At 36.1% G+C, this 233,704-nt stretch overlaps 19 protein-coding genes, 3 long non-coding RNA genes, 1 other non-coding gene and 1 pseudogene across 40 annotated transcripts; 11 read left to right on the forward strand and 13 right to left on the reverse strand.

Annotated features, from left to right (window-relative positions):
• Nucleotides 1-413: 413 nt before the first annotated feature.
• On the reverse strand, nt 414-23,248 carry LOC121257272. The gene is made up of 3 exons (XR_005939185.1): nt 23,239-23,248; nt 13,143-13,145; nt 414-879 (listed from the first exon to the last, which is right to left on the reverse strand). It is a non-coding gene; the product is annotated as an uncharacterized LOC121257272 (long non-coding RNA).
• On the forward strand, nt 5,933-8,364 carry LOC121257269 (cytochrome P450 CYP749A22-like). The gene is made up of 5 exons (XM_041158217.1): nt 5,933-6,432; nt 6,517-6,740; nt 6,916-7,148; nt 7,265-7,643; nt 7,759-8,364. Exons 1-5 carry the CDS (start codon nt 6,147-6,149, stop codon nt 8,188-8,190), a joined length of 1,554 nt encoding a protein of 517 aa, XP_041014151.1. The 5' UTR covers nt 5,933-6,146; the 3' UTR covers nt 8,191-8,364.
• Nucleotides 19,103-21,403, forward strand: LOC121257271 (cytochrome P450 CYP749A22-like). The gene is made up of 5 exons (XM_041158219.1): nt 19,103-19,484; nt 19,569-19,792; nt 19,968-20,200; nt 20,317-20,695; nt 20,811-21,403. The coding sequence occupies exons 1-5, from the start codon at nt 19,199-19,201 to the stop codon at nt 21,240-21,242; spliced, it is 1,554 nt and encodes a 517-aa protein (XP_041014153.1). The 5' UTR covers nt 19,103-19,198; the 3' UTR covers nt 21,243-21,403.
• Nucleotides 23,249-28,115: 4,867 nt separating the features above from the next.
• Nucleotides 28,116-36,107, reverse strand: LOC121257268. 4 transcript variants are annotated; one of them, XR_005939184.1, is made up of 7 exons: nt 35,907-36,106; nt 31,014-32,817; nt 29,838-29,948; nt 29,436-29,585; nt 28,576-28,737; nt 28,444-28,493; nt 28,228-28,354 (listed from the first exon to the last, which is right to left on the reverse strand). XR_005939184.1 is itself a non-coding variant. In XM_041158215.1 (6 exons), the coding sequence occupies exons 2-5, from the start codon at nt 32,805-32,807 to the stop codon at nt 28,591-28,593; spliced, it is 2,202 nt and encodes a 733-aa protein (XP_041014149.1). In that variant the 5' UTR covers nt 32,808-32,817; nt 35,907-36,106; the 3' UTR covers nt 28,228-28,354; nt 28,576-28,590. The 4 variants fall into 4 exon arrangements, 2 of the variants coding, with proteins under 2 accessions (XP_041014149.1, XP_041014150.1); XR_005939183.1 differs by having other exon boundaries at nt 28,116-28,354; nt 28,444-28,737; XM_041158215.1 differs by lacking the exon at nt 28,444-28,493.
• A 17,402-nt stretch (nt 36,108-53,509) lies between these two features.
• LOC121257273 (ACT domain-containing protein ACR4-like) lies at nt 53,510-57,638 on the reverse strand. Of its 2 annotated transcripts, none has more exons than XM_041158220.1 (8): nt 57,146-57,638; nt 56,192-56,276; nt 56,042-56,087; nt 55,845-55,959; nt 55,674-55,741; nt 55,006-55,596; nt 54,784-54,888; nt 53,510-54,194 (listed from the first exon to the last, which is right to left on the reverse strand). In XM_041158220.1, the coding sequence occupies exons 1-8, from the start codon at nt 57,147-57,149 to the stop codon at nt 53,853-53,855; spliced, it is 1,356 nt and encodes a 451-aa protein (XP_041014154.1). In that variant the 5' UTR covers nt 57,150-57,638; the 3' UTR covers nt 53,510-53,852. The 2 variants fall into 2 exon arrangements, with proteins under 2 accessions (XP_041014154.1, XP_041014155.1); XM_041158221.1 differs by lacking the exon at nt 57,146-57,638 and adding an exon at nt 56,520-56,616.
• A 9,694-nt stretch (nt 57,639-67,332) lies between these two features.
• Nucleotides 67,333-81,165, reverse strand: LOC121257275 (translin-associated protein X). Of its 4 annotated transcripts, none has more exons than XR_005939186.1 (9): nt 81,008-81,165; nt 80,760-80,869; nt 79,674-79,753; nt 75,481-75,622; nt 75,255-75,404; nt 74,639-74,840; nt 68,469-68,570; nt 68,277-68,343; nt 67,333-67,709 (listed from the first exon to the last, which is right to left on the reverse strand). XR_005939186.1 is itself a non-coding variant. In XM_041158222.1 (8 exons), exons 1-7 carry the CDS (start codon nt 81,072-81,074, stop codon nt 68,470-68,472), a joined length of 852 nt encoding a protein of 283 aa, XP_041014156.1. In that variant the 5' UTR covers nt 81,075-81,165; the 3' UTR covers nt 67,947-68,343; nt 68,469. The 4 variants fall into 4 exon arrangements, 2 of the variants coding, with proteins under 2 accessions (XP_041014156.1, XP_041014157.1); XR_005939187.1 differs by having other exon boundaries at nt 68,277-68,368; XM_041158222.1 differs by lacking the exon at nt 67,333-67,709 and having other exon boundaries at nt 67,947-68,343.
• Nucleotides 81,166-97,942: 16,777 nt separating this feature from the next.
• On the forward strand, nt 97,943-102,980 carry LOC121257276. 4 transcript variants are annotated; one of them, XM_041158224.1, is made up of 5 exons: nt 97,943-98,798; nt 100,009-100,243; nt 100,378-101,614; nt 102,072-102,682; nt 102,779-102,980. In XM_041158224.1, exons 3-5 carry the CDS (start codon nt 100,757-100,759, stop codon nt 102,885-102,887), a joined length of 1,578 nt encoding a protein of 525 aa, XP_041014158.1. In that variant the 5' UTR covers nt 97,943-98,798; nt 100,009-100,243; nt 100,378-100,756; the 3' UTR covers nt 102,888-102,980. The 4 variants fall into 4 exon arrangements, with proteins under 4 accessions (XP_041014158.1, XP_041014161.1, XP_041014162.1 ...); XM_041158228.1 differs by having other exon boundaries at nt 97,944-98,798; nt 100,009-100,117; nt 100,815-101,614; XM_041158227.1 differs by lacking the exon at nt 100,009-100,243 and having other exon boundaries at nt 100,815-101,614.
• Nucleotides 102,981-104,589: 1,609 nt separating this feature from the next.
• Nucleotides 104,590-106,362, forward strand: LOC121257277 (protein GOLVEN 6). Its single transcript, XM_041158229.1, has 4 exons — nt 104,590-104,856; nt 104,939-104,997; nt 105,114-105,177; nt 105,824-106,362. Exons 1-4 carry the CDS (start codon nt 104,757-104,759, stop codon nt 105,994-105,996), a joined length of 396 nt encoding a protein of 131 aa, XP_041014163.1. The 5' UTR covers nt 104,590-104,756; the 3' UTR covers nt 105,997-106,362.
• Nucleotides 106,363-108,426: 2,064 nt separating this feature from the next.
• LOC121258774 lies at nt 108,427-111,614 on the forward strand (the record flags this gene model as incomplete). Its single annotated transcript, XM_041160315.1, has 6 exons — nt 108,427-108,838; nt 108,927-109,030; nt 109,192-109,296; nt 110,206-110,404; nt 111,145-111,197; nt 111,390-111,614. Coding segments are annotated over 6 exons (924 nt in total), but the record flags the coding sequence as incomplete, so codon positions are not given.
• Nucleotides 111,615-113,962: 2,348 nt separating this feature from the next.
• On the reverse strand, nt 113,963-119,302 carry LOC121257278 (transcription factor BIM2-like). Of its 2 annotated transcripts, none has more exons than XM_041158233.1 (8): nt 119,139-119,302; nt 118,781-118,896; nt 118,198-118,282; nt 117,620-117,689; nt 117,433-117,528; nt 116,026-116,441; nt 115,126-115,255; nt 113,963-114,218 (listed from the first exon to the last, which is right to left on the reverse strand). In XM_041158233.1, the coding sequence occupies exons 2-8, from the start codon at nt 118,890-118,892 to the stop codon at nt 114,117-114,119; spliced, it is 1,011 nt and encodes a 336-aa protein (XP_041014167.1). In that variant the 5' UTR covers nt 118,893-118,896; nt 119,139-119,302; the 3' UTR covers nt 113,963-114,116. The 2 variants fall into 2 exon arrangements, with proteins under 2 accessions (XP_041014167.1, XP_041014166.1); XM_041158232.1 differs by having other exon boundaries at nt 118,781-118,956; nt 119,139-119,301.
• A 920-nt stretch (nt 119,303-120,222) lies between these two features.
• LOC121257282 lies at nt 120,223-142,998 on the reverse strand. Its single transcript, XR_005939188.1, has 3 exons — nt 142,850-142,998; nt 123,720-123,735; nt 120,223-120,237 (listed from the first exon to the last, which is right to left on the reverse strand). It is a non-coding gene; the product is annotated as an uncharacterized LOC121257282 (long non-coding RNA).
• Nucleotides 126,926-151,074, forward strand: LOC121257281 (phosphatidylinositol 4-kinase gamma 5-like). Of its 2 annotated transcripts, XM_041158238.1 has the most exons (5): nt 126,945-127,145; nt 127,681-129,422; nt 131,639-131,652; nt 150,411-150,683; nt 150,829-151,074. In XM_041158238.1, the coding sequence occupies exons 2-5, from the start codon at nt 127,961-127,963 to the stop codon at nt 150,964-150,966; spliced, it is 1,887 nt and encodes a 628-aa protein (XP_041014172.1). In that variant the 5' UTR covers nt 126,945-127,145; nt 127,681-127,960; the 3' UTR covers nt 150,967-151,074. The 2 variants fall into 2 exon arrangements, with proteins under 2 accessions (XP_041014171.1, XP_041014172.1); XM_041158237.1 differs by lacking the exons at nt 131,639-131,652; nt 150,411-150,683; nt 150,829-151,074 and having other exon boundaries at nt 126,926-127,145; nt 127,681-130,193.
• LOC121257279 (putative pentatricopeptide repeat-containing protein At1g13630) lies at nt 144,414-153,665 on the forward strand. Of its 3 annotated transcripts, none has more exons than XM_041158234.1 (5): nt 144,414-145,021; nt 145,310-147,442; nt 147,967-148,125; nt 153,175-153,255; nt 153,455-153,665. In XM_041158234.1, exons 1-2 carry the CDS (start codon nt 144,568-144,570, stop codon nt 147,361-147,363), a joined length of 2,508 nt encoding a protein of 835 aa, XP_041014168.1. In that variant the 5' UTR covers nt 144,414-144,567; the 3' UTR covers nt 147,364-147,442; nt 147,967-148,125; nt 153,175-153,255; nt 153,455-153,665. The 3 variants fall into 3 exon arrangements, with proteins under 3 accessions (XP_041014168.1, XP_041014170.1, XP_041014169.1); XM_041158236.1 differs by having other exon boundaries at nt 145,310-147,191; nt 147,272-148,125; XM_041158235.1 differs by lacking the exon at nt 147,967-148,125.
• Nucleotides 151,945-152,579, forward strand: LOC121258775 (E3 ubiquitin-protein ligase UPL4-like). The gene is made up of 3 exons (XM_041160316.1): nt 151,945-152,130; nt 152,210-152,331; nt 152,414-152,579. Exons 1-3 carry the CDS (start codon nt 151,945-151,947, stop codon nt 152,568-152,570), a joined length of 465 nt encoding a protein of 154 aa, XP_041016250.1. The 3' UTR covers nt 152,571-152,579.
• Nucleotides 153,666-165,951: 12,286 nt separating the features above from the next.
• Nucleotides 165,952-169,809, forward strand: LOC121257283 (alpha/beta hydrolase domain-containing protein 17C-like). Its single transcript, XM_041158240.1, has 6 exons — nt 165,952-166,584; nt 166,899-166,935; nt 167,421-167,657; nt 167,765-167,812; nt 168,666-169,108; nt 169,210-169,809. Exons 1-6 carry the CDS (start codon nt 166,280-166,282, stop codon nt 169,280-169,282), a joined length of 1,143 nt encoding a protein of 380 aa, XP_041014174.1. The 5' UTR covers nt 165,952-166,279; the 3' UTR covers nt 169,283-169,809.
• LOC121257285 lies at nt 169,150-170,621 on the reverse strand. The gene is made up of 3 exons (XR_005939190.1): nt 170,520-170,621; nt 169,363-169,416; nt 169,150-169,278 (listed from the first exon to the last, which is right to left on the reverse strand). It is a non-coding gene; the product is annotated as an uncharacterized LOC121257285 (long non-coding RNA).
• Nucleotides 170,622-172,248: 1,627 nt separating this feature from the next.
• LOC121257284 (inositol hexakisphosphate and diphosphoinositol-pentakisphosphate kinase VIP1-like) lies at nt 172,249-174,142 on the reverse strand. Of its 2 annotated transcripts, XR_005939189.1 has the most exons (3): nt 173,947-174,142; nt 173,200-173,664; nt 172,249-172,898 (listed from the first exon to the last, which is right to left on the reverse strand). XR_005939189.1 is itself a non-coding variant. In XM_041158241.1 (2 exons), exons 1-2 carry the CDS (start codon nt 173,436-173,438, stop codon nt 172,853-172,855), a joined length of 285 nt encoding a protein of 94 aa, XP_041014175.1. In that variant the 5' UTR covers nt 173,439-173,825; the 3' UTR covers nt 172,250-172,852. The 2 variants fall into 2 exon arrangements, 1 of the variants encoding a protein (XP_041014175.1); XM_041158241.1 differs by lacking the exon at nt 173,947-174,142 and having other exon boundaries at nt 172,250-172,898; nt 173,200-173,825.
• Nucleotides 174,143-183,370: 9,228 nt separating this feature from the next.
• Nucleotides 183,371-187,894, forward strand: LOC121257286 (amino acid transporter AVT6A-like). 2 transcript variants are annotated; one of them, XM_041158243.1, is made up of 6 exons: nt 183,371-183,987; nt 184,331-184,483; nt 185,031-185,234; nt 186,362-186,678; nt 186,766-186,827; nt 187,470-187,894. In XM_041158243.1, the coding sequence occupies exons 1-6, from the start codon at nt 183,582-183,584 to the stop codon at nt 187,606-187,608; spliced, it is 1,281 nt and encodes a 426-aa protein (XP_041014177.1). In that variant the 5' UTR covers nt 183,371-183,581; the 3' UTR covers nt 187,609-187,894. The 2 variants fall into 2 exon arrangements, with proteins under 2 accessions (XP_041014177.1, XP_041014176.1); XM_041158242.1 differs by having other exon boundaries at nt 183,372-183,987; nt 186,362-186,827.
• A 746-nt stretch (nt 187,895-188,640) lies between these two features.
• LOC121257287 lies at nt 188,641-191,527 on the forward strand. 2 transcript variants are annotated; one of them, XM_041158245.1, is made up of 6 exons: nt 188,641-188,826; nt 189,558-189,688; nt 189,884-190,509; nt 190,632-190,740; nt 190,838-191,158; nt 191,249-191,527. In XM_041158245.1, exons 2-6 carry the CDS (start codon nt 189,641-189,643, stop codon nt 191,294-191,296), a joined length of 1,152 nt encoding a protein of 383 aa, XP_041014179.1. In that variant the 5' UTR covers nt 188,641-188,826; nt 189,558-189,640; the 3' UTR covers nt 191,297-191,527. The 2 variants fall into 2 exon arrangements, with proteins under 2 accessions (XP_041014179.1, XP_041014178.1); XM_041158244.1 differs by lacking the exon at nt 188,641-188,826 and having other exon boundaries at nt 189,325-189,688.
• Nucleotides 191,528-197,047: 5,520 nt separating this feature from the next.
• On the reverse strand, nt 197,048-199,640 carry LOC121258776 (annotated as a pseudogene).
• Nucleotides 199,641-207,241: 7,601 nt separating this feature from the next.
• Nucleotides 207,242-209,598, reverse strand: LOC121257288 (peroxidase 11-like). Its single transcript, XM_041158246.1, has 4 exons — nt 209,243-209,598; nt 208,804-208,995; nt 208,503-208,668; nt 207,242-207,905 (listed from the first exon to the last, which is right to left on the reverse strand). Exons 1-4 carry the CDS (start codon nt 209,486-209,488, stop codon nt 207,478-207,480), a joined length of 1,032 nt encoding a protein of 343 aa, XP_041014180.1. The 5' UTR covers nt 209,489-209,598; the 3' UTR covers nt 207,242-207,477.
• Nucleotides 209,599-211,320: 1,722 nt separating this feature from the next.
• On the reverse strand, nt 211,321-213,261 carry LOC121257289. The gene is made up of 2 exons (XM_041158248.1): nt 213,105-213,261; nt 211,321-212,336 (listed from the first exon to the last, which is right to left on the reverse strand). Exon 2 carries the CDS (start codon nt 212,307-212,309, stop codon nt 211,494-211,496), a length of 816 nt encoding a protein of 271 aa, XP_041014182.1. The 5' UTR covers nt 212,310-212,336; nt 213,105-213,261; the 3' UTR covers nt 211,321-211,493.
• Nucleotides 213,262-214,689: 1,428 nt separating this feature from the next.
• LOC121257290 (ceramide synthase 1 LOH3-like) lies at nt 214,690-218,014 on the reverse strand. The gene is made up of 7 exons (XM_041158249.1): nt 217,723-218,014; nt 216,715-216,944; nt 216,442-216,597; nt 216,008-216,193; nt 215,437-215,621; nt 214,901-215,304; nt 214,690-214,721 (listed from the first exon to the last, which is right to left on the reverse strand). Exons 1-6 carry the CDS (start codon nt 217,858-217,860, stop codon nt 215,273-215,275), a joined length of 927 nt encoding a protein of 308 aa, XP_041014183.1. The 5' UTR covers nt 217,861-218,014; the 3' UTR covers nt 214,690-214,721; nt 214,901-215,272.
• Nucleotides 218,015-222,499: 4,485 nt separating this feature from the next.
• LOC121258914 lies at nt 222,500-222,607 on the reverse strand. The gene has a single exon (XR_005939465.1). It is a non-coding gene; the product is annotated as a small nucleolar RNA R71 (small nucleolar RNA).
• Nucleotides 222,608-233,704: the final 11,097 nt, after the last annotated feature.

The raw sequence follows: 233,704 nt of genomic DNA on the forward strand, positions 1-233,704 counted from the left end.
CCTCGCTTGAAATCAAGCCAGCACCTAACAGTATAGACTGCCCATGATGGTTGACCCCAACAAAGGGACCAAAAGGCATACCATATCTATTTGTTAGGTATGTCATATCGAATGTGATGACATCTCCGAAATACTTATACACTGCCCGACTTTGTGCGTCAGCCCATAACACATTTCTGATTCTCAAGTCTTCATCCACATCCACTACAGAAACAAAGCCATCATTAATCAACCTCATCCTTATCCTCTTAAAGTAGTCAGTAAGTGCATCACCACCTCCTGTACCCAACCTTAACTATCTGGCTTTGTCAAGAAATTCTGGCAGTTTTTTTCTTGGAAATCAAGATTTTCAAACCTCTTGCATCAACAACAAATGCTCCGAAATTCTTATTCATTCGAATATTTGCTCTGTCATTCAAATTCAGCATCCTTTGACTATATTCATCCAAACATTTGTGCGATCTAGAAAACCTAGACTTCTGTGGGCTGATAGTACTATGATTATGGGCAATCTCAACAGTGGTCACCACCCATACACCCTTCACCAAATGAGCATTTATCCTCGCCTTACAATCGGTTTTAGTTGTTGGTCTTGGCCTCGAGATATTGTTGTGGCGAGGATGATACCTGCCACCCCGCGCACACCCAATTGTCATATATTTGGCACTCCCATCTGCCTCTCTCTTCGTCATTTGTGTTACAACACCAAAATCTTGTTGCTTGACATATCGCTTATAATAGGTCATAGCTCTTTATCAGTGGCAAATTCCATACCAGGTTTTGGCTCCTCAACTCCTTCATCATTTGATACTTCATTAGTCCCCTCGGCCTCAGTCCCCTCAGCCTCAATCCCCTTGGCCTCTCCTTCTTTACATACATCTAATGAATTTTCTGAAAATGAAAATGCATTATTTGGATTACCATTTATCTTATATATATTAACTAAATGTTTATTCATCGGGTTAAAATGTAATACCGTTACTCATATTTTGAACTCGGTCCGACTCTTCCGAATTACTTGACGAAGGGTTGAGCATCGTCGGCCCAAAAGGTGCAATTGCTGGGGCTGTAATTTGATACGGTGTTAGAAAGAGCCAATGCATGAAAGAAAAAATTTGAAAGTTCGAAAGGAATTTACCAGGATAATATTTTGAACTCGGCCCGACTCATCTGCATTACTCGATGAAGGGTTGAGCATCGTTGGTCCAAAATGTGGCATTGATGGAGGATGTAATTAGGCACGAGGTTAGAACGAGCCAAATGCATGAAAGAAAAAAAAATATTTTGAAAGTTCAAAAGGAATTTACGAGGATAATATTTTGAACTCGTCCCGACTCCTCTGCATTACTCGACGAAGGATAGAGCATCGTTAGTCCAAAGTGTGGTATTGATGGGGGCTATAATTAGGCAAGGTTAGAACAAGCCAAATGCATGAAAGAAAAAATATATATTTTAAAAGTTCGAAAGGAATTTACCTGAATAATATTTTGAACTCGGCCCGACTCGTCCTCATTACTCGACGAAGGGTTGAGCATTGCTGGTCCAAAATGTGGCATTGATGAGGGCTGTAATTTAATACAATGTTAGAACGAGCTAAATGCATGAAAGAACAAAAATATATATTTTGAAAGTTCGAAAGGAATTCACGAGGATAATATTTTGAACTCGTCCCGACTCCTCTGCATTACTCGACGGAAGATAGAGCATCGTTGGTTCAAAATGTGGCATTGATGTGGGCTGTAATTATGCACGAGGTTAGAACGAGCCAAATGCATGAAAGAAAAAAAAATATTTTGAAAGTTCAGAAGGAATTTAAGAGGATAATATTTTGAACTTATCCTGACTCCTCCGTCGAATAATACTCGACGGAGGATAGAGCATCGTTGGTCCAAATGTGATATTGATGGGGGTTGTAATTAGTCACGAGGTTAGAATGACTCAAATGCACATCCTCAATTTTTTTAAAAAAACTTATAAGAAAATATACTTGACTACCCCATGCGTATGTATATATAAATGGCAGGCAGTATGAATTTTCTAGACCACAATATCCCTATAATACACAAATAAAAATTCATTAACTAATTGGAAATATCAAACACATGAACATTTCTAAATGACCAATGTGTATCATACATGTGCTGGTGGGATCGATGTAGAAGGTCTAGGTGGCCTTTCATCTTTCTCTTTATCCATCACGCCATTTCAACTGAGTCATAATGAAGTTTTAGAAACCTAGATAACAGGAAATATTAAAACTGATTATCTCACCACTAATAAATTTAAATCATGTACACTTAAAAAAGGTTGACAGTTAAACAATACTTGTATCTCATTTGATATGAAGTAGACATAGGAATCTCCATTAAGCCTCGAATATCATCACTAACGATGCAAATACCATGTACAAATCTGCTCTGTCATTCATTTTTTCCAAGTTTTGACATGAAAATTCATGATTTAAGAAAAAGATTATGGAAACGAGCCCACATGATCACTTCATTTAAACCAAAAACTCAGGTAGACTAGAACTGTCGTGTACCCAACAACTAATAAAACACTAAATATCGTTAGACTAGAACAAACCCATATACATTCTCAAGTATAATAACATAAGCTCAAATAAGAATTCTTCAAGTTAAACAAAAAAAAAATTAAAAACAAAAAATCAATTCAAAAACATGCAGGGGACATCAAAAAGGTTCAAACTTGAACCAAAACCATCTCAATAATCAGTTCAGAGCTACCAAAATCCCTACCCAATCCTTATATATATATATATATACCAAAAAAATTACATTGCTTTGTATAGGAAAACCCAAACAAAGAGAACAGACAAATACAATAAGATTTCAGTCATTACTTCTATGCAAACAAACACAAACACTTGGAAGAAAGATCTTGTAAAATAACTCCAAAAATAATCCAACGCAGTGAGATGCGAGTAAGATGGTGGCGCGGGGAGAGAAAGAAATGTCACATGCGAGCAAGATGGTGGCGGACAATCGGAGTTTGTTTGGCCGGTCGGCGTGGGCGGCAGCACAACACTGTGACAGGATAAACGAGACATAAAAGCAATGCGGGAGAGGGCAATGCGGGGAGAGCAAAAATTCGAATTGGCTTGCGTAGGAAGACAAGCACAGTAAAATATTCGTTTTACTTGATTAAAAAAAAAAAAATCCACGTCATCCCGTTTGTAGTGTTGGTGAAGTGAAGGCAGGTGTATAGCTTAACTCAAATTTAAACCATCAGCCCGCAACACTATGAGGGGTAGGCAGATTACCCAGCCGATTGCCCAGAGGGGACTGGTGCGGGTGACCCACCCCCACTAGGACTCAGCATATCATTTTAAAACCAAAAAACTCAATTTTTTGTGATCCGAAAACGACAATGAAACATGATAAGGTTGCCAAAAGCTTGACAAAGGGGTACGTATAGAGCCTTCAGAAGTCTTGGAAGTGGTGCTCGCTTTTTATGGCCCCTTTGAAAAGACTTTCGATAAATACATATATATATATATATATATATATTCACTAGTAAAAGATGTTACGTGCCTTAGGCACATGCCCAATTGAATGTTTTTAGCTAATCACTCGTTACTTGAGATTTATATTAAATTAATTACTACACCCTCTATATTAATAAAATATTATTATTTTTTATTATTAATATTTTTTAATTAAATTATATAGATAAACATTACTGATATTATAATTTATTATAGGATAAAATTATTACATTGTCATTTACTTTGGACGAAGCATGATGCATGCTTTGATCTGTCATGGATGGGTACAAACTAATTTGTAACATTATCTATTTTCATATCTAACTTATAAAAATAAAAATAAAATCTATTTTCATATCTAAAGTTCAAAAACCTAGAACATAACCCCAACCCGTCTTCCCTAATTTCAGACGAGAAGCCCAGCTCTCACTGCCCCATAAAAGCTCTCAACCTTTACATTAAAAAAATAATTATTAAACAAAAATTATATATCTTAATAAATCATTAAACAAAAATAAGACTCAAGTATGACATTTATTTATTTCAAGAAATACAATAAATAATTGTACAACAAATTTCAATTCAAGTGTAATGTTTCAGAAGTGGGGCCCATAATGAATTAACAATTTTATTTATTTATCGTTGGTAGATACAGAGGTCAAAGATCCAAAAACCCAGAAGAAGTACTCGTAACAAGTACTCTTAACCCAGAAGAAAATAATTTCTTAGATCGGCTGTATTTTGACCTGTGGAAGAAAATGTTAGTGATTTTGTGACGTGATGGAAAATTAGATTCTTTTAATGTGATTTTTTTGTGTATAATATATATATATATATATATATATATATATATATATATATATATGATCTAAGATCTACCATTTCATAGTGATTTTGTGAAGAATATGATGTATAGAGGAATATAAGTGGAAGAAAAAAAATGTCAAACAAAATTACTATTTATTACTGTTTATTAGGCGACAGACGCTTTTAAGTATAATGAGATATATATATATATATATATATATATATTTAAGGTTGTCACTAATCAAACTTTAGCGTACAAATTTCGTGCATACATTTGTAAAAAAAAATTAGATACCTTAGGTCTCGTTTGATTGTTAAATTCATATGAATTCAACTAAGTTCAATTTAATTTTAAGTTAAATCTAACATCCAAACACTTAGGGCAGGTTTGGGGGATGGGATGAGACACAAAATTCTCATCTCATCATTACACCTTTTTCAAATCTTCATACAAAATATAATAAACAATTCAACTTTTTAAATCTCAATTCACCTTTTTCAAATCCCAATACAATAATAATATTAAAACACAATATTTTAAACTCTCAAACAAAACACAAAATTCTCATCTCACCCCCCAAACCTGCCCTTAATTCTCAACTCTCAAATTACTAAATTCATCTCAACTCAAAACCTTTTTACAAGTGGGACTTATAACATTTTTCAATTCAACACTTCTTTACACATGAGACCCACAATATTATTTAACTTCCCATAAATACATCTAAATTCATCTTAACATCCAAATACATTTAGATTGTATTTGGATGTTGAGCTGAACTCAATTCTTTATAAATATTAGTGAGTTGAGTAGTGAAGAAAGTTATGTGAGGTTCATCTAAATTGAGTTTAAAGTGTATTTAGATGTTAAGATGAGTTTAGTACTTTTATGAGAAGTTGAAAAAGGTTGTGGATCTCACGTATAAGGAGATTTTGAGTTGAGATGAGTTTAGTAATTTGAGAGTTGGGTGTTTGGATATTAGAGTAAACTTAAAATTAGACTGAGCTCAATTGAGTCTTGCAACTAAATGTAGCCTATTAAACTCATTTTAAGTGGATTTCATAAAATTTATTATACTATCTCAACTCACTACTATTCATAAAGAGTTCAACTTAACTCAACATCTAAAAATAGCCTAAAGGAAAAAGAAATTAACATTTTTTTATGCCGTGGCCTAATTTTTACAAAAAAAAAATATTCTGTACAAAATTTGTACACTTAAAAACTTCAAAAAAGCATTACTTTATGTAACTATGTTATAACGAGAGGTAAGTAAATAAGACACAAAGTGTAGTTATTCAAAATTGAAATAATTAAAGAGTAATCTAATTATAGAAAACTGAATTTTTTTTTTTTTTTGGCGGTTGTGATCCTAAGGTCTCGTTTTCTTTTCACGTATGAGATGAATTGAAATTAAAATTAAAAATTAAATAAAATATTATTAAAATATATTTTGTTAATATTATTTTTATTTTGATATTTAAAAAAGTTGAATTGTTTATTTATTTTATCAGAAAATTTAAAAAAATTATAATAATTAGATGAAATGAGATGAATTAAATTGACAAGAATTATAATAACAAATAAGGTCTAAATGCATCTTGAGTCTTGACAAAAGTATTTGAGGCATTAAGCAGGAAGCCACAACGTCATGTATGAAGTGGCAGCCGTTCAATTTCAATTATAAAACAATATCCCTTCTCCTTGCAGGTTCTCCAATTCATTTCGTTGACTCTGTACAAACAATTCATCCCAAAGTTGAAGAGAAAGCAAGAAGAGTGAGGAATTGAATCAACCAGGAAAACCATTCTCAAGTTACTAGACGACAGTATGGGTGCAGTTGCAGCCATAGTAATCTTTCTTTCAAGCTCTCTGTGCCTGTACCTCCTCATAGCTCTCTTCAATGGTCTTCACAAACTGTGGTGGATTCCAAATCGCATACAGACCCAGATGGGTTTACAGGGAATCAGAGGTCCTTCCTACAGATTCATCCATGGAAGCACTAAGGAAGTTCTCAGAATGAAAAAGGAGGCTATGAACAGGCCCATGATCAATTTCTCCCATGATATAGTATCCAGAGTTCAGCCTCATATTCACTCATGGATCAACATTTACGGTAACAAGTGCAACCATGTTTTTCTGAATCTAAGATTGATCATTTTTTTATTTAATTTTATTGTTTATTTTTTCTCTGGTGCAGGGAAGAATTATCTTCAATGGTATGGCTGTAAAGCTCAATTGGTCATAACAGAACCGGAGCTTATCAAAGAGATACTGAACAATAGAGACGGAACCTATCAGAAGGTGAAGACTGAAGGCTATATAAAGAAGCTCTTAGGAGATGGGCTCGTCACTTCTGAAGGTGAAAAGTGGGCAAAGATGCGTAAATTGGCCAATTATGCCTTCCATGCCGAGAGGCTCAAAGTAAGCTCTTAATGTGAAAAGTAACCATTTTTCAGAAAAAAGTTCAATACCAAAAGCGTGGCTATATATTAGCTCATATCATTAATTAGTATGTACGGATTCCTGCTATAATAACAGAAGGGACAGAATCTTCTAATTTTGTGAACTTTAAGTAAGAAGGGTTTTATTTTTCCAGAGTATGATTCCAGCAATGATCAGCAGTGTCGAGGTGATGCTTGAAAGGTGGAAACGTCATGAAGGCAAAGAGATTGATGTTTTTGAAGAATTCACTCAAACGACATCAGAAGTGATTTCCAGGACAGCTTTTGGTAGCAGTTACTTAGATGGGAAGAAAGTCTTTCAGATTTTGGTCAGAATGACCTTGCTATCATCCAGGAATCTTTATAAACTCAGGTTTCCTGGCATCAGGTAAGTCCACAACTCTATAACAGGGGAGCACAGAGCTCCTCCCATTTTTAAAGATTCTTTGTGCATGATTTGCTTTTCTCGTACTCATTTCCATTAATCATTCGTCCATTTTGCAGTAAAGTTTATAAAACCGATGATGAAATCGAATCAGAAAAGCTTGAAAAGGATTTACGCAACTCTATATTAGAGATAGTCAAGGAAAGAGAAGAGAAGGTAATGACCAAGAAGATAGCCAGCTTTGGGGATGATTTTCTTGGATTGCTTGTAAAGGCTCATCACGATGCCGAGGCTAACAAAAGAATTTCAGTTGAAGATCTGGTGGATGAGTGCAAGACCTTTTACTTTGCTGGACAAGAAACCACAAACGGGTTGCTTTCGTGGACTGTCTTTCTTCTAGCAATCCACACAGAATGGCAAGAAGAAGTAAGAAAGGAGGTGCTCGAAATATTTGGCCACCAAAATCCAAACCCAGATGGCATCACGAAGCTCAAGACCGTAAGAAGTCATGATATAAACTCAAATAAGTTTCTAGAGTAAATTGCAGAACACATCCATTTCGGCTACATATCCCAAATTCTTATTTTCTTTTGTTGTATCTTGTCCAATGCAGATGAGCATGGTCATCCACGAGTCTCTACGATTATATCCTCCTATACTTTCAATGACAAGAAAAGTTGAAAGTAAAGTTAGACTGGGATTAAATCTCACACTTCCAGCTGATCTGATCTTGTTCATCCCAGCTATAGAAGTTCACCATAACCCTCAAATATGGGGAGAAGACGTGCATCTTTTCAAACCAGAGAGGTTCTCAGAAGGAGTTGCCAAAGCCACTAACAACAATACAGCCGCTTATATGCCCTTTGGCATGGGATCTCGAAATTGTGTTGGCTTTAACTTTGCCACCACAGAAGCAAAGATTGCTCTTTCAATGATTCTGCAACGCTATGCTTTCACCCTATCGCCGGCCTATGTCCACTCACCTGTTCAGCATCTTACCCTTCGCCCACAACATGGAGTTCAGGTAATGCTGCACTCCTTGTGAAGACCAGAAACTGGCAGGGAAAAAATAAATGGACAGAACAGACACCAACGCCTTGGAATGTGGTACCTGTTTTTCTCCTATGTGTTATTATAATATGATAGTTTGGAAGAGTATTTGGTGAACAATATCTCATATGTCCTATATCCCAATATACATACACTTTCAAATTGGTCACTTTCTCCAAGTAAAATTGTTAAATATAACTCAAAACTACATTTTACAATTTCTGTATATATCTCAAACCGAAACTAGAAGGCTCCAATAAGGCATCGGAAGCACGTGTGGAAAGAAAATGATAGAAGCTGCCATGTAAGTTAAAAGTGTTTCTCTAAGGTTGCAGCAAGGAGATCTGCACCCAAGACCCCGGAGAGAGAGAGAGAGAGAGAGAGGGGGAGTGCTTGTATTCGTAATCTCATCCTTAAAAGACGACGTTATTGGGAAGACTTGTGCTTCAATTAAGGATCATTACGCCAGAAGGGTATTTGGGTAATCAAGCAACATAGATAAAAGGACAAAATAGTCTTTGCACATGAAGCATTTTCCAGTCAAATTCGCGTTGGAAGGGGCAAGTAGAGTGAAAATTCCAAGATTTTTGCGAGCTTATCCCCTATAGATAAGGAGACACTCGAGGATTTTTTTGTCACTTGGATGGACGAAAACATCCTCTTAAGATTATGTTTCGTTTGGTTCATAAATCTATCTCAATTTATTATTATAATTTTTTTAAATTTCAATATAAAATATAATAAACAATTCAACTTTTTCAAATCTCAAAATAATAATAATAATATTAAAAAATAATATTCTAATAATATCATTTCAATATTCAAACACAGTCTAAGTCCGGCTACGACTCATTTGATTGCTTTTTTTTTGTATTTTTGGTAATTTTCTCATCACGTGGAAGGAAAACTGAAAAGCCCTTTCAAGATGTTTCTGTTGTGGCCTTTGGGGGTTACCCTTTTGATCATTGTACGCACTAAAACAATTTTGCCCCTATGATTGCAATAACTTGCACCTTGTCAGCCGCCTCTATTGGGTTTTTCCAACTTTTCACTATTGTCAGTCGTTTCCCATCCCGCATGTTACCAAGGAAGCGTTGCATCTCAAGATGAAAAGCTGAACATTGCGTTTGCTTCTCCAGCCGCATATTCCCCATGTGCTTCTCGTTTCTTCCATAGCGATGTCTTCTCTCTCTTCGTTAGTGTTGCTTCGCATGGCAGTCTTGCATTTCTTAGGCACGTTTCATCTTTTCCTTGGTTTCTCATTCTCACTATCCCACTCAGATTTTTTACTGTCAGTCTCAAAGAAGTTGAAACTAACACCATTTTAACAGTTCGCCTCCTGCTTTAACATCACGCCAACTAATATTCAATACCAAAAGTGGGAGGCCGTGAAGTGTAAAGTAACATCACGTCGTGTCAAAAGGAAGAAAGATGTTGAAGAAGATAAAGACGAAGAGGAATGGATGCTTGGACAATTGGAAGGTCATGGCAAATGATTAGACAACTGATTACGAAGACAAGCACCAGAAGCAAAACCCTTGTTCCGAATGTCATTTCCAATTAATTTCTCCACTGGATGGGATGAGCTTAGGATGTGAGAGCACTCTTTGCTTTCCCTTGGGTCCGAGCACTCTTTTCTATTTTACAAGTAAAAAGAGATTTTATTAATACAAATAATTAGGCATAACCTAAATATACAGAAAGTATGCAAATGGAAATACCTAAATATAAGTTATGAACTAGGAACTAGCAAAGTCTGAAAAAAGAAGCATTTAAAATATCCCATTTAGTACAAGAGTTTTTGCCCAAAAGAAAAGAGTTTGAAAGAAAAACTCTCCAAATTCTCCCAACAAATGTTCTCTATCATCAAAACAACGTCCATTCCTTTCTAGCCACAAACATCACATTAAGCATAAAAAGAATCATCTTCCAAATATCAACAATATGATTGGTTGTCCGTATATCCTTTCCAACAAACCAATAGATCCACTACTCTTTTGGGCATCACCCAAGCTACACCCGACTTGTTGAAAATCTCATCCCAAATAGTCTTTATTGCCTCACAATGCAAAAACAAATGATCAACCGACTCCCCATCTTTCTTGCACAAGTAATACTAGTCCAAGCAAATTATATCGCGCTTCCTCAAATTATCTGTTGTCAAGATCTTTCCAGTGACACCAACCAGTAGAAAAAAACAACTTTAGTCGAAACCTTGGATCTCCAAATACACTTCCAAGAGAATTTGTTGACACAATGGCATGTTAGCACTTTATAATAAGAACAAACAGAAAAAATTGAATTTCCAGCATATTACCACAACATTCTATCATTTCCTCTCTGCTCCATTTTTATGTCATACAATCTATCGAAAAAGACAGTAACAATCAGCATTTTCCAATCATGAACATCTTTAATAAATCTCACATTACATTGGAGGAAAATGATACAAAATCAGCTATAGTGGTGTCTTTATCCCTTGCCATTCTAAAAAGGGAAGAAAAAGCATTCTTAAGTGTCAAATCCACACACCAAAGATCATGCCAAAAGCAAATCCTATCTCCTCCTCCAACCTTAAACAAAACGTGGTTAGCAAATCCCCCCCTACCCATTTCGTATGTACTTCCACAAACCACATCATACACACTTCTACCTTAACACCAACTCCCCTAAGCCCTCCCATATTTAGCATCAATAATATTTTTCCATAATGTATCCCTCTCTAGTTGATATCTCCAAAGCTACGTACCAAGAAGGGCTTTATTAAAAAGCCTCAAATTACAGATCTCCAAACACCCACAAGTAATTGATGAGCAAACTTTATCCCAATTTACAAGAAGAAGCTTCCTATTATCTCCAAGACCACCCCACAAAAAATTACGAAAGATTCTTTCATTTCTACTAGCCACCCCAACGGGCAAAGGACAAAAGGAAAGAAAATATGTTGGAAGATTGGACAACATGCTTTTAATCAAAGTAATTCTTCTCCATTTGGATAAATAGATCATTTTTCACCCCACTAGCATTCTTTCTATTTTCTCAATCGCATCATCCCAAATCGATAAAGATTTATAAGAGGCACCCAAGGGAAGACCTAGATATTTCATGGGAAGAGATGAGATCTTACAACCTAAAATGTTTGCCAAGTCCCTAGTATTTGAGACAGGACCCACTAGAACAATTTATGACTTAGATAAGTTGACTCTAAGTCTAGAAACAGCTTCAAAGCATAATAAAAGAGCTCTCAATGATCGAAGATGGTCATGATTAGGATCGCTGAAAATAAGAGAATCATCAGTGAACAGAAGATGTGAGTCCTTGATACTACCATGAGATACTCCTTCCACCAAAAAACCCAACATGAGATTCCCTTCCATAGCTACATCAATCATTCTAATCAAAACATCCATAACAATAATCAAGAGAAAATGAGACAAGGGATTCAAACCTCGAGAACTAGTGAAAAATCCAATTGGAGAACCATTCACCAAGATCGAAAATCTAACTGAGATACAATGTCTAATTTAGGCACACCATTTCACTCCAAAGCCATGTCTCCCAAGTAAATATAAAAGAAATTCCCAATCGACATGATCCAAAAGTCTTTTCCATGTCCAGTTGAACAAGAATACCAGGAACTCCCTCTCTAAGTCTGCTTTCCAAACATTCATTAGCAACTAATACTGAATCAAGGGTTTGTCTCCCCTTAATGAATGTATTCTAATTTGTTGAAATTATCTTTTCCATCACCACACTCATACAATTGGCAAAAACCTTCGAAATGATCTTATAGACCCCATTGACCAGACGTATAAGACGGAAATCCTTAATCTCCACAGCCCCAACTTTTTTAGAAATAAGGGCAATAAATGTGACATTAAGGCCTTTATCAAATTTTATGTACATATGAAACTCGATAAAAACCTTCATAATATTCTCTCTCACAATATCCCAACAATCTTGGAAGAAAGCCATTCAAAAAAAAAAAATCCATTTGGACCCGAGATTTTATCACGTATTATCCCTCTAACCACATCAAGAATCTCCCCTTCCTCAAAAGGTATCACCAGTCCACAAAGTGCTGGTCAACATGTCCACAAACTAGCCCTTCAAGTTTGGGTCTCCAAGAGAAATCCTCCCGGAAAAGCATCTTATAAAAAGTAACAATGTGGTCCTTAATATCCAAAGGATCTAAAATAATAGTATCCTCAGTTCGAAATTGTTCAATGGCATTATTTCTACCATGACAGTTCTTCATAGGATAAAAAAATTTAGTGCAATTATCATCTTCCTTAAGCCAGAGAACCCAAGATTTTTACCTCCATGAGATCTCCTTTAGTTTAGCAACCATCTCACATTTTCTCACTCTATCCTCCTCTGAAATTCCACCCATCACCTCCCTATTCTCCAACTGTTCAAAAAGAATCTTCCTTTGTTTATCCAAAGAGCTCTGCTATATACAAACAATTTTGCGGACGAATCGGTGCACCCCAGCTAACGTGGGAATTTGTTTTATTAAAAAAAAAACTGCACACACGGAAGAAAAAATACGAAGACGAAGAAAAATGAAACCCGACTACTCTCCTTCCTCCCCACGCCAGATTTCTCTCTCGTTCCTACCCCAGCGTTCGACTACTCTCTCTCCATTAGCACAGCAGCAACAACCTCACGTCTATGAGGAATAACTCCAGAAAGTCATCCAAAACATAAAACTGAAAAACCAAAAAAAAAATCCAAAAAGTCATCCATGAAAACATCCTCAAATAATTCCAAAAAGTCATCCATGAAAACAACTTCACGTCTAAGAGGAATACTGCAAACTGAGACCTTGCTAGCACATTTGCTGCATTTTTTAAGTTCGATCAAGAATAGACCCCAAAGATGATGTTGTTTCTAAGCCAGCTGAATCCACCACTCTAAATCGCAAATCACCCAACTGGGCAACACCTTCTCTTATATCCCGAGTAGCATAATCATCCGGTGTATTATACACAAGAGCCTCCCTCCTCCGAATTAAACTAACATTTTACCACACACAAAAAAAAAAATGATTTACACCGCAGAAGATAGATCTGTCTGCAGGGACTTGTTACAGGGTTTGGCTACGGGGGATTGGGCTTTGGATACGTCGGATCTGGCTAGGGTTCAAGACTGGAGAATAAAAGAGAAGGGCTTTGTACAGGGGAAAAGAAGAGAAGGGGAGAGAAAAGAAAGGGATGTTGCGGGATGTGGTTCAGTAAATTGGAGAAGAAGAGAGGGGGGGGGGAGTGGAATGGGAGAGGAGGGTGGAACTCAGAGATCAGTCCACAGCAAAATGCAAAACGCTTCATTTTTGTTTTGCCAGATCACATTTTGTGTGCAAGGGGTCCACCAAAGCGCTTGCATTTAGACTTTTCCTTATCCAAATTTCCAAATACTTTGGCATTCCAAATCTTTAAATCATTTTTTAAGGCTTTAAGTTTTCTAGCTATAACAAAACTTGGGAAACCAAAAAACTAATATAACGGCCACCAAGCCCTCACCCTATCCACAAACCCCTATTCCTTCAACCACATATTTTCAAACTTGAAATATCTACACCCTCCATTAATTCCACTCTTTTCTCACTTGGGACAATTGGAAGGTCGTGGCAAATGCTTGCCAGGAAGAGCATTCTTTGCTCTCCTCAAAGTTCGAACACTCTTTTCTCACCCGCAATGCAAACACACTCGTACAAGCAAAGATTATGCAGCTTTGTCTCACCCCGAGGTCTAAGCACTCTTTCTTCGCTCTAGGTCCAAGAACTTGCCTCACTTGACGTCTCGAAAATGTCACTACTTGTTTAATTTTTCCTGAAATTTTAAATAGTCTTTATAAGAGGCGCCAGGCACATGCTCTTGCTCACGATTCTTAAGCAAGACCAATTTCCACAAAAAGCTACTTGGGATAATAGAGCAGAGAAAAAATTCTTCCTTGTGATCAATAAAAGAGGCCAACGATCTTGCTCGAGACTATGGAGTAAGGCCTCTTGATTTCAATGAGCTTCTTGAAAAAAGAAAGTGCTTGCCAACGTTAACGAGCATAAGCCTCACCACTTCAGCGAGCAATGGGAAAATAAAGTCCCTACCAATATGGCGAGCACTAGCGAGAACGAAGTTCGGCCTAGGGCAAGTACAACAAAATTGAAAGTGCTTCCCCCAATCACTAGGGAGAGAGAAAGTACTTATCTTATGGAGGGCAACGAGAACTAGGAAAAGCGAAGTGCTCTCCTACTAGGTGAACGCTGTGGAGCGCAAAACTACTCAACCCCTTATCGAGCAAAAGTGTCTGTCCATAGACAAGCACCACAAAAGCAAAAGTGTTCACCCATAAGCCAACAATGTGAACTAGCATGAAGCTCGCAACTTCCGCATAAGCTTATTTTTTTAGCCCCAATTCAAACTAGACTATTTATAATATATATATATATGTATATTTATATATAATTTATTCATATATAGACTATTATTTTGAAATATTATTTATATATAATTTATTCATATATCGACTATCCTGAAATGATACACGAAACAATACCGGTACCAAAATATTTCATTCCAGTACCTTGACCGGTACGACTTCCGGTACAATATTCAAAACATTGATTGAAACGCAAAGTGCTCATCTTGAGAGCAAAAAAATACTTCCCCCAAGTAGGGGACGAGCACCAAGGGACTGCTATCGTATTTTAAATGCTTGCAAAAGCATGCAGATCAACTTATTTCTGTTAACATCGTTGCTAGTAGATTTGACATATTTAGATCAAACTCTTCATTTTTCAATTTAATATTATTAATTTTTAGGTTCGGATTGAGTTTTCTTTTTTTAAAAAATTTGAAATGACTAATCTGCACGATAACGGGTGAATTGAAATATTGCTCCCTGGAGAAAAGATCATTTACCCTTAGTTTATTTTTCTTTTTTCTAGCTGGGAGGGAGGAGGGAGAATCCAATGCTGCAGTTTGTTATTTTTCTTTTTTTTGTAGCTGGGAGGGAGGAGGGAGGATCCAATGCTGCAGTTCGCAGATGCCAAAACTAGGCTGTTCATGTTGTCACCTCCAACCTCAAAGCTGCCACAAGAAGAAACAACAGTTAAAGCAATTATTTCTTTGAGTTATATCCTATAAAAATACACAATATCCCTAGACCACAATATCCCTATAATACACAAATAAAAATTCATTAACTAATTGGAAATATCAAACACATGAACATTTCTAAATGACCAATGTGCATCATACATGTGCTGGTGGGATCGATGTAGAAGGTCTAGGTGGCCTTTCATCTTTCTCTTTATCCATCACGCCATTTCAACTGAGTCATAATGAAGTTTTAGAAACCCAGATAACAGGAAATATTAAAACTGATTATCTCACCACTAATAAATTTAAATCATGTACACTTAAAAAAGGTTGACAGTTAAACAATACTTGTATCTCAGTTGATATGAAGTAGACATAGGAATCTCCATTAAGCCTCGAATATCATCACTAACGATGCAAATACCATGTACAAATCTGCTCTGTCATTCATTTTTTCCAAGTTTTGACATAAAAATTCATGATTTAAGAAAAAGATTATGGAAACGAGCCCACATGATCACTTCATTTAAACCAAAAACTCAGGTAGACTAGAACTGTCGTGTACCCAACAACTAATAAAACACTAAATATCGTTAGACTAGAACAAACCCATATACATTCTCAAGTATAATAACATAAGCTCAAATAAGAATTCTTCAAGTTAAACAAAAAAAAATTAAAAACAAAAAATCAATTCAAAAACATGCAGGGGACATCAAAAAGGTTCAAACTTGAACCAAAACCATCTCAATAATCAGTTCAGAGCTACCAAAATCCCCACCCAATCCTTATATATATATACCAAAAAAATTACATTGCTTTGTATAGGAAAATCCAAACAAAGAGGACAAACAAATACAATAAGATTTCAGTCATTACTTCTATGCAAACAAACACAAACATTTGGAAGAAAGATCTTGTAAAATAACTCCAAAAATAATCCAATGCAGCGAGATGCGAGCGAGATGGTGGCGCGGGGAGAGAAAGAAATGTCACATGCGAGCGAGATGGTGGCGGACGATCGGAGTTTGTTTGGCCGGTCGGCGTGGGCGGCAGCACAACACTGTGACAGGATAAACGAGACATAAAAGCAATGCGGGAGAGGGCAACGCGGGGAGAGCAAAAATTCGAATTGGCTTGAGTAGGAAGACAAGCACAGTAAAATATTCGTTTTACTTGATTAAAAAAAAAAAATCCACGTCATCCCGTTTGTAGTGTTGGTGAAGTGAAGGCAGGTGTATAGCTTAACTCAAATTTAAACCATCAGCCCGCAACACTATGAGGGGTAGGCAGATTACCCAGCCGATTGCCCAGAGGGGACTGGTGCGGGTGACCCACCCCCACTAGGACTCAGCATATTATTTTAAAACCAAAAAACTCAATTTTTTGTGATCCGAAAACGACAATGAAACATGATAAGGTTGCCAAAAGCTTGACAAAGGGGTACGTATAGAGCCTTCAGAAGTCTTGGAAGTGGTGCTCGCTTTTTATGGCCCCTTTGAAAAGACTTTCGATAAATACATATATATATATATATATATATATTCACTAGTAAAAGATGTTACGTGCCTTAGGCACATGCCCAATTGAATGTTTTTAGCTAATCACTCGTTACTTGAGATTTATATTAAATTAATTACTACACCCTCTATATTAATAAAATATTATTATTTTTTATTATTAATATTTTTTAATTAAATTATATAGATAAACATTACTGATATTATAATTTATTATAGGATAAAATTATTACATTGTCATTTACTTTGGACGAAGCATGATGCATGCTTTGATCTGTCATGGATGGGTACAAACTAATTTGTAACATTATCTATTTTCATATCTAACTTATAAAAATAAAAATAAAATCTATTTTCATATCTAAAGTTCAAAAACCTAGAACATAACCCCAACCCGTCTTCCCTAATTTCAGACGAGAAGCCCAGCTCTCACTGCCCCCATAAAAGCTCTCAACCTTTACATTAAAAAAATAATTATTAAACAAAAATTATATATCTTAATAAATCATTAAACAAAAATAAGACTCAAGTATGACATTTATTTATTTTAAGAAATACAATAAATAATTGTACAACAAATTTCAATTCAAGTGTAATGTTTCAGAAGTGGGGCCCATAATGAATTAACAATTTTATTTATTTATCGTTGGTAGATACAGAGGTCAAAGATCCAAAAACCCAGAAGAAGTACTCGTAACAAGTACTCTTAACCCAGAAGAAAATAATTTCTTAGATCGGCTGTATTTTGGCCTATGGAAGAAAATGTTGGTAATTTTTGTGACGTGATGAAAAATTAGATTCTTTTGATGTAATTTTTTTGTGTATAATATATATATGATCTAAGATCTACCATTTCATGGTGATTTTGCGTGGAATATGATGTATAGAGGGATATAAGTGAAAGAAAAAAAATGTCAAACAAAATTATTATTTATTACTGTTCATTCCTGTTTATTAAGCGACAGGCGCTTTTAAATATAATGAGATATATATATATATATATATATATATATATATATATTTAAGGTTGTCACTAATCAAACTTTAGCGTACAAATTTCGTGCATACATTTGTAAAAAAAAATTAGATACCTTAGGTCTCGTTTGATTGTTAAATTCATATGAATTCAACTAAGTTTAATTTAATTTTAAGTTAAATCTAACATCCAAACACTCAATTCTCAACTCTCAAATTACTAAATTCATTTCAACTCAAAACTTTTTTACAAGTAGGACTTATAACATTTTTCAATTCAACACTTCTTTACACATGGAACCCACAATATTTTTCAACTTCCCATAAATACATCTAAATTCATCTTAACATCCAAACACATTTAGATTGTATTTGGCTAAATGTGTTTGGATGTCGAGCTGAACTCAATTCTTTATAAATATTAGTGAGTTGAGTAATGAAGAAAGTTATGTGAGGTTCATTTAAACTGAGTTTAAAGTGTATTTAGATGTTAAGATGAGTTTAGTACTTTTATGAGAAGTTGAAAAAGGTTGTGGATCCCATGTATAAGGAGATTTTGAGTTGAGATGAGTTTAGTAATTTGAGAGTTGGGTCTTTGGATATTAAAGTTAACTTAAAATTAGACTGAGCTCAACTGAGTCTTGCAACCAAATGTAGCCTATTAAACTCATTTTAAGTGGACTCCACAAAACTCATTATACAATCTCAACTCACTACTATTCATAAAGAGCTCAACTCAACTCAACATCTAAAAATAACCTAAAGGAAAAAGAAATTAACATTTTTTTTTATGGCGTGGCCTAATTTTTACAAAAAATTAAAAAAAAAAAAAAATTCTGTACAAAATTTGTACACTTAAAAACTTCGAAAAAGCATTACTTTATGTAACTATGTTATAACGAGAGGTCAGTAAATAAGACACAAAGTGTAGTTATTCAAAATTGAAATAATTAAAGAGTAATCTAATTATAGAAAACTGAATTTTTTTTTTTTTTTTTTTGGCGGTTGTGATCCTAAGGTCTCGTTTTCTTTTCACGTATGAGATGAATTGAAATTAAAATTAAAAATTAAATAAAATATTATTAGAATATATTTTGTTAATATTATTTTTATTTTGATATTTGAAAAAGTTGAATTGTTTATTTATTTTATCTGAAAATTTAAAAAAATTATAATAATTAGATGAAATGAGATGAATTAAATTGACAAGAATTATAATAACAAATGAGGCCTAAATGCATCTTGAGTCTTGACAAAAGTATTTTAGGCATTAAGCAGGAAGCCACAACGTCATGTAGGAAGAAGAGTGACTCTGTACAAACAATTCATCCCAAAGTTGAAGAGAAAGCAAGAAGAGTGAGGAATTGAATCAACCAGGAAAACCATTCTCAAGTTACTAGACGACAGTATGGGTGCAGTTGCAGCCATAGTAATCTTTCTTTCAAGCTCTCTGTGCCTGTACCTCCTCATAGCTCTCTTCAATGGTCTTCACAAACTGTGGTGGATTCCAAATCGCATACAGACCCAGATGGGTTTACAGGGAATCAGAGGTCCTTCCTACAGATTCATCCATGGAAGCACTAAGGAAGTTCTCAGAATGAAAAACGAGGCCATGAACAGGCCCATGATCAATTTCTCCCATGATATAGTATCCAGAGTTCAGCCTCATATTCACTCATGGATCAACATTTACGGTAACAAGTGCAACCATGTTTTTCTGAATCTAAGATTGATCATTTTTTTATTTAATTTTATTGTTTATTTTTTCTCTGGTGCAGGGAAGAATTATCTTCAATGGTATGGCTGTAAAGCTCAATTGGTCATAACAGAACCGGAGCTTATCAAAGAGATACTGAACAATAGAGACGGAACCTATCAGAAGGTGAAGACTGAAGGCTATATAAAGAAGCTCTTAGGAGATGGGCTCGTCACTTCTGAAGGTGAAAAGTGGGCAAAGGTGCGTAAATTGGCCAATTATGCCTTCCATGCCGAGAGGCTCAAAGTAAGCTCTTAATGTGAAAAGTAACCATTTTTCAGAAAAAAGTTCAATACCAAAAGCGTGGCTATATATTAGCTCATATCATTAATTAGTATGTACGGATTCCTGCTATAATAACAGAAGGGACAGAATCTTCTAATTTTGTGAACTTTAAGTAAGAAGGGTTTTATTTTTCCAGAGTATGATTCCAGCAATGATCAGCAGTGTCGAGGTGATGCTTGAAAGGTGGAAACGTCATGAAGGCAAAGAGATTGATGTTTTTGAAGAATTCACTCAAACGACATCAGAAGTGATTTCCAGGACAGCTTTTGGTAGCAGTTACTTAGATGGGGAGAAAGTCTTTCAGATTTTGGTCAGAATGACCTTGCTATCATCCAGGAATCATTATAAACTCAGGTTTCCTGGCATCAGGTAAGTCCACAACTCTATAACAGGGGAGCACAGAGCTCCTCCCATTTTTAAAGATTCTTTGTGCATGATTTGCTTTTCTCGTACTCATTTCCATTAATCATTCGTCCATTTTGCAGTAAATTTTATAAAACCGATGATGAAATCGAATCAGAAAAGCTTGAAAAGGATTTACGCAACTCTATATTAGAGATAGTCAAGGAAAGAGAAGAGAAGGTAATGACCAAGAAGATGGCCAGCTTTGGGGATGATTTTCTTGGATTGCTTGTAAAGGCTCATCACGATGCCGAGGCTAACAAAAGAATTTCAGTTGAAGATCTGGTGGATGAGTGCAAGACCTTTTACTTTGCTGGACAAGAAACCACAAACGGGTTGCTTTCGTGGACTGTCTTTCTTCTAGCAATCCACACAGAATGGCAAGAAGAAGCAAGAAAGGAGGTGCTCGAAATATTTGGCCACCAAAATCCAAACCCAGATGGCATCACGAAGCTCAAGACCGTAAGAAGTCATGATATAAACTCAAATAAGTTTCTAGAGTAAATTGCAGAACACATCCATTTCGGCTACATATCCCAAATTCTTATTTTCTTTTGTTGTATCTTGTCCAATGCAGATGAGCATGGTCATCCACGAGTCTCTACGATTATATCCTCCTATACTTTCAATGACAAGAAAAGTTGAAAGTAAAGTTAGACTGGGATTAAATCTCACACTTCCAGCTGATCTGATCTTGTTCATCCCAGCTATAGAAGTTCACCATAACCCTCAAATATGGGGAGAAGACGTGCATCTTTTCAAACCAGAGAGGTTCTCAGAAGGAGTTGCCAAAGCCACTAACAACAATACAGCCGCTTATATGCCCTTTGGCATGGGATCTCGAAATTGTGTTGGCTTTAACTTTGCCACCACAGAAGCAAAGATTGCTCTTTCAATGATTCTGCAACGCTATGCTTTCACCCTATCGCCGGCCTATGTCCACTCACCTGTTCAGCATCTTACCCTTCGCCCACAACATGGAGTTCAGGTAATGCTGCACTCCTTGTGAAGACCAGAAACTGGCAGGGAAAAAATAAATGGACAGAACAGACACCAACGCCTTGGAATGTGGTACCTGTTTTTCCTATGTGTTATTATAATATGATAGTTTGGAAGAGTATTTGGTGAACAATATCTCATATGTCCTATATCCCAATATACATACACTTTCAAATTGGTCACTTTCTCCAAGTAAAATTGTTAAATATAACTCAAAACTACATTTTACAATTTCTGTATATATCTCAAACCGAAACTAGAAGGCTCCAATAAGGCATCGGAAGCACGTGTGGAAAGAAAATGATAGAAGCTGCCATGTAAGTTAAAAGTGTTTCTCTAAGGTTGCAGCAAGGAGATCTGCACCCAAGACCCGAGAGAGAGAGAGAGAGAGAGAGAGAGGGGGAGTGCTTGTATTCGTAATCTCATCCTTAAAAGACGACGTTATTGGGAAGACTTGTGCTTCAATTAAGGATCATTACGCCAGAAGGGTATTTGGGTAATCAAGCAACATAGATAAAAGGACAAAATAGTCTTTGCACATGAAGCATTTTCCAGTCAAATTCGCGTTGGAAGGGGCAAGTAGAGTGAAAATTCCAAGATTTTTGCGAGCTTATCCCCTGTAGATAAGGAGACTTGAGGATTTTTTTGTCACTTGGATGGACAAAAACATCCTCATAAGATTATGTTTCTTTGGTTCATAAATCTATCTCAATTTATTATTATAATTTTTTTTAAATTTTAATACAAAATATAATAAAAAATTCAACTTTTTCAAATCTCAAAATAATAATAATAATATTAAAAAATAATATTCTAATAATATCAGTTCAATATTCAAACACAGCCTAAGTCTGGCTACGGCTCATTTGATTGCTTTTTTTTTTTTGTATTTTTGGTAATTTTCTCATCACTTGGAAGGAAAACTGAAAAGCCCTTTCAAGATGTTTCTGTTGTGGCCTTTGGGGTTACCCTTTTGATCATTGTACGCACTAAAACAATTTTGCCCCTATGATTGCAATAACTTGCACCTTGTCAGCCGCCTCTATTGGGTTTTTCCAACTTTTCACTATTGTCGGTCGTTTCCCATCCCGCATGTTACCAAGGAAGCGTTGCATCTCAAGATGAAAAGCTGAACATTGCATTTGCTTTTCCAGCCGCACATTCCCCATGTGCTTCTCGTTTCTTCCATAGCGATGTCTTCTCTCTCTTCGTTAGTGTTGCTTCGCATGGCAGTCTTGCATTTCTTAGGCACGTTTCATCTTTTCCTTGGTTTCTCATTCTCACTATCCCACTCAGATTTTTTACTGTCAGTCTCAAAGAAGTTGAAACTAACACCATTTTAACAGTTCGCCTCCTGCTTTAACATCACGCCAACTAATATTCAATCCCAAAAGTGGAGGCCGTGAAGTGTAAAGTAACATCACGTCGTGTCAAAAGGAAGAAAGATGTTGAAGAAGATAAAGACGAAGAGGAATGATGCTTGGACAATTGGAAGGTCATGGCAAATGATTAGACAACTGATTACGAAGACAAGCACCAGAAGCAAAACCCTTGTTCCGAATGTCATTTTCAATTAATTTCTCCACTGGATGGGATGAGCTTAGGATGTGAGAGCACTCTTTGCTTTCCGTCCGAGCACTCTTTTCTATTTCACAAGTAAAAAGAGATTTTATTAATACAAATAATTAGGCATAACCTAAATATACAGAAAGTATACAAATGGAAATATCTAAATATAAGTTATGAACTAGGAATTAGCAAAGTCTGAAAAAAGAAGCATTTAAAATATCCCATTTAGTACAAGAGTTTTTGCCCAAAAAAAAAAAGAGTTTGAAAGAAAAACAAAAACTCTCCAAATTCACCCAACGAATGTTCTCTATCATCAAAACAACGTCCATTCCTTTCTAGCCACAAGCATCACATTAAGCATAAAAAGAATCATCTTCCAAATATCAACAATATGATTGGTTGCCCGTATATCCTTTCCAACAAACCAATAGACCCACTACTCTTTTGGGCATCACCCAAGCCACACCCGACTTGTCGAAAATCTCGTCCCAAATAGTCTTTGCTGCCTCACAATGCAGAAACAAATGATCAACCGACTCCCCATCTTTCTTGCACAAGTAATACTAGTCCAAGCAAATTATACCGTGCTTCCTCAAATTATCTGTTGTCAAGATCTTTCCAAGTGACACCAACCAGTAGAAAAAAACAACTTTAGTCGAAACCTTGGATCTCCAAATACACTTCCAAGAGAATTTGTTGACACAATGGCATGTTAGCACTTTATAATAAGAACAAACAGAAAAAATTGAATTTCCAGCATATTACAACAACATTCTATCATTTCCTCTCTGCTCCATTTTTATGTCATACAATCTACCGAAAAAGACAGTAACAATCAGCATTTTTCAATCATGAACATCTTTAATAAATCTCACATTCCATTGGAGGAAATGATACAAAATCAGCTATAGTGGTGTCTTTATCCCTTGCCATTCTAAAAAGGGAAGAAAAAGCATTCTTAAGTGTCAAATCCACACACCAAAGATCATGCCAAAAGCAAATCCTATCTCCTCCTCCAACCTTAAACAAAACGTGGTTAGCAAATCCCCCCTACCCATTTCGTATGTACTTCCACAAACCACATCATACACACTTCTACCTTAACACCAACTCCCCTAAGCCCTCCCATATTTAGCATCAATAATATTTTTCCATAATGTATCCCTCTCTAGTTGATATCTCCAAAGCTACTTACCAAGAAGGGCTTTATTAAAAAGCCTCAAATTACAGATCTCCAAACCCCCACAAGTAATTGATGAGCAAACTTTATCCCAATTTACAAGAAGAAGCTTCCTATTATCTCCAAGACCACCCCACAAAAAATTACGAAAGATTCTTTCATTTCTACTAGCCACCCCAACGGGCAAAGGACAAAAGGAAAGAAAACATGTTGGAAGATTGGACAACATGCTTTTAATCAAAGTAATTCTTCTCCCTTTGGATAAATAGATCATTTTTTTTCACCCCGCTAGCATTCTTTCTATTTTCCCAATCACATCATCCCAAATCGATAAAGATTTATAAGGGGCACCCAAGGGAAGACCTAGATATTTCATGGGAAGAGATGAGATCTTACAACCTAAAATGTTTGCCAAGTCCCTAGTATTTGAGACAGGACCCACTAGAACAATTTATGACTTAGATAAGTTGACTCTAAGTCTAGAAACAGCTTCAAAGCATAATAAAAGAGCTCTCAATGATCGAAGATGGTCATGATTAGGATCGCTGAAAATAAGAGAATCATCAGTGAACAGAAGATGTGAGTCCTTGATACTACCATGAGAGACTCCTTCCACCAAAAAACCCAACATGAGATTCCCTTCCATAGCTACATCAATCATTCTAATCAAAACGTCCATAACAATAATCAAGAGAAAATGAGACAAGGGATTCAAACCTCGAGAACTAGTGAAAAATCCAACTGGAGAACCATTCACCAAGATCGAAAATCTAACTGAGATACAATGTCTAATTTAGGCACACCATTTCACTCCAAAGCCATGTCTCCCAAGTAAATATAAAAGAAATTCCCAATCGACATGATCCAAAAGTCTTTTCCATGTCCAGTTGAACAAGAATACCAGGAACTCTCTCTCTAAGTCTGCTTTCCAAACATTCATTAGCAACTAATACTGAATCAAGGGTTTGTCTCCCCTTAATGAATGTATTCTAATTTTTTGAAATTATCTTTTCCATCACCACACTCATACAATTGGCAAAAACCTTCGAAATGATCTTATAGACCCCATTGACCAGACTTATAAGACGGAAATCCTTAATCTTCACAGCCCCCACTTTTTTAGAAATAAGGGCAATAAATGTGACATTAAGGCTTTTATCAAATTTTATGTACATATGAAACTCGATAAAAACTTTCATAATATTCTCTCTCACAATATCCCAACAATCTTGGAAGAAAGCCATTAAAAAAAAAAAAACCATTTGGACCCGAGATTTTATCACGTATCATCCCTCTAACCACATCAAGAATCTCCCCTTCCTCAAAAGGTATCACCAGTCCACAAAGTGCTGGTCAACATGTCCACAAACTAGCCCTTCAAGTTTGGGTCTCCAAGAGAAATCCTCCCGGAAAAGCATCTTATAAAAAGTAACAATGTGGTCCTTAATATCCAAAGGATCTAAAATAATAGTATCCTCAGTTCGAAATTGTTCAATGGCATTATTTCTACCATGAGAGTTCTTCATAGGATAAAAAAATTTAGTGCAATTATCATCTTCCTTAAGCCAGAGAACCCAAGATTTTTACCTCCATGAGATCTCCTTTAGTTTAGCAACCATCTCACATTTTCTCACTCTATCCTCCTCTGAAATTCCACCCATCACCTCCCTATCCTCCAACTGTTCAAAAAGAATCTTCCTCTGTTTATCCAAAGAGCTCTGCTATATACAAACAATTTTGCGGACGAATCGGTGCACCCCAGCTAACGTGGGAATTTGTTTTATTAAAAAAAAAAACTGCACACACGGAAGAAAAAATACGAAGACGAAGAAAAATGAAACCCGACTACTCTCGTTCCTCCCCACGCCAGATTTCTCTCTCGTTCCTACCCCAGCGTTCAACTACTCTCTCTCCATTAGCACAGCAGCAACAACCTCACGTCTATGAGGAATAACTCCAGAAAGTCATCCAAAACATAAAACTGAAAAACCAAAAAAAAAAAATCCAAAAAGTCATCCATGAAAACATCCTCAAATAATTCCAAAAAGTCATCCATGAAAACAACTTCACGTCTAAGAGGAATACTGCAAACTGAGACCTTGCTAGCACATTTGCTGCATTTTTTAAGTTCGGTCAAGAATAGACCCCAAAGATGATGTTGTTTCTAAGCCAGCTGAATCCACCACTCTAAATCGCAAATCACCCAACTGGGCAACACCTTCTCTTATATCCCGAGTAGCATAATCATCCGGTGTATTATACACAAGAGCCTCCCTCCTCCGAATTAAACTAACATTTTACCACACACAAAAAAAAAAAAATGATTTATATCGCAGAAGATAGATCTGTCTGCATGGACTTGTTACAAGGTTTGGCTACGGGGGATTGGGCTTTGGATACGTCGGATCTGGCTAGGGTTCAAGACTGGAGAATAAAAGAGAAGGGCTTTGTACAGGGGAGAAGAAGAGAAGGGGAGAGAAAAGAAAGGGATGTTGCGGGATGTGGTTCAGTCAATTGGAGAAGAAGAGAGAGGGGGGGAGGGGGGGGGGGGAGTGGAATGGGAGAGGAGGGTGGAACTCAGAGATCAGTCCACAGCAAAATACAAAACGCTTCATTTTTGTTTTGCCAGATCACATTTTGTGCACAAGGGGTCCACCAAAGCGCTTGCATTTAGACTTTTCCTTATCCAAATTCCCAAATACTTTCGCATTCCAAATCTTTAAATCATTTTTTAAGGCTTTAAATTTTCTAGCTAGAACAAAACTTGGGAAACCAAAAAACTAATATGACGGCCACCAAGCCCTCACCCTATCCACAAACCCCTATTCCTTCAACCACATATTTTCAAACTTGAAATATCTACACCCTCCATTAATTCCACTCTTTTCTCACTTGGGACAATTGGAAGGTCGTGGCAAATGCTTGCCAGGAAGAGCATTCTTTGCTCTCCTCAAAGTCCGAACACTCTTTTCTCACCCGCAATGCAAACACACTCGTACAAGCAAAGATTATGCAGCTTTGTCTCACCCCGAGGTCTAAGCACTCTTTCTTCGCTCTAAGTCCAAGAACTTGCCTCACTTGACGTCTCGAAAATGTCACTACATGTTTTATTTTTCCTGAAATTTTAAATAGTCTTTATAAGAGGCGCCAGGCACATGCTCTTGCTCACGATTCTTAAGCAAGACCAATTTCCACAAAAAGCTACTTGGGATAATAGAGCAGAGAAAAAATTCTTCCTTGTGATCAATAAAAGAGGCCAACGATCTTGCTCGAGACTATGGAGTAAGGCCTCTTGATTTCAATGAGCTTCTTGAAAAAAGAAAGTGCTTGCCAACGTTAACGAGCATATGCCTCACCACTTCAGCGAGCAATGGGAAAATAAAGTCCCTACCAATATGGCGAGCACTAGCGAGAACGAAGTTCGGCCTAGGGCAAGTACAACAAAATTGAAAGTGCTTCCCCCAATCACTAAGGAGAGAGAAAGTACTTATCTTATGGAGGGCAACGAGAACTAGGAAAAGCGAAGTGCTCTCCTACTAGGTGAACGCTGTGGAGCGCAAAACTACTCAACCCCTTATCGAGCAAAAGTGTCTGTCCATAGACGAGCACCACAAAAGCAAAAGTGTTCACCCATAAGCCAACAATGTGAACTAGCATGAAGCTCGCAACTTCCGCATAAGCTTATTTTTTTAGCCCCAATTCAAACTAGACTATTTATAATATATATATATATGTATATTTATATATAATTTATTCATATATAGACTATTATTTTGAAATATTATTTATATATAATTTATTCATATATCGACTACCCTGAAATGATACACGAAACAATACCGGTACCAAAATATTTCATTCCAGTACCTTGACCGGTACTACTTCCGGTACAGTATTCAAAACATTGATTGAAACGAAAAGTGCTCATCTTGAGAGCAAAAAAATACTTCCCCCAAGTAGGGGACGAGCACCAAGGGACTGCTATCGTATTTTAAATGCTTGCAAAAGCATGCAGATCAACTTATTTCTCTTAACATCGTTGCTAGTAGATTTGACATATTTAGATCAAACTCTTCATTTTTCAATTTAATATTATTAATTTTTAGGTTCGGATTGAGTTTTCTTTTTTAAAAAAATTTGAAATGACTAATCTGCACGATAACGGGTGAATTGAAATATAGCTCCCTGGAGAAAAGATCATTTACCCTCAGTTTATTTTTCTTTTTTCTAGCTGGGAGGGAGGAGGGAGAATCCAATGCTGCAGTTCGTTATTTTTCTTTTTTTTGTAGCTGGGAGGGAGGAGGGAGGATCCAATGCTGCAGTTCGCAGATGCCAAAACTAGGCTGTTCATGTTGTCACCTCCAACCTCAAAGCTGCCACAAGAAGAAACAACAGTTAAAGCAATTATTTCTTTGAGTTATATCCGAAAATTGGAATTGCTTTCCAAATATAATTTTCCAACCTGGTAGCAACCTGGCTCCGAGACATCAAATACTATATGAAATAAAATCACTAACCATGAGACAAAAGTCTATAATCAATGCCACCGAGAAAATTGGTGAATTTTATAAATAAAAATAAAAATAAATAATACCCCTTCTATTCGTATTCAGTAACACAAAGTCGCCAAAAATTTCTCCTTCATGCGAGAAATAAGCTTAAATTTTTCTTCAGCTTCAACCTGCTCGCGTATGTCAGTTTTTGATGCTCGATCTGGGTGAAATTTTAACACGGCTCGTTTATAAGCCGCATGCACCTGAATCACCATTACCTCTCATCAAAATATGATTTTAATAAAACAGAGCAGGGAAAGGTTTTCATATGAGGTGTATGTGTCGCCACTTTCACTGTGGCTTTATTCTTTAAAATTGTAACCAAACTCACAGTTCAAACACAGAACCGATTTAAAAAAAAATTCAAACACAACCGTATTTGGAGTACAGTCGTAAGTTTTTGCTTCTGCTATTGGCACACAAAACTGTCGTCAATTGGCATTTTACATAGCCTGCGGTGAAAACTGAAAAGGGTTGTAGTTTGGGGTGCTAAACCTAATTCTCTCGTAATTATAATAAGGGAAAATTACAGTTTACACGTCCAAACTACCATCTGTATTGCAATATGTACCCTAAACTATGAAAAATTCAAATGTACACCTGTTAAAAATGTGTATCATTCATTAAGATCTAACTGTTAAATTATGGCACACATTGCAACAATGGTGGCAGTTCGGAAGTGTAAAGTGTACCCATTATAATAAATGGCCAGTCTACCAACATTTCTTCATCTAGATCTAAAAGTAACATATTTCTCTTGTAAATCTAGATCTAAAAAAAACTGACTGAAAGTTTCAAAGAAAAAAATGTAAATCTCATCATCTGTACGCGCGCGCGCACGCGTGTGTGTGTGTGTGTGTGAGAGAGAGAGAGAGAGAGAGAGAGAGAGCATGTAACTAACCTCTTGTGACAAAGGATAAAAACCGCCTCCAACTTGGATTCCTAAGCCACGAAGCAATGAGGCCATATCAATGCACGACATTTCCAATCTATTAAGCTCCTTCCTTATTTCAACACGAATTTGCTCTTTCAGGTTCATATTTTCCTCATCCTGGTTTTGGCATCATTTAAGAGGTGGTGGGAAAAACATAATTAGAATAGGCATTGGAACCAATGAGTCATATCTTGCTGAACTTGAGAGTTAGTTGAGAACGAAATATATATTTTTTAAAGTAAAATATACAGTAAAATATAGAACATATATGAAAGTGGAGGCAGGGCAAGAAAAGGAAAATGAAAGATGACTGAGAAGGAGTTGCTTTGCAAAGTAAAGATAAATGAATCTATAATACTAAATCCAAACCTTCTTTTGAGTCTCTCTCATTTCTTGAACACGTTGCTGTTGCCTTCTCTGCATATCCACTAAACGCCTTTCAACTCTTCTTTTCTTGCGTAACCTCTGTGCCTCTTCTGCCTGTAAATGACAAACATACATAGTTTCAGATGATATGTTTGCTCATTAAAAAGAATGAAAATCAGTTCAAGACAGCCTACAAACCATCTTTATAACATCTTTACAACACACTTCGTGATCACTACAACTATCTTTAAGTTGCCTGCTACATTAAGGTGCAGTAAAAAGCACAAGAACATGGACATGGGTATGATGCAACAAAGACATAATGACACAAAAATGATAATAATAAATAGAAGGGAGAAGAAAAGGCGGAATTGATACTGTAAATGATGGATCTTAAGGATGGCTGAAGCTTGTTATGGTTCTCCTATTAACCAATTTTACAACTGTTTTTCTCTCTAAAATTTGAGCTCTTCAGCATTGAGTTAAAAGAACAACAAGTACCAATGTGCTTATTGTACATCCAAGGATTGTATGATAAGTGTCTAGGACTACCCATCCAAGTAGTGTCTAGGTCTAGACATGCTAAATCACAAGCTGACTAGTTTCAAACTACATTAACACATTATCATTAACTTCTTCCCAAATTCTTTCGCTGTAAAGGAATACTCCATCCTCTATTTACACCTTGTCTCAAACAAGAGAAAAACACAAACATAGAATATTCGTAGATAATTACAATCTCCTAGAATATAAAATTCTCACATATGACCTTGCTGATTATATACGCATTATACCATTATGGATGCTTGGTAATAAATCATAACAGACAACCCTTACCATACAGAGTGGTTTAAAACATTGTGAAGGCATAGAAGCAGACAAGTTAATGCATATGGCTGTGTATGAAATGTAAAAGAAAAACAAAGTAGCTGGCCATTTGTTCCATAAGCAAGTGCTTTCTTTCACAATTCCAGGCTAATAATTATGCGTTCACATACACATAATAGATCCTCCTAGATGGACAAGATACGAAAAGTTCGGGAGAATCAATAACGAGATGCTATTCAATTATTCAAAATATATGGTAGCATATCCAATAGCAAAAGGTAAATACAGCATGTAAGAGAATAGAACAGCATTGAGAACCAACTACTCCAGCTATAAATAAGCATGCCAAACCTGAATTTGCAACTGGCGCTGCCGGGAGGCCCATTCTTCTTCTATTGCTCGCTTGTATTCATCAGTCTCCTTGAGCTTTTCGCGTTCGTTGATAATATCTATCTGACCTTGGGGAGTAACATCGACATCTTGAGTAAGTAATTGACCCCTTACATCACAAGTCACCTTTGCTTCCACAAAATGGATTTCCTTGCATTGAGTGTTGCTAAATAATAATTTTTCAGAATCTGTTTTCCCCTTTTCCTCAACGAAAGGTTTTCCATTACTCACTCCTGACTTGCCTTCCAAAGGGGTGTCACGAAAGAAAGATTCTCCATGAGCAGTACTATCTGCATACTCAGGATGAGCACCACTACAATCAACCCGCATTTCACCAGATAATTGAGAATTCAGTACGCCTCTGTCTTTGTCATCAATATTATTATAACTGGATCCCTGGTGAAACTCCTCATCTTTTTTCCTCAATATACATTCATCAAGATTAGCATGTCTTTCAACATCGTCTTCATTGGAATTCTTATACTTGGTGTTTTTAGCACCTTGATCTTGATTGGACCCAAAAAAATAATCCTGGGGACTGTGTTCATTGTAAAAATCATTGACAACACCGTTAACTAGTTCTTCACTACCATCAGCTAAATTTGATTCAGCTCTATCAATATTTACATGCATTTCATCAAAATTGTTGCAACTAGAAGGTGCCTCAGGAAACACACCATCTTTGTTCCTCAATACAGCTCCATCAAGATCAACACATATTTCACCTTCTTGAGTGGACCTTGTACGTTTAGATTGCTTATCACTATGATTTTGATTGGTCCACAAAGGAGGCCTTTGAGGATTTCTTTCACCGCTAAGAAAGCCATTGCCACACCCATTAACATGATTGCAACTTTGCCAGTCATAGCTAAGAGGAGGATCGTCAGTAGATGTCTGGTGAACTCTCTGATTAAATTTTACAGAAGGGCCTTCCATAGCAGGATTGAAAGAAGTACCCTCATTGTATCCTCCACCACTCCCAAAAAAGGAAGACAAATTTTCTTTTTCATAAAGCTCACTACTCGAACTTGAAGAAACAGGGACCTCTGGGTGCTTGTCTGTCCTATTATCTACTTCAATATTGGTACGATTGCCAATATGGGAACCAGAAATACTAGTCTGATCATCTAAGCCTGATTGACCATTGTGAATATCATGCTTTCTCTTTAAGGAAGCTTTTTGCCATTGTTCATGAATTTTTCCAAAAGAACCTTCCATAAGCTCAGAATCAGAAGAATCGCTTTCAGATGAACCAATCTCAGACTCAAAATACAAACCATAGCGATTCCTACAGGCAGCTTTATCTGAGTATGTTTGCTTTTTGCACTGCGACAACCTGAATGAGGATCCTTTTTCATCAACAACCCAACATTCATCACCATCTAAATCTATAAAATTCTGCATATTCTTAGTGGCAGGACCAGATCTTTTGCTTGAGGTGGCATCACTATCCAATTCCCCACCACCTTTGTCACCAGATCCAGGATGATCCATCACGTCACTTTCATCATCATCAATGCTAATAACACCCTGATGCGGAAATTTTCTCTCTTTTCCCTGTACACTAGAGCCTCTTAACCCCCGTTGTATAGATGGCTCAGGAACATCAATAATAACAACATTACTAGATAGATCACTGTCAACGTCAATGAGAACAAAATCATCAATATTTCCTTTGGTGTTGCCACTTTTCATTCTCTTGTTCCCAGAAGTTCCAGGCTGAGAATGACCCATGGATACTCCTTTTCCTCTCATTTACTTCTGCCTGTCAACAACACAAGTAAGAATATGTGTATTTCAAGACAACATGAAACCATAGCTAATAAACAACATATCCATACACAGGAGACATATCCATCTTTTTTTTTTTTTATAAGTAAAAAATTATATATATCAAAAGGAGAAACCAAGTACACTGAATGTATACAAGAAAACACATTGTCCAAAATGACCCCCCCCTAATGACCCAAAAAGCCCGTGGAAAAACAACCCAAAATACACCAGACCCGACCCCAACCCCTTGTTTCCCATAGAACTAAAACTCTATCCGAACACCCAACCCCAACCCCTTGATTCCCGTCTTCACAATGCCCTCTCTTTAGACTTCCCTCTAGTTGAGTTACCACCCTTAGCGTCGTAGTTGATTGCCCAAGAAAGACGCTATAACTCCCTGCTTTTCTTGAAATTTGATTTGGTTTCAAGAGCGTGGCTTGCCTCAATCGCAATGATTAGTTCTTTAAATTGATCTTCACATCCTTCATGTGAGATTACAGGAGACATATCCATCTTACCTTGTGCAGCATATGAAAAGTAAATGGCAGTATCCATTTCAAGAATTAATAATTCATTACTAAAAGTAAACAATTATTTAACTTCAAGCAATACAATATTTAAAGCATTCCAAAAGATCTATTTTTCCATTCCATGAGTTTCCTCTAGGATCACGACTTTTAATAAGTTGTGATTAAGGCATGAAGCTGCGCCCCTCTGCTTTGATTCAAATCAACCACGCTTTGGGTCAACGTGCAGGGATAAAACTTTTTAGAATGAGTCAAAAATCTTTCAAAATGATTATGGAAGATGGTGGCTCAGTGTCCTTTCTAATGACCTTTTTTTTTTATAAGAAAGATAAGTTTTAGTATCCCATGTACACAAAAAGTAGAAATCAGACACACCTAGTCAGAGTGTTCATTTTATTGAAGTTGACCGACACAAAGGTTTCGTACATATATTTTTGAGTGAGGCAAAGGTTTTTTTACATTGGTACCAACCAAGAGCACCCTTGCCTAGGCCAAAAATAGCTTCAATGACCACTTCCAATTCTTCTTGACAATGGAGGTACAAGGAGGTGTAACAGTCCTTTAAGATTTGGAAATATGAAGCTTAGGTCATGTTTGGGAACCAAAAGTTTCTCAAAATTTTCTTATTCTTAATCCAAACTATTTAAGCCAAGAAAATCTCAATCATCAATGCAGTTTCCATAACAACATATTTTTTATCAACAGTCTCCATAACAATATAAAATTAAAAACTTCCCAAAACTCAAAAACATCTCAAGAAAATTTTCTTCCTTTCATATTTTTAATGAGCCCCACAGCAACTTCTAACTTCAATAAAAACATCTCCTAAAACTCTCAATCCAAACATATTCTTAAGGGTCCCACCACTTTTACAAACCCAATAAAACCTATCTTCATAATTTTTAATAGGTTCCACTAGACCATTGTCGGCTACGTTTGGGTAGTGATGTGATCTCAGATGATCTATGAATAGTAGTGAAAAGTAATGATAAAATATTGAATAGTTAGATCACTCCATTACCTAAACACAACCTTACTCTTTCTACCTTAGCATCCTTATCGGAATATTTGGATGTAAGGTTTTCTTGAAGATTGAAAGGATTGAAAGCTGGAGGAAACTCCACCTACCCAGAGGAAGACTGACTGTGTTTAAGAGTACATTATCTAGCTCATCAACTTATTTTCTCCCTCTTCCCTTTGCCTGTTGGAATGACTAATAATGTGGAAAATAAAAAGATTTTTATGGTTTAGGATATGAATTTCAAACATCACCTTGTTAATTGGAAGACAATGTAAGCTCCTATTCAGAATTGGGAGTGGGAGTTTCGGTGTCAAAATTCCATTGACATTCAATCATGCTTTGCAAGAAAAATGGCTATGGTGTTGTGGAATGACGGATCATTTTTGCAAGAGTGATGAATTAAAATTTTAAAAATAAAAAACAGATAGCAAGAGGAAGGTGGTGCTCGGATGAAGTTTGGATTCCTACAGAGTTAGTTTATGCACAAATATCGAAGGAGATTCCGGGTGAAATTTCCTAATTGATTGGGCTCGATGTAGTAGACAACACTCGAGGTTAGTTTGGGCATGAAAAAGTAGGATGTAGGAAAATTATAACCTATAAACTAATGGTTTCCATACTATAGAGGAACACGAGCAAACAAAATATCAAGAGCAAGCAATGATCGCAATTACCAAGAACATACAGTTCCTTTCATTAAGCAACTCATCACTTAAAATTTGATCAAGCATAAGCAGCATTATTTCTGAGCCATCTCAAGCCAAAAGGATAACTCTTGGTTTTATCACTCCATTCTCACTGATTCCCATCAAATAATTAATTTTTTTCATAAAAGGACAAGGGTAGAGACCTTTATTCGGGAATAAAGTAATAAAACACTACCATGCTTACGTACAGAAAACAGAAATAGTGAATTCAGGAAAGCATGATGGTGAAAGGGTACACTTGTTCAATTAACGCTCAGTTTTACACATGATTCAAGATGCTCAAGGCTTCTTTTTTTTCCCAGAAACTCGTTCATCGCCCTATAGTTTCTTTTCAAAATCCGGCCCCATAATACACCTTTTCTAATAAGAATAAATTTTTATTGAATCAAAAAAATAAGCGTAGCCTGAGAATGGATACAAGAAACTTATGAAAGGTAACCCTCATAAAACACTTGTAGGAAATCTATTCGGTTGGAACCAAAGAATTCAGATAGCTCTACAAAAGAACAGCTTCACCAACACGAACCAAATCTTTTGGCCTCGAAAATATATCTCAACTATAAAACAAAAAAACACCATTGGAATTCAAACACCCACACGGGAACTAAGGAGAAACTAGAAAGCCGAACCGCAAGCTCGGAGTCAAATACAAAGCGCGCACCTTCATAATCATCCAGATTTTTTTTATAAAGACTATCCCACTTTTCCGAAGGGAAAAAAAAAAAAACGAAAAAAGCAAGTACACAAGTAGAATTGAGAATTCGAACATCGGACATCGAATACAGCATGGATCAATCGCACAGTAACAACCAGAAACGAAGCTTACCTTTCTCAAGGAGAAACCTGAAACTCTTCGCATTCGAAAGAGACCAAAATCAGAGAAGGAGAGCGGGGCGAGTGCGTAAACATTGAGGGTTACAAAAATCGAAAATTTTGTAAGAAAAGAGAAACCCTAGTTCCCAAAAATACACAACTCTGACCCAAATAAACAACGAATCGAAGATACTCGTGTGGTGTGCAGTACGCTTTAGATTTGGGGAAGTCTCGCGTGACGCTGAGTGAGATAGCCAGCTTCACAGACGTGTGAGACGGGGATTTGTTTGTTGACTAACGACATTTGGGCGCCGAAGGTTTATTATGTAAATTTTCTGGGTTAAGAGGTTAAAATTGGGAGAAATGTTAAGATGTGTAGAGCACACTTTAAATATAGAAATGATAGAATTATGTAATAAAAGAATATTATTTTAAATTTTATTTTTACTTTTACTTTTAGGAGTGGTTAGGATTCAGAGATGAGTTGAGATAGTTTATGAATAGTAGAATAAAAGTTAAATTATATATTATATTTTGTGTGAGAATTTGATAAAATTGTTTTGAGATTTTAAAAAGTTGAATTGTTTATTATATTTTGTGTGAAAGTTTGAGAAAGTTGTAATGATAAGATGAGTTAAGTTGAGGTGAATTTTGAATACAAACGAAGTCTTAATTTAAAGGGGTTAAATACAATAAAAATTTTATTATATTTAAAGTTGCATATAAATTGTGGATAGGTTGTAAGCCTATCATTACTCAAATATTTATATGACATAATTTAATTTACAAGATAAATTTTAAAATTTAAATCTTATAAATAAAATCTTACTATATGTATAATATATTCTACCCACTAACTTGAAAATAGAATAAATAATTCATAAAACTGCCTTACAAATTTGATCGAATTCATACTGAAGTTTATTCTCTTTCTTTTATGCAATTTTCATAATTTTTTCACTTTTTCATTTTGTATAACGCAATTTTTATTCATATATATCTACATATAGATATATATAAATTGTATATGTATTAGGTCACTCTTGTCATCCCAAGTTGTAATAGGTGCTGGCTTCATATGGGAAAGCTTCTGGTCAGTTGGTAAATCAACCAAAAAACATTCCTATTTTTTAGTTCAAACACTGATGCAACAGATAAGGCTCAGATACTACAAATTGCTGGCTCAGTAGCATAAGGATGCTATGAAAAGTACTTAGGTTTGCTTGCTATTGTAGGTAAATCAAAGTACAAAACTTTTAGATGCATCAAAGAGAGAATATGACAGAAACTGAATAATTGGAAGAATATGTTCCTATCTCAAGCTAGGAATGTGGTTCTTATCAAGGCCGTTCTACAAGCAGTCCCTATCTATTCAATGAGTGTTTTCAATATGCCAAAAAAGATCTACAAGGAAATCACCCAAATAATGCAAAGATTTTGGTGGTACCATAAACAGAATGATAGAAAGATTCAGTGATCATGTTGGAGAAGAATGGGGAAATCAAAAGAGGAGGGTGGAATGAGATTTAGAGACATGGAAGTTTTTAACAACTCACTGTTAGCAAAACAGTGTTGGAGGCTAATGATGAACCAAAACTCCCAAGCTGCAAGAATCATGAAGCAAAAATACTATAGAGATGGGGATTTTTTGGGGTCGAAACTTGGCCAATCACCCTCACTGGTGTGGAAAAAGTATTCACGATTCTCTTAATTTGTTTAAAGCAGGACTGAAATGGAGGGTGGGAAATGGAAAGAAGATAAAAATGTGGGTGAAAAATGGCTGCCAAACCTATCATTTGTATGCTCCCAACCCCAAACAACAACTCTAGCTCCAGATTCATTAGTTGCAGATTTAATTGATGAGGTTGCAAAGGGTCGGAAAGAAGATCTAATAGTCGAGAATTTCTCAACTGAGGAAGCTGTTGAGATTTGTAGTATCCCTATCAGTAAATTTGGAGCTGCAGATAGTTTGATATGTGAGTTTTCAAAGAATGAAATATTTAATGTCAGAAGTGTCTATCATGCAGAAATGAATAGGATAAAAGCTGCAAAGGGGGAAACATCTTCTTGATAACATTAAAAAGAGAGAGAGAGTATGGACATCAATATGGGCCTTAAATGCTCCAGGTGTGGTAAAGATTTTTCTTTGGGAGGCATGTAATAATATACTTTCAACAAGAAAAAACCTATATCAGAAAAAAGGCCATTGAAGATCCAATGCGTCCTATTTGCAAATAGAATGAGGAATCCATATTACATGTGCTTTAGGACTACCCAACTGCTAGTGATGTATGGGGAGGGGAGATCAGTCCTATTCAGAAGTGGAAGTCATACGAGGCTGATTTAATGGATCTATAGGAAAGATGTGTGAGCTGCCTAAAGCAAGAGAAAGTGGAATGGATAGGAATGACAATGAGAAAGCTATGGCTAAGGAGAAATGTTTTGATCTTTGAAGAGAAATTCATAGGGACCAAAGAGTTAGGTAGAGCAGTAAAAGCAAAGTTAGAAGAGTTCTATGAAGCCCAACAGTTAGTCAAGAAAGTCCTAAACTAAAATATAATAGCTGAAGGAAGTGAAACTAGATGGAGAAAGCGAACTAGAAATTATGTTAAAGTGAATTAGGATGCAGCTATGGATAAGAATGCCAGGAGAACAGGTCTTGGGGTGGTGATAAGAGACTCTAAAGGTGATCTGTTACTATCTCTTAGTGCAAATAAGAGATTCTCTACAAATCCACTAATTGCAGAAAATATGGCTTTATGGAGGGCAATGGAAGTTTCCAAGACATGGGTTTCTCAGTAGCTATATTTGAAGGTGATGCACAGACAATAGTAATGGATGTTTATAATTACTCAGAAAATTGGACTAGCTATGGGCAATTTCAAAAGGAAGTAAGAGACATGCTACAACAATGGCATTTATGGAAAATATAGTTTATTCGCAGGGATGGAAACACAGTTGCTCATCAACTTAGCAAGATTGGACTTCAAGTGGATGATGAACAAATCTGGATAGAGGTGGGTCCTGTTTCCATATTGAATTATGTATTAAAGGAGAAATTCTGTAATGATGATTCTCAATGAATGACATTTATATTTGTTTTCAAAAAAACAAAACTGACCAAACAACAAATTCGGACAGGATAAGCATTCTATTCATTTTACATTTCTTGACAAATAAAATTAAAAGAGCAATGCTACGTACAGTCTCCATTTGAGGACTACAATGCAAGTTTACGCAATTTTATCTTTAAAATTTTTAAAATTACAAAAATATCCCTTCTAAAATGATGTTTTTTCTTATTTAATAAAGGGCATGCACATACAGTCCCCACTTGGGGACTGCAAATAGAATTTCTCAAACTAAAATACACCATATTTTATAAAATATTCAAATAGTAGTGCTAAGAAATTGATGATGCACCTACACAGTTTTTTTAAAACTAATTTTACAACCAAACCATAAAATTTTGTCATTGCATTATGACTTGGAATTTGCATAGCTACCATCTATTTGAAATATAATTCTAAAAGAATTTATCAATTTTCGTGATAAGAAAGAGTAATGTTAGATATAGTTTTAAGATATGCAAATCCTATTAAATTTCTTTGAAAATAAATTGACTACAAAAAATTGAGATTTCTCATGTCGATCCTAGGTGTGCTTTACCTTTTTCTAAAAAGAATTATGCAGAACTTGCATAATCTAGAACTGTACAAATCATTTTATTATAATATCATCTTTGTAGCATATGTATTTTTTTTTTAAATAAAGATTGTTTTATTAATCAAATCCTTATCAATAAGAGTTGAATACAAGGAGGGTCAGCTTCCATATCCACAATTACATCAAAAATATTCAAAGTGTTTCTTGCCAAAACATGGGTTATCTCATTAGCCTCTCTTCTTACATGATTGGCTAACCAGTGAGCAAAACTAAGAAGTTGATATTTGATATCACTCACTAACTTTCAAGTACCAGTCCAAGATTCTCCAGAATTTGTTATGGCTTTAAAAACTTGAAAAGAGTCTCCCTCAGGTATAATGTTTGTTAGCCCCAAATATGCTTCGAAAATGAATGCTGGAAAAGCACCAAAAGTTTCTTTAAGTGAAGGATCAGGGAACAAACTCTTGTTCATTCTCATAGTAGCTATGACTCTTTCTTTCCAATCTCAAGCTATCACCCAATTCCAACCTTACATAGAGCTTTGTCAATAGCAGCATCCCAGTTGATCTTTATAGCATTATTTGGAGGAGGTTTCCAGCACTGAATTAGATTGCTAGTTACTTTTGAGGAGCTTTTCCTTTGTGTCCAATTCATTTTCAACTCTTGCAAAGTTTGCTTAAAGTGCATCACCACAGAGTTAGGATGGGTTAAACCATCATTAAACGCAAGCCCATTTCATCTCCGCCAAATTCATTTTAGTAATACTGTAAACTACTCTAGTTGATCTTTCTAAAAAAATCACACATGGAATCTATCAACTCCATAAAACCCTTGTTAGGAAAGTAGCTTTTCCGTAATTTCATGGAACAATTACTTCAAACATCTCGAACTACAATATATCCTCACAAGGCATGTGCCACTGACTCTTCCTCCTTAAGGCATATCGGGCAATTGGGGCTCTCCACTACTTTCTTTTTTAATAGATTCAAATTTGTTGGTAAAGCCTTTAGACATGCTCTCCACAAAAAGACTTTTTCTGCAGTAGAAACATTCAGCTTCCACACTAATGGCCATATTTTCCTCTGTATATTTGCCACTTGAAGCCTCCCTACAAATCTGTCTTGTATTTCTTTTTCCAAGTGATAATCACTCCTCACAGAGAATTGGTCATTTGTAGTGCATCTCCATATTAATTTATCTTAATTGTTACAGAAGCTAAGAGGGATTTTCTTTATGGTTTCAGCTTCTATTTTTGAAAAAATTTGATCAATCGGAGTTTGTTTCCAGTGATGAGTGCCAGGTTCAATCAGATCTTTCACTTTAGAATTTTCATCTAATCTCCTGACAGCACTATGGACTTTGAATGACATTGGGTGGGGAATCAATCTTTCCTTCCAAATATGAACATGCTCACCATTGCCAATTCTCCACATAGTTCCTTTTTGTATCAGATGTCTTGCTGAAATGATGTTTCTCATTAGGAAAGAAAGTATGCTGCCAAGTTTGGCTTAGAGGAAGGAATGCTCAACATAATATTTGGACTTCATAACTTTAGAAGCTAAGGAATTAGGGTTTCGGATAAGCCTTCACCCTTGCTTTGCAAGCATTGCAATATTAAAACTTTCCAAATCTATAAGTCCTAGTCCTTCTATAGATTTTGTCTTTCCTATCCTGTTCCAACAGACCCAATATATCTTCTTTTCATTCTCTTGTTGTTCTCACCAATATTATTGCATAACTCGATTTATGCTGCTGATTAGGGATTTGGGAAGTTTAAAAACCCTATATAGGTGGGCAGTGCTTGAATCATTGACTTGAGAATAACTTATTTACCTACATGTGAAAGAAACTTCATTTTTTTAATTGTTGATTATTTGTCTAACCCTGTCCAGAATGCTTCTAAATGAATTGGATTGTGATCTTCCAATGAGTGCTGGCAGCCCCAGATACTTTTCATATAACAGAGTTGATATAATGTCTGTTATATTGAGAATTATATCTTGAGATTCTTTAGAAGTATTCCTACTGAAATAAATGGATGTCTTATCTTTGTTTAACATTTGGCCAAATGCCCTCTCATACATCTCCAGAATGTGTATTAACATGCTCCACTTTAAAGAGTTAGCTTTACAAAATATGAGGCTATCATCTACAAAGAATATGTGGTTGATGTGGATCCCTCCCTCGAGCTAGGGGAATGCCTGAGATAGCACTAGTGTATTCTGCACAACTTAGAAGGTTGCTCAAAGCTTCAGCACATAAAATGAATAGAAAATGTGATAGTGGGTCACCTAGTCTAATTCTTCTTGTTGGTTTGAAAGAGCCTTTAGGTGTACCATTGATGACAATTGAGTAGGAAACAGCTTCAATCTACCTCATCACTAGGTTAGTCCATCTTTGTGCAAATCCCAACTTCATCAATACTACTATCAGAAATACCCATAATATTTGATCGTATGCCTTGTTCATATCTTGCTTTAAAGCCATATGGCCTGATTTTCTTACTAGCCTGCTATTCATTGAGTGCATTACCTCATATGCCACAATAATATTATCTGAAATTAAACTTCCTAGTACAAAAGTAGACTGAGTGGGGGAGATAATATCATTCAGGATAAATTTCAACCTGTTAGCCACAACCTTTGGAACAATTATATAAATTACACTACAAAGGCTAATTGGTCTAAAATCGGAGACTTTATTAGGAGACTTTAATTTTTGAATGAGAATCTCATTTATTTCATCAACCAAACCATCCGAATTTAGCACATGAAGGACAGCATCACATACCTCTTTTCCAACTAGGGTCCAGTGATTTTGGTATAATGCTGCTAGGAAGCCATATGGACTTGGGGAGCTAAGAGTATTCATTTGAAAAATAACCTCCTCAACTTCCTGGACAATAAACTCTTAAAGGAGGGAAGAATTAATTTCTGCATTTACTTTTGAAGCCATGGACAGCAAGCAGTCTTCAATTCCTTGTAGATTAGAGGATGTGTAAAGCTCCTGAAAGAATTTTTGGAATTGGTGACTAATCTCCTCATGTGTTGTAACCATTCTTCCTTAGTCAAGTGAGATTCTGTGAATTGAATTGGTCTTCCTTCTCTGATTTGCACACATGTAATAGAACTTAGTATTTCTATCTCCTTCATTCAACCATCTATGTTTAGCTCTTTGCTTCCATTTGAAATTGTCTTATTCCAGAAGTAAGTCTACTTCCTTTTATAACTATTTGATGCTACTTTTTAAATCACCCCGGTTTGATTGTTGAAGCTTTTGTATCTGGTTGAACTTAAAAGAGATTATGCCCTTTTGATTTCCAAATGTCTTTTTACTCTAGCTAGTCAGCTTATCTTTGTACCTTTGCAACCCAACAGTAGTGACCCTCAGCTTATTAGTGGACATTGTTGGTTTATTTCACTCTTTCTTTATTAACAAATGACAATCCTCCTTCTGTGCCCAGCTTGTTTCATAGCAAAAAATATTTTTATTTGTATTGACTGCATTCCAACTATTATGAAAAGTGATCAGTAAAGGACAATGATCAAAACTTTGTGCATTCAAGGCCCCTCACCGATGTTTCTTTGAACATTTCATGCCAAGCAGTGTTTCCAAAATCTATGCCAAGTCTTTTTATAGTAAAAATTTGGCATTCTAAAGCTCCAAGTGTACTTATCACCAACGTAACCTAGGTCACTCAGACCACAATCATCAGTTGCTTCTCTAAATGCTTCCAGTTGTTCGTCAGGTCTAACAGCTACTCCATATTTTTTCAATGTGATGAAGAATCTCATTAAAATCACTTATACAAAGCCATGCCACACAATTGCTAGGTTCTAATGCCTGAATTAGATTCCAACTATTTATCTTTTCAGCAGTCAAAGGATTTCCATAAAAACCTGTTAAGAGAAATTGCTTCCAACTTCCTAGTTCTGTAACTCTTAGGGAGATATGGCTAAGTATAAGAGTCTAAAGTAACATTCATCTGACCTTTCCACAAGAAAGCAATTCCTCCACTTAGACCCTTACTATCAACTACAAAGTTGTGCTCAAAACCTAATCAATTCCTCACTTTCTCCACTTTCATTCTATTACATTTTGTTTCAATAAGAAAGACAAAATTTAGGAACTAATTCTTCACCATTTGATGAAGGTCTCTAACTATCCGGGGGTTTCCAAGCCTCCGATAGTTCCAACTTAAGCAAATCATGGCTATTGGTGGGGTTGTTTAACAGCATTCATGATTTCTTCCTAGTTTAAGCTCATTTCAGGAAAGAGCATTTGTTTACACTTTTTAATAGACATACTTCCCAATTCATCTTCAGCATTATTATCACCATCCCTTTTATTAGAACCATCATTTGCATACTGATCAGTAATATCTTGAGAAGCAGTTTGAGAATAAAAGAATCATCTCTTACTCTTCTTTTCTAGCTAACTTATTTTTTTGTTTTGGCTAGAATTTGAATTTGAACATAAATAAATTGATCCAGAGAACTTACTTGATTAGATAGTGATTCCTCTGATTGTGGGATTTGATCAATTTGCTCAACTTCTTTTATTCATGCAACCTCCATATCTTCCATTAATGTCTCCTGCATTGGATTCTTATCTATGAGTATGGGAGGAGATTCTTCTTCTGCCCCATTTCCATATTTAGAAGATCCTGCAGGAATTTTCAAAGGTGGAGACAAATCTTCTTTCCCACCACTCTTTTGATTTGAATGATTCTCCAGAATCATAGGGTCAGTTGATTGAGTAAACCGCTCCTGCTTTTCAGGAATCGCATCGATGGTCCCATCTCGATGTGCCTGAGATCTGGTCTTACCATTTTCAGTGTCCTGGTTGAACCTCTCACCAGAAATCCTTTGTTCATGATCAGGTTGCGCTTGTGCTGGCAGGTCACTATCAATTTTTTTGGATTCACTATTATCAGTTTTTGGTGTTGCCCTTAACCATGATCCATACTGCCATTGAACCTTAGCAGTAGCGTACTCTCTCTGATTGGCCTTAGGATAGTTCTTCTTCATATGTTTAATCACACCACATTGAAAGCAGGAAATTGGGAGTCGTTCATACTTGAATAGAATCCACATTTGTTTTCCATCAATTTTCAAAAATCTTCCTCTAACTAAAGGTTTTGTGATACCAATCTCCATTCTAACTCTTGAAGGCTTTTCCCACCCAAAGTCTTTTCCATCGGCTTTAACTCTCATCACTTTTTCCAGAACAAATCAAATTTGAGAGCCAATCTCCTCTGTCATACTTGCCAGAGGCATATTATGAAGCTGAACCTATAATGTTCTTTGGAAAAAGAGATTTCTTTTGGAGGGGTGTTACCTTCAAACTCTTGGAGGCAAACAAGCAGCCTATCAAAATACCATGGCCTCCCCCACATTACCTTCTCTTTATCACATTCATATTGGAACTCCAGTATAAATTTATTTTCTACTACTTCTCTTAATTGTATCCCTCCATCTGGTCTCCATACATTTATCATGGTTGTTCGGAATACTTCTTTGTTAATTCTTTTGTCAATCACAATCAATGCAAGAAGACAATATTTTCCTTTTGACAATGATTCGTTCAGTGCTGAGGTTGGTAGTATCAATTCCTATCTCTCTTGATCAGTGAGATTGAAACATTTCCATAGTTCTTCTAAGTTCTAACTCTTCCTCCATATTAAGACTCTTTAAAATTGTGTTTAAGAGATAGACCTTTGCTTAGGCAAAGCGAGAAACCTCACCCTTCAAGAAGGAGAGGATCATATGTAGCATATGTTGTTATTGCATGAAATTGAATAGAACCTTCTAGGCTTTGTTTTGCGATATCCTCCAAAATTTGAGAAAGATAAAAATGGTTTTTATTATTTTGTTTATTATCAACTACATTGTTAATCAATTAATATAATGATAGATAGGACTGTTCTTAGACCTGAACCGACCTGAAAACAACCATTTTCGAGCCGACGAGATAGTGAAGTGTTCCGTTCAGCCGATATCTGATTACTCGATTGGCCGTCCTGAAAATGGTTTCGGAAGAAACGAATATTCTGACCTAACCATTTTTTCTTTTTTCTTTATTCTTTTTTTCCTTATTCTTCTTCTTCTTTTGGAAATAATTTTTATATATATACTAGAAAAACTTTGGGACCAAATAGATAAGTAGATTTCATTTCCAATACCCATTATATCTGGAACTCTACAGTACCCAACAAATTGAAGAAGCCCAATTTAGGATTACATCGTATCATAGATTCATATGATTTTACAAGTATATACTAGTGTTATGTGATTGGTAGGAACTAGAGTGAACAAAAATTTCAAATCTGATTATTATGCATGCAAAAGATCCTTTATTTATTTATTTATTAAGAATTAAGAAAGAGACGTGCGAGTGAAATAGTATTATACAATTGGTATGTTGACTCTATTTCCATTTGAGAGCTCTGCTTATCGGAATCCCTCTCTTACTTGCCTGTTTCATCCCACCCTAAATAGTTTTGTATTTTTTCAAACAATTTTGCTACGTACAATCGGCGTTTGCAACTATGGTGCAACCGACTGACACAGTGGGGTCCCACTTTTTTTTTTCCCGTCTTTCTTCCTCCATTTTTCTTCCCCTTCATTTTTATGTTTAATGAAAAACTCATAAACTCTCCATTTATTTCTCTATCAATTTCACTGTACCCCGGGCCCCCTATTCTTGTTGTCATCCTAGCAACTTTTTTTGCAGCATCAGCCCAACCACGATCCTCACAACAAACCCGAAGAAGATTTATCGACTTACCAGGGTGAGTTGATATGTTTTTAGTGATTGATATTTTGGTCAAATATTTGGTGGGTGTCCAGCTTAGGGCAAGTTACATGAGGGAGAAAACTGTGGTGGTGAGTCTAACATGCAGTAAAAAAACAGATATAATAGTGAAACTTTGTGAGCTCTTCGAATGTTTGAAGCTCAAAACCATTACGGCAAACATCACCACTTTTTCTGGGAAGCTTGTGAAAACAATTTTCATTGAGCTCAATCCCTTTTCTTGCATTATACCGAACCATTGCAAAAGATTTCTCTTCTTTCACAATTAGTTAAACACAAATGGAATACTAAGTTGCTAAGCACCAACAAGGTTTAACTTTTTTATTTAGTTTGGATTTGTGGAGAAGACAAAGGGAGCTTTGTTACTGTTCATCACTTCGCGTTGAATTACAGGCTTCATTTCTTTTTTTAAAAGGAAGAATTCCCCTTTTTAGTATGTTAATTAGTGCAAATATCCTTTGGTTGACATTCAGATGGATAAGGTTTCGAAAATCAAAGACACCATTGAATATATCCAAGAGCTCCAAAAACAAGAAAGAAGAATTCAAGCCAAGATAACAGAGCTTGAGTCAGGGAAATTGAAGCAAAATCCAAAACCCAACTTCTCACCATCTCAGAAAGAGAAAAACAAACTCGCTGAAGTAAACACCTTTGATACGGAAGAAGAAGGAACCTTTATGATGGAAGACGAGCTGGAAGCCGAAGGAACCTCTGTTCTGGAAGACGAAGGGGGTACCTATGTGCTTGAGGAAGATGAAGAAACAAATGTGCTTGTTCGATTTTGAGATGAAGGAATGGTTGGGGAAGATGAAGATGTTGAGACGAAGTGTGGAAATGAGAATGAATGGTTTTGAGATACAAAGAAATGAAATTGTGCATTTTCCATTTAATGCCATATAGGACACAATTACACCGCAGTTTCCTCTCTCGGTTGCCTCCAGCATTTTTCTTTTTTAAAAACTAAAAAAAAAAAAGGCAAGCTATCCTAATTATGAAGTGCATGGTACAAAGATGGATGCCCAATACCGTCAATGTCAACCAATAAGAGTTGTCGACCCAAAGCAAAGCTCTGGCATTTGAGTTCCGCCCAACCAGCACCACCCAAATTTCCCTTTGCCAGTCGAGTTCCCCCTACAACTCCATCCACCGACGCCAAGTTACTAATCTCCTCCACCACCGTCAACCAGGAAGCTCTTATTCGAAGTAAATTGCATTTGAGTGCTCTCAAAACAAATATGTATCAACCCCAGAGCAAAGCTTTACTACTGCATCACCCATCACGACGCTGCCACCAACCAGGCAAGGAACCGTTGCTCTGCTCTCATGCCAGTAGAAAGTGTTCCCTTTCGATGCCGTTTCGGTTAAAAACAGGTATCGAGTATTACCCGGTTAAAAACAAACGGGTATCGGTTATAACCGGTTCCCTTTTTACTCCTAAAATGGGTCAGGTTTTTGGTCGGGTCAGTCGTGCTGCTCTTTTGAACAATCCTAATGTTAGATACAGTTTTTAAGTATGCAAGCCTCATGCATTCATTTTGAAAATAAAATTTCTATACACCACACTCGCATCTCATTTTCATCCCACTAATAGAGTTGTCATTACTCATCAATTTTTATATTTTTTCTTTTAAAAAAATAAATGATTATCCAAGGATAATAAAAGTTTCACATTATATATAGTGGGATGAGAGTGTGGTGTATAGACTTTTTTAAAAATTTCTATACACTACACTGGCATCCCATTTTCATCCCACTAATAGAGTTGTCATTGCCCATCAATTTTTATATTTTTTCTTTTAAAAAAATAAATGATCATTCAAGTATAATAAAAGTATCACATTATATATAATAGAATGAAAGTGTGATGTATAAATTTTTTTTAAAATAAGTAAGATTCACCATTAAAAAATAATTTTTTTAAATAAATCCCGAATTTAATTAAATCTTTTAGAAAAAGTATACAAAATAAACGTACTCAAAAATTGTAAATATTATTTCTCTATCTAAAGTGTACGTATAGTGATCACTCAGCGGCATTGTCAATCAGTTGACTATGATGTAATTCTATGTCATCTTATTTTGGCCTGTCGGGGTTATTAGTTTAAGCCGAATAACTGTTTGGCATTCCATTTATTCATTTGTGTTAAAAAAAAAATATAAAAATAAATAAATAAAAGGTAGGCACAGGACCTATATCATGATACGAGGATTAGAGGTTTCAAACATTTGTAATATAAAGGAAAGTTTAGATACTAAAGAATTATCACGTATTCTTAGATATATTTAAATATTTTCTTTTTAAATATTATTCAAATATAAAATATTTTTTAATTTAAAGTCTTCAATTTTTTTATCTAATCATTACTTAATTATTGTCTAAATACAAAACCTAATACAACTTTATAAAATTTTCAAACAAAATATAAAAAAAATACAACTTTTTTAAATTTTTAAATAAAAATAATTTTTGAATGATTTTATAATTTTATAATTTTTTTATTCATTTTTTTATTTTTTAAAATTTAATAAAATATTTTAATTCAAATAATTTTACTATTATTCATAAGGATGATGCTACAACTAGAAGCTCCCGCCGGAGCTATAGCATGTGTTTTCATATCTTTTTATGTGTTTTTTTAAAATTATTTTTTATATAGATTTTTTTAATATTTTTTAAAAATAAAATAAATTTAGAATATCATTAAAAACATTTCCTTAATCAGAAAGTAAAAAAAAAAAAAAAAAATCATTAAAAAATACTTTCTTAATCACGAAATAAAATAAAAAATATTTTTTTATTTTATTTCATGATTAAGAAATTAATTTTTAATAATATTATAAACTTTTTTTATTTTTTAAAAATATTTAAAATTATTAAAAAAAATCTATATAAAAAATAACTTTAAAAAAAAACACATAAAAATAATTATTCTATTCATAAATGTACAAACGATCAGGTGTTTGTTTTTTCACTTGGTAAGGCCCAGCCCAAGGACCAACCATAAGGGCTGAGCCGCCCTCTGAAATTAGGCTTTATTGCAATGATTAGCTATCATTGGAAATAGAAAGCAGCAGCTTAAAAAAAAGCTCTTTCTGATTCCCAAAAGAGATGACTTGCCGTGGTAGTGTGCTGAACCTGAACCACAAACAGAAAGTTTATGCAGGCCACTCTGAAATTGCAAGTTGCAGTATCCCCATGTAATATATATCTTGGAGTCTGGACTCTGGACTGTCTCCAAGGAAATGGTGTCGGTAGCTTAAATCCAAGCTTACGGTTTGATATTGAAGAAAGCCTGGGAACAGGCTCTATTTTCTGGAGACAGGTTCCTTTTTTTCTGGAAGAAGAAGAATAAGAAAAGAATGAAACAGTAAAAAGAGCTTGTCGCAGGCCCTATAGATTAGTGATAATCAAACAGCTCATAGTTGCTATCTCACAAAAGCAAGCAAAAAGGGTAAAGAAGGTGTTGTAGTATGTGACTAAGGGGAACACGTATATAGAGAAAACAAGTTGATGCTGATAGTGAAGTAGAGCGGAGTGAGAAGAGCAGAGAGGAATGACATGAATATAATCCTAATTTGATACTTAATGAAAATTCAGCTCTCGCACATGTGGATATAGGCATACTGTCAAACCACGTTAAATTTGTATGTTTTTGTTGATTTCTCTTTTCTGTATTATTAATTATAATTGCCGCACATAGCACAACAGAATGACTGCTTGAAGAAAAGAGAACAAATTGGTTCCAAAACTAACTTTTAGGGAAAAAAAAAAAAAATCGAATCTATAATCTGTATATTTGTAAGACATACTGTAAATCTGCTAGTTATACATGAACCATGTCCAAGTTTTCCAGAATGTAAGAGCGTATTCATGCCATATATTACAGTTGGTGCACCTCGTGAATATTCAATAGAATTGATTTCTATTTCCCCCTCGAACATAGGCAGATTCAAGCAGACACAATGGGCAAAAGCAGAGGTATGGGATCGGGATCTTTACTGTAATAGAATCGATTTAATGAAAAGGAATTTGAGCTGCCCACAAAATGATTTTTTCTGCACTAATGCATGACGAAGGGCCTGCTAGTTTTAGCTGAAAAGGAGAGGGAGCTCGCCTTTGCAAACGGCTTCAAGACCTTCCAAACATAAAATCATCCTTATGAACACAAGTTAGAGAGCCAGGAAACTCAGCACTACCTCTAAGGCTCGGTTTGGATCTAAAAACAGTTTTTCATCTCATCTTATTTTATCATTATATTTTTCTTAAATTTTCACACAAAATATAATAAATAATTCAACTTTTTCAAATTCTAAAAACAATAATAATATTAAAAAATAATATTCTAACGATATTTTATTCAACATTCATCTAAAATCATCTCATCTCATCTCATCATCTAAACGGCACCTAGTGTTCTTGGACCTGCTTATGCATTCTCATAGTTATAGCATAGAGAGTGGGAGAGGGAGAGAGACCTCAGGCATGAAACAGAGAGGCAATTATTGAAGGTTTGTAATGCATTTGACTAGCTTCTTTCAGTAAGTTTCCATTTGATTGGTGGCCAGTCAATATGCAGATAAAGATTGAATCCTTTTACTTTTACCAACAAGCTCACTAAATAAAATGATGAGGGATTGAATCTTGCATAGCCATTCCTTTGAGTACGGGAGGTTGCTCATAACTTTGCAGTTGCCTTCAGAAACTCTCCCTTTCCAACCCCACTTTCACTTCCATGTGAAAGAAAGAATCAATGCACAAATTAATTAAAAGCAAGAACTTTCCAGCGACAGCAAACTCCATAGTCCAGAAGTACGATACTTTATTTTGTTTCTTCTCATTACCTTTGATTATATAATTATATAATATTTTAGAATCATGGATATCCTTTATAAATCACCACCCAATGCTTGACATTTTAGCAGCAATAAAATATTGATGTGTCAGCTCTGACCAAGTCTGTCTTTTTTTTTTTTTTTTTTTGTTTATTTTATCTTATCTGGTGTGTTTTTAAGACTAAAACTTAAAATTTTAAAAATTTTAAAAATCTTCCATCTCATCATTATAATTTTCATAAATTTTCATACAAAATAAAATAAAAAATTCAATTTTTTTTAATTTTAAAATAAAAATAATATTAAAAAATATATTTTAATAATATTTTATTCAATTTTTTAATTTTAATCTTAATTCATATCATCTCGTCCTTGTTTTAAACGGTGCCTTACACGATGCACGAATGCAGATTAAAAAAAATAGGAATGCTTATCCAGAAGCATTAATAGGTAATTCTGAATTGATTTAGAAGACAACTTTTATTTTTCAGTGAAACCAAGTAGTGCCATCAGTAAGGATCCACTCCAGTTGGAAAAAGCTTTCAAGTTTCGAGGGATTCTGATAGATTCAGAAGAACAGACACATAACACTAATGTATGCATATAGCAGCATTCCCGATGAGGGTGCACATGCTCATATCTATCTATCTTTAAAGCCCAAGAGAAGCCTGTCAAAAACAAAAACAAAACAAAAAAAAAGTGGTCTTAACTCTTTTAAGGGAAGCTTTCTGCACTAAATTTAGGCAGATGTGCTTTTTCATCTTTCCTTTTCCTAATCAGTAACATGTTGAATTCTTTAATCCACTTTTATCTTTAGAATCTAATTGTTAAGCACAATTAGACCCTTTGATATGATGCATCTTAGATAGCAGAAGTGGAGTAATCCAATTATGTTTAGTCCCAATACAATTGCTTGGGATTTGAAATACTGGCTCTAAAGATAACATTCAAAAAGACATTGGATCTTAAACTACTTCTCTGCATAATAATGAGACAATGATGGGAACAAAACCACATTATCCTCGGGACACAAAGTTTTATAATCTAATTTGTGAATTGAGAAATACTTTAACGATTATATAAAATTAAACCGACAAACTATTATAGCTTGATGTGGTGTGTCAGATTGTAAAGTTACTTTTATTATAAAATAGATTTAACGGATATCATAAAGTCACATCAATTTTAAGATTTATTTTTATGTAATTTTCTATATATATATAGTAGTTCTTTTGTATATTTACATGTCCATCTCGATTTCCTTTCTAAAGGTGGCAGCTCCTGGATGAGCACGAGAAGCCACGTGAAGACACCCCACATAGCACACCAACCAATAACGATAGAGCCAATCATGCAGGAGAGGGTGGTGCAGAATTATGTGGCGTTTGGGTGCGATAAGTTCAGAAAAGAAAACCGCATCTTCCCACACTCACTACTTTTCCTCTTTTCATATTTGGTTGGTTCTTTTTGCTTTTGTGCTTTCCAACCGCGCGCGTCATCCTCTCACCGCTCGGTCAAAAGGAACGTTCAAATTGCTTTAGATTGCACTAGAATGACTACTGTGGTTGGGAAAACATCAAAGATATTAAAGAATTTATCATCCTTTAATTATATTGGTTGATGTCACTTTCCAAACTCCTTTATATATGAGTGATTGACTTCAAAATCAATACGCCCAAAAAATATTACATCAGCTTGCGTAGTAATATTTTTAGAATAATGATTTTGGAACTTTTATCGAAGGTTTCGTGAATCATTAGGATGCTATGTGGAGCAAAAGAAAGGAAAGGGCCGAAAAATACACTTCTTCCGCAAGAGAAAAGCATATGAAATGGACAAGTCCAAGTGTGAAACAAATGTAAGAGAATTCAGAAGTTGGCACCGTGTTCAACAACAGACCAAGTACTAGAAAATGCCTGTCTTTATCAGAGAGCGATATTGAAGAGCCCGCATCCAGATTTTAGATAGATTTTTGAATATCAAACCCATGAGTCATGACTACGGAAAGGTCAGCCGCCACTGAAACAACCCGTCCAATGGGGAACAGAATGGTCAAGGTTGGTAGCTTAATACACAAAATTCATATTCCTCTTGGTAAGAATTTGGATACAACCTTGAACCTTCAGATTGGTGGACAACAATCCAAAATTAGAGTCAAAACATTGGCCCGTTTGAATACAAAGGTAAACCATCTCATCTCTTCTAATTTCAATTAATAATCTCACTATTATTCACAAACCATCTCATCTCATCTCAAAATCCAAACGGATAGTGAGAAATAAGCAAAGCAGAGAAATAACGTAAGAAAAGAAATTCTTAATAGGCAAAGCAGAGAAAAATTATGTACATGTTATGTTAGATCTGAGAGTTCCATGGCATTAGACAATTTAGTTGGGCTTTCCTTTCTTTGATTTCAAGAATCCAACGTCACTTTGGATTCGTAGCAACAAATACAAAGGTAAAAGCAGGACACATGGGTGGAATTTACAAGGAATTTGACTCTCACTATGGCTTTCCTTGACTCTTTTCAGAATATATATACATGTTCCTAATTTAATTCACACCTCCTCTAAAATGGTTTTAGATTTGTAATGGAGTATGCAGCCGAGGGTTTTTAATGTACACGGGGAGGGGAGTGAGTTTCTCAGGAATAGGACCTAACCAAACCAAAGTTAACAAAGGATCTAGACTTGAAGAGACCACCAAAGAGGAACTTAGTTGCAGACCCCTGAGGAACAGGTTTTAAGTCTTCAGGGTTGCCTTTCACTTTAAGTATAGCCTGGCCGATTTCTCGCCGGATGGAATCTATAGTCTTAGAATCAATAGGATACCCAGATGCATCACGAACATAAAACGTATTAACAGCTTGACCCGCTTTAGTTGTAACTTCGGCTCTGGTGACAGTGAGGCTATTTTCACGAAAGATGCGAGTGACATCAGATAGCAGCCCAACCCTGTCGGTAGTGCAGAGTTCTAGCTTCAAGCCCTGAATGAGGAAGAAACAAAGTTAAGCGTATACATGATGAAGAGATCCTATAAAAGGAACAAAGCAACAACATAATTCAAGGCAATGAAAGACAAGCATGTACATACACAATAAAGATAAGAGTTAATGGCAGAGAGTGCTTTTAATTTGAAAATCAATCATTCATAAGGTCACAACTTCCTGTTAGTTATAGGCCCCTTAAATATCAAAACATTCAAACTTGTAAATAACTAACACATAGTAATCTAAGTACAAACAGTGGCATTTGCCAGACCAACACTATGACCTCATATAACTTCTCCAAGATATTAGAGACATAGACTGCCTTCGTCTAATTTCATATAGACGCCACAAAAGCTAAGTAAAAATCAGGGGCTCAGGGGTTCTGGAGAAAAACCCAAGGTTAAAAACATGAATATGTTCTACAGCAGAATGACCCTAAGTTGTAATTATCCATGCGTTCAACTGCATAATTATTGGCAAACCATTGGCAATTTCCTCAACAAAAATCAAGATGAAAGTTTTTCTTTTTATAAGCAAAAATCAAGATGAAAGTTACAGCTTCCCAGTCATATTGTAGATCACTCACCTCAGACACTCTCCTCTCAATAGCTGCTTCAAGACATTGTATCACTCTTTCTCTCTCCGCATCTGATTTCACAGGGCAACCATCTACATGCCTAATATAGTATTCCTGCAAATACATTCACAAAACAAATAAGTCAGAATGCTACAACCAAAGCAAAAGCAATAAAAGTACCCCACCAACAACGTGGCAAGGGCACATAAGCAGACGAGAGAAATGGCATGCCTGATAAGCTTCTGGACCCTCAGCATCAATATTTGCATGAAAAACCACATATTGCATGTCTGTCAATGTGCATACTGTATCAAAGAGAAGCTTGGGCCGATCTTTACTCCGGATTGTAACCACAGAGTAGTCTTTATCATACCAATTGACAACATTCACCTTAGGTCTTTGCTTCTCATCTGAGGCATCATCATCAGCTCGTTCATAATCCCTATCGGCAAACATCATCTGGTGAAGCCTTCTCTCAGTGTGTGTAATCCCATGAGAGACCACAGTCTTAGCTGCACTGGATTTGTTGCTGCCCTTAAGTAAATTACAGAGAAGTTCCTTAATCCTAGATAGCCTCTCTGGATTAGTAACTGCACACCCTGTTTCCTCATCAGTCACATGCATGACAGCTGCAGCCCGGGCATTGTGTGTCCAGACCTCTGCGCTCACTACATTGCATTTAAGATGCGCGAGGACAGCACACACTTCAGAAAGAAGTCCTGGTCGGTCACTTCCAGTTAGCTCAATTGCAGTGTGGTCCAATGATGGTATAACCCCAACAGATCTCATACAGGATGAGAAGCATGCGTCTGGTCCAAGAGACTGAAGATGAACATAAGAAATCAGATGGATATGTACAGAAAATCAGAGAAACATAGATAAATACCAGCAGGACTCACCTTTTGAATATAGTCCAAAATTCCTTCATCTGTAACCTTATTTCCATCTTGATCGGTGACATTAAAAACTGATGGAAGGAGAAAAAAAAGTTCACACAATCAGATTTGAATTCCAAAGACGTACAAGACGTACCATAGAACAAGTTCCAAAAATCCTTAAAAAAACCTTACCATCCATAAACCATCCACCATCAGAAGATATGTAAGCTTTAGTTATGATAAGATTAAGGTCGGTAAGGACTTGTACTACTTCGAGAAGTATTCCGTGCTTGTTTGCACTGTCAGCCTGCATCATCCAACGGAATAAGTCCCAAAAGAGAAAAAAAGAATCCAATAAAGTCCAACAAAAAATATGGAAATCAACATACCCGTATCACTGTTGCATTCTTGCAGGCCTCATTATCAATCACAACCCTGAAAAAAAAAAAAGTGGGCACGAAGGTGTAAATCTCAGCCTGGTCTGGGTCAAATATAAAGGCCACTTTCAGAGACATTGAAGAAGATAGAAATTTAGATACCTGGGTGGATTCAATCTCCGAAAAAGTTTATCATATTCATCATCCATGTCATGTGAAAAGCGCGTGTTGGCCTCCGAAATGTAAGCTGTGGAAACAAGAATTAACCAGTCAGAGAAGAAAGGACATAAATAGAGAACCACATGCAATCAAAACAAGACAAAGTTATTCATAAAGAGTAAAAGTTTTCCGAAAGAAAAATCCATCAACCGATCCTTTCAAGGAGTACTTAAGAACCTCATTTAAGAAAAGGGGAGACAGGAGAGAAAGTGGTTTGGATTTTAAGACCAAACTGACCAATCGCGAAGAGTTAAACAAATGATAGAATTACCCAGAATACAGAGAAAGCCAACTAAGCCAAGGCACCGCCACCTAAATTTTGTCCGGGCGTCTGTTAGTAAGCTCAGAGACTAATGTGTGGGGAAAAAAATCCGTAACCCACCAAGCCAATGAATCACAAAAGCTTAATCAACAGGAGAGAGAGAGAGAGAGAGAGAGAGAGAGAGAGAGAGATTCCACCCGCCTGGAGCTCAATTAAGATTGAAGAGAACACATAACTAAGAAAATCCAGACCCGCCCGGGGAAAAGAAGCAAAACACAAATTATGAGAGAGAGAAGAAAAAAGAAGAATAAAGCAGAGAAGCAGAACAAATCTCCCAAAACAACAGATTAACTTCAGTGAACACCCAAGTTTTAACGAATATTTTCTGAAACTAAAACGTAAAGACAAACAAAACTCATTAATCTCCACGAAACCTCCCGAAACGATAAAACAAAACCCACACAAAAACGCACCCATGCCTGTGTTTCCTACTTGGGAACAAGTACAAATCCAAAAGCAAATCAGAATTAACAACCATAGAGAAACACAAGATGATGAGAATACCCAGAATAGTAGACACAAATACGAGAAGAGGACACGAGAAACAGAGGAAGCAAGGGGGTGGGAGCACCTACCCATTACAAATCGTGAGTATTGGTGATCCGCTACACCGTACTTTTTTCTTGGTTCTGTGAGCAAGGAGGCTTGTGTGTCTGCGTACAACGAAGCACAGTACGTGTATATATATATATATATATATATAATATACACACTCGGAGATCTTAACCTATCTCTGCACCTTCTTATCCCTCGCCAAAGAAACGAAATATCTTTATGCAAGCCTCTACCTTAAGAAAAAGAAAATCCTCTCAAAAGATCACCCCTCTCCCCGACACGATGCTCCAAAACCCTCAAGACCAAAAAAGTAAGGCATAACACACGCCCCTAAATACACCCCTTCACAGTCCTCTCTCCCTCTCTCTCTCTCTCTCTCTCTCTCTCTCGCATGCCCTGTTTCCAATTTCGGGTTCTTTCTCAGTACTTTACTAAGAAAGTTCCCAAAAAAACAAAAAACAGAGCATCGAATGTGAAACACCCCTAGTGCATTTTAGAAGCAAGACGAGATTTGCACTATATTGCGCTGGAAGATTGATTTTCCCTTATAAATATTTTATTGTTTAGAAAAAAGGGAAAAAAAAAAAAAACACGTGCTAACAAATAGTGTGAATGAATAATAGCTCCAAGGTTCGTGGACCAATGCTTAAATTACTTGTTTCCTTCTATTAAAAGCAAAAATCGGTATAATGTGAAGTGTTGCTGTCAATCGCTATATCATATATGTAAAAAGAAATAAAAAGGAAAATGCTTTAGCTATAAAATATAAAAAGTCTTCTTACAAGCAAGTTTGTGTATCAAATTATGCACCATACTGACATGTAAGACATCCTAGTACGAATTGAAAATAAAAATAATTTTTATGAGACAAAAGACCTTCTTCTTCTTTCAAAATTTTCTTCTTTTACTTTTATTTTCAATAAAAAAAAAACCATATAAGAGTTGATATGTAGTTTAGCACACCAAACAGCTTGTATCTTGCAAGGCTCTAAAAAATATTTATAAAAATAAATTTATAAATGATATAATTTTACGTGATATGTCAAATTATAAAATTATTTTTATTGTAAATTTATTTTTATTATAAAGTATATCTAATGTACTACATTAAATCATATCAATTTATGAATTTACTTTTATACAATCCATTTGTGGCTGTAATATTATGAAAACAAACATATATTGTGACTTTTTTTTAGTTACATATATCAATTTAAAAAATATTTATATAAATTAAGCATTTATACTTTATTTATATTAAATCCTAAAAATTCGTTATTTCAGGAGAAAAAGTCGTAAATCTGGTAAAAAGAATATTGCAATATATAATAGGACGTTACAATGACATTATGGACAAATTCAAAAAAGGAAAAGAAAAGTAAGTTTTTTTGCACACATTTGTTCCATATGAGGAGGGGCCTGCTTTTATTTCCGAATCCACACGTGATGTATGCAGGACTTGGAGCAGTTGATATACGACCATCACTATCTGAGTGGGAACACATGATTCTCCCTAATATTCCTTAAAATTTATAGTTTTATAAGGAAAATCTTCCCTCATGTTTGGACTATAGTTTTTATCCAAACCTTTTCTCAACTTTCAGAGTTTTGTGGACAAGAGATATAAACACGTTAAGTGGGATTTTAGGTAAGAAATTGAAAAAATCTTAATCCAGTTTGAAAAGAGATCTTATAAAAATAAATTTACAAATTGACGTAAATTTATATGATCTCTCATATATATATTTTATAATAAAAATAATTTTATAATCTGACGTACCATATTAAATTATATCAGTTTATAAAAGTTACCTTTGTATAATCTTTTTATATTTAACGTATTTCTCTTATAAATAAAATTATCATTTACTCCGAAGTTTCCAAGTCACTTGTTTTGAAAATCTTGAAAATCTTTTTTCTGGTTTGTGTACATTATCGGTTGACCATTTCGTGCATGATTAATTTCTTCTTATACTAAAAAATACAGTAAAAAAAAAAAAAATTAGAAATGAATGATGTCATGGTCATGTCGTGATGGCTTACTTGTAATCAAGCCCAAAAAACCAAAACTTTGGGTTTTGCCTTTTGACTTTTGTCTGTCTACCGTCTAGGGGTTAATTGGCAGTTTCACATTATAATTATATGGAAAATTCCATAAGATTCAGTAGAATTTGAATTGGTAATTACAATGACAAGTACTTGCCAAGGAAGGTTAATTTCGCAGGATTAATTGGGCATATCAGAAATGAATTTCCATGCATCTAGATCGATTGCTTTTCGTTTGTTTTTCAAAGGGTTGTTTGTTTTCGTGAATAAAAGGTGATGAATATTCGAAATTAAAATTAAAAATTAAATAAAATATTATTAAAATATATTTTTTTAATTTTATTTTTATTTTAAAATTTTAAAATTTAAAATTTTTGAATTTTTTATTTTATTTTATATAAAAATTTTAAAAATTTATAATAATTAAATGAAACGAAAAAATTTATAAAAACAAATTAGACTTAACAATAAATGAAAAAGGAATTTATATATATATATATATATATATATAATGCTGACTTTTCTGGTGAGGCGATTTCCTGGTCAGATTTAGGCCTACAGCTACCTCCACCAACTCCAACGTCTAGATATATAGAGAAAAAATAATCAAAGAAAGGCATCTGTCACATCCCAATAATATTTTCCTTTTATTCACAAATATGCACGCAATATGTCTTTTATAACTCGATTAAAAATCTCAAACTTCCATAATTTGTCAAGAATGATATAAATCATCAACTTTAATTCCCTGATGAGGCATGGCTTTGAAAGATTAATTACATAATCAACATTTAATCAAGCCTTAAATAGACAAGTTTTGAACAAAATTTTTGTAAAAAAGTTAATCTCACTTTAGAAAAGCGTAAAAAAAAATTATTATTTATTAGTGAAATCAATTTTTTACAAAATATTTATATGAAATTTATCTATCCAAAATTAATTATTAAACCTTTGACATGAGAAAGTATATTCCGAAGACCACGGCCAAGGCCACAATGCAAACAACAAATATATTCAGCATATTTTTCTTATCATCCTCTCATCATCTCATAATGTGGTATTAAATGATTGATTCACAAATGAAATATAATAAATAATTTTTAATAATCTAATGTCACATCATAGAATAATGAGAGAAATATAAAAATTAAGATGATGAATAGATTACTCCAATGCAATTTTTTTTTTTTTTTATAGAAAATAAACTTCATTTCATCCACGAAGAAAGTTACATCTATAACTAATCAATACAAAGCAAACTCTGAATACAAGTCAAACTACACATTTATTGTATACATTTTCGTATATAAATTACTTTACAACGAGCATTGTCTAAAATTCTAAAAACTCTTGTAAGAGAATATCACCCTATGTATAAAACTAAAAAGGATTTTTTTTTTCTCTCTTTTTTCAATCTAATAGAATAAAATTAATAATATTGGTGTATGCAGAGTAGTACTGACTCCTGAGCCCACATGATGGTTTTGGTGCGCGCACACACGCATGTCTTGCGGTCGCATGCCGGCCTAATGTTGCTCTCGCGTGGCCCCCCCATCTGCTGCCTCTTTCTGCACTACAATGCCTCTCTTCCTACGCATTGTAATTTAATTGCAACTCCATGGACATATAGATATGTTTATGGTCCCTAGTACTACTGCATGCAGTCTCTACTGCAAGTTGCAGCATGTATTTGCATAATAAAATATCAAAAAATCAGCATTAGTTCTATATTAGCAGTCAGCACGGCCTCTTCCATGCATTACCCTATAATATTAATGCACTACTCTTTGCTTGCCGGGTCATGCAAGGAACTGCATGTAACACAAGTAGTATTTTGTTTATTATTATTTCATGGTTTTATATATATTGCATTGTTGCTTAATGAGAAAGTAGTTTCTGAAGAAAATGCCAATATCTGCTTTCCAAATCACCGCGCGCAAGTTGTTGGGGGAGTACTGTAGGGATGAAATGGGGCTAGCTGGTGTTTTTCCATTACAGAGAGAATGTTGCTGATCTGGGTCGTTCATGTAGTGATCAAGAAATATCTGTGCTAGCTAGCTAGCTTCCAAATCTTCCACTGACAACAGAAATGGGTGTTAAGTTGGTGTTTTCCACAAGAGGAGTGGTCATTAAAAGTGGCTAAATTTTAGTGTAAACATGCAATTGTGGACTGAGTGTGCTGCATTAGTGGTGGTGGTGGTGGCGGTGGTGCTACATCTATGCGACGGCCACTCGAACTTTGATCACACCATGAGGTCCTAAAGGGGAGCCAGCTAAGTACTGTTTGTTGACATATTCATGGAATTGTCCCATCCAACTGACCGTACATGTCCTAATTATATATAAACCACATTTTTTTGTTACAAGCTGGAATGTATGGCGCCATGCATTTCCTAGGAGAAAGATCAAGGCAAGTTGCGGTTCTAATAATCCAAAGTCATGTCCCAAAAGTAGTACTACTCAGTAGTCCCGTTGAAACTTGCTAGCTAGCTATATCTAGTCTTAATTATCTCCGCCATATATATTGCAACGACCAGCTTAGAATGATCTATCTTCAACAAGTGATTGGTATTGCAAGTGTATGAATGCTTGCACATTTTTCTGCACCAAGTTGGTATACTTCTGGCACCGATCGGACAAACCGTGCCTTTTTAGCTTTCGTCTCTCTTGGGTCTGAATTCTGTATATCTTCAACAAATGAGGTACTCGATGGTAGAGTACTTGGGTAGTGCTTTCCTTAATCGTCAGTACTCCTTGAGTTGAAAAACGGCAAGATCATGATTATCTTGAACCGATGAATGGTTCAGGTACTTCAGTACCATGAATTAGTTGGCGGCCGTACGTGTAGAAGAATCAAACCACATTAAAGGTGGTGCATGCATGTATTGACGTCGATACCTCTACGGCAGAAAAGGCAACCAAATCATTATATTGTTGTCGATCGACAGTTCAACAAAAACAAAATTTCCAATCAGATGGTGGTGGTGAATTTGCCAACACCCAACTCAAAAATCATTTTCAACAATAAGCTAAGGTATCCTCCATCAATTTTCTTGTCCCTATACACCTAAACAGAATGGTTCTATGTATCAATAACATCGCACCATTCGGGAATTAGGCATAGCTATGCTTTTTAACAGTGGCGTCCCCAAATGCTTCTAGGTTGAAGTTTTTCCACAACGGCCTTTTTAATAAACTGCCTCCCTTCCACATCCCTAGATGATCTTAACTCTTATTTTTCACTACTTTATGGTCACCATATATCCTGACTATGCCTTATTTTGAGTCTTTGACTCTAAATGTTTTCCTTACATTTGGGATACGAAGCGTAACAAATTCGATCCCAAAAATGTCCCTTTGCATTTTTATGGGCTATAGTACTATCACTCTCCCTCTCGTCGAACATGTATTTCTCATCATGCTGCATTTGATGAATCTACCTAGCTGTCAAGGACTCCAAACATGGACGTCATTGGATGCAAATAGGCTTTTAAGACCAAACTTTATGCTAATAATGGGACTATTGATCGTCTCAAGGCTCACCTAGTTGCCAAAGATTTTTACCAAATTGATGGCGCCATCAACTATAATAAGACATTTTCTCCAATCATCAAACTTGGCACCATTCACATTGTTCTCAATCTTGCCCTTCACAATCATTGTGACATCCGACAACTCGACGTCATGAATACATTTCTTCATGGTGATTTACAAGATTCAATATTTATGGAACAACTTCCAAGTTTTATCGACTCCTCCCTCTCCTCCCATTTTTGTAAATTAAATAAAACGTTATATGGTTTAAATCAAGCTCTTTGTGCATGATTTGATAAATTTAGCAACTTTCTCGTCTCTTATGGTTTCATTTGCAGTGCTGCTGATCCATCTATTTTTCTTTTTAAGGTATCGTTTGGATTCGAATATGAGTTGAGATGAGTTAAGATGGGTTGTGAATAGTAGTGAGATTTGTGAGTTAAAGTTGCTAAATAATAGTGAATAGTAGTGAGATGAGTTGAGATGAATTAAGATGGTTTGTGAATACAAACAGGGTCTAAATCTTCCCGTAGCATGCTTGTTTTATTGTTATATGTTGATGTAATTGGTTCCACTCCCTCCCACCTTAGTGGGTTCATTCATACCCTTGGAACACAATTTGCCATGAAAGATTTTTGTTCCATTCACCATTTCTTAGGGATACAAGTTCGCCACACTACTGATGGCCTTATTTTATCCCAATTCAAATATGCACTTGACATTTTAGACCATGCCCAAATGCAAGACTCTAATATGGGTACCCCCCATGATGTCCAAGACAAGAGGCCTTACCAATGATGTTTCTTTTCCCAACCTGCACATCGTCGTAGTATTGTTGATGCACTTCAGTATCCTACCCTCACCCATCCCGATCTATCCTATAGTGTCAAATTTGTCTCCCAATTTATGCATTTCCCAACCATGGATCATTACAAAATTGTAAAACGTATTCTTTGTTATTTGCATGGTACTGTTGATCTTGACATTCATTTTCGCTCTCAATCTACATTTAATCTTTATGCTTTTTTAGATGCCGACTAGGTTGGATGTCCTCAAACAAAGCATCCCATCACTAGATTCTGTATTTTTCTGGGAACCAACTACATTTCTTGGTGTTCATCTTCCATCTCCACCAATTATTTTCTACGACAACCTAAGCACACTATATATGACTGTAAACCCAAATTTTCATGCAAGTAACAAGCATATTGAGATTGATTATTACTATGTTCGTGAACGCATCACTCTTGGCCTATTACCTCAGCACAATTTGTGGAGGGATTATTGACAATACCTCTATGACAGAAAAGGCAACCAAATCACATCAAACCACCAAATCACACCCAACAATTACCTAAGTATCTATGGAAACTACCGACCTAGCCTCGGCTCCTTTCCGTTTGTACTTGTATTGAATCCCAAATCACATCCCATATATTTCTCTCCATTGTAACGGTACACACCGCTGTAAATACCAATCATACTGTAAACCACCAGTATATAAATGTACAATAGGCTCTTTTTCACAAACACCCCATGTGCGTTTGTCTTTAGCATGGCGATAGCGTGGGTTTGAATTAATGTTAATGGAAATATTGACCATTGGATTTATTATGACATATAAGTTTCTTTCAATATTAAGTGTGAAAGTACCGGAAGCAGGCAATAAGTTTTTACTTTTTCAACAGGAGCAAAGTGGGCTACGACGCTATTGGCTTAAGAAGTAGCTAGCTAGCTAGCTTTAGACATATGCTTATGTCATCATGTACACGATCTCAAGCAAAAGAACTCCCCAAAAAAAAAAAAAATTTCTGATTTATAGTTAGAGCATGATTTACGTACAATATTTTTTATAATTATATTTTAAATAAGAAGTATTTTTATAAAAATAATATAATTTTATAAAAATATTTTCATTTTATAATATTATTGTATAATATATTATACAATGTATTATATAATGTATTGTGTGTATATTATTATTCTTATATTTATTAATTTCAATTATTCCTCTAGTACTTGTACGTAGTAGTCGATTAATTTTTTTTTTTTTTTAAATACGATATACTAGAAGTAAAAAAGAGATTGTTATGCCATTTACTCGCTTTCTTTTGAAGGACCAAATTCACACATGTGTTCTTATTTATAATTTCTCACTGCTTACGTACGCGTGCTCCTATCACTTAAAAATTTATAAATTGATACGATTTCATATGATACGTTAAATTTAATTTATAATAAAAAATAATTTTATAATCTAACATATTATATTAAATTATATTAATTTATAAATTTATTTTTATATAATTTATTTGTGACCAATATGCAACCTCGTAAGGAAAGTATATTGTATCTTTTTCATTTAAAATTAATTAAATTTAGAAAAAATTAAAGTGATCAATCTGAATACATCATTAAAAACTTTACCGCATGCTTCATGAATCAATATTTTAATAATAATAATAATAATAACTTCCAACTACCATTCTAACTGTCTCTCGAAGTGCTGCGTCTAATAATAGTTAACTTGTCGATCATCATGGTCAAATGGGTTGATTCAAACCCAAGACACGACAGTCCACTTTTTATTTTTATTTTAGGAGTACCGCTAGAGTTGTAGACTCCATCCTAATATTCATCACTTTCATTAATTAATTAATGCCCTTTGAAAACCTTTAATTTATACCTTTTTAATGATATATTATATATATATATATATCTACTAAATGCCTTTTGGAGTATCAAAGGGACGTCCGGATACGTTGCCAAAATGGTTTTCAGATGATCGTACCTCTAATATTTTGTCATATCATATTGTGAGGCTCATCTCTCAATTCAAACCGACTTTAAGTTAGATCGATTTTTTATAAAAAAAAATGGGTTCAAAATTTATGGATATAAGTGAAAATATGAAATTTGGTGCTGAAATCACTTCACAAAATAGAGAAAGCAATAACACTAACCACAAGAGGGGGAGAATATGATTAGATCCGTACTTCATAATGGCCTATATATCAACCAACCCATCTGTGGAATATTGGTGATCCATGCATTTGGTGTCACCTAACTAATTAAGTAACTAACTAACAGCTTGTATAAACTCATGTTTCGTGGTCCTAAATGTTTGCTTGGAACTCACGGCGGGAGCTGCCACTATTGCCGACATGAAAATCGTGCTTAAAAATCCAACCCACCACCTCATTTTCAAGTTGAGAGAGTTTCCTTAGCTCATGTACTTGTAATTATTGTTCTTCAAAAAACAAAAAAAACAACTTAAGAATCTGACCAACAACTGTGGCAGGCATCCATCAACACCAACATGTGACATGTCGATCGTCGACGCAGCATGTTTTCACCCATCTCATGTGCCAATATATTTCTTTCTTTCATGCAGCATGTGGTCAGATCAGCCAATTGTATGTCATTGATTAGGATTTCGTACCACAGTGCTGCGCATTAATCTAAAGCAATTTAGATTGGGCCCAGAAATAGTTGCTTTGCTTCTTAATAACATCAAAAACCGCTGTCATTTTCTGTCAATTTTTTATGTAAGCTCTCATGTAAAGGGGTTGACGCGGACCTCAGACCACCAAAGATATTGAAAGGTCGGTCGACGGATGGACATGTTTTACACGTTTGCATGCATATCCTCATCTTCCCCAATATCCATCCCGGTCAGGTTTGATTGTCGTGACAGATTGCCAAATTAATTGATCTCGTGATCCTGTGCCAAATTAAAGAAACAATAATGCTAGCTTCTGTCATGCATGGCTGAAAGAAAGACTATATTAAGGCTCTTATCGTATTGAATGAAAGAATTCACTTTTGTACGTAAGTGTCTTTACTTCGCATTGGCTTTATTGATTGTATTAAAGTACTCATTTTTATTGGATGTGTTGAGAAACACTGTAAGTGAAGACTCATGTCATGATATATAGAAATCAATCAAGAAAAGCACTACGTACAGACAATGGCTATAGCAAGGAGACAAACAGGTAATGGTTGTGTTGAATCATGAGAGAAACTACTCGAGACTTACAAAATGCTTTCCTTGGAAAAACAGGAAAAAAAAAAAAGAAAAAAAAAAGAAAGAAAGAGGGTGCGTTTATTGTGAAAGCATGCAAAAACCCTGCAGATATGATAACTAAGGGTCTTGCACTTGAGTAACCGAAGTTGTGCTAATTTCAGTTAATCTTTTAGCATGAGGATATGTGCTATGAGCTACTAGGATAGAAATTTCAGTTTTGGAAGTAGGTGGTTGATACTTGTGATTGTGGCAGTCTCCAAGTAGGAGAATTATTACCTCTATGTGTAGAGTCTAGTTATGTTCATGGCGGTCCGGTTTGATGACCCAGCCCCAACAATGATCCGTTGTGACTTTTTGGTGGATTTTCAACGAAGCTTTTGACCTATTTTGACTCTTAAACCCCTACGCAATCGTCACACTATATCTTTAATTATCATCTTAATAAAATCTTTTACAGCTCTATAAACATAAACACTTTGTCAAACCATATCAATGTTGTGTGTGATTGATGTTACGTTTTGCTTTACTTTTTATTTTATCGTTCCTAACATAAAGTTATATGTCTCTCAAGCTCTATTGAAGATGATAAGTTATCTGTCATGTGTGGTGGACTCAAATTCGCATACACCATCAAACAGATTCCCTGGTAATCAAAGGTCCTTCCGAGATATTACCAATGGAATTACAAAGGAAATCTGCAACTGTGACGTGTGATAATATTTTTTAAAGTTGGGCCTTCATTCATGAGTCGATTCTGATGGCAAGAAACAGTGTGGATAAATTAGGCCACCTTCTACTTTCTTTGTTTTTTCTTTAATTGTGTGGCTTCTGAGCAAAATTGGTCATTACAGATGTAGATGTTATCATGAAGAGACCGCACAATAGAGACACAGCTTATCCAAAGAATAGAGGCCCCAGCCACTGCCGACCATGCAGATGAGCTTGGTGATCAGTGAGTCTCTACTAATTAAATCGTCCTGTAATGGGAATAATAAGACATGTTGCAATGAGATTTACATTGGGGAAAGCTCGCTCTTTTCAGGGAAAAAAAAAAAAATGAGGGAAAAAAATCAGAAAATTTTTTAAGCACGAGAGAAGGGGAAGATGTAAGAGTGTAAACAACATGGGGTTAGGCATTGTTCATTAGTAGTGCATAAGCACTTCTACTATAAGACTATAAACTGGACAGATGCCTTAGATGAAGGCATCAAGACTTCAGAATAAAAACTTAAGAACACACCATGAATTGGCAAAATCCTCAATCACTAGAAAGGAGGATATCAACAATCTCATCTGGGCCTCATGTCAAGAAGTTTCAAGAACTCGTTTGGAGGCGTTAGTCATATGAGCTGAACAAGTACTTTCGATCGCAGTTCACATTAATAGCACAACATATTCTTTGAACCTCGGATGCTCACCAAAGAAACCGTACATAAACCTTTTCCACCCCAAAATGTTGCTTAGTCTTTGAAAGGTTGTCTAAACATGAGCAGCTTTTCCAAAGCAATTGCCAAAAATAAACCAGAAGAAGATGAAGTATCGACCTTCAAACCTTTCAGCAGGCAGATCCACATGTAGTCATATATTCCATGAAGCATTCCAAAAAAATTTCTGGTTGAAAAATAATTGAATTTTCCTATGAGACAGGAAAGAAGTACAGTAGAAAGAAATATTAACTGAAAATATCATATACCAAAAGTGTGGTACGCAAAGAGACTAGGAGTAGCAGAAATTACTTCACGGTTCATTATCAGGCATGTCCAACAAGAATGAACTTGAGTCAATGGATCCAGTGAGTGGAATGTATTCCGATCCTCTCACATGAACACTAAAGCAAGCTACAAAAACAACGCAGATTAAATGAGAAAATCAGTAAATTGTGAATTTTATTCATCAGAGAAAGTGTGATCAATTAATTACACATGCAAAACTTTTTTTTTTTTTATTGGCACCGGGTGTCCGGGAACAACGTCCCGACTAATCCCAGGGGTGCCCAGGCCCTCGGCAAAGAGTTTCCCACAAGTGCACAATTACACATGCAAAACTTTAAAGCTGACATGATAATTTTTATGAACAAAATAGTGCATCAAAACTTCTGAAACGTTGTTAAGCATTTGCAATATTCCCACAATGCAAGTTCAAAGATGGACTATTAAAATTGATAAGGTAAAAAAGGAATTGAGACAAAGGAACATAATCGACTTCAGTCATTTCTTGTCAGCGGTCTAAAGTCACAGGTTCAGTCTTCTTGTTCACCCATAAAAAAGAATCATGCTAATCTTTTCTAATTTAGATGAGATGAAGACTCTTGTTTGTGGAAGGAAAGAGTAAGATTCCACTATCTTGAAAATAAGGTTACAGGCCCCTCTTTATATAGATGATAATGCTCATCTATTTTAGGGATATTTACAGCTAATCTAGAAAGGAAATCAGAACTACCTCAAACTGAAAGCTATAAAACAGGAAACTTATATCTACAGATTTGGTAACAGACTACCAAATCTCCTAAAATCATGGGATAAGAAAAACTGATCTGTTAGCTGTAGATCTCCTAGATATTAGCCCCTAATATTGCTAACAGATCCTTAAACATAAATCTCTCTATAATTCTACACTCTCCCTCAAGCTGGGCGGTAAATATTAATTAACCCCAGCTTGGAACTCAGATCATCAAACACCTTTCTCGATAGAGGCTTGGTAAGGATGTCTGCTGTCTGAAGACATGTAGGCACGTACAACATCTTGATTATTCCTTCCTCTATCTTCTCCTTTATAAAATGTCGATCAATTTCCACATGTTTTGTTCTATCATGATGAACTGGATTTTTGGCAATGCTGATTGCTGATTGATTATCACAGAACATTTTCATAGGTTCTTCATCTGAAATTTTTAATTCCTTTAGCACCCTTTTTAACCAAATTCCCTCACAAATACCGTGTGCCATTGCCCGGAATTCAGCTTCTGCACTGCTTCTTGACACCACTGACTGCTTCTTACTTCTCCAAGTGACCAAATTTCCCCACACAAAAGTGCAATATCCTGAAGTTGATCTTCGGTCTTGTACTGATCCTGCCCAATCTGCATCGCTGAACACTTCAATATCTCTTCTTTGGTTCTTCTCAAAAAATAATCCTCTACCTGGTGTTAGTTTCAAGTATCTCAGGATTCTATACACAGCTTCCATGTGTTCTTCATTTGGATTGTTCATGAACTGACTTACCATGCTAACAGCAAATCCAATGTCTGGTCGTGTGTGAGATAGGTATATTAGTTTACCTACTAATCTTTGGTATCTTCCTTTGTCCACGGGTGCACAATTTTCCTTAGCTCCTAGTTTGATAGTTGGATCCATAGGAGTATCTACCGGCTTACACCCGAGCATTCCAGTCTCTTTTAAGAGATCTAGGACATATTTTCTCTGTGAGACAGAGATTCCCTTTCTTGACCTTGCAATCTCCATACCTAGGAAATATTTAAGATTCCCAAGGTCCTTGATTTCAAATTCTGCAGCTAGTAAACTTTTGATGGTGCAGATTTCCTCTTCATAGTCTCCTGTTAGGATTATGTCATCCACATACACTATGAGGACAGCAAGTTTTCCTGCAGAAGAGTGTTTAACAAATAGTGTATGGTCCGTCTGACATTGAGAGTAGCCATGCTTCTTCACTACCTTTGTGAATCTTTCAAACCAAGCTCTTGGAGATTGCTTGAGCCCATATAGAGATCTCCTAAGTTTACAAACCTTGTTGCATGTAGTTTGTGTCTCAAATCCAGGAGGAATTTCCATGTACACTTCTTCAGTTAGGTCCCCATTTAGAAAGGCATTCTTGACATCTAGTTGGTGGAGAGGCCAGTCAAGGTTTGCAGCCAAGGATAATAAAACCCGAACTGTGTTTAACTTGGCTACAGGAGCAAATGTCTCCTCATAATCGATTCCATATGATTGGGTGAATCCCTTTGCAACCAGCCGTGCCTTGAACCGATTAACACTCCCATCTTCATTATATTTTACTGTGAAGATCCATTTGCAGCCTACTGGGCGTTTCCCGGTTGGTAAGTCAGAGATTTCCCAAGTTCCATTTTTCTCTAGTGCATGAATTTCTTCATACACTGCTGATTTCCATTCTGGTGAGCCGAGAGCTTCTTGTATATTATTAGGAACTTGGATGTTGTCAAGGTTGGCAACAAAAGCTTTGAACTTCGGTGACAATCCTTCATATGACACAAATGTGTATATCGGATGTTTTGTGCATGATCTTACCCCTTTTCTCACAGCAATAGGAAGGCCACTGTCATCATTAGTTTCAGGATTAGTGTTACCTGGTAGATCTTCACTTGGTCTAGGACTTGAGTCAGACTCTTGGGTTTGCTCAAGAGATGCTTGTTGTTCCATCTCCTTTTGGTTCTTTCTCCTCCTTGAGTAGGTAATCAATTCATCACTCTTTGTTGATTGAATAGTGTCCAGATTTTGAGGTGGATTGTTGGCTTGATCTTGAGTAGGAGGTTCTAGGAAGTAAGAAGACTCAAGGGAGAGATTTTGAGGAGGAAGTGATTCATGATTTAGTGATGGGCAAGTTTGGTCAGAATTATGAGAGACATGAGGTGATTCTTCAATATCCCAAAGCTGATATTCTAGGATAAAATTAGTCTCCCCCTGAATATCAGATTTGGGGAAATAAGGTTGTTGCTCAAAGAAGGTGACATCCATGGAGTGATAGAATTGTTTAGTGACCGGTGAGTAGCATTTATATCCTTTTTGAGTTGGAGAGTACCCAAGGAAAATACATTTATGAGCTCTAGGATCAAGTTTGTCCCGGTGTTGTTGATGGACATGGACAAAAGCTGAACACCCGAAAACTTTGAATGGGATGGTGGAGATGAGACGAGTAGTGGGAAAGGACTGAAGGAGAATTTGACAGGGAGTCTGGAAGTTAAGAATCCGAGATGGCATCCTATTTATGAGGTATGCAGCAGTAAGGATGGCTTCACCCCAGAAATATTTTGGTACATGGGTAGAGAACATAAGAGACCGAGCCACATCAAGAAGATGCCGGTTTTTTCTTTCGGCAATACCATTTTGCTGAGGAGTGTTAACACAGGAACTTTGGTGAACAATACCATGACTCATGAGATAATCATTAAGGCTGGAATTGAAATACTCTTTGGCATTGTCAGTTTTCAGAATTTGAATTTTTGCTTGGAATTGTGTTTGGATCATGGTATTGAAGGTTTTGAAGATCTGGTTTGCCTCAGATTTTTCTTTCATGAGGAAAACCCATGTGAGTCTAGTGTGATCATCAATAAATGAAATGAACCAGCGAGAACCAGTAACATTTTTTATCCTAGAAGGGCCCCATATATCACTATGAATCATGGAAAAAGGTTGAGATGCTTTGTAGGATCTGTTAGGATAAGAATTGCGAATATGTTTAGAGAATTGACAGATCTCACATTGAAATTCATTTGGATTTTTACTATGGAATAATGAAGGAAACAACTTCTCAAGATACAAGAAATTTGGATGACCTAACCTATAGTGCCATAACATAATTGCACTATCATTATTAGACTGACTCACAGACAAAGAAACAGGACTACTGGACACTGAACAATCTGATTGATGAATTGCTCCTTGAGGAGGATCATTAACCTCTAGAAGATAGAGCCCCGAACACATCTTAGCACTGCCAATCGTCTTCCCCGAGGCCAAGACCTGAAATACACACAGATTTGAGCCAAATTTAGTAACACAGTTGAGATCTCGAGTGAGTTTACTAACGGACAGTAAATTGCAATTTAATTTTGGTACAAGTAGAACGGAATCAAGAGTGATGTTCTCTGAAATTTGAACCGAGCCTGTACCAGCCACCTTTGAGAGTGAACCATCAGCTATTCGCACAGTTAAATTTTTATAGCATGGGGTGTAAGTTGAAAACAACTTCTCATCTCCAGTCATATGATCAGAAGCTCCTGAGTCTATAATCCATGGACTGAGTCTCTCCTTGTTAGCATTTAGAGCACTTAAAAAATTACCTTTTTGTGCCAGGGATCCGGTACCAACTACAGTGGGAGCTGGTGCAGGCAAGGATTGGCTGAACATTTTCTGCAAGATCTCTATCTGTTCCTTGCTGAAGGGAGTTGGTTCGGGTGGAGGTTGTTCATCCATGGAAGCAAGGTTGCCTCGTCCTTCTTTGTCATTGGCAAACCGGGAAGGCCTCCAATCTGCTGGTTTGCCATGAATCTTCCAGCAGTTGTCCTTGGTGTGACCAGGACGTCGACAATGATCACACCATGGTCGTCCTTTCTTTGGTCTGTGATTGTTGTTGTTGTTGGATGGATTCCCTCTCACCACAAGTGCTGAACTCTCAGGATTTGTCACAGAATCTTGAGATCCCATCATGATCTTCTTTCGACTTTCCTCATTCCGAACTTCTGAAAAAGCTTCTCGGATATTTGGTAGTGGTTTGGATCCTAAAATTCTTCCTCGTACTTCATCAAGGTTCTTATTTAATCCAATCAAAAATTTGTATATTCTTTTCCGTTCAATTATTTGTCTATACCTGATTCCATCATTCGGACAGCTCCAATTGTGCTCCTCGAATAAGTCTAGCTGCTGCCAATACCGATTGAGAGTGTTGAAGTATTGAGTCACTGTTAATTCTCCTTGGCGGAAGTCATAAAGAACACTTTCCACCTCGAATAATTCCGATGTATTCTCATTGTTAGAATATATTTCCCTGGCAGCATCCCAAATCTCCTTTGCTGTTCCATAGAGAAGAAAGTTTTCTCCAATGTCATTTGTCATGGAATTAATGAGCCATGACATGACCATATTATTCTCGGCATTCCAGACTTTGAACTTTTCATCCGTCTTGTTTGGTTTGGCAGCATCTCTGGTGAGATAATCATCTTTGCCCTTTCCGCATATGAACATCATTACAGAATGGGACCATTGGAGATAGTTGTTCCCATTCAGTTTGTGTCCTGTAATGGGCATGAGGTTACAATCATTGTTGGAAGCCATGGCTTCCTGATTGGAGGTGATTTGGGAAACGGTAGCTCTTGAATCACGTTTCCCGTATTTGGTCATATGAGGGAATTAGGGTTCAGAGATTGCTCTGATACCATCTTGTTTGTGGAAGGAAAGAGTAAGATTCCACTATCTTGAAAATAAGGTTACAGGCCCCTCTTTATATAGATGATAATGCTCATCTATTTTAGGGATATTTACAGCTAATCTAGAAAGGAAATCAGAACTACCTCAAACTGAAAGCTATAAAACAGGAAACTTATATCTACAGATTTGGTAACAGACTACCAAATCTCCTAAAATCATGGGATAAAAAAAACTGATCTGTTAGCTGAGATCTCCTAGATATTAGCCCCTAATATTGCTAACAGATCCTTAAACATAAATCTCTCTATAATTCTACAAAGACAACTGCCTTAACACCCAAAATACAAGATTACCAAAGCTTTCATTTAACCCTCTAGTGTGAAACATAAGTTGCAATTTTCCTTGTAGTTAACAGTTAACCATTAGATGGATGAAAAATAGGTTATGTAGCCAGATCTTAAAGGAGGAGACAAATTGTAAAGTGAGTAGAGGTTTGAAGGGTAAAGTGACAACTTTGATAGTTTTATGATCGTATTACAAAATAGTGGAAGCTAGAGTAGCTTAAGTGTAAGTTTTCCAAATTTCATAATGAGTAAAAGGATCAATATGGTCAGTTTTCCAAACTACACAGTTTATGCATGTCTTAAAGATTTAATTAAATATTTATTATTATTATCTAGGTCTGGCTCACTAGTACTACTCTAGAAAATGAACTAACATGATTTCGTTTGTATGACAGAAACTTGGTCATGGTCATAACTTTGAACAGGAAGTTTGTCAGCCAATACCATTCTCTATTTTCATTACGCTTTGGAGCATCGTATCCATCTTTGTCTTCATATCAGAACTATCATCCATATGTGGAACAAGAAGAGTCAGCTCCCTGTAGATATCACGTGCAAACCTGCATATCTTCTCAGCAAACTCAAGTTCACCTTCTGATATTCTACCAATAGCCAACCGCATCAGCTCTCCAGTCAAGTCTGCAAGCTGTACAAGAACATTGAGCACCACTTTTGCAAAAAGAAAAACAAAAAGGACGAATAAAGAAAAACTATGAGTGCAATTTTTTTATTGTTAACCATGTTAGTTTACTTTTTTTTTTTATAAGTATCCATGTTAGTTTACTTATTCAGAAATCAAATAAATAAATCAACTTGACCCCATAATTTATCTCAAGAGACTGATTACATCTACAAAGAATACATGATACTGGATCTCTACATATGTCCCATTGTGCCAGAGATGTCTCATTCAGAGACAGGACTCTTTTCTTTATTATTAATACTGCAATAAGCATAGCCCAAATACACAGGAAGTATACAAGAGAAAATTTTGGCTGGCATCAGCCTCTGATTTACAAAACAAAATATAGTTAAAATAGCACAAAATAAATGGCATTACCCCCAAGAGATAGTCAAGGACATTAATCTGCAACGGCTCAAAAGATGGATCACTAAGTGGCAATAAAGTTGCATTTATCTCATCAAGATTCAAAAGAGTCCCAGTCTTGCAGAATTTACAAAATGTTGCAGCTTCAACATACTCTTGTACCTGTAACCAGCCATGCATAAAGGAGTCAAATGGCTGTATATTTTGGGCCTTCAAAGGTTAGGAGATGAAAGGCTACCCCAGGCGAGTACGCTCGTCTTAGCTTCCAAAAATCAGTCCCCTGTAGTTCTCTCACTAGTCGAGACATATATTGCTCTGTCACGGTCGCCAAATCCTTTTCTGCCTTCTCCAAAACTTCTTCTCTGTTGTGCTTACCAACCCTGTTCAATATGAAAGTTGGTGTGAGCATTCAACCAAGCATAGAGATTGTTAAACACAATGGATTTTAATTCTATCCCCACCCTTAACACGATTTTCAAAGGATTCGGCCTTACATTCTTGCAAAATATATCACACCACGGGAACTAACGGCCAGATTTTCTTTATTGGTGAATGGCACTCCGGTTGGTTTTTTTAATAGCTCCCGCGGACTAAGGCAAGGAGATCCTCTATCTCCTTACCTATTTGTAATAGTTATGGATGCTTTGAGTCGTATGATTGAAGTGGCTGTGGAAGGGAGTTTTTTGTCAGGATTTATGGTGGGAGATGGCTCACGGGGCAGCATTACAGTTTCACACTTACTATTTGCAGATGACACTTTAATCCTTAGTGATTCAAATCAGGATCGTATCCGAGCTTTGAGAGCCTTATTGTTATGTTTTGAAGCTGTTTCAGAACTTATCTAAGTCTGAAATTGTTCCAGTGGGTACGGTCAGGAATATTTTTTATTTGGCTAATATTTTGGGTTGTACGGTAGCTTCTTTACCTTTGAGATATCTTGGTCTCCCTTTGGGTGCTCCTCACAAATCTATTTCTACTTGAGATGGGGTTATTGAGAAGATTGGGAGGAGGTTAGCTGGTTGGAAAAAGTTTTATTTGTCAAAAGGGGGAAGAGTTGCGTTGATAAAAAGTACATTGTCTAATCTCCCTAAATATTTCCTTTCTCTTTTTCCTTTACCTGCAGGGGTGGCAAAAAGATTAGAGAGGATCTTTTGGAATTTCTTGTGGGATGGTAATGGGGAGGAAAGAAAATTTCATTTGGTGAGCTGGAATAAAGTTTGTCAACCGGTTTCATGTGGAGGTTTGGGTGTGAGAAATTTAAAGCTTTTCAACAAAGCTTTACTTGGGAAATGGCTTTGGAGATACCAGAACAAGAGTAACGCATTATGGAGATAAATTGTGGATGTTAACTATGGGAGGATGTGGGGGAGTTGGTGTACAAATGAAGAAGAAGGGGTGCATGGGGTGGGTTTGTGGAAGTCCATTCGGTTGGAATGGGGGATTTTGTCAAAAGCATAAAATTCAAAGTGGGGATGGGACAAAAATTTATTTTTGGCATGATACTTGGTGCGGGGATTCAGCTCTTAAGTATGCATATCCTAATCTTCTTAGGACTGATAGAGATAAAGGGGCTGCAGTGGCTGATTCTGATCAGTTTTCTAATAACATGTTACATTGGATTCTGGAATTCAACAGAGATGTGCAATACTGGGAAGTGGGTGAAGTATCTGATTTTTTCAGAAGATTATATGATATGAAGATTGATCAGAATAGGGAGGATAGTCTGCTGTGGGTGCAAGCTAATAACTCCAGATTTTCAGTGAAATCTTTTTACAAGGTGTTAATTAGTCAGGAAGCTAAAGACTATCCCAGGAAATGTACTTGGAGGGCCAAGGTGCCTAGCAAGGTTGCTTTCTTTTGTTGGCTGGTGTCCCTTGGGCAAATATTAACCACGGATAATTTGAGGAAGAGAGGTTTACTGCTGGTTGATTGGCATTATATGTGTAAGAAGGATGGTGAATCATTCTAGCTTCCATTACTTCGACCTAGATAGGTCTTATCTCTTGTATACCATCTTGTGTACTTAGGCTTTGCCTATCTCTATTAATAATATTATCGATTACTTATTTAAGAAAAAAAAAAGGATGGTGAATGGATCCGATTAGGATGACCCGAACCGACCCAAATTTTATTGGGTTATTATTTGACCGGGTCTCCAGACCGACTAATAACTGGTTTTTATAATTTGTGTGAACCGTCCGAGAGTATAAAAGCATACTCCGTCCTCAAACCCTAGCTAGTAGCCACCCACTTAGCCTTCTTCACTCACTCAGCCTCAAGCCCTCTGGCGACCAGCTCCACGTCCTTCTGGCCAACATGGACTCCAACGACAACTGCACCGTCGAGTTCAACGAACTCGTCCAAGCCGTCTTGCCCAATATGAGCACTAAATTCCCTATTTTGCTAATTACTGGCAAGCGAAGTCGGCAAGCTTGAACAAAAAGAAGAAATTCACAAAAAGGAAAACGCAACGAAATAGAAAATTGTCAACAAAAAGTTTTGGGTTTTCTTTTTCAACGTGAGTAATTCACCATGAAGGACTGAATTGAGGCATAGACTGGACTTCTTACGATAACAGAGTGACAAAAAAAATTCGGAGAGAGAGGGAAATGGAAGGAAAAAGGAAGGAGGAAAAAGTTGGGTTGGCGGCACAAGATCAGAGCCGAATCTGAGCCCCCGGGCCGAGAGAGAAGCAAAAAATGATGAGCTTTTTTGAGTTTGTTATGCAGAGGAGAGGAGAAGAGAAGAGAAGAGGCTATTTTCCAATCGAGAGGCTTACAGATTTGTTAGCTCAACTCACCACACACTCTGCCTTTAGCGTAGCGTTGCTCGAGCTATCAGTAGGAGTCTCTTGATCCGGTTCCAATGCTCTCGTTTGCGCTTGCGGGGCAGCAACAAGTGTCAATCGTGACGACGTAAGCTGTGAGGAGCCATGACACCTTGCCATCGGAGAAACTTGCAGTGGTGGGGCTGGCCTTGGCCGTGGGGCAACGATCCAGTTAACACCAAGAAAAGGGTGTCTTTCTGGCAGCACTTTGGGGGGCATGCGGTTTCTTCTATGTTGCCTTCTTCTCGAGGAAGACTCCTCTTTAAATGGGTCATACAGGTTTGATCCGATTTTATTTTGTTCGGGTCAGGTCGGGTTGGTTCAATTTGGCACCTTAAATGAGGCCGTCTGGGTCGGGTCGGGTCGGGTCGGGTCGGGCACAAACCCAGCTGTGCCAAACCAGGTTGCAGGCCTACTATTAACCATCTCTTTCTTCATTGTGAGGTGGTGACGAAGTTGTGGAATGAGATTTTTGCAAGGGTAGGCATTGCTTGGGTGATGCCTATGCATGTGGTGGATTTCTTGGCTAGCTGGCAAGGTATTGTGGGGAGTAGAGGCAGTGCAGCAGTGTGGAGGATGATCCTACCTATGGTTGGAGAGGAATGGGAGATGTTGTGAAGATTGTGAACGTTCTATGGGGGAACTTAGGGAGTTTTTCTTTAGCACTTTTAAGTTTTTGGGTGAAGAATCTTGTAAGAGATGGGAACATTTGTAATGTTTTGTTCTAGTTGTGTTTTGTTTTAGCTTGTATTTATTGCCAGCATGCCAACAACTCCACCACATGTTGGGGGGCATAACCCATTCAAGCCCAAATGAGTTAGATGTTGTTGTCCATAAACTCCTAGCCAACTCGCAATGCAGCATAAGATGATATGCGTTTTCCCTATTTTGCCTATTGCTTGCACATTAAACACTACTCTAACACTAAAAGATGCTTCTTGCTCAAGTTATCTATCGTTCAAATCTTCCCTAATGAAGCAGTCCAAAAAAACTAACCCTGAAGGCGCTTTGTTTCACCAAATACACTTCCATGAAAATGAGGAGCCAGCTAAAGCAGTGAGCACAATGAAATAGGAGTTGACCTTGAAGAGCCATCTCTTGGATGGCATCCAACATTTTAGTTTATCTGTAAACGAGTACAGTTTCATGGATGGTGTCCAGCATTTTTATTCTTCTCTGCCACTTCTCAATCCAACATGTTGCTTGAATGTTATCGTGTAAGAGTTGTTTTTTGTACTCGTAGAACTCTCTCATTGTTATATTCTATGTTCTGGTTCTACGCTAAGTAAATACATACTCATAAGTTGGAACAAACTGTAAGTAAGTACAAGCCACATCCATAAAAAGTAAGAAGCAAAACAACAGATCCCTTTATTTCCTAGGCTAAGAAATACAATCTATTTTAGTGTCAATTCCAAATAAAAGAAAGCAAGCAGTAATCAATCAGAATAGGTATTGCAAAGAAATTAGGATTTAAATCATGTAACATGAAGGAAAAGTAATTAGGATTAAAACACCCCCCCCCCCCCCCCCCCCCTCCCGAAGAAAGAACAATAAATAAAAGAATAAATAGAAAGAAGGGAAGAAAGGCATTAAGTCATTACCTGTGCACTTGAAATATGACCTTTTTGCTGTTAATGGTGACATCACGACTTGCTTTCACCACTCTTTCACGTTTTTCATTCTACAAACAGAATTTGGTTTCATTGGATAACATAGACGGGCAGTACCAATAAATGAATAAAAATATTTAGCAAACCACATGATCTTAATAATTTCTATCACGCAGGACTCTAGAATGTATAAACATTTTGCAAAATGTATCCATGATGACATGTTGTATAAATAGTTTTCATCAAACACCCAATTAAAGCAAAAATCCAATCCTTTTTTCAAATTATAGAAAGTACATTGGAAACCAAAATCTGCCATGAGAAGACAACAGGTGAACTGACAGACTTTCTTGTTCAAAGCACTAAACCAAGACCTTTGAAAAATCTCGGCAACCAAGGATGAAAGAACAAACTCAATCATTGTAAGGATAAATGGGGAAATAAAAAAGACTGGCAAGAGGGCAATGCAATATAAAACGGCCTGCTAACTCGTAGCATGCTATGTACACCCATCCTCTATTAATCAAGTATCTTCTTTTCCTTTGCAAGCTTATCTAAAAGAACAATATACTCTTAAAAAATCTAAAAATTTAAACCAAGCAGTAACCCAACATCCCCCTCCCTTCCTCAATCAAAGGCAGTGCCCAGGGCCCTTTGGCAACTTGAACAAAATAATGAGATACAAGTTCAACCACGGCCACCACTAAACTTTGCAATCAAACCCAACGGCATAAAAGTTTTAGCCAATAGACCAATTCAGGTAGAACAAATGAACCCATATTTCTGTAACCGAGAATTTGTTCCTTTCAAGCAACAACCCTGCATTTTAATTGAGCATGCTGCACTAACAACGACAGTGAGGTCTTCCAACTCCCAGCTTCCGACTACTTTTGGATTTTAAAAAAAATAATGGGGATCACTTTCGCTAGGTCAAGTTTGATGTTTAACGCACTCATGAGCAACATCAGAAACCGGAAAAGAGCTATGAGACTGTTAAGTATTAGTAGTAATTGAAAGATTCTAGATGACTGAAATCGAGGTAGGGAAAGGAGGGGAACTAGATAAAAGCGGAATTACCAGGTTATTGAGGTATTCAGCGTATCTTCCGAAAGCATCTTTCATGGAGGATTCAGTGGTCATTGTCCTCGCTCTTTTCGCAGAGTTTTGCAATGAACAAGTCCCTGAAACTGTGGCCGAGAAAGTGAAGAGTAACTATATTGCACTGTCAATTAAAATACGGAACAGAGGATATCTGCAAAGGGTTTCTGGTAAGCCGAGTTCCAAAAACCCCCAGGGAGATTTATAGGGGAGAGAGAGAGAGATACATGAATGTAGGCAGTGGGGTTTGGTGGCCATGAGAGAAATCCGGTGGAGTACGGAAGAGAAGAACATACGTCGCTCCGGGACACAGCTGAACTGAACTGAGCGCCTTCTCGGTTCTCGGTTAGTATCTTACGGTTTACCGATGCGAGCCAACTGTGCTTGAAAGGGTAAATTTTTACTTCGATTTTTTTTTTTAATTATTCGGATTTTATGATATTTTTATCTTGAAATCAGAACATACTATCAATACCATTTAAATAATAAAATTTAACTATTTAAATTTTTAAATTTAATTTTTAAATTAAATTATGTCACTTAAGCTTTATTAAAAGCCTATTTGAGATTACGTTAGATTACTGATATTAGACTAATCAAATGTCAATGAACTCTAAAATATAGATAACTTTTGTCAAAATGACCTGCATTAGATTCAGAAAAAATATCTAGCTTAAATTTTGAACTACAATAATTCTAAAGTCTTCTCTAAATTTGGAGAGGCATTGTTCATCTATTAATCCATATTTTATTTCCAAATAATTAATAAAAATTAAGAATTATGTATATGTTGTGTGTATTTATTGTATTGTGAATTTGTGAGGGATTATGTTTTCCTTTTATACTATAAAATACAATAAACATTAGGAAATAAAAAAATCTATTAAAAAATTATTATTAAAATATATGATATTATATTATTATTTTGACTTTGGATAACTAATACAATGTGGACTAGTTTCTTTAATGGCTTTAATTTTATCCAAAACCTTAATTTTTAGTCAAATTTTAGACCTGACTTTGGCTAGACTAATGCCAATGCTCAAGAAGGGTTCTTAAATAGTTTTAAAAGCACTTAAATAATATAATTATATTGTTTGATTGACACATATTAAAGTATTTTTTTAATATCAAAAAATCTAAAAAATACGTTTAATACTTTTTCTCAAATGTAATTTTTTAGATACTATGGAACATAGTTACATTTAAAAAAAAATGTCAATGGACGAAAATATCCATATAATTATATAAAACAAATTTTCCTTTATCTTATACATCGTTGTATTGCTATTTCACTTATGCATTATTGAAGAAATTTGTTTTATTATACTTGCTAGAAATTCTATTAGATTACTTTCGTTATCTTTTTATTATAAAATTTGATTCATGATTTTTAAAAAATCAAATGACCTTTTATGTTATTTCTACCCCAAAAATTATTTTTTAAATACTTAAGTAAACAAATACAACTTGTTTAAAAATACTTAAGACATATATTTTCCAAATAATAAATGACTTTTTAAACTCTACAATTATAAACTTTATGCTAAAAATTAAGGGTTAATTACATTTTACTCCCTCATTTTTTACTTATTTCACAATGCATCTCCGAAACTAATAATTACATCAAAATAGACCCGCATACTTTCAAAACTTATCAATCCTACCCTTCCGTCTACTAGCAGTGTTAAATGTAACGGAAATTCACTGTAAAGATGTAATTTTTATCTAATTTATTATCATTGACTATATAAATATAAAATAATATATGCTATCAATTAATAATAAATCATAAATTATTAACTATATATAAAATTATTTGATACCTAAGTTGCAATCAAGTATGAATAATTTGTATACACAATTAAATTATTTGATATTCATTAACCATATATAAATTAATAAAAAATAAATAAATTACTAAATTAAAATTAAGTGAATTATTAATGTGGATTATGTAACTAACTCATTAAAAAAAATATTTTACTATAATTATATTTATAAGGTTAATAGTTACTACTTACTAACTTAGACTTTACTCTTTAGTATGCATAATTATTAATAATATCATACATTTTATATATGGTTAACGGTTTATAATTTATTATTAATTGATAACATATATTATTTTATATTTTATATGGTCAATGATAATAAATTATATGAAAATTACATCTTTTACAGTGAATGTTATGCACGTGAGCATCACGTGCAGTGAATTGGTAGACAGAAATGAGGGATTGGTAATTTTTGAAAATAAGCGGATCTACTTTTATGCAATTATTAGTTTTAGAGGTATATTGTGAATTGAATGAAAGTTTGAGAGGGCAAAATGTAATTAACCCAAAAATTAAATTACCTACAATAATTCCAAACATGCACGTCATCCCACCAACTAGAAAATAAAATTCTTCTTATATACATTGATAAGGATGTTTTGAAAATTATAAACAATTTTTTAATGAGAAATTTTACTTATCAGTCATTATTCATTCACACACTTCACATCTATAATTTTTTTATAGGGTGTGTGTGAGAAATATTTTTCATAAAATATAAGGATATTTTTTATAAAATATGTGATATGAGATGATGAATAGTAACCAATTAGATGAATTTTTCTTTTTTAATATCGTGTGTTAATTTTGGTGTGAAAATAGTCACTCCATTGTGACTCTTCCCTTTATTGATAGAAACAGTAGATGTGGCATATGATTTTTGAGTACTGCTAGCTGGTGGCTCCCGCTGGCTCTAGTATGTGTTTTTTAATGTGTTTTTTTTAAATTATTTTTTATAGATAAATTTTTGAATATTTTTAAATATTTAAAAAAATGAAAATAAATTTAGAATATTATTAAAAAAACACTTTCTTAATTATAAAATAAAAAAAATCATTAAAAAATACTTCCTTAATCTCTAAGTAAAATAAAAAAATAATTTTTTATTTTACGTAGTGATTAAGGAAGTATTTTTTAATGATATTATAAATTTTTTTATTTTTTTAAAATATTTAAAATTATTAAAAAAATCTATATAAAAAAATACATAAAAAAATACACATTAATGCAACCGGTAGCTCCCAACAGGAGTTGGGAGCGGGAGCGAGACGCTTAACATTTTCTATAATTTTTACGTCATAACCAATTATAAGCTATTACGTGTCAAAACATCCATAGCCAGCATGCCATGCAATAAATTAGTGTGCAAGAAAAGTTAAAAAAAAAAAAAAATATTACTTATCACCTTTATACTATACTCTGATTTATCATTTTTATTATTTTATTTAAATATATATATTTAGACATCAATATGTGCGTATTCAAATAAAATGATAAAAATAATAAATCACAAACTAGTGTGTGATGTAAAAAATAATAAGATGAATTTTTCTTTAAAAACCATTTTTTTATAATATGTCTTACTTTTTTTCAAAGGTTTATAAACCTAACGTTACTCAATTTAAAGATTTGAAAAAAAACTAACAAAAGTTATAATATAATTTTTTAAAATGGTTAAAATGATTAGAAAAAATATCACAACTCAAAATAAAATAAAAGAAACATTAAAAAAAGACTTTAAGATACAAGTTTTTTAAAAACAATTATAAAATTACGCTTCCAAAAATTAAATCACCCTTTTTGGGGTGGTTGGTGGCCACCTCTCTAGCCTTTTTTCATTTAATTAAGTTTTTTTTCTATATTTTTAATAAAATATTTAGATTAAAAAAATGGTCGGAAATCTCAATTCCTGAGAAAATATACGTTGAATAAAACACTCATGGCCTGGGAGCACATATGGGGCTCTTGGATGCGGAAAGGCCACCCCTCTCCATGCTGAACTATGGGCCTTATCGATGGGCTCTTAGAAGCTCACTATGTTCACTACAAGAGATTCTCTCTACCTGCACATTCATTTTTTAAAAAATAAGTAAATATAAAATTTATATAAAAAATTAAATTTTTTAAAAGTACATCCAACTATTTTTTGAAGAAGTGCGCGACATGTCGACACTTATATAATCTATGACTTTATTTAGCATTACTTTTGATAGTATGCTCGTCTCTTCTTATATTAGACTATCAAATTCGATCAAACAATTAAAAAGGATCTAAATTGAAATACTTGTAATGTATAAACTCCAAGATTAATTTATTAGGAACACATTCTTTTATCAATGATCTTAGAATTTGACGATAAAAAATTCTATGTGCAATCACTTTTATATATTTATTTGTGCACTCCACTAATGTAATTGGTTGCATGCTCTATAAGAAACCCAATTAAAGCTCATTTTTCTTGCACATAGGGCTGAACAAATAAGCCATGAAGCCGACTTGATTCGATTTAACCGTTCTGAAATGCAAAACGGGTAGAGAATTCCGCTTTCGCTTTTTCTGTATAAAAATGGTTCGGTATTGGTCATTACTTGTTATCCGAACTTTCATCCATTTTCATAAAAAAGGTTTTTCTTTTTTTTTTTTTTTTTTTTTTTTTTTTTTTTTTTTTTTTATCTCGGGAAGGCTATTTGCCTTCTCTCAACTTATCTCAACTCATCATTACAACTTTTTCAAATTTTAATATAAAATATAATAAACAATTCAACTTTTTCAAATCTCAAAATAATAATAATATTAAAAAATAATATTCTAACAATATTTTATCATCTTAACTCAACTCAATTTATTTAAATGCAACTTAATCTATGACATACCAGTTTAAAACCTCTGGGCCCCGTCCAAAAAGCATGTGTCATTGACTCATTATAATTTAATACCCATTTATTCCAACTGGCCCAAAAACAAGAGTTTATAATTTATTGTAAACTGAAATAAGTGTAACCTTATACCTGTCTGGTGGTATGTATCTCCCTAAGATTCATTTGTTTTTATAGATAAAATAAGTTGAGATGGATTTAATTGAAATTAAAATTAAAAATTAAATAAAATATTATTTTTATTTTAAAATTAAAAAAAATTAAATTATTTATTTTATTTTGTATGAGAAATTGAAAAAATTGTAATGATTAGATGAGATGAGAATACATGAGTTGAAAGAAGTTGTAAAAACAAACAAGGTCTTAATATGTCTTCAGCCACTCTTCTTCTTTTTCTTATTATTATTACTTTTTTTAATTTGATAACTAACTTTAAGTGATTTCTTAATCTGTATATTGATTTTATTTCTTGTATTCAAATTTTTTGTATAGAATGGTGATCAAATTTTTATAGATTATTACCCCCCCTCCAAAAAAAAAAGTCGGGTCGGAAAACTCGTTTTCCAGCATTGGTTTCGGGTCGGTTAAGCGACCAATCGGGTGAGCGCAATTATATAATGTTGTGTTGGGTCATAAATGCTTGTTTTCGGGTCGGGTTGGGTCAGATGAACCGTCCTACTTGCACAATCTCCCAACTTTCCTAGAGTTAATTAAGATGTCAACACCAATGCGGTGGGGGAGGGGGCTGATATCCATCATATTCATTGAAAATGTCCCTTGAATATGCATATGGCCAAATGAAGTTGATAATTTAAATGCTGCATGTTGGGCTTTGACAGCAACTTTTTTATGGGATGGGCATTGAGGGGGCAAAAAGAACTAAAAATTAAACGATCCCACATCTGCATTGGCCGACCACATTCAAGAATTTCAGAGAGACCCCAAGAAATAAAATAATGGCAGCATTCAGGAGTGGAGCGTGCAAGGGGAGGCAAAGCTTGTCACCAAGCTGGAAACGTGTGTTTGGCTGCTTATGATGCTCTGTTATATGTTGACATCATAGTCGCTGGATCATTAAAACTAGTCATTTTGTACAATGAATTATCTAACTTTTATTATTTCTTTATTCATTTTGTTAGTTTTGTTGGTCGGTATATGATGCCAAATGCTTTTCTTGTCTTGGTCCGACTACTGATATATCCTCATATTCTTTATTTTTTGGCACCAAATATTCAAGAAGAGTTTTGCTATAAATCAATAACTGTTTATATTACACACTTCACACTTATAATTTTTTATAGGGTATGGGATATTTTTCATATGATGAATAAATATTTTTCATAAGGTGTGAGGTAGTGAATAGTGATTGATGAGAAGAATTTTTCGTTCAAGAATAAAGTCTAGATTAATTTTAGATAATTTAAAAGGAAATTCTCTTAGGGCTCGTTTCAGATACAGAAATCATCTCATCTCATCTTATTTCATCGCATCTAATCTAATCATTACAACTTTTTCAAATTTTCACATAAAATATAGTAAACAATTCAACTTTTTTAAATTTCAAAACATATAATAATAATATTAAAAAATACTATTCTAATAATATTTTATTCAACTCGTCTAAAACCATCTCATCTCATCTCACTATCCAAAGGAGTCTTGACGATTTGAAGAGTGTAAATACAAAATTTTGAACTAAAGATGTTTGTTATACGACTCACTCCAAGATCTCTATGTCATCCCTTGAGATTGTCCGACTCCAATGTTCACCTAGAATTAGTTGGTGAGTTGGATAGTGAGTTGAGATGAGATGAGTTGAGAGGTTTCTTGTATTCAAATAACTCTTGATTCATTGATCTTTTGTTTGTTGGTTTTTGGTAAAATTATGTGTATTATAACATAAAAATATGAAAAGAAATGAAACAATTTCATAAAATACTCGACTTTGTTTCTCCTCACCCATATATTATTATTCAAGAAGGATAATCCCCATGCAGATTAATTTACCTTTGTCCCCCTTGAGAATCCAATTAAACGAACTGCACTAATTTCATCGACCCATCAGTTTCAGTTCAATGACGATTCATTTATTTCAATACCAACCAATCCAAGTGTTGGTATAACTGTTTATACATTCTCATAATAAATGCTAAATATCGCATATAATTTGCAAATGTTATATATTATGAGAATAACCACGCATAGTCACAAAAAAAAAATCACATAAAAATTAAGTACGGACGATTAATAACACATATTTTGCAAATGTTGTATATTATGAGAATAACGTAAACCTGTAAATTAACGTAATTTGATATATTATGTTAAATTGTAATATTAATTTTATTGTGAAATAGATCTAACATATTATATAAAATTACGTAAAAAAATTTTTATGGTTATAACAGTATTTTTTAAAATAATTTTGTAAATCAATTGTTTAAATACTTTCATTTTTAACTTGTCATTGCTTTATTTGCTTGTTGCCAATTTTTGAAATCAAGTAAAGATTTATAATTTGGAAAAATCAATATGGCTTCCTTTTTTTCAACATCATTATTCATTAGTGTTCTTGTCAAGTCATGTCATCTCCATGTTCATGAGAAATACTACTTCCGTCTCCGCTGCTTCCAAGATTGGAATTTTTTACAACATTAATATTGATTTCATCAAAATTAAAAATATAATTAATTTGTTTCGATTTGATTTGAGATATATTTTAAAACCGAAATGATATATACCTATTTAAATATATACCGTTCGATTCTAAAATATAAAAGCACAGCACATAAAGCCACGAGGACCAAAATAATGGTAAATCCTATTTATTTTGATAAAATCTCAACTCACAAAAACCTTAAAACCGAACTAGTTTCATGTGGAACAAAGCTAGCTGGCAGTTTGAGCACCGACGTTTCCTTGTGTTTTTATTTTTTATTTTTTATCTTTTTTAAATGTAAATTGATGATGTTTGTACTTTGTACTCAACAAAATATTGACCATGTAAACAACATCATCATCATCATCATCATCATGAGTGTGTCGATCATTAATTTTGTCTTTTTCTTGCTTTTGGTAGTTGAACAATTTCGTTGTCATAAAACCAGTCATGTAAGGTTAGCCTCAGTTCTATGGGAATTTCAGTTCAGACTCCTTCCTTGCCCTTTGCCTTGCTTACAGAGCGATAGCCCAACACAACTCAAGCATGAACTAACACGGAAATGCAAAAAAGTATTTCGTGACTTACACCTTACTTCTGCGGTGGCATGCGCGTTGACATTGTATCGTGCCTCTGCTGGTGGGTGTGTTTTCATTTTGGCTGGCGTGCTGCGTGCTTATGAACAGAACAAGAAGGAAAAACAAGCTAATTCACACTCTTTTTATTTTTCTTCAATAGTATTTATTAGACGGGGGATCCGAGGAGAGGACTAACGTAAGATATTATTCACTCTGAAATTTTTATGATATAACATCTTATGATTGGATGAAGTATCTGTATTTTGAGACTTCTAAATAAATAGTCTCTAATTGTATTCTTATTTCTAATATTTATCTGATCAATTAGGCTTTTTTTATTATACAAATCATCTCATCTGATCATTATAACTTTCTCAAACTCTTGTATAAAATATAAAAAATAATTCAATTTTTTTAAATCTTAAAATATAAATAATATTAAAAAAATTATATTCTAATAATATTTTATTCAACTTTTAACTTTAATCTCATTTTATCTCATCTGCATAACCAAACGAAAGTCTTAAAGTCTACCTGGATGAATATTTATAGATATTTAATATGTTTAACTCAATATTTGTAAGGGCTCAAGAAATGCAAGATATACGCAAAAGTAATGCTAAATATAATTATAAATTATGCCAGTTTCATGTATTATCTTTAAAAAAAGTAGAGTACACCATTAAAAAAATAACTTTTACATATAGATTTAGATTGATTCATTTTTTTCAAAAGAATACGCGAGACTAAGCCACCATATAATTGTAAATATCGTTTTTCTTCTATACACAAAGTCTCCTAAATTGAGATTAGGACATACGTGGGTAAGTGGATAGGTCGAGATCATGGGATTGGTATAATTGTTTTGTGACTTCTACACGTTGAAACACACAAGTCCAATTTCTCGCCTGACAATTTAATTAAAATAGTCTTTATAAAATTGTAAGCTTTGAGAAGGTGCCCCATTTTGATTCGATCAAATTTTGCACGATAAAGTAACAAAGTTGGATTTTTGAAAAGAGACATATTTGGATTTATTTCCTTTGTGCAGCCTTTTGTGCTCCTTGCTAACATCGTGTTTGTATATATAAAGTTAGCTTTTTGAAAAGAGACATCTTTGGACTTATTTCCTTCCTGAACCCTTCCGTGCCCCGAATTAACGTCATGTTTTGTATATTTTTGAATTAAGTTCTAGCAATTCAAATTTTTCAAATTAAGGATAAAGTTATAATAACTTGCTTATTTTTTAATCAGAAATTAAATACGCAATACCAATATGCGAGAGCGGGCCTAGTCTCAAACTGCCAGACAACCTACCTCTCTGCAGACCAATGAGACGGGTCAAGCCAGAGGCTGCCTTGTTTCCTTGCGGCGCAGAGCAGAAGCAACCCCACAACTACCCGAATAACCTACCCCAGCCCCCATCGCAACGGAGAACAACCCAAATTATTTTATTTAATTCCACGGCCACGATGTTACTCGAAGGGACATAGAGGCGGGTTAGCAAAACCCTTCCCAGCCTCTCCCTTGCCTCGAGGAGGCAACTAGAGTTTTACTAATACGGCTTAACTCTTAAGGGGGATGGATATCCCCCCAAGCATATGGCAGCAGATGAGGGCCGACATGTGCTGATGACCCTTTTTTTTTCAGTTACATATCAAAATAAAGTATGACAATACAAAATGGAAGAACTAAAGAACTAGGCAGGGTAAAGTGCATCCGAGAGATCAAAAAAAAAAAAAAAGGCTCAAACAAAAAGTGGAGAGACATCGACCTCACCAATGACATCGCTAAAGGCACCAAGAGGATAACTGACTAACGAAGGCAAATAAAGATAGTATAAGCAGGGAGTCGTCGGTTGGTGGGGTCGCTAGGGATGGGTTCGGTGCTAGCAAGGTGAACTGTAAAACTCTGGATGGCGACAATACCCCCACCCGATGCGGACCCCATAATTTCCTGCGTCAAGTCCCCAAGGCGGCCGTAAAAAAATGAGAGAGAGAGAGAGGAGACCCCAAAAGCGAATGGAAACAAAATATAAACAGAAAGCAGAAAGGATAATAGAATAATGTTATTGACAACATGAAGCTACAAACTTATAATAAACAAGTTATAACATGAAGCCACAAGTTTACAACAAATAAATTACAACGTGGAGCGGCAAGTTACAAGCTTACAATGACATACAACATAAGTCAAATAGACACAATAAAAGTTTTTGAGGCGCAAGCAAACTGAAGCCTGATCAGATCATATTCTAGTAGAAGTGACAGACAGGGATCTCTATCATTACGATGTGCCGATAACGCCAAATGTTACTTTGATGATGCTAAAAGTTGCCCACCTGCTATGGAAAGGTGCAACAAACTATTGGAGGGGGTGGAGACAAAAGGGCGAGATGACGATAGAAGGGTAATTTCAGAGTTTAAGACAAAGCGTCGCGTGTTGGAGTGTGCGAAGATGAAGGCTGAAAGCAAGGTTGAGCTTTGGAAGAAGAGGTTTGGAATTGGGACTTCGAACAAAAGAGAAGAGCAAGACCCATCAAAAGAGCCGATCGAATTGTAGCCTAGGAGAATCAACCATCAACGGGCGGGATTAAGTCTGGCAGAGTCACCCCTAAGGGCGCTTAGAATTAGATCCCTCTCGAGGAGAGCAGCCCGTTCCACGAACACTTCGTCCGGGGGAAGCTTCTGCACACTTAGAGCCCTCAGATTGCATCGGTGATTCTAAAAGATATGAGTCTTCATCCTTTCCAAGCCATCAGTGTAACCGAAGTGCCAGGCATCATCGCGGACACCTCGGACATATGAAATCTCCTCCTGCATAGCCCGGATGGTAGCGTCACGGGCCTCCAAAGGGCGCCTAGCTTCAGCCTGATTGGTCTTTAGGTCCCTCCTCCGTTTCCTCTAGTTTTCCAGGTCTTTTCTCTTGTCCATTAGAGACTGGAAAACCTTCTCGTACTCCCCCGACAGCCACTTGTACGACTGATCATCAGAGCCTTGTCACTTGTGCAGCTACAAGTTTTCGGCTTGCAACCGCTCATGCTCCTGCTGACAGTTGTCGAGCAACTTTTGTAGCCCATCCTTCACCTCGGAGACAAGCGCCACCTCGAGACGAAGAAGGCCAGCCTCATCCTAGGACTTCGACAAGTCAATGAGGGTCTCCTCAACTTCTTCCGCTGCATAGCGTAAAGCAAGCTGGACGAGCGAGTGAAGTGCTCTATTCTCGCTCGTCACCTCCTCTCAGCCGCCCACGATGAACGCTACCAAACACTCCAAGCCCTGCCATAAAAGTTTGGGTCAAAATCAAAGAAGGAAATGAATAAAAGGCACATAGAGCTTATAAGCAAAGATCGCACCCCAATGAGGAGCCTTGTGCTTGCTATCTGCCTTGTAGATACGGTTGACATGACACTCTGCAGCCACGGACTGAAAGTTTTTCGGGACCTCATCAACAGCCTCGTCATCTGCACCAAGGATCGCAGACGTCGTAGCTACCTCGGCAAGAGGAATGCCCGCCACAGTGCCACCATCTCCTCGGCCTAAACAATGGCCTTTGCCACTTCATATCCAAATGAGGCAACCTCGACCTCAGGAGAGTGTAGTGGAGGGGACTATAGGATGGAGACTCGCTTAGGGGACTCCCCATCCTTGGCAAAATGCTTTGCAGGCAAGAGCGAAGGAAACCGCTCAAAGGCAGTGCCGAGGGGAGATGAGACTACTGAAAACCTTCTCACGGGTCGTAAGGATGGTTTCAGTAGCAAACCTAAGAAACAGGGCACAGGTTGAATACCCGCAACTACTCCTCGAGCCAACAGCATAGCACGAGGAAGGTTCACGATTGTCATTGCTATTCTCTGGATGACGGCTCTGGCCGCATAACGAGCACCTCTATAGAAGGACCTCTAGGAGGAATGAGAAGATCGTCAAAGTCGACTTTGGTGGAAGAAATCCTCTAGGACTTTTTCCCTTTCCCTTCCACTAGCGAGCTTGGAGAACGGCTGCAGACTTGGGATGTGACCTCCCTTAGTGGGAAGGCTACGTCAGAGAGCAAATTGGCTAGAGGGGCCAGATGCCGACGAAGGTTGTCCTCAGCTAGCAGAGCCTCTGAAAGAACTTCGTAAGAATGGGCCTTCGCCCAAGCACGAACAACCTCGATCCTGAGTACCTCGATCGGGGTCGCAGTAGGCCAACGACCTTTGTCATCGCCCACAACCCCCTATATGGCGCAAATAGGGAATGCCGATTAGCCTAGCCAACAGGGAACTCCCACCCCTTACCGGACAAAAAGAAGAATATACAACTCCACCCCCTCGTTGTGGTATACTGCGACTCCAGCCGAACCAATGCCTGAACCTGTTTGAAGCCATAAGTGTTACAACCTCGCCTCAGAAGGTTGTGGGTGAGAAAGAACTCAGGTGCTGTGAGGTCTGGGTAGTCAGCCCCAGCCTCCTCTAACTTGTGGTGCCGAATGATGCAGCACGACACAAGGATCCTCCACAAGCTAGGAGGGAGCTGAGCAGGCGCCAACTGGAAATAATCCAACACTTCTCGCACTGAACGACAAAAAGGCAATATGAGGCCGCTAGATAACATGGCGGGGTACACTGCCACTTTGGTGGCAAAATCTTCGAAATCTACTACCCCTTTAGTGGGGGAGGCACCTCGAGTTCCACTGTTCGAGGAATCCTGTAGGTATCCCTCAACAACTCCAACTCAAGGGGAGTCACCTCTGAACTTTACAAGAAGTTAGCAAACTTCTCTGGAACGGTGTCGCCCTGCTTGTCTGCGGCACGGGCAGAGTCAGAAGATCTAGCCAACCCGGAAGGGCGCAAGAATTTCTTGGGAGCTATTAGCAACCAGGGAGAAAGAAGAAGAATAAAAAAGAATAACGCAAGGAGAAGGCCTTGAAAGAGGAAGGGGAACACAAGATATTCGGCAGAAGAAAGAACAGACAAAGTAACCCATTACTAAGAAAGAAAGGGACCTTATTTAGGCAAGCTCGACAATTGACATCCCGAGGCAGCAGGATCCCACGATTGCCGCAATTCCAACAAAGCATATCCAGTTATGCGACATGGGAAATAAGTAACCTCCTGACCCGAGTAATGACGAAGGGACTGAAAGGGCGCCATTTAATATAGAATGGAACCGTCGAAGTACAGCCAAGCAAGCTGAAGGTGAACTGTTGCCAGATATTGTGTAAAGACGAAAAGGTCACTCGGATATAGCTGGAAGTAGAAGTGCAACACATGAGCACTGAGAAATCCGCAACCCCCTGTCCTGGGAAAGAAAAGGACATATAGCCACAATTGTAAAAGTTGATTAGTCAAGGAAAGAAAGACAGAATTCCCATAGGACCCGTCCGATAGGAATTGGTGGGGTAACTATAAGAGGATTTCCCCTTCACTTCATATGCCCACTAGGCGCTTGACCGAGAGTAATGGGTTTTGTCTTGATACTCGGTCTCAGAGCCCAAACTTGCCCATGAAGTAAGTCATCTACAAGGAAAAGTAAACAATGATGGTTGATGGGATGGACAAGCTTGACATCGCTCAACCGCACCCCGCTCATGAGGAATTGTACAAGGCAGAATAAGAAAGACGAGAAACCTTTGATCTTCTGACATGGGAATATCGACAGACTGTCAAAGACACCAGCAGAGTAAAGCAAATCGGGAAACTATGTCGCATTAATGGCACCACTACCCAAGTTACACGTCACATTAATGACGCCGTTGCAGAGGCATGCTACATTAAAGGACTCTGACAAAAAAAATAGTAAAAAGGACATGGACTCTACGGGGGCATGAACAATTTGTTCCCCCCAGACTCCCGGTATAAATAGCAATTTCCAGATACAAAAAAACTCTCTGGTTTCTAGACTCTCTCATTATTGACAAACTTTCAGAATACTCTACTAACTTTGACATCAGAGACTTCCCGGCCCAAAGGCTGCCCTCTCCTAATTATTTTTCCTTCATTTTTGCAAGCCCAGTTTGGAATGCCTGAGTTGCTGGAATCTGACCTAAATGTGTACAAAACACGATGTTAACACCCCGTTTGGATATAAGAAGTGTTTCATCTCATCATTACAACCTTTTCAAATTATCACACAAAATATAATAAACATTAAACTTTTTCAAATTCTAAAAAAATAATATTCTAACAATATTTTATTCAACTTTCAACTTTCATTTTAACTCATCTCATCTCAACTCACTATCCAAACCACACTCAGTCCCATTTGAATCTAAATACTTTTTTTTTATATTAATTAATATGACTGATATCCATACTAATAATGTATTTGGTATGTTAATAAATAAATTTGTGAATATTTTTTTTCTTTATTTTAAAGTAGGAAAGATTTACAATTTGTTCTAAAACATGGACATCAAGAAAAAAAAGTCAAGGAATTAATTTTGTCTAATCCGTGCACATATATTTTTCTATATTAAATTATTATTTATCTCAAAAATTTAAATCGATAAAAAAATTTATTTAATTAAACTATTATTCTAACAATTCTCATGAGATTGTCATCGTCAGCGGCCCAATGAACGAGACGGGCGCGACGTACATGATGTGCATGTAAATACCCACAACACTAGTGCAAACCAGTTTTTACAGGAAACTGTCATCATTCGTTTATCAAAGAAATTTATATCCATGACCGGATACATTCTGGAATGTCTCCATATCAAACATGACATTATAAACCAAAATAATGCATTTGGAGCTCCACCAGTACATTATTTTCTTTTCAGATTGGCCCGATCTTCACTATTACTGATACTATCTACAAATAAACGTCTAAGAGACAACATTCTTTGCCTAAATAGAGATTCAACCTCATCCTTTATAGAAAGAGATGACTCAATTTCTACAAAACAAACGTTCGAGAGAATAACTATTTTCTTATTTTAATTAACAATAAATAAACCAAAAGGAAAGCAGTACGATAGATGCAAAGAATGACGGATTATAGTTTAGACCGACTCTAATAGACTTTGAAATCTGTGACAGCACGTGAAGGCAACACACTTATATCTTTTTAGCCACAAAGGTCATATTTGAAAGGTCTAGTAATGGCGAGTTAAGTGATCTAACAAGTATGTTGAGAAGAGCTGCTAGAAGGGTGACACCAACCATTGTTTGGTGTTGTTTGTACATAATAGAGGATTCAAACATTAACGTCACTTGGAAAAAAAGTAGTAGTAGAATCGAAAGCAAGAACTCGGTATTAAATTGTACGTCCTATGACATTATTATTGGTTCTATTAAATGCATTATTTAATTTTCAAACTCATAAAAAACAGATATACATGCGATCCATATATAAAGGCAAACCAACATTATTAGAGTCAAGGTCATGACCTTCGTTTAATTGGAGAGTTGTGATATTTGAAAGCGTTTATACTACACATCATTTATATAGCATAATTTGATTTGTAAGATTTAAATTTTAAAATTTATCTTTTCAATTAAATTATGCCACGTGATTAGTGTGTGGTGTAAAAGATTTCAATTAAAATTTCATCTAATTCATATTGGTGGGGATGAAATATCACAATCTCAAAGTGACTTTCCAAAACCAGCTCAAGGTTAGAGGACTTATAAGGAGGGAAGAAAGAGATAGAGAAGGAGGAGATAAAAAGCTAAGAAGTAAAAATGTATCAAGAGGAAAAGTTGGGAGGAGACATAAATGATAGATGATGTGACAAAAATGAAGGATGGCCACATGATAAAAGAAAATGTCCAAACTACTTAAAGGGGGCTTCCGATTTTTAGACTCATTCCAAATTGCGACTTTGATTTCTCCTTTAGCTTCTTCAAACCCGCGATCAGAGCACCAACAACATGATCTTATTCATAAAATAGATCTCTAATCCTCATTGTACATCAAGGATGAGAGACCATTACGTAAATTTAGATGTCTCCGTCTCTTTTATTTTCTCTCCATTTATTTTCTATTTACTTTTATGGATCTACGTATGGATACCGTACAACCACACCAGATCACTGTCGGGGGCTCCACACTAAACTGATCGAGACCCAAATTGCCATTGCGGGTCTAGAATGACTTTTTCTTTCTCTCATTCTGACATGTTGTGCTAGGGCATTAACACATACATAGTTCAAATTAGAGATAAAAATATCCAAATTAAATCCATCAAAGTCGATCAAGGTCCAATGTCCATGTCATGAGAAATTCCATTTCCCATTCAAAAAAATTTATTATATATTTTAAAAGAAATTATGTGATTTATCGTTATCATTAATTTATCAATAAAAATTAATGTAACCGTTGTGCCAAAAAAAAATTATAATTTATTTTTTAGAAAAATATATTTACGGTTATAGAGTCTGTAAATTTCACGTACTTTCTTTAAAAAAAGTAGATAAATATAAAGTCTAAATAAGTATTTTTAATAAGAGTAATGATATACACACAATAAATTATACAACACATCTTACAACAATGTTATAAAATGTGATATTTTTATAAAATTATGTTACTTTTATAAGATATTTTATAAAAATATCTCTCATTTACAATATTATTGTATAATATATTATACAAAATATTATATATAGATAATTTTCCTTTTAATAATATATCTCACTTTTTTTTTCAGATGAAAGTGACAAGACTTGCACAATTTAAAATTTTATCTATCATTACTCTTGTAAAATGGATAAGAGGTGAGGCCATTCAAAAATGAAACAGAATTGAAAATAATAATATTTTTCATTTGAGATTTTGCCATTTCATTCGTATCTTTTACTAAAATATATTGCAAATAGCTTTATATGCTTACCATTTCAGAAAAAAATGTGATAAAATTTAAAGATGAATTGTAATATTTTTTAAAATAAATAAATAAATTAAGGTTTTTGTATAACTAGTTCCTATTAAACGATCCAAGAGATAAAGTGTATTGACTAATCATTAGTTAGTCTTTAAAGTTTAAATATATGATATTTCGTATTTATATTACATTTTTTGTCATTTTTAATTTGATGAAAAAGTAAATTATATAAGATGTAGAGTAAATGAGATATATAAAACAGGTATTACAGTATTTTTATAGCATTCGGATAATTATAAATATTCAACAAATATTATAAAATTTGATTTATATATTCTATTTTTTTTAACCCGAATAAATAAAATCATTTATCCGTAACTTTAGGCAGTAGGCAGGTCAAAAGTCAGATATCGTTAATGAGCTGCTCTGGGATCCTCAGAATCTGACACAGCAGCCTTATAAAACCTGGAGGCTCCACATTTCTCTCTCTCTCTCTCTCTCTCTCTGTTTCGCCGTCCTGTTTTCCCGGCCAACCGTGTCGCAAGAAACAAACAAACAAACAAGCGGGCAGTCCCTCCCTCCGACGATTACACTTGAGGTTTGACTTCTGGGAGACACAGCTCAGGTTCTCCGACATCAATGTCAGACTCACTTCGAAAAATATTTTAAGGGTCAAAGCCTCTCCTCAGAACGGATTTTTACAGCGCGGAAGTCGAGTTAGTCTGGAAGATCTTGTACGGATTATATAAGTTAAAGATACTATTGGAGTGGGGGAGAGAGAATGATTCTTTTTTCTTTCTTAGAATGATTTTCCGGGAAACAGGACGGAAAAGAAAAAGTGGGTGCGCAGTGGTAAATGACAAATTATGTAAAGAGCGGTGGAAGAGGGAGCGAGTAATATGTGTGCTAAATTAAATGCGATAGCTAACAATATTAATTAGGGGACCGTTGTTGCACATCTCTCTGTTCTATCAGATAGTATTAATTGCAGAGAGGTGCATCTCTCCTGCCCCTTGCCTTCTCTTCTCTTCTCTTCTCCTCTCCTCCTCTCCCAGTTGTGAGTTGACCATTTATCAGGCTTTCCTAGATAAAAATAAATAAATATACGCTTCTTTATAACTAAAATCTTTCTCTCGAAGCTGGCTACATGCGTGCATACTCTTCTTCTCCTTCCTCTCGCCGGCTTGGGCTTTGATTGATTTCGAGTTCAATTAAAAGCATGGGATGTCTTTCTCTCGGCTTCTCAACCACCTCAGGTTCTCTCTCTCTCTCTCTCTCTCTCCCTTCCTGTTTACGATCTGGGAGAGTGACTATTTATTCAGTTGCTATTTTTTTAATTTGTTGCTATTTTTTTTTATCATTTTGTTTTTCATTCTCGTGGGTCTGTGAGTTGGGTGGCACCGATTCAGATCTTTGATATTCTGCCATTTGATTTTTATTGATTTTTGGCATGAGAAGAAGTGAAACCCATCTAGGATTTTCTGTGTTAGTTTTTGGATTTCGCGTCTCTTTTTTTTCTTATTATGGCTTGTGTCCAATCAGCGATTCAGAGGTATCAGACAAATTAAACGAAGGTGGGAATTTGAACTTTGAAGTTCATACTAGCTTTTTCCTTCATTTTTTTTGGAGGGTTATGATATCGCTGTTGAAAATTCACGGAAGTTCAACTTTTTCCGTCTTTAAGTACATTGAGAACCGGCTCTAGATTCCACATAATCGACCTAGAGTTTCGCTCTCCGACTATAGGAAAATTAAAAAATAAAAATAAAAATCCATGGAGTCATCTCCTTGGATCTATTGCTGTACACTGTTCCTGTTGCATTAAACAGAGACATGCTTTTTAAAAAAACTAAAATCAGAAGTTTCATCGAGGCTTGGTTTGCTTTTAAATTCAGTATTGTTTAATGTTATTTCTGCTGGAAACTCAGCAAGTTGCATGTCTTCTTTTCTTTACTTACAATCATGACTGTTTAATTGAAAATTGGATATTCTAGATAAACGTTTTTAAATTTAGCAACAACCAGTGATAGAAAGCTATGATTTCTCCTTTTTCTTTAAGTTAAAGAGTTAATTGGTGGCATTTTGCTATATATAATGGATTTGGATTGGTGGTTAAATCCAGGATCGTGTAACTTTTTAATGATAATGTTAGCGTGGCCTTAATCTTTCCATTGCTGTGCGTTTCCGACCCATGTTTTACATTCTTGGTCTTACCTGTTCTGTTGCATCGCTAGATTCACGCAGTTTTTCCAGTTTCTGAGACTTTCGATGAGACCTTTTTCATCAGTTGATGTAGAATATATGAAACCAGGATTTGGTTATGGTTTGTTATAGTGCAGTGAACCGGTGAGATCTTGTTGTTCTTTCTTTAAACTTGAACATCATTATGTCAATTATTTCTTTCTTTATGGATTTTTAATCGAAGAAGGTTATATTACTTAATTTGGCTTGCATTTTGATGGGCAGGGTCGCTTAGTTGCTTACACTTACCAGAGCTATTGTAAGCTTGAAGTCTCACACACAGTTGCTTCAGGAATTTATTCCATCTTTCCCTTCCCTGTAGGCATGAAACTTGGTAATAACATAGTTTTCCCTCTCATTGGAGTCTATTTTTTCTATGTAAGTCCTGGATCTGGCACATTTTTTCTTTCTCCACATTACAATTAGCAGCCCTATGTTGTACAAGAGTGGGGGAGAGTATGTTGTCTCTGAAAGAATCGAAACAGCTCTGGTTTTACTTACCAGAGTCATGTGTTTTCTTCTCATATATATAGCTAAAGTCTCCGTTTCTTTTGGCAATCTAATTATTTTGAATATTTGTTGTTACGGTTTGAGCTTTATCCTTATCAGTCTCAGCATTGGTAGCGTAAGCAAGTTTGATATAGGCCATCTATATACTTAAATTCTCTCCCTTGATGAATGGAGTATTCACTTGAGAATCCGACTTCTTCTAGGTGGGTTTATTTCATGCACTGTTAGATGAATTTGGTGAACTAATGATGCTAACATGGCTGTAAAACTAATTCTGTTAAACCATGCACTGTATATGCCCCTGTTCGTTTTCCTTTGCTATTGCTAAATGTCTCAGAATGAGCTAGTATAACTTTCTGTTAGGCCAAGGCACTTTTGGTCTTACTTTTCCATGAAGAACATTTTCAAACTCCAGAGTCACTGGATTCATTTTTGTTAGTCCTTAATATGATACAGAACCTGAATGATATATCTTCCTGGTTTCATTTTCACTGTCATTCCAACATTTAATTTATTTGCAGATAGTGAGCCAGTGCTTTCCCAGTCAACTCTTGGCCATAAGACTGATTCAAAACCTTTTGAATACGATAACAATGTCCTGGCTTCTGCTATGAAGTCTCAAAATCTGGTCATAACGGAAAATCAGGAGAGGCTTTCAAAGGGCACTGAGAGAGATGCAGTGCAATTACCATATGCCATAAATGACAGAGATGGTTGGACAGCTATAAAATTTGATTGTTCCATGATCATGGATGATTTGAAAAATGAAAGTGAAGATGAGGTCAGAGATTTTGTTGCATCACATACCCATTCTTCAAGAAAAACAGGATTTTTTGACAAGGACTCGGATTTTGTTATGGACAAAGGTGTTATGGAATGCGAATTGCCAGAGTTGACAGTTAGCTACAAAGAGAATGGTTACCATGTTGTCAAAGACATCTGCATCGACGAGGGAGTGCCTTCCCAGGAGAAGATCTTGTTTGGGAGTAGCAGAGATACGAAGACTGTGCTCATTGTTCATCCTCCTGAGAAGGATCAAAACAAAGTATTGTTGAAAGAAAAAGATGACACTGAGATTTACAGTCCAGATGAATTAATGTTTTCGTCAGAAAATGATTCGAAGAAGAATTCAGCTAATCAATTCGATTCCAAGGATTTGATACAGACAGAGGAAGATGCCACTGAGAGTATTCTGAATGATGCCACTGAAGAAAGGTTTTTACCTGGAAATAAGCTTCCAATGCTGGAGAGGGACAAGCGTGCTTTCCACTTAAATTGTTTGAACATTGACAGCAAAGACGTGGAACAACATCCCTTTCAGGTATGCATCTCAGAGTTGAAACAATTGTGTGATATACCATAACAAACGACTAATGATAAATTCATTTCCACCTTTGTATGAGATCAACTATTTTGGCACTGTTTTTCATGTTTTCATGTTAGTAAATAAGTTCCCTTTCATTGGAGGCTTTTTCCTTCCCCAACTGGGAACCATACTACTTGCACGAAACTATTCCTGGGGGATATGAGGTTCCCCTAATTGCCATACATCCGAAGAGGAGAAAAAACTGGTTTAAAAAAAAAAAAAAAAAAAAAAAAAAACTTCATTTCAATGATCAGAAGTTGATTAGCTGGAGTTGTGATCATCGAGTCTCCAAACAATAACAGTACAAATTGTTCATGGCTGAAATTCAGTTTGATGTTGGGTGAAAATCCTGCTTATGCTTGGGAGAGTTGTGTTTGAGGATGCATTGTAGATTCTAATGATTTAAATGCAGGTGATCTCTGGTGAAAATGTAATCTTGGCTAGCCCTGCTTTGGTGTCTGGAGTTGAAGAATCAAACAATAGTGGCAGGATTTCAATGTTGGCAAGCTCAACTTCGGTTTATGCAGCGGAAGAATCTAACAATAGTGCTGTGGATTCTATGTTGGCAGGCCCTGCTTTGGTTTCTTCAGCCGAAGAAACAAACCACAGTACTGGGGCTCAAATCTTGGCAACCCCTAATCTGGTTTCTGCAGCTGAAGAATCAAACAATAGCAGTCCTGTCAATGAGTTCTTTTACAATAGCAAGGAGGAAAGAGGAGGCATCACTTTCGATTCTGACTCTTTAGCACCTGCAGCTAGTGCCAGACAGGAGGGTCCTGAAACTCAAAATACGTCTAAGTTTGAAAATTTAATTTCTGATGCTCATGATACAGATTCGAGGCAACTTCATCATTCTCAGGGAGAGACAAGTTTTTCTGCGGCAGGTCAGGGAGAGGAGATTTTTCCCGTGGTGGGTACCTTGTCAAGTCTTATAAATTACTCTGGTCCAATAGCTTACTCTGGCAATGTCTCTCATCGCTCAGATAGCAGCGCCACCAGCACGCGTTCCTTTGCCTTTCCCATGTAATTTATTGTACACTTCTTGTTTCTCCTTGTGTATGCTTTCCATATAATCAGATTTACCAACACATTGAAATTGGTTGATCATCATGTCTACAGATTACAGTCTGAATGGAATAGCAGTCCAGTGAGAATGGCAAAAGCTGACCGGAGACATTTGCGGAAGCATAAATGTTGGAGGAAGGGCTTTCTTTGCTGTAGATTCTGAATGCATCTTTTCCATCCATAGGTTGAGAATCTGATTTTATTTGTACATCACCAACAAAAGTTTAGTTTATTGAATATATATGATAAATTTATACATCCTTTTCTCCAGCCTTGGTGTCTACTATTTGTGCAGTAGGGTTTTAGTGTCATGCATGAAAAGTTGAGATGTAATTAGCAATGTCTTATAATTTTCTGATTATCTGCATCTTGATTTTCCGTCAAAAATTAGGCCCCGTTTGGATTCAGAGATGGGTTGAGGTGAATAATTGAGATGGTTTTAGATGAGTTGAATAAAATATTGTTAGAATATTAATTTTTAATATTATTGTTGTTTTGAGATGTGAAAAAGTTGAATTGTTTATTATATTTTGTGTGAAAATTTAGAAAAGTTGTAATAATGAGATGAGATGAGTTTAGTCAACATTAATGATTTTCTGGTTTTTGTTTCATTGTAGGACCAGTTTATACTCAACGCCAGTAATTCATTCAAAAACATTAGAAGTGTACATGTTTGAGAAATACTTTATAAATCTTCTGCATAAATCCTCGTACAACCATTTTGTGAAGTTTGCTGGACTGAATGGGGTTCCCACGCAGACACATAAATCATCATTAGTCTGTTCATCAATGACCCACATGCATCTACTAGTTCCTATATTTGGAATTGCATGCATTCCCCTCATTTCTTTATATTGACTTGAAAAATTAAAGATCTCTTTGAAGTTTGAAGACTGTCGTTTGTTTTTACAATTTCTCTTAACTCATCTCATTCCATCTAATTATTACAACTTTTTTAAATTTTCACAAAAAAAAAAAAAAATTTAACGTTTTCAAATCTCAAAATAAAAATAATATTAAAAAAAATATATTCTAATAATATTTTATTCAACTTTTTATTTTAATCTCAACGCATCTCATCTTATCAGCAAAAACAACTTTTTAGTACCATTTCATCAAGTAATTAAAAAGGGAAAAAAAGTGGATAAGTTACACATTTAAAACCTTAAATATTCCCTCTAAATTAGCATACTTGTTTGCAATCTATTCACTATAGGCCCTCAAAATCTTCATTTTACCACCCCAAATTATTAATATTTTTTAATTTGTTCTTTGCTTTGAGATCTACATATATATCCATTAAGATCATGTTGCAAAATCGCTTCTTTTTCGTCCACATTAATCATTAATGACCATGGAGTAGTGAATGTCAACTTGTAATTTCAAATTGAGGGTAAGTGATTGAAGAGGTGGAGTACTGGAATTTCCCATTAAAACACCAAAAGAAGAAAAACAAAAAACAAAGAAATCTTGTTGCCGCGCGAGCACAAATCATGGCGTTGTGTCATTGCCCCTTGGAAGCGTGAAGGAGACTTTAAACACTTCAACACCCTAACGAAGCATGAAGGATAAAACAGGCTATTTTAAATGTTTCAATATGGTACGTGAACTGGCCTGCATCCCTTGAGTTGTGGAAAAGTAGAGGGCCGGGGATCATGATAATTATTTTGAAGCACATCACCCATGAAATTAAGTATCAAATTTTCTCTTTCACCGTTGATCTGTTCCTCGTCCTTCTCAACATCAATTAGAGGATGAGAGAAACTGAGGCCGGTCCCACTGTATTTGGTGATAAAACCAACGACCCAAGGGCGTGAAGCTCCTTAAAAGGGACGAGATTTCCACGGATCACTTGGTACTTGTTTTGGAACTCTGTATTTTGTGCTTTGTGTACTCTCTCTCTCTCGTGGGGGTTTCCTCCCTCGGTGATTATAAATCAAACCCATTTCCTCCTTTTGCTGATATAGAATCAATTCCACACCCTTAAGGCAAGTCTTACATGCAAGTGGCCTCCTAGCTAGCTAATATAGTAATGGAGCTGATAGTTATCACTACGCTGTGTGTTCTCCTCTTGGCTTTGCTTACACCGTCTGCTTCTCTGCAAATTCGGGCGCAATCATCAGATGACAACGGTAAACTCTCTCTCTCTCTCTCTCTCTCTCTCTCTCTCTCTCTTCAAATATTTACGATCTCATTACTTTGTATTACGAGCAGCCAATGAAGTTCAGCATGATGCTCTCCCTGCACTGCCAAGGAAGATCAGACTCTTTGAGGTAAACATAGGAATCGGCCATTTGAGATAATATAAGAATCTTGTCAGGTAGAAAACTTTTCTAAATATCTCTGCACTGCCATTAACTTCATTCTTCTCTTATTTCCTGAACATCAGGATAAAGGATATCGAAGTCAAGATCATTTCCAAACTTACAATGGACAAAAGGAATATGTTGCAGGTGATTAACTATATATAATTCTTGTAGTTCTCTTTCGTTAGATTCGCCAACCACATTCTCAGCAGAATACTCTCGGGTGTCGTGCGTGGCCACGACATGAACATTATTCTTCCCTTATTTCTATTTAGGTCAATTTATAGCATATCTTGGCTTTATATATGCGTTATGAACAGTATAAAACATGTCCTTGTACTTTTGATCTGGTGGACCTTTTTCAGGGCTCCAGGACACAGAAACGAGCCAACATTTCCTTACTTGCATGCACAATTTTACCTTTCTTTTCTTTTATAGATTTGAGCACTTTTTCTTTTTTTTTTTTTTTTTTTTTTTCCTATAATCATCAAATTTGAAGCAGCAGTGCAGTACGTGTGTGTATTTCAGATAATTAACAGTAATTTATTTCGTAGCTCATAGCTAGCTAGCGAAAAGGCGATCCTCTTTATAAATGCTGCTCAACACATGAGTACGTAGTATCATTAGTAATATTATAATGACAGAGAAGTAGTTGATCATTGCGAAAAATCTCTGAACATCCCCAATATATGTAATGTTGTCTTAAACTTGCTTCGGGACTGAGATAAAAAAGAGGTTTTAGTTATGTTTAATTCTGACTCATTTTTGTTATTTAATGTGACATGATGCACAGGCAAGTCGTACGACAAAGATGAGCAAGTGATGGTGCATGGGCATGGGAGGCAAGGGACACGGCAGGAATGGGTGGATCAGGGGGCAGAAACTTCCCCATTTTACACAATGGATTATACCCATGTCAGAAGACGACGCCACATTCATAACAAGTCCATGCCAGTTGCTCCATGAAACATAGGAGAAGATGTCGGATTTCCTTCCCGGAGCAGATCAGAACACACAGTACTTCTAGCTTGTTTGGATACAGTTTTGCAAAACTAAACATCATCATCATGTTTATTAATGTAATTAGGGAAATGAGGAATGTTTTGTCTTCTTCTATATATTCATATGAGGTTTGTGGCCGACATAAAGGAGCAAAACCCTAGGAGTTGTTAGAAACAAGAGGTTCTTTGTCTGATCTCCTACTTTTTCTTGCTAGTCAAATGTGGGGTTAGAAACCCAAGTATATCAGGACGGTGTCACGACTCACGATCGATCGAGTTGCATGCTAATTACGATCATCTTTGTACTAGATGGAGGGAAACCGAAATTTGAAGGGAGCTTGATTTAGTAAACAAGTTTTGTTTATGCGGTGAAAGTGGGTATGACACGCCATGCAACCGGCCTTTCGATGGTGTGATCGATACAGCCGCGATAGATTTGAGCATGATAAATTATATATTTTGCAGTTATAGAACGTGCAACCGTTGCAAAAAGAATAAATAAATATAGATATCGCATAAAAAAATTAAATTTTTAATGATAAACATAATTATTTTTTAAAAGATATACGTAACATTTGTACAATTTATAATTGTATCTAGCATTACTCTTTGAACATTAATTTTAAATTTACTATATATATTCTCAAGTCGGTATGTAAATCATATATCATTCACGTTACCTAATTTATAAGATTTAGATTAATTTTAAAATTTATCTTTCACGTCAAATTATGACATACAAATTTTTATTAAATATACTGCTCTACACATCGATCGATTCGATAATAAATTTTTTCTTAATTCTATTATACACGTATATGTACGAGTTCTTCTATTTATAATGTAGTACTTGACACTATGAATCTACGCTGTTTGGAGTGGATCACATGTAAGAAAAGCTTAAAAACTTTGATTATAATTATTTTTCAATTTGTGATGTAAGCGGTACTATAGATCGAGCGGTACATACATGCATAAGATTATAATAGTATATATTTAAGAAACTCCAGAGGGAAAACTCCAAAATTCAGTATGTTTGCGGACTTTGCTCGTTCAGAAGCGTTGTTTCTATTTCTTCGTCTATTTCTTCATGATTTTCTCCCGTTTCTTTCGTTTTTGCAGCGACAAAGAACAATATGAAGGATTAGATGATCTAACTCCTGATAATTACACGTGTTAAGATATAAAATAAATAATAAAATTTATATCTTTTTATTATCTTAAGCTTTTAGGACAATCGGTAATTTTACATGATATCAAAGTAAAAGTCTTTAATTCGAACTTTGATTTTACACTCTATCTCATTTAATTAAATATTTTCTATGTTAGGCGACCCATTAAGAGAGATTAGTTTAATTCACACGTAAGCGAGAGTATTAAGATAAAAAATAAATAATAAAACTTACATCTTCTCATCAGTTTAAATTTTTAGAATAAATAATGATTTCATAAATGTACATAGCCTACCAAGCGGATTTTTACAATGTAAAAGAATAAGTTAAAGGCAAATGTGAAATGTTACCCCCAAATATTTTCCAAGCAATGAGTAAACGATGTTTTTGAAGGGTTTAACCCTTTTTCTTTTTCTTTTTCTTTTTTTTTTTTCAAAAAACAAGGATCAGTAACACTCATTAAATCTTTATTAGCTCTTACAAAATTCAGATAATAATGATATATTGTACCATTTTATTATTTATTAAGAAGTCATGCATGTTAAGTTCATGCACAAATTTTACACAATAAAACCTATATACTAACGTGGATTAATATAATAGTAATACTTTATAATAAAAAGAAATTTATAATATTATGAATCACATTTAAACCAAGTACGTAATGTATAAGATTTGGTGTGACACCAAATATTTTTGTTTATTCTTATCTTATTATATTAACATGATATTATTTAGCAATTGTTAAGTTTATTATTTTTAAAAACTAATAATTAATAGGATCCTTGATAGGTGATATGATAAGGTTTTACGTGTATTGTATAGATAAGTGTTAAAATCATATAAATTTTGTAAAAATAAATTTATAAATTGACGTAATTTTATATAAAATATTAGATATGTTTAATAATAAAAATAACTTTACAATATGATATGACATATCAATTCAAATAATTATTTTGTGAGTTTATTTTTTTGAAATCCATTTATAATTAAAATACTTTTAAGTTGTATAATATAAGTAATTTTAATCTTTTTTTATTAAAAAATTAAAATATTTTAAATTTGGATAGTGAGAATATTGAGAATTATTAAAAATATTTATGAATAATAATAAAAAATAATAAAAAAATATTAAATAATTGTAAAAAATACGTAGAAAATAATAAATAGTAAAAAAATATGTAAAAAATAATAATCTCACTTGCCAAACCAAATCTTTTTCTGTAAATCAAGGATATTCAGAGGAACGCGGAGGGCCATGGAAGACATGGAAGAGGGCAAAGAGCTTCGCAGAAGAAGCAGCGAAGAGATCCCAGACCCTTACGAACTCCGTCACCATATCCGACCTTGGCTCCGAGACCGCCAAGAAATCCAAGGAGCTAACCGCCGAGGCCTCCAAGAGGGCCGTTCAGAATAAGACCGCGGCGCTCAAGCAGGCCGATGAGATCCAGTTCAAATCCCTCTCCCTCCCCGACATCATCCCCTCTCAGCTCTCCTCACTCTCCGTCTCCGCTTCCTCGGTTTCCGCCGTGTACTCCCAGTCGGAGCTCCGGAAGTTCGAGGTCACCGACGATGTGCACGAGTTCGTCAGGGGACTCACTTCTACCACATTCCTGAATTTTCCAATCCAAGGTAATCTGTGAATGCCATTTTGATTATTTTTGTTTCATTCCTCCCGCTTGGATTTTTGTAATTGATGAGTTGGTGGTTGAAAATCCAGAGGAAGCAGAGGCGTCTGATGTGGCTACGACGGCGTCGAACGTGAGGAAAGATCTGACGGAGTGGCAGGAGAAGCATGCTACTATGGTTCTTTCTACTGTTAAGGTGAATTTTATTGCCGAGATTTGGGTAGTTATTTGTTCTTGGTTTTCAAGATTGGTGATTTGGCTTTTGGTATGGAGTACTTCTAATTTGTGTTGATGAAGAGATGCTATGTTTGGTACAAGCAAGATTGTAAATATGCGTTATAAATTTTCTTTTTATAGGAAATTTCAAGATTAAGGTATGAATTATGCCCGCGAGTTATGAAAGAGAGAAGATTCTGGAGAATATATTTCACACTTGTGAGCAGCCATGTCACATGTGGCTCCGTAAGTAGCAGCTTATTTGAGTGAAGCACTTTTGCTTTTGTTGATGGATTCTCGCAAGATTTTACATGTTGCATTGAGCTCTATCGAGATTCCAAATTTGTTATAAATATGTTAATGTTGCTGTGGGTGGTGAGATATCAATTTAACCTGTGAAAGAATTTCATTTAATAAAAATAATTTTACACGACATATTTTTTTTCTCTTAGTCGAGAATTTTCATTCCTATGGAAAAGTGCAAGAAGTACGATGGAATCTTACTTCGAGTTTGGGAGCTTCTGCCAAGATTCAGCTGCCCAGTTAACAGTTACTCTGGAAAATAATAAAAATACGTTAGGTAACTTACTAGATGCTTACATCCTGCTCGATCTATCATATTTATTTATTTTATTTATAAGTGTTTGTATCTTATTATCTTTGAAGGATTTGACTTCTTACACAAATAGCGAATTATTTTGGAAATTACACTTGAACACCCTCAACGTAGGGGTGAGTTGTACCGAGATGTAATTTGATGGTTGTCTGAGATTGGAATGGTAGTTTAGGATCGTAATGTGTCTTTCAGCTTTCGGAAATTAGTAGAAGGGTGATCTGCAACTGATATTTAACATATGCAATCTCATCTGGTACCATTGTTTAGTGTGCTGCGCATGAAGTATTATCCATTTTATATAAATTTGTAAAATTTCTTAGTTTTTTTCACAATATTAGAACGTAATAAAATATCCAAATATACTTTTTAATTCTTTTCATATATATTTTTTAAAAGTACTTCTTTTGGTGATTGTTCTTATTTTGCACATCATTTTATTCTATCATGACTGAGCTGGTTTGGTTTTAATGTGAAGATACTTGAACTGTTCTTAACTAACATATACTCTCAACGCTTACAAACCTACTGTCAGGTTTGAGAAGCAATACATGGAGAAGGCTAAGCTCAAAGCAGCAGAGGACATAAAAGACGATAAAATGAATAAAAATTCTGTAGAAAATGTGAAAGCTGAAGGGATGGAGAAGAACTCAAAGGGTAAAGCTACCAATTCATCATCAGCTGAGCAGGACTTGGACACGTTTCTCTTGGGAGATCTTGATGACAGTGATGGGGGTCCAGGCATGTTCGCTTCATCTGTTTATCATATGGTTCACAATATCCAATCTTCAAAATGCCTGGTCCTAGGAGTATCAAACTAACTGCATTCTAGTCACAGCATAATTTTGCATGTGTTCTGTTGTGCATGATGCATATCACTGTCCATGGCTTGTCACTTGGCATTCTGCAGGAGTTGCTTATTTAAAGTTTTAAGGTCTTCCACTCTATCAATCATCTTTCTTTTGGTGACAAAAGTGATCTTCTGTAAAAAAGAATGGGAATGCCAAAATACAATGTTTTCCAGTCCCACTTCTGTTGTTGTTGTTGTTGTCGTCGTCATCGTCATCGTCGTTGTAGTAGTTGTTGTTGTTAATATATAAAGAAACAATGTGGCAGCATAATAGCAAGACAGTACCATAATAATCACAATGGTGTTTGATAGGGTGAGTTCATTTGTTGAAATCCTATGGTGTTTAATTTTTTAAATGCTTGGTAAAATAGTTGGTGGAGATATTTAAAGATTTATATAAATGCTATAATCCGATTCTGCTGTTAACACATTATTTAGTATTGTCACATGGAATATGTTATATATAGAAATTTTATTTTATGAAAGGGAGTCTCAAGTGCATGGGAACCCCTAACTTCTCCTGATTATTTCTGATGCCCCATGAACTAGACTGGCAGATAATCTGTGCATGCTGAATTGTTTCTTTTTGTGTCCTTCTGTTTGTTGATTATCTTATTATAGGGTCTTTCAGATGAGGAGGGTGGGGGGAGCTTGGATGACGATTTTGACAAGATTGACAATTCAGTAAGTTTTACTTATCACACGAGTCACCCTTTCCTTGTTACATTCTCAAATTTATTGCCTTAATGCTTCACCCCTAATTTCACTTCTTTCAAATAAATAACTTATTTTTCGAATAAGCAATGAATATCAGCTGCACCAAATGATTGTTACCTTGGGTTCGTTGGAAAGTTAATTTGAAATGGGCAATTGCAGGACATTGAAGATGAGAAGCAGGTGAAGAAAAATGCAGATGTGAAAGTTTAGAGCACTGCCAATTCCGAGGGCAATATGGAGTAAATGCCAAGAGTTGCTTTTGTAACTAAAAGTAATGCCTCGCAGCCTGCCACGTATGAAATTTAATATTGTGATCTCATGGGGATGCAGTTTCTATATCATATACGGGATGGCAAATTTGAATTAGAAGTTAGTTAGTATGTTCATTTATTTGTTTAAATGTTATATAAATGTTGGTTAGCTATGATGCCTATTTGGCCATTGAAAACAACTGGGGGAGTTGCCTTGTACAGATGACTTGATTCCGCTCATTCGCATATGGTTACTCTGAACGTCTCATTTCAATAAATAAAGAAATATTCAGAGTATTTTAATACGATCTTTGTGGGTGTTATCTATCTGATACGTTTGTGCATGATGTAGGAGAAACACACTTCTTAATCTCAAACTATAAGGATTTGTTATATCTACCTATCATAGTTTATGGGAATGATTTATCTGCAGAGTGCAAACCCTACTCAGCGGTCTCGGCTATCTGCTCTTTTGTTTTCTTGGCATTAGGATATGTGAAGCCTCGAGTGTGCTTAGACAGGACAATGTGCCTCATCAATGCAAAACTATGTCGGGTTTGAAATCAAATTTTGATTTGGTTCCTTTTAAGTAGGGCTGTTCTCTGACCTGACCAAAAATGAACAATTTCCGATCCGACCCGAAAGTGAAGCATTCCGCTCGGACGATTACCCGACCCGGAAATAGTTTTGGAAGAAATAGGTATTCAGACCTGACCTTTTTTTTTATTTTTTGTGGGAAATAATCTATATATATACTAGAAAAATTTTATCACTGCTCTTTTGTGATTTTATACAAGAGGTTGTGATTGTGCACTAATTTGCTAGTGGTAGGACCAAAAGGAGTTTTATTTTTACTTTGGGAAGCACCAAGTAACAAAGGTCATTACTTATCAAAAAAAAAAAAAAGGTAACAAAGGTCATCAAAATTCTCCAGTTAGTTCTTTATCCTCCCTCAGATAAGGTGGTATTGGTACCTCAAGGTCCACTGCTTGATAGCAGAATAGCACTTGGAAGATAACACCCGCCTATACACTTTGAATAGTTGCGGACAAAAAAAGTAAGTTTGTTTTTGCATGAGTAATACTTTTTTTCATTCTAGATTTTGTCATCCTCTATCATGCCTACTATGTAGCACATTTTTAGTGATTTTCATTTAAGTAATTCATAAAGGCAGCCACCTGAAATGTATCACGTCAACATGTGAGTGAGGATGATCAAATGTAAGATGGAGTAGTATTTCTCTTTTTGCATAGACCTCTAACAATTGGTTAGAACCAGGCAATATGGTTATCCTTTCACCTCAAATGCAAAAGGTTTATGCACAAAACCTTCCTTGAAATGGGTCCTCTTTTGCATAGAAAGTTGCTTCCGAGCACAAGAGCAAAGGTTCATAATCCATTATAAATAATATACCTTGTGAAATAAAAAGAGATAACTAATGGTCTAACAAAATATGATCTCTTATTCAAAAGAAAAGTACGAAAGACGAAAGCAATGTTTTTAACTTTGGATAAGCAAAAGATTCCCCAATCCCATCATTGTGGACTACTACAAAGTAGCTATCCATGTAGCAAATATAAAAAAAGATGGAACAAATTAATTTGTACCAAGTTGGAAACTTCATGCAAGCGAGAATGTGGTAGAAATCGTTGGAGTAAAAAACTTCCAGCAGACCGTAGGATCTGATTGTATCCCATTTTAGTCGGCATCTAATTATCAGATGTTTTGAGAAAACAAAAAGGAAAGTTCAAAAAATGAAATAAAAAGAGAACGCGTTGCAAGCAAGCTTACCGAGTGAAATGCAACTCCAAGAGATGTTCTCAGAGATTCGAGAATATGGCAAGAGTGGACGTGTTATTCGAGATACAACAATGGAGATCCCAAATTAGGGTTCTCTAGAGAGGGACTCAAGGACTGGGAGAGAATGAGAGCTGTGAGGGATCGAGAGAGTGTGCCCTCTTTCAATGCCGGTTTCAGCTAAAAGCGGGAATCGGGTATTACCCGATTAAAAAGCAAATGGGTATCGGTTATAACCAATTCTGTTTTTACACCTAAAACGGGTTTGATTTACAGGTCGGGTCAGAAATTTGTTTGGGCCGGGTGGGCGGCTTTTTTGAACAGTCCTACTTTTAAGGGTACATTTTGAAGTTGAATCCAATCCTTTCAGCTTTATTAGGAGAGAGTCCAGGAGGGATTCACTTGTAACTGTCTGTGTCAACAGAAGACTTGATAACTGAAAACGAAGCTGTTGATGAAAGTTAGATGGGGGCTAAATATACCAGCTGAGTTGTGGCCAGTGACAGTGGGCTAGGTAAATGCAACATTTGCACCAAAGAAATGCACAACACAGGAATAACCAACCTATGTACCAGAAAATTGGCCTGCGGATGCCTCCATTCCGACACATTTGAGATTAAATATGATAACAGAGTACAGGCAATCTCATCACTCGGACTGATTCATATAAGGAACACCAGAATAAATTTATAACTAATGGAGCAATTCTGGATAGAGATCACGAAATAGTGTTAAAAGTTTAAAACCCGCATGCACAATAACCAGGAGATGAAACAGTAGTAAGTAAGCAAGTAAAATCTTGGATAAATCAGAGATCCAAGGAATACACATATTAGTTTTATGTTTTTAGCCGCTTTTGATCTTGATCCGAGTCCTCTCTGCGGCCTGCATCTTTTAGATGTGCCATTGCTTGATGGCTAGAGGGGGGAATCTCGTGATCCTGGAAAATGAAAGCATGGTACCATTATCTATATTTACTTATACAACAAACTGTGACTTCTTGAAGTCCAGAACTTGGCTGAAAAAAATGAGAAAAGAAAACAATCCACTTTCAGCAGAGAGGAAAATAAGAGGGAAGGAAAGGCCAGCAGGAAGAAGGGCTTTGTTTCTGCAGGTGTTAGAAAAATGGATTTTACTAGCAACTCCGGTTGCTTGAGAAAAAGACAAAGAACCATTAAAATATCCAAGCTTGTCTAATTTGTATTTTCAATTTTCGTATACCGTCTTTGTGGCAACCAGGAGTAGGGGTGTAAATTGGTTGGTCCGGTCCGTGGGGTGATAGACTGAAATTTTCGGTCCATTTTTTCCCCGGACCGGTAGCTATCGGTCCGTTCGGTCTAGCCCAATTTTTTTTTTCCTTCTGTTTTTTTTCAGATAAATTAATAAAAAAAAAATATTTAAATTACTAAATTAAAATTAAGTGAACATTAATGTGGATTAGTTAATTACATTAATATTAAGTTGTAATTACAATTTACATATTTAAAATTTTATATTGTAAATGGTGATAGGTTAGATAAAAATTACATAATTAATTATACAATTATTATATAAATAATATATATAAAATATATATTTTTTATTTTACTATTCGGTCAGTCCGGTCCGGTCTGGGGTGGAAAGACCCTACCCTGGGACCAGACCGAAAACTTTTGGTCTTCTATTTCATGGACCGAGACCGACCGGTCTCAGTCTCAGTTTGGTCCGGTCCGGACCAACCAACTTTCAGCCCTAACCAGGAGAGGAAGGGATGAGAGTGAAATGTTCAAACAATAGGAAGACAAAGTTGACAAACCTAAAGCCAGCTTAGCCAACTCTCCTGGAAAAACCAATTGTCTGATTTATACCTTTGGGGTGGATGTTTCTGAAGTCATCCCTCTGTTTCGTCTCTTCCCAAGATCAATCTGCACTGAGACGCTGGCCTGTGACAGATTCACCCCTGCACTCTGCAATGCTTGTGCCAAAGCATTCAAAAGCCTGGCCAGCACCAAAACCAATCTATCAACAGCTAATACATTAGCACCTGAACCTATTAGGCTTTGTAAAAAATGATGTAAGTACATGCCATTAGCAAAATATGGTGTGAATTTCAGTTAGCAACAAACTATTTTAAATAGGGCAACTTTCTCTTTAAGACAAAAAAAAACTTGCTGGCGCAGCTGGATCATTACTTGTCAGCAATGCCTGCCCAAATTCCATAGTGGGCCAAATAATTTGAGCAGTCTATGAATCGCTTACAGGATGGTAACAGAGTTGTGATGGCTTCACAAATATCAAGAAAGAAAGCCAAGGAATATGAGAACATAAAAAAAGTTCTAAATTTTGTATGCATTTAGTCCAATATTACTGCATATAAAGGAGCTGATTCAACAAGAATGGGGACACAAAAAAATTCTCCGCCTGCCAACAATTTGCTTGTTGAGGCAGTCTGTCTAAGTCAAATAATCACGACCAATAATCTAAATAAGCTAGCAAAGGAAATGCATGACGCATATGCCTCAATTAAACTGTAACTTAGCTTCTTTAGAACAATGAATCAAAGCAGATTGTCAAGGAACAGGCAGTCATGCATCATAACTGAAACAAGAATAAGGGGACAAGAACTCACTAGATGAAAGCAAAGATTATAGGACTCCATATTTAATGGTATTAAACCATAACATGCCATATATTTTTAAATCTTAAAAAGCCTCATAGCTATAGGGAAAAACAGAACAAGAAATACAATAATTTTTATAATTACCCACCCATCAGAGTAAACGCTCGAGATGTTAATTGTTCCCCCTTCAACTATCAGCTCCTCCTGTTGGTTCAGTGTTTCACTGGTCGTTGGACACTCACTTGATTGTGCATCAGAATACGGCCCCTGAAGAGGATGGGCTTGCACACCATCACTTCTGACAGAAGCAAGCGCGTTGGTTTGCAGAGGCATGGGCAAAGTTGATCCTTTGTTCACTAACTCAGGTTGCAGATCGATCGGTTTGCAGGCGATATCCCTGCTAGGATCAGATTCTACACGTCTCTGTGTGCTTGTAAGCATGGTTGGGGTTATAGAGACATTATTCTCGTCAAACTTCCCAGGAAACGTCGACCCCATACCAGAAATATTTTCTATGGCTTGAGGGTGGCCAACGAAATTCTGAGCACGCCAGTGACTATTTCTCTGTTTCATGCAAGCAGGTGAACAAGCTAACAGTGACAAGAATTCCAAAAGGCAGACAAGCTTCCTATTCTAAAGAACTCCTTGATCCCTTGATCCCTCTTCACCACCCTTTAAAATTCAATTAAAAAAACTGCTCATTTGCTAGGACAAACTCATCACTTAAATCATTCAGTAAACGAGTATGTTGTTCAATATTACAGCAACAAACAAACAAGGTCTCCATTTGAACTGTTGAGACTCAAGCTTTGGCATTACACTTATGATCAACTTTGACAAGGCCTAGTCAAGGCTCAAGAAAATATATGAATGCCAGATAAATTCAAGATATCTTGCGTATAAACAATGATTATAATGATATAAGATATAGATCAACCACGATAATTACTATGCTACACGTGCAAACAAAAAACAGAGCAAATTGAAAAATTTCGTGCAAATCAGATTTTTCAAAACTTTTTTTGATTAGTAATTAAGATTTTATTGATCATAGAGATAGTGATACAAGAAATTCATGTAAGTTCATACCACTAAAAAAAAATTATAAACGTCCAATGGAATTGAAAATCTCATGCAAATAAGGTTTTTTTAATTACACTAATTTTAAAGTTTAGCTCCCTTTTTAGAGGATTATGAAGCTTTGCAAAATAAATTAATTTGGATTATGAGTTTCTAGCCCCAAAATTACAGATATTTTATGTGTCAATACGTTCAAAAAATGAAAAGCATATGTCTAACTACAGTGAGAAGTTCACTCAAGCATAACATCATCCTTCATTAAAGGGTCCACGTGATTAAATGCCCTTATACCTCAGCCCCAGTACCAAAAGCTTATTTGAACTCGATTAATTCATAGATAAATTCCATTTCAAAAGTAGCAAAGACTTTCTCAAGTATGTCTGCTCAACGTTACATGTGAGAACTCAATTAAATACAAGCATTCAGGTTGACCTTAAACATAAACATTGCGCGAAGCCAAGTAGAAGAAATTTACCCATGGCATCAACTTTGTAGGCTCGGAACTCCATCCCTGGTAAGAACCCTCATTTTTTTGTACCTTTTCTTGTAAATATTGAACATACTCAATCACCTGCAATGAAACATTGATCTCCGTCAATTAATCACAATAACTAACAACTAATTTTAAAAAGTGAGTGATAGGTCATTCACTAATGATCTACCTCCAGTAGGAATGATGCTGTATCTCTCTTTTGATCACTATGGGGTATGAGATCTCTCAATATCTGGAATCTGAAAGAAAAATAAAAAATGTCAACAAGCTCTATTGACTTCAGAACATGTAATATAGAAGTAAACTAAACATTCAAACATCTGAAAATCAATCAAAGAGCATGCAATAATGAAGCTAAAGGCATCAAGAAAAAAAAAATCATATTGCACCATAAAGCCTTGTGGAGAGAAAATTATTGAGTCTGCATCACACACTCCACTATCAGTCCTTGACCACCTGTGGTGAAAAAATTCTAGTGGTGCGCCCATTAAATATTAGATATTCATGATGGTATTCATGTATGGACACACAGAAACACTTCATAAGAGGGTAAGGCAGATAATTCCATTAATGAAAAAATCTACTAACATTCAAAAAATATATTTATAGTAACTGTTATCAAAACTGTTAGCTCTTAAATCCATTGTTATCAAACCATTACGGAACAAACGTCGTTGAGAGATTGAGGCTATACTGCAATGATATCAGTTAATGCTACCAAAGTTGAACGGTAGCATTCAAACATACCTCTCGTTAATTTTGCTCCTCCTTCGCTGCTCTGTGACTGAGTGTTTTGACCGTATCGCACTTGCCTTATCATTGTTCTTAGGATCTAGTTTCATAATCAACATCCCAATGTAAGGACTCCAAATATCAAAGGCAAAAATAAATAAATAAATAAATAAAATGCAGTCATTACTCCTTAGTCAAATCCAAATTTTCCAAAAATCAAAATATACGCCTAATTGATAATGATGCATAACCAAAAGAAAACGAAAAGGCTTAACTTCACCCTTTTCCGAAAGAATCAAGAGCAAATATCGTCTGGACCACTCAAATGTAAAATCCAAATTTTGACACAGAGAGAGAGAGAGAGATAGAGAGAGTGAGAAACGCCTAGAAATACACAAAAGCTCAAAAAAGAGTTCATTGTGGTTGGCTTCAAAACAAAGTTACAAAGCAAATATTAAAACGAAAGCATCGATTTATTACATAGCCTCGTATACTAGGGAAATAGGGATCTTCCAGAATTGGATCTAGCATAACACATACCATGTCAAGGCCCAAAAATGGAAAAAAACAGAAGGATTTGTCTGAATATGAAAGAAACCTTTGCTGCTGGCGTTGTTGTTGTTAGCAGTGGAAGAAGTGCCGTATTTCTTGGTGCTGAACTCTTCTTCCTCGTACTCTTCGTCTTCCTGATTACCCTTCCCTGTTCTCATCTCTCTTTATCACGAGGGAAAAAGGAAAAGAAAAAACTAAATCTTTTCTGCTCGAATTTTCTCTCTGAATCCGCAAAATAACCACAACGAAAAAGGAAAATATAAAACCGTAAGATGCGTTGCGAACGATGAGGGAAAGGAAGAAGAAAGAGAAATTGGAGAAATAGTATATGAACTGAAAAGAGCTTAAGTAAGAGTGACTGAACGGCAGATATTTTGAGAAATTGATGAGAGTGGGCCGTTTACTCTGAGTTTAGGCTTTTCTCCGGCCACCGGCGGCAGTGGTTAAACGAAACCTCCGGCTCGCTCAATGCCTGCCTACTTGCTCGCTGCGACGCCGATGCCTTCCAGTTGGAGAGGAGGAGTGGATGACAGCAAGAGTCAGCTCACGTGCTTCTCATGAGCTCACTTAATTAGTCCTTCCCCCCATTTTTATTTTTTTTTAATAAAATTTAGGTTAATTTTAGAAGTATTAGGGGTTGGAAAAAAAATTGAAAAAAGAGAAAAATAAATTGGTTCATAGCGGAAAATTATCAATGAATCAATGTTTAAAGTTTAAAGTATAATATTTCAATTTGTGGCTATAAGCAATAGAAGACGAGATTATAGAACGTTTGGTAAATGGGGTGAGATGTGAAATTTTTAAAATTTATTTCTTTTCTAAACATAATTTAAATACAAAATATTTTTCAATTTCAATTTCAAATATTCATATTTTTAACCTAATCATTACATAATTAGTACAATTTTTACAAATTTCAAAACAAAATACATAAAAATTAATACAAATTTTTTAAACTTCAAAATAAAAATTATATTCAACCAAATTTTTTATTTAATTTTTTCTCTCTCATTTCTCAAAATTCAATATATATATATATATATATACAATGAGGAATTAAAGAAAAAAAATAATAACTAGAATATTAATACAAAAAACATAAATCATAATTATAAATGGTTTTTAAAATTAAATATATGTTCAATAAAGTTATGTAAAGTTTCTTTTACCTCAAAAAACAAAAGATGGGTAACTTCTTTGCCCGTAAAATAAAAGGGGGAAAATAAATAAAAAGAAAGTGTCCAATGTTTGTATAGAAGGACAGGATTGACAGGCTAGAAACATCCAAATTCAGACAAAATAGTTGGTTCACATGTTACATATATATTGGAGGAATATAAGAATTAATGACTTAGGTAGGTATGTGGGGGAAACAATGAACAAAGGAAAAGGATGTTCCTCTATTATTTGTAGGGTTGGTGGCAATGTCTTGTTCCTTCTTTCTAAGTACTCTTTACCTTTTTCTTAGACCCCCTCATTCTCTCTTTGTTTCTTTGTCATAACCTCATGATCTTGGCATCTATCTCGTTAAGCCCTCGTGACTAAGATTATCACTTATTCATTCTGTTAATGTCGTGTTTCGTATATTGGACAACAAGACGCTTTTGTTAGAATGCGCTTGCAAGGTTCAGATGGGATATATATATATATCTGGTTGGGTGGTCATTGATGTCTGTCAATAGCTTGCGTGTAGGTGTACCGAATGTTGTTATAGCGGTAGGCGTTCCCCTGTCTTGTCGGTTATGGCCTTGCCATTTTGTACCGGGATTGTACTACTGTTCTCTTTGTTCCTTTTGTCAGTTGGTAGACATGCCGCACCTGGTTGCACTCCCAAATCAGACTCGGAAAAAAGAATGAGAAATTCAACACGTACATACCACCTTCTATATCAAGACCAAATTTGCACTCCGGTTTAAGAAGTGAAATGTTTGGAAGTAAGATGAAATGGATATACGTGAACAATTTTCATGAATTTATTCTAGCATCTAGTTGATTGTGACAGGAACAAGGGTAGCTCTTAAGTCAGCTGGGATGTTATATATTCAACATTGATGTAATTGCAGTTTAATTAAGAACAGATGTTCCAACGATTCCACGAGTAGTACTTATCAATATTACAAAGTTGGTCTTGTTTCGCCTTCTCAAGACAAAAGAAATTAAAGACCTTATAAAATACATGAAATTAAGATTCAACCTTTGGCATTAGGGAAGTCGAGGAGCCTTTAATTAGTCTGATTGATCTAATTCACATTAATTAAAACCTCTCAAGCTGATGAGACAAACAATCCAACTAAATGATCTTCATTCAATATTTACGTGGCTTTCTACAACCCCAACTCAAAGATAGCTATAATATTTGAGAATTAATTTTCCCTCATTTGATCAGTTTTTCTCTCATGCAGATTACACAAGCAAAAAAGGGAAAAATTATCTAACGTAGCATATAATATCATGTGTATCAATTAATTAGGAATGATTGACCTACAATGCAATTTTACATACAAAAATAAAATTACATATTGATTATGTGACAATTAGTGTACACGATATGTATGTCAAATTATAAAACTCATTTTATTATAAATTGAGTAACATCAGTTTGTAATTTTATTTTTATTAGATCCATTTATAAATGTAGCACGCAATTCTCACATTGAATTAGGGTTGATAAACAAGAGGGAGGTTGTAAATTTTAAGTAAGGAATTAAGCAATATATAGATTCTCTTGCTATATATATATATATATATATATATATATATATATATATTGACACACACAAGTGAATAGAATTGCATGACGATGATAAGCTAATGAATTGAGTTTGACCAACATATATAGAGAAAAACTAGCTAAAACTACTATATATTATATGGGCAGTGCTAGCGTGCCCCCAACGGAATAAATCTCTATTTTCATTTTTTTTAATTTTTTTTTAAATATATCAATATACTAAAAATTATTTTCTTAAATATTAATTAAAAAAATTAAATATATAAATGGACAAAATGAGAAAATAAAATCAAGCGAGGTATTAACATTTTTCATATTATATTATATTTATACATTATATCAAGCGGACTTTATGAGCAGAAGAGAAATGCTTAGCCGCAGTGACCATGGTCGCCTCTGGTCCAGTCGTAGTACTGCTACTGGCCGGCGTCGACGGTATAGCTGTTGTTATTGTGGAGGAGGACTTCATGATGTTTTCACCATCACCGGAGCCCGCACATGATGATGATGAGAAGCAGGAAGCCAATGATCTTAAGACCGACGAGCACCGGCCATCTCGAATCCTCTTGATGATCTTATCCTTCATGCTGATCATCATGTTCTTGCTGCTCAAGAATCTGAAGCAGTATTACTACTAGTCTTCGTTCAGATTATAATAATTACAATCATGATCTAGAAATTACTAACTAATGGAGACAATTGAATTAATAAAATCCTAAAGAAAGAAGCTGCTTAATTCCAGGCTAGCTAGCTAGCTAGCTAGCTCTGATCTATATATTCAATCGATTGATGAGATTTGCTTGTACGTTCGTAATTATGATCTGTGGATTCCATGCATCATGTGCCATTTTATAAGGCAGCCTGCATGCTGGTTCCTTGGTGATTAAGCTAAGGAGGGAAACATCCCAGCAATAATTAATTCCTACCTTTCAATTCATGACCGCGTTTGATGATCTCTGAGCCCAACTAATTAACTTGACCCCGTCTAATTTGATCCATCGCAGTGGTATGAATGATTGTGATTGAATTATATATATATATATATATATATATATATATATATAAAAGAAAATAATTTATATGTAACATTTTTCATTATACATTTTATAACAATATGTTAAATGAGAGATAATTTTATAAAGACTTTATAAAAGTAACATTACTTTATAAAAATATTCTTATCTTCCATCATTATTGTGAAATATGTTGTGTGTATCAATACTCATATATAAATTATGGCATTTGAGAGATAGCTAGCTAGCTAAAGACGCCTTAGAGTTGTGTTTGGTTGTTGGAGTAAGTTGAACTCATCTCAAACTAATCATTGATGAGATTTACTATTTTTATAATTTTTCATAAAAAAGTTAAACTCATATGAATCTATTTTTGTATTCAAATACATATTCTAATCTATTTATATTTAAACACGTCTTAATGGATCAACAAAATATTAATATTTACAAATCAATTTAAATAATCTGGAATCGCAGCCTAAAGGCCACGTGCATGATTCATATTGTTTGATTATTCAACTAACCGAGAAAGGTCGAAGACCAACACATACACATAATTCTCAGCGCACTGTACATGTTTATTATATATAATATTGACACAACCGTATATTTGACAGCTGATCATATAAATTATGTCTAATACTTTGCCTTGAAGCTAAAGCTATCCGCCGTCCATTTGACTGCATGGTATGAGCAAGTCATGGTCAGAGTATAATGCTTTGTTCAACAACAGAGATCATGATCATCTTCTCGTCTCAAAATTTTTTTACAATTTTTTTTTTTCAAAACATTACTTAAACAAAATATTTTTTCATTTCAAATATTTAATTTTTTCATCTAATTTTATCTAATCATTATAAATTCTCCAACTTTTCAAAACAAAACATAAAAAACAATACAATTTTTTTAAATTTCAAAACATTCGCTCCTTCGTCCCCCTAAGGATCAAATCTAGGTGGCAAGCACATGTAGACCCTCTTCATGTAAGTTCACATAAAGAAAAGCGTTCTGAACATCTAATTGATAGAGAAGTCAATGGCCAATAGCAACAATCAAGATGACTTGTAAAGAGTTGGTTTTGGCAACTGGGACAAATGTTTCAAAATAATCAACACTTGCAACTTGAGTAAAACATTTGGCAACAAGACGAGTTTTATGTCTCATATGTATCTCTCAATTCTTCGATTGAGATGACAGGGAGGCCGGCTGATAAGCAATTATTCCTGCACCCATCCTAAAACAGTCGAGTAATCATAGCTACACTCGGGTGAGGCAAGGAAAAGGAAGCGCTCTCGACCGTAGGGAGAGGGGACTAAAGTATAATATTAAAAAATTATATTATAATAATATTTTAACTTTATAATATTTTTATTCAATTTTTTCTCTCATTTCCCAATACTTATTAATAGAACATCTTAATGTAAATAATTTCACTATTATTTACATAATTTTCATCCCAGTTCGTACCTAAGCATGCCCTTACTTAGGTAAGTAAAATAGAAATGTAATTTATATATTTATTAATTTTTATTCTTTCATTATCTATATTAAATGATTGAAAAATTATTTATAATTATTTTTTTGTCAGGTGTACGACGTTTCCATAACATCAGTCGGTTAAGGGCTGGAAATCCAAAAGTGAAAGTAGGGTGGAATTGAAAAGCCCAGCCCACTGGGCTCTAATTAAAAGCATGTGGTTAAATTACAAAGATGGACTTGGGCTGTTCTAAATTGCTTTTAAAGCCCATGTTGATGTTGCAGTGAAGTCTGCGCAAAGCGTTTTCGACTTTCAAAGAGTTGGGCGTCGGATAGCAAGACGAAGACACTTTCACTGGAAGTACGTTAATATTCATACGGAAACAGAATCATTGATACATAGGTCGTTGGTGTCTGGTCGACCATGATCAAGGTGCGTGCGCATGTACACTCGAACCGCATACTATATATATATATATGATTCCTTCGGAACGCCATATATACCAGAAAGAAAGAGAGAGTGCAGCATGCAGGCGTACCTGATCTCTGACTCGGTCTGTCTCAGTGACCCATTCCGATTCCATGAATAAAGAGTAGAATCCTGTGTCGTTGCCCACCGGACAATTTACCTTTGAAAGAGTTAAAAAGGGCCCATGAAGAACCCATAAAAGAGACGACGAATTGATAAGGATGTTTCAATCCCTTTTTTGGTTCCATTCTCCAGGCTTCAGCTTCGAAACTTCCTGCATAAAATGATGAGTATAGCGGGTGGTGAGGACCCATGCATCATGTCTGCGAGTGGTACGAGTGACCTCCCAATATTCCTTTGCCTTTTTATCCAAAAAGAGAAAGGAGCGAATTCCCCAGAGAGTACGGATCAGTGAATCAACAACCCAGGTGTTTTTTTTAATAATAATAATAATAATAAAGTAAAATTGTGACAATAACACGTGTCCGGATAATACCGACATGTCAGATTTTTAATTAAGATATATGTTTTTTTATTTAAAGAATTTTTGTCTTCATCATCTCTATATATATTATATTTTTTTTATTAATTTATTTTTTAAATTAATTGAATTGTTTTACTTATTATTTATATATTACACATTTGATAAGAGAAAAAAAAATATTATGTGATTGTATGATCCTTTTTATTAGAGAAATGATATTTATCATGGATTCATGAGGAGTTATTTAATAACTTGATGTTACATTAGAGAAAATAAAGAAATAATAATTAATTATGTAAAATGATGATGAATAATTTTTTTTTCTCTTTTACCAAATGGAAGAGAGGAAATATATAGGTACATTAGGTCCCAGCTGGAAAGAAGCCAAAAAAGTTGACAATTGGTTTGGATAATGAGTGTGATTTCCATTGAGTGCAAATTAAGCGTAATTAGCTCAAAATTAGGATGTTTTATTTCATTAATTGTGGATAGAATTGCATGCATGCATGCATTTGATGTCCCATTTATTGTGGGTAGCTGTAGTTAGTGTGCCACCCACAAGTAAGTAGTTGGTTAATGCATTTTCAACTTGTCATGTTTAGTGTAATATTAAGCTGATTATTTTAAAGCTCGTTCGAATAACGAGATGTGATGAGATGAAATAAGATGAGATTGTCTTAAATGAGTTGAATAAAATATTATTTTTTAATATCATTATTGTTTTGAGATTTGAAAAAGTTGAATTATTTATTATATTTTATATGAGAATTTGATAAAATTGTAATGATGAGATGAGATGATTTGAAAGTATTTCTGTATCCAAACAAGGCCTTAATGTCTTTTTAAGAAACATAATCAATTCTTTGTGGGGGTATTGTTCTATCCCTAATTGAAAATTGCTTACATTGGATAATTATATATGGAAAATAATCAACTCACATTTATTTTACAACTGTTTTATAACTCTATATTATAGAGTCTTTTTATAAAATTGATCAAACTTATTTTAATGAAATCATATGATTGCATTAGCTGCTTATAAATTGAGCCGTAAATAATTACCCTTTACCATGTAATATACTTCAATTATGATTTTCATGTTAGTTCCTCCCATTATTTGAATTCATTATCAGATAATAAAAATGTATCATCGATTTCTTTATTTTTTAGGGATTACCTATATATAAGTTTAGAACAATTATATTTATAAGCCGGTGTAAATAATATATCTGATAAAATGTTTATATGATATAATTTAATTTAAAAAATACTATTTAAGTGATGCGAATGATGTATTTTATTTTATACATGACTTAAGAATAGAAGAAAAAAAAATAATTTTTATTGATCCTCATGAAAATAGCATTTCTCATTCAAATCAAAGTTTTTGTTAATCAATTAAATTCTACAAGAGTGGAAATTATAATATGTTTGAGATGAGATGAGTTAAGATGAAAATTAAATAAGATATTATTATAATATTATTTTTAATATTATTATTATTTTAAAATTTAAAATAATTAATTATTTATTATATTTTATTTAAAAATTTAAAAAAATTGTAAAGATAGAAATAAATCAAAACAGGGCTAAAAAGCTTGGGTATTTTTTTTTTTTTTTGAAACATAAAGCTTGGTCATTTGAAACGTGAAGTAAGGGGTAAAAGAGGAATATAAACACAGTTCACTACTTTAGGACAATCGGTTCGGTACAGGAATTCAAACAATTTGCTGAGACTACCAGTTTGACGGTGACATCGCCACGTCATTATCCAATCCCTTATCTCCACGTCACGACTCGATCTCTGCCTCTCCTGTCCCCACACAGTCTCCCTCCCTCCCTTCATCTGACGTTCCAGACTCACTCTCATCTTCCAGATCAAGCGGTCTCGATTACGTGTTCTTGAGCCTATGAATCTCGCCCTAGTCCCTGGGGTAGGACCGTATGAGAGAGAGGGAGAGAGACTAGAGTGGTCAGCTTTTTAACCAGGGTTGGGTTAGTTTTCTAACCAGGTTTTACGCGCTGAGTTAAAGAACATTCGGACTCCGGAGACTGAACGAGTTCCAGAGAGCGCGAGCGAGAGAGAGCTTGAGAAGGAAGAAGGGAAGAACAAGCCCTTGGCTTGGAGGGCTGAACTGTACAGAATTCTTCCGATTTAACCGATTCTTCTGTTTCCTCTGGCTTTAGCCTTTTTCTTGGTTCGAGACTCCCGCCGCTTCTTCTAGATCTTGCATTTCGGTGTGTCTCTTCCTCCATTTTCTTAAGCCTAGCTTCCACTTCTCTAATCCTCTGTCTCTTCAGATATTGTCTTTGAGATATCCTCAAACGGTGTCTGCAAAATTGATCAATGATGTGATGGTATTGGGATAATGTGATCAATAGTTGTATTTAGGGTCACTTGAGAATTCCTGTTTTCGGTGGAATCTCATTCCCCATTTCTTTACATTTTTCTCTGTTACCAAATGTATCTTTCACGCTTTTTACGTATACATTCGCCGTCGCCCATGCTTTATTATTATTATTTTAATTTTTGCAGTTTCTTGAAGTTTATTCGAGTTATGACGAATTTAATCCCTCTTTTTTCTTTCCCGGAAATTTCTAACCGAAAAAATGCTCCAAGTTTTTCCCGAGAGAGGTCATTTACATTTACTTATTTTGCGGTTCCGAGTTCCGACGCTAATCAATACTCAGAGTCTTGTTATGATGTGGTCATTTATGTACTATTTGATGCAGTTTGTATGTATTTTTAATTCAGTTATGGTCCCTTGTGCAGAATCTCTCATTATCTGGGCAAGATGGCTCGCTCGGTGTAGCATTGGGCTACATCTCATTCCTCCGTCTTGTTGCTGTTATATGTCGTTCGTTTCTTTGTGAATCTTTTGTGGGATTTGAAGTTGTTTTTTATTGATTGATGATTTTTGGGGGGACATACTTTGATCTCAAACAATTGCTGTTGGCTTTGGAGTTTGGTGTTTCCTTGGGAGGGAATAAACTCTCTTCCACCACCGCCTCTGTTGCCGGCTGCAAAAATAATCAGTTGTTCTATCTATTTAATGTCTCTTGAATTGGACAGCCCTATTCAGACTCAGATGGCAGTGGCAATCTTTAAGAGCCCACTTGGCGGGGAATACCATGGAAGCTGGAGAATGGAAGGGAACCAGCCTGCAGGGAGGAGACGGGTATTTGTGCAAACTGAAACTGGATTTGTTTTGGCGATGGAATTAGATCGAGGTGATAATGTACATACCGTGAAGAGGAGGCTGCAGCTTGCTCTAAATTTCCCTACTGAGGAGAGCTCACTCACTTTTGGGGATATGGTGTTGAAGAATGATCTTAGTGCTGTTCGAAACGATTCCCCTCTTCTTCTCACACGGAACCTTATGCATAGGAGCTCCTCAACCCCGTGTCTGTCACCCACTGGGAGGGATATGCAGCAGAGAGATTGGAGTGGTCCTATTGAGATATTAGGGCAGTCGACTCACTTTGCTAAAATGAAACAGCTGTTCAAGGAAATTGTGAAGGCGATTAAGATTGGGGTTGATCCGGTTGCTGTTCATGGTGGACTTGGTGGTGCGTACTATTTTAGGAATAGCAGAGGTGAGAATGTTGCGATTGTGAAGCCTACAGATGAAGAACCCTTTGCGCCAAACAACCCAAAAGGCTTTGTTGGCAAAGCTCTTGGGCAACCGGGTTTGAAACGTTCAGTGAGGGTGGGGGAGACGGGGTTCAGAGAAGTTGCAGCTTACCTTCTCGACTATGATCACTTTGCAAATGTGCCTCCCACTGTTCTTGTGAAGATCACTCACTCAATCTTCAATGTAAATGATGGGGTGAACGGTTATAAGCCTCAGAAAAGAAAGCTGGTCAGCAAGATTGCATCTTTCCAACAGTTCATCTCGCATGATTTTGATGCCAGTGATCATGGGACCTCTAGTTTCCCTGTTGCAGCTGTGCATCGAATAGGGATTTTAGACATTAGAATTTTTAACACAGACAGGCATGCAGGAAACCTTTTAGTCAGAAAACTTGATGGTGTTGGGAGGTTTGGTCAGGTGGAGCTTATTCCTATTGATCATGGCCTTTGCTTGCCAGAAACGTTGGAGGACCCATACTTCGAGTGGATTCATTGGCCTCAAGCATCGATTTCATTCTCAGAGGATGAGCTTGAGTATATAGAAAATCTTGACCCAGTTCGGGACTGTGAGATGCTGCGGAGGGAGCTTCCCATGATTCGAGATGGTTGTCTGAGAGTTTTGGTTCTCTGCACCATTTTCCTCAAGGAGGCTGCTGCTTTCGGTCTCTGCCTTGCTGAAATTGGCGAGATGATGAGTAGGGAATTCCGTAGCGGTGAGGAGGAACCCAGTGAACTTGAGGTTGTTTGCATAGAGGCAAGGAGGATGCTAGCGGAGGAGGTGTTATTCCCCAAAGATGATTCTATAGATGAGAACTTCCAATTTGATATAGACTGTGAGGAACTAGAGTTGGACGTGACCCCAAATATGGTAGTAGAAGATGGTATGGCCAGAGCATCATTCCAATCTGGAATGGGTGGCAGTTCTTTTCGCTGTCCACTTTCTAAACTGGAGGAAAGCATCGAGGAGGAGGATGAGGAAAGTCGAGGAGAAGAAGAGCAAAAGGGAATTGCAACTCTGCCAGCTCCTGAAAGGATCCCAGCCATTTCAAAGCTTTCCATGTCGTTGAAGAATACTGTTTTGTGGGAGAAGAATCGAAAACACCAGAAACATACTGGAACAAAACTTGAGAATGGCTATTCAGCAAATACGTCCTCAGTGCATAGGAGTGCAAACGAGCAGCTTCCGGTGAGCATGAGCTTTGTGAAGCTGGCAGACATGAGGGAGGATGAATGGACTGTGTTTCTGGAGAAGTTTCAAGAGTTGCTGTACCCAGCATTTGCCAAACGGAAGTCTGTGACCCTAGGTCAGAAGCAGATACAGAGACTTGGTACTTCGTGCCAGTTTTGAGTTTGAGATACCTATAGTTTCTGGACAGAGAGAAGACTAAAGAAGAACAATAAAACTCGTAGGCTTGTGAGGATAGATAGGTTCGGTTTATGGGTTTTCTTCCTCGCAAGAGTTGTAACTAGTTGGGAGCAACGGTAGTAGGGACTGCTGTAAATATTCTTGGCATCAGCTAAAGTGGTGCGCTGAGTAGGAATTGGTTGTATTCCTTTGCTAGGTTTCTTTCTTTTTTTCTTTCACTCCTTGTGGACGGACATGTTTGATAAATAACCTGTAGACTTGAAAATCCAAAAAAGAAAATTATGCACATGTAGTACTTTGTTTCTCCAACTTGATATGATTTTTCTGTTCTTTTTTTTTTTTTGCCTGTCATAAGGGGAATGCTTTATTGGTGTTGGTAGTGGTACTGATCAAGGCATTGGTTGGCACTTCTATGTTCATTGTTTGGGTAAACTTAGCGAGCGTAGTCGGACTTTTGCAGGTTAGATCAAGCAATTTTTTTAATCAGTAAATTAAAATTTTATGGCTGAGAATTAGGTATAGCACAAGTACACGGGATATACAAGAGCAACACCTAAGCACGAGTGACTAGGAATAGAAGAAAATCATGAAAAATAAATCATTAAAGTCTAATACAATCGACTAATGAAACAATGTGTTAAAAAAAGAAGAATAAAAGGCAAAATAAAAGAGTTTGTAAAATTATAAACATTAATTTTTATAAGATGATATATCTTAATTGTGAGTGAGAGAGTAGTGCGTATCCATGTTTGAGATTTCCTTAAGAATTGTCGAACCACGAAGAAAGGCATGAGAATAAAGACAGCCATTAATTTGTGGCTCGTGGTGAATAAAATGAAGGTGTCGTGACAAGTGGGGTTTTAGATTTGATGGATGGTGGGGAAGATCGTGGAAGTTTGTGTAGGCGTGTAGATAATTAATCAATGTATAACATGAATTCATGAACTTTGAATGAAGATTATAGTGCTTGCTTCTGTTTCCAGCTGCATTTTCTTATCAACAAGACCTGACATGATTTCTACATAGACTGCTAATTCATGCTCTTTGTATCCGTACGGGGGTAAAAGGAGAATGACACGACTGCCATGTAAAATCACAGAACAGGGGACTCGGCGGCTGCTGTAGATACAGTTTAAACAACAAAATGATTTTATTGTTCCAGAAGACCTGGGGCTGTCTTTCATTTTCTGCGGCTTCTCTCCAACGTCTTCCATCACTTTGCCATCGTCTGTAAAATCAGGTTTTATAACTCGTAATGTCATTGCGAAAAAAGGACGGACGGGGGTCTTGTTTATCTCATGGTGGTTCAAAGGACTGACATTGAAGGCAAGAAAGATATTAGAAGCCAACAAAGGAACGTCCCTCAAACAACTTGAAGGAAATAATTCCAGGTATTGGCCCTTCAACCTGTTGGTGAGTATATGTACATATGCATATACTTTGTAAGGATTTCCTGGTCAGCATGCAGGTCTTTCCTGTACTTTATGCTTTAAACATCTCAAAATATTAGCTGATCTACACAATTGCATCCATAAAATTATAGGCTGAAAGTCATCGACTATATATGGTCTTGCTTTTCATAAACCATGAATTTTTTCTATTTTGACGAGGTCTCTACAGTTGCTGGTAAAATATGAGCTAGTACTGCTGCTTGAGCACAGCCAATAAATTTAGAAAGGTTAATTTCTACTCATGCAGAGGAGTAATATCCAAGTGTTCTGCAGAAAGAAGTGAAAATTGAGTGTGTTTCAGAAGCTTGCTTGGAGATAGGTGGTAAGGGTTGCTTTCAGTGGTGGGATTTTAACATCTGTCGCTGTAACAAACAACTTCTTATTCAGGGTACCAACCAAACATATCCACGTTCAGGATAGACTCAGATCGGGAGTTGCTATATATTTAGGTAAGAAGGAGAGTCCCTATAGATTTAGGTAAACAAGCAGTTGCTTAAACTTGACTAGAGCTGACGTGAAAGAATTAGAAAAGTTGATAAGATTCTGTTTGGTATTGTCAGAGAAAATTAGCCTGCACAGTGACTGAGGTGAAAGTGGCTGCCTTGCCTTATCTTTGATTTGATCTATTTTGTTTCATATTCATTGCAACTTGGTCGTTGGGTATGCTTTCAAGGTTTGTAATGCAAGATAAATTGATGCCAACACAGGCTTAGCAGAATAAAAATGATCCCCACAGAGAAGCAAAGACAGACATAGGTGGGGACTGGGATTTGTCTAGTTGTCTGTTCCTTCATATATTACATCTTCAAGCGAAGCGAAATGGCGAAGTTTTGATCTTTTAGAAGAGATGGTACCCATATTTTATTAGAAACTTACACTCACCGGAGAATACAGCAGTAACAATCTCAATCACCATGGGGCCGGGTTTATAGATAATGTTAGGAAAATCCAAAACTGATCAGGTGCAAAAATATCTCTAGGAAAGAACCTATCTTGCAAGCCAATCTGAAATGCAAATACCTTCACAAAAGAAATATTGAAGATAATCACAGATCAAAAAGACCCAACGGCTATAAGTCCGTCTATGAAAACTCAACTCAAATCACTCCAACAGCTACAATTTCCTCTATAGAAACTAAGATGGTAAGACCCATTTCACTCTAACGGCTCCAACTCCCCCGATGGAAACTGAGACCCACATCCACAACATAACTGCTGCAAATCCCTCTATGGAAACCGAGATTCAAGCCAACCAAATTCATGTCAATAACACAACAGCTACACATGCTTTATATGAAAAAATTCAGCACAAATATTTTGTAAATGGCTAGTTAGTTTCCTTATATTTTCTTTCACTTCATTGTACATATGATATATATATATATATATATATATATATATATATATATATATATATATAGACTCTCATGCATGGACTCATAGTTTGTGAGACTTTTTTTTACAAATAGCTTGAATTCATTGTCTTTATAGTATCCTGAGCCTTGTGAGAGTACAAGAGAGTCTTCCTCTCGATTAAACATGGCCTCCATCTTGCTGAGTGTAAGCAACTTCGTTACTCTCAAACTCATCCAAGGAAATTATCCTTTGTGGAGAGAACAAATTTTAGCCTTGGCTGAGAGCCAAGACTTGGTCAAGCACCTCATTGGTGACTCCCCCCCACCACCCAAACACTCTGATGATTCCCCCAACCCAACCCAACCCAAGAATTAACCTAGACATGCCTTCAATGGTGCAAGGCAGATCGACTCCTTCGTGGGTGGATCATTGGAACCCTGTCCGAAGAAGCACTTGGATTAGTGGTTGGTCTTGACACCTCTAACCATGTCTAGGAAGCCCTCAAAGCTGCCTATGCCCAAGCCTCTCAAGAGAGGGAATTTCACCTTAACCAGCAAATCTCGTACCTGCGGAAGGAGCCAACCTCCTCTCTTGTCGACCATTTTCGACAGTTCAAGACCCTATGTGACAATTTACAAGCAATCAGACAGCCTATGGAGGATAAAATGAAGGTGTTCTCCCTCTTGAACAGCCTTGGACTGAACTACGAACCATTCATCACCTCCATACTTAAACCACTGATGCCGACATATTCTGAAGTGGTGCCGCTCCTCCAAGGGTATGAGCTCCGATCTCACCTTCATGATTCTTTCTTTAACAATTCTATGGTTTTTTATGGACAAAGAACAGACTCTAACACTCGGCGGCAAGGTGACCGACCCTTCTCCTCCAAGGGACGCGGGTTCACCCAATCGAGTTTCAACTCACGAGCCCCTCACAACTTTGCCTAGCCACATGCACCACACCACTTAAATAACTCGGCTCCTACACGAGATTCCAAAAAAATTGACACTTGTCAAATTTGTGGCAAAAAGGGACATGTGGCACTTAAATGTTGGTAATGTTTTGATCATGCTCTTCAACCTGATGATGTCCCACAAGCTTTGGTTGCACTCACTCTTAATAACTTTGTCTCTGATATTGAATGGACTGCTGACACAGGTGCATCTGCCCACATGACATGTAATCCAGGTATGCTTGAAAATCTTTGCCGTTATTTTGGTATTGACGCTTTTATTGTTGGTGATGGCACATTACATGAAATCATTCATATTGGTGATACTATTATTGGATCTTCAAATTAAATTAAAAGATGTTTTATTAGTTCCCGATCTTGCTAAAAATATTTTATCTGTTAGTCAATTAATGTCTGATTATCCTTACCTGTGTGAATTTTATGGTATTGGTTTCTCTATAAAGGACAAAGTGACCAATTGCACAATCTTGAACGGGCGACGAAAGGGTAACTTGTATGTCTTATCTCCACCTGTTGAAACTCATTTCTCCACCCGATTTCGATCGGTACCTGAAGAAATGTGGCATCAATAGTTGCATCATCCCCAAGCCTCTACTCTTCAAGTTCTTCGCTCCAAAGGTCTTATTTAACTCGTCGGCAAGCATACTGGTACCTCGATTTGTGAGAGTTGCCAACTAGGAAAAATGAGCAAATTACCTTTCTTGTCCTCTGACCATCCTCATCTTAATGTATTTGATAAAATCTATTGTGACTTGTGAGATCCTACCCCTGTTTTATCTGTTGAAAAATTTAATATTATGCATGTTTAATTGATGGTTTTTCAAAATATATGTGGTTTACTCCCCTTCGAAAAAAATATGATTTTTAATGTCTTTCCTCCAGCAACAAGGAATCTTGCATCAATATTCCTATCCCCACACCCTTGAACAAAATGGCTTAGTCAAATGCCGACATCGCATCATTAGGGAATTAGGCATGACTATACTTTTTCATAGTGGTGTCCCAAAACGCTTCTAGGTAGAAGCTTTCACTATTGCTGTTTTTTTAATTAATCTCCTCCCTTTTACCACCCTTGATCTTGACTCTCCGTTTTCCATCCTCTATGGTCATTTTCCCGACTATACCTCTCTTTGTGTTTTTGGTTCAAAATGTTATCCTTATACTTGGGACACCAAACATAACAAGTTTGATCTCAAAGCTTTACCTTGCATTTTCTTAGGCTATAGTGAACACCATCAAAGTTACAAATGCTATTACCCACCCTCTCGACGAACCTTCATCTCACGAGATGTTGTCTTTGATGAATATACCTTCCCTTTTAAAAACCTGATAACCTTCATGTCCCCTCCTCCACTACTCAAATATTGTCTGTGTTCCATGAATGGCGCTATCCTATTTCAAATATTGACTCTTCAGGTGCTACTAGTTCTTCTACCTTGTAGGTCCCCCCATCTTGATGCAGATATTCCCATTCCTCTGGTGATTGTGACAGAACCATTCATCGCACCTACCTCATCTAGTCAAGCAATGTCGAGTAATGCTCCCTATGAGACAAATGCCTCCGCTCCTTCACCGCCATCACCAGTGGCCAACTCCACCCAGTCTCCTTCTTGCCATCGCATGGTTACACACTCCAGGGTTGGCATTCACAAACCTCACCCTAAATATGCTAACCTTCATGCTCTTGTCGATCTTCCACAGGAACCAAAGATCGTCCGCTCTGCTCCCAACCATCTTGGTTGGAACAAGGCTATGCAAGATGCAATACAAGTACTCCATGACAACCACACATGGACCTTTGTGCCCCGCATCTCGTCCATGGATGTCATTGGCTGCAAATGGTCTTTAAGACCAAAATCAAAGGATTCCATCAAATAGATGAGGTTAATTATAGAGAGACTTTCTCTCCTGTATCAAACCTGGCACCATTTGCATTGTACTTACCTTAGCTTTTTTTCATCGTAGGGACATTCGTCGGCTTGACGTCAAGAATGTTTTTCTCCGTGGTCTTCTACAAGAAGATGTTTTTATGGATCAACCTCCAGGTTTTATCCATCCAACTCTTTCCTCACATGTTCACAAATTAAACAAAGCTTTATATGGTTTAAAACAAGCTCCTCGTGTATGGTTTGATAAATTTAGTAATTTTCTCATTGCTTATGGGTTCTCTTGTAGCACTGTTGACCCATCTCCTTTTACTTATCACTCTCTTCTCATAGCACTATTGTTTGCATAAAAATATAATCTATAAGCACATATAATCGTAACAAGTAGTAAAGTGTTTTAAAGAAAACGGTTATTGAACCCACAAGAAATAATTATGCTATTGAGTATTGAAATTGACTAAATTAATTATATTTGAAAAACTGAAACTTGAAGAATGGCTTATCTAAATTAAACTGAAGAAACGAACATTAAAATTAAGATTTTAAAAATAATAAAAATAGATCTAGAGCATTTGACTTCATCTAGCAAATCCCACTCAAATTATTCTTCCTTGTTATTGAATTCTAATTATCCCGAGTTGATGATAAAAATTCATTAACTATTCAATATTTTCTCTCGAACAATACCAAAAATATCTCTAACAAATAACTCCATATCTCTATGTGAATTTAACGAATTGGAGACTTATTAAGTTCTTTGAATTTTTCTTGAAAATCATACTAGTCGCTGCAAAGCATCTCTGCTTTCGCTCAACTAATGGTGTTTAATTCTAGAGCTTTAATAACAAATCACCTCTAGGTCTCATTGCAATCCAAAAGACAGAACAATAATTAGCTAGAAAATTGAAAGTATTAAGAATAAAGAATAAACACTCAATCATGAAAATATTGAAAATAAAATAACTTGGAATATAACATGTATGTTCAATGCTAGGCTACATCAAAACTCTAGAAAATAAAATTAGGTCATAATAAAATTAAAAAGAAAAAGAAATAAAACTGGTGTTCTTAGTTGGAGTCGGTTGATGAAACATGTGGCTCTTGCCTTTGCTCCCCCAGATTTGCCTACTTGAAAGAAACTGAAATAATAAACTCTGAACTATCGAGACCTAAACTCAGACTCTCTAAAACTCAAAACTAAAACTAAGTTTAAGAACCAAGACACCATATTCATCTCACAAGACGGGATTAAATAGATGTCAAAACTCAAACCCGAAAACAAAATAAATGTGGCTACAATCTAATCTAAAAATCTGAAAAATAGTTTCAAAAGATAGATATTAACCTAAAAGAAAATTATCCCAAGAATCTCAAAATTATCTAAAATGGAAGATTTAGTGATATGCGGTTTGAATTACGGAGTTTAAGAGGATTTGGTAGTCAGTAAATTGATTACGGAACTTGGTAAGATCCCACTGAGTAGATGTTGTGTACGTTAAATATAACTGGCGAGCGTGGAGGTCATAAATGAACGGGCGTGGGGGTCACAAAGATCACACGACCCTCGTCTTGCCTACTGAGTGGAAAGACTCCTCTCGCCAACCTACCGAGGGTAAAGTTGCTCGCCTTTGCTGGTTGTTGCCCACGTTATTGGTATTTGATTGGTTAGACTGGTCACCAAGTCTTTACACCTATTTTGATCGCCATTGGGTCTCCTCACCTGCCGAGAGGAACAATTATTCTCTTTGCTTCATGTTGTACAAGACTTCTCGCCTATCGAGAGGTCAGTCTTCTCGCCTTTGATAGGAAAAATCTCTTTGCTGTCCATGGGACAAGGCTCCTTTCCCAAATCTCATTGGCTCTCTTCAGATCTCACTGCCTCTCATCGGTCTGGATTCGTAGTCTCTTATTTTGTACCAAAATGCCCTCCTTTTACATTAAATCTTCTTATTCCTTCAAATCCAAGAAAATAAATAAAAATATGTAGAAATGAAATAAAATTAATAGTATTAAAAAGAAAATGATATTTTTCATAAATAAAACAGTGATAAAAATTACATAAAAATAACACTTATTAACTATCATTCTTTTGTTATATGTTGATGATATTCTCTTAACTAGCTCCAATGCTATTCATCTCAACACTTTCATCACTACTCTTGGCTAACAATTTTCCATGAAAGACTTTGGTCCGTTTCATTAATTTTTAGGGATTCAAGTCACTCACACCTCTGATGGGTTCATCTTGTCTCATGCCAAATATGCTTAAGATATTTTAGAATGTGCACAAATGCAAGATTGCAAACCTATGGGTACCCCCATGATGCCCAAAACAAAGGGTCTCACTAATGACATTCCCTACCCTGACCCAAGTCAGTATCGTAGCATTATTGGTGCCCTTCAATATCTTATACTCAGTTGTCCCGACTTAGCCTTTTGTGTCAACTTTGTCTCACAATTTATGCACTTCCCCACCATTGCTCATTACAAAATGGTGAAACACATTCTAGGGTATTTACATGTTACATTTGATCTTAGTATGCATTTTAATTTACAATCTACACTTGATCTTTATGTCTTTTCTAATGCAGAATAAGCTGGCTGTTCTTAAACTCGTTGCTCTACAACCAGCTATTGTGTGTTCTTGAGTAGCAACTGCATCTCCTGGTCCAATAAAAAATAACACATTGTCTCTCGCTTCAGCTCCGAAGCCGAGTATCTTGCTAGGAACCACACCACTGCAAAACTTACATGGTTTCCTTTTTGCTCTGTGATCTTGGTGTTCAACTCTCGTCATCACCCGTCCTCTTCTGTGATAATTTAAGTGCTCTTCATATGACTGTTAAACCTATTTTTCATGCTCGTAGCAAACATTTGAGATTGACAACCACTATGTGCGAAAACACGTTGCTCTTGGTCTTCTTCAAACACGGCATGTCCCAGCCTCTCTTCAACTTGCGGATATTTTTATCAAGAGTAATGCTAGGGAGCTCGTTTTGGGCTCCTGCTTTTTTTTTTTTTTTTTTTTTTTTTTTTTTTTTTTTTTTCCCGATTGCATTTTTTATTTAGGTTTTTTTATTTAGTGATTAAGAAAATATTGTTTAATATGTATTTTTTTTCTTTTTTAAAAAAATATTTAAAGTATTAAAAAAATGATGTGAAAAAAAATCTTTAAAATTTTTTTTAACATCATTTTTTTAACGCTTTTTAAATATTTAAAAAAATCACAATATTATTAAACAATATTTTCTTAATCACTAAGTAAAAAATATAAAAAATGCAATTGGGAAAAAAAAGGGAGCCTGCTAGCATTTAAACCTCTTGGACGTCCTGCTCTTTATTCATTACGTTCCAAATTTGGCCATCTACTTAGGCATAGTTTGCAAGGGTGTATTGAAGATAATCCCACAGATCAGAAAGACCCAATGGCTACAAGTGCCTCTATGGAAACTCAGACTTAAATCACCCCAACAGCTACAATTTCCTCTATGGAAACTAAGATCCATTTCACTCTAACGGCTCCAACTCCCTTTATAGAAACTGAGACCCACATTCACAAAATAACTGCTGCAAATCCCTCTATGGAAATCGAGACTCAAGCCAACCAGATTCACGTCAATAACACAACGACTACACATGCTTTATATGGAAAAATTCAACGCAAATCTTTTGAAAACGGCTAGTTGGTTTCCTTAAATTTGCTGTCACTTCATTATACATACGATATATATATTGGAAGGCTCTCATGGATGGGCTCATGGTTTGTGAGACTTTTTTACAAACAGCTTGAATTCATTTGTCTTTAAGAAAACTCAAACCAAAGGCGAAGTTTGATGAAGATTTCGTAATTAGAATCTGAACCACTGTGGACCTCTACCATGTCAAGAGAGCTTAAGTTTTCTTCTGTTTAACTTGGGTCAAATTGGTTTGCATTATCCATTAACCTTTTGGTATCACCAACCCAACCCACGCGATTGGGAAATATATCAAATGGATATGATCGGAAATATAAACTGAAAAAAGAAAGTAAAAGGACAGAAAGCTAAGGGAAAGCCATAGTATTAGGGAAGATGAAGATTAAAAAAGAACATTAGCACATAATTATGGTAAAGATGCTCTTAACCATGAAAGTGGGTTGTGGCGGATTTGGTGAACCAAACAAAAGACGGTTGGAATGTGGAACTTCTGATCCAACTCTTGGGAAATGAGCTTAGTAGGCATATCCTAGAAAAACAATCCCCAATGAGAATGAGACCAAACCTCCCTATATGGAAACCAAAGACTAATGGGATATTCTCAACTAAATTGATCTGGCGGGTAATTAGAAATAGAGGTCTGTAGACTTGGTGGGGCAAATGGATTTGGCATAAGCTGATACCGTAAGAAATGACGATTTTTGTGTGGAAAAGCTTCCATAAGGGTCTCCCTCTAGACTCTTACATTAAAAAAATGCAGATTGCAATGGCCCTTAAGTGTGATTGTTGCTCTTTTGTTTCTGTAAAGAGTCTGGACCCTGTCTTGCTTGAGGTTGAAGTGGCTAGATCTCTGTGGAGTTTCTTTGAGAAGGCAGTGGGTATGCAGAGGGGCAGTACCAGAAGTGGACACAGAATATTGCATGGTGGTTTCGAAAGGCTAAGTTGACGTCTCAAATTACCTTGCTCATTGGCCTCTTGTCATTAGTTGGTTTCTTTGGATCAGAAGATGTAGTGCATGCATGGAGGGTGTAAGGGGATTTTCCCTTCACTTATAAGCCCACTAGGCGCTCGGCTGAGAGTAATGGGTTTTGTCTCGATACCCAACCCAGGGTCCAAATTTTCCCACGAAGCAACTCGCTTGCAAATGAAAGTAAGCAATGATGGCTGATGGGATGAACATACTTGACACCGCTCGGCCGCATCCCACTCAAGGGGACTCGTACATAGTAGAACGGAAAAGACAGAGAACCTTTGATCTTCTGACAATGGAACATTGACGGACGACCAACAGGGCCTGTAATAAGGCAAATCGAGGAACCACGCCGCATTAATGGCACCATTACCCGAGCAACATGCCCCATTAATGGCACCGTCGTAGAGGCACGCCGCATTTAAAGAACTCTAACAAAAGGAGCAATAAAAAGGAGATGGGCTCCATGGGGGCAGGCACGATATGCCACCCCCCAAACTCTCAGTATAAATAGTGATCCCTAGGTATGAGAAAAGCTCTCTAGACTCTCTGATTATTTACAAACTTTCAAAATATTCTACTGACTTAAGCATTGGAGACTTCCCGGCCCCAAGGTCACCCTTTCCCAGCTTTTTTCTTCTTCATTTTCACAGACCCAGTTTTGAAAACCCGAGTTGTTGGAACATAGCCCAAAAGCATACGAAACATGATGTTAACAGAGGGTAAAGCGGATTCCAGTAAGGTTGTTTGCATTAAAATTAAGTATTCCTTGGTAGAGAGGCTGATGGATGAACCGAATTTGAAATTTCTAAAACTTTCTGACACATTGATCTTAAACAAACTGAGTATTGCACACAACCTAGTCAAGAGACCAAGGTGTCAAGTGCTGAGATGGTGCCCCCCAAGAGAGGGCTATGTGAAGTTGAATATCGATGGGAGCAGCTTAGGTAATCCAAGTGAAAGTAGAGGGGGAGAGGTCCTTAGAAACCTAGAAGGAAAATTTGTGGCTCCTTTCACAAGTACTAAGGCAAGGGTTTGAATGCCATGGCGGAGGCTTTGGCTCTTGTAGACAAGCTTAAGTTGTGCACCAAAATGCAAATAACTCATGTGGAAGTGGAATTCGACTCAAGGATGATTTGTGGGTGGTGGCAACATGGAAATGAGGTAAGCTGGATGGTCAAGGAAGCATGGGAACAGGCAAGGGAGATAGTGTTGAGGATGGAAGTACAAGTTTAGCACATCTACAAGGAAGTGAATCAAGCCGCAGACTACCTAGCTAAGATAAGGGCTCGGGGATTTAGAATAGAGATACTACAAAAGCAAGATTGACACATGAGGTGAGAGGAGCATTTGGGCTAGACAAGGCGGGATTGCCTTGTTTATGTTGTAAATGATTTTTGACAACATAGTCTAGTGTGCGTATATGCACCTTGTCCTTTTCAAGATGATTTTTCTTTCAATGTAACCATGATTTTCCTATGCAAAAGTGAGTTTTTTAATATATACTTTGGAAATATACATCAAACAAAGAATAAACACTTGAGAATGTAATGAATGAAGATGAAGCAAGTTTAGCTTTCCTATTTCAACCACTTATCCCAATAGTTTAAATATACAGAAAAATATAGATTTAATCTTTTATATTTTATCTTAGAGAAGTATTGTAACCTCAAAAAGATCACACAAAAGTAAATCTATAAACTGACATGACTTCATATGATGCGTTAGATCTATTTTACAATAAAATTATAATATTTAATTAAATGGAATAGACTGTAGAGTTATGGTTCAAACTCAAGACTGTTGTTCTGATAGCATGTGAAATTACCACTCATCCCAAAAACTTAAACTTATAGGAAGAAATAGATTTAATCTTTTATATTTAATCTTAATATTATGGTCATCTACTATGTAGAACTCTTTACAGACTCAAAACTGCATAACCATTTATTCAAGGAAAAAAACTATTGATTTGAGAAAATTAATGCTACTCACCATCCTTTTTACATCACAATTCCATTATCCCATTATACAATATTAAATGAATGGAAACTATTTGTTATGTCCAACTTGTAGGTCCATCATTTGATATCACATTATGAAATGTTGAGAGGATGATGCTAAAATAGATGATAATTAAAAGGTTTGATTTGAGAATTATGTGAATATCTTAATAAAAAAATATTAAATGAACAAAAATTGATGGATTAATCATAAGAGTAATTCTACATACAGTGGCGAAACTAGGAATTTGTTTCAGGGGGGCCAAGCAAAGTTAAAACTATATGATATGTCAAGAACAATATATCATTGAAATAACATAAAGACACTCATACAAATATATCAAACAAAAGAAACACAAAATGTCTAAATTGTAACTTGCATTCTTTTAAAGAAATAAAATCATCAAGTATTGAATCTAATTGAACTTATAAGTAATTTATAATCTATAAAATTAAAATAATTTTTTAGAAGGGTCAAGATAATTTTTTAGAGGGGCCAACACAAAATAATATTAATATAATCCTATTAAATTATAAAAAAATAATATATATTATTATTTTTTTAACACGGCCCCCCGCCCCTATGTAGGTATGTCGTTGTCTACATACAACCATGAAGTGTATAAACGCCGCGTAATCGCTTTGAAAAATAGTGAGATCCACTATTAAAAAATTAAATTTTTTCATGTGGGTCCCATGTTTTATTCACTTTTTTCAAAACGATTATGCGGCTGTTGCACAATTCACGGTTGCAAATATCTTTTCTTTAATCATTAATCGTTCAAGCTCTAGTTGTTATTATTGTTGTTGTTGTTACTGTTGTTGTTGTTATTATTATTATTATTATTATTATTGAGAAGAGGATTTACTTCCCCACTTGGGTCGAGTGGGGTTTGGTCCCCCTCAGGGCCCAAACCGGCCAATAAATGGTCTAGTATAGAACCAATGAAGGAAAGAGGATTGGGCCGGGCCCTAGGAGGCCCTTCAGATATGGTGACTGGTCACGTCACCTGCTTAGACCACATCCCACACCGTGGGACAACAAGCATACTGCATTAAATGATCTGGAAAACTAGCACGCAACGATAGAGCCGAACGTCCACTCACCTCTGTGGCCAAGGTAGTGCGCGCACCTCCCACTCTTACTTGCTGCAGGGGACAGACTAGTGATCCACGCACAATATGGCAGGTCGATGACTAACATGACAGGTGGAAGCCTGCCACCAGTACAGTGTCCTGTACACCCTTGCACAATCTGCTAGCAGTGGGTGGGAACCACGATGACCGGATATATAAACACGTCCCGGGCTCAGGTAGAACTCTCTGAACACTTTTTCTTTACATTCCTACATAAAGAGATAATTCTAACTTAAGCATGAGAGGTGTCCCTCACCACCCCAAACCTTCATCTCCTTGGATATTGAAGGTCGAATGGAGGGATCGTCGAGTTGCCCATGCTACTAAACACGACATCAGCAATTATTATCATTATGATTAAATTGGTATGCAATGCACTACACTTTGAGCCCACTATAGTGATTTGATCCCATCTAATCTTTTTGTTAGTTCCTATTTTTCAAACAAATATATATATATATATATATAATTGATGAATAAAACTATTTTTAATACAATTGAATAAAAATTTGGATAAAAACGTGGTATATAAAACTTTTCTTAAACAAAGCAAAAAAAAAAAAAAAAAAAACTTTTGTTAAAGGGTGTGGCTACTATGTCGCTCTATGTTGACCGCTGGGCAAACCGTCCAGTGTAATTTTTTTTTTTTACATTTTTTTAATGCATTTAAATATTTTTAAAAAATAAAAAAAAATCAATATATTTAAAATTATTTCTTTAATCATTAAGTAAAAAAAAAAATTTTTTTTACAGAACGGTCAAATAGAGCGGTACAAATGGGTGGGCAAAATAGTGTTTATTTTTATTAAAAGTTAAAACGAGGCTGTTTTAACTTGACTAATGATTGGCCAATAGCCACATGTTAGAGTTGAGAACTCAAGAAGACCATACCACTCACCGCCACAATAAGAATCTGTGTCGTCTCTTTTTCTTTCTTTATCACTAAACCTTCAAAATTGCCGCGAAATCAACGGCTCTCTAAAACCCTAATCTCTCTCTCGCCTATTTTTGTTTTTTTGATACGTATCTCTCTCGCCTATTGAACCTAAAAGCTTCTTCAAATCCCAAGCCCCCTCTCAACACCCTGCAACTTCTGCGTCCCTCTCCACTCAATTGTCCCAAATTTTCCCGGGAAACAAACAAACGAGCGAACTGCTCCTTTTCCTAAAACCCTAGCCCCCAGTCAATGCTCCACCACCTACGCCAATGGAAGAACCCTCTCCATTTCCCAGCAAGATTCCGAACCCTTCTTCCCCTCTCTTCCATCCTCTTCACCAAACCCTCGGTCTCCGCCGCAAAGCTTGAAGACGAGCCCGCCAGTTCCTCCGCCATTCCAAACACTAGCGACACGGTTGGAGAAATTCTCGCCGGTTTAAGGAGCTTCGGCTTGATAAGATTTTTCTGTGGGGATTATTTTCGGACTGTCGTTCTAACGCTGAATTGGACTCAGGTGGATCAGATTATCGATGTACTGAGGGTTGAGAGTCCCGACTTTGCTGTGGATTTTTTCCATCTGTTAAAGGATAGGTATCAGTTTCGGCATTCGAGGGCTTCGCGGTTCATTGTTTCGCATGTTCTGGCGGAGAAAAAGCGGTTCAAGGAGATGCAGTTGGTTATAAAGCAAATGGTAGAAGAGGAAGGTGTGGTATTCCATCGTTTCTATTAGGATAAAGGGTCATTTTATGGATAATAGTTTATAGCCAAGGAAAAGGAATTGAAATTATTTTCTTTTGGTTTCCCTAAATTCAAAACCTTTTATCAACTAATGACTAATGTTTAATTTGCACTGGTCTGGGCTGACCTGAGCTGAGAAAATTATTGGATTTTGCACTTTTTTTCCCTTTGAATTTGTGTTGGATTGTACAGCATCAGTTACATTGAGAAGGGACTGAATTTATTATTGATAGACTTCTCGTGATTTCTGGTAGGCTCTGGTTCCGCACCTTCACTTTGTGAACTGCTTCTCAATAGCTTCAGGGACTGGGATTCGAATACTGTGATTTGGGATATGCTAGCATTTGGTTATTCGAGATTTGAGATGGTTCAAGATGCTCTCTTTGTTCTTGCCAAGATGAAAGATCTGAACATGCATGCATCAATACAAACATATAACAGTCTGTTGCACAACTTGAGGCGGACTGAAACCATGTGGGATATGCATACTGACATCAAAGTTAGTGGAACTCCTCAGAATGAGTACACTCATTCCATAATTGTAGATGGCCTCTGTGAGCAATCCAGGCTACAAGATGCAGTTTCGTATCTGCAGGATGTCGAAGGGAAGGATACCGGACTTTCCATTGTTTCTTTCAATACCATCATGTCAAGGTTCTGTACATTGGGTTTTGTAGATGTTGCAAAGTCATTTTTTTGTGTGATGCTCAAGTATGGAATTTTTCCCGATTCATACAGTTACAATATTCTCATTCATGGGCTATGTGTAGCAGGTTCCATGGAAGAAGCCTTAGAGTTCAAAAATAACATGGAGAAGCATGGTGTAGTGCCTGATATAGTAACCTACAAAATTCTTGCTAAGGGGTTTCAACTACTTGGATTGATGAGTGGGGCCTGGAAGGTCATTCAAGACATGCTGCTTAAAGGGTTTAATCCAGATCTAGTTACATATACAATACTGATATGTGGGCATTGCCAGATAGGCAATATTGATGAAGGCCTTAAGTTGCGGGAAGAGATGCTTTCTCGGGGTTTTCAGTTGAGCATAATATCATACAGTATATTGCTTAGCAGTTTGTGTAAAAGTCAGCGGGTTGAAGAAGCATTAAGATTGCTTTATGAGATGGAAACTTTTGGCTTGAAACCAGATACTATAACCTATTCTATCCTCATTCATGGCCTCTGCAAGAAAGGAGAAGTCCAGAGGGCCATCCATCTATATGAGGAAATGTGCTCGAGGAGAATATTTCCAAATTATTTTACCCATGGAGCCATTTTGTTGGGTCTGTGTGAGAAAGGGAATATATCAGAGGCAAAGAACTATTTTGATAAACTGATAGCAAATGACTTGGTGGATAATATAGCGCTGTATAATATCATGATGAACGGGTTTGTAAAACATGGTAATATTGAAAAAGCCGTGTTATTATACAAAAGATTAGTTAAAAAAGGGATTACTCCTAGTATTGTCACTTTCAATACTCTTATTCATGGATTCTGCAAAAACAATAAGTTAGGTGAGGCTCGAAGCCTTTTGGACATTATCAGGCTTCATGGATTGGTTCCAAGTGTGGTTACTTATACCACTCTCATGAATGCATACTGTGAGGAAGGGAATATGCAGGGCATGCTTGAATTGCTTTGGGAGATGGAAGCAAAAGCTGTTATGCCTACTCATATTACTTACACCATACTTATTAAGGGACTATGCAAACAGAGGAGGTTGCAAGAATCTGTTCAATTACTTGAGGATATGCGTGCTGTGGGTCTGTCTCCGGATCAAATAACATATAATACAATTATCCAGTGTTTCTGTAAAGCTGGTGACACAAGAAAAGCTTTTCAGTTACACAATGATATGCTACTGCATAATTTGGAGCCTACTTCTGTCACATATAATGTCCTCATTGATGGTCTTTGTATTTATGGAGACCTGAGGGATGCTGACAGGCTACTGGTTTCTATTGAGAATCAAAAGCTCAATTTGACAAAAGTTGCTTATACCACGTTGGTTAAAGCACATTGTGCAAAGGGGGATGTGCGTAGGGCAGTAGTATTCTTTCGTAAAATGGTGGAGAAGGGTTTTAAAGCATCAATCAGAGATTACAGTGCTGTGATCAATAGATTGTGCAAAAGGTGCCTAATAAATGAAACAAAATATTTTTTCTGTATGATGTTATCGGATGGTATTTCGCCTGATGAAGGTATTTGTACAGTGATGCTTAATGCTTTCCATCAGGAAGGTGATCTAGATTCAATTTCTGAACTACTTGGTGAGATGATCAAATTTGGATTGCTTCCTGATTAATCCATGGGACATGATGATTTTCATGCATCCAACTGTTAGAAAGAACCTTTCTTGGCTGATAGGGAAGTCAGTATGTGAGGTATAATACAACACTACTTGCATACGTCTCATAGTCATTTTTTAAATACTCTATTAAATTAGGGTTTGCTTATTCATCCCTCAATTTTTTTCTTGTTTCATTTCTCTTTTGATAAGTGAAAGCTAAATATACCAAGCACCAAATTTTTAAGCAATTTAGGTTGGTGAGGAGTTTAAAAATTCTTTCTATCACCGATTTTTGCTCACGCTTGATATGTTTATGACATTGTAAGAAACTAATATAACCCTGCCACGTAACTCATCCAATGGTATCTAAACATCCAGAAGACTGTCAAATAAAATGTGATCCAAGACAAACATTGCCAGGTATCATCTTGTCCTAGATCATGGCAAAGAAAGTTATAACCACCATCTTGTTTATCCTTTCACAACTAATGAATACTTTGGTGATTTAGCTTGTGCTTGTAGATGGTTGTCATTACCACAAACAACCAGGATATCACCAAAGGCAGATAGTGCTAAATAGGTATTTTACATCCATTTGATTTCATGGCTGCTTTGTAGGGCGATATCCGGCTATGTCCTGTTGCAGGCCCTTTCGTACAGGCTTCAAAGGCAATCTCACCACACCAGTTTGCAAATGAAAAAACTTGCTGAATTTATCTTCTGGACAGTGCACTATACGAGAAATCATTGATAATATCTTTCATCTCGGATTCTTAAGTGAGAGTAGTATATCCTATATCTCTACTATTATATAAGTGGCTATTTAACGCCATTAAACGGAAATTCTTGTTTTAACGGAGCGGAAAGTCTTGTTTTAACGGCTATCAAACGGAATGTCCATTCTCTCGAAGCTTCTCCCCTCCCACTCTCTCGCTCTCTCAATCCTCTGTATATTCTCTCCTTCAGACCTACTCTCTCTCAGCTATCTCTGTTTTTCGCCGATTCTCTCTCTCTGCCCTCACGATTCTTCAACCGTCTCTCAAATATCTCAAATCTCCTCTCTACAGACGTTTCCCTTGTTTGGTCTCAAAGAAAATGAAGAAAATTGCAGCCTAGGTCAGCCAACGAAGAACACCGTTCTTCACGGGAAAGGTGGAGTTTTTTTTTATTTTCTTCTTCTGATCTGATTTTTTTTTTTTTTTTGCTTCTTTACATCTGAATGTAAGATTCTTTGAGATCTGAAGTTTTTTTTTTTTTTTGACGGCAGCCTACTCCATGGGAATCTGCTCAAAGGCTTTCGATTCTTCGCATTGTGGTTCTTCCCTCTCTCTCATACTTCCCCTAGAGCTTCCGATTCTCATAGTTTGTCTCAGTTAAGTCTCCGTTGGCAGCCCCATTCTCCCCAAACAAAACCACTTTTGCACCCTCCAAACCACAAAAGGCAAAGCAAAACTATCAAAACTGCTTCCTTCTATTTTTATTATTCTATTTTCTAAGTCATCTTTCTTTAATTTAGATCTCCAAGTTGATTTTTTGAAAGATTTTTTTTTTTGGTGTTATAGTTTTTTGCCGTTTTAGTGAATGTCTCGGCGTTTTTAGCAAGTTGAGTGCTTCGGTGTTCGTGTTACTGTTAGATCTGCAACTGGAAAACCATAAAAAGAAGATCACTGTTGGATTGACTCCATTTCGTGTTATCTTTACTTTATCTTTGGGTTTTCAAAGTCTTTGCCTTCTATTTTTCTTTTGATCTTTCCGGCCTTCTTTCGCTCTCACTTGTAAAGCCTGAATTTTTCCTTTCGTGTTTTTCATTTTGTTGAAGAAATCTGAGAAATATCCAATCTCAGTTTACTGTTTGGTATGCACTGCTTTAAGTTTCTTTATAAGAAGCCGGAAGATGTGATTCAAGTTTCAAGTTTCTTTTCAAGTGTGCGAATCCAGTGTTTGGCCTCGCCTGGATAACTTTTTTTTCTTTTTCTGGTTTGGGACTGGGATCTGCAGAAAGTGAAGATTTGGTCAACGTATGGAGGCAGTGACGGAAGGGAACTAGGTATTTGTTTTCCAGAACAAGTTTTTTTATTTTTTTTATTATATATCTATTTCGTTTTCTAGATTTTTTTTGATTATGTCTTATTGAAGGCTTGTTCATGATTGGTTATTGTGTTGTCAAGATCTTGTTATAATTTGCGGTAATGTCTTTGCAATCTTATTGGAAAATGAGGTGTTTTTTTTTTTTAAATATATTGGAGAGGAGGTAAAATGCCTAGAAAACTTAGATACTACCAACGAGGTTTATTTTCTCGATGTTAATTCCCATGAACTTTTACAAGGCTTATATAGGTTCAAACAATCACTGAAAGTCGAGATCTGAAACAAAAAACATTAAAGATTGAGCTTGCGACAGGGTGTTTTCATCTAAGACCCGAAAATTTTTAGAATCATTTGTTTTTTGTGAACCTTTTCAATGCAAAGCAAGGTAATTTGTTAACTCAAAGGTGGCCCTCTGAAAGTCTTTGATGCAGGCCAGTTGAATAATTCAAGCCAACCAAATATCCAGTACTATTGTTTTAATAGAATATTCAGTACTAGCAAGTTTTTTGTTGTAATATTGGCGTTTGTAATTGTGAGACTTTAAGGTGTTATTTGTAGATACATAAAGTCGGTTGAGTGCAATAATTGTTGTGAAAAATGTAAGACTGCATTTTTTCTATTTTGTTCTGATCTTAAATAAAATGGATGGGATCTATCAGGAGCTTGAAGCACTACCCGATCCAGTGGGGCATACCTGCCAGAAGAAGGTAAAGCACTTATCTAATACCAAATTTGGTCTCTATTAAGTTTTGCTGTGCATATTACGTTGAATAATCCAACATCTTACTTTGATTTATAGTAGAAAACCGAATCAGAACCAGTGGATTTGGGTTTATAATTTGATACAGGAGAAACAATACAAAGAAGCTCTTGAGGCTTTCAATGAGAAGAACAAGGAAAAAGTACAACTTATAACCAGGTTAATGGAGGTTAGTATCATAACTTTCTGCTTAAAATAAAAGTATATGAATCATGACACATTGTCACCTGCCCCTAGGACTTTCATTAACACGTTACCTGATTGGAGCATGCTTCTTGCCGCTATCACCACAATCTTCTTGGCTGCTGAGAAGCAGTGGATGATACTTGATTGGAAACCTAGGCAGCCTGACATGCTCATTGACCCTTTTGGTCTTGGGAGAATTGTTCAGGATGGTTTGGTGTTCCGGCAGAATTTTTCTATTAGATCATATGAAATAGGTGCCGATCATACAACTTCTATAGAGACATTGATGAATCATTTGCAGGTACGATTAATTCTTCAAATTATATACCACTTCTTTAAAAACCAAAATTACATCCTTTAACAGGCCGTTATGTTTTTCTTGAATAACATGTGTCTGAGATTTTTTTTCTGAGCTATTGCCTTATTCCTCCTGCTTTTGGTTCCAGGAAACTGCCCTTAATCATGTTAAGAGTGCTGGACTTCTTGGTGATGGCTTTGGTTCAACGCCAAAGATGTGCAAAAAGAACCTGATATGGGTGGTTACACGAATGCAGGTGGTGGTAGATCGCCATCCTACTTGGTAAGCCCACCACTTCATGCATATGGTTTGGCTTCTTTATCTGCAGTTGTTTTTTGTCATTTATGTTTATATTTCATTTTTTGTTTATCCATTTTCCATATACGGATTTGATGATTTTATCCTACATTGCTACCATCCCCTGTAGTTTGCAGGGCTGACTGTGTAACAAAGAATTGGCTCCATGCTTAGCTCTATTTACTTTGTACTTAATTGTTCTAAACATTTACTAATTTGTGGGGATGACACCTATACAAGGTCACAATTTTATATCTAAAAACTAATACACTATTTGTTTCTTTGTGGGACGATTTATTTCTCGAGCCCATTAGTGTAGGGGAAATGTTAGCCCAAGTAGTCATTAGCAAAAGCATATTAAAGGAAGAGAAAGAAAATGGGTTCACATTCTGATGTTCCCTGTCTTAGAAAATTGTCTGGGAGAATGGACCGAGTTTGAAGATTTAGGTGAGGTCATTGTGGGAAGTCCTCCTGTAATCTGTAATCAACTGTTATAATAAAAGAAGTCGTGTAGTATTGGCGTGTCTTTGGAGATTGAAAGTGTAAAAGGGTTTGAGGAATTGCTTTGTTAGAGAGAGTACTACTCTTAGTTAACAAAACTACTATCCTTGAAAGTCTTTTGCTACAGCCTCTCTGAAAAGAAAGCATTCGGATTGGAGACTTGGGTTAGGAATATGGTTAATGACAGAACATCATGGTATTCGTGTAGGTTTGATATTATATCATTGGGTTTTGGGTACATGGATTGTTTTCAACTATGTATGTGACTGCCGAAATTTAATTATGAGCCATATATTGTTTTTTTATGGGTAAAGTATGAGCCCTGTCGTATTGTAGTATAGAGGTTTTTGCATTTATTTTTTAGTGTGAGATTCTCATTGTTATAGATTCAGTTATTGCTTTCTAATTTTGCACGTGACTATGGAATTTAATTCACGCGTTCCATAGTGTTATTAGAGGAAACGGAATGGTGGTTTTATTGCTATTTTTTCATTCTCAGGTTTATGAAGTTCTGAAGTTGCTGAATGAGCTCTACCTACTACAGCTAGAGATCAAGATGCTCAACAGGTGTTGGATAAGGAATTCTGTTTTAGTTAATTCCCCCAGTCTTCTGCAAAAATTCGGAATGGATATACTTCCCTTGTTGATCCAGGTTGGTTTTGTGGTATATAGCAGTAAATTGATTTTTTTCCTTATATGGCTTTGTAATGTTGCCTTCACCCCTTGCACAGGTAGTTAATTCTGGTGCAAATTTATATGTTTGTTATGGCTGCCTTTCTATTATCAACAAGTTAGTTTATTTCAGCAAATCTGACATGCTTCTTGAATTACTTAAGAATACCAACATTTCAAGGTGAACCAGGCTATCTTGTGTTTACAGTATTAATCCTGATAATATTTCTCTTGAACTGACGATTTTTTTTCCTAATCAGCAGTTTTTTGGCCGGAGTGTTCACTCGAAAGGATCAGCATGTGCTCTTAGTAGCTCTACATATTGCTGAGATGATTCTGCAAAAGCTTTCTGATATTTTCCTGAGTTCATTTATCAAGGAAGGTGTCCTTTTTGCTATTGATGCATTGTCATTTAAGTAACTATTATGTTTCCTTCTTTCCTTTTATTTGTCTAATTTTTAATTACACTTGTATAAAAGATTGTTAGCCTCGATGGTGTTGGGTTGATCCGGTGTTGGTAAAAGCGCAAAACCCCAAGGACAAAGCAAAGCGAATTTACAAATATTTGCTTAAAATGCACTTTTGAGTGATCTTAAAGCGTAGAAAAGCATAATTTTGTAAATTTTTAATGAAGAAAATAGAAACTATCTATTCAAGACCTAGAAAATAAATATTCTAAGAGTGTTGATATTGAAAATCATTTGTCGTATGGTGCCACATGTTTTCATGTGTTATGCTTTGACCCTACTTCAACACAAAAATGTGTTATGCTTTGAACTTGATATATAATTGTCCGAAATGGCTTTTTAGATGGATGGATATTTTTCTTGCTTATGTTGGCATAGATGGATTGCTTTTGTGAAAAATCAAAATTTTTTTATTAAAAACCTTGTCTCACCTGACTAGGCAAACGTGCTTTGCATGTTGTCCTGACCTAGTTTTCATACTACACATTTAATTCTATATGCATCTGTAATTGTTGGTTACCTTGGTCCCTTCTCATTGTGATCTCTTTTCTCTTAAGAGTTTGGAAGGAAGAGCATCACAACTAGCATATACTTTGCACCTGCCTAATGACATTCTTCCTGAAACCAGACCTGATGTGGTAAGACATATAGCTTTTCATATATAGCTTACCAGTTTCTTGTTAATTAATATCTTGTTGGGAAGCATCTTGAATTTTGTCTCCAGGGTTCCATGGTTGGGTCCTCAGGGACTCTCTCTTCGAATCTATGGATTTTTCATTTTAGTTGCTGAAGCTTTGATCGGTTTCTTTTTTTTTAATTAATGTTTTATGTTTGCAGGTCTGGCACCCACTTTGGATGGACTAACTTGGAATGGCGAAGCTAATTAGTAGTTCACTATTTGTGAGGTATATATGCAATAGTAGTTTATTATTTTCTTTTCTTTTCGAACCAAACATGATATTTATATCATCACTACTTGTATGTGCTGCTTCTAATTTAAAGCAGCTCGTAAGAGTCTGAAATGACAAATTTACCCCTTTTCCTTGTCCATTGTTATAAATTATCAAATACTGGAAGTAAACCATGATAAGCTAGGCATGCGAAGTTCCAACCCTATTAATTCAGGCAACTTGCTACAAGTCCTCAGTTACCAAATTATATAGACAGTCCCTTACTCCTCATCCTTTGATCAAACTCCCTTGATCACTTACGAACCTGTGATCGAAGTACTTACTGCTCAGCTGCATGCCGCCTCCAATCTTCAAGGAAACAGAGTATTGTAACCCCACAAAGTTTCTTCTGAAAATAAAGAAAATCTCTCCAGTACCCATGACTTCGATCGATATTCTGAGGGTGGTTAATAGCAGAAACTCTTAAAAGGATTGAGATCAAGGACACAGAATTTAGGAAGAGTGAAAATTACGAAAAAAACAGAGGAAGAACTCTGAAATTAATTACGTAGAAAATAATAAAAAATTCGAATTATCTCATATCTTTCGTGAAGCGAACATGGTAGCGGATTTCCTTTCCAAGGAAGGTGAAAAGGGTCAGAATTTTGATTTTTGTAGGTGAGGAATTTAGAGAGAGATGGTTTTGTGGCCTTGTTCGAACGGATAAATGCGGTACTCCCTATATTAGGCGTTAGGAAAAAAAAATTAGAAAGAATGTATTTTTTGTTTTTAGGATTTGATTCTGGGTGATCTCGTACGTTCGTGCGGCATTCTTCACCGCTACCAGGACTAGGAATAGTACTACTACTTTCTGTCCCTGTACTGGTTTTTGCATGGCGGCCTTATTCGGGTAACTACTGTAAATTGATGTTAAGAATCAGCTCATCTTTCTATTTACAAATTGTGCAGGCGATAAGATTTATTTTGTAAGATAAGTACTTTTTATAATTAATTTTTTTGTAAATTAAAAACCTTATCTTGTCAATAGTACGAAGGATATGCTCTGATCTGCACCAGTTTGTAAATAAAATTTTTCTAGCACACAGCTTATATGTAATTAATGCTAGCTGCTTTAATTAATTTTGATGTAATTATCTGTTATGTATTTAGTTGATAGTGTGCAAGGGCAAAGCCAAGTCTTGTTAATTTAGAGCTTTAATTATTAGATCAATCATTAAAAAAAAAAAAAAAATGAAATTACTGATCTCTTGCACACATTTAAAAAGAAAAGGAATTAAAGACTAGTGAAATACTACGTAGCTAGGTAAGGCAGAAAGTTTTATTATTAATTAATTAAAAAGCTAATTTAATTTATTGATTTTCTTCAGTTATTCTTAGGTGGATGGTGCCTTGGTGGATGGTAGTCAGCATTGAAAGGTATAAAACCTGCCTCATCCATGTTCTTAACTTCAGAAGAACGAGTAAAGCTGCTTCCCTTACGACGTTCTACGTTAGAGCCACTACTCTTCCCTTTAATCCCTTGATCTTCACTAGTTTTGTACTTCCCAGCAACTTGGTTTGATCTTGAGATATTTGACGTTGTCGTCCCTGCAACTGCACCATCCTCTTTCTTCTTCTCCTTCTTCTTCTGCTCTTGCTTCTGCATGATGCTGTCTATGGCCAGTTTCCTTTCCTTTATCCTCTTGCTTGTATCTGTTGCAAGTCTTTCATCTTCCATAAGTCCCTAATAAAATAACATGACCATTCTTCAAATCTAACCTAATAGTACTACATGATCTCTTACTAGGCAGAAAAACGAACAGAAACATCTAATTACCTTTGCACTTGAATCAACATCAACATCTATGGAAAAATGTATACAGAAGATCAATGTTACGTACCCTCAATGGATAAATCTTAATTCACTGCATTAAGTCTGTAACACTAATATTGCATAAAAACGTATATACATGTATGTAAGAGAAAGAACGGAAATACCTTGGCCTTGGGAATAATGTGCGGAGGAAAGCCATGCAGAACAAATAAATACTAGCAAAAGGCATATTACAAACAGCTTTATATGCGCCATTAATCCTAGCTGCCCTAGACGTTTTCTTCTGTGGGTATGTCGGTTTCTTTTAGATTTCAAAATGCAGAGGATGTTGAGCCTTATATGAAAGAAGATTTTGAGGTTTATATATAGAGATCTCAAAATTTAGATGATGATGATCTGACCCCTAGTCTAATAGGAGTAAGAGTACTTCTGACACACATGATCATGTCCTCGTGTAATCCATGTGTCAGTTGGATTGCCAGTACGAGAATCTCGACGTAATTAACCTAAATCAAACATTATAATAAACTATAAGTTGATCTTCTGCATGAAAAATGGTACTTCTAGAGAGATCTTACTACATATTATGCTTGTTATGTGTGACTGCAGGGTGGTAAATTCGACAACGTGGGATGGAAGATACGTGTGTTTTGCGCCTGTCTGCCGCCATGCAATCAACTACTAGAGGAGCTTTTCTTGTCTTTTTTTTACGGCCTAGGTCTTGGCAACTGATCAGGAAAGTCGAAACCTATCTAGGTTTTCTATGCGTATTTAATTCGTAAGCTACTTTTCCACATCTCGAAGAAGAGTTAGTGCAGTTATATAACTTCTATGCCTTCGTAATTCTCAAGAGACATAAAAGTTGCTTGATGCGGTTGCAGCACTAAAACTAGGGGCGGACATAGAAAATTGATCAGGTTGGGGTCAAAGTTAAAAGAAAAAATATTTGAGGAGCTTATGCTGGACATAATTTAGATTTATTCTGATATGTAGTTTTAGCAGATAATTAAAACAGAGAAGACAAGAGATTCGTTCAAAATACTGAGAAAATTCTAAATAATATTGATTAATAGTAAAATTTGAAATTCTGATATTTTTCCAAAAATGAAAAGATCTAAATTATTATATGAAAAATAAATACATAAATAAACAATAATCCTACCAAAAATTTGGCCAAAATCAAAATTAGAATCACTTCCATGGAGACCTACAACTTAGAATCTAAATTTTGTTCGTGCAATGATGGTCTGTTTTGGACCAACAACTTATGACGATCCCATGGAAACTCTCACTCGTCTTGAACAAACGAAAACAATGGCAGCTTATAAAGCACAAATCAAAGGCCCCTCCAACAGATTAAGAGGCCTTCCAGATTATCACAAGGTAAGCTATTTTCTAAGCGGCCTCAAAGACAAGATCAAGTTACCTATTTGTATGTTTCATCGTCTTACCTTAAATGCTGCTTTTGGGTTAGCTCGAAATCAGGAGGAGTATTTGGGTAGCACAAAAAGAAATCCCTTAAAACTAATATTGAGAGAGGAGGGGATTCAACAGGGGGTTATTTTAATACATTTGGCCAGAGTGGGGAAGGCAACATTAGAAACCAAAAGTATAATTCTACTAATAGGTAGATATCATCTACTACAATTGATGAAAAGAGGAGAAAAGACCTATGCTATCACTGTGAAGAAAAATAGAACCCAACTCATGTGTGTAAGACCCTTAGAATTTATCTATTACAAGGCCAAGATGAGGTAGAAAACACTTTGGGGGAAGGGGATACAATTACTGAATTAACCAAGGAATGAGAGTTACCTTCTCAACCAATGAATGTAGAGCCTAAAATTTCACTTAATGTACTCACGGGGACACCTAACTCTAAAACTATGGGGTTGCTTGGTAGGATTGGAGGAGAGTAGGTGGTGATTTTAATTGATTTGGGCAATATGCATAACTTTTTCGATCCTTCAATTACTAAGAAGACTAGACTGATGGTGGATGAAACACAGATGAGCTGTGAAAATAGCAAGTGCATAGATTATCCATAGTGAAGGGTATTGTAGTGCAGTCGAAGCAAAAATACAAGGCACTTATTTCCACTCTCCTTGTTATGTATTAGCCCTTGGGGCTGTGATGTAGTGTTGGATGTGAAATGGTTGGAAACCCTTAGTCTGATTATTTGAGATTTCACTTAGCTCACAATAAAATTTATGTATGGTGGTATGGGAATTGAGTTAATAGGGCTGAGTTTGAAGGAGCTCACTCTAGAAGGGATTAATAAGTCTTTGTTGAAGTTTATTAACAAAGGGAATTGGTTGTTCCTGCACTTGTTGATAGGAAATGAAGAGGTGAAAGTCTGTCAGTGGGGGAGGAGGTGCAAAAAGTCCTCACAAAGTTTCAAGGAGTTTTTGGAATTCCAAAGGGGTTGCCCCCCTCACGTGCATATGACCACAAAATCACCTTTAAGAATGGTACTCAGCCCATCACTACAAGGCCATATCGATGTCCTCATTATCAAAAGGAGGAGATCGAAAAAATTAGGGTTGACTTGTTAGAGTCAGGAGTTGTAAGGCCCAGTTCTAGCCTTTTTTCTTCAACGTTGTTGTTGGTGCGTAAGGTGGATGGGAGTTGTCATGTGTGCATCGATTATAGGGTGCTTAATCAAGAAATAGTAAGGGATAAATTTCCAATTCTAGTTATGGACTAGCTACTGGATGAATTACATGGATCGGTGGTATTTTCCAAGTTAGATCTAAGACTCGGATATCACCAAATAAGGGTAGTACTTGAAAATGTGGAGAAGACATCTTTTAGGACTCACAATGGACACTATGAGTTCCTCGTGATGCCTTTTGGGCTGACAAATGCGCTGTCGACTTTTCCAGGGTTAATGAGCAACGTGTTCTAACCCTATTTGAGAAGATTTTTACTAGTATTCTTCGATAACATATTAGTTTATAGTAAATATTGGGATGAGCACCTAAAACATTTGGAGAAGGTGTTGAAAAAGTTACAAAAACATTAGTTGTATGCTAAACTATCCAAAAGTCAGTTTGGAGTTTCTGAAATTGATTATCTAAGGCACGTGATTAGTGAAAATGGGGTGGCAGCAGATATTAAGAAGGTTGCAACGAAGTTAGATTGGCATAAACTAGTGAATGTGAAATTCTTGAGGGGGCCTTTAGGGTCGACGGGCTATTATCATAAGTTTATTAGACGCTATGGGGTCACTGCAGCCGTTCTTACAGATTTACTCTAAACAAATTCGTTTGTATGGACTGCAGAAGCTATGGAGGCCTTTAATAAGTTGAAGTTAGCTGTTACACAACCCCAGTTTTCAAACTTCTAGATTTTTTTTAACCATTCATTATTGAATGTGATGCTAGTGAAAGAGGAATTGGTGCAGTTTTAATGCAAGCTGGACAGTCACTAGCCTATATGAGTAAGGCCCTCAAGGCAAAGACACTTATTCTCTCCACTTACGAGAATGAGCTCCTAACCTTGGTAACTGCTGTGAAGAAGTGGTGGCCTTACCTTTTAGGCCAATCATTTATTGTGAAAACTGACCAACAAACTTTAAAATGGTTGCTGGAACAAAGGGTGGGTATAATAGCCCAACAGAAGTGGATCAATAAATTATTGGGGTACAATTTTGTGATTCATTATAAAAAGGAGAAGGAAAACAAAGTGACAGCTGCGTTATCTCGTAAGGAGGAGCAATGGGCAGTGTGGAATGATACTTGGATTTAATCTCATTTCCCACTCAAGAAGGGTGGATGAGCTTAAGGCTAGTTATGGGGATTTAGTAGAGGTACATGAGCTGATTACTAAATTGTAGGACCTTGGTCATGAGTTAAAGGGTACCAGTTATAGCAAGGTTTGGTTTTTAAAAAGGGAAGAATTGTGTTGGTGGCTGGGTCATCCTTTAGAGGAAAATTCTATAATATATTCATAGTAATCCAATGGGTGGACATTCAAGATATTTGAAAACGTAACGAAGGGCAAAAATGGAATTCTATTGGAAGGGAACGAAAAAAGACATTAAAAGGTTGGTGTGGGAATGTGACACGTGTCAGGCTGTGAAATATGAGACAATACCCCATGCAGAACTGTTACAGCCTTTACCTGTGCCCCAGCAAGCCTGGACTGACATCTCTATGGATTTCATAGAGGGGCTGCCTACATCTCAGGGTTACAATTTAATACTTGTGGTGGTCGACAGGTTCACCAAAATAGGTCATTTTTTACCCTTATCACACCCCTATGCAACTTCTATAGTGGCTAAACTATTCATGGATCACATGTTTAAATTGCATGGATTACCAAGATTTATTGTTTCAGACAGGGATCCAGTGTTTGTAAACTCTTTTTAGAAGTCTTTTTTTCTCATTACAAGGAACTGATCTCAACCACAGTACTGCTTACCATCCCCAATTCGATGGTCAGACCGAAACTCTAAATAAATGTTTAGAGACATACTTGAGACGTTACACAAGGGAGAAACCTCATAAATGGGCTTAGTGGCTTGCATTGGTTGAATGGTGGTACAACGCTTCAGACCACTCATCTACCAAGCTCGCCCCTTCGAGATTTTATATGGCTACTCTCCACCCAAACTCATATCATATGTACCAGGAACGACAACTAACAACACATTGGATCTTACTCAAAGGTCTAGAGAGCAGATCTCAAGGATGCTCAAGGAAAACTTAGAATCTGCTAGAAATCGTATGAAGATGTAGTCTGATAAACATAGAATTGAGCAGCATTTTGAAAAAAGAGATTGGGTATACCTTCATTTACAACCGTACCGATAGAAATCACTGGCCTCCCGACACATTTTGAAGTTGTCACCACGCTTCTATGGGCCATTTCAAGTGGTGAGGTAGGTTTGGGAGGTGGCTTATCACTTGAATCTGCTTATCACATCACGACTTCATCCCATTTTTCACATATCTTGTTTGAAAAGGAAGTTGGAAAATCAGATCCAACCTTTAGCCATTCTTCCTCTCGTGGACGACCAAGGAGAAATTTGTCCAGAATCTAAGATACTGATAAAGTGGATGGCAACATCGTAAGAAGACAATAGTTGAGAGAAATTATGGGAGATTCAATAGCGTTATCCCACCTTGTGGGTAAGTACTGTGAAGAAGAGGGGAATTGTTAGGGATATGAGGGTTCGAGGGACTTGAAGATTGAAGATGGGAATTGAAGCTATGCGGAAGAGCGTTCGTGAAGTATGATTAAGAAGATCTTTAAATGGCTCCGTTGTGAGATGATGAGAAGGGGATATGTCATGGAAGCAAGGGATATATCATGGAAGCAAAGAGACGTCGGTTGGGGTGTTTTTATTAGAAGTTCAACGTTGTGCTTTGAGGCCTGTCCCATACATCACATTTTGAGTCAGTTATTTTTCACGTAGTGTTAAACGTTTCGTTTTGTGGTTGTGAGCCATATTTTCGTTTGTAGCTGTTAAGATAGAATTTCTATTTTCTACTAGGGGTAGTGGGCATCATTTGTTAGGGAAGAGTCTCTGGTAAATGAAAGAAGAAGAGGGTAAGGGAAGATTATCTTGGAAGTTAAATCTAGAATGTTCTGGAGATTGGAGCTACCTCGAATCGCTCTATTGTTCTTGAATTAAGAAATACAATTGAAGTTCAATCCATTTCTATAGTCTATTGCCATTTTATCTAGGTGAATTTTTAGCAGCTTAACAACGCAACAACATCCTCCCACAACAAACTAGCAAATTTGCAACCTCAACCCAGAAAGGCCTCTTACACGACCAGCGATGACAGCACAATGACCACTGTTTTATGCACCTCCGACCCAAGCATGCCGCTGCACCATGGTTTCACTGAGGAATGGTCGACGTCGTCCAGCCACGGCGAGTCAACGAAAAGCCGCCTGTCTTCCACCCTATGCCAACTTGCACGCCAAGAACTACACCGTCGTTCACCATCCCAACAGCCCGCATCTCCTCTCTCATGCCAACGTCCTTCTCACGCCCATATCACCACTCAGAATCCAGTGTGGCCACTGCGACCCAGACTACGTAGACGTCCTGCCACTGCTAGTAGCCTATGGTTGCACCACACCAACCGACTCTGTTCTCCAACCTCCTAACAGAGCAATCCTTTCACGAATAAGCTTCCGTCGTAAACCACCATCGAAACCAGAGTACCCTAAGCCATGCACAACCCTTTCCCTCTCCACCCAATGTACGACAGTAAGGCCTAAGGACCTCCACCATCTCCCTTTGTCACACCAACGTTGAACATAAAACCATCGCCATGCACAGGAGAAGCCGAGCCTAGCCAGCCACTGTGAGCCATCGAACACCAAAAGAACCCATGCGCGTGAACCCAAGGTAACAACCCCCCTATCGTCAGAAACCACCTAGACAACCCTCAAATCTACCGGACACAGCTTTCCCTCGGTCAGTCTCCGTCGCAAATCATCATCTCCTTTTCCCATCGCTTTTCTTCCCTAACGGCACAGAAACCATCTTTCTCTTAGAAATTCTGCCACCGTCGACCCCAGCCGCACCGCCGTAGATCTTAACAAAGACTCACCACCGCACGTTGCTCTCTCGGTGAGTTGAATCCTTCCCTGTCACACAATGCCCTCTCCCGTAAGCCTCTATGCTTCTTTTTATTGTTTCGTTTTCAGCCTTCCCAAAAATTGCATGCATATTTTGTTATTACAAAAACACCTTTTCATTGCCTATAGATTTATGTAAAGCCTTGGATACTTTTAAGCATAATTTACACTTCTGCCCTTATTTGCAAGTCATAGTGGGATCTAAGGATGTATACATATTGGGCTGAGGCTGTGTATATATGTTGGGCTTGGGCTGGGTGTAATTCTCACGTTGGGTTTAATCTCTTATTGGTTTTATGGTAATTCAAAACTAGTACGTTATTTTAAATGGGCTGATTTCTCATTTGAGTTTGATGTTTAAATTGGATTGGTTGTATTTTATAAAAACCCACGAAGTTATACTTTACGTGGGCTTAGTTTTTAATTAAATAAATATATTAGTCATAGATTTATTTTTATCAAAAATAAAAATTATGACTAGACCTGTTTTATAAATTGAGTTTCATAGACTTATCTAACAGATTTGTATTAAGCCTAAATTACGCTGCTTAGTATATTTCAAAGATTAAATATGATATTAGTATTTAAATAATTGTATGATATTAGTATTTATTAATATTAGTATATAATCGAATATTTTATTAGATTAATTTTCCTAGTATGTATTTAATTACATAGGATATTACGACACATTTTTTAGAAACATTAGTGACGATTCATATTTCGTATAGGGGAAGAATTATGAAGTAAGATTCAGGAAACAATGCAAAGAGGTAAGTAGCTTGATCATAAAGCAGGGCTAATACATGTTAGTTAGTTTAGATAGATTATTATTATAAGCCATTTTTTATATATCATGCATGTCATGCAACATAGCATACGATCATGTTCATATTCAACAATTATAATTATGTATGTATTATATCATACATCTTACGTCGCATAAGACATGTAAGCTTTCTTAAGTTCAAATGCAAGATAAAACTAGATCATTTTAATCAGATGACTATTCAGATGCATGGTACCAATGTAGTTTCAAGATGAATGTGCAAGTCACAGACTCAAGCGTGGTCTACCGTAATATGTCAGAATACTACTCAGTAGCTCCCCTTACGGTCGCAGGATGTGGGGCTATACACAGCCTTATATACAGGGTTAAATGTGTTGGCCAATCAGATCAGCTAGATAAGTCAGAATAGTCAGATCAGTCAGTTAATTCAAATAAATCAATACATGTCATGCATAGGATAAGCATAAGTATAAATAATCATAATTTTAAATTCTCAGCATGAAAAATTTTATAAAAATCTTACGTTTATTATATTTACATTGTGATGAATTTCTTATTAAGTATTCGACTCATTTTAATTTTATTTCATGCTTCTAACTACCCAGGTGATGATGATGATTATTACGAGCAGGCGAGATAGGCTTAGAATGAGCAAACCAGTGAACTTTAGTGAATTTTATTTTATGGCAGCCAATTTATTTAGTGGTTTAAGACACAAGTTATTATAATAATTCTTTTATGAATTTCATATATATTTATTAATTATGCAAGTATCTTACTTAACTTTATTTATGTAAGCGCGTGACATTCCTAACCTAACGAGGTGTTACAACGTTACAGGCTGGGAAGTGGGAGAGGCCTCCTACTGCCCCAACAAGCACGTCAAGTAGAAGCTTTTATCCTATGGAGAAGCAACTAAGAGAGAGCCTGCATGGAACTTCTCTTTAGTTTTAGATTTTATATATGTACATAACAGATGAACTTTGCATGGTAGATGTAACACTCAATAGAAGATCTAAATCATATGACCTATATTTTAAAATGATTAATAAATATTATGATATAATTAGAGCCCCATTAAAAAATTATAAAGAGTAAAAACTTCTCGTTTTCAAACAATATGATATCCCATACATCACCAGCTATCGGTCTTATCACTTGTCAGAATTGGTTATTATAGTAGAAATTAAAGCTTTCCATTTTCTCTTAAATATGTTCACTTTTTTTACATAAATTAGAACAAAAAGCTTTACTCTTCCCCTATAAAAAGGAAACGAGAGAAGAATAACCTCAATATCGCATGTTAGTTTCAAAAGTATTATATGAATTGATCATATATTTGAGTCTTTTATTTTCCCTTACATTATAGGGACCATCATGATAGACATGATCATATTACACCGCACAGTCAGAATTAAAGGGGAAGAAGTAATCTATCCCATTTAGGATAAATATACTGATCAATAGAAGGATGACAAAAAGATAAAAAGTAAAAAGAAGAAGAAACAACAAGAGAGATATATAAACATGAGATGCATCGCTAATTTAAGCATGGTTTGGTTATGCAGTTCAAACTATCTCATCTCATATAATCATTATAAAATTTTCAAATTCTCACACAAAATACAATAAACAATTCAACTTTTTCAAATCCCAAAATAAAAATAATTTTAAAAAATTATATTTTAACAATATTTAATTCAATTTTACTTTTATCTCATATGTGTAACCAAACAAGACAGACGCAACAACCAACAGGATATCATATCGCTAGCTTAGAGTTACAAATCCTTTTGCCAAAGTTTGGCAAAGGAGTAGTTAATTAACGTGTGAACATGAAGCATATATCATGCACATGATGATGACAGCCATAAAGTAAATTATCGTTGCTTTCCTTTAAGTGAATTAGCTAGCTAGGAGCTTATAATTAATTCATGACCATTAATGTTAATATGAAGATCAAGACAAGTCATTCAAGGTTTGAATCATCATCATGTGTACTAATTATTATATGCAATAATTGGGTGTTCCCTCTCCTCCTAATTCATAGTCCCACACCCATTCCTTTTACTTCATCTTCTTAATCCCCTCAGCCCCCACCATCCATCATTCCTTTTGCTTTTGTTGGCATAATCCCTTTTTCTCTATCAATTCATGTTTTAGCTGCTAGATGTTGACCAATCGATTATTTGAAATTTTGGGCAGTTAAATCAGCATCATATACATGATATATATATATATATACATATATATATCATCATGTATATGATGGAACTTTCAAAAATCTAAAAGATAAGTGGTGTGAATTCCAAAGTATGTGCTGTTCAATTAATTTGGCTTGCTCGTATAATAAACTTGTGAAAATGCCCCTTCTAATGGAGATTAATTAAAGTACATCCATTCATCGCCATTATAAACAGCTGTAGATCGATGTAGCTAGAGAACTGAGAAAGTAAAAGAATATTATAGTCCATTAATAATTAATCATATGTTCGCCTTTGTTAATAAATTTCTTCGTTAAAGAATATACTTATAATAATTAATGTAAAAAGTTTACAACTTATTTTGTAATTATGCCCATTTCATTAAAAATAATTTCGGTTTTACAACTAGCTAGAGCTACCTTCCATTTAAAATAGAGTCCTAAAATAATTATAAATTCGTCATTTTTTTTTTCCTTTCACAAGTTCTATATATGGTTATACCCTTCCCCCTGAAAAAGGGGGAGTTAAATTCATGATCGTGGTAATGGACTACTTCACGAATTGGGCGGAAGTTGAACCCTTAGCAACCATCACGACCAAAGCCGTGATGAAGTTTTTATGGATGAATATCATTTGTCAGTACGAGATCATGGAACTAAAGGGAAAAAAGAAGAAGTTATAGACAATTAATAGACAAGATATTTTAGAATTCTTGACCGAATTTTAAAATTTATAATATGAGAGCTAGATAAAACATAAAAAATAAATCTCGTAACATTTATTGAGTAATTAATGTATTCAAGCAATATTAATAAAAATTGTGGGGGCAGTTGATCTTATAGTTATAACTATCCGATCTCTTCTATTCTAAAATCTTAGATTTCGGCAAAAAGGGCATCCAAATCCGTTTCACACTGCATGCCTCGTACGTACTCAGATGGTAAGTTTCAAGCATTTACTTAGATGCCCGAGGCCGGGAATCACTGTCTCTTTAGCGGAAAATTCGAAACAAATTTCCTTCCCATGTTTCTGTCCTTTCTATATTTGCTGTCTCTTACCCGCACTCATATACCAAAGAAAGCTCCATTCAGTTTCTTGACATCCAAACAAAAATCATGATCAGGCTACAGATTTCTGAGTTCTCACATAATCATTCGTCCTCCTCTCTCGTTCCTTTTCTCAAACATCATCATCACCTCTCTCTCTGTTCTCTCAAGTTAACCTACTTCAAAGCTCAGCAAAGGCCAAACTAGTACTCTACCATGCACTTCTCACCAACTGTTCTCATCCAAGCCAGTTAAACTATCCTTTAACCGTACAGTACCATTATTTTGGATCAAGATGGGGTCTGCGACATCTTCTATGGCTGCCAAATTGGCATTCTTCCCACCGGACCCGCCTTCTTATGGCATATATGTCGAAGCGTCCAGTGGTAGAATGAGAATGTCGAATATTGTTCATCAGAGAGAGGACGTGGACGTGTTAAAGCTGAGCACCAAGAGAGGGAATGAGATCGTTGCTATGTACGTAAAGAACACCTCTGCATCTTTGACTTTGCTCTACTCTCATGGCAATGCTGCTGATCTTGGCCAGATGTATCACATTTTCACCGAGCTTAGCCTTCACCTTGGTGTTAATCTTATGGGGTCAGTTTTAATTAGTTTTCTTCTTTTTTTCCTTCTAATCACATATTACTATTTATTTTGAATGATGAATCCGTGTCGTCCTCAATTACTTGACCGATTGAATGGTTCAATTCTAAAGAGAGATCATAAAGTTCCTACAACACTTGATTCTGCCTGTGAAGTATTTTCAGGATGGACCCACATGAACAATTAATAGTACTAGTCATTCTCTGATCTCTATATATAGTAGATCATCCAATCTAGTTTAGCAATTGGAGGCCAGGGATATGAATTGATGAATAATCAGTATCATGTGGTGTTTCTGTGCGCTGCAGGTATGACTATTCTGGATATGGACAGTCGTCTGGAAAGGTATAGTACTCTCTCTATTCATAGCTCTGAGATGATATCTGGATAATCGTTGATAATACAAGAATTGGCTTTTAACACTTGGAGCATGCCCTATTGTATTATTTTGCAAGCAATGTGCAGAATCATCACCTTCTGCATATATAGATGGGTACAAAGTCTCATCCTTACCTTGAATTGCTAAGGAATGAGCAGTAATATTATGTTGTGAGCAAGCTTAGAAAAATTTGAGATTTTAAAACTAAAAACTGCATTAACACTTCATGTAGCTTTGAGTAAATATGATTCATCGAATTAAGTAGGGTCAGTAAAATGGAGATTATGATTCATTTAGTATGAATATTACAGTGCCAGTACTGTTTCTAGCATTTGCTTTCCAGCCATTTCATAGTTTCTTGACCAATATACATTCTGCCTGTAAACCATTGTTATATAGGACAAAGAAGCAGATTACTGAATTATCATCTGGTGTATTTGAACTAAATTAGGCGAGTGAGCAGGACACATACGCGGATATAGAGGCTGCTTATCAATGCCTGGAAGAGACATATGGATTGAAGGAGGAAGACATTATATTGTACGGCCAGTCAGTTGGAAGCGGACCAACTCTGGAGCTGGCTACGCGTTTGCCCATGTTGAGAGCTGTGGTTCTTCACAGTCCCATCCTGTCTGGCCTGCGTGTCATGTACCCGGTTAAGCGAACATTCTGGTTTGATATATATAAGGTTTTTGATTTTGCCTTTACTGAATACTTTCAAACTATAGCTTTGCTCTTTTGTAAGAGATATTATGTCCTTTAATTAATGAAAGGAACCCTTTGTTTTTGTTGCAGAACATTGATAAGATTCCACAAGTCAATTGCCCCATTCTTGTAATTCATGTGAGTGTACCTTCTATCTGATCCTTCCATCCCAGTTGAATCACATGCTAAAGGTATCTTGAGCTTGTCCATTGCTTCCATATATAGCATGACTAGTGATCCTTTATCTCTATGGTGCACAAAGCTTAGATTTTACTCTTGTGATACCTCATATGATAAGGATAAGAATAGATGGTGTATGAGATCTCACATTGCTTGAAAATGAGAAATTCTTGCTCTTTATAAGGTTATAATAAGACTCCAATTGTATCATTGACTAGTCTTTTTAGAGAATAGGCCATGTGATTTGGGCCTTCTATTAGAGCGTTACAACTCTGGTCTAATAAATAAATATATAATACAGTTCTTGCCTTCTCATAGATGGGAATTTAGACAAGCTATTGTAATACAAATAATTACTGATTCTTAAAATGAGACATACCTGCATAAATTTTGGTTTTTTTCCTCGAAGCAGTCTCCAGTGATAATAACAGGTATGACTATGGACAACCCTGCAGGGTCTATGCATGGAGCAGAGATATAGAACCTTAAAAAGCCTATGAATCTAAGTTAGTTTTCTAGATTCAAGTTTTTATGATTGTAATTTGTGACTCTGTAATGGCATGTGATGGATTTTATTCAAACCATTTTGTGATCAATGAATTTAAAAAACATTGTGAGAAAGGCAAGAAATCAGGCACTTTCATGCCAGTTAGTATGACATTCATGGGAAACTTGACACCCCCTTGTGGCTTTTAGCCACAAACTAGTTTAGGACTTTTACAGGCCATAGCATAAAGTTCTAAGAACCAGCCACTTCATGTCGGTTACTGAGTATCGTTTGATTTGACACTCGTATTAATGATAATTGCAGGGAACCGAAGATGAAGTTGTGGATGTCTCCCATGGCAAGCAGCTCTGGGAGCTTTGCAAGGAGAAGTACGAACCTTTGTGGCTTATTGGAGGAAACCACTGCAATTTGGAACTCTTTCCAGAGTACTTAAGGCATCTTAGGAAGTTCATAACAGCCCTAGAGAAACTACCACCTCTCCAAATTATTAAGTCTGAAGAAAGTAGAGAACAATCAGAGAACTCACTGATTGCCACAGACCAAAAGTCCAGAGCAAGCACAGAGCAACGAGAGAAGTCTAGGCCAAGTACTGGACACAGAGAGAAATCTAGACTGAGCACAGACAATAGGGAAAAATCAAGGACCAGCATCGACAAGAGGGAGAAGTCGAGAAGGAGCATGGATCGGTCTGGAAAGCCAAGGAACAGCACAGATCAGTCAGAGAGAGCAAGAAATAGCTTCGACCGGTCAGTTGAATTTTTATAAAAATTTCCAACCCAGTTCTTGTACTTGTTTGATTAAACCAATGTGACTGACTGTTGAAACCAACTAATCATGATCATGGCAGCTTGGGAGACATGGTGAGATCAGTTGGATTCTGTAATGTTGATTGTTTGAAGCAGACGGTTTTGGAGGCCTGAGGTTGAAGGATTCAGTTATTGGAATTGGATTGTGAATTCTCTTACAAATTCCATGTTTGGTTGTGATTGGAAAGCTTTACTGCCAGTGTTATATGACTTCCCAAGTGTTGGTGCTGAAGGAAGGGCTGGTCATTCTTGCACAAGTGAAATTTCAAAGTCTTTCAGATATCGTAAATTCATTTAGAACAAACTCCGTATTTTGGCAAAATGAGACTCCCATTACAAACAATAATCAACACATGCTTACCTTTTGATCTATGTTCACTTGGATTATAATGATTTACTAATTATACTATGAGTAAGATTGAGATATTCTTTCATTTTCTATTTCAATTAAATACTAAGGTTCCTTTGGATCGATGCACATATATTTCTCATATAATTTCGTAAGGTAGAGTATACTCTCATCCCAAAAACACAAAATATATTTCATAAGAGTCGTGCTACACTCAACAAGGGTGCAGCCTGAGAAAATGTCCAAATACTTTTTTTTAATATATATTTTTTATATCCTTAAAACATTTAAATTTTTTTTAAAACATTATTAAAAAATACTTAATTACTAAATAAAAAAAGGTATGGTAAAAATGTTTGAGATCCAAAATGGAGAACCCAAACATTTCTTTCATCTGAAATGATCTCAGTTTTTTCATCTCGTTTCATCAATATTCAATTAAAAAACTTTTCACTGCAGCATAGCAGAGGGAAGAGAAAATCTTTTCGTTGATTCCAGACCCCACCCTTTCTCCCTTTCCATCACACAGCCCTTCCCAAACCATTTGTACGCTCTTCCCCAAAAATTAACTCACACAGCACTCTTACACAAGCTACAAATAAGGATCAACACAACTGTCCCTTAACTTGAATCAACAGAATGTCTACTGTGCAACTAAGCAGAAGAAACTTTGCTACATCTTTTCGTAGAGTGCCCAATAAATCGGATACTATGGCAACAAAGCAACTGACTATTAAATCTAGCAAACTTGCCCATCAGCTTCATCTCAGACTGGATAAGAATGATCATATATCCTGAACAAACATTGGGACTACGGGACAAGGAAGAACACCAATTTCAACTATTTGCAGTAATTATCATGGATTTTATCTGGAAGCAGTGAAATGATATTGTCCATAATCACACTACACTATCATTAGGAAAAGCAAATAGTCAACTGAGTCAAATTTATGAGGAATACAAAGAAGCATGGGAAAAGAAACAAAACAGACAAGAAGAAACTTGGAAGCCTCCTCCAAATTTTCATAGTTTCTCCTTTGACACAACGGTCAGAAATAATTTCTCAGTGGTATCAGTGGTTCGAAGGAACCATGAAGGGGATATCCTGGAAATCAAAACAGAAAAAATTTCAAATTTCAAACCCACTGGTAGTTGAAGCTTCAGCGGCATTTCTAGCTTCCAAAATGGCAACTCATCAGAATCTAGCAATTATTGAAGGCAACGCCCAAAACGTCATCACAACTGTAGCAAGTCTTGACTCCTCACTGTTTGGGCAAGTCTCCCCCATTATTGCAAATATTCAACAAATCCTCTGTCATCATCAATGATGGAAACTACCAAAAATTCATCGATCTCAAAATCGATGTGCGCACTTAGTGGCGCAATGGGCAGCAACCAATCTTGCTTTTGGATGCCTATCCCTAGATAAATTCCCTAGATGTTTTCTATTTATTGACAGTGGGAAAGACCCACCTTAAATTCTTGTAATTCTATTTTTATTCTATAATATGCTTGATTAGAAAAAAAAAAAGTATAAAAAATGATTATTTTACTTATTTTGAACTGTTGCAAGTACAAAAATTTTAAAATAAAGTAAAGAATATTAATATTTTAATATGTAGTGATAGATGAGTTGTAATATGGTTGGTGGTGTATCATTATCTTTATTCCATCATTTACAAACACAAACAATTATTGATGTGATCCATCACTTTTCAAATTCCCATAAAAATTTAAAACTATCTTAACTTACTTTATACATCCAAACATATCTCAATGGGACCCACACTCTTAACACAAAACTCACTCAAACATTATAACTCACTACTATTCACATATATTCTGAGATCATTTCTTCTGGGTGCAAGCGACACTGCACACCGATTGTGTACCAACCGTCTACGTGGAAAGTTTTATCAGATATATTATAAATAATAATAATAAAAAAAAACAGAGAAGAGAAGAAACAACCCAGGGAGTAAAGGACATCATCTTCAGAGGAAGGAGAACAACGCAGCCCGCATTCATTTCCCCCAAATCTCTTGATCCTCAACGCATTATCAGCCTACTATGTTTAATTTCTATCTTCATTTTCAGTTCCTTTACTTGAGAGGCAAACCACATTTTCTCTACCCGTCGACTCTATTCTCACTCCACCGCAACAATCTTCGACCTTGGATTTCACGGCCATCACGAGCAACCGTCGTCATGTTTATATTTTTTGCAAGCTTTTTCTAATCTTTTTTGTAAGGTTTCATTCGGCATATTCCTCTTCAATATTCCTCTTGTCATGTTTAAATCTGTCTTCTTGTGTTTCAGTTTCAATATTCCTCATCAATTCTTTGCTAGGTGATTTTCAGTGCAATCTTTTCCACGGTTTACGATGAAGTCAGCGACGGCTTGGGGCTAGTTTTTGGTTGGACGTGGAGGCTTCCTTGGCCGTGTACAGTGGAGAGAGGTGTGTGTTGTTACTTGTTCGAGTTACACATGACAGGGGCTTTGGAAGTGGTATGGATTGGCTCGCTTGGGTGGTAGTGCGACGGGGCTGGGCTTCTGTGGTGGAGAAGACGTTCAGCTAGCGGATAGCGGCTTAGTGTTTCACGGTGCAGTTGGCCAAGTTTTGGAGATGACCTCAATGGCTGGAGCCTGGTTCCCTCTAATGTGGTCTTGGTTTCGTTGACTTGGGTCTATTGAACAGATCACTTCTTCCTCCAATACAACGATGGCTAAGCAAGGCTCCACCATTTTATCCAACTGTCTAGAAGATTTTGGAGTCAAGTAGAGTAGACTTGAAGACACCTTTGTGGTTGTGCTATATTGTTTTTGATTGGTTGTATTATAGTGCTCAGGAAATATTCTAACTCACTCAGCCATACCACTTGCACAACAGCGCACATCAGCTACTTGACACTATGCGCATGCCAATTCTGTTATGGCTCTAAATGTCTATAAATACTCTTTTGTAAATTCATATTATACAATGAGAATAGAACATTTTCAGAATACATTTTCTTCCTCCCAACTTGCCTGAGTCAGTAGAATACATTTTCTTCCTCCCAAGTTTATGGCAATTCATTTATTACCGATTACTTCAATTGTCTTGGATGTTGCACAGATTCACTCTTACAAACAAACCCAAGTGATGTTTGGGGAGGATTTTAAAGGGGGGTGGTAAGGCAAAAGGAATGAGATTAAGGAACAAAGAAGTAAACAAAGTTAACAATAATAAACGATAATATTTCCATTTGAAATACAAAAATTACAAATATGTGTGTAAAGTGATGTCATGCTTTCTTACTACTTGGATCCAATATGGATTTGAAACAGATGACTTACTAGCACGAATCATAGACATCAGGAATTTGAGTTATATCAAACCGCCTGCAAGAGAATCCACAATGGTAGTTAACTTGCGAGTCTATCATATTCAACAATTACAAAACTCAATAATCCTTTCACTTTCAATCAAATATAAATTAAATTACAAATAGTTTATCAAGAAATAGTCACATGTTCCAGATACCGAATTGACAAAAATAAAACAACTGAAGTTCCAAAAGAAATTCTTATACTTCAAAAACTTTACATAGTTCATACCACTGACATAAAGAGAATATGAAGCAGCTTGTGGGTTTACACTCCAAAGAAAACCACATTTAAGTCAGTAAAGTCAAACACTTACAATTTGCGTTCGTTGTACAAGTGTCTTTCAAGCTTTTTCCAGCGAGCATACATCAAAAGGAATCCTTTGCTGCCACATGGTAACCTAGCAGCAATGCGATCAACATCAATGTTTGTTTTACCAAATGCCTTTGCTTGGTCATACGGTGGGTTCACATCAGTTAGTTCCTCGTCTTCATCCTTGGCAAGTATTCTTACTTGTTCAGTGACCTTCTTAGTCAATTTGCTATGATTTTTCATAGCAAATTCCCAAGTATTGTAGCTTTGACTTCACAAATTCCAGTGCTGTGTTAAAGGCAGAATTCATTCAATATTGTTGTTCACTGTGACAACCAATTTAGGCGCAGCAACCTTTGGTAGATGAAACCACTTCAGGTGTACCCCATTTCAGTGATAAAAGTGTTGTTGGAGGCTTGCTTGTGGACTAAGAGAAGCTGGTCCTTGAAAGTACCAAAATGTTGCTGTTCTGTTAACATGACAACTTCAGTCTTTACCAAATTCTTTATAATTTTCTTTATTTTTTTTAATTCTAATCATTTGGAATATTATCTCTCATGTTCTATGTTGGGTTTCTTGGTTCAAGGTGAAGAAGCATAGAATCAAATGATTTCCAGAATACATTTTCTTCTTTCTCAAATCCATATTATACACTAAAATTATGCATCAAAAAACATCAGGCGTTCGTGGCTTGCAATGGCTGGTTGTTAACACAGTGACTGAACTTGGGAGGAGCCGGAGAGAGAGATACCGGTGGTAGCAGCTGTGTTCACGGGAAAGAGGCGCAACGAAGGCACGCGGAAGGGCTCAAACTAGAGAAAAGAGAAGACACGTACGCGGAGGGCTCAAAGAAGAGATAGGGAACGTAGAGAAGAGAGAGGGCACTGTACCTTGCGTTTTGTCCAAACTTTTCGTTAACTTCATATCCCGCCCAAACCTTCAGCTCTTGCAAGTAAAATTAAAACGGTTCGTTTCATTAAATCAATCTGTTGTAATTCTGATCTGCTTGTAGATCCAAGATCAGAATCTTAGATGCCAAGATTTGTCACACAGATTTGATTAATGTTTGTAAACAGAATGCAGTAAACAAGTAAAACAAGAATTACGTGGTTCGATCCTAGTGATCTACATCCACGGCAGCAACAGTCAAGATCTTTATTGATGATCAAAATACAATCTTGAGATTACAAGAACACTCTCTCATTTACACCTCACAAGTTCTTGGAGCCTTTTTCACAGATTGTTCTCTCTATTTCTCTCTTGTATTTCTCAGCACAAAAAAAAAAAAACAATTTTTCAAGTACAAACTAAAGCCTCTATTTATAGCATAAAGTAGTAACAAAGAAATAAGTTTCTGCTTCCTATAAACAGGCCAGTACTCAAGTCTTCCCTCATGTGCAGTCATGTGCACATGTGCTTTCCTTTTAAAATGATTGACACCTATCATAACAATTCTCCACCTTGGAAATCATTTAGAACTTCCAAGCTGCCTTTTCCCTCTTTGACTATTGCTGCAGGTCCCCTCTAAGTGGCTTGGCAATTTTCCACATTGATCAAGTTCAGACGATGTTTGAACTTGATTGTTGGCAGAGACTTAGTCATCATGTCAGATGGATTTTCTTCTGTTGGGATCTTTTCTACCTCAATCTCTCCAGCTGAAATGATGTCCCTCACAAAGTGTAGCCTAATGTCTATATGTTTTGATCTTTCATGGTATACTTGATTTTTGGCAAGGTGAATTGTGCTCTGGTTATCACAGTGAACTGTGATATTCCCCTCATACATGCCTAATTCGTGAGATATACCCTTCAACCATATAGCTTCCTTTATTGCTTCAGTCATTGCAATATACTCTGCCTCAGTTGTTGACAAGGCAACTACTGGCTGAAGATTTGCCTTCCAGCTGATGGCACCTCCAAAGGCAGTGAACACAAAACCAGTCAAGGACTTTCTTGTGTCAATATTACCTGCAAAATCTGAATCAACAAAACCTTCTAGCTCACTTCCTCTTTTCACATTTTCACCAAATTTCAGTCCCAGACTCCTTGAACCAGAAATGTATTGAAATACCCATTTGATAGCATGCCAGTGTGGTTTTCCTGGATTGCTCATAAACCTACTGACTAAGCTGACAGCATAGGTCAGATCTGGTCTAGAGCAAATCATGGCATACATGATGCTTCCTACCATGCTAGCATATGGTATTTTCTGCATAAATTCCTTATCTTCTTCAGTTTTTGGAGCTTGAGTGACTGAAAGTTTTGAGTGCTGCCCTATTGGGGTACTAACTGTTTTCAGCTAATCCATACCAAATCTAGTTAAAATTTTGGAAATATATGCCTTTTGAGATAGGTAGAGAAGCCTTTTATTTCTTTCCCTTACTATCTCCATTCCCAAAATTATTTTAGCAGGGCCAAGTTCTTTCATTTCAAATTCTGATTTTAGTATGCATTTACTAAATCTATCTGAATTTTATCCTTACAAGCAATTAACATATCATCTACATAAAGCAGTAGATAAATTGGAGTTTCTTCAATTTGCTTGTAATATACACAGCTATCATAATTGCTTCTATTGAAACCAATATTAATCATATGGGAGTCAAACCTTTTATACCATTGTCTAGGAGACTGTTTAAGTCCATACAATGATTTTTTTAGTAAACACACTTGACTCTTAGTGGTTTCAGTTGTGAAGCCTTCGGGTGGTTGCATGTATATGACTTCTTCAAGTTCTCCATGCAAGAAAGCTGTCTTCACATCTAGTTGTTCTAAATGCATGTCTTGATGAGCAACAAAAGAAAGTAACAGTCTTATTGAACTGTGTTTAACCACAGGAGAAAAAATCTCATTATAATCCACAACCTCTCTCTGTGTAAACCCCTTTGCTACCAACCTAGCCTTGTACCTAGGTAGCTCAACCCCTGGTATGCCTTCTTTCCTTTTAAAGATCCATTTGGATCCAATAAGTTTCTGTTTTTCTGGTTTTGGAACCATTTCCCATGTTTGATTTTTGTTTAAAGAATCCATTTCTTCTTGCATTGCAAGCTTCCATTTTTCAGCCTCTTTACTAGCCATGGCCTCTTTAAAAGACCTTGGTTCTGACTCAATTATATCATCAGCAACAGTTAATACAAAAGCTGTAAGTTCAGCTTGCCCATACCTTTGAGGTGGTCTTATAACTCTTCTTTCTCTGTCTCTTGCCAGATTGTAAGAGTTCTCCCCACCTTGAGTTTTATGCTCTGTGCTTATACTCTCAGCTTTTATTTTATTATCTTGATGACATGGAGATTCTATTGAGTTCTCCACCTCAAGTTGTATATGAGTATTGGTAGGTTGCTGTCCTAAATTTTCTGGTTCAGTTTTATGTCTAGCCATTTGCCCCTCGTTGAAGGTCACATCTCTACTAATGATACATTTTTGTATCCCAGGTTCATCTATCCATAGCTTATAGCCTTTAATACCATCTGGGTATCCCACAAAAATGCACTTAAGTGCTCTAGGTTCTAACTTGTCAGTTTTAGTATGTGCATAGGCTACACATCCAAAAACTCTTAGATGGTCATACCTAGATGGTTTTCCAGACCACATCTCTTGTGTAGTTTTAAAGTTTAAAGCTGAGGAGGGACATCTATTTATCAAGTGAACTGCTGTGGTGGCAGCCTCAGCCCAAAATGATTTTAGTAATCTTGAGGTTGACAACATACACCTCACTTTCTCCAAAATGGTTCGGTTCATTCTTTCAGCCAAACCATTTTGTTGAGGTGTTTCCCTCACAGTTTGAGATGTTTCCTTGAGTAATCATCAATAATGGATAAGAAATACCTTGCCCCACCATGTGAGTTGACCCTTGCTGGCCCCCAGAGATCTGAGTGAATGTAATCCAAAGTTTGCTTGGTTTGGTGTACGGCTGGTTTGAAACTAACTCCTGTTGCCTTTCCAAAAATACAATCCTCACAGAAAGGTAGTTCTCCCAACCTTTCTTCCTCGGGTAGGCCTTGTTTTTGTAGTTCTTGAAGACCCCTTTGACTAATGTGTCCCAGTCTCAAGTGCCATAGTCTAACATTGTCTTCTTTTCTGTTTTGCACAGGTGAGGCCTCACCAATGACAGTCTTGCCTATCAGCATGTACAACCCATTTCTTATAATTCCTTTCATTACAATCAAAGCACCCTTGGAAACTCTCAGTGTTCCAGATTCTGACTTGAAAATATAGCCAGATTTGTCAAGCATTCCCAGAGAAATCAGATTTCTCTTCAGTTCAGGTATGTATCTTCTTGTAGTAATCTTTCCATACTATCAAACATTTTTAGCCTAACAGTCCCAATTCCCAGAATCTTACATGTTTTATTGTTACCAAGAATTACATGTCCTTCATTCAATTCTGTGAATGTTTCAAACCATGATCTAGAGGGGCACATGTGGAATGAACATCCTGAGTCTAGGATCCATTCCTATCCTGAGTCTAGGATCCATTCCTTTCCTGAGTCAACTTCTGAAACATTCAAGACCTCTGCACTATCATACCCATCCAATACCACTGCTGTATTTCCATCTTCCTTAGACTTATTTCTCACATTTTATTGTCTTTCAGGGCAATCCCTCTTGAAATGTCCTTCTTTATGGCATGTGAAGCATTTTAATTTCTTCCCTTTTGATTGTGATCTTTCCTTTTTATTCTTCCATTTATGGTTTTGCTTTTCTGGTCTGCCCCTAACTATCAAACTTTCTCCAGTTTCAGTTTTGATCTCTGCCTCTTTGTGTAGTTCCCTCGAGTGCAATACAGATTGAACCTCTTCTAAAGACAAACTTTCTCTACCATACATCATGGTTTCTTTAAGGTTTGCATAAGAAGAATCTAAAGAACTTAAAAAAGTAGAATAGCTTGATCCTCATCCTCAATTTTTATGTCTATGTTTGCAAGATCCAATATGATCTTGTTAAACTCATCAAGATGTTCTTCCATAGACTTACCTGGAGTCATTTTGAAAGTATAGAGCTTGGTCTTCTTGTGGAGTCGATTTACCAAAGATTTAGTCATGTATAAGCTTTCTAATTTTAGCCAAACACCTGCTACTGTGTCTTCTTTGGCAATTTCCCTCAAGACTTTGTCACCAAGGGACAAGATGATGGTGCTGTGAGCCTTCTGCAAGAGTTGCAGTTTCTCTTTTTCAAATAAAGAACTTAAGTTCTTTTCACCAAGAAGTGCATCTTGGAGGCCTTGTTGAACCAGCAGTGCTTTCATCTTTATTCTCCACAGACCAAAATCATTCTTTCCTTTAAACTTTTCTACATCGAACTTGGCAGTCTCCATTGGAACCTGGGCTCTTGATACCACTTGTTGTAATTCTGATTTGCTTGTAGATCCAATATCAGAATCTTAGATGCCAAGATTTGTCACACAGATTTGATTAATGTTTGTAAACAGAATGCAGTAAACAAGTAACACAAGAATTACGTGGTTCGATGCTAGTGATCTACATCCACGGCAGCAACAGTCAAGATCTTTATTGATGGTCAAAATACAATCTTGAGATTACAAGAACACTCTCTCATTTACACCTCACAAGTTCTTGGAGCCTTTTTCACATATTGTTCTCTCTATTTCTCTCTTGTATTTCTCAGCACAAAAAAAAGCAATTTTTCAAGTACAAACTGAAGCCTCTATTTATAGCATAAAGTAGTAACAAAGAAATAAGTTTCTGCTTCCTATAAACAGGCCAGTACTCAAGTCTTCCCTCATGTGCAGTCATGTGCACATGTGCTTTCCTTTTAAAATGATTGACACCTATCATAACACAATCCATGTCAACACTTCGGTGCACTTCGGTACGCAGTATCGCATGAGTTAAGAGTTTTCCTTCTGAGATACTCTGAGTATTCAAACATTTATGCTGTTTGTGTTGATTTGTATTCCCTATATTTGTGCATTTGCTGGTGTAGATGCGGTTCCTGGTTATGGTTGTTTTCCAGCAATGAAGGCTGTTGTTATTAAGGGATTTCAGCTATATGCTGTTGTTTTCCAGCTATATGGAGTCTGTTGTTATTATTATTTTTTATTTTTTTGGAAAAATATATGATTGCTCGCTCAACTGGGGCAAATCAAAGATCATCACGTAGGTTCTTAATTGGTCAACAAAACAGAGACCAATCAACGATCCAAAATATGCATTTATACTGGAAGATTGCTTCAACAGAGAGTAAGAAGGATGTCATGGTTCTAATCTCAACTCCATATTCCTATTTTGTTATGGTTTACACAACCACCCAGATCTCTGACCAAATTTCATGGCTAAAGTTTATTTCTAGCATCAATTAAGAAAACATGGCATGAACACAAACAGAGTTTTATTACAAATTTTGATGATTTCTAGTATCAAAAAGATCAAACCCCAAATTGGAGTCTGGATTTTTAAACGTAGACAGACTCCATATAGTCAAAAGTAGATACATGAACAAAAGCAGGAGCTGTAGCTCTTAACACTGTAAGGACATGCTTTCAGATTCACGGTGTCAAAAATTATATAATAGACTGTTTCAAATTTATGACCAACATTCACTTGAAAAGGATTAATTGTTTTCAAGTGACGGGATTCTGTTTCAAGCTTTTACATTTTTTGACAAGAATAAGAATGGGTATATTGAGTTTGATGAATTAAGAGAGAGTATGGTAGAGGATAACTTTCATCCATTAACAATGATAAGGTCATCTAAGACATCATGTTCAATGACAAGTGGGATAAGGTAATCGAAACAAACATACTACTTTACAACACATTAATTGTCACAAATTTCTCAATTTTTTGAACTAATTATTATTTCATTCAATTTGTTTATATTCACAAATATTATGGTAGAATCAGCTATGATGAATTTAAGGCAATGATGAAAACAGGCATGGACACAAAAAATGGCATCTCCGCAATATCCTAGACCGTTTCTAACTGCACTAAGCCTCAAAATGTTCAAGGACAAATCTAGGGAACTAAGGCTTGAGTAATCACTTGGCATTGGCTTCATCAAAAGTCTAGCCAAATGTAAAATTTGATGAATTTTATCAAAATAGGGCTGCATTGGATTAGTCAAATAGATAAATGTGAAACTTTGAGCTACAGTAAATCTGTAGGTTTCTTCAAATTTGAAGGTCTACTATTCATTCATCAAATCTATTTTTTATTCATTTTTAATCTCCAAAGGTTTTTCTTATTCACATTTAATCTCCAACCGTCTTGTAATAATAATGTAAGAATCAAATTAAATTATTAATCAACATATGATTAGTGTAATTGTAAAATATGAAAAAAATAAAAATATTTTTATTAAAAAAATAATATTATATTATTATTTTGATGAATTCAATGGCTAATTCAATGTGGAGTTATGACTAGAGAAGTTTTAGATTTATAGAAATCATGTGCTTTTCATTAAATTTTAGAGATACCTTTGATGAAGCCAATGCCAATGTTAGCTACCCAAATATTGAACATCGTCATAACTATTTTCCTTCCTCAAAACAATGAAAACTCCCAAGGAAGGCCAAATGTTTGCAAAAACCATTCATTGATAGGCATCATGAATAGATCTATTTCAGCTTTAAGGGAAAAAAAAAAAGGGAAAAAAAAGGAATTTTTTTCATTTTCCCGTTGGGAGAAACAACAGGTCTGATGATGATGAGTTCCCTATTAATTAGATCTCCTTTAACATTGAGGATGTGAGTCATGTAATTATAAATTGAAATTACCAAGTTGGCTAAAGCAAAGGACATAGTGGTGGCCTCCTGCTTCTAACTTTATGTAAATACCTCAAAAAGATTAATACTTGGGAAAACTAACAAATTACATCCATAAGCTTTGTCGTATGTATCAATTATTTATAAGTAAGAGACATGTTTATTGAAGCATAGAGCAATCACTTGCTTACAGATTAGAAGGTAAAAAAAAGGGCCATAAATTCTACAAGAAAAAGGCTCTGTTTCAGCAAAAATATCACCCAAAAATTAAAATTAACTAATACCCACAACTTAGAGCACCACGTACACAAAAGGCAAATATACAAAAATTAAACCGCAAGAAAGAACATGCTTTCAGATTCAGTGTAAAAAAATTATTATACAAACAAAAAGCCACAATTTTTGGAAAGCAACGTACTCATGAAGAGGGAGAGATAGAAAAATGAGCCACAAGAGATACCTGTATGGAAGATATTCCCTGGAGCCTCGCTCGACAATACTGGACTGCCCAAAAAATTAACTCCGAAACGAAAACGGAGGCAATGTGCAGTGATTTTGTAGGGGAAGGAAACGTAGGGCCTAGCTTCCGCGGGAGGACAATCAAGTAGAGAGAAAGCCGTGTGCAAACTGGGGTAGCCGATGGGTGGATTTGCAGGTAGCCGAAAATGGAGAACCACGAACGAAGGGGAGAAGGGTGCGGGAAAATGGGACTCGGAAAATGGGCCAGTGAGAATGAGGGAGGAGTTGACGCAGCGTAGCCGAAAATGGAGATCAAGTCGTGCGCAAACAGGGGCGGTTGGATTTGCGGGTAGACGAAAACGGAGTCTGATGGGTTCGTCGAAGTGGAGAAGGGTGTTGGGGGGAAATAAAAGGGGATTGCGTTTTGGCGCGCCACACTGCATACCGACGTGAATTCCAGCTTTGCAACAAGTTATTTCATATTGCGACGGAATAAATCGTCGCAATATCAACATAAATCGCTGCAAAAAATAAATTAATGGAAGCCAATTAATTTGATGTTAAAAGCCCGTGGCGAGTTGAAAATCGTTGCAAAAAACAGCTTTTTGGGGGCGATTTTATTGCAACGATTTTAAACTCACTGCAATAAACCTTATTTCTTGTAGTATATATATGTAGAGTTACATACATTAAAAGTTATTGGATTCGATAGAATATCAGAAAGAACCTCTATGATCTACCGTGAATATATTGATTGTATATCTAATAGATAAATGTTTTAGATACAAAAATATCTCATAAAAGTAAATCTACAAAAATATTACACAAAATCAAACTCAAACTGATGTGACTTGATGTGGTATGTTATTGTTAAATTATTTTTATTGTAAAATAGATATTGTTCAACTAACGTATAATACAAACTTATATCACTTTATAAATTTACTTTTATAGAATCTTTTTATAGCCGTGATACTTCTCTATTGGGTCATACAAGTTCTCCATAATAATTATAATCTCATTAGGCAATCTAACTCTTAATACGAGATTATTCAAGTTAGGTTTTTTTTATCGGGATTGGTTACTTTATAAATCCATTCCTGATTGAACCAAACATGATTATTTTTCATCATCCTGCTCGAGCATAAATCAAAACAAACGCTAGTAATTCAGTCCTTACATGTAAGATTATTAGATTCCATGTAAAATTACATTTATACATGCTTATCAAGTAAAATTAGATTCCATAACTAAGGCCGTAATGAGATTGTCTCCATGTATTGAGAAAAAATATTTTATTATTAGTTTTTTATAAATTTAATTTAATGATATATTGGATCTTTAATAAAACATATGAAAAACAATGATATTATTAATTACATTAATAATTATTTAACAATAACACAATAAGATAAATAATAATGCGGGTTGACAAAAAAAAAAAGTTAAAAAAATTATTTATAAATCTTATTTTTTATACAATACTGAACTCCACATCAATTATTATATTAAAAATTGATTGATATTTTAATTTTTTAAAAATTATAATAGGTCTCATCTTATATATAAAAAAACTCATTACATTTACGTTCTTAAAATTATTCATATAGATAACTATACGGATAATGATAGATTTATTACTTTCGACCACTTATTTATTATTTTTTTTATTTTTTTATTTTACTTAATAGTTAATGAAGTGATTATTAATAAAATTATATAATTTTTTCTTAATAATTAAAGTTGTTACAAAAATATTTAAAAAAAAAAGATTAAAAAATTAAATATATCTAAAGTAGTACATGAATGATAAGAGATAGTAAGCTATCATAATAATGATACAGAATATATCTATAATCAATCATTAAAAGAGCCATATGATTAAAATAAGAAAGCGACTCATTGGTAAGGACAGACAGCGTGAGTCTGTCAGATGATGAATGAGTTAATTACATACGAATTATGAGCAATACGACACAATCGAAGTTGTCAAGAGCCAACCAAACACGCGTGATTCTCGTGCGAATTTTTTATTATTCTATTTTTCAATTTCCATCTCTCCAACTCCCTCAATCATACACCTTTTGGATTGGATAAGAACGCAGACACAGAACGTTAGCAATTACTTTTAACACTTTTCGTTCTTTTGTTCAGTTTTTTTTTTTCCCCGACTGGAAAAGTAGCAGTAATACCAAGAACCATGACCACTGACAAGAAGGAAACAAAGAATACAAGAAAATCAAAGCAACCCATCAACGAGAAGTCACCCCTGTTGCCAGAGAAGCATGCAAGCGAGGAGTTCAAGGGGGCACCATTTGCTGGCGCAGTGTTCAATCTTTCTACTTCTATTATTGGGGCTGGAATTATGGCACTGCCCACCACCATGAAGGTGCTGGGTCTTGGGCTGGGGCTCGGTATGATAGTTTTTGTTGCTGTACTGACAGAGGCCTCGTTGGAGATGCTGCTGAGGTTCAGTAGGGTGGGGAAGTCAGAGTCTTATGGGGAGGTGATGGGGGATGCTTTCGGAGTTGTTGGGAGGAGGCTGCTTCAGATTTGTATCTTGCTTAACAATGTTGGCACGCTGATTGTTTACATGATCATCATTGGTAAAGATATGTTCTTCATGATTCATTGTCCGTACTCTTTTAACTCTTTTTAATCTATAGGGAATATTCTTTTCGATCATTGTCTAGTATATTTTTGTTCTATTTTTAATTTTATGCTTTATTTAAGACCAATTTAAGACCAAAAGCGGAAAACATTAACCTGATAATTCAGCCAAAGAAGGAAAATGGGGGCAATCTGACGTTTAGAATATTAGACACATCCATCTAAAGAAAGAAGAATGACTTCTCTATCTATCACTTTAGCTTGTTTTCTAGCTTTACAATGCGGTGGTATGTACATATATGGCTACTCTTATGCTTTTATATTGATAATTTCAATCAGCTGATGTGCTTTCTGGGACATCTTCAAGTGGAGTTCACCATGCTGGTGTATTGGAAGGATGGTTTGGTGAGCAGTGGTGGAACAGTCGTACCTTCGTTCTTCTTGTTACAACCATTGTTGTATTTGCTCCATTGGCATGCTTTAAGCGCATAGGTAAATGTCTACCCTGTTAATCTAGAATGAATAAACAAACACCAGTTTAACACCTTATATGTGTGAGGACTATGTGATAGTCTCTCCATCTCATTCTGTACTTGCAGGTTGATAGTATATGTTCGTTGAACCAAATGACATTTTCTGTCTATTTTAAACCATCTCATTCTTTACTTTTGTTAATCTCTTTGTGGCTAAAGTATTTCTCATTTTAATTGTAGAATTTCTTGTGTAAGTACTTATAAAGCAAATGATTGTTATAGCAGAGAAGATTAATTTGTTTTGTCCCTTGTTATTATGAGTGCGTCATAGAATTCTGTCTTTCTCCATTTACTAGTACATATGCATCTCATATACTTGGTTGTTTTTATACTCTAAACGAACAAGCTGGAAATCAACATGTCCCGCTTCCTCTCACAATCAGTCTGGCAGACCTAATTGTGTCTTTTTAGGCCAGTGCTACTGGAAATGACACAATATAGCATTTTTATTCAATCTGCATTATAGACTTGTTTGTTATGAATGACTCATGCTTTTTGTGTTGCAGATTCATTGAGACACACCTCTGCTTTAGCAGTTGCACTGGCAATTGTTTTTCTAATTATAACTGCAGGAATCACAATTCTCAAATTGTTTAACGGAAGCGTTGCCATGCCCAGGTTGCTGCCTAAAGTTACTGATATTACATCCATCTGGAGTCTATTCACGGCTGTCCCCGTTCTTGTGACAGCATTCATCTGCCACTTTAATGGTATGTTAGCTAATCATATAGCATGTGGAGTCTGTTATATACGCATCCGCCTACATAGTGAATGAAGCACCACTTTTGTAGATCAGTGATGCATTTCATTTTTGGTGCACTTTGTGAAACTGGTGAAGAAAGGATACTGCTCAGTATATAAAGCTATTCTTCCTGCTAAGTTAAAAAAAATAAACTTTTCAATTCAGTTCTAAACATGGAGAAAGGAATCACCTTTTCTTTACAAGACCCTTTTACAGAGTTAAATGTTGGGAATATAGGGTTTATCAAATGTTGTATTCCTTAGAACTGGAGGAAAAACAGATACAAACCAAGACCATCCTTAACAATTTTGTAATTCTGGTTATAAACTTCTGTTCTATATTTTATCACGTACCCATTCTGTTAAAAGCTTATAATACATAAAGCATAAAAAACTATGTACAACAGGAACTATGAAATCATCTTCTTCTTGTCCTGTCACATGAATTAGTAACAAGGCCTTTTGTCCAATCTTGTCTTGGTGCATGACATGTTTGCTTGGTACTGAACACTTCTGCCGTAATGTTTTTTAGAAGGCTTCACTTGTTTGACATCTATGGAGCCAAAAAATTAAAATCACATCCACTTCTTGACAAGTTACAGATTTTTAGAATTTTTTTTAGATTCCCAAATGTAAAGGGTCGGTCTTAGATGTTATCTGTTCATCATTAAGTGGAAAGACTTCAGCCCCTTGCTTTGGGGGCAAAAATAATATAGATGCATGATATAGAAGGGGAATGAATGCTTTCCAAAGCTATTGATATTTTGTTGATTTGATGGTCCATAACTTGACTGTGGTGTTGAGAACTCTGTGGGATTTGGTGCTAGAGTTTCCCACACAAACGCAGGTGCTTATGAGGTCTTAAAAATATCACAAGTTCATGCATTTCTTTTTCTGTTGTTGGTTTTCTTTGCTTTTTTGTTTCCTTTTATCAATATGCATCCAGAGAAGTTAGGAAGTTCACTTTTCTAGTAGTGCATGATGGATTAGCCAAATACCCTTGTCAAATTGTCTAAATCCTGGGTTATAAGGATAATTGTGCTCTTATTGCAAGGGCAAAATGGAAATACTTGTGACAGATTTCTGTTTTTTGCAGTGCATACGATAGACAATGAACTTGAAGACTCTTCCCTAATACAACCAGTTGTGAAGACATCATTGGCTCTGTGTTCTATTATCTACATACTGACGAGCTTTTTTGGTTTCCTCCTTTTTGGTGACTCGACTCTTGATGATATATTGGCCAACTTTGACACCAACCTTGGCATCCCATACAGCTTTCTGCTTAATGATGTTGTTCGCATCAGCTATGCCCTCCACCTCATGCTTGTTTTCCCGATTCTCTTCTATCCATTGCGCATCAATTTAGACGGCCTCTTCTTTCCTGCTGCCAGGCCTTTGGTTGCAAATAACATAAGGTTTGGGTTGATCAGCATTGGGCTCCTTTTGCTTGTCTTCTTGGGTGCAAATTTTATACCCAACATTTGGTATGCTTTCCAGTTCACTGGAGCAACTGCTACAGTTTGCATTGGATTTATCTTTCCTGCAGCCATTGCTCTCAGGTTAGCCTTCTTGATTTTTGCTATAACACAGAAATGGCGTTCGTTATCATTTTCAATTATAGAGAATTTTTGTTTTGGGTAAGAGATCTTTATTGATAAGCACAAAGGCACAACCTAAGTACACAGGATCTTTAATGATAGGAATTGTGCATTCTTTATGGGTTACCAAGTTGCTGCAGGTAACAAATCTTTGGAAAATTATGTACTTAATGATCTGTATCCACAAACATGTCATGGGTCACATGATGTTTGAGCTGTTGGCCAGATGAAGAAGAATAAAAATCTTCCCTCTATTTGAGGAGTTAACACAGCCTCCCTTTTAGCTCGCAAGCCTTCTACTATAAACGTTTTTCCCACCATTGATTTGAGGCAAATTATCTAATCTAATTCAGATGCTAGCGGTTGAATGTGCTGAATTATGGTGTGAAATGCATGAATTGTGAGTGAGTAATGGGTTATATATGAAGCTTCTGTTAACATGGCTTAGCAAGCACCATAAGCTGATATTATGCTTTGATTTGCTCCAATAGAATATAAGTCCCATAAATTAATAAACCAAACACCTGTTGAATTGGATCAAATCTATATAATCCATTGGAGTCATCTTTATCCACTTTCTGATTTCTGTTTCTGCTGCTTCAGGGATCCTCATGCAATAGCGACAAAGAAAGACAAGATCTTATCTGTTTTCATGGTTAATCTGGCCGTGTTTTCGAATTTGGTGGCCATATATAGTGATGCCTACACAATATTCAAAAAGAATGTGAACACAAACGCATGATTTCTCTTGGTTTCTCATAGTGACATGGAGGACGAACAGGGGTTTTTCCCATCATTTTTAGAAGAACCACACTGCTAGGCCTCACATCGAATGAATTGAACAAGTGGAAGAACAACATTCTACAAATCGATCCAATTGACCAGTTTTGTGTTCTTGGTGTAGTGGTGTCCCTAAATACTCATGTCACTGTCACTTGCATTTGTATTCCTTAACTTATCTCATACTTGTTACAATATATAACTTGGGAAATGTGTAATTTTGCTCCGAGAAAGTCACGTTATCCTCTCTTCCATTATGCTATAAAATTAAAATTAAATAAAACATGTTGTTGAATCCACATTGTGCTTCTATGGCAACTTCAAAAATAGGCATTTGAAGTTCGATGTGAATGCATAAAAGATTTAAGTGTGTCTCCATAATACCAACAAATTTTAGGTGGATTAGGAGCTCTGATGATATGAGAAATGATATCAAAACCCAAGATCATGTCGGGTTCGAGCTCCGGGAGTATTCTCATGAGGGATGTTTCTCCTAACACCAATTAATTAAGTTAATTAGCCTCTCACAATTCGACATATGCTATTAAGTTAAAGTTATTGAATGATATCTAATTAAGTTTGTGAAGTTCTTAGTTTATCTAAAGCATGTTTTTTTGGTTTTTTCCAACTTGTACCTATTTTTTTGTTTTCTAACTGATAGGTTCATTAATATTATTGAACTTTGTAAGAACTTAACGAGTCTGAGTTACAATTCTTGATGATGGAAAGGATTACTTTGGCACACTCTATATGAAGAGCTTCCTTAACAAAATTTATGAAATTTCTCATTACTAACATACAAACAAAGGGGATAAAGGAGATACAAGGCTAAGGTATTCAAGCATTAAGCCAGAACACGAACATGATTAACAATGACATCCTTTTGCCGGCCTGCGTAGTTAATCCCCAATGTTTTATCAATCTTTAATCCTAAACCAAGTGGGCACTGGCTGAGATAATACTTTCTTTGCAATTTTTTGTGGGTTTGTTGACAGCTCTAAGGGCCAAACCCAAAGCCCTTTTTGGACTTGGTCAATTTGTAGCATGTTCACTGATTACTTTTGTTTTTTGAAAAGATCAACTTGTTCTTTCTGGAAGCCAGTTTAGTATTTAAACGACTTTCAGACATAAACATGCAAGAACTAATCGACAGAGCTGAGAAGAGGAGACAACAGACAAGGTACAAGGGAGTTTTGGCCTGCCAATAGAGGTTGTGTGACTTATTCAACAAACACGCTTTTGGCAAGTTGGCAAAAGATATTGTTGGCATCCTTCACAGCAGAAATATTAATTTTTGTTCTAAATTTGATCATCGATCCTCAGTCACATCATCTACCACTTAGAGTCAGATAGGCCGGCACCAGGCAACCCCACAACATAGTTTACTCCTAAACACTCCTAAAGTTGGCAAAAATTCACCTGCGATCCATTTGTTGGAGTATGCTTCAGGTCTACCTTTCTGACCAATTCTTTAGTCCAACCTTTTTGTTGTTTCCATGACTTAGCCTTTTTAATCTATAGATGAAGTTATAGGACATCTTGTGACTGTCAAATGTTGTGGTTCCAGTCTACCTTTTGTATTCTAGTTTCCATTGTGTACCTACTACGGCTTTATCTATCTGTAGTTGGATAACTACAAGAAAGGATATAATATCATTCTTTATCTACATTGTTTGGAGTTGTTTTATACAATTTTCAATCTCTTTTTTCCATGGAAAATAACGTCTTTCCGAACTTGATCTTCATACTTAAACATATATTTGAGTGGATTAGTTCAACCTTTCCATAAAGAAAAAAAATCATAAAAAGATCCCAGCTACCACCAAAATAAACATATCCAGACAAGTTCTAGAAATTTTTTTTTGAACTATTCTCTGTTTCTGAAGAGAATGGCTTCTTTTTCATTGGCGGAGTTTGTCGGAAATGGCGTCCTCAAAGGATTGCTCCCAAAGCTATTGGCAGAAGGCTGGGATGATGTACCGACGTTGAAGATTATGAATTCTGAAGATATGAATGCATTAAACATGACGCAACAGCAAAAGGTTTGTTAGCACAGACTTGGCTTCGTACCATATACAGACAAATTCTCTTGTAACTAACACTTTTATTTGAAAGTAAACCCTTAAATCTCTGAAGATCATATATGAAACTGTGATGCATATTTCTTGCTAACAGATTGATTCAACTAGTCACATATAGAATCGTTGTTTAAGGCATGTGTTTCTCTTCACTTTCAGCATGCACTGGAAATCAGATGTTTCCTGCACGACCGCTCCCTGATGCAATATGGAGACAAGCTAGAGTCAGATGGGAGATGTCTGCCTGAGCTTCTTGGCATGAGCATGGAAGATCTTTCTTCTCACTTTCGTATGAAGAGAGGCCATATTGCCCGTTTCATGGGGAGAACTAGTGCATGTATAGATCCACTTCCCACCCCATCTGCTCTTTCTACAACAAAAATAATCAGCGGTACACCTTCCAGAAATGATAGCCTTCAGAAGAGTTTTGTGTCTATCACCTCGAAAAAAGTGCAGAGCATGACAAAAGGCCCTGTGAAACGTATAACTTCTGATATGTCACTAGAACAATCAGTGGCTAATTTGAAGATTAAAGATGGATATATATTCAAAGGAATTGTTGCTGCACAACCAGCTGAATCTAGACTGTGCGGTTGCATACAACCACCTCCTGTAGTTGACCAAGTTGCTCCTTACCCTGCTGTTGAAGGTATCTCCATTCAAAAACTGACCCCCGAATACAAGTATGGAATGGAGGGCTTGGTGAGAACCAAGGCGCCGCCTATGAAGGCTTCAGACTTGTGGCGAGATAGACCAGCTGTGCTTCTCTGCATCCGACGTCCTGGGTAAATTCCTGTATTCTAGTGAAGTGTTTGTCTCTCAACTCAACCTTTGAGTATGAGTATCTATGCTTTAAACTTAAAGCTGATATGGTTTTTTACCTCACATATCTTGACATTGGAAACAGGTGCATCATGTGCAGAGCTGAAGCTCACCAGCTATATGCCAAGAAACCGTTATTCGATGCACTGGGAGTCCAGCTATTTGCAGTTCTTCATGAGCACATAGAGTCGGAGGTATTTAGCAAACACATTTTTCAACTTTTTACTCTTTCAAAGTTCCAATCAACTTCTCTTTAGTCTCCTGTTTGATCTATCCACTTGGATGGTGCAGGTAAAGGACTTTTGGCCCAGATACTGGGGTGGTGCCGTACTCTTTGATCAAGGTATGCAATTCTTCAAAGCTCTGGGTGGTGGGAAACTTCTCAAGGACAAGTTCATATCAGGATTTATTTTCAACCCCCGAGCTATTGCAAATTACAAGCGGGCAAAAGCAATGGGGATAAAGCAAAACTTGAAAGGGGAAGGTGAAATCAAAGGTGGACTCTTCATAATTGGCAGTGGAAAGAGTGGGATTGCATATCAGTTTATTGAGAGGAATTTTGGTGACTGGGCACCTCTAGCTGAAGTCATCCAGATCTGCACAAACTTGCAGGTAAGTCTTGTTGGCTTCTATAGTCTTATCATATGGCCGCTCTCTGGCATGTGTCCTGTTTCTAACCAGATATTCTTTCACCTTCTGCAGAACCAGCAGCCAAGTCAAGGGGAGTCCTCCATGGGAACATTTAAGTGAATATGAATAGAACTTTCTTCTTGTTTTACCATTCCAGTCTACAAGTTTCTATTCCTTGCATTTCAAACACAAAGGAACGTGTGGCTTGGTTTGGCTCGACTAGGCTTCGACTTCATTTGATTCTTTTCATATTGTTACCATGTTTACTTAGTTTATATTCAGGTCGACACTTAATGTATATTTAGTACTTCCTACTTGAAATAAAATCAATATATACTACTTACTCCGAATGGGTCATACAAATTCTAACCATTTTTAACGATTAATGTGACATGTATTATTAATACATCGCAATCTAGGAACGAGTACAAGGCCCGAGTAACTAATTTGGGTTTATATGTTTGTTGGGTCATGGGCTACCCCATGTTATTTTGCTATTTCAATTATAAGTTAGGTCCATTGTTGTTTAGTCAGACTATCCTTGTAGTTAGTTATGGGCTTGGGTCCTCTAGAGTATTTTTCATTTCATTTACTATTTTAATGTTAAGTGGTTAGGGCTCATGTATGGGACAACTTTGTTAGACACTAGGTTATATGAACTGGCCTTGGGGGCTCTATGAAAATTATCGAGAATCTTAATACAAACTATCCAGTTTATCTCTTCTTCTTCTCTTGGAGGCAAGGTCATTCTTGAATTTGACTAAATTTTCTTGCACTTTCTCTCACATTTTCTATTCACCCAAACATCAACTATCAAGCGTGTTACAAAATGGTATCAGAGAGACATTGACCTTTGTGCTATCATGGAAGAAATCTTTGTATCCTTCGACAAAATCAGGGAGTCAATGGAACAAATACAAAAAAAATCTTGAAAGTCTCCACCAGTAGGTAATTGATGGCAGGAAGGATTTTGAAGAAAAATTTAATCACCTAGATCAAGAACTTCATGCGTTGCAGAAATAGGAAGAACAAGCTAAGTGTTATCCCGACGAGAGTACTCTCTCTTCTGTTTCCAAAAATCCTTTTTGAAACCGAAAACCAATTTCTCAATTCTCAGAACTCCCTTTCCGGCTCTCGTTTCCTTCCTTTCCTCTTAAAAATTATTTACACTTTCCTTCATATCCGCCGGTCCTCCCTAGCAACAACTACACACTAACCGTAAAAAGAGAAAGCCTAGCCATCAGATAAAAGTTTGACACCGGTGGGATCAATTTACAATTTCTCGACTCCTCACCCTCACCTCAAAAAACAAGCCATATTGTATTCCAACCCGTAGATCTCTAAAAAACATTAACCTTAGGGGTAGTTCCACATCCATCGCCACCGACCCAATCCCATCCAAACTTGTTCAAAGACATCCAAATCTATACCATCGACCACATGAAGGCTAAGGTCCAAGACAGGAAGGGCATCTCGCCTAACCAGCAGCACCTCATCTTCGAAGGAAGACAGCTTGAGGATGGCTATTTCCTAGCCATGGTGCAGCAGTACACGGAGGAAGCTCCTTCTCATTCTCTACTCAAAGCCGATCTAGAGCTCGCTCTCACTCTCTGTGCTCAACTGGAGCTTGGCAGCGGTGGCTTCACCTTTCTTGTTACTGACCTCACTAGCAACGTCTCTGACCGCAAGGGTGACTCTGCTAATCCAACCAAAGCAAGCCCAAAATTCACCAGCTCCTCAGCAATTCATCGCCAAACGCATAGGCTAAGGCCACAGAAATTTCTTAGCAAATCATCACATACAGTGCCGTTGAGCTCAATCCAGTTCAAGAATATTAATGAGATAATGACTCAAATGGTGACGCTGAAGGTATCTGTTCTTTTCTTCTATTTTGAAATTTCCTTTGACATTGATTGTATTGTTCTTCTCGGACGTGTTTCCATGAGTGGCTCTTCACAAACTTTGAGAGGATTGTATGAAGCATCTGATGTTGCCTTCTTGCTTCAAATGAAAGAGGCAGTAATTGTGCCTCAGTTGTTTGTGGAAATGTCAATTAGGAGTGATGTGATTTTGGTGTTGGGTGTTTTCGTACCCTGGCTCGTCAAGAGGATGAGACTTTATTGGCTTGGGTTAATAATGAATATGGGCAATTTAGGACTGGAGACACGCAACCAAGATCACACCTTGTTATTGTCCAAGGGCTTTCTGGTTTTAACTTGGTTGATGTTGCTACTAGAGGTTGGCAACCTATTGCATTAATAGGAGAAAAAGATAGACATGGGAGGCAATGATTTGTCGTTAAGGACAAGGGCAATAAGAGGGTGCACTCATTGCAGTTGTGGCCTTTCTATAATGCAAGCTTGGATAGGGGCTTGTATTCATTGAATATTATGGTGGGGGTTACGTAGAGACAAGTGATATGGGTCGAGCCGTGGAGAGGGCTGATCAAATGCCTGAGCTAGGTGTTGTTCCATGGAGCATTATCATAACTAGTATCATTAACTCCCTTCGTAGCAACAAGGACCTTTTCCTCAAGGAGTTGATCTCTAACACTTCTGATTATTGTGACAAGATCAGGTTCCTTGCTTTCCTAGACAAGGAGATTTTGGGTGAACGTGGATTTGGTTATGTTTACAAAGGTGTCCTGGCAAATGGAAAAGACATAGTAGTTAAACAACGAAAAATTGATCTTGAAGAGGATGCGTCCATAGATTGGAAAAGAAGGAAGAAGCGATTTTTTGTTTGAAGTAACTTGGGCAACCTAGTAATTTTCAAATTTCAAGATGAACACAAGCTAGCAAAATTTTCAACACCATTGCAGATCGTTATATCTTTTGTGGAGAATGGGAGAAATAAACGACCTAAATTCACCAAGCTAGATATTAAAATGGTTTTCACTCATTTGGAAGCTCTGTTGAGACTTAATGAAGATTTGACCAGAGAGGTTTTTCTAAAGATCAAGGTTGTTGAGCTATTGGATCATTTATCAAGGCTTACATATGCTGGGTGTAATCCAAATATCTGCACCTTTGATGCACTCATTAAGAGGCAGGGTAGTCGTGGAAAGTTGGTAGAAATGATGGAGGTGTTTGATGAGATCAAGAGATGCCATTATGCCCCTAATATTGTTACTTGGAACACACTTCTAGCAGTGTTTGGGCAGAATAGAATGGACTCAGAGGCTGTAAAAATTTTTAAGAAGATGAAATCTACCTTGATAAGTCATAATGTGTTCCTAAATGTGTATGGGAAAATAGGTATGCTTTGGAATAAGATTCTTCACGCAGTTGGCGTCATGAAAAGTAAGAGCATCCTCATTGGCTTGGCCAAATGAGGAGGTTGGCAAAAATTTGCATAATTGATGTCAAAAACATCATACATTGAATTGGTCAAATCTAAAATAATTTAGACTTTTGCTACAGTGGTTGGCCAAATATGGAGAACCACAATTGATTCACCAAACATTAAAATACTAATTTCTCACTCCAAACAAATATTAAAATATTAGTTTCTCACTCAAGCAAAAATACTATTTGGTTTGTAATTAAGAAATTTAGATAGAATTTTAAATGAGTTTAATCAAATATTTTTTATTACAAGCATTAAATGACTTTTGAAAATATGATTTTTTTAATATTAATTTAATTAGAATATAATTATTATTAACATTTAATTGGTAGAGATACAAAATGTGATAAAAATAAATTAAATAAAAAAATTATTAAATTAATAATATTTTATTATTATATAGAGAGTGAATGGATAATCCAATGTGGGGGTTGAATTTAAATGGAATAGGCAAATGTAAAAAAGTGTGATATTGGCTAAATTTTGAAAATGAATTTGGCCAAGCCAATGAGGATGCTCTAAAGGGCTTGGATTTGTCTTCTTTTACACCCCTAAAGAGGCTAATAAAGCTGGGAGTAGTTTTCGTGGTTACATGTGTAATGGGAATCCACTACTCGTGGCTATTAATCAGAGGAACAAATCTGTAGTGATAAGAACCCAAAGTTTTGTCTCGTCAGAACCAAGTAATATATGTAGAGGACAGTTGAGAAGTTTGGTGAAAGTACAAAGAAATAAAGTTTCTACCACTGCTCAACTACTTCTTTTGTTGCACCTAGATATTTATATGGAAGTTGTTTGTACTATTGAGGATACACTTCTTTTATTTTTTTTGTGCCAAAATCTCTTGAGGGGTGCCGAGCCTCAACAACTGAGAAAGTTGGGATTGTGAGTCATGACTACAAGCAAATCATTTAAGATACTAACTCATCCAACGATGATGTTATTGGATCACCCAACAGCGAGTGGTGTTGCAATACCCGTACCTTGTGGGCAATATACTCTTAAGGGAGAGGGTTTGTCACAATCCAGGAACAAGTACATGGCCGAGTAACTAATTTAGGTTTATATGTTTGTTAGGCTATGGCCTACCCCCATGTTATTTTGTTATTTCCATTATAAGATAGGTCCATTGTCGTTTAGTCAGACTATCCTTGTAATTAGTTATGGGCTTGGGTTCTTTAGAGTACTTTTCCTTTCATTTACTGTTTTAATGTTTAGTAGTTAAGGCCCATGTATGGGACAATTTTGTTAGACACCAAGTTATATGTATTGGCCTTGGTGGCTCTACAAAAATTATAGAGAATCTTAATACAAACTATTTTCTAATTTATCTCTTCTTCTTCTTCTCTTGGAGGCAATGTCATTCTCGAATTTGACACATTTTCTTGCACTTTTTCTCACATTTTCTATTCACCCAAACATCAACTATCAGGCATGTTACGTAGTATGTTTATCTTATCAACAATCATGCATAGCATATGGCAAAATTTAATCCGAGGGGTGGGGGGTTGGCGGGGCTTGGTGGGCAGACTATGCTGAACTACCGAACCAAAGGGTGGCTAGAACCAAGCTCAAGCCAAAATCGAACCTTTGTCACAATGAGGAACGACCCAAAACCCCCAGACATGTTGAAGTGCACAATGAGGTCGGAGAAGACTTCAAATTTACTCCCATAACAATCATCAGTAATCGTATGCATTTACTCCAATAACATCTCGAGGTCTGAAAGAATGGGAATTCTATGGAAAATGGAGGGATAAACATTACATTTGTTAGTATGTGATAAATAAATAAAACAAACAGCTTCTAACTGAACTGGAGAAAACATCATCAAGATTTCTCTAACAACCTTCTGATAATGCAATCCACCCCACCCATTCATTCGGATTTCATGAGCAGAAAAAATAGAAAAGCCGAAACATGAGCATATGAGCTTCCCTCTTGACTTATCTCTTTGACATTTTCAGAACCATGATGTGTACATCCCTGATTCACAAACATCCTCATAATTGGGAAGCAAACCTATTCTTCTGAATGCAGGATTCTCATTTCTTGATATTAGTGTTTATCTTTTCAACAAAAGAAACAACAGTGGCTGTCGTTGCAGGTAACATTATATCTCCGAGAATCCGCAAAGTTGGAGAAAACCCCCCTCTTTAGGGTCATGTGACCGATCCTTCAAGCTCTACCCCAGGTTAGCATATGACTCAACACAAAGAACTTGAACCAAATACGATGATGTTAGATCTTCATCAATGGAAGTGGAAACCTCTTGAGCTTTGTTATTTCCTTGAGATACTCTAATAAGCTGCCCAAGCAAATACTGCCCCATAAAAGTACAATAGCATAAAACCAAAAAATATAAAATGTAGTTAAAGTTCAACTTTCATTTTGCTAGGTGGCAGAGACCCTACAAATACAGAAGAGAACTCAATATGTTCGAGATCATAGTTGGGGGACTTGTCCCAAAAAGCTAAAATTTATACCATCTGCCTCTTGGCTATTGGGGGGAGCATAGATTCCTTAGCTCATCTGGACAACATTGTGGAGCTCATCATCCCTGACATTTGATAGCTATATATATATATATATATATATATATAGAAAGAAAAGGTCAACCATAAGCATGGAGGCTTGAGTAGCCCAAGTACAAAGAATAATGTCCATATAGCCTTCAATGGACAGGAAGTTAGCCAAATTTCAAATAATTGCCAAAATAACATAAATGTTAGGCTTGCCCAGTGAAACTTATGCATTAAACATAATATGCCCAACTTAGGCTTCCATAAGACATGAAAAAGAATAAGAACGTCCAATTTTATAATCAAAGTAGGTGATGAGAAAAAAAGATTATAACTATTTATTAAAAGATACCTGTGTAGGATCCTTGAGTCCTCTATTACAATTGTCAAATGGGAATTAATGGTTCTTTGAAGTAAATCAGATGAGCTTCCCATGCCAGGAAGACTAGCTTGAATGAGTCCTCATTGAGATGGATGTAACAAAGGATAAACCATAGGTATATCAGGTGAAAATCCCATCGTAGATGAAGTAGCCACTAGTGATGGAAGGATCTACATAAATTGGAGATTTTGTTAATGTATCCAAGAATTATTACATGTAATGATTTCGCTTCTTATTGAAATAATGGCAACATTATTTACATATTTTGTCAGGAGCCCTTCAACATTAAGATCTAGCCGTGGATTGACTATAGCAAGTTTCATAGACAAAAATTGCAAAAAAGAGACGTATTGTTACAACTCATTAAAACACACATGTTTCTAATATACATGTGAACTTGCAATCTAATTAAAAGGGTTGATTCAAAAGCTTTAGATAAGAAAATTAGGGTGAATTTCATATATTTTTCATCTTCATCTTGAGAGCAAGACCTCATGGCAATGCTTCTATAAGCAGTTGCAATACTTATTTATCTCCGCAAGAACTATCGATAAAATTATATGTTCATGCTAACAAAAACACAAAATACAGGTACAACCAGTAAAAATAGATAAATTAAGAACCACTATCTTGGAAGAATGAAAAGAAAAATATTGTTTATCCTATACCTCAACCTGTCGTTGCAGTGACTATACATAGTTAATGATTTCGTCCAGCATCACTGCTTTACCAGTGACCTGCAAAAATAAATCAATTCTCATACTTCGAACAACATACACTCAATTCTAGTAAGAACTTTGGCCTAATTAAGCTCTTTAAGCTATTAACTTCAACAAACCAACCTTGATGCAACCAGGTACAAGATCTTGAAGAAATCTTATCCTTTCACTAATCTTTTCTCTTCTTACCTATAATCAAAATCATTAAATTCTAACCCAAATGCTGTGGGCAAAAAAACCTTATATTTAAAAGAAAATTTCATCAGATCATACTGTTAGTTGCTTGCCCCCTTCGAGCTCTAATGTGAATATACTCTTCTTTTGGTGGATTTGAAGTTTGAGAACCCTATTTACCATGTTTCCCAGAGTTCCTGTTAGTAGTTGAAGTTGGGTTTCGGTTTCCCTTCTGTTGAATTTCAGTATTATCCTTCGCAGACTCACCAGACTTTTGTGGAGCTCCCTTGGCTATATTAATTTTAGTACCCTGCCACAAAATTTTAACATTGTGGGCTACCACAAGAAAAAACAGCACATCTATTTCAGATTTTAGAACAAAAATTTAGAAGCATGGTTTTTACCTGTCCATTCCTTTTCCTTTTCTTTGAGTCAAGTCCACAAGGTTCCCAACTTGCACCTTCCAACAGAGATGGCTCATCTTGATCACCTGCACTGCTACTCAGCTTCATCAGAATCATTGCCAGACCCACCAATGCCTTGTTTGGCTTCATCACGAGATCCCATAAGGCTGTGACTATTCCTCTCATTCTTTAGTGGGCTCCCTTCAGTAGCCCCATGTTCAACAGGCAAAGAAACATCATTGGAAGCTTCGCCAACACCCAGCTCTTTCTCCTGAGAATGTGCACCAGACATTGATTTCAACCTATTGCTTGCAAAAGCCTCTTGCATCCCCAGTATCATTCCCCCACCCCCGGAATAAAGACTTATAGATTCAGGAATCGTAAAATGGTTCACCATATCATTAAAATTCCCCCCATTGAAGCATGAGAACCTAGCAGCACGCTGAAGGAACGCAGAGTCTGCTAGGAATGGAGGCAATCTTTGTGGAAGCATCACAGGAGCATTTCAGAGAAAATATCCCCTTTCAATGTTGAACTTGTAGGATTCCAACTCATATCAAATGTTTTATCAATAGTTCTCAAGGAGACAAAATCACCTTTTCTAATCCCAAACGTGTCTGAAGTGCTTTTGCTTTTCTGGACACTAATTTTACAGAATTCCAAGTTTTCTGAATTGGTGCGGTGTTCCCAAAGGGCCAAGCCAAACGAGTGCACCATTGAAGTAAATGAACAAGAAGAAGATCCAATAAGGTCTCCTTTGCTAACAGCCATCGGATTTTCTGTGGGCATCAATCCGATGGAGGTATTTGCCAGATTGGCAACACCAAATCCAAAGTCAGATGCGCGAGGTGCATAGTTCATAGGATTCTCATTCCTATTTTCTAACTCAAACTTATATTTGCCACCCATATCCATCCCTCCTTGACAAGAATGCAAAAAGCAGCTACTAGTAAATCCCTTTTTTTTCCACTAATTTTCAAACGACAAGCAATTGGAAAACTAATTAAAAAAAAAAAAAACTTTAGAAATTGGCCACCCCGAAAGAAAGTGAAGTTAGCCCAATCCAAGATAAACTAGAGATCAAAGCCAAATAACTAATTAATTTCCAATTGTATATTCCCCTAAAAACCGTACAAAAAGGCTTCAATCGAAACCATGTAACGTAATTCGAAATTTATAATAAAAGCTCAATCCATCCAAAAGAGAAAAAATTAGAAAAACTAACAAGAAGGAAACGGCTCAAAAGAAGCAAACAAGGAAGACCCGGAATAAAAAGGAAAAAAAGAAAAAAAAAGAAAGATTCAGAATGTGAACTCAAAAACAAAAAAACAATGAATAAAGACCACACATGACACAACTTTAAAAGCTATCGTTTCCAAAGCTGCCACTGAACTTGGAAGTACAAAATTACACAGAGGAAGTCTAACCAGGACATGAAATTAAAGAGGACAATTCCAAGAAAAACAAAGACAATGCGTATTGAAGGAACCAATTATACAAAGAGCAACGACTTCGGCAAATAAATACCTATTGAAACCCTAGTCACTAGGCAGAGCATAAACCCATCTTGGAGAAGAGAGAGGCCAGCTAAAAGTGGCAAGCGAAAGATACCCATTTCAGATTCCGTGCTATTTTTAGGACCCTTCCCTCCATTCAAGCTTTTACACTCCCAACTTTTATTGAACTTGGATTTTTGTTTTGTTCAACCCTTCCTGCCTTTTTAGCTCAGAAACCCTGTTGGGACCCTCTCACACCCTAGAGAGAGAGAATAAAAGCAAAGTAAGACTCTAGACAGAGAAGGACATAACAAGGCAGTATAAAGAGAGATTGAAGGAGACAAGTTTTTCGAAAGAGAGAGAGTGAGAAAGAGAAGAGTAATGGTAAAGGTCCTACATTTATACCCACGCTTGCATTAAAAACATAGCTCTTGATGATTAACCACCGCCACTGCTACTGTTATAATATTACAACAAAACACGTCCCCCCATCCCGAGCGGTACTACTTTGCCATCAGAGTGCACCGTTCCATCTTATCGCTTATTTAAATTTTTTTTTCTTTAATTTTTTTATTTCTATTTTTTTATCATTTTAAAATATTTTTAAAAATTATAAAAAAATCAATACACTAATAATCACTTCTTTAACAATTAATTAAAGAAGAAAATTTAAAAAAAAAATTTAAAATAGATGAGGTGTCAAAATGAGAGGGCAAATGAAGTGGGGAAAGTAGCATTTTTCTTATTATTAAGTAATGCTAAAGCTTACAGTTGTAGAATGTGCAAGCGTCGTACAGTCATTTTAAAAAGAGTAAGATTTATTATTAAAAATTTAATTTTTTTTCATATGAATCATGTATTTATTCATTTTTTTTAAAATAATTACGCGACGCTTGCACACTCACAACTACAACTATCATTTTTCTTTATTATTATTATTATTGTTGTTGTTGTTATTATTATTGTTATATTTATAAACTAATTTATTCATATTTGTTCCCATTAGTTTATATATTTTTATTACTTTACTTCTAATTTACCTTATTTATTTTAATATTTTTAAAACTATGATTAATTTTTTTTAAGGTGTGCACTAACATTTCGATATCCAATTTAATTTTCAGTTTGAACTGAGTTATTCAATCTAGTAAATGAAAAAAACACAGTATTAATATATAATTAATTAATTCACATGTGATATATAATATCCACCTCCGCACTTTATACTTATTCCTAGTCCTTGCAGCTTGTGTTTATAGTTTATACACAATGATCAACATGAATACTTGACCACAAGTCTAATTCTAACTCAAAGAATTAAAAAAAAAAAAAAAAAAAAAAAAAAAAAAAAAAAAAAAAAGAGGTATTGTTTGTAGCGTTCGGTGCCATAAGTATCAACTGTTTGATGATCGAGAAAATGCCATAAAAGTAATTTGAACGGCTTCCATGTCATCATCCCGAGCTTGAACTATAAGTTTGGCCAACCAGTTTTGAGCTTCCTTGATTTAAGGCTGTACGGTGAACTTATTGTAGTTCTTCATAAATATCTTATATCATTGATAGACTGACCCTTTTATCTCTTTCTCGTGTCATTATTAGGGATATCTGTAGAATGGAATAAAATGAGAAATTTGTATATAGTTATAAAATAGTTTGTAAATAGTAATAAAATAATTTGAGTCATAATGTTTTATGAGGTTGTGAAAAATGAGAGAAAAAAAAAATTGAATAAAAATATTATAAAGTTAATATTTGTTTTGAGATTTAAAAAAAATTGAATTATTTTTTGTCTTATGTTTAAAAATTTGAAAAAATTATAATAATTAATTTGAAAATATTTCTATTTGAATGACGTTTGAGAAGTTGATGAGATGGGATGAAAAATATTACCGAACATCCCCTTAATTGCCATTGTGACTCGCAATCACAAAGATCCAAAGCTTTAAAATATTAAAATCTTCTGCATTTAATTTATAAACATAAATGTTTAGCTACAAGTTGAACTCACGTATTGAATGTAATACATCATTTTATAAAATTATTTTTATTATAAAATAGATTTAATTTATCACACAAAATAAATTCTCGTTTATAAAAATTATATTTAGGTTTAGAAAATTGGGCAATATTGTAAGAGGCAAAAATGATTTGGCAGTGGGTGTTGTTTTCTTTAGATATTCTACAATATTAATGGATGGTAATCGTGCAGAAGTTTGAATAGTACGTATTGACCTTTTATGTATATGTAATGCTAAATAAAGAAAAAAAAAATAACACATATCTCTTCCTTATAATTGAATATTAAAAACCATATATTAATTCCTATACATTGAATAATAAACCTCGAACAAAAGACAATAAGAACGAAACCTACCACTCTGTTAAATAAAATGGTGTTGTAAATAGATTACCTACTACCATTTATTCCTGTTAAATTATTGGAAAGCTAAGAACTTGGCAAATTGGGTTTTGCCACGTGCAAAAGTATGTCCTTTCTAGAGTTATTAAGTGGTGTCATGCATGTAAACGACAAAAATAACAATTAAACTAACTACAAAAAAATAAATATAATAATATATATATATATATATAGAGAGAGAGAGAGAGAGAGAGTTGGTTGATAGTTGGCATGGCTCTTCTTTTCGGAAAGCGAAATCCAAGAAACCAGATCCCATTCAAAGCAAGATGCATGGCATATAAAGGCGTTCGGGATTCGAGATCTCTTCACCAGAGCTTAATTAAACTCTTAATACCCGCTCGCGAGTCAAGCGGAACAACAACGATGTTGAGGTTTGACCGTGGATGTTGAAATCGGCTGTAGAATTTAGTGAAAATATCTGCGATTTGATCTTTGATTGAGATAAAGGACACCTGAAGTGTTTTGGCAACAACCTTTTCTTTTACAAAATAATAGTCTAGCTTGGTTCTAGAGTGTAACATTGGGTTTGTTGATAAATAAGTGGCGTCTAAGTTATCACACTAAAGAGAGGAGGATTTTTTAGAAAAATTTCAAGTTTCTTGAGTAAGAATTGTAGCCATAGAATCTCATAAGTTGTGTTAGCTACTGACTTGTACTCGGCCTCAATGGAGGACCAAGCTATCGTTGGCTACTTTTTCGATCCCCAAGAGACAAGATGAGTCCCAAAGTACACACAAAAGCCATCAGTGGATCGGCGGTCATCAGGGCACCCAGTTCAATCAACATCACAGAAGGCAGATATGGTGGGAGTGGAGGAAGACTAAAAGTGGAGACCATGAGACTTAGTGTGATTAAGATAACGCAAAATGCGTTTGACAGCCTGCCAGTGGGGCTAGCATGGACAGTGCATGTATTGGCATACGCGGTTGACAACAAAGGAGATGTCAGGACATGTAAATGCCAAATACTGGAGGCTACCTACGACACTCCTGTATAGAGATGGATCCTCAAATGGGTTGCCATCCAAGGCAGTAAGTTTGACAGACGAGGACATCGGTGCACACACTGATTTCGAGTCGTGCATATTTGTTTTAACAAGAAGATCATGAGTGTATTTGGTCTGAGACAGAGTGAGACCAAATGAAGCATGGCTGACTTCTATGCCCAAGAAATAGTGTAATTCCCCCAAGTGTTTGACAGGAAAATGCGAACCCATAGATCAAATAAACTAAAAAATCAGCACATTATTTGAACCAGTCACGATTATGTCATCGACATAGATTAAGATATACAAGCACTCAGCGGAATTTTTGAAAATAAACAAGGATGAGTCAGACCGAGAAGCTTGAAAACCAAAAGAAATCAATTTATCACTTAACTTGGCAAATCAAGCCTTAGGAGCTTGTTTTAAATCATAAAGAGATTTTCGAAGCTTACAAACATGATTTGGGTGATCTGGATGGACAAACCCAGGTTGTTGTTGCATGAACACCGTTTCTTCGAGGTCTCCGTGGAGAAACACATTTTGTACGTCCAAGGGTCTAGTGAGCCATAACAGCAAGAGAGAGTAGAAGGTGGATGGTACACGTTTGACAACGGGACTGAATGTTTCAGAATAGTCTAGGCCAAGTTGTTGATGGAATCCATTGGCCACAAGGTGAGCCTTGCGACACTCTGGGGATCCATCAGCTCTACGTTTTGTTTTGAGGATCCATTTTGAGCCAAGAATATTGTAGTGAGGGGAGAAAGCAACGAGTTCCCAAGTTTGGTTTTGTTGTAAGGCCTAAAATTCTAGATGTATGGCAGATCGCCAGTCAGGGTATTTCGAAGCTTTGGTAAATGAAGTGGGTTCCTCAGGGATGGGAAGAGATTGGTTGGAAGGCAAAAACGAAGAAGTAGTGAGAAAGAGTGTGGGTTTTGGTGGCCATGGAATTGTTCCATCGGAGCGTGTTCGAGGACATTGGATATTTGATTTGGACTGTGTGACCATGGGGTGAGTGGGTTGAGAAGTAGATATGGGAGGTTGAGACATAGACAAAACTGTAGGCAGAGTTGAGGATGAGGAAGGTTCAGGAGGTTGAATTTGCAGAGAGGGAGCTAGACTTGGAGACGACGCCCTAGAGTGTGATGAGGACGAAGGAGAATTTGGGGTCGATGGGTTTGTGAGCTAAGGTAATGGGCTTGTGGGTTCAGAGATGGGTGATGAAGGAGTGGTGGGTAAGTTGGCCAAGGAAATTGGAGGCCCTTGTGTGGGATTACCGATTGGGTCAGACGGTTTAGCAAAGAGAAATTGTTCCTCAAAAAATTTAACATCTCTAGAGACATATCTGCGGCCCATTTCTAATTGAAGGCAAGTGTAGCCTTTGTGATCTGGGCTGTAGCCCAGCACTACACAGGGCTTTGAATGATAGTCAAGTTTATGTTTATTGTAAGGCCGCAGATTGGGCTAGCACAGTGAGCCAAAGACTTGAAGAAAGGAGTAATTCAAAAGGAGATTGATTGGCAAGAAGGGGTGTAGGCATGCAGTTGATGAGAAAAGAGGCAGTGAGAAATGCTTCGGCCCAATATTTTTGAGGCATTGACGCATGAGATAACAAGGAGAGACCTGTCTCAATGATATGTCAATGACGGCGTTTAACGGTGCCGTTTTGTTGATGAGAGTAGGGGCAAGTGACTCTGTGCGTAATTCCTAATTTTTGGAAAAGGAGTTTGAGAGGGCAAAATTTGCCACCCCAATCGGTTTGAACGGAAAGAATGTTAGTTGAAATTTTTTTTTTTTAACATATTGGACAAAGGCAAGAATAATTGGAAGCACATTGGATTTAGATTGTAAGGTAAACAACTATATATATTTGGTATGATCGTCAACTATAGAAAGGTAATATTGACAACCATTAGAAGATAAAACAGTGGTAGGACCCCATACATCAAGAAAAAGCAAATTAAATGGCTTCTAAGACTGAGATGGAGAGGAAGGATGAGAGAGTACGTGGGCCTTGGCCTGGACACATGCGGAGCAGTTGGGAAGCCCATTATTGACATTTGGTAAATGAAGCTTAGAGATGGTTAAGGCAGTGATCCATGGGGAGGGGTGTCCTAGGCGAAGATGTCATAAGTGAGTTGTGTTGCGAGAGGTGATGAGGGCTTGAGGAGGTGATGCGGATGTAATAGAAGTTGATGCAGTGGAGGAGGGCAGGACGTACAAATTGTTGATGCGGATTTAGGAGATAACTGTAGATTTGAGGGATGGAAATGGGATCGGGTCTAGTAGTAAGAGAGGTGACTAGAGATTCGTAGTCAGAACCTAGACCGGCAAGAGGATAAATGACAAATTCAAAGTCGGGGAGAGGGTGGCCTGCAACGCCAAGGGAAGATGTAAGGTTTTTGGCCTTGTTATAGTACTCAGGCATGGATTCAGAGCCTTTCTTTAATGTGGCCAGTTGGTATTTCGTATGCATGATATGAGCAGAAGATTGGGAAGAAAACAGGTTTTGAAGAGTGGACCATACGTCGCGAGAAGTAGAACAGTCAAGAACTTGAGGAAGAAGTGACTCAGAGATAGAGGTAGTGAGAGCCGAGATGACGAGTTGATCTTGAATGAGCCATTGGGAGTGAGCAGGATTGGGTTTGTTATCAATATTGCGTAGGGGAGCAGAAATACTACCATCTACATATTCGAAAATTTGGAACCCTTTTAGAAATGGAACAATTTGAAGTTTCCAGAGTAGATAGTTTTGGAGGGTGAGTTTAAGAGTAACAGAATGGGAGACAGCGGTGGTGATGGAGGAGGGAACGGTGGGAAGGGGGGTAGACATGGTTGAGCAGACGTGAGTCTTTAGGCTCTTGATACCATGTTTAGACTTTGAAATAAGATGTGCATGCTAACTGTGTGAAAATGCCACAAAGGAAAAATAGAGACATGTGATGCCGTGAATATTCCTCTTCCTTCATTGAATACATTACACAGTGTGTGCCTTTTTATAGACACAATCCAGCCAATACAGAATATAACTTCTAATGAAATTGCGACACCTGTGCTAAAACGGTTACAAAAATGTTCTAGAATTTCTACATAATCATTCTTTCGAGTCATGCTTGTTTCCTTCTTGTTCTGCAGACTCTACAGCCTTAATACATGCAAACATCATTGCCGCTGCATGATGAGTTGCTGTTGAATGATTATTTCAGAACTTTTTGGTCCCTTTTGCTCACCTTTTTCAAACTCAAATTCCATGAATCCACCTTTTTTTTTTTTTTTTTTTTTTTCTATTTTTCTAAATGGAAGATGCATCTGGTAAAAGTGGGTAGCTTTTCTGCAGTTGTTTTGCACAAATTTCTTTCTTTTCTCTCTCATGGGATATTGTGAAAGTTAATGTACGATATGGGACCCCTTATTGGGAAATTGCCATCATGATAGAGCCTGTGATTCCCCAACTTCTTGTCCAAATAGACCTTCAAGTTGAAGAGGAGATCTATAGGGTATCACCAAGAGAATTACTCTTAAAAAACCATACATTTGTTGAGTATGGGTCAATTGTTTCCATTGCATAAGCCCTAAAGAATTAAAAATCTATCTTATGGTGTTTGGCACGAATGAAAAATGACTGTAAGTAATGTTCAGGTTCAATATAAAACACATCCTATAAGAATGGCAAGGCATGTCAACTTTTGACATTGAATGACAAAATGAATAAACATTAACTTCCAACCAGCTGGGACATTTTTCCATGAATATTTTTCTTTCCGTCTGCTTTGATACATAAATCAATGTTTTCACTGATATAACTGCTTATTTAAAGTACCAATCCCAGCTGTTTTAGCAATCTGGATTTGTAGCTCATGTGTTGACAAATCTGCAGTTTCTCCTAACTTCTCCACTGACAAAACTATCCGGGTTTGTGATATTTCCCATTTTCACCATTGAATCCGAGAATTGCTGGAAGAAAGCAATTGGATCTGCTGCATACTTCTTCACAAGCTCCTTTGTTTCGAGACCAAACACGCTTGAATACATTTCCTGGTCTGAATTTAGCAGCCCCTCCCCTTTCAACAGTAAATGGTAGAATGAATTGTCGAAGAGGTTAGGAGTAACATAGTCCATGGCTGTTATGTTATTGTCTGATCCTCCAATAGGTGGGCAGACAGATTTCAAGTTGCTGAGGTGTGACTCAGAGATTGGATCGTGTCCTGGAGTTGTTCCTTCCCAGTCTCCATAGATCCTTGCTCGAAAACTGGCACAGCGTGCCATTCCTATTGTGTGTGACCCTTCAGATTACAAGCACACAACAACCATAGCCCATATGAGAGTGTGATATCAGCATCAAACATGTGATTCAAAGCTAGGGCTCTATATATCTCATTGGCAACAATTAAAAATGAACTTGAAACTGATTTTTTAGGAAAATTTCTTTAAGAAATCTTTTTGAACTTATTATGAAAACTTTCCACAAACAAACTGCTTTAGGATACACATATGGATAGGCACACATAAATTAGCATATTAACTCATGCAAGAAAAGAATGAAGAAAAAGTAATCTGCACTCTCTTTTAATCATCACTGTTTTCCCAATTCTTCCTATCTATTCATTTGCTTGATCTCAGTTTGGAAATAAAACTATTCAAAAAGTCATAATAGTTAATAAGCCACCACAAGCATGACTAGTCTCATGATTTAGAAGAATTCTATTGGCAAAACTATTTATTGACATGTCAAGCGCACTACTGATATATATGGAAGCTTGTCGAACCTGCTAGTATAAAAAATTACTCGTATTTGATTATCTTTTTAGTGTAACGAGTACCACAATAAAGCACAACTCGAGGCCTATATATAAGAGCTCTGTCCCATTAAAGGGCCAAACCTGCAAGAGCAACCATATCCGTGACTGAGAGGCCTTGGTAAAGAAACTTGGAAATGATAGACAGCAGGCCTTCATCTGCTTTAGGAAGATTCGTGTTTGCGAGCTCAAAACTTGCGGTCACAGAATCCTTTCTTCCTAGAGGAACATCCCAATAAGGTCCACCAACCTGCAAATTAACAATGAAAAAAAAAAGAGAGAAAGGAATGTTATCGCAAAATATCCTTCAACCCCAGCATTCCGCAATAGATTTTACATTTTGACATGGTTTCGGCAATCTATATTTTACTATTATTCTTCGTACCAAGAGCACAGCATCTCTTGCAGCAATGGTGAGTATATCTGCACAAGAGACAATCCCAGGGCAGTCTGATTCAAGCGTGTTCTTGATCTTATCAATAATTCTGAAACCTTTTAAAGAGTGTATGTTGGTGGGGGCTTTCTTCTCTCCTTTTAACGTAACTGTGTCATCGAGCAAAACTGATCCATCGCATCCCTGTGCCGGTCAATTAAACTCAAAGCTCAAACTTCATAAACGTGAGTTTTCTTTGTATCTTTCTCTACCCGGCAATTAATCTTATGTATGTTAGCCATGCATGCAATTTTTGACCATTTGGAATAGCTTTTAGAAAGCGAACTATTTACACCAATCTAGTTTGGAAACATGTCACTTCGTGTAAAACAATGCCAAGAAAATATATACATATTTAAAAAAAAAATTAAAAATTAATAAAGATGTGGACCTGAACGAAACAGTCATGGAAATGTAATCGCACAACCAAGGCCGCGTTACGTGGGTCAGACAGCACTGCGCATTCCATTTCTTTCTTGACAGTCTCAAGCACAACCGGACAAGTAGATGCATAATAATCTAATGTTAGAGAAGGGTCAGCTGCATACAATCTGGTTCCAAGAAGGAAGAAAATCAGAAGCATGAATTGCAGAACAAGGCCGGGCTTTGAATGAAGGGAAAACGCCATTTTTGCCATTCTCGTGTTCTTGGGATACTTTGGAGAGAGTGGGAGAGATGGGTGAGACGGATGAGAGATATATATAAGTGCAAGGAAAGTGGGAATCTGTAGCTTGTTTGTGAGTTTTTTGCATGGCTGGCCACTTTGAGTATTCTGAATATATGGGGGAAGTCTAGAGTCAAGAGAGGATGCAACTAATATTGGGCTGGTTGGTGGGTACTCCAAAAACCAAAAGTTGAGACAAAGTTTAACGTTGAAAGATGTGACAAAATAACGTAAAAGATTGTGGGCAAGTCACCAAACCGATAACAGCTAATGTTTTACTGATTCAGCTCATGAATTGAATGGAAAATCAGCCCTTGTGGACAAACCATCTGCAAGTGAAAAAGCTGGTTGGATGGTCTAATTTTAACAGATTTGGTTTGACCATAATTATATACAGCAATTTAGTACTAGTTTTATATTTTTTTTGGGGGGGAATAATTGAGGCTGATATATAGAATGAAATTCAGGTGTACAATATCTGGATCAAGAAATCAATATGCTTTTGACAAGAATCAATTCTTTGTCAAGTAATTCTACGTATAATCATAAAATGTGTAACCGTCGCGTAATGACTTTGAAAAAGAATGAGGTCCACTATTAAAAAATTAATTTTTTTCATGTGAGTCTCATGTTTTATTCACTTTTTTCAAAGCGATTACGCGGCAGTTGTATAATTTACGGTTACAAATATATTTTCTCTTATTTGCCTACTTTCCATAGGAGAGACTCTAATGGCTGAGAGAACAATGATCACCTGCAACATGCGATCAATAGCACATTTTTGTATCCCTAAACCCTTGATTTTGTCGATATAATCATAGAAAGCTTCGAGATTTCAACGCCCACTCCCACTTCCTTTGTATAAATCATGGAGTTTCCATAGCATCGCTTAACAAACTGAGAGACTTGTAGTGTGGGAGTGCAAAGTATAAAATCCCTGGTGCAAAGTATTTTTTTCATCGAACCGTTTTTGGAACTTTAGAAACTAAAGTAAAAACAAACAATAGTTTAAGAAGGAAATTAAACTCAGACACAGTTCAGGAATCAAAATTAGTTGGAAAAAAGGTTATTGTTTGAGTTCAATGGCAAATAAGCAATTTAAAGCTTGCACTGCTGAGGAGGATGGGGAGCCATGTACAGTCAGACAGTCGGGAAAATAGCATGCCCAAAAGAAATATGACGTGCATATGGCCAGTGAGCAAAGAATGGTATACTATTTGAAAATGAGGATCGAGGTTCAGCTTAAGAGATAGGATCTAAAACAGCAAAAAAAAAGCCAACAGATCTTACTGTCAAAGCCACGTTACTCTGCAAACAGAACAACGCCTAGTAGGTGATCTTGAGATTTGATGGGTCATTTCCACACCACAGGACAAGGTCTGTGACTCTGTATAGGATTTGTATTGAGGAACTCAGGAGGATGCACAAATTCAAATTGTAATGGTGGCCAATTAAACTACTGGTATATATGCAACTCAGAGCCTTTACAGCCATAAGCACCAAGGCACACATCAGGGTTTGAAGCCATAATCAGATACTAGTGGCTGCTAGCAATACTTGATACCATAAGCATACATCAGTGGGTTGATCTATCAAAATTGCTGCTCTGCCACTCTACCTAGGTGTAAGGGTAGTTAATACAGTGGAAGCTAGGAATACTTCTCATTGATGAAGCTACCAAACGACAGATTCATGGGGTAAAATTCGTCAAAAACATGTAATTTTAACTTTTTTTTTTTTGCCAAGTACATGCTATTTAATAGAACTTATCATAAATCGAAGGCATCAAAAGCATTCTGGAAAGATTGAATAAAAATTAGAGCTTGGCATCATAAGGGCAATAAAGTGGTCCTTGATCACAAACTCTTTCCAAAATCTTAGTAACAGCACAAGAAAATTAAACTAATTAAATAAAGCAAGAAGAAAACTATAGAGTTCAGATAAAAGAGAGATGAAAGAGCATCTCAAATGCAGTTAATCAGGTATAAAACTCCGAATAAACAGGACGGTCCTTGGTCCAGCTGAACCTTGAATATTCATCCCCAATGCCACCATTTATGCTCAAGTTCAAGCCAGGTAACACACTCTTGTGAAGTATTGATTTAAGCAGGGACACCACAGGCCCACCAAATTCAGGCCATGAAAGACAAAGAGCTCCCTTGATATTCTTCATCTGGCATCGGCCCAGCAAGGCAGCTGCCAAGCCATCTACAAGACTTCCTGATGGAAAATAGTCTATACCCTTTAACAATGATGAACCACCATTACCCTCAACTAACCCTTCTCTTTTTTCTGATGATGTCTCCAGCTTGTAAACAAATGTCTCATCTGGCGACAGCTTACCACGGAAGTTTCGACTCTGAATTGAATCCAATATCAGAACCCTCTCAGGAATAATTTGATCTGCAATCAACAACTTTGCAACAATGTGTGATCTCTCTGCAGCAATGAGGCACTGAACAGAGACGAGGATAATTGAATCATCAGCAACATTGAGGGTATAGATATTGCAAGATTTATCTCCAAGAGAGGGTTTGGTAGAGCTTCCAGAGAAAGTGATTTCAGGAAGGATGACACTTCCAATTAGGGTTTTGGAGGACAGATGGTGGAAAATATGGATAGATGGTGAAGATACGGCAATGATGAGGAGAGAGGGACGAAGAGGTTTATCATGTTTAGGATTGGAAAAAATGAGGGATGGAGATGGAAGAGGCGGTGCTGGAGGTGTAAAGTTATTGAGATCGTCCTCAAAGAACCTTGAAGGTGGGGGAAGCTCTGTTAGGACATCTTCCATGTGTCAACTTGGTCCAAGTTCGCCACCCTGAAAAAATAGGCAAGTAGACGCAGTATAAGTAGCAGACTTTCTGATAATGTGGCTACTGCCACAACGACACTCCAACTAATTAACAAACAATCACATTAAATGGATAATTCAATCTATTACTTAACCACTAATTCTTTCTTGTTGGAAAATTAAGCAATGATTGTCCCATTTTTTTATTTTTTTATAAGTATGATTGTCCCATTATTTGAGAGTAACAAGCCAAAAAAGGGACCCAATCCATACTCTAAGAACAAGGAGCAATTAGAGCATTAAGACTGTACATATTCCCTCCACAACTCACTCAAAGAGATCGAAGACTGGATATAACTGGCGAGTTGTGTAAACTTCTAGAAACAAGGATGGTAGTCAAATTATTGCAAACAATAGAAGCTGCAATTTGCAATTTGCGTTGTAGTAAGGCCCTATATATCTCCCCCTCTCCCTCTTGAGATCACTCTAATCAATAAAAAGTGAAAACTGCATGGAAATTATGAATCAGAATCAACGCTGAATGACGAGTTGCTATCCATGAACCCTAGCCATTTTGATTGGCCGCCAGCAAGAATTAGGAAACGAAATCATATAGCTCCATGATGATTTCTCTTATTATACAATAAAAAATTATTTTGAAAACCTATGGAGGCTAATTCTATGCACAAAAATAAATAAATAAAATGAAAGAAAGAAATTTAAAGAAGATCAGCTCAATAAAAAAGAAAAAATGCAATTTCCCTTGAAAGCGAAAAGGAAAAGAGAAATGCATACCCGGGTAACGAGAGAACGAGGCCGACGAGGTTAGGTAGAGCGGGAAGCTTAAGGGCTTTCACTCTGTGTATTTCTTGCCTCTCAATCAAGGTAGAAGGAGCTCTGAACTCTGAGAGAGTCTGGAGGAAATTTAAGGTGTGTTTGGTTTTCACTTTACCAAAAAGGCATTTTGACCATTGGGTTTTAGCCGGCCCACCATATAAGCCCCAAGTTTGGCATTAGGCCCGTCAATGGAATCTGTATTCTGTTGTTCTGTTCTTTCGTTTAGGAAAATGCTAGAATGCGGAGGTCTGTCCTCTTATTTTCATCGTTCATATATTTAATTTTTTTTATTTAATAATTAAGAAAATTATTTTTAATATATTGATATATTTTTTTATTTTTTAAAAATATTTAAAGATGTTTAAAAAGTGTGAAAAGGAAAAGAATAAAAAAAAGAAAATATAAAATTTGTACTAATAGGCATGTCCAGCAGTCAAAGTTGGACGGCACACTAGCATCACTCTTTCATTTATATGCTTTATACGGAAGGAAAGGAAATGTGGCAAATTATCCAGACAGTTAATACAAAATTCTCAAGAATAATATTAGATACAATTTTAACGTGTGCAAATCTCGTATATTTTTTCTAAAAAAAAGTATGATTTATCATTAAAAAAAATAATTTTTTTATAGAGATCCAATACTTACCTACCTTTTGAGTGTACAAAACTTGCATATCATAAAACTGCAAATCTCATTTATCAAATTCTCAATTCCTTTCTTCATCTTTCACCTCCAAGTGAGTTTATTCCTTACAATTTCCCTCCAATTCATTAAAAGTCACACGTATTCTGTTTGAGAAGAAGACCTTTATTTTGTCAAGAAAGTAGAGCCTCTCATTCGACCACTCCAAAATAGCGAACTACAGTGTATCCTAATTTATTAGGATCTTCAATCATAACATGAAGGTCCGCTAAATAGAGATAACAGAATGTGTAAAAATGGTAGATGTTCTTTCCTTGATTGGATCATTATTTTTCTTGTCCTATCATATACTATACATCTGTTGTTAAGCGGAGGACCAAGAAATTATCTGACTTGTCCTTACATCTATGACAGTCACAACGGTATTGTTGAAACTTGCTCGAACATGAATAACTCTTTTTGGACCAATACATCCATTCCTAGGAGAATCAATTCTTAGTACAGGGACTTCACACCGACTTGTAAATAGAATTTTGAGATTTGAAACTTAGCTAACAATAAAAGAAGTATAACTGTCGACTAGCTGAGGCAATTTCAAGGAAACCTAATAAGTGAAAGTGATATTTTACAGGAGAAACTGGGAATTTAGGATTGATGATACTTGGATGATAAATGCATTTATAATCAAACTGGTTTAAGTTTATTGAGCCAGTGAAGAGGGTCGCGTTCTGATTCCTTTATCAACAACTTTGATACTAAATGATATTGGAACTTTTTAATTCTAGTACTATATCCCCAAGAAACTTTTAAGACGGCTTACACCATCTGCCAAGCAACTCATAGATCTCACACACAGACTACAGTATAGGCAAAAGAACCATATCAACGACATTGTTCGTCGAAAAAAGATTTGAGGCCTTAATTGAATTTCTTATGGTTACTAAACCTATCTCAACTCATCTCGACTCATCATTACAACTTTTTCAAATTTCAATACAAAATATAATAAACAATTCAACTTTTTCAATTCCCAAAATAATAATAATATTAAAAAATAATATTCTAACAATATTTTATCATCTCAACTCAGCTCAACATCCAAACGCAGCCTTAAACTGTCAGCAGGATCAAGTCTTTCAGTACAAAGTATGATAATCTGAAGCTACTGTTAAAATTCTGTATAGTGTATCATTTCTAAGCCAGTGAACTTGAACTTAAGGTGTCAAGTTGCATTGGCCAGAGTTGATAAAAGAATGAGATTTTTCACCAATTTCTACCCTCTAACCTGCTTAGATATACAACCCTTTCAAAGCTAAAGCTGTAGTTATCTGCAGGAGAAATGGCAGGAAGAATCTTTCGCAATATAAGTAAGATGGGAACTAAAATCTTAAATATATGACGCACATATAACCACCCCTACTGAAGTAATACCGCGCCCTCCCAATGATCACCACATGGCATCCTTAGATTTTGGTTTTTGCTCAATCTTCATGTTCATCTTCACCTTCAGAATCTGATAGGAGCCACAATTAAAAAATTCCAAACATTTTTATAGTTGGTAAACTATAGTATTTATAAATAATAATGTGCATGCTTTTAATTTACATAACCCCTAAGTGAACATATATTTCAGTATTTCACTCACCAGATCGAACATCATCACCGAGTTGGCCTCTTGCTTGGATTTGCTTAACAAGCATCCGGTACATCAACACCCACCAATAAATATGAAGAACAAGCAAGCAGAATAGAAGAGTATTAAACACATAATAATAAATTGGTCCATCCACTGGATGCTTTTCCTGGTCCAAAGTCAGGAGAACTTCGTAGCTGCATCAAAGGAGAAAAATAACTAAAAACATAAAGGGACAGTATTTAAATCAACTATCAATCTCAAAGCATTATTCGATAGAAACAGCATTATTTTTTTTTCTTTTTTGAGAAATCAAGATTAATTTTTTTCTCTTTCTGAATGGGTGATCGTCTGGTGTAATGGTGAATGACTCCGCCAATCATTTCATTAAGAACGAGTGCATGAGTCCAATTCTAGGTAGCCATCCATTCTTTGGCATGCTATCAAGGTTTGTGGTTAGGAATATATAATTAATGGGTTAACCACAACCACTAGATCTTAAGATCCTGGCAGAAGAGTAGAAGCCAGGGAAAAGTACACAATTTAATGCATAATCTAAAGTAGGCATTAGAATTGTACAAACCTTGTACTCCATAGGACCCAGAATGGATAGTATATGAGGCGCAGTAATATCCAGGACAAAACAAATAGAATAAACGCAAAGCTAGCTACCATTTCAGCACCACTATATTTGGACATCTTCCCTAACTCCAGAAATACATCACTAGCATCATGAAGAGCCAAAACAACCGAACCAACACGGGAAAACCTACAAGAAATAGGAGAGAATCAGGTATTGGTAATATGGTATTGCTTCCAGTATTTTTTTTTTTTTATCATTGCATACAATTGAAGCCAAATGGTTTTCTTCATATGCAACAGGAATGACACATTTATGACTTCAAATAATGCCAATCCTTATGATTTCAGTTGATAAATTGGAAGTGATATTGCTTCCTTGGTATTGTGATCAACAGACCACGCCCAAGCTACAAACAGAACTCCATCAAAACATACCTAAAAATGTAAGATAGCACAATGAGAATGAGGGTTGCAAAATGATGGCCCATAGACACTCCAAAGTCAGAACGCCTAGTTTCCCAGAAAATCAAAGCAAATATGGAGTATGTGTAAAATCCAGCAGCAAACATATACAACCCCTTCAATTTCAACCTGAAAATCACTAATTAGCCACTGTTTGATAATTAAATACTGGGTTAGAGCTAGCCAATGCGAATGATGCATCGAAAACAACCAAAGACTTTGTATATATAATCAAGGAAGTCTTACTTAATTCTTTGGTCAGGCCAAACCTGATCTCCCGGACCTACCCAAAAGTATCTTGTGGTAGTAAACCAAGGTTCATCATAAGTTACATATAAAGCAAGAAGCTCTGCTGAAAGATAGTAAATACATTTCCAGGCTGACTCCTTAAATTTTCTTATCTTCTTTTTTCTCTCACTCGCCTCAGCATCCAGCATCTCATGTCCCTTTCTGAAAATCCATCCATTTGCCACTTTCTAAAATATATAATTCATTTCAGACACCAAAAAGAAATCTCAGATAACATGAATGTAAAGAAAATATCTGTAAGAGTTAAACAAGCCAACTACTAACAGAGAAAAAGCAGTCCAATTCAAAATTCCTAGATATGATAATATCTGTATGGTTTGGAGAAAGAATATAAAGAAATTTAAACCAGTGAGACAATGGAATACGGAGATGTGCACCCACAGTATCACTACAAAGAAAGTAGTACACTTTCACTACAATGCAGCTACTCGATCCCCAGTATTACTGCAAAGAAAGTAGTACACTTTCATAATTGAAACGTTTCTATTTAAATTAAGTTCTTCTCTTTCTCATTTTCTAATAACAAGAAATAAACGAACAAAACAAATTAAAGATAAACAAGCCAGCTTTAACCGGGAAACTGTGGAATCACCAAAAAAATCATCAGACATGCTTCTACAACTACAAAAGAAGAACAAATAATCATAACACGTCACAGAATCCAACTCATATTAAAAAAACCACGTCTACATATCTAAAACAAAAGAAAACTAAATACAGCTTAATCGAATAAACTGAAACCCCCCCCCCCCCCCCCCCCCCCCCCCCCCCCCCCCCCCCCCCCCATATGGCTCAATTAAAACTATTTGATTGGTAGTATGCTCAATCATAAAAAAGAATTGAAAATTTAGCTAACAACCTGATAAACCCGAGGACTTAAACCACAAAATGATGAGCTCAAATGAAATTTTTATATAAAAAAAAGTTTTGAATATAAGAGAGTACCTCGAAGATGAATCTATCGAGGAAAAATCGAACAGAGGGGAAAAACAGAGCAAAGAAGGGGAGGATAGCAAAATCCTCGTACGCTGGGTATGATTCCTGCTCCCAGTCGAAGGAAGTCAAGATTTCCGTCAAAACCATATCGGATTATCCTTCCAAATGATCCGAAATTTCCTGGAAAACAAACGGCGACTTTCTGTGGATCGCGTAAGCAAGAAGAGGCATTCGTACCTGTAGCATAGTAGTTTTGCAACTTTGTTTAGGCACAAAGAGTGTGTAAAACGGTCAATTCGAGGTTCGTTGGGACTCTATTGATCGCTTATTAATACCCTTAAAGTTTTGTTTTAATTTCGAATTTGCCACTTCGATTGGGCTCAGGAATCAGGACTTGTTTTTGAGACCCCACGTGGCAGTTCGTTGGGACTAGGGAGACTACTGGGCCGCCAGAATTAGGAGTTGAGGGATGTGTTTACAGCCCGCCTGGGGCCCATAATGCATCTGTTTCACAAATTGTTATGCGCAACACACTATTTATTACCATGGTCTCGACTTTTATTTGGAAGTCGAGACCAAATCAACATTGACTTTTATCTCATCTCAATATTTAAATACTATTTAAATATAAATAATTTTTAATTTTAATTTATAAATTTTTTATCTAATCATTATAATTTTTTCAAACTTCTAAAAAATACACAAAAAATAATTCAACTTTTTTGAATCTCAAAACAAAAATAATATTTTGACTTTTAATATTTCTTTTCAATTTTTTCTCTCTTATTTTTCAAAATCCCATAAAATATCTTAACTCAAATCATTTTATTACTATTTACATATTTCTCATCTTATTTCAACATCCAAACGAGATTTATCTAGAGTTATAGGACTACATAAATGGTTAGATCTAAAACTCTTTTTTATAAACTTTTGGAACAATATATAATAGTTTAGGATCTAATGAGTATAGTTATTTATAAGCCATTGTAAAAACACACTATTTATTGTAGACCTAATAAAATTCTAAAAAATTCAAAATACTAATACTTTATTATTCTAATTGAGGTAGAAACCTTCCACATTAATAATATATTTACTGTGTCAATAAGCAAGTTTATCGGGAAGGCAATGCGTTAGAAGATGGTTTGACTAAGATGGGTGCTGGGGGTTCTTGTTGTTGGATGGACACTGTCGGGCTACCAGCTCCCTTAAAAGGAATATATTGTCTTGATAAAGCGGGTTTGTCTTCTTTAAGATTATAGAATTTTTTTAGGGGTTGGAAGTAAGAGCTTTTAAAGTGTTCTTTTGATGTTTTAGTCTTTTTTATTGGACTTTTGTAACCACATTTTTCATCTGCCACAAGTGAGGGGTTTCCAATAAAGAACCGAAGGTGCCGCCCTCCTTATACAAAAAAAAAAAAAAAAAAAGAGTTTATAAATAGATTTTTCTGATCCAATATTGTGAGGCCTCGTCCTCCCATCACAAAATAGAGATAGTTCTTGTTGCTTGTTGCTTGTTGCTTGTTGCTATATGCTCATTAATGACACCATTGATCATAGAAAAACTTTGAAGAAGGGTTTGGGGAGATTATTCCAATGTGTCTATATATTCAAAGGGCATGAAGAAAGTCTCCATATGATTTATAAATTCATCAATAAATGTTATAGGGTTCACTTGTTATGTCTTTCTCTCTTTCACTTGAGATTCTATATATGGCAATCAAGGAATATGTGTTCAATTATTGTTGTGGTGGGTGGGTGATCTTACCGAGAGGTGTAGGACTTTTCACTAGTTGAAAACTCTTACTGGTTTACATCATGTTTGTCTCTTATCTTTATCATTATTCATCCGCCCAACTTACTTCCTTTTAGGACTCTTTACTTGATGATTACCTCGCTGGTTTACTTGATCTGGCTTCTGGTTTATGTTTGTTTAAGCTGATGGGAAGAAATAGACTTAATTATTTATAATATATCCTCAACGCAATCTAGGCATAAAATAGTAGTGAGCATTTAGTTATTTTGTTTGTTTTTTGCTCTTACTATACTTGCCTTACATAGGTGATCAACTAAAAGAAAATTTTAAATTCAGGCCAAGGCCAGTGGCAAGGTAGAATCCTTGAGTATGCTTGTACAATATATGTAGGTTCATACGGTTGTAGGGAAAGTATAAGAAGAAAAGAGTAGAAAACAACCAAAATAACCAAGATTTCCTCCTCGACATGTTTTTTAACCTTCCATTCAAGTTATGTTAAAACTGACAACTAAAAGCAAACATTTATGTAAATAATGATGCATGTGCATGTCAGTTATGCAAACAGTTACATAATTAAAAGAGAACTGAATTGATTTCCACTCACATGCAGCTAAGAGCCAAGAAGACGAGTGGGTGCAACACCAAAAGGACAACCAACCGGAAAAGTAAGAATCTAGGGAAGAGGCCTTAAGTGTGTAGGGTGGGGGCTGATAAAACATTAGAAATGCATAATTAAGTAGCTTAAGTGAGTGATTTATCTCATCAAAAGAGATGAGCACTTAATTATACATCAAGTTCTAGTACTCGATGCCAAATTAATTGATGTCAATATTTTGCACACAAAAGTTCCGTATTTTTCCTTCAAATGATAAACACTTATATTATTCTTTGGAGGCTGCAGGGCAATTTTGGAAAGAAAAGAAAGAAAATTGGAGCTGAAATGAAGTGGTCCCAAGGAGCAGCAAACACGATTTGCGGCAGAGAGTATTTGGCTGAAGGCCATGGCGGGAATAGACAAATATTTAGAGAGAAGAGATGAAAATAAAAAAAATAGATGGAATTAGAGTGAGGCTCCTGGGTGTGATACAGATATTGGGGTTGGAATGAAAAAGTGGGAGAGGTGGGCCCAAGGAATAAAACAAAGATAGAAATGGAAGAAAAAGAAATTAAGGTTGAAGTGGAAGGAAGTGGTCCCTAGGCAGAAAATGATGGATTGAAGTGCAAGTGAAAGTGGATTTTGCTGGGAGCTTGGTGCACGTGAGACGAGCAGGGGCGTGTTTTGGGAGAAAAAGATTCTCACGGCTAAAAGGCACGAATGGGGGATCCTAGGATATACACAGGGTTTTTGCGTCCTGTGGATGCAAGTTTCTATTTTTTTTTCAAATTTTGGAGTTTTTCCTACTGCTCTATTCTCTGAGTAGAACATGGGGATTTTTTTTTTTTTTTTTTTTTTTGCAATTTTTATTGTTGAATAGCTATGTTTCATTTCTTAATATCTTTTGAGGATGGAAAGCTAGTTTTATAACCTAAGCTGATAGAATAGCTTGAATTGGTTGTGGTTTCTTGCAATGGAAATCTTCTTTACTCTTATTCATTTTCACTTATAGCATTGTGTATGGATTTATTCAAAATAGCTTGAATCTCTTGCTCAATATTTGTTGTTGACAAAAGGCACATCAGATGCTTGAAAGAATGCAATGATTCAATGCTAACTTGAATTTTTATTTCCATTTATGAATTTCAGAAAATATGTTGAAGAACTTTGCAAATGAACTTCCAGAGTCAAATCTTCTGATTATAAATACCTTGGCTGGATTAATAATCGAGAAAACTAAAAGAGATTGATATTGCAAGAATCATAACCAACTAAGGCTAGACCTGAAGCTTATGTGTTTCTTTCTTTGATTAAATCATAATCTTTCTACTACAAACTTTGTTCCCTTTCTTTTGTTGCAAAATCTCAATTTTCATTTTACATTTCACACTAAAAAACACCATCTTAGAATGACATCTCTCATTTACAAATCACAAACTCTTTTATACCTTTGTACGTAATCCATTTTACATTTTATTTTCATTAGTATTAAAAATACAAAAACAATGTTCATGATAATCCTCATTTGTTCATATACTAGAACTTCATCCCACCAACACTTGACATAAACCCTTTGTCCCTGTGGAATATGATCCTGGACTCATCTTTGATACAACTTGAATCTTCTACACTTGGAATAACATATTTGGAACCACGTCAAGTTATTGACACCGTTGACGGGGACATCGGTGTCTATTAGAGTGATTTTCTTTTGCGAATATAAAGTTTCTGGTGTTGTGAACCTCTTCACAACATTGGTGGCCTCTAAACTCTCATTTCTTTTGTTTGTTTCATTTTCTCTTTCATTTTCACTTTCTGTACTTAAGTCCATAACCATATTGTTGTATCTCTGTTTCACAAATTTGTGGCTGCAACTTCATTTGTTTTACTGTTGTAATACATTTAGAGATGCAGTGGAATTCATATGTCTAACTGGATTCGTGATCCTATGGATAGATTGGTCAGGACTGAGTCACTCACATATTCTGATTTTGTAACCGCTTTCATTAGTTCCATTTCTGAAACACAAAGCACAATGGCTGAAGAAGAGCATGAAGAAAGGATGGTTGTTAATCAAAACACGACACTTAGAGAGTATCTTCAGCCTGTTAGGACTAGCACACCTTCTTGCATTATTTTGTCTTTTAATGCAAATGTTTTTAACTTCAAACCTGGAATGATACCTTGAATACCTCATTTTCATGGCATGGAGTCTAAAAATCCATATTTGCATATAAAAGAGTTTGAGGAAGTTTGCTCAAATTTCATGGATCAAACTTGCACTAAGGAAGTGATTAGACTAAAATTGTTTCCATTTTCTCTTAAAGACGAAACTAAAACGTGGCTGAACTCTTTAAGGCCTAGAACTATATGAACTTGGCAAAAAATGCTAATCAAGTTCCTGAAAAAGTTTTTTCCAATGCATAGAACTAATGCCTTAAAGAGACAGATCATGAATTTTGCTCAAAAAGATGTTGAAACCTTCTATCAGTGTTGGGAGAGATTCAAGGACTTGTTAAATGCATGCCCTCACCATGGTTACGAAAATTGGCGTATTATTAGTTTTTTCTATGAGGGTTTGCAATAAAAAAAATGAAGCAATTTGTGGAAACCATATGTAATGGGGAATGTTTTTAACAAAGAACTTGAGGAAGCGTTCAAATATTTTGATTATCTGGCTGAAAATGCACAATCATGGAATACATCTGATATTTATGATAGGTGTAAAAATTTAAGGACCATCTCGGGGGTGGGAAATATAATTTGAATGAGGTAGATGATTTGAATGCTAGGTTAGCTATAATTTCTAAGAAGTTAGAAACCATAGAACTGAAGAAGGTGAATGAGGTACAAACTATACCTCAGATGACCAATAACTGTAGTATTTTTGAAGACCAAGGGCATTCAACTAATGATTGCCCAACCATCCCAGCCTTTAAGGAAGTTCTCTTAGATTAATCTAATGTTACAAATATGGTTTCTAAACCTTTTTCAGGTCCTTATTCGAACACCTACAACCCGGGATGGAAATCACCCTAATTTCAGTTAGAGAGGTGAACAAGCTGTTGTACTTGTGACCAACACAACTAGACCTTCACAATTTGCACCATACACAACCCAGGGGGCCGGGACCATCTCAATATGTCAACCACACGCTTCCAACTCAGAAAAAGAACCTTGAAGACACTGTCCAGCAGCTGATCACCAATTTTCAGCAATTCATGCAAAGCCAAGCTGCCATCAATAGTTGTAATTCATAAGCAATCACTAACATCTGAAATTCAATCGCCAAGTTGACCACAACGTTTAGTGCGTGCTCAAGAGAAATGAAAGTTCCCTGCACAACCTCAATCTAACCCCCAAGGCCAAAACCAGTAAATTCAAAGTTTAGATGGAGATTCCAATGTCAAGTAAGTCAAGGCTATTACAACTTTAAGAAATTGTAGGGTGATTGACATACCAGCCCAAAGAGTAGAAAATGATGGTAAAACTTCTAGACTTCCTCTTGAAAATGATGTACAAGACCCCTTAGAACCTAAAAAAGTTCCAAGTACTATACCCGCACCTTTTCTTCAAAGGCTAGTCCTTTTGCACAAAGACAAGCATCAAGCTGAAATCCTTGAGATTTTCAAGCAAGTTAGGATTAATATTCCTCTGTTAGATGCTATTCAATAAGTTCCTACCTATGCTAAATTCTTAAAAGATTTATGCACTGCAAAAAGAAAATTGAAAAATTGAATGTGCAAAAGAAAACTTTTCTTATTGAGCAAGTTAGTGACATTATCCAAACCAACACCCTTCCCAAATACAAAAACTCAAGATCCCCAACTATAGCTTGCATGATAAAGAGTTCAAAAATTGGCTAAACATTGTTAGACTTAAGTTCAAATGTGAACTTATTGCCTTATAATGTTTATGTTCGGCTTGGGTTGGGTGAGTTGAAATCTACTTCTATCACTTTGCAACTGGCTGATCGGTCTATTAAGATTCCTAGAAGTGTTGTGGAAGATGTTTTAGTTCAAGTAGACAATTCTACTACCCGGTAGACTTTGTGGTACTTGACATGCAATTGACTACTCATTCTACCTTCCAAGCACCTGTTATCTTAGGAAGACCTTTCTTAGCTACTTCTAATGCTCTTATAAATTGTAGAAGTGAAGTTTTAAAGTTGAGTTTTGAAAATATGACTTTGGAACTAAATATCTTCAATCCTTACAGGCAACCACAAGAAGTTGAGGAAGTTCATGAAATGAATTTAATGGAAACATTCATTGAAGAAAATTCTGCATCTTACTTTCAATTTACCGATTCTTTAGAGGAATTAAAAGATGATTTGAAATTATTTGATAAAGTTTATGACTCATCTCATGTTTCCTCAATAGGTTAGCAAGTTGTATCACCATGGAGATTAAAATTTGAGTAACTTCCACCCTTGACAACAACTCTCAAGCCTTTGAAGGAGCAATCTCCAACTTTGGACCTCAAACCTCTTTCATTGGAGCTGAAGTATGCCTTCTTAGGACCACAAAGCACCTTCCCTATGGTAATTTCTTCTCACTTAACTAGTAAATAAGAGGATAGGTTGCTAGATGTCCTTAGGAAGCATAAAAAGTCCATTGGGTGGACAATAGGTGATATAAAAGGTATAAGTCCCTTGGTGTGTATCCATAGAATTTATTTAGAAGATGATGCAAAGCCTTGTAGAAAAATACAAAGAAGGTTAAATCCTACAATGAAAGAGATAGTTAAAAATGAGGTGCTGAAATTGCTTGATGTAGGTATTATTTACCCCATCTCGAATAGCAAATGTGTTAGTCCTATTCAAGTAATGCCAAAGAAATCTGGGGTGACCGTGGTGAAAAATGAGAAAAATGAGCTAGTGTCTACACATGTAACCATAGGTTGGAGGATGTGTGTAGACTATAGGAAACTCAACTCAGCCACACGAAAAGATCATTTTCCATTGCCTTTTCTTGATCAAATTTTAGAAAAAGTTGTTGGACATGCTTTTTATTGTTTCTTGGATGGATTCTCCGGTTACTATCAACTGAAAATAGTACCAGATGATCAAGAAAAGATTACATTTACTTGCCCTTTCGATACCTTTGCCTTTAGGAGAATGCCTTTTGGTTTATGCAACGCACTAGCAACTTTTCAAATATGCATGCTTAGTATTTTTAGTGACATGATTGAGAACATCCTAGAAGTACTTATGGATGATTTTTCTGTATTTGGTGATTCATTTGAGAGTTGTTTAACTAATGTATAAGTTGTTTTGACCAGGTGTGAAAATAAGCAATTATTGCTTAATTGGGAGAAGTGTCATTTCATGGTCAACAAGGCATTATTCTTGGGCATATTGTTTCATCTAGAGAAACTGAAGTAGATAGAGCAAAATTTGAGTCAATTTCTAAACTTCCTACACCTAAGACAATAAAAGACATTAGATCTTTTCTTGGTCATGCTGGTTTTTATAGGAGGTTTATTAAGGATTTTAGTTCTATGTCAAAAAGCTTTTTTTTACTTAAAACTTTGCTAACTATTGGCCTTATTCTTCAACCTCCTAATTAGTCACTTTCTTTTGAAATTATGTGTGACACTAGTGATTTTGCTATAGGGGTTGTGCTTGGACAGCGTAGGTACAAACTTATGTCATTTACTGTATAAGTAAAACTTTAAATGATGTTCAAAAGAATTATTCTACTATTGAAGCTTAGGTGTTTGTTTCTTTGATTAAATCATAATTTTTCTACTACAAACTTTGTTCTCTTTCTTTCGTTGCAAAATTTTAGTTTTCATTTTACATTTCACACTATCAAACCCCATCTTAGAATGACACCTCTCATTTACAAATCACAAACCCTTTTCTACCTTTGTACATAATACATTTTACATTTTATTTTTAGTAGTATTAAAAATACAAAAACAATGTTCATGACAATCCTCATTTTTTCATATACTAAAACTGCATCCCACCAACACTTGACATAAACCCTTTGTCCATGTGGAATACGATCTTGGACTTATCCTTGATACAACTTGACTCTTTTACCCTTGAAAGAACACATTTGGAACCACGTCAAGGGCACCGTCAAAATACTATTCAATGACGAAAGCCTACTCAACAATGCATTTAACTAGATTCCCAGAAGGAGGTGGACAAGGAGGTGGACAAGTCACTTCACAGAGTGTAAGGTGATCCATGGAAAATCACATGAAAGTCACAGACCAAGCAGCAGTACTAGTATTACTCCTTTCTTTTGATGTAAAAATTGAGTATTAAAATATTGAGGAAGGTTAAAATGCAGTTTCCACGATTTATTAGCTGCAACACAAAAGACGTTAATCTGCCTTTTGGGAAGAATATAGCAGTTAGGAGGGAAGATGGGAGCAAAATGACTTTGGATAAACCGGTATCCCATTCATCTGACACAAAATGCCAAAACCCAACTATTTTCTCTGCAATTTTCACAGTACAAGGCTGCTTTTTATCGATGAAAAGTAGAGTTTTAAAGATCAAACACGTCAATACTAGAAATAATAGAGGGCGAGGCACGATAGCAACCCATTCAAGAAAATGACTCAAACTGTAACACCCTATTCCCGTAGGCTAGGAGTGTCACGTACTTTTCATAAAATAAACCCGGCAAGAGACCTCGAACTTCATAAATGAAATTAGAAATTTATTTGTAGAAAATGTCTAATAAAATGTCTTCCAAAAACATTAAATGAAATAAACTGAACAAAATTCATGTCATAAAAGCATATTTTATTTTAGGAAGTCTGAACAAAAATTAAATGCTCCTTCTATTTCTGGTCTGCCTGCTCGTATTCATCATCCTCACCTGGATGGTTAAAAACATGAAATAAAACTAAAATGAGTCAAAGACTCAGCAAGAAATCCATCACAACGTAAACATACTAAACATAAAGTTTCATAAAAACTTTCATGCTAAGAGTTTAAATTCATGACTATTCATACTGATGCTTGTGCTATGCATGACTGGTTTAACTGAATTAACTAACTGATTTGACTGATTTATCTGACTGATCTGATTTATCTAACTGGCCAACACACTTAACCCTGTATGCGAGGTTGTGCATCAGCCCCACGTCCCGCTGCAGTAAGGGGAGCCACTGATAGTATTTTGGCATACTATGGTGGACCGCGACTGAGTTCGTGGCTTGCATATCCACCCTGAAACTGAACTGCATTGGTACCATGCATCTGAATGGCCATCTTATTAACTAATCTGATCTTATCTTTCATTTGAATTTAAGATGGCTTACGTGTCTTATACACATGAGATGTATGACATAATACATATATAATTATAATTTCTGAATCTGAACATGATGCGGAATGACATGATCATATGCTATGCCGGATGACATGTTTGCATATGACATGAGTGATTCATAAATAATGGCTGGAAATGAACTGGCTTGTATACTAATTATCTATAAACTGAACTGTGATGATCCTAAACTTGTGATCAAATTACTTACCTCGCTGCGCTTCTTCTTGAATAACATTTCGTAACTCGACACCTATACGCAATAATAATTGTTTGGAAACACATAAGTACTAATATCTTACTTAATTAAATCCACAAATCTAAAAATAGTGTTAAACACTTCAATAAATCCTAATATCTAAATTACTTAAAATACTTATTTATAATTTAGATGAATACTCGAACTATTTTAAAATAATTCTTAAACTTAAATTCTTAAACTAAGTTTTATTTAATTAAAAATTCACATCGTAGAACATAATCAAATAAATATTTTGTTTATCACTAAATCAATGAATACTGATATCTTAAATTATTTACAATACTAATAGCATATTCTTACTTTCAAAATATAACTTAGTATAATACTTGAGATATAATCAATTCTATTAAAAATAAGTCATAAAAACTTAAATTCTTAAAATAGGTTTCCTTTCTTATAATTAACATAATTAAATAAGAAATCAAATAAATAATAATATCATTTAAATATTCTTAACATATTTCTTTATTTCTATTTAAAAATATAACTTAATAATTTTATTAAAATCTAGCTAAATAGACAAAGGAGAATATTAACTAAAATAATAGGCTCAATAGTATATTTTAATAAAATATATTTCAAATTCTTTAAACACTTCCTTATAAAAATGAGCTTATGATTAATATATTTATTTAATAACATTAAACTCAACTTGAAATATTAAACTCAACTTTAATTAAAATGACATAATAATATTCATAATTAACTTATGCTTAAACGTAAGGTTATAAATATAATTATACTTAAAAGACTGCTTCAAGATACTAGATTTAAAGGGCATACTTGTAATTTATCCACAACTGCACTTAGTGAATTAAACCTAAAAAGCAACTAATATATATGTTCTGCAGAAAACAGAGGGCTCGGGAGAGAGGCGCGCGAAGCAAGGGCTCACCGAGAGAGAGGTTGACGTACGACGGTTTTGGGTTGCTGGCAGGGGTCACGGCGGTGCAGCTAGAGGGTCGTCTGCGGTGGTGTGACGCCGAAGGAAGTGAACCATGCGGCAGTGCAACCGTGGTGAGGCACGGAGAGTTGAGAGGAAAAAGCACACGGCGTGAGGGAGAGGGCGGACCCACTGCGAGGCCGTGAGAGGCTTGCGACGGACCGGGGGTGCTGAACAGCCCTTGGCGGCGGTTTCTGTGGGGTCTCGACATGAAGGTGCTCCCGGTGGTGGTGGTGGTCTGCAAGTACTCACGTTGGAGATGTTCGATTGCTCTATTTTTTGGTATTAATAACAGAGTTATTCCAAGAGGTTGGGGATGATTCACGGCTGGCGGTGCGGCAGGGCTGCTTTATGGTGGTTCTCGATTTGGTTGTTGGTGGTGCAACCGGTACTTGGCAGCTTACCGAGGTGCAGGGGTCGTGGCTACGTTGGGTTATTGGTTGGACATGCGGCTTTCACAGTACACTCTCCAAGTGATGTCGGGGAGTACCCAATATCCTCATGGTGCAGCGGCGCGGGTCGTCCTTGGGGTTGTCGACGGTGGCGTTGGCATACTCTGGAAGAGGGGCTGAGTGTACACCGAGGGGAAGGCTTGAGGTTTGCGGCTTGGAGTTTTCTTTCCATCCCGAAGTGATAAGCGTAATCTATATATATCTATAATGAAGCAAAAGGAAACCTAGAGGAAAAGAGACGTGCCTGAGCATGAGTGGAGACGTGCTGGGCAGAGAGGAGTGAAAACGTGGAAATTAAAAATATGAGTTATCCTAATAACAATAAAATATGAATACTAATAATAATAATGGTATGAAAAAAATTCTATTAAAATTAACAATTTATTAATAATATAAAATCTGATAAAATAAAAATAATAATAATAATAAAGTATTTATTGCTATAAAAAAATTACATAAAACTTATATTATAGCTTAAACTTAGGATCGGATTGTTACACAAACTCATTGCCAATTCAGTGGGACTAATTCGTTTCCAGTTTTTATCTTCAAAGCTGCTTTGTTTACACAAGCAACAGACATGGAATTAAAGACCTTGGCTTTTCAGGTGAAGCCATCAAACGATCAAATGAAACCAGCCCTAGTCTAAGTAAATTTTATTCCCATAATTTGATATGGTCCGCTTTTCATGAGAGAATGCTTGTCTTCTAGTGACTGGAGCCATACAATTTAAGGTGACAAATCTAGTAATGAGGGTTTAATGCGCGCCGTTGAGATTGGTCACTTTGTCCTATATGTGGAGAGCAGCATTTGAACAGCCAGATAAAACAAATATTTAACTGTAATCTCAGTTGATCCTAGGTGATGAAAACTGCATATTTCAGGCAATCTAGAAACATCTTTACCTAATACGTTATTCTCTTTCTCGGATTATGTTTCTTCCTCACATATATATTTCGTTTCTAAAGCTACAGTAATGGAGAATCACTTGGATATTGGAAGTACGGAAGAACACAGTTGCAGTGATTCTAGGTGGACAATTTATTTTGACTCCACCACACAAAATGAAAATGAAAACAACAGCAAAGAAAAATGTACTTGTGGCGAAGATGATGATGATGATGAGAGTGAAGACTCTGGCTTCAGACGCCTCGTCTGGTCCGAGTCACCATGAACTTCCAAATGGAGGAAGTCGGAGCTTGGATCATATCAGGCATGCAAAAGATGCAGCCAACATCAAATTCTCCTCAACAAAGAAACCATGCAAACAGTTCAAGAAAAAAGATGAAATGAGAGTAAAAGAACAAAACGAACATTCTTTATACAGGGCAAAAACCGCAGCCAGTCAAGTTTCAAGTGGAGCCAAGGTAAGAAAAACCAAGATGATGATCAAAGAAGAGTAGGATTTTCATTTTCATTCAGTTCTGTTTTGAGGACTGCAGTATTTTGTACCCTTTAAAGAATTTCTTGGGTAGCTGAAGACACAGGGCACAATTCATTTATTTGGCTCTCAAGATGCCACTTTTTACAGTTCATGGTGGTTACAGGTAGGTTAGCTGGACAATGCGCATACTCTTCACCAGTGCATGCATGATTGTGTTCAGTATGTGTCCTATTTGACATGTGTGCATGAATATGTCATCTTTTCTATTTGTCTCCGTTGTCTTTGCAGCATGAACAAAAAACAAAAACAAAGAGAGATTCACTGTAGTTACAATATTTGTGCTTCAACTTAAAAAATTACATTCAGAGATTAGTAGCTGACTCTTCCTATTTTTCTATTATGATATTAAACTCCTTTATGGGTTTTTTCAAGGCTCAAGCAAGTAGCTTTTCTGCTTAATCTTTTGCAAAATTTGCATCCCAAACTACTGCATTTCCTCAATTTGCACTCCACATATAATAGTGTAAAGTGAAAGCTTTGATAATTAATATGGGGTGCAAATGAAATCTCTCATTTGTATTTCTTTTAGCAGATTTCATCCAGAGTCTGATAAACAGTAACAATTAGAGAAGTTAGGGTGTTCCCGGATTTGCAGAACTAGCTAGCGCCTAGTAATAGACATTAATCCTCAGTGACAGCTGCAAATTCAAAAGTATTTTGTCGTCTGCCTCATGTCAAAGCCCATTGAATTCTGTCATTGAGTTAAACTTCGTTAAAAGTAACATCTTATCAAAACAGTGCTTTAAGATCACTGCTCTTCTGAACGCCAAGAGTTCGATAATTTCTTGTATTATTGCTACAAGAATAGCCACAGAGCATGAAGACATTTGTTTCCTGCATAATTAACATCAACCGTCTGATTCCAATTCAGCATAGCTTAAAAGTGAAACCGAAGTTGACAAACCAACCATGGGCATTTGAATAAGTTCCTGCATCTAAAATGTTATCCTTTACCGAAAGTGAGAACTGATGTGAATTCAAGCAAGTTGCGTAACTTACAGAACTGTTAAAACATTTGAGCAAAATTATAAGTTTCTCCTCTCCATTACAGACAGATCAGACTTATACATGCTCCACTAATTACAAATCCACTTCGTGCATCAAGAATCCAGATTAAAGGAGCAAATAGTGACTCAGCATTACTGGAATATTCTGCACTGCATTCCTAACTAACTCACACCTTGAACGTGCTGGAATGGAGGAAGATTCTCGAATACTTTTGTAACCGAATACTAGTCTTTTCTTATCATTTTCTTTATGTAAATATAGGACATATAATGCCTATAAATACTGCACTGTTGTGGTTGTATGAAGAGCAGAAAAAATATACCAATAGAAGATGAGTTTGGATCAGACTTTACTTTTCGTTGAGACATTTCTTCGAATGGTTGTAATGCTCTGTTTTCTTTACTTCTTCATGGTATCACAGAGCCCTTAAGACCTCCGTCCCATTTTACGATCCTCCATGGCTAAACTCCCTCCTCCCAACCCCAATCTCACTGCCTCTGCTGCCCACACCATCACAATCAAACTCTCTACCACAAGTTTTATTCTCTGGAAATCCCAGGTTATACCATTTCTCAAAGGCAACCAATTATTTGCCTTTGCCGATGGTTCTTGCCGTAAACCCTCTCCCACCATTAATGATATTCCTAATCCTGAGTATGATAAGTGGATTCTTCATGATCAATTACTTATTTCTGCTCTCTCTGCTACTCTTACTGATGGCATGCTTGCCCAGGTCACGGATTGTTCCTCCTCGCATGAGGTTTGGACAACTCTTCAAGGCCTCTACTCTGCTCATTCTGATGCCCATCTTATGCAAACACATCTCCAATTAGCAACTCTTAAAAAGGGAAGTGACTCCATTACTGAGTATTTTAATAAAGTCAAAGCTCTCTCCTCTTCCCTCTCTGCTGCTGGTTGTCCTATTTCTTCTAGAGAATTCAATGTCTATCTCTTGGCTGGTCTTGGCTCGGACTACGAATCCTTAGTCACGTCCATTTCCACCAGACCTGATTCATTATCCTCTTCTCAAATATTCAGTTATCTTCTTAACCATGAGTCACGCCTCACTCATCAAACTCAGTCTCTGCTCTCTGGTACTTCGCTTTCCGCCAACTCCACTTCTGTTCGTCCACCTTTCTCTCCTTCCTCACCAAACCGAGGCCATGGTCGTGGTTTTCGGCGTGGACGAGGAGGAGGTCGAGCTCCCTCATCTCCAAACTATTTTTCTAATGTCTCCTCCAATCGTCCTGTTTGTCAGGTTTGTTACAAAATCGGTCATACTGCCATGGTCTGTCACCATCGCTTTGATCATGCCCATCAGTTACCACCTCCACAATCCTTCTCGGCTAATACCACTACCAACACTCAAACTCCCACTCATCCAAACAGTTGGTTCCCTGATACAGCGGCTACAAATCATTTTACAGCCGATTTCTCTAACTTGAATCTTGACTCCCGTCAGTATCAAGGCACTGATCAAGTCTACATCGGGGATGGTTCTTCTCTCCCAATTCAGCACTCTGGCTCTGGACTTCTTCCCACCCCAAATGGCAAATTTCTTCTTCGTCATTTATTACATGTTCCCTTTATTTCACGAAATTTATTATCTGTTCGTCAATTTTGTCATGATAATAATGTCTTCTTTGAGTTTAATTCTTCTGGTTTTCTTGTGAAGGATTTGCGCACACAGACGGTTCTTCTTCAAGGAACCATTAAGGATGGCTTATATGTGCTTCCTGCTGATGCTCAGGCCATGTCCAAACATGCTCTTATTGGTGAACGTACTTCCCCTCAAATTTGGCATTCTCGTCTAGGTCATCCGTCTTCACGTGTTACTGCCTTTACCATACAGCAATTTCATCTTCCTGTTACTACTACAAGAAATAATCTGACACCATGTGCTGCTTGTTTCCAAGCCAAGGCTCATGCTCTTCCCCACCCTTCCTCACCATCTCAATCCTCCCAACCTTTTCAACTTTTATTTTTAGATGTTTGGGGACCAGCTTTTGTGCTCTCCTCCAATAGTTTTCGTTATTATTTGTCTATTGTCGATGACTTTAGTAAATACATCTGGTTTTTTCCTCTAAATGCTAAATCTGATGTAACTACTATTTTCTTGGCATTTGTTCAATATATAACTAATACCTTTTCTTCTAAAATCATTGCAATACAAACGGATTGGGGAGGTGAATTCCGCTCACTTCTAAAAATTTTACAACATTTTGGTATTT

Source organism: Juglans microcarpa x Juglans regia, chromosome 3S, assembly GCF_004785595.1.
Source record: "Juglans microcarpa x Juglans regia isolate MS1-56 chromosome 3S, Jm3101_v1.0, whole genome shotgun sequence".
NCBI lineage: Eukaryota > Viridiplantae > Streptophyta > Magnoliopsida > Fagales > Juglandaceae > Juglans > Juglans microcarpa x Juglans regia.

Bases quoted from the DNA above. Each gene is read 5' to 3' on its own strand.
- LOC121257289 (XM_041158248.1), bottom strand. From the start codon at position 212,309: ATGGAAGATGTCCTAACAGAGCTTCCCCCACCTTCAAGGTTCTTTGAG.
- LOC121257271 (XM_041158219.1), top strand. From the start codon at position 19,199: ATGGGTGCAGTTGCAGCCATAGTAATCTTTCTTTCAAGCTCTCTGTGC. The intron at 20,201-20,316 runs GTAAGTCCACAA...TCCATTTTGCAG, and splicing joins CTCAGGTTTCCTGGCATCAG to TAAATTTTATAAAACCGATG. The intron at 20,696-20,810 runs GTAAGAAGTCAT...TGTCCAATGCAG, and splicing joins GCATCACGAAGCTCAAGACC to ATGAGCATGGTCATCCACGA.
- LOC121257269 (XM_041158217.1), top strand. From the start codon at position 6,147: ATGGGTGCAGTTGCAGCCATAGTAATCTTTCTTTCAAGCTCTCTGTGC. The intron at 7,149-7,264 runs GTAAGTCCACAA...TCCATTTTGCAG, and splicing joins CTCAGGTTTCCTGGCATCAG to TAAAGTTTATAAAACCGATG. The intron at 7,644-7,758 runs GTAAGAAGTCAT...TGTCCAATGCAG, and splicing joins GCATCACGAAGCTCAAGACC to ATGAGCATGGTCATCCACGA.
- LOC121257284 (XM_041158241.1), bottom strand. From the start codon at position 173,438: ATGAAAAATCATAGCAAATTGACTAAGAAGGTCACTGAACAAGTAAGA. The intron at 172,899-173,199 runs GTAAGTGTTTGA...ATTCTCTTGCAG, and splicing joins TTGTACAACGAACGCAAATT to GCGGTTTGATATAACTCAAA.
- LOC121257278 (XM_041158233.1), bottom strand. From the start codon at position 118,892: ATGAGAACAGGGAAGGGTAATCAGGAAGACGAAGAGTACGAGGAAGAA. The intron at 117,529-117,619 runs GTAGATCATTAG...GTTTCATTGCAG, and splicing joins CAGCATCATTCCTACTGGAG to GTGATTGAGTATGTTCAATA. The intron at 116,442-117,432 runs GTAAATTTCTTC...TGCATGAAACAG, and splicing joins CTACAAAGTTGATGCCATGG to AGAAATAGTCACTGGCGTGC.
- LOC121257288 (XM_041158246.1), bottom strand. From the start codon at position 209,488: ATGGCAAAAATGGCGTTTTCCCTTCATTCAAAGCCCGGCCTTGTTCTG. The intron at 208,996-209,242 runs GTCCACATCTTT...TGACCGGCACAG, and splicing joins TCCATGACTGTTTCGTTCAG to GGATGCGATGGATCAGTTTT. The intron at 208,669-208,803 runs GTACGAAGAATA...GTTAATTTGCAG, and splicing joins CAAGAGATGCTGTGCTCTTG to GTTGGTGGACCTTATTGGGA.
- LOC121258775 (XM_041160316.1), top strand. From the start codon at position 151,945: ATGGTGGTTTTATTGCTATTTTTTCATTCTCAGGTTTATGAAGTTCTG. The intron at 152,131-152,209 runs GTTGGTTTTGTG...CCCCTTGCACAG, and splicing joins TACTTCCCTTGTTGATCCAG to GTAGTTAATTCTGGTGCAAA. The intron at 152,332-152,413 runs GTGAACCAGGCT...CCTAATCAGCAG, and splicing joins AAGAATACCAACATTTCAAG to TTTTTTGGCCGGAGTGTTCA.
- LOC121257286 (XM_041158242.1), top strand. From the start codon at position 183,582: ATGACCACTGACAAGAAGGAAACAAAGAATACAAGAAAATCAAAGCAA. The intron at 183,988-184,330 runs GTAAAGATATGT...AATTTCAATCAG, and splicing joins TGTTTACATGATCATCATTG to CTGATGTGCTTTCTGGGACA. The intron at 185,235-186,361 runs GTATGTTAGCTA...TGTTTTTTGCAG, and splicing joins ATTCATCTGCCACTTTAATG to TGCATACGATAGACAATGAA.
- LOC121257273 (XM_041158220.1), bottom strand. The intron at 55,960-56,041 runs GTATGTTGATTT...TGGATGATGCAG, and splicing joins AGAATGCAACAGTGATACGG to GCTGACAGTGCAAACAAGCA. The intron at 55,742-55,844 runs GTAAGGTTTTTT...TCCTTCCATCAG, and splicing joins TGGTGGATGGTTTATGGATG to TTTTTAATGTCACCGATCAA.
- LOC121257268 (XM_041158215.1), bottom strand. From the start codon at position 32,807: ATGAGAGGAAAAGGAGTATCCATGGGTCATTCTCAGCCTGGAACTTCT. The intron at 29,586-29,837 runs GTTTGGATTTAG...TGCCAAAACCAG, and splicing joins TGAGAGAGACTCAAAAGAAG to GATGAGGAAAATATGAACCT. The intron at 28,738-29,435 runs GTTAGTTACATG...ATGGTGATTCAG, and splicing joins TTTATCCTTTGTCACAAGAG to GTGCATGCGGCTTATAAACG.
- LOC121257279 (XM_041158234.1), top strand. From the start codon at position 144,568: ATGCTCCACCACCTACGCCAATGGAAGAACCCTCTCCATTTCCCAGCA. The intron at 145,022-145,309 runs GTGTGGTATTCC...GATTTCTGGTAG, and splicing joins GCAAATGGTAGAAGAGGAAG to GCTCTGGTTCCGCACCTTCA.
- LOC121257290 (XM_041158249.1), bottom strand. From the start codon at position 217,860: ATGGTTTTGACGGAAATCTTGACTTCCTTCGACTGGGAGCAGGAATCA. The intron at 216,945-217,722 runs GTACTCTCTTAT...TATATATTTTAG, and splicing joins TCGATAGATTCATCTTCGAG to AAAGTGGCAAATGGATGGAT. The intron at 215,622-216,007 runs GTTTGTACAATT...CCTTTGATGCAG, and splicing joins TGGGTCCTATGGAGTACAAG to CTACGAAGTTCTCCTGACTT.
- LOC121257275 (XM_041158222.1), bottom strand. From the start codon at position 81,074: ATGTTCTTCTCTTCCGTACTCCACCGGATTTCTCTCATGGCCACCAAA. The intron at 80,870-81,007 runs GTATCTCTCTCT...TCTCGGCCACAG, and splicing joins ACCCCACTGCCTACATTCAT to TTTCAGGGACTTGTTCATTG. The intron at 75,405-75,480 runs GTAGCCTTTCAT...GGCTGGTTACAG, and splicing joins GACGAGCGTACTCGCCTGGG to GTACAAGAGTATGTTGAAGC.
- LOC121257277 (XM_041158229.1), top strand. From the start codon at position 104,757: ATGGAGCTGATAGTTATCACTACGCTGTGTGTTCTCCTCTTGGCTTTG. The intron at 104,857-104,938 runs GTAAACTCTCTC...TATTACGAGCAG, and splicing joins GCAATCATCAGATGACAACG to CCAATGAAGTTCAGCATGAT. The intron at 105,178-105,823 runs GTGATTAACTAT...CATGATGCACAG, and splicing joins ACAAAAGGAATATGTTGCAG to GCAAGTCGTACGACAAAGAT.
- LOC121257281 (XM_041158237.1), top strand. From the start codon at position 127,961: ATGTCTCTTGAATTGGACAGCCCTATTCAGACTCAGATGGCAGTGGCA.
- LOC121257287 (XM_041158244.1), top strand. From the start codon at position 189,536: ATGGCTTCTTTTTCATTGGCGGAGTTTGTCGGAAATGGCGTCCTCAAA. The intron at 190,741-190,837 runs GTATTTAGCAAA...TGGATGGTGCAG, and splicing joins ATGAGCACATAGAGTCGGAG to GTAAAGGACTTTTGGCCCAG. The intron at 191,159-191,248 runs GTAAGTCTTGTT...CACCTTCTGCAG, and splicing joins AGATCTGCACAAACTTGCAG to AACCAGCAGCCAAGTCAAGG.
- LOC121257283 (XM_041158240.1), top strand. From the start codon at position 166,280: ATGGGGTCTGCGACATCTTCTATGGCTGCCAAATTGGCATTCTTCCCA. The intron at 166,585-166,898 runs GTCAGTTTTAAT...TGTGCGCTGCAG, and splicing joins CTTGGTGTTAATCTTATGGG to GTATGACTATTCTGGATATG. The intron at 169,109-169,209 runs GTCAGTTGAATT...TGATCATGGCAG, and splicing joins GCAAGAAATAGCTTCGACCG to CTTGGGAGACATGGTGAGAT.
- LOC121257276 (XM_041158224.1), top strand. From the start codon at position 100,757: ATGATATATCTTCCTGGTTTCATTTTCACTGTCATTCCAACATTTAAT. The intron at 101,615-102,071 runs GTATGCATCTCA...ATTTAAATGCAG, and splicing joins TGGAACAACATCCCTTTCAG to GTGATCTCTGGTGAAAATGT. The intron at 102,683-102,778 runs GTAATTTATTGT...TCATGTCTACAG, and splicing joins CGTTCCTTTGCCTTTCCCAT to ATTACAGTCTGAATGGAATA.